Below are 288,358 nucleotides of genomic sequence, written 5' to 3' on the forward strand. Positions count from 1 at the left end.
CCTCTGAATAGTGAGTTACATTTACGTATGATCGAGCATAATATTGACTTGTTGCTAGGCATGAAAAACATAACTGATTAATGTTATATATATATACTAGGTCTTATTTTTCAAAAGAGAATTAACTAGTGTTAATGGTAACTATTCGACCCAATGAAATCAGTAGTTTCATCTTTGGTTTCAACCATATAGGATATGCAATCTTGAATTATCCAAGATTTCTTTTTCTTTTTTAGGGTTTTTTATGCATGTTAAAATGAGATCTCTCGTGGTTAGAGCCAAAATGCTAGATGATTTATTCATTACCGATCTTATTACCAATGAATTAAACTCAACAGCTCTGATTAAATCAATTCTTTTTTCTTTAGCTAAAGAAAAGTTTTGTGACATCTCAGGGTGGCCAATTAGTAAATTATCTTGGACCAGTCTATCAGATGATGATATTCTCGATCAATTCGATCAAATTTGGATAAATCTTTTTCATTACTACAGTGGATCCATCAATCAAGATGGTTTATATCATATAAAGTATATACTTTTAATTTCATGTGCTAAAACTTTGGCCTGTAAACATAAAAATACTATACATGTAGTTCGAGAACAATTAGGTTCGGAACTCTTTACAAAATCATTTTCAAAAGAAAGAGAATCCATTTCTTCGTCCTTTTCAAAAACTTGTTCATAGAGAGAATGAATTTGGAATTCAGAAATTAGCCAGATAAACCCCCTGGCTAATTTCTGGCAAAAGATGCGGAATAAACAAATAGAAAACTGATTTTGACCAATGAAATGCTTATTGAGCAATTGCCAGGATCAATTTATGATGCTATAGATCTTTTCCAACTGGTTTATCACTTAGGAGCCATGTGAGAAGAAAGTCTCATGCACAGTTCTGAATGAGAGAAGGGAGAATTCCTCTTTTCGACTCTAACTCCCCCACTCCAGTCGTTGCTTTTATTTCTGTTATTTCAAAAGTAGCTGCTTCAGCTTTAGTCACTAGAATTTTCGATATTATTTTTTATTTTTCATTGAACGAATGGCATCTTCTTTTGGAAATATCAACTATTCTTAGCATGATATTAGGAAATTTAATTGCTATTACTCAAACAAGTATAAAACGTATGCTTGCATATTCATCGATAGGTCAAATTGGATATATCCTTATTGGAATAATTGATAAAGACCCAAATAATGGATATGCAAGTGTGATAACTTATATGCTACTCTATATTTTTATGAATTTAGGAACTTTTGCTTGTATTATATTATTCAGTCTACATACAGGAACAGATAATATTCGGGATTATGCGAGATTATATGCGAAAGACCCTTTTTCAACTTTGTCTTTATCTTTATGTCTGCTATCTCTAGGAGCGATTCCTACATTAGCATACTCCCTAACTGTAAATTACATAGATCAATATATTACCATAGATCCTTTTTTTGTATATGATAGCACTATAAGTATATGGTTACTTATCTCATATATGTGTCCTACCTGCCAAATCTTCTTCTATAAGTATATCATTACTTTATTAAGTATTATAAGTATATCATTACTTTACTAAGTATTATAAGTAACATTACTTTACTGAGTATTATAAGTAACATTACTGTACCAAAGGAGTCCAAGATCTTAAATAAGAAGCTCTAGTCCACTCGAACATAGGCCTTGGACAAATCCAACTTCATAAAGAAACCTTGATTTTGAGAAGCTACCATAGAATGGATATTTTCATGGGCAATAATAACCAGGTCTAGAATTTGATTACCAAGAAATCTGTGGCACAAGCACATCAATAGTTATTTTGACAATATCCATCATATAATAATAAACAAATTTTATATATGAATACAAAATAACCAGATATCATCATAAAGCATCATGTCACATCACTAGCATTGTCACACAGATATGATCAAACTAGAAAGTGTGGCATCTAACATCTAGCCACTATGATACTAGAAATCAAAATAATGTCAAATCATCAAAGCATCTCAAATTCACATATACATGAATACCATAAAATATCTCTTGAACCAAAATAGGCAATGGCACAAAATATAAACATGAGAGGCACTATAGAATCACTATTCATGAATCACATCAAGGTCAATGAATTTAACTCAAAAATTACATAGTTTAATTTTGATAGAAATATTACAAATTGAATTATTCTCCTAGTTATCAATTCATTAGCTAAATGATCTCTAAAATGAATGGTTCATAAGGCATGATACTTGTTGAAGGTTTACAAATAGAGTTACAAGATAGAGTTAAAAGATATAAAGATTCAATTATGTGCACCCATATAACATGGGTGAATAATTGTTACTCAAAAAAGCACAAAATTAATTAAATAATTATATCTTTTCCATTGGACATGTGCACCTAGATGGTGAACAAAAAAGTGGCCAATCACCAAAATAAAATCAAAAGTATAGCTCATATGTATACCTATTGCAATCAAGCTTTTAAAATAAGTATAACCTAATCTCATTGTATGACCATGATTTTTTTAAACTGGTTGACACCAAAGAAACAAGAAACATTCTTAAAACCCAAAAGAAATATATGATCATGTTTTTATTACTATCAACCAAGTCAAAATACCATTCATACATCGAAGAGGGAACATACCAACTCTTATGAATTAACTATGTGAAGATGTAGGTCTTTAAATGTTACTCTTCTAGGTTAAGAAGAAATATTAATTATATGAATAGGGTCATCCTTAAGAAACTATTATATCCCAACATGACTACGTAAGTTAATAGGACATATTTGTGACTGAGTTAATTTCCTTAATGGAAACTATTATATATAGTTGTATAGATAATAAGCTTGGTAATCATCGAGTTCTATAGCTCTAAAATTATGAAAATGTTAGGTGAACCAAGTAGAAATAAAATGTGTGTACTAAAAAAGAGTGCCCAAATCCATTAATAGCATCCAAAAAAATATTGATAGAGAAAACCACTTAGAACACTTTATTTCTAAAAATCTTTCATAACTACAATTTTCACTCTTTCATTACCCTTATAAAAAATTCCATCTTAGGGAAGTCTGTTTTAGGAATGTAGGCAAAGTAAAATAGTAGGTATTTGCATAAACCATATCAGGTAGTTTTTTTTTATGAAGTCATTTTCTATTAATATAAGCTGAAATACACTATGCTAAAATACACTATTCACAAAAAAACTAAGGACAAAGAATCATCTCTCCACTTCTCCTTTTCGCTTTACCTCTCACAAAATTTTTAAGTAGATTCATCGTGCTAAGCTGAAAGAAACCATAGAAGGGGTATTGACATTATGCTACTTGTTTTCATTCATGTCATCCTTCTATTGTGGCATTGATGTTATCTTGTTCAAGATTGGAAACTTTTTGAGGCTATGGTCATTAATTGAGGAAGAAGATTTGAAGATTATTTTTTAAGGCTAGTTTGACATTGATTATCAAAGAAGATTTGAAATTCATTAACGTTGTAATATTGATTGATATGTAATATTTGAAAGATTAATAACTAGTGAACGCTTGTTTAAGAAGGTTTACAATATTAAATTGTATTTATATAACTCTAAAAGATAATTTTAACTTGCAAGTTTTTTATAAGTATAATAAAGATTGCATTATGAGAGAAAAAAAGTATGATTATTATATTTTTTCCTTTATTTTTAAATATTGTTTAATAAATTTAATTTTTCATAAAATGATATTATTAATTATATTTAAGAATCATGTCTTTTTTTCTTTTTTTCTTACAGTAAAAATGGATAGGACACCATATATATATATATATATATATATATATATATATATATATATATATATATATATATATATATATATATATATATATATATATATTATAAAACTGATTCAAAGACTCTTTTAGGAAAGAATCAAGAAGAAAATCTGAAATCCTCATCATATACAAGCGGAAATTGATATCTAAAATTGCATAAAATTTGCATGCTTTTTATCTTCCACTATCAATTTTTGAAATGCCTTATCATTTTTTATAAAATCTCATGGATTTAAGTCGTCAATAATCTCCCCATTACATCCTATGTTAGCAAGATAGTCTGCCAGCAAATTTCTTTCCCTCGAAGTATGAGAAATGCGAATCACTTTGAATGCATCAAAAAGAAGCCAATTTTTTTGAAGGATGTATGATAATTTCCAAGAGTATGATTCTTGTTGTATGCATGCATTAATTATAACCATGGAATCACCTTCAACTTGAATTGATTGAAATCCCCCCTGCTTAGCCAAAATTAATCCTTCAAAAAGGCAGAAGCATCAACCATGTTATTTGTCCCTGGTAGAATGGAGGATGCTTTAATGGCAAGAACATCACCAAGATGGTCTTGAATACAAATATCAATCCTTGACTTACTCGAATTTCCATGGGAGGCACCATCAAAATTGATGTTACATGTACCACAAATAGGAGGAATCTAATGGATTGAATCTCTGCTATGAGAAGAACTTGAATGAATGTGTTATTGCTAGCTAATAAGAATATGGATGCCTTTCTAATCTTGAATAACAAAGCTATCCCAAATAGACAAAATTGGATTGCATTTGACTCTATGATGACTAGCATTAATAACTTCTGACATGGATTTTTTTATGCCTATCAAAATGGAGCTAATAGATGAAGAGAAATTCTAAAAAAATCTTTTATTGTGTTCCCACCAAATGGCCCAAACTACAATAGTCAGGATGCATTTCCATAAGCTGGAAAAGAGAGAAGAGGAGTCTAATACTAGCCATGCTTGAAAGAGATCCCATAGTTTGTTAGGAAGGGGAGTAGGGTAGTGAAACTTGCAAAGAACAAATTGCCAGCATTGAAGTGCAAAATGGAAATTCAAGAAGAGATGATCTAAATCTTCCAATTTAGAATCACATAAGTAGCAATTGAAAGGTTGAGCAATATTGAATTTAACAAGTCAATCACTAGTGAGGGCTCTTTTTTAGTGCAATCCAAGAAAATCACCCAGCTTTGGGGAGAGTGGCTTGATTCCAACAAAATGAGAAAGCACGGTTGTGAATATTATTTGAATCATGTTGTTGGATAATCCTGTAGCCATCTTTAATGCTATAAGAACCTAATTTTCCTACAGCTCATATCAACTTATCTTCCTTTCTTGATACGAATACCACTCAATGTCATAGAATTTCAAAAAAATCTGATCATATCTTGCACTAAAATAGGAAGGTCATCTAGATCCTTCTAGATTACCCTTCTAGAAAACAAACAAACTATAGAAACATAATACACCAACGATTTACACCAAATTGCTTCAAAAGAAGAAAAAATGTCATCCAAAGATGTTGCATGAATGAGAGTGGATAGACCACTCCAAGAATCATGCCAAAAGCTGGCCCTATCACCACTATTCACCTCCCAAGTAATGTATTGGGTGGCAATATCTCTAAATGTCATCATGAAGTTCTACATGGATGAACCTTTGGAGGTATTTTGTATGGAGAGAACTCTGGATAGGCAAAGATTATTTAGATATTTGTGTTGGATGATTTGACCCCATTTATTATCTGGCTTGGAATACATTTTCCATACTAAATTTCCTCCAAAAGCTTTTTTTTCTTTTTCCCATATCATGAATGCTAGCTCCACCATGTGTTTTGACTTGTGTCATATCTTGAAGTGAAACAAGTGGAATTTTCTTTTCCCCATTTAAATTTCCTACCCATAAAGAGTCTTTCAAAATATTTTGAATGATTTGGATGACTAATGTAGGAGCTTTCAGCATTGCAAGGTAATAATTAGGAATGGTTGAAAGCACTATTTTAATAAGAAGGATTCTTCCTGCAAGTGAAATCCATCTAGCTTTCCAAGCCACTATCCTAGCCTTGATTCTCTCAGTGATAGGTAACCAATAGCTAATTTTGTTGGCTCCCATAAAAAAAGGAATGCCAAGATAAATCGAAGGAAGAAAGTCTTCAGAGAACCCCAAAATTGAAACAATTGTATTAGATATATTCTGGTTAGAGTTGAATGATTTATGGGGATTAATTCTTTATCTTGAGACAGCTGAATACAAATCCAAAGTTTTCTTAATCTTCTTGGCCTCCATAACATTGGTGACCTCGAAGAGTAAAGTGTCATCTACAAAAAAAGAATGAGTGATCAAAATATTTGTGTCACCTATCATTGTGCCTTGCCAAAGACCAAGATCGTGTGTTTGTTGGATAAGTCTACTAAAATCTTTAGCCATTAAAATAAAGAGAATTGGGGATAAGGGATCACCTTGTCTAACCCCTTGGGCAGATGCAAAGTAGCTTTCTAGAACTCCATTGATAACTACTGAGAACCATGCCCCTGATATGAAAGCTCTAATTCATTTACACCAACCTTTTGCAAAACTAAATTTGTGAAGAACTTTAAATAGAAATTCCCAGAAAACTCTATCATATTCTTTCATCATATCTAGCTTAATGATGAAATTTGAAGATTTGTTAGCATTAATTGAAAGGAGGGCCTCATGTACAACTAAAGCCCCTTTCGTAGTTTCTCTTCCTAGGAAAAAGCCACCTTATTCTTTTAACACAAGATTTGGAATCAACTATTTCAATCTCATATAGATTTCCTTAGCAATGATCTTGTAAATTATGTTGCAAAGTAAAATCGATCTGAAGTCTAAAAAAGTTATGGGATACTTAACCTTTGAAATAATGGCAATGTCAGTTGAGTTGAAGTATTTTAACATATCTTTACTTTCCCTAGATTCTTCTAGAATACCAAGAAGGTCCCACCCAATAAAATCCCAACATGCTTGGAAAAACACTACTAAAAATCCATCTGGGCCAAGAGAATTATCAGGATGCAGAGAGAAAACAACTTTTTTAACTTCAAAGATTGTGAATGGAGCCAGCAAATTTGCATTATTAGAATCTAAAACAATGGAGGGGATGGCTTCTAATATATCTTGAATTTGAACTTTTGAGGGGGTAAGTTAGGTTATCGGTGCAAGTAGATCTTTGAAAAATATTACTCCCTCTTGTTGGATGCCATGGGCATCTAAGATTAGATTTCTAGATTTAGCATTTTGAATAGAAAAAATTTGATTAGTCGCTCTCTCTCTCTTTTTGTAGAAGTGTGAAAGAATTTTGTATTTTTATCTCCCCCTCACAACTAAAGCTCCCGAGATTTTTGGTGCCAGTATATCTCTTCATGAGAATAAATTTCTTCTCAATCCTCCTGAAGTTGCTTCTATTTGAAGTAATTTTCACTGTCCAAACCCTGATTGATGGATTTATCAAGAATATTAGCTAGCTGTTGTTTGAAATAATCTTTTTCTTTAAAGACATTTTTGAAACTCAATTCATTCCATTTTTTGATTTTCTTCTTAATAAACTTGAGTTTTTGTACAAATTGATGGATTTTGGAACCATCACGCCATGGAGCACTCACCCACCATTTCTTCATAAGGGGCTAGAATTAAGGATGAGAAAGCCACATTTTTTTAACTTTGAAAGATGGCTGATGTTGAAACCCAGTGTTAGCTAAGGTAAGTACAAGATGTAAGGTAATAGGAAAATGATCTAAACTCAGGCAAGCCAAAATTTATGAATGGAATGTGATGTCAGCTAATCTCCAGTCCATAGGTACCAAAAACCTATCCAAACTGACTGCAATCTGAGAAAAAATGGCTCTTTTTTTCATCCACATGAAGGAACCCTTAGTAGACTCAATATACATTAAATTGTTATATGCCATAGAGTTTGAGAAATATGTGATAGTTTTCTATGGAGGGGAGATACCACCAACTTTTTCTGATGCCTTTAGGATTGTATTAAAGTCTCTGGCCACAATAATATGTTGATTAGATTGAGACTGATTACTGTGAGTCAATGTCAACCAAAGATTTAGCTTATCATTTGTTTCCATAGGGCCATATACATTAATCAAGAGAAATGAAAGATCATAAACAATGATGTTTAATATTTGGTAATTATTAGACTGAGCTACAATTTTAGCTTGAACCATTCTGGGTTCCCATAGAACTACCAAACCCCCTAAAACACCATTACCCTATTGATGAATAGAATGCTAGTGCTGCCAGTTGCCTATAGTCTAATTAAATGAATCTTGTGACATTTTTGTTTCTTGTAATGAAATTATATCCACCTTCATAGAATCTAGCTCCTGCTTGATTCTACATCTCTTAATAGAGGCATTCAGACCTCTAACATTCCATTAGGCAATCTTCATTGCTGACAAGGAGAACACTTAGTTCTCCTTATCTCTCACTTTGATGGAATGAACTTTCCATCCAGAGTTGACTAAATACTAGTAGAAATTTTTTCCTTAGTCTGAACACTCTTTGGTTTTCTTCCTCCTTTCTTAGGCATCAATGAAGCCTAAATGTTTTGGTCAAGAGTTTGTTTGATTGATAAAGTTAATGAGGATCGAAAACATCTACCAAGTAGTTGTTGTCTATAGTAAGCATTGATTGATCAAGTTGTTTAACTTGGACATCCTAAACATAGGGATCCATAGAATCTAAGATGATGGAATTGGAAGTGAGTTGATTCTGAACATGATCCTCTAAATGCAAGTGATCTACCTTGTGAAAAACATTAGATAATTCTCCACTATCCAACTGAATCAAATGAGGGTCAAAATTGAGATACTCCTACTGCAACAAACAATTGAGTTGAGGTTATCCACCCTCTACCAAAGTTAGTGGTGATGAATCTAAATCAAAGTGTTGGGATAGATCAAGATCAACAAGTTGCCTAAAGTCTTCATGAAAGATTACACCCTCTTTTTCTACAATTTCATAAATAATTTAGGTAGACAATTCTGTTAAAAGCTAATTTTGAAAGTTTCCTGGCTCTTAAATTAACTATTGTACTTTTATTAAGGACACCATGAGAAATTGGTATCTTAATAGGAGACTTGTAAAACATGAGATTTTGAAATAGATTATCCACATCCTAATTGGAAGAATCTAATGGCACCCAGCCTATTGAGTGAACCTCCCTAAACTATTTTTGAATCATAAGCATGTATCCAATTGCAAAATAAAAGAAGATAGAAACCTTAAATGACTAAGGGCCAGGAATAGACTCATGCATATTTGTGAACTGAGAAGAATCTGGGGATACTAAAAGGACTTGTTCACCCATATGTTGAGATCATTGATATAAACATTGGAGAGGATTTGTGCAATGATCCTCATAGACCACCATCTTTGATTGAACCAACTTGCTTCATTGAGAAGTAAAATGGCCTAGTTGGTGTTGGAATTTGTTAATTGTATATGCATTCTAGAGAACAATGTTCTAGACCCAAGAGCCCCATTTTGATTTTAAAATAATGTGGTTTGCTAGTCCCTTTAATGGGTCAAGAAGAAGACAAAGCCTAACATCTTGATGGGGAAGCTCAAAAGAAATGAGATCATGTTTAATGAAAATTCCAAGCCTATTAGCTATTATCTCTATTATTTCAGGATCTTTATATTCCAAAGGCAAAAGAGGCAAAGAGATCTAAAAAGGGGAAAAAATAGGAGAGCTCCAAAGTCCAATTTGAAATTTGGTGTCCAAATTGAAGTAAAGATACCTAAACCTTTACAAAACAAGCTTTTATGCTTATGCATAATATCCATGTTAATAGTTGAGTCAAATTTTGCTAGAAAAAAGCCGAAATCAAAATCCATATGAAAAATATTTGTTAATCCTGCCCAATTCCGAACAGCACATGACTTAATATCAACAAATGATAGAGCACTGTTTGAAAACTTACCAACGATTGATGTACCCCAAAGAAGATCAACTTGGTCTTGTAATAGGTGTTCTAAAAGATTAATAGTATGAGACATATTAAGATGGCTATCACAAGGAAGGGTCAAAGACTAAAAATCCTGATCTAAAGAAACTTAAGGATGTTTTGCTTGCCAAACTTGAATAGATTTTTGAGAAGAATTTTTTTGTTTTAAGGGTGCTCTTCTATCTACATTATGAAGAATATCACTAGTGGGAAGTTTGTTGACCTTGTTGGAATCAAGTGGCACTGCTGAAGAGGCTGAAGATTATTGGATGAAAATGGGAGAGCCAGGAGGAGTGCCTTCATAAATGTCAAAAATCAACTGGGGATGATGAACCTGAAGTGAACTCTTCCTACTATGACCTTCAAAAGGAGGTTTCTTACTCTAGAGAGGATGATTGAAATTTAAAAATTTTATGATGTCAAAAGGGATTGTAAGATGTTAGCTTTGACATCAATGGGCATGGAGATTGGAGGATGGCTTGAGCCCCTAACTAGAGGGGAGGAGGAACCAGCTCAAGCATGGAATGAAGACCATTTTTGAGATGGAACCTAGGGTTAACAAAGAAAGGCTTCACAAGCTGGACTACTACTTTTCCTTTAAAAATGTTAGTACCTTCTACCATAACAGCTTGGACAGGATCCTTATGAGAGGATTTTTTCTTCATGAAAGGGCATGCCTGAAGACCATAGTGATGGAGGTTGGATGAACGGGGTTTAGCTGGTTGCACAATAAGAGGACCACAAAAAAGCTTAGAAAAATCTTTGATAAAAGAAGAAGAAAGTTGTTGTTGTTGACCTTGTGCTTCCTTGGTTTGATCGAAATGATGCTTCCTACCGAAACCTTGACACTTCTTGCCAAAACCCTAATACCATAACTGATGTTGCTTCGACACCATAGTATCATGTGTTTCTTCATTTAAGAAGCATGTCACACAATATAACTTTTAGTGTTTACTAATATCTCTATAAGTTTTGGTGTTTTTTTATTGTTCCCATAAGAGTACCTAATTAGTCAATATTTTTTCAAGAATTTCCCCAAATCTATAACTAACAATAGTAAAATAAAGGATCTCAATATGCACTTAGCAATACATAGGCATATTTATTTTTTTAATTATCTTGATACAAATAATTTCAAGTTATTATAGTGAATATATTATATGGACTAATTATGAATAGAAAATTAAAAAAATTAATAGTACTCATATTTTCTTTATTTTATTGTTCTAGATTCACGCTATTGAACTATACATTTTCTCTTGCTATAAGTGAAGAGATAATGTGGTATATGATTTGAATGTATTTTCCTTGAACTTTAAAGTTTGTTGGTTCTTTAATGTATGCATTCCTAGCATTTTTTTTAATATATATTTAAGGAAAGCTTGAGTAGATACTCTTGAAGGTCTAAGTGTACTTTTACAAGTTTTTATGTTTGAGAAGACTTTTTTATATATTGGTAGTGTTTTATTTTTCTATACACAACAAATAATTTATTATGTATTAGTGGTAGTCTAAGTGTATTTTATCTATTCATTTTAAATTTATTATGTTTAAGTTGTATTTTAGTGTTCTATTCATGATTGTCAATTAAAAAGTTTGGCCATAAATGTAACTATCAATGAAGGATACTAAAGTATTTATACCAAATGGTTTCTACTCTTGAAAGAATGATACAAGTAGCAAAAAATAGTAGTCCTCCTAAAGAATAAACCTGAAAACTTCAAACCATATGAAACTTTGAGAATGTGTATTGAATTAGAGGATATTAATCCCTATAATTGTTAAGGGATAAAATCTTTTAAGCAGGTAATATTGAAACAAAGTGAAAATATGATCACAACTTGTTAAGCCAAGAGGCCTTCTACAGTGGCAACAATCTTCAATGTAAACATTTTTCATTTTGAAAAAAAATGGCGTTCATTTACATGTCAAAACAATAAAATAGAAATAGACTAAATATAATTATAATTAAAATCGTGAAAATTGCATAGAGCAAATGGAAGTAAAAATGAGGCAGATCAAGAGTCTCGAATCATTTTTCATGCCTCTTAGGCTCACAAAAATATGGGATTATGAAAATAGATGCCTCGAGAAGGATATCTCTCTACTTATTTTATATATATATATATAAGCTAGTTAATATCCTCAATAATGAAGGTTATGTGTGAGAAATATATATATATATATATATATATATATATATATATATATATATATATATATATATATATATATATATATATATATATATATATATATATATATATATATATATATATATAATCTCAATTATCACCAAAAATATCAAACATACATAGTTCAAATAGTGTATTAAAACAATTTCAGTTTTTTGAATTTATATCTTCGATTTATTTTTAATTATCTATATCATAAAAAAAAATTCATAAAAAAAAAAACCCATCCCAAGTAAAAAAAAAAAAAAACATTTTATTATACAACCACAAAGGATATCTTAATATGTTTTTTTAAATACTATTGTTTTTTTAATTTTAAATTAGTAATTTATTATCAATATTTATTTTTAAAATAACAATTTTAAATAATAATGTTGTCTATATAACACACTTTTTGGTACTCATATTTTTTTTTAAAATGTGTGAAAGTTATTTTTTAATGTTGTTTGAAAAAATTAATTATTCATAAGATGATGTTATTAATTATATTTAAGAAGTATGTCACAAAATAGTTAAATGTGTTTATTAATATCTTTATCAATTTTGACATTTTTACTATCCCAATAACAATACTTAATCGGTCTCTATTTTTTCAATATGTAGGCATGTTTATTTATTAAATTATCTTAATTCAAATATTTTCAAGTTATTATGGTGAATGTATTATATGGATTAAGTATGAATATAAAATTAAAAATATTAATGCTACTTAAATTTTGATTATTTTCTTGATATACATTTACACTATTGAACTTTATTTCTCATGCTATAAGTGAAGAGGTAATGTGGTATATGATATGAATGTATTTTCCTTAACCTTGAAGTTTTTTTGGTTCTTTAATGTATGCATAACAAATGTTTTTTTGTTTTTTATTCAAGGAATGCTTGAGTAGTACTTGTGAAGATCTAAGTGTACTTTTACAAGTCTTAATGTTTGAAGAATCTATTTTTGTATGTAAGTGTTTTATTTTTATATACACAAAGAAAAAGTATTATGTATTAGTGGTAGTCTAAGTGTATTTTATCTATTCATTTTGTTTTTATTATGTTTATTCTTTATAACTGCAGGAATCGGTACAACACGGCCCCCCTATAAACTGCAGTGCGCCTGGTAAACTTTTTAACGTGACCGGTAGTGCTGGTGCGACACGCCCACCAGTACCACGAAAACGGAGGAGACTAGAACCCGTGACCAACCCCTTGCAACAGGGAAGATTTAGCCAACCGAGCTAGGGCCCCCGCCCTATTTTTATTATGTTTTTATTATGTTTAAGCTGTATTTAAGTGTTGTATTCATAACTGAGGATTAAAAAGTTAAGGCATTAAGACTATATTTACTAGGTGTACCTATCAATGAAAGATAGCAAAGGTTGTCAAATAGAGTACATCAAAGTATTTAAACCAAATGGTTGTTATTATTGAAAGAATTATACTTATTTGAAAATAATAGTCCTCTAACTTCAAATCATATGGAATACTTAATAATGGTTGCATCCACTATTTTAAAATTGACAAGGGATATAAATCTTTTAGTAGAGAATACTAAAGCAAAGTGAAATTATGATCATGGGTTATTAATATTTTCAATAATAAAGATTATGTGTGATCTTAAAAAGAATAAATATAAGATCTCAATTATCACCAAAAATATCAAAACTTACATAGGTTGATATTTGAGGATGAAATATATATAAATATTAAACCCATAATTTTTCATTTTCCATAGTAACATATGATAAATTTAAAAAAATTAATTATATAGCTCTTCATTTCATAGAGGTTATATTATTTATTTGTTTTTTATATGGCAATGTTCAAATTGATTTACATTGAATACAATTCCTTTGATATCATATCGATTTAAGAACTAGTGATTAATCTTTGCTATTTCAATTATAAGAATTTTTTATTTTTATTTTAAAGTTTTGATTTTTTAATGTTTACTCCAATTTGATAAATTAAAAAATTATTTTAAATTATAAATTATTTTTTATTGAAAATGTTATTTTTCAAATATTTAAATATGTATGTAACTGAAATGATTTTTTTTAAATGATAATCAAATATTGATTTAAATTATATTAAATATTTTCATTAAAACTTTTATTAATTTTTTTCAAAAATGAATATTAAAGTATTATAATTTACAACAAATACAACCCACTATGTAATATGAATCTATTATAGATATACACTATCCTCTTTAAAAATTTAAAACTTGATGAAAAGTATGATTACATGCATATACATCTCAGTCTTTCTTTCTCGAAAACCTTATGAACAAAAATATGTATCGACCATTATATTGAAAATTGCTTTCAGCAATAATATTGTGTAAGGTATCGAATGCTGTTATCTCTTATTTTCAAGAGAGATCTTTTTTCCGATCCCTTCTTATTATAGGTAGTCGCTTTCAAACTACCTTGGGGGGAAATTATTTACCCGAAAGGGTTAAAAGAATCATCCCTGTTTTATTTTTCATTCAGGGCTAATCTGAATTCTAGGCTTTGTTCGCTGCAAATCTTACTTATGTACAGCAAACTGAAAAAGAAAATCTATTTGAAAAGGATCAATGACTCATTGCATGCTATGTTTCTGAACGCTCCGCTCTCCTTCAGCTTTTCAAGCTCATTTAACCCTGGAGGAACTATGGCCTGCACAACAGAACAAACAATTAATCATCAGCAAACTCTAAGCTTCACATTAGGAAAAAAAAACTAAAAGATTTCATCTCAATATGATTAGATTTTGAACAATAGAATTCCCCAGCGAAATGGTATAGAAGAGAGAAAATTAATTTTTGGATTGAATTTGTGTGCTACTGGCGCACTTAATCATGGATCTCCTGCCAACAAGTCTTTTTCCTATCTATGATACCGAGTTTGTTTCAAGAGGCCATATTTGCAATATTTTTTAAAATACTCTCATAAACAGGCAAACATGCACAAAAATCTTAGATCTTTTCTCAAATAATGTGCATTTTAGCAGAGAATGAGCCAAAAACAATTAATGGACCCGAAGTGATAGGGTTAATTTACTGTCTTTTTAAAGTAGTAATGTGGCAAAATTTCAACTGGAACAGAATGCGGGAAGAATGCTGACCATGTAAACAAATGGATCGGCCCTTCCTCCAGCTCCAAAGCGTTTAACCCGGTTTTGCTTCACAAGTCTGCAATGACAAATTTAGAAATGCAAATTTTGATCATTCTTTTTTACATACTAAGTTTATGATCGCATAAAGCATTAGCGTAAACAAATAGTTCATTAATGGAATCAATAATCATCCGGCTTACAGTCTGAGAGCCTTGCTTGTGTCAGGAGTGTTGCCAAAATTTTCGCGAATACGCGTCTCAGAAGAATAAGTTTGATCGACGAGAAACTGCCTAATTGCAATGCAACGAAGCTCAAGTCGCGTAGTCTTGTATGCGATCGCTTTACGACTATTCTTTTCCTTTCTTTTCACCTGAGGCCTTGTTTGCCGAACAGAGAGATTATTGTGCAAACTCGTTCTAGAGATTTGCAATGGGGAGGCGGATCCTGTCGAAGCCATGTCGATGGTGCCATCTCCCGGAGATCCGTCTTCAGAATTGAAAGGTGAGTTAATGGTCGTTGGAGTATGCATCGAGATCCAACCTGTACAACTCGTTTTGTTTCTCTTAAAGCTCCTGGCTGAACGTATTTTCTTCACACTCTGCACATGAAAGGAAATCAAATTTTGAGCACAAATTGGAAATAGACGAGCTAAATGCGTAGGGTTTAAATAAAAGTTTAAATAATAGCTCTTTAGCTCTTAATTTGTATTTATTTAAATTTCGGAGCAATGAACTCAAATTGGAGCAGTTCATTTTCTCAGATTGAGCTGTAATTAACAAGCTTGGGTTCCAAATGATGTTCAGATAAATGCATTTGTATTTGAATTAGATTTGAGAATTTCTTTGTTAATATTTTCCATATGTTCTCGAATCTCATTACTTAGTTTCAAAAAGGAAATGAATAATAGCCAAGTGAAGTAATGGTTAAGTAATAGTTCAAAGTTCAAAAAATAATAAACATTTCCAGAAGAATGTATTCAATTTTAAATAATTCATCTAAAGAACTGAAGTTGAGTGAAGTGCTTCATCTAGAGGAGCGAAGTTTGAACACCTTTTCACCGTAAATGGATATCTACTAAATACGTAAATATTGAACACAGCTTCAAAATTATGAATGTCGTAATAATATTTTATCATTGCAATTGATTTGCATCAATTCATCTCAAGAAACAAAGTAACAGTAGAAGTTACAGGATACTCCCAAAAAATGCACACTGATCTAAAAGACAAAATAATCTCCAAAGCACGTCAAATTATCGACTAATTTCAAGCCTAGAAACTGAGCGTTCATAACAAAACAATGAAGTAACGAATTATAAGGAACATTGAGAGTGAGCATGCTTTTGACACCAAATAATTTAGAGAAGCATATGGATTTGTGATAATATACCTTTAATGCTAACGAATTTGAAGTCCTAAATTCGCACAAAGCAGATTGAGTAGAGCAACTACAAGCGACTGTGGCTAATTGAACGAGCCTTCCAGCCTTCGGTTGAGTCTTATGTCTTCCAAATATTGAATTCTCTGCAAAGCTTGTTAAGCAAGACGATTCTTCGGCAGAAGAATCACTTACACTCTTATTATACAAATTTCCTGAAAATATCTCCGCGCCGCGACAAGCCTGAGAATGACTGCAAAATAAACTTAAATTTAACATACTTATTGAAAATACACGAAGTTCAGTTTAAAATTCAACGAGAACTGTATCAAAATACACTTTAAAACAATTTCTGCATTATTTTACAAAGGAAACATCAAAGCACTAAGTGCAAATGAATTCACAAAGCTCAAAAAACACTGTAAATAATTTGCTGCGTAAACTTCAGAATAACAAAGAAACTGAAAACATTCCAAAATTCATGATAAATTTAACATACTTCTTCAAAAATACACAAAGTTCAGTTCAAAATTCAACGATAGCCGAATCAAAATTCACTTTAAGACAATTTTGCACTATTTTGTACAAAGAAAACATCAAAGCATTACGTGCAAATGAAATTCACAAAGCTCAAAGAACACTGTAAATGCTTCATTGAATAAACGATAGAATGACAAGAAGCTCCAAATATTCTGAAATTCATGGTAATCATCCTGGTGCAAATACTTGCCTGGTGAGAGAGGGCGAAGGGAAGAAATAATCTGAGGGCAAACAGGAAGAAGATTCAGAAGTGCGAGAGGCCGGCCATTGAAGAAATTCAGCAGCAGCAATCAAAGCAAAAAGTCCACTTAAAGGCTCTGCCTGCGCTACTTCACTTCTTGTCTCTTCCATTCTTAATTATTTCCCCAACCAAACTTTTGGGGCTTAAAAATTGGGCGGGCATTCTCATAGGCAGTTGAAGCTTCATTTAAAATTTTGGCTTCCAACGATCTCAAATTTGAGTGTCAGATGACGCGAAATATTTGCCGTTTGCCGTTTCCCGTCCGTCAACTTGTCAAACCGACGAACCGTGCGTTCGTATGATTTTATAATTTCCGTCTCTAAACGTATACACGTATGTCTGTCTACCGTATAGACATATGCCCAGTAGAACCTTTTGTCTTATTCAAACGGTCTTTGTGTTTCGATTCAATATGCGAGAGGTGCCTTACTCGGCTTGAAACACAATTTTGTCTATATCCTACCTTCTATAAGAAACGAAATGAAAGTTTGTGTTTGTAGTCAAACAATTTCTTGAGGATTGAAGATAAAGGAAAATAATAAATATATTAAAAGAGTCATAATATTGGTTCAAGTTGTTAGCAATTTCAGTTTCATATGAAAGAAGAACTAAGGGCCTGTTTGGTTGCAAGCATAGGAATAGAAAATTAGAATGTAAATGTGAAATAGGAATGGAAATGAGGAATGAGAATGGAAAAGAGTATTTTCATTCTTGTTTGGTTTGCCTAGTATTTGACTAGGAATATGTTACTCCCTTGTTTGGTTGTACAAAATTGGAATTGGAATATGGTTAAGTTTCCAAACAACCACGGCAGATGTTACTCCCTACCAAAATGTTGCCAATACTATTTGGATGCCAAGAACTTTAAAATTCTCATTGACTGACTGTTGGTCTAAAATTAGCATCAAATCTTACTTGAATAAATAATAGTTTAGTGGGAGTTGTATGCTAAAATTTGGTCAGAACATCTGGTCAATTGGGAAAGATGAGTTCCAGTGATTGCAAAGCTAAGAAGGTGCCTCATGCCCTTTTCATTCCTCTTCCTACACAAGGTCACATAAACCCCATGATGCAACTCGCTTGGAAGCTCGTCTCTGATGGATTTCTCATCACTTTCCTCAACACCAACGTCAATCACCAAGGATTCTCAAAGCCAACAAGGACACAAATATGCAGAATAATAGCGATAAGATAAGAAAGATTTATGTTCCTAGACAACTACCAACTAAGGTGGTCAGTGGGGAGAACCAAACCAATGGTGCCTCAATATTTTTTGGGGATGTCAAAAAGACTCTTGGTCCTTGTGTTATTGACAAAGTCATTCAGGAAATAAACGACAAATATGAAGACTAGAAAATCACTTGCATGATTGCAGATGTCTGGAAGTGCTTTGGCCTACATACAGTCGTCGAACTCCATCATATTATGCTTGTTGTTTTGCAAGCATCTCTTGTTTCCACCTTCGCCATTCATTACTTCAGTCCCAAGCTTGTCTCCCTTAGCCTTGTTCCTTCCGATGGTAACATCTTTTTTATGGGTTCTTTTATATAATTTGATGATGTATCTTTTGGCTATATGGCCTAAGATGTTATGTAACTGTTGTTGTTGAAGGTGTTCCAAAGGAGGACAAGATATAGCAATATCTTCCCTCTATGTCGCTATTGAAATCTGTACATCTGTCGTGGTTGTTTGGTTGTAAAAACCCTGCCCGCGAAAATGTTGATGATGCGATTTGGACGGCAAGAACTTTTTTCCCTTACGTGCTTACTCACGGACCCGAAAAAATATGAAATTTGGGATAATAGGATTGAGAATAGGAATGGCCTATTCTAATAATAGGTTTTTTTTAGTATAGACTTATGCTCGTTTTAGGAGTAAAATTGGAATACGAAACCCTATTCTCTATTCCAATTTGGCGTACCAAACGGAGAATAGAAAACATATTCCAGAATATCTATTCCTATTACAGCAACCAAACGGGCCCTAATTGTATGAATTGTATAAATTAAAAATGTAGAGATTTAAAATTAAGGTAAAATTGAAAAGAAATGTAATTATCATAAAAATAAAAAAATATGGTAGAATTGAAAGCACTTTCAATTTTGGAAGTGACTTTTTAAAAGAAAGTTGTATCACAAAGGAAAAAACTATTATGAAGAGGGTGTGGAAAGATATGTGAAGAGAGAGTTGGGCTTATAAAAGTCGTCATAGCTAGTGCACATAAAAAGCAACATACTTTATAAAAGAAATGCTACAGAGAAGTTAGTGCTTCTTCCACTTATATAGAATGAAAGGAGAGAAGCTAGTGCACATAAAAAGCAACATACTTTATAAAAGAAATGCTACAGAGAAGTTAGTGCTTCTTCCACTTATATAGAATGAAAGGAGAGAAGAGAGAAAGTGGCAAAATTAAGAAAGCAAGGATAAAAGAAAAATGGCATAGTTATGTAATGTGGGAAACAATGAGATCTGGCCTAAGAATGTAAACAATAAATCATTTCCAACCACATTTATTATGGGACATCTAATCAAGTTCAAACATTAGCCACTTTGGAGAGAAAGACAATTTGGTTGTGATTGCCCTCTTTTGATTGAATTGATTTGATATAATTAGAAATGAGATTGCAAAGACTAGGTATAAAATGTGAATTTGACAATAATCTCTATAATATTAAGCTACATAGTATATATGCAAATTCTAAAGAAAGAATGGAAATGGGATTTAGAAATTAACGTGCGTCTACAATTTGAGCCCTAAAGAATTTGTAAATGTGGCTAGGTTCCATTGGCATGAAGAATTCTTATGCAAATTTTCTAAGGAAAATGTGTTGGTCATTGTGACTAGCTAATAGTGACCAAGTTTTCTTACTGCTCTAAAGTCTAGATATGCTCCTCACAATTTGTACTTCACAAACCCATAATCTGGATTTGAATTTTCAAATGAGAAAGCCAACACTACTCTAGGAAAAAATATGAGGAAATTTGGTGCGTTGCCAATAATACACATCATGGAGCCATTTGGGCACCACGAATTGGGTGTCATGGACACAAAAATGTATCATGGACCTATCAAATTAGGACTTCCAAAAAGTGTCAAAGGATGTTGAGGTGTGTGATGCCAAATCATGTCCCAATTTGAGTATTTGACAATAGTAAGATGTAATAGGGCCTAAATAAGTTTATGATGACATAAGAGAAGGTACACTATGTTAAGGGCCCAAAAATAGAATAGTAAATTGTAAAGTATTACAATTGGGTAAGTGCATCAAGATGTTGGTAAATTAAATGGTTGCATGCAAAAAATGGAATTTTGTAAAACTCACTCGAGTTCCATAAAATTCAAAATCCCTCAAGTGGCTTGGCATTACGAAGCCTAAAAAACCATTAAAAAAAGGTTAAAGTGTGGGTTGTGAGAAATTAAATATTTTTTTGGAGGCCATGGGTTTGGGCTAGTTTTAACACCCAAAAATCTTGACCAATAGGTAAATATGAAATTTACCTCAAAACTCAACTATTTTCTACCATGTACTACATTTTTCGATGTTTATTTCATTTTTTTACAATGTCACCACATCAAAAATGTAATATTTCATTATTTTTATTTTGAATTTGATCAAAGTAGGGTTTTTTAATTGAATTGAGTTTTCTTTTATTGATTTTATGTCATTGCCCCTCAAGTCCCCTTACGACCCCCCTACCATACTACTGAGTACAATAAAGAGTCCTAAAGGGTTGTAAGGGATCTTAAGGGGCCCTAGGACACATTAATTTGTCTTGTGACCTCTTTTGACTGCTTTAGGACCCCTTACATATATCGATATAATGATAGGAAGGGGTTCATATATACATTAATGTGTCCTAGGACCCTTAACAACCATTACGACTCCTAAGATTTTTGGTAAGTGGTCCTCAATCTTCTTAGAGGATCATAAGGGGTTTTAAGACACATTAATGCATCCTAGGACCCCTTAAGATCCCTTAGGTCCTCTTATGACCCCTTAACATACACTAATGTGTCATAGGACCCCTTAAGACCAATTAGGGCCCCTTACCATGCATTAGTGTATGATAAGAGGTCTAAAGTTATCTTAGGACATATTAATATATTGTAGGACCCCTTAAGAACCCTTACAACCTCTAAAATGTATGTTAAGGGGTCCAAAAGAATCTTAAGGAGTCATAAGGGGTCTTAGGATACATTAATGTGTCTCAAGACCACTTAGGACCCCTTACCATACATTAATGTTTTATAAGGGGTCGTAAGTGATCACTACAGCATTTGGGATCAATTGTGATGGTAGTGTAATTTGTGGTGATTTTCATATTTTTTTTGCAATTGTACCTAATGTCATCGCAATACCGATGTTGGCATTGTAATTGTGATGCCCCCGTGAGTATAAACCAAAAAAAAATTTGACATAAAATCATTCCCCATCTGTTTTGATTGTGGAGTTGCACCGGAAAGAGGGTTGAGGGCTTCGAACGAGTTTGGAGAGTTGTGAGTGTTGTCATGCCCTTATGATTGGTGCATTTATTTATTGTGATCTTTTCATTTTGTTGTCATGCCCTTTCTCTGTGATTTAATTGATGTGATCTCTGTAGTTCATTGGCGTGCCCTTGGTCTACGATTTGGTTACCGTGCCCTTGTGATCTCTGCATTTTAATGTTGTGCCCTTGTGATCTTCATTCCCTTGATTCAATGGAAAACTAAAATATAAAACATTTTACTTTTTAGTAACATGTCTACAGAAGAAGAAAATAAATTGCATACTATATACATACTAAGTTGTACAAAATAATATATCAAGGAGCTTGCAAGCTTGTGCAAACATTCTTTGACTTTAGTCATAGATTTTATGCCTTTTTCACTACGATTCATTGGTCTAGTTGTTGATTAGCTAGGTTGATTACAAATTCCTGTAGATTTGTCATCATATTAGGTATAATAAAATGAACAATCATTTATTCCCAGCTAGAAGAACTTGCTTATTACTGTCTTCCTTGTGCTTCTCACCTATCACCCTCAACATCTCTACCCAAATTACTTCTTTCTCCTATTGCCTCAATCGTTCTAGTCTATGTATCATCTTGACTTTTTACAAAGGTATGATGCTTACTAGTTCTACGATCAAAAAAATTCTTTTCCATATCTTTGTTATTGTATTTTTCCTCTGCATCATATATAATATCATCATGTTCGGTACCTCCATAAATCACATTCCTTTGATCAGAACCTTTCATAGACTTTCTATTATATTTCTCTAAATTCATTCCAGTATGTCCATAGTTTTTATTTTCACCATGATGGTAATGAATATATCTTCTCCTTTTTTCCCTTTTTATGATACCGTCTCAAATGATTCATTGTCTAAATCTCTTTTCTTAGGGACTTCAGTCATAGATTTTATGCCTTTGTCACTACAATTCATTGGTCTAATTATTGACTTGCTGGGTTGATTACAAATTCTTGTAGAACTATCATCAAATTAGGTATGATAAAATGAACAACTAGCTATTCCCAATTAGCAAGATCAAATACAGTTTTCCAAGGTGATAAAATTGCATTTGCAGATGCATCACTTGAATATCAGTAATGAAGTGCATTCCCTAATTTACAATGAGTGGTTTGATATAAAGGCTCCACATACTGGCCCAATAATGGAAGCCAAGGATGTAACCATGCATGTATTGGTACACTCTCCTCGCGACGATCCCAAGTAAATATTGTTGTTGTTAATTTGGGCATCATTATATGATCTAGAATGTTATGAAATCTCCTCCCATGTCTCCATAAAATGTAGCATAGGTTCACAGTACCTTAGCTCCCAAGAATTTGTAGCAATTATTCTCACTACTGGAAGAATAACTTAAATGAAGATTTGAGTGTAAGGAGTTGAAGAAGAAAGTTCTTCTATCCGTGTGTGTGTGTGTGTGTGTGTGTGTGTGTGTGTGTGTGTGTGTGTGTGTGTGTGTGTGTGTGTGTGTGTGTGTGTGTGTGTGTGTGTGTGTGTGTGTGTGTGTGTGTGTGTGTGTGTGTGTGTGTGTGTGTGTGTGTGTGTGTGGATATACATATATACAGACTAGGAAAAATCTAGTAACTTTAAATTTTGTAATCGTAATAGAAAAAAATATGGAATGTGTGACATTGGAGAGAGTGCTTTCCAAATAAAATTATTTCTAAAATTCAACTTTGGTTATGAACATTATCAAGAGACTACAATGCTCTTACTCCTATAACTGGATTTCCAGTTATTTTTATCTTTTGTGAGAGACTGGATGATTCTTGTGACTATCAAATTTTGCCCATTGTGGGAATGGTAGAAGACTAATGGCAAAAAGTTATCTGTGTCAAGCTTGAATATATAGATAACTATTTTCCATTAATCTTTGATCCTCCCGACAATAGGTAGAATTTGATAGTCACAAGAATCATCTGGTCTCTCCCAAAAGATAAAAATAATAGGAAAACCAATATATAGGGGTAAGAGTGTTGCAATCTTCTAATAATGTTCATAACCAAAGTTAAATTTTAGAAATAGATTTGTTAGCAAAGCACTCTCTCCAACGTTGCACATTCCATAATTTTTTTCTATTACAATGTCATCGCAATTCTGACAACTAGCCATCAATTCCACAAAATTGCTGCCACAAATCCATCTCTATTGTGACGAATAGGTTTGAATACTAGTTGTTGGACCCACAACATTGTTGTTGCATAAATGTTGCACGTGTGACAAAATCTCTGACATATAGCCATCACAATTTTGATAGTGTATGTCCCTATCTGGCTTCAATTCACATAATCTTTTTGCACCACAATTACGATGGAAGTCCTTGTCATTATAGGTTGTGACAAAAAAAGTCTGATGTTCATTCGATGGGAGCCAATTCCTGTTGGTGTCACTTGGGTGATGGGTGGTTGTCACAATTATGATGGCCTGCTATCATAATTTGGGTCCAAATGTAGTAGTGGATTGTAAGTGATCTTAGAACATCATAATGTGTCTTAGGACCCCTCAAGGACCCTTAGAACCCCTTATCATACATTAGTATATAGTAAGGTGTCCTAAGGTGTCCTAGGAAACACTAATGTGTCCTAAGACCCCTTATGACCCCTTAAAATGCTTAAGTTCCCTTACCACAAATTTTATTGGTCATAAGGGTTCTGAAGAGGTCTTAGGACATATAAATGTGTCTTAGAATCCATCAGCACCCTTTAGGACCTCTCACCATATAACTTTGGGGTCATAAGAATTATTAAGGGGTTGTAGGATACATTAATGTGTCCTATAATGCATTAAGACTGCTTAGGACCACTTAGAATGCCATTCCAAACATCAATGTATGATGAGGGGAACTATGACATATTAATGGGTGTTCCTAGGACCCATTCGGACCCCTTACCATACATTTTTGTATGGTAAGGGATCCTAAGAAGTCATAAGAGATTATAAGGGGTCCTAAGACACATCTATGTGTCCTAAGGCCTCTTATGACTCTTTAGGACCCTTTATAACACTTAGGACCCCTTAAGGCATCCTAAGAACCCTTAATGTATCCTATGATGATTTTTGACCCATGGGTGAGTGTACGAAGATGGTGTATAAAAGGGGGGTATAAGTGGACAGTTTTTTAATTTGAAATTAGGTAAACCGGAACTTGGATAAGACATTTGAGGGTCATCCACTAAAAATAACAAGATGTTTAAAACATATAAATTGTAGTATTCTGAATCTACTTTCTAAACTACTAGAGCTTTTACAAAATGGATAAGATTAGGTGGGTCAAACCCTACACACATGAAAAATAGTTCCTAATTTTTTAAGAAACTATAACATAGTTGTTTTAATGTGCAACACAAAAGACATAGTTATATTTAGTATTTTGTATATCCCTTTGGTAGGGTGATAGTTAAGAGTCATATCTAGAAGTTATGCATTTTTTTTGTAATTTTATGATGATTTTTTTTGTTATGAATTATTGAACATACTACATCCTAAAATTTTGGTACTTGTTCGTGTGCTAAACATAACTTGCATCAAAATAATTGAAAATGTAAATATAATAAAGTGTAGAACAATAATATGTAGTTTACTGAGCATAACTTGCATCAAAATAATTGAAAATGGAAAAAAAAAAATTAAATGTAAATATAATAAAGTGTACAATAGTAATATGTAATTTATTTTGAATTTGATTAAGTATATCAAATGTTGTTTAAAAAATGGTAGACATATGTCTGTGAGGAATGCCATCAAGTGTAGAAAAATAATATGTAATTTATTTTAAATTTGATTAAGTATATCAAAAGCTAATAAAAAATGCTAGACATAGGTTTGTGAGGAATGTCAAGGCATTGGTAAAAGTAATTAAAGTTTAAAATGTTAATGTTGTCCAAAAATAGAAAAAATTATATGGTTAGAAAGCTAAGAAGACATGTAAGATTATGGTGGTGATTTTAGAGATACCCACTTCACCATTAGCATACCTAATGAAGACAAAGATGAGAATTTATTTTAGAAGATGAAAAAATGTCTAAAGGAAGAAAAAAATGTAGGGAAAATAGTCTCCCAAGGCTTTGGGTCATTTTTCTAGGCTATCACCAAGTCATAACTTGATCAGGATTTTTGGATTCAAATAACCCAATCAGGTTATGAAAATAAAAAATTCATTCAGAACCTGATTGGGGGTTTTGTGGAACCCGATCGAGTTATGTATTAACCAATCTCTCCAATCTCTCTCTCTCTGCCCCCCCCCCCCCCCTCCCTCCCTCTCCCTCTCCCTCTCTCCCTCTCTCTCATTCTCTATCTTTATCCTATCCCCTAATCACTCTCTCCTATTCTCTCTTTTTATCATATTCCCCTCTCTTTTTCTCCTATCCCCTTCTCTCTCTCACCCTTTATATCATATCCCCCAATCTCTCTCTCTCTACCATATCCCCTAATCTCTCTCTATCTCCCCCCTCTGTTTGTCTCTTATCCCTTTCTCTCTCTCACTCTTTCTATTATATCATTTAATCCTTCTCTCCTCGCATCCTCTCTCTCTCATTCTCTCTTTATCATATCCCCTCTCTCTCTTTCTCCTATCCCCTTCTCTCTCTTTCACTCTTTCTATCATATCCCCTAATCTCTCTCTCTCTCTCTCTCTCTCTCTCTCTCTCTCTCTCTCTCTCTCCCTCTCTCTCTCCCTCTCTCCCTCTCTCTCTCCCTCTCCCTCTCTCCCTCTCTCTCATTCTCTCTCTTTATCCTATCCCCTAATCACTCTCTCCCATTCTCTCTTTTTATCATATTCCCCTCTCTTTTTCTCCTATCCCCTTCTCTCTCTCACCCTTTATATCATATCCCCTAATCTCTCTCTCTCTACCATATCCCCTAATCTCTCTCTATCTCCCCCCTCTGTTTGTCTCTTATCCCTTTCTCTCTCTCACTCTTTCTATTATATCATTTAATCCTTCTCTCCGTGCATCCTCTCTCTCTCATTCTCTCTTTATCATATCCCCTCTCTCTCTTTCTCCTATCCCCTTCTCTCTCTATCACTCTTTCTATCATATCCCCTAATCTCTCTCTCTCTCTCTCTCTCTCTCTCTCTCTCTCTCTCTCTCTCTCTCTCTCTCTCTCTCTCTCTCTCTCTCCTCCCCCCGCTTTAATAGTAGTAATACATAACTTGATTAGGTTTTTAGTCCATGTGGATAATGTAATCAAAACTCAATAACTCAATCAGGTTATTGAAAATTTTAAATAAAATAGCATTTCAATGGTTAGTATGTTGTTTCAGTGTGGTCCACTAGATTCTACTACTATTTCACATGTATTTCCATACTAGGTATGCAAGTGTAAGGTTTTTGTATTTGGAAATGCTAAATTTGATATTTTTCATGTGACAACATCTTATTTTATGTTAGTATCTTGTGATTGTGCATAAAATAATCATACAATTTTGTTTAGTTTTATATTTTTTTGTGGATTTTATTCATGTTATTGTTTGTAGGGTAATTTTCATCTACAATCATGGGAAAGAACAAGATAGGAACAATTGAAAAGTGAGAGGCTACAAAGGCAAAAATAAGGGAGCATATGAGGAGATTACATGAAGGTACATCATCAAATGCCTCCAATGTAAGTGATGAAAATCTACTTATTGACATTGATGTCATAAATGCACCTAATTTGAAACATGAAAAATGTTCAACATACCCCAATTGAAATGATTATGACAAATACAGTTATGTCACCTAAAGCCCCTATTGCGACATCTCAAGTTGAAATAATGGATGCACATAATGTGAGCAAGGATGTGTATATTTCAAACCATATGTCCTAGGATCAAATTTTCTTCTCTGTTAGCTCTGGTTGGTCATGTTTAGGCTACAAATAGCCTCATTTAAAACACAATTTCCCTCTGATGATATCGACCACACTAAATGGAAGTTTCCCTAAGGGTCTCTAAGCACCATCAGTCTGTGATCTTGGATCAGGCATTCCTCTGAGATTGTACAAGGTATTGACAAACTATCAAGTGTTATAGGATTGCATTATCTAGGCCTAGAATAACCTATCTCAGTTTTTAGATATTTGACTTTTTTTGGATTTGGCATCCCTATCTCGCATAATGCCAAAAGTTGTAATATTGCTTAGTTCAAATGAGCAAGCTTGTGTATATTTCAAACCGTATGTCCTAGGATCAATTTTTCTACTCTGTTAGCTCCACTTAGTTAGGTTTAGACTAGGGCTAGCCTCATTTCAGCTACAATGTTCGTAGGATAGTATCGACCACATTGAACGAAAGTGTCCCTAAGGATCTCTACGCACCATCAGGATTCGATCTTTGATCAGGTATTTCTTCGAGCTCGTGTGAGCTATTGACAAGTTGTCAAGTTTTATAGGATCACATTTTCTAGGCCTACAACAACCTATCTTAGTTTTTAGAGATTCAACTTTGTTTGGATTTGGCATCCCTATCTTGCCTAATGCCAAAAGTTGCAATGTTGGTTCAAATGAGCAAGGTTGTGTATATTTCAAACCTTATGTCCTAGGATAAAATTTTATTCTCTATTAGCTTTGGTTGGTTGATTTTATGATAGGACCAACCTCATTTCAGCCACAACATCCCTCTAACTATATCAACCACACTGAACGGAAGCATCCCTTAGGGTCTCTAAGAACCATCAAGTTGTGATCTTTGATTGAGGATTTCTCTAAGCTTGTGCGAGGTATTAAAAAAATATTAGGTGATATATGATTTCATTTTCTAGGCCTACAACAACCTATCTTAGTTTTTAGAGATTTGACTTTTTTTGGATTTGGCATCCCTATCTCGCCTAATGCCAAAAGTTGCAATGTTGCTCAGTTCAAATGAGCAAGGTTGTGTATATTTCAAACCATTGGTCCTAGGATCAAACCGTCTGCTCTATTAGTTCTGGTTGATCAAGTTTAAGATAGGACCAACCTTTTTTTGGCCACAATGTCCCTCTAACGATGTCAACCACGTTGAACAGTAGCGTCCCTAAGAGTCTCTAAGTACTATCGACTTACGAACTTTGATTGGGCATTTATTTGAGCTCATGCAAGGAATTGACAAACTATTAGGTGCTATAGGATCATGTTATCTAGGCCTAAAACAACCTATCTTAGTTTTTAGAGATTTCACTTTGTTTAGATTTGGCATCCCTATCTTGCCTCATGTCAAAAGTTGTAATGTTGCTTAGTTCAAATGACCAAGATTGTGTATATTTCAAATTGTTGGTCCTAGGATCAAATTGTCTTCTCTATTAGCTCTAGTTGGTTAGGTTTAGGCTAGGACCAATCTCATTTTAGCCACAAGGTCCCTCTGACGATATTGACCACATTGAACGAAAGCATCCCTAAGGATCTCTAAGCACTATCAGGTTGCGATCTTTGACACAAATATAAAAATCATGACATATTTTTACTTTGAATGCCTTATTACATCAAAATAAGTGACATATGAGTTCGATTACATGTTATAATGAATTTGATAAACATGTTACATTTTTTGGACAAAATAATGAACATTCATGTGTTTGATTGATTGCAAGAAAGTAAGATGAAATACAAGTTTGTATGCAAACATTGAACAAGTTGGATAGAGATCAAAGTTTAATGTATATCAAAATGAACAATATATTGCATCATATCAATCATATAGTATGTTATGTCTCATATGTACAATAAAAAAGTTGAATACCCAACAAATGTCAAATGTGCATAATACAAATCTTGAATTTATGCAACACAAAAGTCGAATATATGTCAATGTCATGTGATGACCACAACTAAATATGCATATCACTATCAATATCTATGATTGTGCAGGATCGTCAGAATTGAGCCTCTTTGATGTTCTCTATGGCTTGCCAAGTGTTTGCAGAAGAAAAATTAAAAATACTATATCAAATATCTTATCTATAAGTAATATGAAATTAACTAGAAATTGGGCTCTAAAATGTGGATAGTTGAGTTATTTATTACCTCATCCCTTTGTCCCATAGTTGGACTCAATGATAACGATAATGGAATCCTTTGTCAATGGGTGGGACTCCTAACAAACTGATGAGGTAGAGTGATGATGGGAGACACAACTATCAATGAATCAATGATCATGGGATGCATAACCATTGACAAATTAGTGCTAGTATGAGGCACAACCTACATATGGTAAGCAATAAAATTTTATAACTATAGAGTGGCATTAGGGATTCCAAATAGAGTAAAAAATTTAAAAAAACATATTGCAACCTAAGCTAGATCTCTCATGCTAGTAGAAGGTACAACCACTAATGAATCAGTGTTGGTATGAAGAACAACATCTGTGGTGAGTGATAAAATGTTAGCATTATAGAACTTGGCATTAAGGATTTCAAATAGAGTAATAAAACAAAAAAATGTATTGCAGCCTGAGCTAGATCTCTCGTGCTAGTAGGAGGTACAACCATTGATAAATCAGTGCTTGTATGAAGCACAAGCTGTATGGTAAGCGATAAAATATTAGAATTATACAGTGGCATTAGGGATTCCATATAGAGTAAAAAACAAAAAACACATTGTAGCCTAATCTAGATCTCATGTACTAGCAGAAGGCACAACCACTAATGAATCAATGCTGGTATGGGGCACAACCTATATGGTAAGTAATAAAATGTTAGAATTGTAGAGTAGGCATAAGGGATTTCTATCACACACACAAGAAATCCAAATTGAGATCACAAGAGGGCTTCAACTAAGAATCTACATACATACATCTGGCCTCTGTTGTGTTTGACCCTGTCTTTAACGCTTGAGAATCCTAACAAAATGAAATGGGAAATGATTTGCATGAAGTTCCAAAGAGTTTTTTTAATAGGTAAAAGATATATAATACATGTTAATAAGCCAATTTTTTTATAATTACTATAAAATTGGAAGAAGAAAAAATATGTAATCATTTGTAAATGCAATTGTTTAATATGAATATAGACAAAATGCATACTATAACCTAAAATTTATGAGAAGGAAAATATGAAATTTCACCTGTTCCATTGCCTCAACATCAACAATCTTAGGTGCATTCATCAACTCCACAAAACTCAATTGTTTCTACATATATTCAACAAATAAGTCAGCACGTATTCATCAATATTGAAACATGTATATACATTCATTCATAATAAATTTCAAAATATAAACTTGACTTGCATTTAATACCTTTTTTTGTTTTGGTGTTCTTGTTGATTTCCTTCCCTTTCCTCTAGACCTTGAGCTATGTGGAGTACCCTAAAGAAGAAACAAATATAACATAAGAGGAATCAATAAGACACATCATGAATTCAAATCAAATCATAGACTTGATAGATGTGCAAGATATGATATATCACATAGCTATCAAGGCCAAAGTTAATGGCAAAAAGTGTGGCATCATCAACTTGAGAAATTTCAGCCCCCGAAAAGCCCTATAAATAATAAAGAGTATTGTTATAAATATAAGACAATTTTGTAAATGAAAAGAATGCACAATAATAACAAGAAGATCATAGGAGGGAAAGAAGACAAAAGAAGGACTTGAAGGACAAGATTGGAAGGATAGTTGAAAGATAAGGAAATTTGGGGCTCAAAAAGGCTACAAGGCCTAAATTGAAAACAAAGAGATCGAGAAGGAAAAGAGAGATGTGAATGACATTTTGGCACCTTGTCAAGAAATACAACTGGAGATTCATGATCTCCATGCTCTTGCAAGACACATAATGTTATATGGAGGTTCTTCAATGTGGATGGGTATATGGAGGATGAACTCATGAGGTTCATTAGATGGAGTTTGGGTATGCTAGGAGAAAAATATGTGGATGAGAATTTGATGGATTTGATGAATTTGGGAGGGTTTCAATGATGGTAGGAGATGAAGGATGATCTATAAGTAGGTTGGATGAAAGAGGGATGATAGTTATCGAACATGAATGAGGAATGATGAGTGTGGGTGAAGGAAAGATTTCAATGTGCTAGCAACTTCACATGATGTAATTAGATGAGATGTCCTGGTCAACTTAACTTGGACATAGATATTATATTGGCTTCCTTGTAAGACTTCTTAAAGATTGGGTGTTCATTGTAAAATAATTAAGAAACAACATATAGGGAACTTTGTGTTGTTAGTGTCATACCAATTAAGAAATAATATTTTTAAGCCAATGTATTATTGTACTTTAAAGAATATTTTTAAAAACTTTACCTTGGGTGTTCTTGATCCTAACCCCGCATCTCTAGCATAATGAGTGATATGTGGTGTTCTTGTATCACTTGTTGAATCTTGCATTTCATATTGTTCACACATCAATCTAGAGTGCTCTATAAAATAATAAAATACTTTTACGATATTTTGGTGATTAAATAATATCATGTCAAAACTTATGAGGTTCATTAGATGGGGTCAAGTAATGCTAGGAGCAAGAGATGTGGATTGGAATTGGATGTATTTGATGAATGGGATGGTTTCAATCATGGTAGGAGATGGAAGAGGATTTACAAGAGGGGTTTAAATAATGGTAGGAAATGGAGGAGGATCTATAAGCGGGTTGGATGAAAGAAGGATGATAGTTATGGGACATGGAAGAGGAATGATGAGTGTGGCAGATGGAAAGGTTTCAGTGTGCTAGCAACTTCCCATGATGTAATCAAATGAGATGTCCTCACCAACTTATCTTGGACATGGATATTCTATTGGTTTCCTTGTAAGACATCTTAGAGACTGGGTGTTCATTGTAAAGAAATTACAAAACAACATTTAGGGAAGTTTGTGTTGTTTGTGTCATACCAATTAAGAAACAATATTTCAAAGCCAATGTATTATTGTACTTTTAAGATTATTTTAAAAAATTTACTGTAGGTTTTCTTTCTCCTAGCTTCGTACCTCTAGAAGAACGAGTACTCTATGGTGTTCTCATATTGCTTGTTGCACCTTACATTGCATATTGTTCACATATCAATCTAGAGTGCTCTATAATTTTATTTTATTTTACTTTTATGATATTTTAGTGATTAAAGAATATGATGTCAAAACTCAAACAAGTCTCCTGTTCACCAAAGATCATCATCATCAAATTATCTATGAGTGTGAAATCCCCACCTCCATATGAATAACAAGTATGCCCACAATGTACACATGGATGAGATGACACTCCATCCTAAGATGCCTCAATATCCATCCCATCACACATACATTGACAACTAAAACAAAATTTTTGATTGGGCCCCAAAGATTCTAATGATGCATGTGATGACAATGTAGGTGGCACAAGCGAGGATGACACTAGTGGTGTAGGTGACACAAGAAGGGATGGCGTTGGTGGTGCAGGTGATGCTAATGGAGTTGTCGTAGATTGTGATGACTAAGATGCCATAAGTGATGATGATTGAGTTGTCACAAGATGTGATGACCCTAAAGGTGCATTGAATGATGGTCAAGGTATTTTAGGTGAAGGAAAACCACCTAACTATGGGCCATGCTCAATGATAACATTTGTCAATGATGCAACTGCATGAAGAGTCTGTAAATCAATAGACCCCTTTACAATTGATGGGAGCACAACATGAGGCATGGTTTTTCATGTTGTACATCTCCTCTCATGTTGTGGTACCACTCTACAAGCCCTAGGTCTATTTTGCGCAAAGCCTCTCCCTCTACCTTGGAACTCACACATGTCAAAGTAATTTGGCTTCTTACCTAGGATGAACTCACAATATAGATTTCTCAAAAATAATAGAGGCACCTCATAATTATTACATGGTGGTAGGTCAAATACCATATATCACCTATCCCAAAAACATGATCTCATCCTAGTATGAGTGCACCAATGAATAGGAAAAGTTTTGGTTGAATGTAATAAGGATTTTCCAAATATAAGATTGGTGAAAAGAGAAGATATAATACCTTTCTTTATGTCCTTATCTTTCAATTTCTAATATGATAACCCATTGGAATAAAATTCATGACACCTATCCGTCCATGTAACCCATTTTATAACCTCCCTAGACACCTCATTCACATTTTGGGTCATTTGTTCAAGTGTATTCGCTAGGGTTGAGTAGTTGGAAAATGTAGATGACTACAACATATTGACCATTTGGGTAATGTTAGCACAATTTTGTGTAAGGTGGTTTATGAGGTCCTCTTTTGTCGTACTTAAATGTTGTAATGATATGCACAGAGGGTTTATAGGTGGTGATGGTTGTTGAACGAGAATATTGAGTGGAGGGTTTTTGGTTGTGTCACTACAAGTGGAGGATTTTGTTTTTGTGTCACAATGGGTGGAGTTTTTTTTGGTTGTGTCATGATGGGTGAAGGGTTTGATTGTGTAGGAGGTGGTCTTTCACCTCTCCCTCATTTTCTTGGATTCATTGATGCATCTATATTAAAAAATAATAATAATAATTACAAAACTTATAAATTACAAACCACATTACAAAATTTGATGTAAAAATACATAAATGAAAAAAATAATGAAGACCTACCTCGCTTGTGGGGTGCTATGGATGAAAATGCAAGAAAAACCCTCTTTTCCACACAAACTTGATTGGGTTTTATCTTTCTCCTTTGCACTTCGCATTGTTTTTGTCTTTGAGGGTATAAAAATGCCCTCAAATGCAAGCAGCAAAAAATATTTATGTTTCTTGAAACCCAATCGGGTTATTAAATAACATAATAACCTGGTCAAGTTTTTTAAATTGTAATGACTAGGCTTGGATACCAAACCTGGCCTATGTAACACCCTGCTCAGGAACCCAAAATAAATAAACCTAGTATGTTACAAAAGTTATTGAACTTTTTTTTTTTGTAAGTTTAACCAACATCGAAGTAACAATAATGTGGAAACAATATATACATATACATCAAGAACACATAATCAATTACAAATACAGTTTCAATTCCTCAAGGGTTCCTTCACATTGAATCGCATTTAATAAAGTTTTTTTTAATAAGTTTAAGTCTCAATTACATGTTAGAAATGCTTTAGAATAACTAAGAAGGGGGGGTGAATCAGTTATTCAAGGTCCAAATGTCCAATTAAAACTTTTTCATCAAGTAAAGTGAGCCCATTAAACTGTTCATGCATCCAAGCTTTAACTTTCCTACTTTAGCAAGTTATTGTAAAATCAGCATGCAAGAATAAGACATGAAAGATCAACACATAACACAGTGAATTACATGGAAACCCAATTTGGGAAAAACCACCAATAACATGTTATTCAATTCTCACTCTTCTGAAGTGATGCCCTATGAAAGGCCTACCCTGTTAAAGGGTACAACACACTGTTAAATGTGACCTAGTTAAAGGATTTAATCACCCTGTTAGAAGTGGGTCTGGTTAGAGGACTTTAGATCATTCACTTAGAATGTCATCCATTTAAAAGATTTACAAATGGTTGTTAAACCAACCTAAGTCCATAAGATTTTACCCTAGCTGACACAATTGTTAGACAGGAACAACAAGGGCTTTTGACCTGATACAACTCACAACTTATCTTGCTGATTTCATATCTCTGTTTAGCTCTTCACAATTTTCCTAGCTTTTAGTCTCTATAGCTCTAACAACTTGTTCTCCTTTCAAGCTTCATCTCCTTAAGTCTTCATGCTCAATATACTAGTGCAATCTCTTATATGGCCACTTATCAAAGCAGAGTCTTTGTGCTCTTTTCTTCCTTCTCAATACCTTCTCCTTGACTCCTTCAACAACTTCACATTTTTTTACCCTAGCAATTCTGACTTCTTACCTTGTGACTACTTAAATAGAAGTCTGGAAATACTTTTCCCACTCAATTCTTCCCACTCTTTCTTCTCGATTGAATGGATTAGGTAGGATTCAATGAATCTACCCCATATCTTGTTTCTTCTGGAAACATCATGAAGAATCCCTTTGAACTCGCCCAAAAATGATTTACCTAAAATTCTATGCCACCAGCTCATCATCCTTATCCTCCATCTAGTTCAAAAAATTCAAGGTAACAAACTTGTCGGCTCAGATTTGGTGAATCTTTGACTTTTCTCATAATGCAATAGCTCAGCACTATTGAAATTCTAGTGCTTAGCACATATTGTGTTACTTGGCACCAACTACATTTATTGATGCTCGGCACCTATTGTGGATTCACTTGGCATCATCTAAGTTTTTTGATGCTTGGAACCTAAACTTTACTCGACTCCTTCTGTATCACTTGGCACACACTAGATTTTACATTTGCTCGGCACTAACTAAAAATCTGCTTAGCATGAACTAGCTTGCTCGACACTCACTATTGAACTTAGTTAAACTTTGCAAACAACCTTGTTACAATTTATTCTTCTAGTGTTTCTAAGTGTGACCAACCTCTGTATCTTCAAGTGTATTATCAATATATCATTTTATCATTGTCTTAACTAATCCATTACAAAACATAACTCAACCTTTCCCTTAGGTACTTTTGTTACATCTTGTTGATTAAATCCTCTTCATCAATCAACTAAGAGATAGTACTTGGATCTTATAAGCAATTGTCATTCCAAAAAATAGCAGGTTTGACATCAATGACAAAACAATGATTGAAAACATTCTTTATCAATAATCTCCCTTTTTGCAAACAATCTACAATGATCTTTTCAATCAGATTTCCAATAATCTCCCTCTTTGGCATTGATGGTAAACCACACTAATCAACCAAGTTATCAAAATGCTAACTAGGTTATAATAGTAAATCAAATGCCAAAAAGAAATTTTGTTACCATTTCTATTTCATCAACTTTCACATCTCCCTCTCTGATCTGCTATCTTGATTTCTTTACTTCTGCTTCTCCCTCTTAGCTATTGTTTCCTTTCTCTTTCCTTTCACCTTCTACATATCTGATCAATGTCCTGATTTCTTTACTTCTACTTCTCACTCTTAGCTGCTATTTCCTTTCTCTTTCCTTTCACCTTCTGCATATCTGATTGTTCCTATATAACTCCCTCTTTTCTTGTAGCTTGCTACTTTGATCAGTTCTGCTCTTCTTAACTACTATCTCTTCCTCTTACATTTTTGTTTCTTCATTTCTCCCTCTGTATGAATTGATTAGCTTCTGCTATTTTGGTATCAGCTACTTCTCCTTTGTCCATTTGATTTTGCAGATTTGATTAGTTTCTGCTATTTCTCCCTCTTTGAAAACAATGCAAAAGATACATTATCTGATCATCTTAACATGCAAGTGTAGCATTTGTAGGTACTCCAATTTCTCCCTCTATCACCTTGCTTGTGATTGATTTGGAATTTCAACACTTAAGTTACTTCAAGCAAAATCCTAAAGTAAATATCATTTGCATCAATTTGTAGTATTTCATCATTCAACTCATTTGATGCAGGGCAGTCTTGCTTTTGCTCAAACAGCCTTGGATAGAGGTATCACCCCGAACTTATCTCTAAGATACTCAAATGCATCTTTAGGTAGTGCTTTTGTGAAGATGTTAGCAATCTATTCCTTTGAGCTGACATATTCCATTCTCCCTTGCTTGTCTTCCACCAATTCTCTTACATAGTGATACTTAACTACAGTATGCTTTTTTTTGGCATGCATCACAAGATTCTTTGATATGTTGATGGAACTTGTGTTATCACAATAGAGTGTCATAGGTTCAGTCACTTCTTCCTTCATTCCTTGCAGTAGATGTTTGTTCCATACAATATTGGTGTAGTTGATAGTAGTAGCAACATATTTAGCTTCTGCTATGGACTGTGAGGTACAACTTTTCTTTTTGTAGTCCAAGTAACCAATATTTTACCTAAAAAAAGTGCTCCTCAACTGGTGTTTTTCTATTGTCAATATTACCTCCCCAGTCTGCATCATTGTAGGCTTTCAACTCAAACTTTTCACTTTGGAGTATAATCCAAAGTCATCAGTTCCTTTTAGGTATTTCAATATTCTTTTTACTACCATCAAATTATTTTCTCTTGGGTTAGTAGAAAATCTTGCCACTATTCCAATAGTTAATGCAATGTCTGGTCTACTATGCACAACATACTGCAACTTTCCAATCATTGATCTGTACATTGTCTGATTTACTTCAACTGACTCATCATTCTTGGATAACTTATGTCCTATTACCATTGGTGTATTGATTGGTTTTGAGTCTTCTAATCCAAAAGTCTTGAGTATCTCCTTGATATATTTTGATTGAGTCACAAATATGTCATCCTTTAGTTGATGTACTTGCAATCCAACAAAGAATTTTATTTCTCCAAACATTGACATCTCAAACTCATGTTTCATTTGGTCAGCAAAATCTTTGCATAGGGCATCTTTTCCTCCAAATATTATATCATCAAAAAAGATCTCAGATATCAAAATATCTTTACCTTTTTCTACTTTGATGTACAGGTTGTTGTTTTCATTTGTTCTCTCAAATCTTATCTTCACAAGATATTTGTGCAATCTCTCATACCATGATCTAGGTGTTTGCTTCAAACCATAGAGTGCTTTATGCAATTTGCAAACCATATCCTTGTTGTTGTCATCAACAAATCCCTCTAGTTGTTCTATATAGACTTCCTCTTCTAGTATACTATTTAGAAAAGTAGACTTCACATCCATTTGGTAGATTTAAAACTTTTATAGGCAGCATATGCAAGTAGTGTTCTCACTCCTTCCATCCTCGCAATAGGGGAAAAGGTTTCCCCATAGTCCAATCCTTCTTCTTGTACATAGCCTTTGTAGACTAGTCTAGCCTTATTTCTTGTGAACTCACCATTTTCATCAAGCTTGTTCCTAAAAACCCATTTGGTACCAATCACATTTCTATTAGTTGGTCTTGGAACTAAGGTCCAAGTTTTGTTCTTCTCTATTTGATCTATCTCTTCTTCCATAGCTTTATGCTAGTTATCATCTTGTAGTGCATCTTTCATTGTTTTGGGCTCAATCTTGCTCAATGGACATGATTCATTTCTTAATTTATTCCTTTTCATTGGTCTGGCTTCCTTGTCACCAATGATTCGTTCTATAGGGTGATGTCTTCTCACATACTTGGATAGTCTTGGTTATTTCCTTTTTTCCATGTTTGATCCTTTAGCTTCAGAGTCACTATGCACATCTCTCTCTAGTATTTCATCATCTCTTTAATGTGTACTAATTTTAGAATCAGAATGTGCATTTTCTTCATTCTACAACTCGACTTCTAAATATAGCTCAACATTCACTAGCTATGACTTGGGTGATATTAAAACTTATTACTGATTTCCAACATGATTGGCAGCTTCATCTTCAATAGGCATTCCTTCATAGAAGTATAAAAAAGATTTATAATCTTCTAATTTCCTAGATTCATCAACTTGGACTTCTACATGCTCATCAAAATTTACATTTGCACCCTCCATAATCTTGTCAATGTTAGTATTCAAACACTTGTATGCTTTACTTTTAGTGGAGTATCTAAGGAATATGCCTTCATCGCTTTTTGCATCAAACTTGTCATTTCTAGAATATTTAAGAATATAGCATTTACAACCAAATACTTTGAAATGTTTTGCATTGGGTGAGTGACCATACCATAATTCAAAAGGTGTTGCATTTGTACCTTTCTTGCTTGAACTTGATTCAGGGTGTAGATAGTTATACTTACAACTTCTCTCTAATACTTCACAGCAACATTTTTATCCATCATTAATGTTCTAGCACAGTCTATTATTGATCTATTCCTTCTTTTTGCAATGTCATTCTATAGGGGAGTTCTTGGTGCTGATGTTTCTCTTTTAATTCCTTTGTCATTGCAAAATGTCTCAAACTCCTTTGATGTAAACTCTCCTCCTCTGTCTGATCTTAGGTACTTCAGACTCTTTCACATTTCCTTCTCAACCCTGGTCAAATACCACTTAAACATTTGAAATGCATTAGATTTTTTCTTTAATAATATGGTAGTCATCATCTTAGAGTATTCGTCCACAAACAACATTATGTATCTATCTCCTTGGTAGCTTTGTACTTCTATTGGGCCACATAAGTCTCTATGAACGAGTTCTAATACTTCTTTGGAAGTGTAGACTTTACTTTTGAAACTTGACTTGGTCAACTTTCCTAGTTGACATTGTTTGCACATGGTATTTTCAAGCTTTTTCAGTTTGGGAAAACCTCTGGCTTTCTTCTTCTTTTTGATGCTAATCAGATTATCAAAGTTAACATGACATAGCCTCTTATGCCATAGCCACACATCATCAAGTTTTATAATAAGACAGGTTGCATCTTCCATATCTAGGTAAAAAAAATTACTCCTAGTTTGTTCTCCTTTTCCAATTATATTTCCATAAATGTCATAGATTTTGGAAGTTTTATTTTCAAATTCTACTTTGCAACCTACATTACCGAATTCTGATACACTTAGTAGATTTGACATGGAGCATCATTTTCAAATCTAACATAGTATGCATTATCACATGAAATTTTCTTTTTAAGTTTAATAGAACCTTTTTCTATGATTTGACATGGAGCATCATTTTCAAATCTAACACTATTTCCATCACACTAAGTAAAGGTAATAAACTTACTTTTATCTCCTATCATGTGATGTGAGCATCCACTGTCTATGATCCATTTGTCATTTTTTCACACAAGTTACTAGTGTTGTTGCCTCATCTTCATCTAACTCATCCTTTATGGATACATAGACTACCTAATCATCATTTTCATCAGAATCCTCTTCTTCAACAATGTAGCACTTTTTGCCTTTATCTTTGTAATCTCTGTCATCATCTTCTCTTATGTTCTTGTTCTTGTTGCTTTCTCTATAATTCTTTTTTCGTGTGCATCTTGCAGCAATATGTCCTACTTCATTGCAAATAAAACAAATGATAGGAAGCTTACCTTTGCCTCTATGAAATCTTTTGGCTAGTAGTGCTTCCAATTATTTCACATCTTCTTCATCTGTGCTGTTGTTGTTGGATACAAATTTTGCCTTTTTCTTCTTCTTTTATTTCACCTCCTTAGTGTCTTTTAATGATATATTGGCTTTGAAAGTAGATTCAAGATTCTCAAGTCTGTAGTTATCAAAATTGGACAACTCAAATGCAGTGAATCTTCCTACTATACCTTCAAAAGTTAGCTGGTTTCTTGGTACACACCTTAACTCTTGGGTGGCTAAAACTCTAATAGCATAGATAGGGAGCAGGGTTCTCAAGTATTTTCTATTAATAGTGTCATCTTCTAAATGACCACCCAAACTTCTTATTGCACTTACCACTTCTTTCATTCTAGAGGCATATTGAGCAGCATTCTCACCTTCCTCTATTTTCATGTCATCAAACTTTTCTCTGAGGCTTTCTCTTTTTGCTCTTTGAACATTCTAATCTCCTCCATAGATATTAGTCAGGGCCTTCCACATCTTGAATGCAGAGTCACATCCCTTGATGTCATCAAATTCAACATAGTTGAGGGCAGAGGCAATCTCCAGCATTGCCTAATTGTGCTCCTTTTTCTTCATATCTTCTACATTAGGTAAAACTAGATCAACATGTTCTAATCAATTGAGGTTTGTGCATGGTCACTTATCGATCCAAGATGCAGCTTCATTAACTTGTGTCATGCAATGAAGTTATCTCTGTTGAGCTTGGGAACTTCTCTCTTGGACATCTTGATCTTCCTGCTTCTAGTACCTTTAAACTAAATTAGTAGATGACTCTAATACCAATTATTAGAAATTCTTTAGAATAACTGGGGGGATGAATCAGTTATTCAAGGTCCAAATTTCCAATCAAAACTTTTTCATCAAGTAAAGTGAGTCCATTAAACTATTCATGCATCCAAGCTTTAACTTTCCTACTTTAGTAAGTTATATAAAATCAGCATGCAAGAATAAGACATGAAATATCAACACATAACATAGTGATTTACGTGGAAACCCAATTTGGAAAAAACCACCAGTAACATGCTACTCAATTCTCACTCTTCTGAAGTGATGCCCTATGAAAGGCCTGCCCTGTTAGAGGCTACAACACATTGTTAAATGTGACCTAGTTAAAGGATTTAACTACCCTATTAGAAGTGGGCCTAGTTAGATGACTTTAGATCATTCACTTATGATGCAGTGCAAGGCAAGAGAATCCCCAAAGGAGATGTTCTAGCCCCCAGCTATACAACCATGCAACAAAAAGATAATAACAATAAGCAACAATGCAAGGACAAGGAGCAATAATGCAAGATCTGATACCAAATCATAATAATATATTCATAAAATATAAATGATTACATTCAATGTGCCAAGATGTAAGGCCTTCCTGGTTATGGCCAAATACAAAGCAAGTAATAGTTATGCAAGATCCCTCAAGATCCAATCCCAAACCCTGGCTACTAGCCCTTCTCAAAATTCACTCTTCCAAGCTCCTCTACTTCTCCTTGTTGAATGATCATGCCTAAAGACTTCCCCACAATCCCTACTTCTACCAATCTAAGCCATAGGTCGGCCCAAAACACAAATTAAATACAAATACATAAATTAAATGCCAAAATCGGCCTCCTACAACAATTAAATTCCCAAAAATTGATGTCTTAGTAAAATTGCAATATCTCCTAGCTCTGGATGAATTAGAACTCGTACTTCAAACCATAGATAGAAATCTAGGCTCTCTTCAATTTTTGAAATTTTCATTCACTAACTCATTATAAAAAATTAGTTACATGACTTGCAATAGGCACAAATTTCTAGACCATGTCGAGCAGCAAAAGACCATGCTGAACAACCATAGACCATGCCGAACAACCATAGACAATGTCGAGCTCCCAAGACCATGCTGAGCTCCCAAGATTCACCAAGCTCCATAACCATTAACCAAAATCTCTCTCAAACATGCGATATTGCAAGAAAACCCAAGATGCTCCTACATCAAACACCCCAGGTTCGAAAAGATATTCTAGTAACTGGAAGAACATCTTCTGGGATTCAACACATAAATCCCAAACTAGTTCTTCACATACATATCCTCTGAGTCTTTAACTTGTACACTCTTTCCTTTTTTTTTCTTCTGTACATCCACCATAGGTTTTCCACAGGTCTGATTTCCATGTTGATCCTCGACTTTCTCAGAATTTTCCAATTCAACTCGACTGCCAATACTCAGGTTCCTCCTATTAAGGTCTTCATTCTATAAAGGAATCATGAAAAACTTCCTACCACCTTTTTCAATTGTAAACACATTCTTGACACAATCACGCACAGCCCTGCAATCATACTACCAAGGTCTACCAAGCAACACATGACAACTGTTCATATCCACAATATTACACAACACTTGATCCTTATACTGCCCAATCTGGAAATCAACAAGGCATTGCTCCCTCACTTCCAAAGCATGCTCACCTTGCAACCAACCAATCCTATAAGGATAAGGATGCCTCATTCTCTTCAAACCAAGTTTCTAAACCATCTCTTTAGCAACAAGGTTATAAGTACTACTACCATCCACAATCACTTTGCAGACTTTACCACCAGACTTACAATGAGTTTTGAACAAACTAGTCCTTTGACAAGAATCCAATGCCCTCTCACCAACCAATACTGGTCCAACCAAAAAACTCTCTCCTTGCTCAGGCTGACTCTCCTAGACTTCAATCTCATTCACAATAGCAGTTGTCCTACCAATTAGATATTCAAAAGATCTATGCCCTTCTTGACCACACTTGAAACAATTACCTCTGAATCCACCTCCACCTGCCCTTCTTTTCTGTTCAACAGGTTTTGGTTCATCTTCTACTTTTGGTTTAGCTTGTGTTGAAATATCCTACTTCTCCTTCCCTCAGAAACCACCTTGATTCTTCCTCTTTAGCTTCTCCTCTGCTCTCAAAGCGTACTGATAAGCATCCTCAACTAAAGAAATATTTAGCATACCAACCTCATCTTGAATATTGAATCTCAAACCATTAATGTATCGAGCTACCTTCTCTTTTGACAAATTCTCTATGACCAGACTAAATAGTCAACTTGTAGAACTCCTCTGTATAATCCTTCACAGACATATCTTTTTGCTTCAAATTTTGCAATCTTTTAAACAACTAAAGTTCATAATCAGCAAGAACGAACTTAGCCTTCAAGTTAGTCACCATTAACCTCCATCTAATGATCTTCATTTCACCTTCCTCTTCTCTGTCTCTTTGTAGTTCCTTCCACCAAAGAGTAGCATGTCCCTTCAACTTTGTTTGTGCCAACCTCACTCTGAGTGGATCCTCAATATCCTCAAGCTCAAAGTAGTCTTCCAATTCACCAATCCAATCAATCAAGTCTTCAAGATTCAAAGTACCTGAGAAATTAAAAACCTCCATCTTATGCTTAAGCTTCAACTGAGATCCAGGTCTAGCAAACTGACAAACCCTGGTTCCAATAGGTCTCTCCACATGATCAGTTCTATCCTCACCACTAGATCTAGCAACTTTAAAGTCCTTTGCAACTTCCTCATAACTGCCTTTAGTACCCACATGTCTAGGTACACCACCTAAAGCACTCACAATTTCAGCAATCATGTCACTCTTCATCAATGCTATCTGAGATCTAAACTTTTCCCTAACCTCCTCTATTTCAAATTTGAAATCTTCTTTAATCTTCTCTAAGAGTCTTTCTTCCATAGCATCATCAATCTCCTTAGGGTCTAATCTTTTTGGAGGTATCTTCCAAATTATTAGAAAACCCTAAGAAACAAATCCACGACTAAAATCTACCTCTTCAACCCAAGTCTTGGTGCAAACTGCCTCAACTTCGGTGATCTGTCCACACACTTAGGGACAACCTTCGCTCTAATACCACCTGACGCAGTGCAAGGCAGGAGAATCCCCAAAGGAGATGTCCTAGCCCCCAGCTATACAACCATGCAGCAAAAAGATAATAACAAGAAGCAACAATGCAAGGACACGGAGCAATAATGCAAGATCTAATACCAAATCATAATAATATATTCATAAAATATAACTGATTACATGCAATGTGCCAGGCTGTAAGGCCTTCCCGGTTATGGCCAAATACAAAGCAAGTAATAGTTTTGCAAGATCCCTCAAGATCCAATCCCAAACCCTGGCTACTAGCCCTTCTCAAAATTCACTCTTCCAAGCTCCTCTACTTCTCCTTGATAAATGATCATGCCTAAAGACTTCCCCACAACCCCTACTTATACCAATCTAAGCCACAGGTCAGCCCAGAACACAAATTAAATACAAATACATAAATTAAATGCCATAGTTGGCCCCCTACAACAATTAAATTCCCAAAAATTGATGTCTGAGTAAAATTGCAATATCTCCTAGCTCCAGATGAATTAGAACCCATTCTTTGAACCATAGATAGAAATCTAGGCTCTCTTCTATTTTTAAAATTTTCATCTTCTAACTCATTATAGAAAATTAGTTACATGAATTGCAAGAGGCACAAAATTTCCATACCATGCCGAGCAGCAAAAGACCATGCTAAACAACCATAGACCATGCCGAACAACCATAGACCATGCCAAGATCCCAAGACCATGTTGAGCTCCCAAGATTCACCAAGCTCCATAACCATTAACCAAAATCCCTCTCAAACATGTAGAATTGTAAGCAAACCCAAGATGCTCCTGCATCAACTTAGAATGTCACCCTATTACAGGATTTACAAATGGCTGTTAAACCAACCTAAGTCCATAGGATTTTACTCTAGTTGACATAATTTTTAGATAGTAACAACAAGGGATTTTGACCTTATACAACTCACAACTTATCTTGTAGATTTTAGATCTTGTTCAGCTCTTCACAAATTGCCTAGCTTTCAGTCTCTGCAGCTTTGACAACTTGTTCTCCTTTCAAGCTTCATCTCCTTGAGTCTTTATGCTTGATATACCAGTGCAATCTCCTATATGGCCACCTATCAAAGTAGAGTCTTTGTGCTCTGTTCTTCCTTCTCAATACCTTCTCCTTGACTTTCTTTAACAACTTTGCATTTTGGCACCCCAACAACTCTAACTTCTTGGCTTGTGACTCCTTAAATAGAAGTCTAGAAATGCTTTTCCCACCCGATTCTTCTTGCTCTTTCTTCTAGATTGAATGGATTAGGTAGGATTCAATGAATCTACCCCATATCTTGTTTCTTCTGGAAACATCATGAAGAATCCCTTTGAATTCTCCCAAAAATGGTTTACCTAAAATTCTGTGTCACTAGTTCATCATCCTTATCCTCCAGCTAGTTCACAAAATTCAAGGTAACAAACTTGGCTCAAATTTGGTGAATCTTTGACTTTTCTCATAATGCAATAGCTCAATACTATTGAAATTCTAGTGCTCAACACATATTGTGTTACTCGACACCAACTATGTTTTACTGATGCTCAGCACCTACTATGGATTCACTTGGCATCCACTAAGTTTTCTAATGCTTGGTACCTAAACTTTTCTTGGCTCCTTCTGTATCACTCGACACACACTAGATTTTACATTTACTCAGCACTAACTGAAAATCTGCTCAACATGAATTAGCTTACTCGGCACTCACTAATGAACTTAGTTAAGCTTTGCAGACAACCTTGTTACAATTTATTCTTCCAGTGTTTCTAAGTGTGACCAACCTCTGTATCTTCGAGTGTATTATCAATACATCATTTTATCATTGTCTTAACTGATCTTTGCACTTTATTACAAAACCATAACTCAACCTTTCCCTTAGGTACTTTTGTTACATCTTGTTTATTAAATCTTCTTCATCAATCAACTAAGTGATAGTACTTGGATCTTATAAGCAATTTTCATTCCAGCAAATAGCAAGTTTGACATCAGTGACAAAACAATGATTGAAAACATTCTTTATCAATAATCTCCCTTTTTGCAAACAATCTACAATGATCTTTTCAATCATATTTCCAACATTACAATGTCCATAATCATAAAATGAATAAACACATACATAGTCATATAAGCAAATGCATAAGTACAACTAGGGTATGTGCAAGATCATGGTGTACCAAACTATGGCCTTAAGTGGCAATGAAAAATCAGCAAATTAGGGTTATGTCAACTTGACATATAATTTTAAAGTGGTTATGGACTTTATATCAAAACTTTGTAAGAAAATAATTTATAGAAAATTGAATGTAGTTTATAAACTACTAGGCCTTATCTGGAGAAAATAATAATTGATTGGTCAAAAGTTTTGATTTTAATGTAGTACTACGAAAATAAAAAGTAGGTGTATGTCTGACCACCTTAATCAAAATCAAATGATAATTTTTTTTAATATAAATATAGATATAAAAAGTAGACTCATGCTCAGATGTGATGCATATTTTTAGGTATTTTTATTCCAAATAAATAATTAAATATGAATTTTCTACTAAAACTTTTTTGGAAAAAAAACTCCTGTGTCTGACCACCTTAACTAATAGAAAATTTTACCAAATTTAATTTTTTTTTAAATTTTCTTATACTAGGCTAAGCATAGAATGTAACGCAACTTTTAGATTTAAAAAATGTTATACCGTTTGAAAGTTATAGCTATTTTTCAATCAGTATGTCAATCAGCACTATACAATAATCTTTATTGAAAATTAACTAATAAATACTTATCAAACTCAAAATTTGACAATAATTATATCGATGGAATCTCGAGAGTGATATAAAAAAACCCTTTTTGTTTCATTCAATTTCAATCAAAATAACATTGTCAGACAGCTACCCAAAGTCTGAGTGTCACTTAAACCCTTCTCAAACACATTTTTTGGGTTGACCAAATAGGCTTGGTAAATACGAGGCCTAATCGGATATCCAATTTGAAATTAGATATCCAATTAGGCCTGACAATTTTCAACACCAATTTGGAGGGAAATTTGAGAGGGGGGTTTTTTTCAATTTTAAATTTGGAGGGAGAGAAATTTAAGAGGAAATAAATTTAAGAGGAAAACTTTAGACTATTTTAGAGGGAAATTTATTTCGGGAAAGTGTGGATATTAATATTATTATTAAATATTATTACATTATAGTAATATGTATGATTATTATTATTAAATATAATATAGCTATAAATATAATAATAATTATTATAACTAAATATAATATAGTGATATATATTATACATATTATTATTATTAAATATATATATAGTAGTATTATATGACTAAATTATGATATATAATAATATATATTATTATTATTAAATCTATAATCTAGTAACATTTATGATTACTATTGTTATATAATGTAATAATATTATTATTATATTAAAATATACAATTATTATATAATTATTAAATATAATATTTCCATAAAATGCATCATTTCAACGCATTTCATGACAACATATGTCCCTAGGGCCCCTAGTGACCCCTTTCAATGCATTCCCAATGGACCCCTAGGACCCATAGGGACATATGTTGTCATGTAATGGGTCGAAAGGGGTCACAGGTCACCCTATGACCCCCTTCGACCCATATGAACGATTCTAATATGTCCCTAGGGGTCCTAGGGACATATGTTATCATGTAATGGGTGGAAGGGGATCATAGGGTGACCCATGACCCCCTTCGACCCATATGAACGATTCAAATATGTCCATAGGGGTCCAAGGACCCCTAGGGACATATGTCATCATGAAATGTGTCGAAGGGGGTCATAGGTGCCCTTTGACCCATATGAATGATTCTAATATGTCCCTAGGGGTCCTAGGACCCCTAGGGACATATGGCATCATGGAATGGGTCGAAGGGAGTCATAGGTCACCCTATGACCCCCTTTAACCCATATGAACGATTCTAATATGTCCCTAGAGGTCCTAGGACCCCTAGGGACATATGTCATCATGTAATGGGTGGAAGGGGGTCATAGGTCACCCTATGATGCCCTTCGGCCCATATGAACAATTCTAATATGTTCCTAGGGATCCTAGGACCCCTAGGGACATATGTCATCATGGAATGGGTCAAGGGGGTCATAGGTCACTCTATGATCCCCTTCGACCCATATGAACAATTCTAATATGTCCCTAGGGGTCCTAGGACCCCTAGGGACATATGTCATCATGTAATGCGTGAAAAGTCATCATAGGTCACCCTATGACCCCCTTCGACCCATATGAACAATTCTAATATGTCTCTAGGGTTCATAGGGCCCCTAGGGACATATGTCATCATGCAATGGGTGGAAGGGGGTCATAGGTCACCCTAAAACCCCCTTCGACCCATATGAATGATTCTAATATGTCCCTAGGGGTCCTAGGACCCCTAAGGACATATGTCATTGTCGAATGGGTCGAAAGGGGTCATAGGTCACCCTATGAACCCCTTCAACCCATATGAAAGATTCTAATATGTCCCTAGGGGTCCTAGGACCCCTAAGGACATATATCATCATGGAATGTGTCGAAGGGGTATGACCCCCTTCAACCCTTATGAATGATTATAATATGTCCCTAGGGGTCCTAGGACCCCTAGGGACATATGTCATCATGGAATGTGTCGAAGGGGATCATAGGTCACCTTATGACCTCTATCAACCCATATGAATGATTATAATATGTCCCTAGGGGTCCTAAGACCCCTAGGGACATATGTAATTGGTCGAAAGGGGTCATAGGGTGACCTATGACCCCCTTCAACCTATATGAATGATTATAATATGTCCTTAGGGGTCCTAGGACCCCTAGGGACATATGTCATCATGGAATGTGTCGAAGGACCTATGACCCCCTTCAACCATATGAACAATTATAATATGTCCCTAGGGGTCCGAGGACCCCTAGGGACATATGTCGTCATAGAATGTGTCGAGTGACCTATGACCCCCTTGACCCATATGAACGATTCTAATATGTCCCTAGGGATCTACATATGTCATCATGTAATGGGTGGAAGGGGGTTATAGGTCACCCTATGACCCCCTTCGATCCATATGAACGATTCTAATATGTCCCTAGGGGTCCTAGGGCCCCTAGAGACATATGTCATCATGTAATGGGTGGAAGGGTGTCATAGGCCACCCTATGACCCCCTTTGACCCATATGAACGATTCTAATATGTCCCTAGAGGTCCTAGGACCCTTAAGGACATATGTCATCATGGAATGTGTCAAAGGGGGTCATATGACCCCTTTCGACCCATATGAATGTTTCTAATATGTCCCTAGGGACATATTTCCTCATGGAATAGGTCGAAAGGGGTCATAGGTCACCCCCTTAAACCCATATGAATGATTCTAATATGTCCCTAGGGGTCCTCATCATGGACTGTGTCAAAGGGGGTCATAGGTCACCCTATGACCCCCTTCAACCCATATGAACGACTATAATATGTCCCTCGGGGTCTAGGACCCCTCGGGACATATGTTGAAGGCGGTCATAGGTCACCCTATGACCCCCTTCGACCCATATGAATGATTCTAATATTTCCCTAGGGGTTCTAGGACCCCTAGCGACATATATATTAATATATATTATATTTATAGATTATAATAAAAATAACATAATATATTATTATATACTAATAACATATATATATATATATAATATATATTACGTTATTATATTTAATAAAAATATAGTAAAAATAATAATAATATAATATAATAATATATACTATATTAATCGATTACAATAATAATAACATAGGTCATGATAATAATAATATATTATAGATTATAATTTATAGATGATAATAATAATAATATATATTAATAACATATATATAATATATATTATATTATTATATTTAATAAAAATATAGTAAAAATAATAATAATATAATATAATAATATATATTATATTAATATATTATAATAATAATAACATAATATATTATTATATATTATATCTTTACATTACATATATATATATAGCCATAAAATTGAAATAACTTATAACTCACAAACTCAATTTATATCATAACTCAAAAATTCATTTTTCCCTCCAAGTTTTTGTTGGACGAATATTGGATATCCGATATACTGGCATGATTTTCCCAAATATTCCCTGTCACTGCAGACCCGACAAAATCACTTTTTAGGGGTCTTTTTCATAGGTTTTTAAAAAAGTCAATTTTTGGGGGCCCAACCAACCAAATTTTTTTTGATAATATAACCCTAGGTGTCTAATATTGTCATCTAAATGGGGAGCAGCAATCGTCGAAAGGCTAAATGCAAAAGGAATGTATCCAATGAAGACATTGTGGCATATAGGGAAAGGGACAAAATAGAACACCAAAGGAAAAGACAAGGTATGTTAAATGTCAATCAAGTTGACGATGAATTAGTCAAAGGTGAAATCATAGAGTCAGATAATGAATATGTGCAGTTGGGGAATGAAAATGTACTAATTGAAAATGATAATGCCGGAATTGAACATTTAGAAAATAAAAATTTTGAGGACGAAATGCTACCAGGTCATAATGTAAATTGCATAGTTGACCATGCCAAACATGACAATGCAGAGGAACCTAATGTACAAGAACCTTACATATCTCTTAATTATAATCGACATGAAGATTCTAGAACACCAAAATGGATAATTGAAATTGATGAAATGATTATTACTAGTTTGGAAGGGGAAAACTCAGAAAGAACCATTCGATTATGGGCTTCGAGACTATATAAGATGTTTTTTGGCAACAAGACAGTGGTGGAGCAATGTTAGCTTTTCATGCACTTATTAAAGATGCAAAAGATGAGACTTATTCTTTCCAAATTGAAGATTTGTGTCAATAAAAAGTTGGAAAGAAATGTCATTATTGTGAAGAATCTTTTCAATGCTCTCAATAGCATTGGAAAAAATAGCAGGGAGAAGGATGACAGAGCTACTTGAAGGGTTATTACAACCTCTTTGGTAAGTCATCATTTGAGAAAGGGTAGATATATGATACAAACTTGTATTGATTTGAATCTAAATCGTACTACTTTGAGAAGAGCACTTAGTCGACGAGAGAAAATTGATGATGCTTTTCAAAATAAAACATGGGCATTTGGTGGGAGACTTCCACATTTTGATAAGAAGCTATCTAATGATGTGAAGGAAGAAATTACACAATTTTGGCACTCTAGCTCACAAGTATCATCCAATGCTAAAGGTGTGTTAAATTTGAAAATTGGCATCAGAGACTGCACGCCACATCCTAAACACTATTTGGAGGTAAGTCAAACTATGTTGTTTAAACAATTTAGAGAGAGTCATCCAAGTCTTCGTATATCACAAAGGGCTTTTGAATCTTTGAATCCATTTTATTGTGTGCCACTCAAAATTCGAAATACATGTTTTTGCAAATATCATGTTGAGTTTTCTATGCACCATGGACTATTACGCTCCATCCATTCTACTTTGCATAGTAAGAAATGTTGGAGGATTGTGGTGCTAGTGGGCTTCCAAAATCATCAAGAGACTTGCTAGATCAAATTTTATGTCGTAGAGTTGATGGTTGTTTCTTTTATAGAAATGCTTGCTTAAATGAGAAGTGTTTAGAATGTGGTGGCTTATCCAAGTTTGACACATATTTCCATTAGGGTTGCGAACAAGATCTTGGAAAGACAATAGTGTAAAAAAAGGTATATGAAATGGTGAAATGCACATTGAAGAGTGAGGATGAGATATAGATGTTAATTGGTTGGAAAAGATATCAGTGTGGCTAGTTTTATTTTAGATTTCAATGCAAATCTTTTCTACAAGTATGCAAGACATAGTCACATGTCTTAGTGGTTGGATGAACAATTTAGAATGTGTAAGGAGACTTTTCCCATTGGCACTATTATATCAGTTGTTGATTTTGCTGAGAACTACACATTGCAACCTCAAAATGAGACACAATCTCAGTATTACAACTCTATTCATATTGCTATTTTTGTTTACATAACATATAGACATGCCCTTGATAGTGCATAAGATAATTGAAAGATTATTAGAGAGTATCATTTTTATATGAGTGATGATAGATCTCACTCTCACAAGTTTGTGCAACATTGTTTCGAGAATTATTTTGATTTCTTACATGAGCATGCAATTGCTATGGATAGACATATCATTTGGTCAGATAACTATATAGGTCAATTCAAGAATGTTCACATATTTTATTAGTTGTGTAGGATGCACATAGAGAGGGGGGTGCCTCATATTTGGAGTTTTTTTGAGTCCGGCCGTGGAAAAGGGGAACATGATGGAGCAGGGGCATGTGTGAACAGAGCTCTAGTTAAGGAGCAACTAAAGATTTCAAGAGCAGAACTTCTTGATGCTCATAACATTGTTGATTGGTGTAGTTTAGCATTATCACAAGGGGGACTCTTGATTCAGTGGTACATAGGTTCTTTTGGTTGGTTGAGGAAGGGTCCATAGGTGATAGATCAGATTGTGCTATAGTGAGAGACTCATCAAAAATGCATTCATTCCAGAGCTCCGATTCTAGTACGTGAACCATTTGGACATGATAGCTAGCTTGCTTTTTTCCTAGTTATTTTTAGTGTGATTGGGATCACTATGAATCGAGCGAGTGGGTGGACACATGGGCTCCACATTATCTTACTCCATTGTCTATCATACCCTCTATAAAAAATGATGACATGGAAGTTCACTTGATCATAACCATCTATCAGATCTACTTTAGCCAGGAGATGTTTTTGCATTGGTTGCACCATAGGGGAATGATGAGAAATCTGATTATTGGTTAGTACATTGTGTAAGAGTTAAACAAAAACTTGCACAACCGATCACAGATGATGATGGATTCACATATCCTATTGGTTCAATGGTTGTCACTGGAACATGGCTATGGACATACATGCTTATAAGGAATGAAATTCCTCCATTTGAAGACTATCAGAAGAAGAAAATAATTCTCACATATTCGCATCTTGTTATAGCAACAAATGTAAAGTTTTTGAAGCATCAAAGAAGACTAAAAGTAAAAGAACTTTTTACTATTACTAATGTTGATCATGAAGCCCTATTGGAGAGCCTAAAATAGAGAGAGGACCCTACTGGAACACTTGACTAGGTATATTTACTTCTTATGTTATTTTCTTCAGAATGATTTAGTGAACCACTGATTATCTTGTTTAGTACAATAAGTTACTAATTTTTTACAATATTGGAATGTAGGTACATCATGAAGAGTGGGGGGGTGTTGGGGAAAATTCCTTAGATTTATGATGTATTATGATGTAAAATGTGAAGTTTTTTTTATATATTATGGTTTTTGTAATAATGAAAAAGACAAGTTATTCAAAATAACACATACACATCCAAATACATCTAAAATATTTGAATTATTCTATTTTTATTTATGATGAGTGATCTAAATTACATGATATAATTTAGTACTTGAAAAGAAAAGATCAATTTAATTTTTTCCATGATGGTCTCTTTTACATCATTGTGATATATTAATTTCATAGAGAGGTGGTTTTTCAATTTCTATAAACTTTCTATAAGAATTTTACTCTTTAGAACACTTCCCACCCTTTAGAGGGGAGATCTCCACCATGCAAGATGATCAACCAAAAACAACCTATCTCAAGCACTCCAACATGAAGACACCCTCCAAGACACCCACATAAAGAGATCTATACACCCATCTAAAGAGATCTATAATATAATATTGAACTGACTAGACTACTTAAGGATTAGATTCATACTTATTAGTCATTGTCTTTTAGGCATGAGACATTAGTTTCCATGTTTTAGTCATGGAATGTGTCCAAGGTGGTCTAAGTGTGTTTTGAGGTCGATCTTTCGAGGGTCATAACTCGGAGCTCGTGAGGGCTAGTGATGAAACCTCAAATTCTACAGGATAGTGATGCTGAGGTCTAAAATAACCTATCTCATTTTTGAGAGATCACATTTTGTTTGGATTCGGCACAGTGATCTCACTCGATGCCAAAACTTGTATTATGCCTTAGTTCATAGGTGCACCAGAGCGTAACTCTGAAACTGCTGATTTTGACATGAAACCATCAGTGCCATTAGCTCTAGGTGGGTGGGTGAACCCTAGTGACACCCTTGTTTCAGCCACGAAGAGCATCCATCATCCGTGGCCACCCCGTATTGAAGAATCTCCAAGGTGCTCTAGTGCATTTCGAGGTTGTTCTTTCGAGGGTCATAACTTAGAGCTCATGAGGGCTATCGATGAAACATTGAATTCTATAGGATGGTGATGTTGATACCTAAAATAACCTATCTCATTTTTGAGAGATCACATTCTATTTAGATTCGACACAACGATCTCTCTTGATGCCAAAACTCGTAGTGTGCCTTAGTTCATAGGTGCACCAAAGCGTAACTCTGAAATCACTGATCTTGGCATTGAATCATCAGTGCCATTAGCTCTGAGTGGGTGGGTGAACCCTAGTGACACCCTTGTTCTATCCATGGAGACCATCCATCGTCTACAGCCACCTCGTACTAAGGAGTCTCCAAGGTGCTCTAAGTGCATTTCGAGATTGATCTTCCGAGGGTCATAACTTGGAGCTCGTGAGGGCTATCAATTAAATGTCAAATTCTATAGGATGGTGATGCTGATACCTAAAATAACCTATCTCATTTCTAAAAGATCACATTCCGTTTGGATTCGGCATAGCAATCTTGCTCAATGCCAAAACTCACACTGTGCCTCAGTTCATAGGTGCACTAGAGTGTAACTCTAAAACTGTTGATCTTGGTATCAAATCGTCAGCACCATTAGCTCTGGGTGGGTGGGTGAACCCTAGTGACACCCTTTTTTTGGCCACGAAGACCATCCATCATCTGTAGCCACCCCGTACCAAGGAGTCTCCAAGGTGCTCTAAGTGCATTTCAAAGTTGATCTTTTGAGGGTCATAACTCGGAGCTCATGAGGGCTATCGATGAAACATCAAATTTTACAAGACGATGATGTTAAAATAACCTATCTCATTTTTGAGAGATCAAATTTTGTTTGGATTCGGCACAGCGATCTGTCTTGAAGCCAAAACTCGCAGTGTGCCTTAGTTCATAGGTGCACCAGAGCATAACTCTAAAACCACTGATCTTGGCATCGAATTATCAACACCATTAGCTTCGGGTGGGCTATTGAACCCTAGTGACACCCTTGTTTTGGCCATAAAGATCATCCATCGTCTGTGGCCACCCCATACTGAGGAGTCTCCAAGGTGCTCTAAGTGCATTTTGAGGTCGATCTTCTTAGGGTCATAACTCGGAGCTCATGAGGGCTATCAATGAAACGTCAAATTCTACAGGATGGTGATGTTGATACCTAAAATAAACTATCTCATTTTTGAGAGGTCACATTCCATTTGGATTTGGCACATTGATCTCGCTCGATGCCAAAACTCGCAGTGTGCCTCAGTTCATAGGCGCACTAGAGCATAAGTTTGAAACCGTTAATCTTGGCATTGAATCGTCAATGCCATTAGCTCTGGGTGGGTGGGTGAACCATAGTGATGCCCTTGTTCTATCCATGGAGACCATCCATCATCTATGGCCACCCCTTACTAAGGAGTCTCTAAGGTGCTTTAAGTGTGTTTCAACGTCGATCTTCCAAGGGTCATAACTCAAAGCTCATGAGGGATATCGATGAAACATCAAATTCTATAGGATGATGATGTTGATACCTAAAATAACCTATCTCATGTTCAAGAGATCACATTTTGTTTGGATTCAGCACAGGAATCTCGCTTGATGCCAAAACTCGCAGTGTGCCTCAGTTCATAGGTGCACTAGAGCATAACTTTGAAACCATTGATCTTGGCATCGAATCATTAGTGACATTAGCTTCGGGTGGGCAGGTGAACCCTAGTGACACCCTTTTTCTATCCACAAAGACCATCCATCATCCACGGCCACCCTGTACCAAGGAGTCTCCAAGGTGCTCTAAGTGCATTTCAAGGTCGATCTTCCGAGGGTCATAACTCGGAGCTCGTGAGGGCTATCAATGAACCATTGAATGCTATAGGACGGTGATGTTGAGGCCTAAAATAACTTGGAGCTTGTGAGGGCTATTGATGAACCATCCAATCAAGTCTCTTAAGTTGAGATATTTTGAGGTTATGTTGAAATTGAAAAGTTGTAGTATGAGGATAGTAAAAAGTGAAGTGCTAGTTATCAAAGATTATGAATCTAGGAATGACTTTGTGGTTGGGAATAGAATCCATGGTTGAGGAGTGGAGTCTTTAACTATGTTAAGATTATATTCAAAGCCAAGAGTTAGTTTCAAGGTTGAAGGTGGAGTTTAAAATCAGATTTTGGGTTATCTGAACCTTGTGTAGGAGGTTAACAAGTGTGTTTATGTCATGATAGCACTTCAAATTAAACATTGCATCCAAATTTGATAATAAAAGTTGTTAAAATGTTATTAAAAAATTATTGCATTTGAAAAAAATATAACAAACATAATCAAAATTAATGATATTCCATAAACATGAACAATACTAGATACTAAATTAATATGTATATCATTGTGCACATAAATGACAAAAATATATATCAAAATACATGTATCCATAGATAAAATTTTACACAAATATATATCAAAGATCATGTATCCATAAACAAAGTACTCAAATATGTATCAAAATACATAGATCCATATACAAAATCTGGCTGATCATGCCATCAGAATGTGTATAACATCAATGTTTTCGTATACAATGTGGCATATGTCATCTCAAAATGTCTCATGATGCATCCTATGAAAACTATACTATCCTATGGTGCTGGTGGATGATCAAAATGTAGCCTATTCACTGCACTAGGTGGATCAGATGTCTCCTACATTAAAAAAAAAAGGAAAACCCAAAGTTAGACTGCTAAATTTATATGATTCTTTGTATCTAACATTGAATTACTCAAATGCATAATGATCTTATTTTGTAATGAAGATTTATACTATTAAAATTTCATAATAAATACCTCTCTCACCTACCTCCTGTGCCAGTTAGGAGTCCTCTTGTATGCCCTCGGCAATGCTTCTACCTCGTTGATTATGGGTTGTGTATGTTCAAATACATTTGTTAGATGAATCTACAACTTAAACTATAACATTATAATTTATAGCATGCTAAATTTATAACATATTTAATCATGAATTCAAACTACAACTTACTATTGTAGGCTCCTCCTCAAGATAGAGTGACTGCATCATCAAATCTACATAACTCTCCTGTTGGACCTCATGTGCACTAGGAGTCTCCTATGAGATACAAAATAGTTGTTGTTAATATTACGGAAACCAGTTTTGAATTTATTTATGAAGATAAGGAAAATAAATTAAAAATGATACTTATACATACAATGGGGCTCTTAGTGCTAATGGAAATGCCTGATTGTCTACGACGCAAAATTTGTACAGGCTCATCGCTAGTAGCCAAGCCCTATATACAATAAAGAATGTAATTAAATTTCATTACCACAAACATTTTATGAGAATGCATCGATATTATATTAAATAGAAAGCACCTAATTGTCTTTCTTTTGTCAATGCATGCTAGCTCATCCCCTGCACTTTGTCCCCCTCGGGACTGGTGGTACCTACAAGATAAAACAAAGATTAGCAACCATATGCCACAATATCAAATAGAATAAACAATGCAAACACAACATAATGTACCATAGATGTCTCAAGGCCAAATGAAATAGCCGAGAGCGTGGCATCATCAATCTGTCTAAGCTCCTCCTCACTCATCAACTAAACATGAATGAAGATCACATACATGTATAAGTCAATATGGCTTAAAAATTAAAAATACTCTATTATAAAAATTAACTTTAAATCACATATGTCATAACAAAAAAATGTATACACATACCAACACCAAAGGAGTCCATGCCTATGCATTCCCCTCCTCTCTTACATCAAGGTTTGTAGCCTTTGTGCGTGTGTCTAGTGTATCCTCATCTAATACAAAATGATACTTAGGAAGATCACCTATGGGACCCAAGAAAATATTCTTGCACGTAATGTAGGTGTGAGGCACACAAACGTGTGATGAGCTAGCCAATAATGAATTGGCCCTAGCATCATCAACATGAGGAGGCAGGATCAACCTAGCCTAAGATATCATTAGGCTACATAACCTATGAATGGCTCTAATTTTCTGAGAGCTAGCCTTTTCCATAATATCAGGATGCTACACTTGAGGAGGGGGGGAGATATTAGTGGGGGAGACAAAGGTGCCAGCTTTCTTCTGCTGGAAAGAGGGTCTATCCTAAGGAGCTCCTAGTCCTACACCCATGTTGGGCTTCATGCTCCAATAGTTCACTTTAAGTTTCAACACAAATTCTACATATAATTTTCTAAGGAAATAAAATGGCACATCTAAATTGCTATGTGGAGGGATATCAAAAACCATCCACCAACGATCCCAAAAGTTTGCACATATGGCATCATTTGTGTACCATTGAATTGATAGTTTGGATTTTTTTGGGTTGACTAGTATACCCATTTTCGGGTTTGCAAAAAGGCTAGCCAAATCCTCTTTAGTTATATTGAGGGCCGTAACCTCATCATAGTCCAAACCATCATCAAACATCTCATTCATTTCATCATGCCAACAAAGAGCGGTATTTTGTTGGTTCGTAAGGCTTTCAATGTTATCCACTATGATGTTTAACGTGGATAGCATAGGAGTCAATGCAGGTACATTATTATATGTTCTTCACAAACCTCTCAATTCAGTGAGATTTTCATTTATCAAATCCTTGATTCGAGGAGAGTTTTGAAGGGGTAGAGGATCATTTGGTGGACAGTTTTGTGGGGGCACTAGATCGTTTGATTGGGGGTTACAAGGAATATTATTTCCTACCTCAGTGTCATCATTTTGATCAGCCATTCCCATTGAATTGCAAAACGTAATATATATTTAAAAAAACCTTAATTTTAACAATTTTTTTCAAAAAAATCCTAGATTCAATTAAAACTAACAAAACCATGATAAAATCTATTGAATTTATGATAAAATTGATTTAAAAAATAGAAAGAAAAACCTTTTATATCTGATATCTGATTTAAAATCCGATATCCTATCTGCGCCCTTGAATACTAGTGTCGAAATAAGCCAAATATAGGCCACGAGTCTATCATTTTTTTTATATATTGAGTCACAGGTATCGGATATTCGATATAATATCAGATATCTGATACAATATCGAATATCCGATTTCAAAATATACTACTAATGGTAGATATATTATATATTATATTATAATATATTACTTTTTTATTACATATTATATTATTATAATTTATAATATATTATACTATTATAATATAATAATATTATTATTATATTATAGTATAATAATTATTATTATAATATTATTTTATATAATATTATATAATATATTATACTATTATAATATAATAGTAATATAATTATATTACAATATTATTATAATAATATTATGTTATAGTAATATATCATTTTTTATCAGATATCCGATATGCCTCGGGCCTTACTTTCTAGGTTTGGTACCTGGATAGGTGAAAAAAAGTTAGCAGATTTTGAAGCTCTTTTAGACGTCTTCAAACTCTATTTTTTCACATTGTCACTTTTTGGCATACCATGATCTTGCACATACCCACTAATAATATGAAAGCACATCTAATGAATAACATTCACTGCACATGTCATAGGGTATGTGAAAATAGATACAAGTACATCAATATACAATACAATATCTCATAGGATCTCAAAACACATGATATATAGATACATTAAATGAATAGAAGTCTTCAAGATAAGAGGAAGAATGATAATGGTACCATTGTATCAAGGAGCATCCAACATCTGTTAATTTGAGAGGGACCCAAATGGTAAGAATAAACTACCTCTCAACCGTGTGGTCACCTAATTAGGCTCCCACTCCACTGTGTAGGAGAGAATGTATAATTCACACATAGATAATCAAATTATAAAATAATCCTAGGCAAGGAATCCTGATAGCCAAATCTACCTCAGGCATAACACAAACTACTCAAGAAGAAGAGATAATCAAAATCGAAAGGACACTCATCCCAATACTAACATTTCATACCAAGTCAACGTACAAATGCTAGGACCAAAAATATATAACCACCTTGAAAATGTCAAGTGTCATAAGCACAATGACCAATAGATGACAACTGTCATCAATAAAAGTAAACTACCAATCACTAAGTCCAACAATAAAAACACCACCAATGAATAATTGATCATTCATTAATAAAAGTCAACTATCAACAATAAATGGTATCAAATCAATGAGTAACAACTCAAAATAAATACACCATAAAAATTAATATCCAACAAGTACACCACTAGAGGAAAATATTAAAAAAAAATCATGAAGGAGACTCAGGTTACATACTATGGAGTGTCATCACATGAGCCAACTCTAAAGTTACCCTGGCAGTTGTTGCCATTTTTTGTCTCTTGCCAAAAATTCAAATTTGTATGCCTAGCCTGTCCAATGGTCACTTCCAATTTAATATTATTTAACACCCTGAAAATATAAAAAATCAACAATCAAAATCTTAGGTTATTTCTTATTTCCTAAGTGACTGCGCTTTAACATTTCTGCGGACCCACAACTCTCCTGCTGTTGGATCTTCTCAGGATCTACGGCCCTTGCCATGTCGCTATGAGAAAATGCTCGACCTTTAACTCTAATGACATAGCAAGTGTTTGCCACGTGGATCGGTGGGCCCAGTTTGGCAGTGATGGTGTTTTGTTTCTATGGCGCCAAGTTTTGATAAAGCCCCGGCACTCGCTATCTCACAATCAGAAAACTCAAGCATCTTGTCATTAGCGACATAGCGAGTCACAGTGAAATGAATGATGGTGGGACCTCATGCAATGTGGAAGGGTGACAATGCTTAAGTGGGATTCTGACTGTTGGATCAATGTAAAATCAACAGTCCTCACTATCTCGCTATGAAAAGTTGCAAGTTGTTTACTCATAGCGACATAGTGAGTATGGGACCCACCAATCTTCAAAATGCCCGATGCAGTTTCTTCACCCTTGGGTTGACCTCAGATCAATGGCTTTCACTATCTCACTATGGGAAGTTGCTTGAAAGATATGTATAGCGAGTTAGCGACCTGGCGACACATGGATTGTGGGTCCTATTTCCCTTGGCGGACCGCAAAAGCAAGAACTTACTGGACAAGTTAGAAAAAGGCCAAGTCTCTATTGGTCAGCACATTGACAGATTGGGTGTATCTTCAGGGTCGTTGGATGGTGGAAAATCGATGTTTCTCGCTATTTTGTTATGAAAAAATGCTCGATCTTTAGCTATAGCGACATAGCGAGGATTTGCCATGTATCCTCAAAATTTTGTGGGTCCAGTTGAGGTAGTAATAGTTAGATGCAACCGACAGTTGTTGTAGGCCGTCGCGGTCAGGATTTAAAAGGATGGCGCGGTTAGTTAGAAAAGCATGTTCAACTTAGGAGGACCTCGCAAGATGGCATAAAGATAAAAGGTTGTTGGTCCACGTGGCTCGTCTTGGTGCCAAGGATAGGTTGACTAGGCTGACTTTGATGATTCATGAGATAGGAACAGGGGAGATCAAGAGTTTTGTGCAAATTTGATCTTCATGATCGATTCCAACCACCAAAAGTGAATGTGAGACAAGGAAGAGCACTCCACCACCCTAGTTGATCCATCTACTTAGTTAGAGCATAGTTATGGCACTATTTCTATCTTCTCAAGGCATTATTTGACATAGACAATCAGATTTCATGGTACCTAGAGCTATACAAAGATCAAATTTTCTTCAGATCCCCATGATTGATCTCTGCAGGACTTCAATGCAGTGGTTGTAGAATAATTATAGTTAGAGGACATCTCAGTTACGCCTGAACTATAAAGGCAATTTTTGTAAATTTTGTCTAGGTCGATCATTCTCTGTTGTTCTCTACTATTGCTCTACAATTTCAGTGTAAAATTCCCCTGTGCCTCTGAACTGTATGACACTGTTTCTTATCTCCTTCGGCCATTGGTATGAAAGTGCAAGGATTCTTTGCCTTCACCATTGTTTTGTGGAAGTCAGTAATCTGCATGGCTGTATTTCTTCTGGCCTGTGAATGATAATATAAGTGAATCTCTCTTTCCTTGTGTCACTCATCTTGGTCTTCTGATCTGCATGTGATTATTTGATTAAAACAAGTCTGAACGCGTATATCCTTAGTTTCATTCTAGTTCAATAGTGCATATATGGGCAGAGTTTGGTCTAAACACTCTATTTTGGTGCATCACCTCTTTAGATTAGATTAGGTAGATTTGCTTTCATGCTTTCCTTCTCCCTTTTCCTCTCCAAGAGTAATTAGGTGCATCCTAATAGTAAGAGGAAGTCGGCCTTCTCCAGAGACTCAACCTCACAGTTCAAGTCCCATAGCTTGGAGGTTGTTTCCATGTTTCACTAGGTTGTCCTCACGCATAGGCTTTGGACAAGGGTGCAAACCTAAGTGACAACAATTTTTGGCACGCCCGGTGGGACAACATCTTATAAATTTCAAAGCCTACTAGTGTCAAAAGAGGAGATTTCAAAATCAATACCGAGGAGATAGTACTGGCTTCGGTGTTTAAGCCTTCAAAAGGTTCATTCTTCAAAGTGCTTGGTGACTCTGAGCTTCAAATATATATTTGGTTCTAGACCAAAGCTGCAATGATTTATGCCTAGAGTTGAAACAAGGGCATCTTCTAGAGGTAAGTTTCAATATCAAGAGCTTTCATTTTCAAACCCTAGAAGAAGGATGACAATATCTTTATCACTAGTTAGGACTGCAATAGTAACAAATACACCTACAAGATCTATCTCTACTCCTCCTGCTGTTAGATCTTAGCCTAGACTGCCATCAATACACATTAATAGATCACTTGTCTATATGGCATTGCCTAGAGCTCATACTTTTTCCACCTTTAATGGTGGGAGCCCTCTCTTATTAGCCCAAAGACATGATATACCGGTAGCTACCCTCAAAAGTCTACTAGAGTTTACTGGTGAAACTTCTATCTCCCCCTCAGAACACATTCAAGAGGTTGCAAATGTCTGCAATATTCATGGTATTACAAAGGATGATGTCATAGTTAGGCTCCTAGCCTCATCCCTAAAAGGAAAAGCACTACAATGGTATAGAGGTTTAGCTCATAGTTCTATAACAGATTGGGATGGATTAGGAGCAAGATTGTGCAAACATTTTGAGGATAAAAGTGACTATTTGTCACTTTTAGAGCAGTTGACTACTATAAAAAGAGCCCCCCATGAATGTATGACTAATTTTAATTATAGATTTCAAAAGACATGGGATAGAATACCTACTTCAGTGAAGCCTACCCCTGGTAATGCCTTCTTGCATTACCTTAGAGCTTTTAATAGTGATATTGTCACTACAATCCAAACTATGGGAGGAGATACCTTACCTAATGCTTATGACATAGCAATAAGGGCAGAAAATATATTGATACAAGGAGGTAAGTTAGCTCCAAGGCCTCCTATGCCTTTCTTTCCTAATGTTCCACACCATCAACCAGCAATGGCTCCCCTTCCCACAACTTCTACATCACAATCCCTTGTCCTAGTCCCTCAAGCTTCCACATCTTCAAATGGGATAGATGAAATCAAGGAGATGATGCAATCTCTGATGCAGAACATGGATAAAAGAGAAAAGAACCTTGATAAAAGATTACAAGATCAAAGGAAGAAGTTAGAAGATCAAGGAAAGAGGTTGGAGGATAATTTCTCTATGATGTAGAGAGTGAGAAACAAGGTGGTGACTTTAGAAAGACAAGCTCAAGGTAGTAAGCCCCATCAATTGCAATATCAAACTCCAAGCAATGGTAGGCCTCCAAATCCTAGTCATTGGAATAGTTCTTTTGATCAGAGTAGGCAAGGTGGCCATGCTTCAACCTCAAATATAAACCAAAGTAGGGCCATAGTCCCTCAAAACAATATGGCTCAAGATCAAGATTTTTGTCCCTCCTGTAACTACTCCTATGCCTATTGTATGTGTCAGAAGGTTGAATCTTTTATGGCCTTGACAGTCCAAGAACCTGCAGCAAAAAAATCATACAAAGAGGACCAATCTAAAGATGCCTCAGATATGCAAAGACAGGGTGATTGCTCTTTTATGAATCATCAAATGGAGAAGCATTGTAATGTAAACCAGGATTCCATTGCTCATAACACTAGAAGCAAAAGAAGAGCTATGGAAGATGTTGTCCCTCCTCCTCCCAATCAGGCCTCAACTTCAAGTGCAATACCTCATGAACAAGCAACAAATGAGCAATCAAATGTTTTTCAGCAGCAAAGGCAAAATCATGGTAGAAAAGATACAAGTGATCCTCAAGTTATTCCATCTCAACCTCATACAATTGTAGCTCCCAAAGCTTCCACCAAAGAACCTACTATGCCATTCAGTGTAGTAGAACAAATGAAGAAGAAAAATGTGAATATCTCCATGTGGGATGTTGTTTCTACTACACCTATGCAAAAGAGGTTGTTGCAGCAAGAATTGGAAAGAATTAAACCAAAGGATCAGACACTCACTATGGAAAGTGCCACAAGCCTAGTACAACCATCAAGGGAGGTAGAAACAAGAAAAAAGGTTAGACCTCCTCCATTCTATGTTTCTCTAATTATAGGGGGCAAGCTAGTCCATAATTGCATGATTGATTTAGGGGCTAGCAGTTCAGTGATGCCTAGGTGTGTTGCTAATGCTTTGGGAATGAAATATGAGCCCATTGTTAGGGATGTATTACAGTTGGATGGTAGTATTGTCAAGACTGTAGGGATCCTTAGGAATGTGGAGATGGCCTTACATGCATGCCCTGGTTGTACTATAACCCAAGATATCTCTATTGCTGAGGTCAAGCCATATTTTGCCATCTATCTGTCAAGAGACTTTATTGCCCAAATAGGTGGTTTCATATCTTTTGATTGGTCATACATGTCTTTTAAGATGAGATATGGATCCAATGCTTCAATTAGAGCAGAGCCTCAAGCCCTCCATCATACTGAAACCTACACCCCTAATTCCATCAACATGAATTTCCCTATCCTAGAGATGGATGAGAATGACATAGTGAATGAGCCCACCACTTCCCTAGCAGAGATACCTGATTTCTTCTTGGATGAGTGGGCTGATGCATATCAATTTGATTCTACATAAGAGATCCTTGAAAAGGGTCTTAGTACATATTGTATATTGGAGAAAGATGCTCTAGTTCCCAATCTTGTGGGTACTAAAGAAGATATGAGTGGGATACGGAGTATGTACTTTGATGGCTCAAGAAATAAGATTGGATCAGGGGTTGGTGTGATGTTAATTTCCCCTGCACAAGTAAGGTATTTCTTCTCTTTTAGGCTCCAATTTAGTTGCACTAATAATGTAGTTGAGTATGAATCCTTGATTCAAGGTCTCCTACTTGCTCAAAAAAGAGGAATCTAAGCCTTAAGGGTGTATGGAGACAGTGAGTTGGTGGTTAATCAAGTGAGAAACTAGAATACCACCAAGAATAGTTTTCTCAAGTCTTATAAACATAGGGTATGGGATTTTCTTGAAGGTTTCAATGCATTTAATATTCAAAGCATCCCTAGAAAGGGAAATAGACATGCTGATAGACTTGCAACAATAGATGCATCCTATGATGTGCCAGGGAATCTTGAGGAGGAGAAGAAGCAACAAATCAGAGTGGTAGTAAGGCCTGCTATCCCTGATAACAACATCTATTAGCAAGTGTTTGAGTCTGATGAGAAAATTGTGAGGTTCTTGCAGAATGAGGCAGAATTTTCAGGTAGAAATTAGTCAAGGTTGCAGGATTAGTATGATGATTAGATTATTCATTGCAATTCTAACAAGCTGCCTAAAGGTCTCATTACTCTAGAAAGTGTTTTCAATCCTGATGACCAAACAAGAGGCAGGACCATGAACCTAGCTGCTAATGAAGATGATCACACTCTAGTCATGATTGCTGATGGAAAATCCTTAAACATGGGGAAGGTATGTTCTAAAATTGAACAAGAAAACTTTATTCATCTATGTCAAGAATTTAATGATGTATTTGCTTGGACATATGATGACTTAAAGGGTTTTGACCCAAGGTTGTTTCAACATACCATAGATTTAGTTGATAATGTAAAACCAGTACGACAAAAACAGAGACTGGTGAATCCCAAGATTGAACCCCTAATGAGAAAAGAGCTATCCAAATTGATTAAGGCCAATATAATTTTTCCCATCAAACACTCATCATGGGTAGCAAACCTTGTCCCTATTAGGAAGAAGAATAGAGAAATTAGATTCTGTGTGGACTTTAGGGACCTTAACCAAGCTTCCCTTAAAGATCACCATCCTCTCCCTTCTATGGAGAAAATTTTGTCCAAGGTCAGTGGTTCAAAGAGATTTTCATTTCTTGATGGATTTTTTGGCTACAATCAAGTGCTGGTTAAAGAGTCTGATAGATACAAGACTGCATTTACCACCAAATGGGGTACCTATGCTTATTGTAAGATGCCATTTGGGCTAACCAATGTAGGTGGTTCATTTGAAAAGGCAATGGAGATGGCCTTCAAAAGATTCATTGATAGGTTTTTCTTGGTTTACCTTGATGATATTACTGTGTATTCTAGGAATGTAGATGATCATTTTGGTCATCTCAGGTAGGTATTCTTAAGATGCAGAGAGTTTGGGGTCTCCCTTAACCCAAGCAAGTGTGTCTTTGCTACTAACCAAGGAAAATTATTAGGACATATTGTATCTGAGGATGGCTTGACCATTGATCCAGAGAGAACAAAAGCAATACTTGCCCTCCCTCTTCCTAAACACAAGAAAGGGCTGCAAAGTTTCTTAGGTAGGATAAATTTGTGAGAAGATTTATCCCTAATCTTGCTACCATAGTAAAACCTCTTACAACTATGCTCAAGAAAGGTATGGTCTTTGCATGGACCAAGGAAGGGAAGAAAAGCTTTGAAGAGATCAAGACAGCCATAACCTCAGCCCCTATTCTCATGAATCCAGATTTTGAGAAGGATTTCATTCTTTATACCTTAGCTGGTGAGTCAAGTATCTCTGTTGTCTTGACTCAAAGAAATGATAAGGATGAAGAGCAACCCATAGCTTTCTTTAGTGAAGGGCTTAAGGAATATGAAAATAAATACAACTATGTAGAGAAGCAGGCCCTTGCAGCCATTAGAGCTTTAAAGAAGTTTCGACACCTCCTATCTTATAGTAAGATCCATTTGTTAGTACCCCATGCCAGTGTGAAGGATTTCCTTTTGAACAAAGATATTAGTGAGAAAAGAGCTGGTTGGATTACAAAAGTAATGGAATATGATGTTGACATTCAGATTACCAAACTGGTAAGAGGGAGGGGGTTGTGTAAATAGATGTTATCATCTCAGGAACCTGATGAGGAAGCTACTATGATACTAATAGAGCAACAAGAGGCAAGAAATGGTGACCTAAGGAGTTGGATGGATGATATGAAGAGTTTCCTATGAGGCAATGGATACCCTCAAGGATTAGATACAACTTAAAGGAGACAATATAGATTGCAGTCGATTCCTGATGTCATAGTTGATGGTATCCTTTTTAGAAAAGATTTTAATGGAGCACTATTAAGATGCCTAATACAAACTAGGCTAAAAGAATGATCAAAGAACTTCATGATGGTCTTGATGGCGGTCATTTCTCAGCAAGGACAACTGCAATGAAGATCATGAGGGCTGGTTATTACTGGCCATCTCTATTTCATGACTATCATAAGTATGTAAGGAAGTGTGAAAAATGTGCCTTTTTCTCTGGCAAACAAAGGCTTGCAGCTCTTCCCCTTCATCCTATCCAAGTGGATCAACCTTTTTCTTAATGGGGATTAGATTTCATAGGCCCCATTAACCCTCCTTCCAGTTCAAGTCACAAATGGATTTTAGCTGCTACAGATTACTTTACCAGATTGACAGAGGCAGTTGCATTGAAGGATGCCACTGAATCTTTTGTTGTTAAGTTCCTTGATGAAATTGTGACTAGGTTTGGTGCCCCTTCAACCATTATTTCAGATAATGCAAAGTCTTTTGTTGGAGCTCAGATTTGTGCATGGGTAGTGGATCATAATATCTATTTGAGCACGTCCTCAAATTACTATCCTCAGGGTAATGGTTTGGCTGAGTCCTTCAACAAGAACTTGACCAGAATTATTAAAAGGACAATAGAGGATAACTACAGGTGTTGGCATAAAAAATTAAGGACAGCTCTGTGGGCTGACAGGATAACACCTAAAAGGTCAATAGGGAATTCGCCATTTGTGTTGGTATATGGTAGAGAAGCAAGGCTTCCAATCTCATTGGAGTTCTCAGCCCTGGAGTTAGCTCATCAATTAGAACTAATTGAAGATGATGTCATGACAGTAAGAATGGCAAAGCTGATGGAGCTGGAAGAGAAAAGAAATAAGGCCATGTAGACCCTAGAGACACACCAGCAGCAAGTAAAAAGGAGTTTTGACAAGAAGGCTAGGGTTAGAGTCTTCAGGGAGGGAGCATTGGTTCTGAAATAAGATGTAGATAGGGAAAAACCAGGAAGACACTCAAAGTTTGATGCACTGTAGAGTGATCCCTATCTGATTGAAAGTTGTAAACAGGCCAATGCTTTCCAGTTAAGCAAGCCTGATGGTGAGATTTTGCCCATCCCAGTCAATGGGATCTATCTCAAGCCATGTTTCTAAGGGTTTGAGATTCCATGTACATGGTTAGCTTAGTTTTGTTTCCATTTTGTTCCCTGCTTTTCCAAGAAGTGCACGAGCATAGGATTGTCTCCGTGAGACAACAAGTTTTGAAATTTTGAAGGTTGCAGATGAAGGTTTTGATCTCTGGTTCCAGTTGCAGAGACAAGGGTTTCAGGGTTTCCCTCTTAGAGGTAGGGTTAGGATTTCACTGTATATGCAGGATCTACATCTTTTGACTTTGTAACCCAATGGATGCTTTAGGCCACTAGTCTTACGCATAGCTGGCTTGCGTCCCCTATGAGTCGCCAGAAATGTTGCCATTTTTTGTCTCTTGCCAAAAATTCAAATTTGTATGCCCAACCTATCCAAAGGTCACTTCCAGTTTAATATTATTTAATGCCCTAGAAATATCAAAAATCAACAATCAAAACCTTAGGTTATTTCTTATTTCCTAAGTGACTGCGCTTTAACATTTCTGCGAACCCACAACTCTCCTGCCGTTGGATCTTCTCAGGATCTATAGCCCTTTCCATGTCGCTATGAGAAAATGCTTGACCTTTAACTCTAATATTGACATAGCAAGTGTTTTCCACGTGGATCGGCGAGCCCAGTTTGGTAGTGGTGGTGTTTTGTTTCTCTGGCGCTGAGTTTTGGTAAAGCCCCGACACTCGCTATCTCGCTATTAGAAAACTCAAGCATCTCGCCGTTAGCGACATAACGAGTCACCGTGAAATGAGTGATGGTGGGACCTCATGCAACGTGGAAGGGTGACAATGCTTAAGTGGGATTTTGACCGTCAGATCAATGCAAAATCAACAATCCTCGCTATCTCACTATGGAAAGTTGCAAGTTGTTTACTCATAGTGACATAGCGAGTATGGGACCGACCAATCTTCAAAATGCCCGATGTAGTTTCTTCACCCTTAGGTTGACCTCAGATCAATGGCTTTCACTATCTTGCTATGGGAAGTTGCTTGAAAGATATGTATAGCGAGTTAGCGACCTAATGACACATGGATTGTGGGTCTTGTTTCCTTTGGCGGGCTGCAAAAGCAAGAACTTACTGGACAAGTTAGAAAAAGGCCAAGTTTCTATTGGTCAGTACACTAACAGATTGGGTGTATCTTCAGGGCCATTGGATGGTGGAAGATCGATGTTTCTCGCTATGTCGTTATGAAAAAATGCTCGATCTTTAGCTATAGCGACATAGCGAGGATTTTCCACGTATCCTCAAAATTCTATTGGTCTAGTTGAGGTAGTAACAGTTAGATGCGGCCGACAGTTGTTGTAGGCCGTCGCGGTCAGGATTTAAAAGGATGGCACAGTTAGTTAGAAAAGCATGGTCAACTCAGGAGGACCCCACAAAATGGCATAAAGATAAAAGGCTGTTGGTCCACATGGCTCATCTTGGTGCCAAGGATAGGTTGACTAGGCTGACTTTGCTGATTCATGAGACAAGAACAGGGGAGATCAAGAGTTTTGCATGAATCTGATCTTCATGATCGATTCCAACGACCAAAAGTGAATCGAGACAAGGAAGAGCACTCCATCACCTTAGTTGATCCATCTACTTAGTCATAGCATAGTTATGGCACTGTTTCTATCTTCTCAAGGCATTATTTGACACAAACAATCAGATTTTATGGTACCTAGAGCTATACAAAGATCAAATTTTCTTTAGATCCCCATGATTATTCTCTGTAGGACTTCAATGCAATGGTTGTAGAATAATTATAGTTAGAGGACATGTCAGTTATGCCTGAACTATAAAGGAAAATTTTATAAATTTTGTCCAGGTCAATCATTCTCTATTGTTCTCTGCTATTGCTCTGCAATTTCAATGTAAAATTTCCCTATGCCTCTGAACTGTATGACGCTGTTTCTTATCTCCCTCGACCATTGGTGTGAAAGTGCAAGGATTCTTTGCCTTCGCCATTGTTCTGTGGAAGTCAGTAATCTGCATGGTTGTATCTCTTCTGGCCTGTGAATGATAATATAAGTGAATCTCTCTTTCCTTGTGTCACTCATCTTGGTCTTCTGATCTGCATGTGATTATTTGATTAAAACAAGTCTCAATGCGTATATTCTTAGTTTCATTCTGGTTCAATAGTGCATATATGGACAGAGTTTGGTCTGAACACTCTATTTTGGTGCATCACCTCTTTAGATTAGATTAGGTAGATTTTCTTTCATGCTCTCCTTCTCCCTTTTCCTTTTCAAGAGTAGTTAGGTGCATCTTGATATTAAGAGGAAGTTGGCCTTCTCCGGAGACTCAACCTCACAGTTCAAGTCCCACAGCTTAGAGGTTGTTTCCATGTTTCACTAGGTTGTCCTCACGCATAGGCTTTGGACAAGGGTGCAAACCTAAGTGACAACAACAGTCTCTCAGGACTTCGACCTCTAGTGACTCTATGTGAAACTAGAATAGCCTCTCATGAGGACGAGAAAACTAGGCATACCTCTCAAAGTATCATCTCCATCTCATCCTTAGTTTATACAAGCACTCAAGGCATGGATGAGGAAAAATCTCTAATTTATATTTTTAATGTATCTCAAGGAAAGGGCTAGGCAAGATATTTTAATTACTATGTTATCACTTGTTACACAACTTACAATGAGTTACCCTAATAGCCACTTTGGGCCCCAGCCACCATTGCAAGTCACACCCATAGACATGTAGCTAGACTACCTTCACAAAAACCACAAACCATAATAGTGTCACATACCACAAGAATAATATTGATCAAATTTGGTTCCTTAACAAGCAACCCAAAAAATAGCATTGGTTCTCGAAATCCAAGTTTTCATAAATGCTCAATAACATAAAGCTCATAAAACATAAATCTCAATTCAAATCATAAAGTTCATTATGACATCCAGTCAAATAATCATAAAAGAAATATCAAAAAAACACCTTTAGTGCACATCCTAACTTGGCCAACTAAACAACCCACAAAGAAAAACTATCAAGAAAATAAATATCGCAAGACTATAAATAGAAAATTAGAAAACACACAATTTTCAGCCACATGATTTAATTCCACCAATTTTTCTTGCTTAGTTTGGATCATAAGGATGTGTTTAGAAATAAAGAATATACATGTTAATAAATTGTTATGCTAATATATTTATTTAAAACAATAAATATTTAAATATCCAATCTTTTTGTACATATAAAATATCATGCAATATTATCATGTTATTAATTTAAGTAATCTTAAATCATAAATGATTTAATTAATAACATAAATGTATATTATTAAATTACATACTAATATCAATTTCATTTCTAAAATATTAATTTGACTTCTATTTAAGTCCAATATTAATATTTACTTTTCTTTTAATTCATAATGCAACTAGAGATAAAATTATAAATTTAATTTAATTATTTATAATCTCTCTCATAAAGTCAAATAGTTATTAACTAAATAATTATAAAGTGAACTCTACCACAACTTTTATTAAAATATAATAAAATTCTAAATATTTATTTATTAACTTCCCTCTTGCATTAATAATTATAAAATCATTTATATGAAACTAAGAGTTTAATTAAACTTAAATAATCACTAATACTTACATTCACTTTATAACTAAATAGATAATATTTATTTCATTTAAAAATTAATAAATTATTATTATTATTATTATTATTTTTAAATAAATAAATCTAAAAATTAAATTATATTTTTATAAAATAAAAATAAACATGCAATTAGTATTTTCGCATGTCTTTGATCTCTCAAATCATGCAAGCATACTATATTTAGTTTTCTATTTTTAGCATATTTATTTTCACATGCATTAACCACACTATACTTAGCTTTCTATTTTTTAGCATATTTATTTTCACAAGCACGCATAAGTTTAGTTAAATCATATTTTACTCTCAATTAATCTTTTTTTTTTTTCCAAAAAATTTTACAATTAAATTATTTTAGATATAAGAATAATATTTATCTATATTTATAAAATTCATGGTCATCATAAGATCTTAATGACAAATTTAAAGTTGAAAACCTAACTGTTCAATTTATTATTTTCTTCCAATTTTTTGAAATCAATTTTTTTCTATATTAAAAAGGGGTTTAAAAGAATACAGTCATAATTATTTTCTACAGTTTTTTCGCAATCAAGTTATCTTGATTAATAAGTTTTTCTTTTCAGAATCTACAAAATAATTTCTTATACAACAACCACTACAATAAATTAATAAGCAATATACAAACACCCAAGAAGACATAGAGTAGATAGATCTTTCAATAAAAATTTTAAATTGAATTTTCTAACCCTACCTCAAAAGCACAGCTAAAATTTGAGACAATCTGTGAATGCATGCAAATCCAAACCCTTTGGAACTTTCAACAATTTTTTTTTGATCCAATTCAAAAAATTTGCTCCCAAAACCTATGTAATTGCAAATTGTGCTCTCTAGATCTCTAATAAAGAGTTATCTTCTAAATTGGGACTTTGATTATACAATCATGAGAGGGAACTCACTGATCAATTATTGTTTATTACTTTATTACCTTTTACCTTTCTATGCACAACTCTTTTTGATATTTAATTACAAAATATCTTAATTTAAATAATTAGCTTTCTCTCTTTAATTAGTTTTTGAAGTGTTTTAATAATATATTATTAATTTAATTAGTAACATTATTTAGAGTTAATAAAACTTCTAAATAATTAACATTAAATTAGATAAATATAACTATACTACAATTAGAACTATGACTTTATCTTTAAATCTCATTCTTTTATATTTTATTTTCCTCTAGTTTATTAATTAGTGCAAGCACTAATATTAAGCCGAGAGGCTTTCTATAGTGGCAACAATCTTCAATGTAAACATTTTTTGTTTTAAAAAAAAATTGACGTTCATTTACATGTTAGAAAAAAAATAGAAATATGCATTTTTTATTACTATGATATATTTTTTATGGAATATGTTTTTTTAAAAAATTTGTACATGGTGAAATAAAGCATTGGCTAAATTTGATTTGCTGAGTTTTTCAGTCTCATAAAACTTCCATGTACTAATATCAAGGCATAGTAAATATAAAAATAAATACAATAGTTTATTCATGGAATTTTTGTGTTCATTTGAATATAATATTTACTAAATTTATATTAATTCTTTTAAAATTAGATACTTCTTGGCTTATTTTACAAAAAAATAAATTGAATTTTTAGTTATGCTAGTAAGTAAATCATTTACTAAATAAATCACATAGTGGAATCCACATAAAAGCAACACTACCAAAACATACCAACGTGCAAAATCAAACAACACAGACAAAGATAAACTCACAGGTTTTAAAAAGGGTGGAAAGTTAGTTACGAGTCCTCCTTACAAGACAAGTATTTACATTATTGCTGGGATTGGACACTAAACATTATCTCCCCATTCTTACCATTGAGTTATTGTGATAGGGCATCCTTGTAGACATTAAATTATCCAAATCCCCTTTTCATGACCAATTAAATAAATATTTATTATTTATTTAATTACCCTACCTTTAATTAAATAAATTTACATTTATTTAATTATAGTCATCTTTCCTTGATTTAAATAAACTAAGATTTATTTAAATCCTAGCCTATTGCACTTACATCCTATCCCATTCACTTTAATTAAGTAAATTATTGATTTACTTAATTAACCCCTTTTAATCCCACTTGAAATTAAATATTAAATTTAATCCTATTTGAGCACATGGCTTCTAACTTTAATTCTCACCTAACCTCACTTTCCTAACCTAACCCATCATTCTAAGCCTACCCACTTCCTTAATCTCACTTACTTTTCCTAATCACCTTGTTAATCCTCTTTTAATCCTTAGTGTGTGCTCACACATGTGTGAGGAATGAGGAATGCTCACACTTCCCACACCCCTCATGCCTTCCACACCTCTTACACCTGTCATTGACCTGTCACCATCAAAGGTTGCTCACACATGTGTGAGCATCTTCCCCCCTTTGAATGGTCAAAAATCCTAATCCACATGAAGTCTATTTGGCCTCCACCTCATGGACACCTAATTGATCCTGAGAGATCCTAGCCCTTCATCTTGCATTGAATCTTAACCATTCATTTCATCTTATCTCCTATAAAAGGAGAGCTCTCTCCTCATTTTCATATAGCACTATCTATCTCATTGCTATGTTGTAGGATTTGTGAGCAACCACATCCCACAATAATGAAATCATCAACCACTTGGTAATTTTATGAGGTTTGCATTAGTGCTATTTTGAGTAGATTAAGCTATTTTGATGTCATGTCATCACTATTTACATGTTCTCTTGCATATTTGAGGTTTTGCATGAATATGTAAGAATATGCATTAGTTTCTTAGTGTTTATTCCCTTGTTATATTTTTATGCAACACATTTTGGCACCATATTTTTTCCCATTTTCCTATCCTTAGTATGGGGCATTTGGCCTCCTTCAAAACATGTTCCTTGGCTTTGCATTTTCTGATACCATATCATTTGGCCACTCATATCCTTTCACCATTCCTTTCATCCACCAACTCACATTGCTCTTGCTCCATTTACCATGCCTTGGCTCTCCCTTGTCATTGGTCCCAATCCATTCTCTCCCACATTCGTTCATATCACGTTCAATCTAATTCTTTCAACACTTCAAACAAATTTCTTTATCCTCTATTTCCATCAATTTTCCCTTCTCCTAAATCACTTATACTCTCATCATTCTTCATCCTATCCACATCATTCTTCCAATCTTCTTCTACTTGCATTTCAATTTCATGTATTCATCCAAATTTCCAAAAAATCAAAAACATCAAAAAAAAAAAATCTCAATCAATGTGCAATCAATACTAATTCAACCAATCTAATCTTGCAATCTTGTACATTAATCCTTAGTGCATTATGCTTATCATTAGCTTTGTCATCCTCAATCAATCATCATCAATCAATTCATTAATTGGTTTTCAACTTGACTAGGGGCAAATTGTTGGTTTGCTTTTGGTTTATTGTGCATGATTGCTTATTACTTGTATGCATTAGTATTTTTTGCATTTATCATGGTCTTTGCATCCTATTGACCCCAGGAATCGTGGTCTTCCATATCATGGTTTCATAAGGCATATGATTGTATTAGACCCTTTTTTTTTAATGTACTTGACACATTGTCATCTTGGTTTCTCATACCTTGGTGCATAGCGTTGAATACAATATCAAACTTAGGTTGTTCACACCATTGCAACATAACTTTATCACTCTTATCATTTCCCACTCCCTTCCATAATCCCATCCATTTTGAGAGAACATCCATGTTCTCATAAACCCACATGTCCTCTCGAGGGGGCATACCCTTTCACCTTACTCATCCTTCCTCATCCTTCCATGACTGGGGCATCGTGCTACTAGTCTTATCCTCCTAGCCACTATATTTTATTCTTCTTTGATATAACATTACTAATGCTATACCAAAGAGGGGAAAAATGTAGACACTTAAAATTGTCCAAATCTCTTTTTCCTAACCAATTAAATAGATATTTATTATTTATTTAATTACCCTACCTTTAATTAAATAAATTTACATTTATTTAATTATAGTCGCCTTTCCTTGATTTAAATAAACTAAGGTTTATTTAAATCCTAGCCCATTGCACTTACATCCTAACCCATTCACTTTAATTAAATAAATTACTTTGTTTACTTAATTAACCCCTTTTAATCCCACTTGGAATTAAATATTAAATTTAATCCTATTTGAGCACATGGCTCCTAACTTTAACCCTTACCTAACCTCACTTTCCTAACCTAATCCATCATTCTAAGCCTACCCACTTCCTTAATCTCGCTTACTTTTCCTAATCACCTTGCTAATCCTCTTTTAATCCTAAGTGTTTGCTCACACATGTGTGAAGAATCCTCACACATGTGTGAGGAATGCTCACACTTCCCACACGTCTCATGCCTTCCACACCTCTTACATATTTGTCCCCTTCACATGAGAATCAAGGTGTCTCACACATGTGTGAGAAACCATGCTTCTCACACCTCTTACACCTGTCATTGACTTGTCACCATCAAAGGTTGCTCACACGTGTGAGCATATTCCCCCCTTTGAATGGTCAAAAATCCTAATCCACATGGAGTCTACTTGGCCTCCACTTCATGGACACCTCATTGATCTCGAGAGATCCTAGCCCTTCGTCTTGCATTGAATCTCAATTGTTCATTTTATCTCATTTCCTATAAAAGGAGAGCCCTCTCCTCATTTTCATAGAGCACTATCTATCTCATTGTTATGCTGCAAGATTTTTGAGTAACCACATCCCATAACAATGAAATCATCAACCACTTGGTCATTTCATGAAGTTTGCATTAGCGCTATTTTGAGTAGATTAAGCTATTTTGATGTCATGTCATCACTATTTACATGTTCTGTTGCATATTTGAGGTTTTTCATGAATATGTAGGATTAGGCATTAGTTGCTTAGTGTTTATTCCCTTGTTACATTTTTATGCAACACAATGCTTATCCTTGCAATTTAGGGAAATCAATGCTTGATACCTACAATCCTGCATAAAATCTAAACATGTACATATATATAAATATATCTAAACTAAACAAGCAATGGTAGGGAGTGGTACATCATGTAGATCCCAACTAGTAGGTGACTATGACTCCCTCCCTTAACCACATCAAACACAACAAACACAAAGATAAAATAGAGACATGCACCATACACATTCAAGTAGGGGGCAAGTATCATAATAATTATAAGTCAAACATCAAATGCTCAGATAAAATAATGCATCATTACGAATATGAAGTAATCATCATTAAAGCATCATCTAACATAGTTATGAAAGAAATCATATTTATTAACTATGACTCATTAAAGGATCATTAATGCACTAGTAACCATAATTATTAGTAACAACACATGAAATATAGTCAACTAAGTAATCATCGTTGATATATCTCTATTCCAAGTTATTAAATATTTTCATAATTATAAATCCAATACCCTTGAAACTCACACATGCATGAAATAGACATAAACATAGTTTGGTAAATATAATGTAAAAACAAACTATGGGTGGGCATTAAGGCCTGCATTTCACTTTTAAATAACTCGATCAGGTTATTGACATTTTTGGTTTTTTTTGTTGTGTGTCCACTTTTTTGTACACCAACTTAGTGCACCCACCCCCATCATTATATCTTAGAAATAATTCACACCCACTAATATATTTTAGGATCCCCTAGGATATATTAATGTATCCCAAGACTATTAATCTATTTCTTGACTAATTAACACATATGATGTGCCCTTAAGACCACTTAAGGAACCAAGGACCCCTTAATGCATCTTAGGACCATCTCCATCTAATATTTCCTCTAATTACCCCCCATATCTCACTCTGGCTCTCATCTTCCATCTTACCATTCCATCCCTTCCTCCACCATCACCTCTCTCCCTCCCATCAGGTCATCTTCATTTGTTCCTCCTAACTATCCTCTTTCTATCTCTACTTCATATGTCTTGATGACCCCTCTCTCTACCTCGTGTCTCCTCTCCTTTCTGCCTCCTTAATCTCACCATCCCTCATCTTCCCCCCACCATCCCATTGTCTCCCCCCTCTAACTAATTTATTTTTTATGATAGATGTAGGGAGAGATGAAGAAAATAGGAGAGATGTGGAGATAATGAGATATAGATAGACATAAAGATATATCTATAAGGAGATAAATATAGAGGTGGAAAGAGTGAGATAGAAAGGGGTTGATAGAGATAGGTAAGAAATAAATATGGGTAGAGAGGATTAAAGGGAGGGACATAAATAAAGTGAAGATAAATTAGTAGAGAGAATAGAGAAAGAGATAGAGAAGAGAGATGTAGAGACATGAAAAAGGATATAGATGTATTTAAATTAATATAAAATTAAAGGAAAAGAGATAAAGATAGAAATAAGTAAATTGCGAGAGGGAAAGAGAGGTATAGAGAGATAATTTCTCACAATTGCATGCAAATGATCAAAGAAAACAAGGAAATGTTATATGTTGATTTATTGAAATTTTTAAGCTCATTAGTACATAAAATTTAAGTTTTATAGGTAAGATCTTATAACACAATGGTAAGTTGTGAACCTCTCATCTGAGAGATCTTGGGTTTGACTCTACTTGGGCTTAATACATAATATTAATTAATTAATTAATAGCCAAGCTTCAACCCATTACCTATCAATTTTATAAAAAATATATAAGTTTAAAATTATTTACTACACTTTAACTATGTCAATTCTTATGGGAGAAAAATTGAACTAAAAAAGAATGATTTTGTATGCAAAAGTTATTATTATTACAAGTTTCAAAGTTAATGAATCACTTCAAATGATTATAATTATTTTTTGGTATATAATATAATAAAATTATGTTATCATTCTAGGTCTCCTAATCACCATTCTTTTGCATGTAAGAAATCAAAATTTTGATAAGAAACACAAATGTTGTGCCTAGTTTATTAAAACATGCTTTATTTTTTCTTCATGATGGATATCCAATAACATATATACCCAATTTGGATCAGGTATTTGATTTGGATCATATATCTAATTTGGATTACATACCTAATACTTATGACAAAACCAACTATTTTTTTTGGGATTTGCCTCGGGTTTATGCCTTAGGATGCCAAATCTAGATGGTCAACCCCAAAAATGATTTTAGTATATTCCCTCAAATCTCCACACTTTGAACATGTAGTTGAATTTTTTTTTTAAAATTTGAATTTGTTGAAGTTGATGAAAGATCAACCCCACAACTCCCAAGAATCACCTGCATGCAAACACATGTCACAGAAAGAGAGAAGTAAAAACTATGGAGGTTGGAATTCCCAAATCCATAGAGGAGACATTCTTGATGAGAAAAAAAGAATTACAAATTATATTGAATGAATGTTTACAAATAGATATCATCCTTATAAAGGAGATAAAAAACCTAAAAGGTAAAACCTAGGTTGCATGATAATAATTAATAAAAGAATCAACTATTAGATGCCTAAAGTTTAGCTTAAGTAGAATAGAGTTAATTAGAAAATATCTAATTACTCTAATAGAATTTGAAGAAATAAAAAGGGTCTCTTAAGAAGATTCTCAAATTTCCATCAATATAATTGCAAATTTGAGTTGAATAAGTAATTATTATTTATTTTCCAATTGAGGTACATCTAAAGTCCTGATTGATAGGCTAACTAAAAAATAACTATAAATTTCAAATGATATAATATTTTTTAAATCTAAAACATGCACCATATTCTATGCTTTACCTATTGTAAAAAAAAAGTTTTCAATTTGATGAAGTTTAGACTAAGGTAACGTGGTCATACATAAGAGTTTTATATTTTAGGAAATTTGGAGTAGAAAAATCATGTTTAATTATTTAATTGGAAAAAGATTCCAAAACTATTTGTGTCTCATCTGAACATGAGTTTACTACTTATATATAGAATATTGTAAAACAATATTATTATATGATTGTATTCAAGGTGGTTAGACATACACCTAGTTCTTATCTTTTTCCTAAAAAAATTGTACTGTTGCATTGAAATTTGAAATTTTCAAAATGTAAAAAATATATAAATATTTTATAAAAGGGCTAGTATCTTAGAAACTGAATTAAATTATCTACAAATTCTCTTCATATGTACTTCTGATATAAGATTGATAACTTGTTCAAAATTTCATGTCAACTTGTCTAACCCTAATTTTTCTAATTGTCACTTATGGGCCTAGTTTGATACACTGTGATCTTGCACACATCTTTAGGGAAGATAGAAATCTATAACAAGGATAATCACATTTACAATTAAGATAAATGCTTAACAAAATTCATACTTTCCAAACAAGGAAGAATACATCTTCAAGAAAGGGAGAGAACATTGTAAAAATGATTTCTTGCAATAGGTGTAAAAGGATGTGTATGTTTCTATCTAATGATATATACCTCTAGGGGATCTATTTAACCAAAAGGGGAAGGAAATCGAGAATATCCACCTTCCACATTACTAGGATAGGGATTATTGGTGATGTATGAGATACTTTCAACATCAAAGACATACAATTTATAACAGATGTGTATTTTCAACAAATGAAGACATCTTAATAAATGATACACACCTCCAAGAAAGGAGAAAATCCTTGTAAAGAGAAAACACATCTATGCAATAAAGGACATCAAAATATAAAAGATAAAAGTCAACAAGGGAAAGTGGATCCTAAGGAAGAAGAAAGATATATTTGAAAACTATCCTTCGCCCAAAGATAGTGAAAAGTATAACTAGGCTATTATGTTATTAGCTAAGTATGATTGCACATGAACATATATAACAATGAATGAGAATGAGCCCCACAAATTAAGGAATTAGTGTGGTAAGGACAACCATAATGAGGATAGAGGGTGTTATGAGACTACTTTCAAATTTGGATTTAGAAAATGTGTGAAGTCAAATGTTGTATGAGTAAGAGATGTGTAATAAAGATCTTGAAAAAAATTATGTAAATTTTATATAATCAATGAGAGAGTGAGTATATAGCTTTGATGAAATACACAAAAAGTATTATCATTATTAGCAATTTATATTGTGGCTAGGTTTTCTATACACATGAGAGAAGGGCCAAATTAGCATTCCTAAGAAAGGCCAGAGTAGCAATGTTAAGCCCAACAAGGAGAGTGTTTCTTTCATTTTTTTACTTACTTGATGGATGATACATAGTTGACACTAAGAATGGTGGGAGATTTTGGTGTTCTCCCTCAATGATAAAAATTCTAGTGAGTGAGGATGGTGGATGACATTCTAGGGAAATACAACCAAAGTATGTCACTGGAAGGATTTCACTACCCAAAACTTTGCTTGATTATGGGCTTTATTAATGGAGTGAGGGATTGGGTAGGTCTTTAAAGTCACAAATAAACAAAGATATATATATGCACACACACTTAAAGTTCAAAGTGGAGGTGAAGATTGCTTGAATTTTTGTTTCTTTAAGCTTGGACTAATCATATTCTCTAGGGGTCTATGGTCAAGCCTGCATGATATCCATCGATGTTGAAGGGCGCATTTAGATTTATCTCATTGCTAAAGGTTTTTTCATTATAGTTTATGGAAATTTTTTAATGGGATTGAGATATCATGTGACTTCCTCTAGAGCTAGGATGATAAGTTTACTTTGATATTGAAACCTTGACACCTAGTTTTTGCCCCACTTTTAAGGTCTTTGAGAGCATTCCTATTTGAGTAAGGCTTCATAATATTTCTTTGTAGTTTTGGTTCGATTCTTGCTTTGAAGTCATTGGAAATTCTTTGGGAAGCTTTTTGATGATAGATGGCGGTTCCTCCAATTTTTTGTATTTTACTTGTGTCTAGAATCTTGTTGAAAGGAATATTTCTAATGGTCTTCCATAAGATATTATAATCGAATCTTTGAAATGTTTTTGGGTATAGTCCTTGAAGGGGTTCCATTTTGATGTAAAAAATGAGCCAAAACTAGGCATATGTTGATCCAAGGTGAGAAATAGAGAGTGAATAAGGGTGACATGCAATGGAAAGAGCTTTTCCACTCTTTGTATATGATGGAGAAGAAGGGTCAACAACTTAATACTTATTCCTAGGTTGTGAATGGGAAGGCGACAATGCAATCTTTTGAAACAATACAATCTTTGAGGCTTTGACTCAATATTGTCAATGTTAAATGTGATATGGAGCTAAAACACAAGAATGGACCTATAAATTTGGAAGGCGGGGAGAAAAGATGACCTATGTGGTTGCGAGACAATGAAGATGAATCATCAACAAAAGAATGAAGGCTACAAGGTGAGAGTTGTTTAACTATGATAATGGAAACACCTTGGACTAGCCCCAAGGGTTTGGCATAAAGATGTCACTATAATGGAAGATGGTTGGGAAACTGTACAAGGGAAAAATTCAAAAAGAGCATGCAAATCTTTTGACATGATTCTTTGCTCTCGGTCTAAGGGAGGAGCCAAGGGTTAATCTGGCTCATTTTCTATTTTTTAGACATGATTTTTGGGCACACTTAGATATGTTAATAGATCTTTGTATGTTTCACCATATTTGAAATAACATATTCTTGTGTTGTAACCTCCCCTAGTTCGTACTAGACCTAAATGTAAAATTATATTAATTAAAAGAATTATTGATTAAATAAATGAAAATATTTTTTTCCTAAAATAATTTACTAATATTTTTTTAAAATTTAGTGAATCAAGTAAAATAATATTTTAATCAAGAGCTTATGCTATTATTACCAAAAAAAAATCAAAATTATGCTAACGAAGTTGAGAACTTATTTATGCATTTTTAACTTTTTATTCACGTTGTCACATTGATTACTCATATTTAATATTTTTAATTTATATAGTAATATGTTTTCTCTATATCATTATAAATATAGAATTTGGGTTAGAGGAATCTAAAGCAATCAAAGCTTGTCCAAAAACTTTAATCATATCTAAAGCACCAAATACAAAGAATGCAAATCACATTTTAAGCTTTAAGGGTCACTGAATTTCAATTTAGAATGTAGAATTTAAATCGTTGGCCAATTTCTTGGAATGAAGTGAAGCTATGTGGAGATGGTTCTTATTTAAATTCAAATCCAAAATGTTGACTTGGTCAAACTGCTATTTATCCATGGCTGGTCATATTCAGGTGGCTAATAAAATTCTCTTAGCTAGCCATGTTTACATATCTTCATGTTGGTTACCATCTAAGGCTTGTTATAAACAAATGACTCAGCTCATTCATAATTTTATTTGGTCCAAATGGGTAATCAAAAAGGTATGCCTGCTACATCATGGTCTCATTGTATCCCTTCCAAAGGATAAGGGAGGGTTGGGCATCATAGACCCTTACACTCAAGGGATTTGCTTATCAACAAAATGGATTAGCAAAACCTTGGATGAGACTACTCCTTAGAAGAGTCTAATCAGATATAGAATTCAAACAACCACTGTTGTTAAGTTTTGGAGCACAATTCATTGGAACAATAAGCTTCTCCTTGCCCCATTCTTTAAACTTCATGGCTCAGCTCCTCTTAATTGTATTTGGAAGGCTTGGCAACTTGTTTCGAGTAAGTTGTCTTGGTATGATTGGTCTTTTAGCCATAGATCTAGTTTTTCCACATCTTCAATTTGGTGGAATGGATTCATCCAACACAATGGCAGCCCTTTGGCAAGGATACCCAGCTTCAAAGCTAAACACCTCTTTACAAAAGGCATTCAAGTATTCAAAGACCTTTGGGACTCTATAGAATTCACTTGGAAATCATGGCCTCAACTCAAATAGTGTTTTAATTTAAGCAATACTGACAGGTGGTTGTAATAGAACTCCAAATGCTAGTTCCTCCTAATATCTTTATCCTTCTTTCTTCCAGTAGTCACTCTAGTTTTCTAAAGGACTAGAGATAGCCTAACGATAGTACTATTCAAGCTTTCCCTCTCAAAGTTTTGTACAGGAAGCTTATTTGGAAATGTAAACAAAGTCAGTCTCATTAGAACAAGCTCAGTCTTCAAATTTGGAAAACTTAAGCTGATGCTCAATCACAATTTACTGCTTGGAAACTTCTCCACACCAAGCTCCCAGTGGGATCTCATCTTAAATTCCTCATTCAACTGCCACATTGCCCCTTTTGTGGTAGAGATGAATCATTAATCCACTATTTTTGGCTTTGCTCTCATGTTAGGTTGTTGTGGGCTGCCCTTAAAACCTCCATACATATGCTATTCAATTTCACTTGGTCATGGAAATATGCTCTTCTTGGATCCTCACTCACACATAACATGATTGCTAACTCTTGCAGGTTGATTATTATTAAAAATATTTGGAAGATTCAATGTCAAACTACCTTTTCCCACTCCTTTCTCTGATTGGAAATAGAAATGCAAAGTATATGCTCTAATTTGTTAACTTTAACAACTTGGCTTGTCTCCTTTGTTCAGGACATTGCAACTAATGTACACGCTAAAAAACTCCATGAGCTGCTAAAAAATAGAATCAAGAAAACCTCCCTGTCCAATCTAGACTCAACTTTACAGCATGTGTAGAGATGACTTAGCAAGATGGGAGTTCTAGCTCATTGGCCGAGTGGATCATGATATGGAGAGCACCATATCAGATTGCATTGTTGTTTGACTCATGTTTATCTAGTATTTTTGTAGTGATGGTTAAGTCTGATGTTATGAGCATAGTGCCATATCATTTTACATTGTTGGCCTACTCATGTTTATCCAACATTTCTGTAGTGATGGTTAAGTTTGATGTCATGAGCATATCCTAGTGATTATGTTGTAACGATGTTGTAACATTTTTATTTTAAATGTTTTGTAATTCTTAGTTTCTTATTCCAATAAAAAAAAGGTAATGATCATTTGACACTTGAGGTGCAATATGTCATCCAAACACATTGGATTTGAACTAGGTAGTTTAGTGTAAGCCAAATAGGTTTATTGTGGTAGACATTTGGTTTCTATATATAAAGAGGTTAAAATTGAGGTAATGGATGTTTTGTTGTAGTACTAGTATAGATAGGTGCATTTTCTAAGAAATATGAAGCACTATTATATTATTGTAAATTATTTATAAATTTATATATAGATTTTTTTTAATATGAATAAAAATAAAATTTATTTTTACAATCATTCAAGTAAAATGTCTTTCATAAATAACATTTAGTATATTTAAATGTCATTTTTTTAGAATTAAGTAGTCAAAAAAATTATAGATATGACATTGGTCAAAATTAGTCTTTGATGACTAAATTAGGTGATGCATATCATTTTGTTCACTTAAAAATAAAAGGAAACAAAAATGCATATTCTAAATTTTATTTAACATTAACTAATTAATTAATATAACAAGGAGTTTAGATAATATAGTTGAATTTGGAGGTCATATTGATATATGTAAATGCATAAAATAAAAAATAAACAAATAACAAGACTATTTTTTTTAGTATTACGTGCAATAATTGGATAAACTGTAATAGCATATATGCTATGATTTAACTCAAACTTTGCTAGCAAATTTGGATTGTTTAACCCCAACAAGCTAGAAACAAACCTTCATTCTATAATAGTTCACACACATACATGTAACTCTAAAAATCACACTTTTTGGCCTCAAATGAATTTCCTTTTATGGCCTTTAACTTTGACATTAATATTTTTAGATTATTGTTTGCCTCTATTATCTTAAAAAGATGGTATTTAAAAGAAGCATTGAAATCCATTATGGTAGTAAAATTAGGTCACCTAGCTTACTACCTCACACATAAGTAACTTTTTGGAGCAATTCTAGTTAACTAACTTCTAGCTATCACTTCAGCTGATTTCTTGACCAATTCACTAATATGCAACAAATTCGAAGATAAGCTAGGCAAAAAAACAAATAGGTCTACCGATTCTTTTATAATACTTTATTAATAAGGACATATGTCAATGATTGATGAGTGAATGTCTAAAATGTACTAAGTATTTCTCATTCCATGTTTAACATCTTAGCATGCAAATCTTGAGTATTTCATGCTCAAGTATTAGAGTTGACTAGCTAAAGAAAAGTTACCTGTTTGACCCATATTGATTTTTGGATTTAGGTTTTGTGGATGAAAAGGTTGTACATAAAGTCTTCAACTAGGTTAAAGATTACACCTAATGTCTTATATCAAGACTAAAACTAATAAATTTGAGGGGCACACCTATATCATTCAATAATAAGGACTAGAATTAGAGAAAACATACATTGAATGTCAACTCTTGTCCAAACATATACATCATTTGGACATCAAATTATCACATAAGGATAAGAAAAATTAGTAAAAAATTAATAGAAAATATTGTTAGGCATACACTTACAACTTTATAAAAAATAGCAAAGTCACAAGAAACATTTTTAGATTTGGAGCTATGGAAACCACCCAAGCTCAAGAGAATAAATGCACTATAGTAGAAAAGAAGATAAATATATTGCAATATGCATTATCATTTTGTCCAAAATAAGAACAACTTGTGGTGTAACACCTCAAACTTTCACTCGAGGCATTGACAGATACAAATTAGATGACAATTCACCTTTTTGTATTACAAGTGTGACCTTTACATGTCTCATTGTACCCTAAATCTAACAAGTATTTAATATTATCACAATGGTACCTAGGAGATGCATTTGCAATGCATCAAGCATGTTGTTACAGGTGGAAGAATTCAATAATTGTGTGGCTAAGTCACTATGTCGACTCTATATGTTAGAAATTTTAATGTTTGACAATAGTCCACACTTACACATGGATAGGAGATGATGAATTTTGTATGATGACACATCCCAGAACCTCCAAAACCAAGAACATATATCCATAAGTTCACATTAATCTCATTATTTTACTTTAAAAAAATGTATAACATGTAGGTGAAAATATGGAATGTTTCAATGATATTCATTCCACAGATTTTATATTATACATTCAAACAAATAAGTATGATGACTTTATTTGCAAAGTATAATAATTTTTTTATACAAACATAAGAAAAATATGCAAAATTAACATTTTAGATATAAATGTTACTAGCATATACATCTTAAATGCATTTAAAAAAGAAAGAAAGTCAAGAGATATGATTCTTGAGGATGGCTATATATTATTAATAAAAATCTCAACAAGGCGACTTTCAATGTCTCTTAGATAAATGGATATATGATATTTTATTTACTAAATATTTAGTTATATTTTTATTTTATTTTATAATAAAATTATATTATTTACTCCACATGTACATCTATAATCTAAATTATATTGTAGATTCTAAACATTTTATTTATAACATATTTAAAAAATTTAATATCTTTATTCTGTTTTATTTACTTTAACGTTTGAATTTTAATATAAAAAAGTTAGCCCTATATTTTTCAGCTATTATAACATTGTCATGAAATTGGATGCTTATTTCTTTTGCCACTATAAATTAAACCACTTGTGATCATAATAAAAGTAAAACTATAATAAAAAAATATAATTATATTTTCAATATTATTTTTATATTTACTTGAGTATAAGAACTTTTTATATATAATGAGTTATATTTTTATTCTAATTTCTTTATAAATAATTTTAAAAATGTTAAAAAACATTTCAACAAAATGTTTAAATAATTTTTTTCTATTGTTTCATATAAACAAGTCAAATTCTATTGATGTCATTTATGTCTTTATATAGAAAATAATAAACAAGTTAAGTACACATCTAAATCAAAAGTTTCTTTTGAGTAAGCAACATGCACATGAAATTCCAATTGTCAAAAATACAAAAATACTTTTAATAACAACTACCACATCAAACAATTTATAAAACTAAAAAACATAAATAACTTTATTTTTGTCCACCAAATGAAACAAACTATAAAAATAAAAAATGAAAAGTAAATACTCTTTATAATAGTTATAATAACTGCTTCTAACCAAATATAGAAATAACTTTACCTTACAAACATTTCTAGATACTTTAAATGACAACCACATGATTTAAATGTATAAAGTAGAAAAATAAAACTTGCACACACATTAAAAGACCCTATCTATTATGAAATTGAAGACGTTGGCTTCCTTAGATTCCAATGGTGGTGCAAACTTTTAGATCTTCAAACCATTTATCAACAAAATGAGATTTGATGCTAACCATAAAAAAGCCCTAACATGATTGTGATTCAATCGACATGTCTCCCAACAAAGCAAAACATTTAGACAATCAAATCGTGAGCAACAAAAATAATCTCACAAATTGTGGAAATCTATTTACGTTGACATCTCTTAATAAAAATGTGTACTTTCCTCATAAACACTCCATATAATGTCTATAATAATATCTTTTAACCAAATATAAAAATAACAATTTTTTATTTATTTAAAGGAGCAAAACCAGGGTGTTGTCCCTTGAATACAACAACCCAATAGGTGTCAACCACTAGATTAACATTTACAACACACTAAAAATATATCAAAAACCATTGCTCTAGCTAAAAAAAAAATACTAACTTAGAATCTTTCATCATGATATCTACTACTAATGCTAATTGCATCTACTTTGTTGATCAAGATAGTAATCAAAGTCCTTAAACAGGGCAACTTAAGGCTCTACCAAAGACCATAGAAACTACTGATATAAAATATAATTTTCCAAGAATAAATAACAAATTTTATATCAAGATCATAGGGGCCACTGAAAAAAAAAAACCTAGATCAAGGGACCGAATCCTTGAGCTTCCTTTTGATTGCATCATATGTTATTCTCACTGTCGCCCAATTTTTAGTGGGGAATTTGTAGAGCTCCTTGTATTCACCTTTTTCATTATCCTTCTTTTCAAGTGCATTCTTCTTCAACTGGCATAAAGATGTGGTCAAGATGTGCATGACTTTCAATGCAAATTGGGAGACATTCTACATCTTCTTTTCCAACCTTGTAACTCTTTCCTTGACTTTATTAAGCTCTTCCGTAGTGTCCTCACACTTGTCGCATTGCACATCTAGGATGGTTTTATTCTTACTAGTCACATGTAGTTTAACAATTTCCTCTATTGATATGTCTTAATAGAGGTTCAAGGGTTCCATTTTGAGGCTTTTAGGGATATGGGATGAGCTGCTAGTCGTCTTAGAACAAACCTCAATCTCAACATCTTTTGCCTTTTCCTCTTTTTCATCACTCACATCCTCCTCTCCCTCATCCGATTAAGAGTCCACTTTCATTTTATCCCCCTTTTTCTACAAATTGTATCACAAGTTCGTGGAGTGACAAGGGGTATTAGTTTCTTTTATGACATAAATGTTAGAGTCAATCTCATGAATGGTAAATTCAACCATTTTTAAAGCTTTGGTCTTCTTTTTGGTAGAAATGATTTCCCATTCTTCTCTTTCGACTTCTACTAAGAAGTATCATTAGGAGAAGTTCAAGAGAGCTATGCAAGACTTTTATTGTACATTTTTGAGGAACTTTTCCTCACATGGACAAGGAGTGTCCATATAAATAATATTACCTTACAAACACTTGTAGATATTTTTAATTACAACAACAAGATCAAAAAATATATGAAGTAGAAATGAAATAAAATTCACACATGCATCAATTGACCCTTGATCTATTATGGAAATTGAAGATGTTTCACTGAAAAGTTGACTTCTATATCAAAAAAGAGAGAGGGGCCAAAGGTGGTGCAAGCTATTATCGTAGGAATAAGAGTTGACAACTTGGACAAACAAATAAGGTTTAATGCTCATTGATGTAAGGTATTAGGTGGCAAACAAATTGAATTTGAAAATTTGCTCTCTTTCTACAATGGATTAGGAATTGGATGAAGAGGAATCCAAGACTAGTAAATAAGTAAATGGGTTGTTTAATAACATAGGGGATAGGGGAGGTGTCCACAACAATTTTAGGAGTGGGTTGCATTTTTCTATTGTTGGAATTGTTTCTAAAAGGTGTACTGCATTTTTTTTTTTGGAGAGCACTTTTTTTTTGGAGTTTTGTTTGGGGATAGTTTTTTGATAGGGTTTTTGAAATCACGAGAACTATAGATTCTAAAGATTAGACTTTTGAAAATTCATCTGTAAAAAAAAACACCATGTCATAGGCATGAGAATATTTTCAAATAAAGTCGATAGACTCAAATTTTTGTGGTGCAAATATGAAAATATTGTAAAATAAAGTCAACAGGCTCTTTATTTCGTAATGCAAATTTGCTTGGGTTTCAATAAGAATTTATGAAGTTGGGCATCAATTTATTATTCATTTCATCTAACTTTTTGTTATATATTTCGAATTTGTATTTATATTTAGAATGCTAGTCATACTAGATTTATGGGATCAATAGCACTTTGCATCCCAAATCATAAAAAAAGGCCCATTAGAATTCAAATTTGACTAAGATATCTCTTAGATAAATAGCATTTACAATTAAAATATAAATCTTGCCACACAAACTCATAGATTATTGAGATCTTCCATTCAGTTATGAAAACTTAAATCTTACCAAAAAGGGACTTCAGCTTTTTGTTGTTTTGACTCTACTTAGTGAAATCTAGGTTTCTGACGGCTGGATAGAAGCTGGCGTAAACCAGCCCCAAAAGATTCAACCGTCAAACAAAAATGTCACTTTACGTAGGTATTGTTCCGCGCCTACTGTGCCAAGGATTCTATCGTCAAACCTGGCACGGTAGATTTCTGAGATATTATCGATTTGGGAAGATAAATATATTAAAAAATTCCTCTCACTGTGACATAGTGAATCGATTCGTAGGCAAGGGACGTATAAAGAAACTAATTGCCTACAAATGGAGTAGTTTTAATGGCGACTGTCTGTATGAAATGTCGAAAGATTACTCAGTCAACGTACAAGCGCATGAGTCCAGCGTATTCTGTAGACGACGACCTGTAGCATCCTTTTCATTAAAACGTTTTTTTATTGATTTCTTAAACGAATGATGGGAAGGATGTGCAAACATAATTTATTATTTAAACCCGGGTGCTTTGAATGTGGGATAGTTTTATAATTTTGGCTGCACAGTGCACGGGCGGTGGATTAATGGCAGTCATGTTACTCGACATAACATAACAAATTATTCTCACTGCAGAACTCCTTCTAATATTTTACTCCTCGCCTTTTAATTTTCAAATTCGTGCTGTTTTCTACAAATCTCGCCTGCCTGTAATGGAGTTTGCTCGGCTTTATATCCAGTTAGCGGGAAATCGGAGTGCTTTGCTTACTGTGCGGCGGCATTAAGGGAAGGGGGAGGTCTCGATTTCGAATCCCGGGGAATGGACGAGCAGGAGGCACTTATTCCCACGAAAAGGTTGTTAAAGCAGGTCACATGTCAGCACAATGACACGGAGCTGCATGTGGCCGCCAGGGCTGGGAATTTGGAACGAGTAAGGGGGATTTTGAGCGAGCGGTCTTTGGATTCATCGGAGGCATGTGACCGTGAGGGCGAGGTGATCATCGAGATTGCAGACGGTAAGGCCCAGCGAGACTTGATTGCCGCGCAGAATGACTTGGGAGAGACTGTGCTTTATGTTGCGGCAGGGTGTGGCAACCTGGAGGTCGTCAAGGAGCTTGTCAACTATGTTGATTTTGAAGCAGCTAGTTTGAAGACACGCAGCGGCTTTGATGCTTTGCATATAGCGGCCAAACACGGTCATTTGGGTAATCCCACTTGACTCTCCGATAGACTTTTGCTGTTTTGGAGAGCTGCATTATGTCCAGTTGAAGGAATTTTACGGATGTTGAATCCGCTTTATTGCCAAAGAAAATTCCGCGTCTCTTTTCTGGTTTTTTCGTTGTATCTTCCCCAAATAATTCCTACTCGTGCAAAATTGTATTGGAGTATAATGGTTTTGCCGTGTTTATGATGGTTTGCAAGCGTTTCAGAGGTAATTAGTTCCTTTTTTGGTTTTGGATGAAGGATTTGTTTTGCTAGTGGAATAAGTTCAGGCGTGATACCTTTTAGTGTTTCCATTGGTTAAAGATCCTGTCCATATTCTCCTCTTTTGCATTTGCGACTGATGATCGTTTTGCTAGTTGACTGCACATTCAGAAGCGAGAATCATCCCGGATTATCATCACCGTCCTTCTATTGGCAGGTTTAGACTTATCACTTGCAAGTTTAAGACCGATTAGCCAAATTACAGAAAGATCAGCTTAAAGTCGTCTCAAAAACGCCAACACATATCAATTCTAGTCCTATTCCTAACATCTTTATTTAGAAAACCGAGAAAGTAACTGACTGAGCTACCTTTTGGGTTTTAAATTGAACGGGAGAGGACTCCCTGCTTGACCAACCCAACACTCAGAACTTAGATGTTTGAGCTACTTTTAGGTCTTGAGATTTCAGGGATGGACTCCCCTCTCGATCAATCCAACAGAAGGGGAATCCTTGCCCGAGCAATTCAACCGGAGAGGACTTCCTAAATCTACCAGCCCAAAGAAGAGGACTACCCGCTCAATCAATATTAGTGAGAGAAAACTCCCAGCTCAACCAACCTGACAGGAGAGTATTACTGCGCTTTGCCAATGTCAATGTGAATGGAATCCTCTGATGTGAGGAGGGGAGGGGAGAGGATAAGAGGTGAGGATCAGGGAGCAGGAAGAGGTTCTTGGATCTGTCAAGAAGGTCATTTATGCTTTTGATTACTAGTTACTTGCCAATGCAAACGACCAATTTGATGCCCGGAGTGGCTCCCAATACGCATGGAATAATGCAGTTGGTTAGTGTTTGGACAATCATCGTCAACCTGATAGTGTGGATGAAGTGCAAATCGATGTCAGTTCAACGGAAGAGGACTGCTTTTAGAAGATGAAGAGCTTGATTATTGCAGCTTTGACATAAATCAAATAAAGTTAAATATAATGCAGCTGTAATTATCATTTGGCAGTTTTTTTCCCCATTGTATCTCAGTTGGCAATATACAAGATGGAGAAATCCAAGGAAGAGGATGTATCTTTTGTCTAGTGCTTTGCATATGCCTATTAGGCTAGTGCTTACTTATCCATCTTGTCATTCCCATTCAAATTTGTGGGATTAATGAGGAGATAATGGATAATTGATGCGTACCATTACAGTGGATTTGTCATGGGAATATTCCATTGATTCCCTCCTAGAATTTTGTTGTTTTGGAGAGATGCATTATGTCCAGGCGAAGGAATTTTATGGATGATGAATCTGCTTTATTGCCAAAGAAAATTCAGTCTCTTTTTTGGTTTTTCATTGTATCTGCCCCATATTTTCTCTACTCGTGCAAAATTGTATTGGAGTATAATGGTTTTGGTGTGTTTATGATAGTTTGCAAGCATTTCAGAGGTAATTAGTTCTTTTTTGTTTTGTTTTGGATGAAGAATTAGTTTTGCTGATGGGGTAAGTTCAGGCATGTTACGTTTTAGTGTTTCCGTTGGTTAAAGATCCTGTCCATATTCTCCCCTTTTACATTTGCCACTGACAATCATTTTGCTGGTCGACTGCACAATCAGAAGCTAGAATCATCCTCAGATTATCATCACCGTCCTTCTATTGGTAGGTTTAGACTTATCACTTGCAAGTTTAAGACCTATTAGCCCAAATTACAGAAAGATCAGCCTGAATTCGTCTCGACAATGCCAACAAATATCAATTCGAGTCCAATCCCTAACTTTCTTTATTTAGAACACCGAGAAAGTGATTGACTGAGCTACCTTTTGGGGTTTAAATTGAATGGTAGAGGACTCCCTGCTAGACCAACCCAACACCCAGAAATTAGATGTTTGAGCTACATATAGGCCTTGAGATTTCAGGGAAGGACTCCCCTCTCGATCAATTCAACAGAAGAGGAATTCTTGTCTGAGCAATTCAACTGGAGAGGACCCCCTAAATCCACCAGCCCAAAGAAGAGGACTATCCTGCTCAATCAACATTAATGAGAGAAAACTCCTAGCTCGACCAACCTGACAGAAGAGTACTACTACGCTTAGCCAATGTCAATAGGAAAGGGATCCCCTGATGTGGGGAGGGGAGGGGAGAGGAGCGGGATAAGGGGTGATGATCAGGGAGCAGGAAGAGGGTCTCGGATCTGTTAAGGAGGGCATTTGTGCTTTTGATTACTAGTTACCTGCCAGTGCAATGACCAATTTGATGCCTGGAACGGCTCCCAATACCCACGGAATAATGCAGTTGGTTGGTCATTGGACAATCATTGCGAACCTAATAGTCTGGATGAAGAGCAAATCGATGCTAGTCACAGAAGAGGGCTGTTTTAGGAGCTGAGGGCTTGATCATTGCAGCTTTGACATAAATCAAATAAAGTTAAATATAATGTAGCTGTAACTATCATTTAACAGTTTTTTTCCCAATTGAATCCCAGTTGGCATTATACAAGATGGAGAAATCCAAGGAAGGGGATGTATCTTTTCTCTAGTGCTTTGCATTTGCTTAGTAGGTTAGTACTTACTGATCCATCTTGTCATTCCCATTCAAATTTGTGGATATTAATGAGAAAAGAATTGATAATTGATGCATACCACCTAGACAGTAGATTTGGAATGTAAATGTTCCATGAAAAAGGCTAGATTCCTTTTCTTATAACTTATAAGCATAAATGACCATAAGATCTGATTCCACATTTTTGAAGTAAGTAGAATACTTCTTAAATTATGGTCAACTGTGATTATTACTGTACACAGCTAGTATTTGGGCTTATGATCAAATATTTACAATGCCATTTTCCTGCTTTATGTTCATCACCTGTTGTCAGTGTAGTGCTGTCTTTCTTATCTGCCTTTTTTTAATTCCAATTAGTTTAACTTCATAATATTACCGGTGCAAGCAACTGCCAACTTCAGAGACTATAGTCATGGAAGTTAGGCACAAAAATCTCCACATTTTTCTTCCAGCCCAATACATAATTCTTGTACAACTCTGCCAGGTAATTTCTAGCTCTCTTTTCATAGTACTTCTTATGATAGAAAGGGAAAGAGGGAAAATAGTGTAACTGGGAATTAATTTTACAAAATAAATTTACCCTCTTTTTTGAAAGTACCACAGTTTCCCTTGAAATATTTATTCACCTATATATTTTATATTTATGCGGAAGAGCTTCTAGGAGCGATGATGGGAGATAGTATTGGAAAGAGACCTTTTTGTCGAAGCCACGGTGTATTGGAAAGAGACCTTTTTGTTGAAGCCACATATCCTATCACTACATCACATGGGTATCAGATGATGAAGACAAAAGAAATTGTCCTTAATTAGCTGGCATGTTTGGTTTACACGAACTAGCTAGACAGAGAACAAGAATCTAATATTTCTTGTTCTCTTATTTGGTAAATAATATAATGACAACAAACATTTAGATAAAAAATGTGAATGTACTTGCCTTTCCTACTACCAAAAATTAGCTTACATATAGTCGAGAAGATCACAAGTGGAGCACTTAGACAGTGGATACTTAGGGTAGAATCTATATGATTGAAACAGTAGATTCTTGCATAATGTATGTATGCTCAAGAGCAAATAATATTGTGTATATATATAATTCAAATGTGTTGTTTCTAATGACAGAAAGGCAATGGTACCTGTATTTCACCAAGTTTTAGAAATGGGAATTGGGAAATGTATGAGAGTGGGTTTTGCAGGAGATGATGATCCTTCTCTGATCCAAATATTGTAGCGGTTTCCAGTGATATGTTCATATAGCAAAATCACCAAATGAAATATCAAAATTACTTTCCAGAATATATATATTCATTCAAACTTAAATGAAAAAATAAAATTAGACTTAGCATTTTCACCTAGATGTAAACACAGGCTTGCTTATTGATTAGATCCTAAGTTACCGGTTCGGGTTCGGTTCCAAGTTCGAAGTTTGAGAACCAGTTTGCAAGTTCGTCAAAATTTTCGAAAGGGTTTGGGGTTTGTTAGTACAAAACATATATAAAAAATATATGTATATATACATATTTATGAAGTATGAGTTAAAATTAGAATGTAGCATATTAGCATAAACACATTTAAATAACAAAAACACAATAAACTTGTAATCATAATGACCTTACCATCATATAGTCATAGTGCTCATACCATCATATAGTTCAACATTAAAGATTCAAAACATTAAAAATAAATTGTAGCATCAAGTTCAAGTATCATTGTTTCACATTCATTGTTCAACTAATGGAATAAAAATTTATTAATATTCTAAGTTCTTCAATCTTTATCTTCTTCTTCATATTCATCTTTTTCTCCTCCTTCATTTTCTTCTTCTCTGGGATTAGTTGACTCAGCAATAGAGCTAAGGCCAAGGGGATTAGCAGCAGCAACAATGCTGTTGGCATCAAATTCTTCAAAAAATGACTATGAGAGGCCACCAAAAGCATTTCGTTACAACCTTTTAGGCCTATGGATACCAACAACTTGATAAATTTTGCAAAAAAACACTTTTTTGCCGTCCTTGGGGCCCAGAAAGCATGTGGTTCGAATTAGGCTCGAACTTGGTTCAAACCAGATCGAACCAGCAGGCAAAAATTGGAACCCTAGTCAAACCAAGTTCAAACCGAACCTGAACTTTGAACCGGTTTGAACTTCTGCAGGAGCGGGGTGGGGGGGAGGTATCTGTGCAACTTAGATTAGATCCCTAGATGAATTTTATGTTCTAATCTCCATATGAAGTAATATACTAATATTGACACAGTAAATGCTTCACATAAGACAATGAAAATGTAACTCACTACATAAATTATAAATACTTTATATTAAGATGCACTGTACAAGTAGCATTATGCATGAACATTAATGCCGTAGATTTCAATTCCATCCAAATAAGAGCACGGTAATACAAAATCAAAGAAACAAGTACTAAGTGTTCACTCATCTCCTAAGTCATTGCTTCTATCAGAATTACTACCATCATCCATATCAAAATCATTATAATCATCTATACTACATGCAAAGCTAGAAATTGGTAAGTATTGTCATTTCCTTGAAATTAACTTACTCTCATGCTACTCTCATTCACTTGTTTTCTTTCTATTTTTGCCTAACTTATTGTTGCTGTTGCAGTTTATTTGTTTTACCCTTGTTGGAATTTGTTTTGGCTTGGTTGGATGTTTCTGCTGTTACCAGTTATGGCACAAGAGTTTCCTTTGGCACATTTCCTTACCTGCCCTCTTTCTGGATGAGAAATACTGGGAATGATATTCTTTCGTTCATAGGGTGCTATATAAAAGTCAACACTCTATCTGTTTAATGATAATTTGTGATTAACTAAAGGTCCTTTAAATTAAACCCGTTTTATATATAAGGGAATTCAATCTCAAATTGAACTCATTATGATTAATAAGCATTTATACAAAGGGTTACTAGGGGCCCAATCAAGTCTCTAGGACATTGTATGAGTCTTTTTACTTATATAGCTATTGGTTTCTATACTCAGACAACCTTTGAGGCCCTTTATATGAAAATCAGTTTTGATAATGGCCTTATTGACCATAGTACAGCTAATGTACCGAATTAAGAAACTTAAAGAGGACATAGTCAGCTAGTGGAGACACTGAAGGCCTTTGTTGTATCAGGGAGAGGGTTATGCATTGCCAGTAAATGACAATGTAATTGCTTGGGATTTCTGGAAAATGTTCTCATCCTTTTATTTTAAAGCATTGTCGATACAGGAACTATTATTTAAATGGCTTAAGATAGATGTGGGAACCATCAAGAAGTAATAAAAATGCTTTTCTCATTTTTAGTGTCGATACCTTTTATCTGTGTACTCAGCTTGTCTTGATGCAGTTCCTATTTGTTTATGTAGTGAGCTGTTTCAAATTGATGAAATATAAGGTGGATAACACATATCCTGCAATGTTGACTGCTTATAACTTGCTTATGTGCAGATATTGTTGTGGAGCTTTTACGCTGCTGCCCTGCTCTTAGTATGACAACTGATCTATCAAATTCAACTCCACTTTATTCAGCCGCTATTCAAGGTCATGTGAATGTTGTTAATGCACTTATGGAGATTGACAAGAAACTGATAAAAATTGCAAGAAGCAATGGGAAGACTGCCTTGCATTCTGTTGCTAGACTTGGTCATCTTGAAGTCATTAAAGTGCTCTTGGACAAGGATCCAGAACTTGCCACTAGAAAGGATAATAAAGGACAGACAGCCTTACATATGGCTGTTAAGGGAAAGTGTTCTCACGTGGTTGAAGAACTAATAAGAGCTAATCCTTCTGCTATTAATTTTCAAGACAAGAAGGGGAATACAGCTTTGCACATAGCTACTAGAAAGTGGCGTGATCAGGTATATATCTTATGTATTTCTCTAAGCTATTTAATTCTTTTGATTGTAAAATTGATTATCCTTTCTTTGTAGAAAATTGATTTGATCTCTAGCAGTAACAAGGGTTTTACTTCGATTCTTTTAACATAATAGCCATAGTCTTCTGTAATGTCCCCTTTTTGGTTAACTTGGGAATTCAGGACAATTACCTCAAATTCTCTCTGCTCGGTATGATTTACAATATCATTTATCCTCTACTTATAAATCTACTATTAATTCCTTTTGATTTTGCAGTTGTATCACATGAATACAATTACACGTCTTTATTAAATATTCATTCTATATATTAAATTTACTTTATTTGTTACTAATATCTTCTTGATTATCTGTTGTATTCTCTTCATGTATAGATTTTCTAGTGTATGTATGACCCCTTTCCTATTCCCCTCTTCTTCAATATTTCTAATTCAATCATCCTCCCAAATGACCAAGGATACTCCTTTAAAATCCTCTGAATGGACATGATATGAGGAGTTATAATCTTTCTACCGTGTCCCTTTGTCACATGTTTAGTTTTATGTAAATAAGCTCTAATCTTCCTTGATGTGCTTCTAACTGAGATTAACTCTGATCTTCATTTGCTGCTTTCATAATGCCAATGTCTAGAAAGTAACTCTCCTTAATAAACAAATTGTATTGGATGACTAAACATATTAAATCATAGTAGAGCGATTGCCTATTTAGTTGGTTTACTGGCTGCCTCCTCACATTGACAATTGATAATAAACTATAATCACTGCTATAAGTATTATGTTAAGCTTTAATCACTGTATTTAGTTTATTAAATATCAACTGTTATATGATTTTTGATGGCTGAGTACATTTCAACATTACTCTAAATTCGGCTGGTATCTCACATCTGCTTATCATACTGGATGGTTTATTAGACATTCCAATAGTTTTTGATGTTCGTCAACTTCTGTAATGTTCCCATGTTTTAGCCTTCACGTTCTCCAAAGTCTAAGTGGAGGATAAGAAAAATTAAAGTCATTCAATTAAAAATTAAAAGGTGACTTTGTATTAATAGCTTCTAGGGTATGTATTAATTATTGGAAGGACGGAAGCCTCTCGTGATTTAATTAATTAATGCTAGGGAGGAATTTCTAGGGTATGCATTAATTATTGGAAGGAGGAAGCTTCTAGCTCTTGCAATTAATTAATGTTTTAGTTTCTTCCAGAAGGATGAAGAAAAGGATAAATAGGGCTGAAAGTCTCCTTGCTGATCATCAGATGATTATGACTTGCATTTGATAAGAGCTTGGATGTGTGAATCACACTCCTTTCTTTTGGCAATAGAGGACGTTCATTCTCTGTTGTAACATTCTAGACGTCATTCCTTTAGGGTTTGGCTTTTGGAATACATCTCTTTGTAATTGATTGCAGCATTCTCAGCATTAATATAATTTCAGCCTTGGTTCAGCTTTTGGGCATTCCTGGGTGTCCATTACAGTGGTATCAGAGCTTTCTTGCAAAGTCTTTCATGAAGTTATAACCGGTGGGGCCCATTACAACTTCCTACTTCTGTACTAAGGTAGTTATATCCATTGGATTATTTCCTCCACACTACAACGTGAAGTGAGCTCAGTAGGAAAACAATATTGCTTCTGTATGCTGGTGATAATAGCTACTTAATAGACACCTCTGGTGCAATGATCATACACTCGATATATATATATATATATATATATATATATATATATATATATATATATATATATATAAAGCAGATTGAATTAGTAATAAGTAGTATCATATTTGCAAGATCTCAGCTTCTATATTCCATATACAACTCCCAGGTAGTATTTGCGTATAGTTTATTCACTGGCTAGTCATCATTTATTATTTCCCACTGCAGACTGTAATGTCTCCTTATTTGATAGTTTCCTCCTCTTATCAGATATGCCCAGGCCTCAATGTATCTATCTATCCCATGACATAGCTTGCTTGATTGTGTTAGAGATTAAAATCTGGTTTGGATTCTTTAGTGTTAACTGTGTAAGTGTATTGCTATTCCAAATTGAAGTCAACTCTTGTTCGATCCATTTTTGGTTAGTACATGAATCCTTGCTATTAAATCACTTAGATGAAATACAACCCTTTCCATATAATTTTATCCACCATAATGAGTTTGTAGTCTACATTAGACACCCCTAGTGAGATCACCGTATCCATCCCTTTATAGTTTTACTTCCTAAATGTTGTTCCTTTTGGAAGATTATATATATATTGGTAGAGTAATTAGATATTTTCTAATTAACTCTATTCTACTTAAGTTAAACTTTAGGCATATAATAATTAATTCTTTTATTAATTATTATCATGCAACCTAAGTTTTACCTTTTAGGGTGTTTTGATCTCCTTTATAAGGATTGATCTTTTTGTAATCATTCATTCACTTTTGATAATAACAATTTCTCTTTTTGCTTTGATAGGTCCGGGGATTGATTTTGTTGCTTTAGATGATTCGTCATGGGTTGTACTATCTATCGTATCAACCTTATGTCTCTTTTAATCTATTTAGACATTATTTGTATGCATTCTTGCAAAAACACTAAGATAAAGTGCCATATTGATGTATATTTTTGTTTTGCCTTGTTTAACCTTTTGATTCGAGTAGTGTCATCTAAGGACACTCATGCAGATTTTTGTATTATTAGGATTCTATCATATCTTGTATCTTATTGTAGATACACTACTTTGATTAAGTGCCATGGGGGGTTTATGTTTTGCCTTTGTTTGCCATCTTCCTTTGTCTAGTAAGTGTCCCTTTTTGTGACATTAGCCTCATGACGTGATTGAGATTGATTACCTTAGTATATACATATGTATTCTTTTGTGCATCTTGATCGTGGTTTTTTGACATGCAGTACTTTTGAGTTGCCTGTCACCTCATCCTTGTCTGCATTAGGGGAGTTCTTTTGTTGGTTCTTTTGCTTCCTTGGTTCGATGGAGTGAGGTATGTATTCAATATTTATTCCTATGTACTAGGCGGATGCAGTGGTTGGGTACCCATGCATTTCGGTGAGATGGATCATCTACCATATATATATACTCTTCTTTTTGTTCCTACTTTGGTTGCAGCCTTCCATGATCGATTGATCAAATCTTCAAGCTTTGGTGTTTCATGCTATCTATATCTTCGAGTTCAGTTGTTTTCCTTTGTGTCCCTCCTAATTTGAGTAGTGTCTTCTGAGAGCACTCATGTAGATTATAGTCTTCTCTACTTGATTAGGTTCTATTTCAGTGGAGGTTCTTCAGATCAATAATTACTTTTGACAGAGCTTTGCAGCTTTTACATGCTTCGGTGGTGTTTTACATGATCATCTTTTGTTCCTATCTTCTAGGACGTTCTCTACTTTGGAGGCTTCTTCAGTCCTTCACTAGTTCCTTTCAACATTTTTTCCATCCTTTTTTGGAGTAGAGTTTTTTCCATGCAGTTTTTTCCATTTCTCCTCTTTACAGAGATTTGACTGTGCTTGGGTACCTCATTAAGCCTTTGTTGCCGGGATTCAAATCTACTTTTAGTAGTAGTTTCTATGTTTTTAGCTACTCCTTAAGTTTTTCTTAAGGGGGGTTGTTAGAGTAATTAGATATTTTCTGATTAATTCTATTCTACTTAAGCTAAATTTTAGGCATATAATAATTAATTCTTATATTAATTATTATCATGCAACCTAGGTTTTACCTTTTAGAATTTTTTGATCTCCTTTATAAAGATTGATCTCTTTGTAATTATTCATTCACTTTTGATAATATCAATTTCTCTTTTTGCTCATCAAGAATGTCTCATCTGTGGATCTTGGAGTTCCAACCAACATAACTTTTGCTCGTCTATTCAGTGACAGGTGTTTGCATGTAGGTGACTCTTGATCTTTAAACAACTTGAACATATATATATATATATATATATATGTATATATATAATTGATTTATTTTATGATCAAATTATTTATTTATTTACATTTTAATGTTGTGTTGTTATTTTAATAATATTTTAAAAATTCCAATAGTATATTGTTATATTGATAGATTATATTATTATAATAGTATTTAATTCTAATTACATGTTATATTAATAATAGATAATATTATATTGTTTATTAAATTCTCTTTTATTATTATTCGTTATTTAATTTCTAATTTTTTAAAACTACAAGAGGAGTAAAATTTTATTGAAATAAAAAAGACTAGAACAACAAAAGATACAAGGAGCTCTAATGAGCTTTATCTTGAGCAACAAGTTGGTCCAACTCGTGAGATAAGTTGGGGGGAGAAACCTTTGATCAACAATTTTTCAATCCTGCATATGCTCCGAAGCCCATTTAGCCAAGTAGTTGGCCACACCATTCCACTCCCGAGGGATATGAGTGAAAATGATAGAGTCAAGAGACCTACATAATTGAATAATTTGTTTTATAACCAAAGCTAGATGCCAATCAACACCTTCAAGCTCTTGCTTATTCATTAACTTCACAACCACTTGAGAATTTGTCTCGCAAATGATCCTGTTCCAACCACCCTTATAACATTGTTCCACCACAACCAAGATAGTAAGGGCCTCCATGAGATTATTGGTATGATAACCTTTGTGGTAGAGAAAAGAAATTGAACTTCACCTGAACTATTTCACTCACTCCCCCTATACCAGCACGACCGAGATTTCCTCTAGAAGAGCCATTAGTATTGATTCTAAGGACGCCAAGCAAAGGGGGAGTCCAATGTCCCTCACGATTAACTCGCTAAGCCTAGTTTCTAGTTCCTTTCCCACAATGGTGAGAAGCAAAACTAAGGGTAGTGCCTTGAAAAGGAAAGGACATATGAGTGCAAATGTCAACATCTCCAAGTTCCATGCGAACGAACAGGTTACATTTTGCCAAGATAGTTTCCTGAATAGAATTAGTAGTTTTTCTCCACAGGCACACAATTCCAAGATGAACATCCTAAAAGATTCTCCCGTTTCTTTCAAGCCAAACATGTCGAAGGATAAGGGAAGGAGCAATAGCTAAAGCAACTTGAAGAAAAGAGGACTTGGAAGGGGGGCGCCCAAGCTGGTCCAAGAGCTCGGGCAAAGAAGAAACATGCCAACATGGACAGCCCCAAGCATTCCACCAAAAGTGCCTAACTTGTCTAACAAAAGAACATTGAAAGAAAAGGCGAGTGACAATCTCCTCTCCATTACTCCATAAACCACATATTGAGGGACCCTGGAAGCCGTGCTTGCAAAGATTATCCCAAGTAAGACATCAGTTGTGAACCATCAACCAGAGGAAGAAGTTGCACTTAGGCCAAGAGAATGTATTTTAAACTTGCTTCCACCAAGGAACCACCACATCACCAAATAACTATCTATAAGCACCAGATACCTTGTAGAAACATAATATTTACCAGAAGATCCACCATCCCAAGCCAAAACATTAGATACTAGCAAGGAACTGCATTCCCTCGAAGCCAAAATTTGAGAGGGCTCAACCCTGCCCCCTTGAGAACCCGCTGGCGGCTAGTCAATGGAACTCTTCCACCTATACCCAACAACAAGGCCTGAATTATATCTCTCTTTATAATGAGCTACAATATCCTAGCCAACAGAAAAAAGGACTTGCAAAGAGCCTGCAAGTGCGGATGAGAAGACAAAAGAGGAGGGTTGCCATTCTGTGAATCAGTCGAGAACAGAGCCTCTGAACCTTTATTACAAATCCAAAAAAGGCCTCTCTTAACCAATAGAGCACTAATCTTAAGGGTATTCCACACCATAGAGTCTTTGGCCTCCAAAAGGAACCGAGAAACAATTGTAGGTTCAACTCTGAGTAAATACTTATGAGATATGATCCTAGCCCAAAGTTGAGATTGGCTAGAGCACCAATGCCAACAAAGCTTAGCCATGAAAGCTTGGCTGCTCAAGATGGTAGAACAAAGGCCCAAGCCTCCCTCCTTTGGCCTACAAAATGTGTCCCAATGAGTAGGCTCCATTTAGAATTTTGTAAATTACCACTCTAGAGAAATTGTCGAGAAAAAGCATCAAACTCCTTGAGAAAATACACAGGGACAACTTGAACCATGCTTCTGTAAATAAGAAGAGCTTGAATCATAGATTGCAAGAGGATCACCTGACTAACAATAGAAAGCCACCTATGAGTCCAGTGATTAACTTTTTGGCATAGTTTATTGAGGAGGTTCTGCCAGAACAACCTAGGTTGTCGACCCACAACAAGAGGAACCCCTAGATAAGTCAGAGGGAGAGCCTCAATCTGAAATCTAAGGATAATAGCAATCCTTCGTTGAATAGGCTGAGGAGTGTTGAAGAAATAGATAGAAGACTTATGGTCATTGATTTTCTGACCGAAAGCAGCCAAATAGGTATCCAAAGTGAGCCTTAATGATTTAGCTTCCTGAATACAAGCTCAACCAACAAGAGGCGTATCATCAACAAACTGAACATGAGAGAGAGTGGGCAATCCATTTCCCCATCGCCACCCCTGTATCATGTTATGGAAAACTTAAAATTTAATAAATTTGCGAAGGTCCTCGGCTATAATGACAAACAAATAAGGAGAGAGAGGATCTCCTTGGCAGAGGCCCCTAGAAGCCCCAAATAACTCAGAAGGCTCTCCATTAAGGACAAAATAGGAAGGAGACACCCACTCCAAGTTGAAGCCAAAAGCAAGCAAAACGTTTTTCAAGAAACTCCATTTTACTCTATTATAAGCCTTAGCCATAGCAAGATTAATGAACATGGCCCGCTCTTTAGAGGTAGAGATAGAAAGGATAGCTTCAGACGCAATGCACATTCCATCCAGAATTTGGTTACCAGCTACAAAGCCCCCTGTTCATTTGAGATAATTGTGTGAAGCCAAACTTTAAGCCTTTCAGCAACAAGCTTAGTAATAACTTTATAGACCACATTACAAAGAGCAATAGGTCGAAAGAATTTTTGCTGATTAGCCCCTTTCTTTTTTGGAATAAGAACCAGAAATGTTGCATTCAAAGCTTAGAGCATTTGTTTGTTAGAATAGGGTTCCTGGGCCACAACCAAAAGATCCTGATTAATGATATCCCAAAATTCATGAAAAATTCAACAGGGAAGCCATCAAGTCCCAAAGCTTTACCCTTACACATGTTGAAGACAACTTCCTCCAATTCAAAGATAGAAATCGACCTCATAAGAGAGTCATTTATCGCATTGGTTACTAGAGATGGAATACAGGACAAGATAGTACTCTTCTCATCATCAACAGGAGTAGAATCATCTAAGAAAAGAGAAGAATAGAATTGAATAGTTTCTTTGGATATAGCATACAACGAAGTTAGTTGCAAACAATTAGAATTAACAAGAGATGAAATGTAACTCCTATTACGATGGGCCTGAACAGATATGTGGAAAAAACCAATGTTCTTATCCCCTTCCTGAAGCCAATCAATTAGAGCCTTCTTCTTCCAATACATTTCCTCTTTAAGCTTCCATTCTTCTAAATCCCTAGAAGCTTGGGATTCCTTTTTGCCAAGTGCCTCTGAAAAACCAAAATCTCGAATCTATCTAGTAATGATTGCCAACCGATCTTGAGCCCTCTTTTTTTGCCTAGTGATGATTACCAAACTTGTTCCTATTCCACTTTTTCAGTTGCCTTTTAACATACTGTAATTATTTAGAAGAGGAGAACATAGCAGTGCCAAAAGTTGGGCCACCATCTCTCCACCATTGGACCATTAAATCATGAAGGGAAGAATCTTGGAGCCACATCAATTGGAACTTAAAAGGGGGATTCTTGGGAATAGAAATACAACTAGTTGAGAGCTTGATAGGCCAGTGATTAGAACCCTGCCAATCTAGAATTTTAGAAGAAAGAGAAAGATTGCCACTATTCCAAAAGTAGGATACAAGAAATTTGTCCAAGCATTCTGAAATAGTATCTTCCCCACCTCTCCTATTATTCCACGTAAAATTCCCATTAAGTGGCTTAACATAAAAAACATGCAAAAGATTCAAATTTTCATGAAGAAGTTTAGAAGAAAGCCCCAAATGGGCCAACCCACCTCTTTTCTCCTCTAGGCTCAAGATTGAATTGAAGTCACTAGCAACAATCCAAGGCAAAAAAGGATGACAACTATGGACATACCTTATATATGCCCAGAGTCGTATCTTTCTAGGGAGACCAATAGGAGCATACACATTAGTTACCAGAATTGTCTTGCCGGTTCCGACGCAAGAGGCAATCTTTGAAAGAGTTGAGTGACTAGATATCCATCCTAGAAGGGTGATTTTTCGTGGGTCTCAACACATAGCAAGACCACTAGAGCTACCCGAGGATCCAACGCATTGACATTGAACAAGAAGCCAAATATTGGAAGTACATCAGACCATAGAATCTACTAAAAGCTTAATCTCTTGAATACAGAGGATGTCGGGAGAGTGATCAACAACCAAGTCATGAATAACTTTTTGTCTAGGGATGCTATTCAACCCCCTAACATACCATGAGAGTAAAATCATTGCGTAGAGTGGGGAAAGTGTTCTTCCATGGGCTTGACAACCCCAAACTCTACCCATAAATCTCCTATAAGTTTAATTTTCTCTTTATCCTTTTTGCGGCCTCTCCCTGAAGGGTAGCAAAAGAGACTTTTTTGAATGGTCTTTGCATCAAGCCAAGTGCAAGAGGAGATCCCTTACTCTTACTAGAAGCAAGCACATCTTTCACCAAATCCGCCAAGAGAATATCATTGTCTTGTGTAGCAGGGGATGCCACAATAACATACCATGAGAGTAAAATCATTGCGTAGAGTGGGGAAAGTGTTCTTCCATGGGCTTGACAACCCCAAACTCTACCCATAAATCTCCTATAAGTTTAATTTTCTCTTTATCCTTTTTGCAGCCTCTCCATGAAGGGTAGCAAAAGAGACTTTTTTGAATGGTCTTTGCATCAAGCCAAGTGCAAGAGGAGATCCCTTACTCTTACCAGAAGCAAGCACATCTTTCACCAAATCCGCTAAGAGAATATCATTGTCTTGTGTAGCAGGGGATGCCACAATAGCCCTTGACTCTGGGCCAAGAGGAGCCTCATTCTTTTGCTGAACAATTGAATCATGGGCTACCCAGGAGAGTCCTAGATAGTAACCCCCCCAACTGAACTAGCCGCAACAAATGAAGAAATTGGAGGAACACCTTCCTCTAACACCATATTATTTAACACTTCAAATTGATTAAAACTTGCATCCAAATGTCGATCTAAGAATGACCGCTTTTTTCCTCTTCCCTTCACTTGGGTGCTAACATTAATGAAGCCATCCTTATCAGAGCCTATTGAACCAATTGACCCTTTCCCCTTACTTGTGGTGTCCATTTGAGATTTTCCTTTTCCAACATTATCAGTTTGAGCTTTCCCCTTGCCAGCATAATCCTTATTTGGGCCTGACGAAGGGGAAGACCCTCCAATACTCCCACTATTCCCCTTAGAGGCCTTAGGACATTGACGCTGCAAATGCCCATACTCATGGCATCTTCGACAGTGAAAAGGTAGGGATTCATAGTCCAATTGTTGAGCCAATGAGGATGAACCAAGACAAATTTCCAAAGAATCTGGCAAACGATTATTGAAATCAATGTCAACGCAAATGTGGGCATAAGAAATAACCTTTTTGTCAAGTGATTGATGCGCAATCGCAGTTAGCTTCCCAAGTAAAGAAGCTATCTAGGACAAGATGTCTTCCTGCCAGAACTCAAGAGGAAGTCGCGATAGGTAAACCCAAACAATAACCCTCGATGAGAGATCCTTTGCAGAATTAAACCCTGTATGCCAAGGTTTCATAAACAACCCCATACTTATAAAAATATGGCCCACCCTCGAAAACTTTGTCACAATCAGACATGCAAGAAAACACCACCAAGAAATAATTGTTTCCAGCTAGCATGATGTCGATATCACCCTCCACTGGCCACGATCGCCATATCTAGGCCTCAAGAGCAGACATAGGTATTCGAATACCCATAAATTTACAAATCAAAGCATGTTTTGTCCAATATTCAACATCTTCCCTAACTGCATTAGGAGGAATGACAAGGATAGGATGATCATGACTCCACGGAAGCCAACCATTAACTTTGTTCAACTTCGAGCTCGAGCCCACATAATCATTACTAGATCTTGTTGCATGCAAATCTGAAGAAGATTGGTGAGGTGGGATAACCCCAACGATCACTAAAGAAGAAGAAGCTGCAATGTTTGCCATATAGGTAGAAGCACCAGTTCCAATCCCACACAAGCATATCCCAAACCTCAAAACACTTCTTACACAAATACACCAAACTAGAGCAAACATATGCAGCTCCCAAACCCCAACTGTCCCCCAACAAACACTCCTTCCTCCATGACGACAAACATCCACCCACCCAGCACACCCATGTGCGCAAAACCTCCACAGGAAACAAAAAAGTAGTGGAATCAACTACTTTATTTAATTTGTAATTATCATTTATTATTAAATTTTAATTCAAAATAGGGATAATGTAATTAGGGTTTCAATGGGGGATATGCCATTTGCAAACTTGGACACAACGTAGACTTGGCAAACCAAAAACCTTCGACTTGGCAAAAATAGGTAACATAATAATATATTCAAATTTCTAAAAAAACACAAGTTTAATGCAAAATACAATTAGAAAATCTATCAAATAAGTTTGTAAAACATTGGGCAAGTTTTTTTATTAGATTCAAATACAAGTAGAGTACAAAATTACATCATCATGCAAATATACGAACTAGCTGAGTTGTAATGAATTCTTTGCAAATTATCATCATAAATAGCGTGTCCAGACAAATTACAAATTACAAAATATACAATGTCTTTTCTTATTTTTTAGTGAAAAATTAGGGATAAGTTGTAGTCTTCTGCTTATTACAATCATGTGCCATTCTGAAGTAGTCCATAAAGGCTATGCATGTGACTCAACCCTAGCACTAGATGGCATTGACTCCTGCTTTGCCTCATGTTGGACACCATCTAAAATTATGTCCTTCAATCAAAATTTTCTTTCATAGCTTGTCTCTTGAAATCAGCCATATAGTCTTTTTGAAAATTGGGGTCACCTCATCTTGCCTAGCTTAGTTGCTATAGGGATCAACACGATTCAAGTCTATAAGCCCATGTACAAATGTAACCACCTTTCTTGTGCAAAATTGAAAGTTTCGTCGAGTTTTCCAGAGAAAAACTTGTAGGCTAAGGTGGGCGAGATTTTATAAAAACTTGCCAAATAATAGAGTTTTTAGTGAACACTTGTGCTAGCATTTCTTTTAGTGTCCAAAAGAAAAAAAAAAGTCATTTTTGAAGTCCATTTCTTATTTGTAGGAGGATTAGTCATTTTTTGAGCTCAAGGGAAGGAGGGTTTTACAAATATAACATTTAAGTTACGTTACTTATACTTTAAGTTTTATTTGTATAAATATTTTTAGGATGTTTGAGATAGGTTTCAACTTTATAGGAGTTAAAATGAAGATTCTAGATTTCGGGGGTTTTCAAAATTCCAGGCTTGGCCAAATTCAGGATTCACCATGCCTTCGACAATACATATCTTTGTTAACTTGTCCTGGCTATTTGAGGTCAAATTGAATTTGAATTTCTAATAATTCTGAATCATTTTCTCACAAATCACGTGGTTTCAATTCTATATTCTTGAGTCCTGATAGACTTAGCTCAACCACTTGCTCACACCCAAAACAAACATTTCTTTCCAGTAGGCCAAAATTGCTCAAACTCACTCTTAGACTATTTTGCTATGATGTATTTACTTCTAGTTTTATAGATTCTATTCACTATTTTGTTTCCCGCCATCGACATTCTGCATAAGGATGCGATTTTGTAGCCACTTTGCACTTATATATATATCTAAACTCTTCTTGTTTCTTTTGTGTTCTCATTAATTAACTCATTGGATGCATCTTCTCATTGAATTTTGCAAAGAAATGTATTCTTAATTAAATTTAAGTTGTTTTTTAGGTTCCAGAGTTTTCCCCTGTGTTTTTCTAAAAACTAGCTGAACTTGCTCGAAGTTTCTTTTGGGCTTGTCAAGTTTTTCCTGAGTGAGAATTTTCCACTATACTAATTGTAATTTATAACTTGTAATATATAAGAAGACTTGATTTTTGGTTACCTAGTGTCTAGGTTGATCTCCCTTACCTTGCTGGCATTGAAAAAAAAGAACTTCAGGTGTATGTGTTGGTAGACTCAACATAAATTTCCTGTTATAATTAGCAAAGTTTTAAATAAAAAAGCTTGGGGTTGAGGTAGTTTTCTATTTTATGAATTGGCTTGTGGATTCGATTGTTCTACTTTCAACAATGATCTCTCAAGTGAGACTATATCTATTCCTATTCCTTCCTTATATAGTTTGGACAGCTTATTTGGCCCTATCTATGGTCTCATAAATATTCCATTAACTTTTGATCTGCATCCATCAACCACAAAACCAAAAATTTGATACCTATAGTTACAAATAAATTAAAGTAAATGCTTTTAAAAATTGAAAATAAACTTAAAGCATTCAATTTAAAATAGAAATTGAATTTAAAACTTCCCTCTATATTTTTGCAAGTCTTTTTGTAAGGTGTCATAAAAAAATTGTCTTTGTCATTTATTAGTTTTTCCCATTAATTTTTTTGAATATGTTGAATCTAATTATGCTGGACTCACAGACATCTACTAAAATGGTGTCAACAAACTACTAATGCTTTGCAATGTTAGGAAGTTAGTTTTAAACCTTGTGACACTCAATTGTATATCTTTTTTCCCCTTGGTTTGATTATAAAGGAATTTTGTGATGTTTTTGTCATTATTTATAACTAGTTTCACCCAATCAATTTTGCCTTTGTCCAAAAAAGGGTTTACGAAATGGGCTACAAAAGGAGTTTGAAAGAGTGATGAATATCTCTCCTTAAGCATTCTTCTGACTGCCATGTAGATTGTTGCATTGTCATTGATAACTTGCACCATAGTTGAAAATCTCGGTTTCGGCAATATCTCGTCTAGCTCAAAAATTTTACAAATCTCGGAATTACCAAAAACTCGGCAAAAGACTCAGCAATAAATCAACACTTTTATCGAACATTTGAAAATATATAATCTTTATAGATATATATTAATAAAGAATTAGAAATGAACACTATAAATTAATATATCCGTTCTCTATAATGAATTTATAATTTATTATAAATAATGTTAATAAACAATGCATAATGCATATTAGCATTAAGAATAAATATGCAGTATTATAATTTATTAGATAAATAGTTATTAATTTATACTAATTTAGAACTCTGTATAATGAACTTATTAATATACAATATTATACTACTTTAGTATTAACATACAGTATTATAAATTTACAATACCAGTTCGAATAAATTAAAATTTGTATATTATAAACTTATCTATAAACTCACGATCATCAATTCTTAACGTATAGTTCTTTAATTTACAACTTATAGCTTTATAAAGTTATATATAGTGATGTTGATGTGTATACAAGAGCATAATATGAAACAACAGTAATCCTTGCCTAGGACATGAGGAGATTTGACTACAATGCATTGACTTTCCACGTCGTTCATTGGGGATGAAATTTGGCATCTTAGACAACTTTACTTTAAATTTCCAAAAATATTGTTTCACAACCTATTGAAGAGCAAAACCATTATGTGCGTATCCTACAATCAGCACTCCATGTGATGGTATCTTTCAGGAATATCGTCAAAAACGTTCCTGTGTCCAAATCTATTCAGCAGTCCTCAGCAGTTTGAATTTTCATCTTAATAGTCCTCAGTAATTGCACCTGTCCTCAGCAGCCATTGCAGCCCATTTGTTAGCTGTTGCAGCCTGTGGGAAAATGGAAAGACTCTTCAGAAAACTTGTTAGGAACCTGTGTGTTCCTTCTGTTTATTTTGTCAGAGTAGTGTTGTTGGACGCATATGCTTTGTAAGTCGTCCCGTGAGTATATTTTATTATCCCACATGCATAGGTAGTATTACTTTTCTAGATCGTACTCAGTATATAAGAGTAGGTTGAGGCCCTTGATGGGCACGGACGAATTTATTGTATTGAGCTTGCTCAAAGGAGGTTACCCCCTCGAAGTGGCCTGCGATCAGTAGATTCATTCTGAGTTCTGCTATCACTTTGTATTCTGTTATTTCGAGCATTCTCACGATATTGCTATAAGGAGGTTCTTCACAAAACTTCATTGTTTTTCAAGTTGACTTTAATCAATGGGTTTTTGACCAAAATATCATAAAGAACCGTGATTTTTTCATCCCAAACATGGTGCGATTTATTTGGTGTTTATATCACCTGGCAGTTTTGCTTGCGATATCTCATGATATTAGCGATATGTCGCAGTTTTTTTCAATTATGACTTGCACCATATTTTTTGAAAATCACCTCTAAGGTGATCTCTAACATTAGGCTGAATTTTTTTAACTTTTTCACTTTGCTAGGCATCAACTAACTTCAAGAAAACCATCTGGCCAATTCAAGCTGCTGACAAATTAATGAGAATGTGACTCTGTCCATTTATCTACTTGAAATAATAGTATATCCAAAGTTATTCCATTGCCTCTTGCTCTTCTAGAATTGACTTTGCATTTACACAACACCTTGGAACAATTTCCTCTTAAGTCTCTTGGAGATGGTGCTTTGTATCCTTTTTCTACAAATATTAATGTTGTCACCGAATTTGTGCCCTTCACCATGTTGAAGAGGTGGCTGTAAAACTAGAAACTTGCCCATGACTTATCTGTTTCTTCATTCTTGGTGCACCTTTTTGTAACATCTTGTACCTTGAAGAAAAGTTTGTGCTCCGAGAACATTTCTTGGTACAAAAAAGCCTTTGGACTGGACTTTTTCTAACTGGATGACTTGGATGAATGTTTCCACTATCTACTTTTGTATTTGTTGGAATGTCAGGATTAATGGCTTCTTTTGTCCTCATTCTCTCTAATCTCTTCTTATTTAACAATACAAGATTGATTGCATTTCTCGTATTATTACTTTCATGGCTTTTAATGCATCTTTGATTTGCAGCAAGGGGCACATGCCATATGCTACTTAGAGAAGTTGATACATCCATTAAGCTTATTAGAGTAGGAAAAGGCAAGTTACACTCCTTGGTATTGGTTCCATTTTGGCATAATTTCAAAGCAGAGTCATTGCTTTCAATAGGATAGCTTCCACTAGTTGATGCTAAGCTTCATGCAAAGTAGGTTGCCGTTGTATGCTAATTTCCAATATAGTTAAATGCCCATAATACAGCAAATTGTGTTGAAGATTGTAGCTGCAATAGAGATCTTTTCTTTAATTTTATGAAATAGAAATACGACCTTAAAGGTCAATTTCAGCTGAAGAAGATATTTATAATAATATTTGACTTTTTATTATATGAAGAGACATGTCATGCGTCATGCGAAGAGGCATGCATGTGGTAACTGTAATATGGAAAGACTTGTTTCAGAAATTAGTTGTGAGATAAAGAGTCTCTCAATTCCTTATATATATTGTATCAAAATGAAAGATATGTATTCGAACATTTTTTTATCAATAAGAGAGATTTTTCTGGTGTGGCTGGGTTTTCCCCTCAACTGGAAGGGTTTTCCCAAGATAAAACTTTTGCATCTTTTGTTTTTCTTTTTCTGTTTATTTTTATTTCTGGGCAAAACATTAACATGGTATTAGAGTGGGTTTGATAACAGCATTTAAGTTCCTATATCTGACGCAGATTGCATAAGTGTTAATGATTTCACTAGCTGTGAGAGAGATCCTTCTTACCTATGAAGGATATACATCAGTTTTTATTATTTCTCTATGACGTGTCTTTGAAGCAGCTTTATTACCGTTCCAGCAATTTGGCCTTTGTGTACTCTATCTTCTTTGTAGAGTCCATGTTTTTGATGATTCAAAATGACCTGGTGGAAAGACTTATATTTAAATCTGTCTCTGCCCAGACTTATGATCTGCGTTCCTTTGTCTACTGTCTTCATAGGTTTCTTTCTTCAACCCGAATGTCATGAGTTATGTCTCATTTTTGTGCTGATTATGCTATGTTATGCCACGTGATCTAGTCTTGTCGACTTGGTATCGTCGAAGTATCTTCAGCAATTCCAGATGATTATTACTTGGGCCTTTTTGCTATCGTGCTTCACCATTTATATTATTGAAGCCAACAGACTCTTAATTGGTGTCTTTCAGATTTCCTTGCTACGATAAGATTGTGTAACCAAAAAGAGACTGTTTTGCTTGGTATTTCTCAAGACTTTTGGTCTATATGGTAGCGTAAGTTTTCTTATAAAAATCGCTGCTAGGTGTTTGAAAGTTTGTGTGAAGAATAGGAAATTAAAAGAGTTGCAGAACATTGAATTGTATTATTAATTCTGTCATGTTTTTCTTTTATCTCCAGCATGTATTGGTGAATAGCACATAATTTTGAGTTGGTTGTCTTTGAGAGACATCTCACTATCAGTATTCTGCTAATTATATGCTCTTCGGATAAGCATCACAGTTATGTGTTAAGTCATTTTTTATGATGCTCTTGATTGCTTCTGTGGCGTTCAATCTTTGGTCTCAGGCATATCTATTTCCCTTCAGCTGATTGGCTCTTTATAACTTGGCTTTCATGCTTCATGACTCAGTTGCTGAGTCAGTTTTTCTTCCTTATTTGTGGGGTGATTGTCAATTTTGAGTCATTGTTAGTTCTATTAAGCATCTTCTTGTGTCACTCTTATTGAGTATATCGGTAGAGATTTCTCGTCTTCTTCATGTTCCCTCTCATCGGGTTTTTGAGAGACTGGTCCTTTTTGTTGTTAGCAGGATTATGCTCATCGTGTTTGGGCCTCAATTATTATCTCAGTTTCATTATTTGTTGTATCTCTTTATCTTAAGATATCTTGACATGCACTTGATGAATTTGGTATGCGAGTAGTGCGAGAGTGCATAGCTTGAAGAAGTGACGCTTCTGTATGATCGAAGATGACATGTGTATTGGTTATCACTGCTGCTAAAGTACAAGGGAATTGCTGCTAATATTACAGGTGCTATGGTTCCTTGACTTTATGAAGGAATGTTGTTTTCTTCCTACTGCTGGCATTTTGGAAATCATTGTCTCTATTTCTTTAACTATTTGCACTAAAAAACTGGACTACAAAAGAGAAGTATTGATCTTGAGGTTTTGTTATATTACTAGGAATAGTATATAGCATTGATCTCCCCTGGTTGTTGGATAGATCAATGGGATGATGAGGGATTATGTGCAAAATCATGTAGAATCTTGGAGTGAATTGATGATACAAAAACTCAGAGGAAGTATATTCAGCTTCAGAGGGAGGTTATGTGACATAGGGAGATGTCTAGCCCTTTGCAAACTTATGTGAAAGTAAAACAATTGGAATCAACTATCTTATTTTGGTGATCAAAGCTGTCCCTGCTGAGGGGGAGTCCCAGTTGAGAGAGAACCTTAGCCATTCTTACACATGTTGTCCGAATTGTAATCCCTTCGAAATGCATTCTTCTCTGGGAGAAGTCTGAGGTGAAATCCCTCGTGTCACCCTCTGTGAATAGGTATGGTGGACCATCCTCTGCGAGTATGCATAGTGGACCACCCTCTGCGAGTAGGCATGGTGGAAATGCATTCATCTCTGGGAGAAGTGTGAGGTGGAAGCCCTCTTTCCACCCTTTGTGAGTAGGTATGGTAGACCATCCTTTGTGAGTAGGCATGGTGGAAATGCATTCTTCTCTTGGAGAAATCTGAGGTGAAAGCCCTTTTTCCACCCTTTGCGATTAGGCATGGTGCAAGTCATGCGTGTGACTCTATGACTTTAATTTTAAGTGCTTCTGAAGTAACCATGGTAAATTATGTTATGCTGAGATACATATTTTATGCGATGAGAATTTATTATTGACATCTTTTGCTGCAGCTATGTGTGCCTACCATATTAAAGATCTCTCTCTTGCTAAGAGGGACTGCTAAAGATTATAGGTGCGCTAAAGAGCTTTTCTCTAATTTTATGAAATAGAAATATGACTTTTAAGGTCATCTCTAGCTGAAGAAGATATTTATATTAATATGTGACATTTTATTATATGAAGAGACATGTGTCATACGTCATGCGAAGAGGCATGCAAGTGGAAATATGAAAAGACTTGTTTGAGAAATTGGAGAGACCTTCACTTGTGAGATGAAGAGTCTTTGAATTCTTTATATATATTGTTTCAAATGATAGCATTATATTCGAACATTTTTTTTTATCAATAAATGAGATACTTTCTGGTGTGGCTGGCTTTTTCCTTTCAAGTGGATGGGTTTTCCCAGGATAAATGTTTTACATCTTTTGTTCTTGTATTTGTTCCTCTTTTGCTGTTTATTTTTATTTCTGAGAAAAACATTAACAAATTGAACATGAAAAACAGATTAAAATTCATATACTATGTAATTCAAACATAATATGATAATTGAATAGAAATGACATTAAAATTAAATGAAAATAACAATATTTTGACCGTAAAGCATAGAATCCTCTGTTGAAAAAACTAATTATTTCATTCACAAAAAATAACATAAATCAACAATAAATTCTATGTTAAAGTGTAAGTCATGTTTAGAGATCTAGTATTAATATTAAAGAAATAACTTACATGCTTGAAAAATAGAACATAATTATTAATTTGGAAAATCTGAAGTTCCTCTATTTCTTTCTACACATCCATAATAAATGCACTCTACTTTTCTCAAGGATACTGTATTTTGTGGGCTTGGGGCCTGATGAAGAAATAATTGCAGTGACTTTTCCTCATACAAGTTGCATCTTTGTGTTTTTTCAGCATCTTCAAGCATTGGTGTCAAACTTGCTCTTTATTCACAACTACTCATGTGAGTTTGGTGGTAAAACTTGTTGTTGAGCCCCCCTGTAAATATGCATGGCAAAAACTTGTGAAACCTTATTGTGAGTACTTGATGAACCAGTAAGAGCTCAACAAATCTATAAGTTGTGATAATAATAAAATGAGTATCCAAATGAATTTCCTTTGTGAAATGTGAAAAATCTATCCACCCTACACTTTCAATTCCTTACTGTTACACATTAGTATTTAAACTTGAGTCTTTGTTGCAAAAATCCCATTGATTCACCTCTTGACTTGCTTCCAATTGGAATATAAGTATCATGGTAAAAATTAGGTTAGATCTTGTAGAGAACATGGGTGGGCTTGGGTCCTTGCTATGGTTGAACTCAAATCCTAACTTTAGGTGTTTCCAAACCTTCCAGGGATGAAACTTAGGACTATGTTGTTAAGTTTATCATTTTCTTTTCCTTGCCCCAAATGTTTTGATCTATATCTATCATATTGTTTATAGATGATTGTGTTGAGCTTTATCTAACCATTTTTTACTTGTAAATAATTGTGAAAGCAAGGTTATTATTAGTGGAGGAAGCATAAGGGGCCACCCCTAGGTATCAATTGAACCAAGTGCAAGATTTTTATTGTAGTTGATCAAAGAATGGATGGAAGCCAATGTGTGACTGCAAGGGTCATGGTTTAATCTAGGTTACAACTTCTAGAGATCATGAGCGGGCTTGGGTCCTTGCTATGGTTGAACTCAAACCCTAATTTGAGGTGTTTCCAAACCCTTCTAGGGATGAAACTTGGGATTATGTTTAATTTATTGTTCTCTTTTACTTGCCCCAAATATTTTGATCTTTATCTATCATATTGTTTATAGATGATGGTGTTGGCTTTATCTCACTATTTGTTGCTTGAATATAATTGTTAAAGCAAGGTGACTACTAGTGGAAGAAGCATAGGGCCATGTTTAGGGATCACTTAACCAAGTGCAAGATTTTTATCATGGTTGATCAAGAAATAGATGGAAGCCATTATGTGGTGGGATGATAATGCTTGCTAGGCCTATGAAAACTCAAAGTGAAAGAGATGCCCAATTGAGTAGAGAAAAGGACCTTCAAGGAAATGATGAGTTGTCGGCACATGGACCGGATGAAAGAGCAATGGAAAGGTAGATCAAGACAAATGATCTCAAATAAGCATTCTAAGGACAAATCTCAGGGTCTCGTTTCAAGATTAAATATTTGCCTTTCAAACTGAGGCCCATCGTGTATGAAAGGAAGTTAAAACAAGAGAGCAAGGAAGACAATGAGTAGGATTGTGTTGATGCATGTTTTGTGACATTTCTCAACACAAAATAAATGACCAAGTATTCTATCCTTTCTTAAATGAAAAAATATTAAATTTTAAACAATATGACAATGTGTGGTCAAATAAAGAAACTAAAGGTTTACATTGTGAACTAGTGATTTTGGTGTTGGATATAACTCAATTGAAAGGGTGTGATATGCTTGTTCTCACAATGGGACTTATGCTATTGTTTTTGGATTATCAACTCTTTTCCATCAAAGCAACTAGAACTTGAATGCTTAACCAACTCAATCTTCAAATAAAAGACACAGATAAGGGTTTAGAGAATTTAATCTATTTATAACACCTAAGGATAGTGATAGTTATGGATCAAACTTTGATAAATGAATTCCTTAACCAAGCTTGGCTTCGCCATGAGGAAATAACTACACACAACTTGATGCAATCTCCAAAGGTAACAAAGTATTTTCATATTGTAACATTCATCTAAATACCCAATACTAGTGCAAACTGAAATGAACATCTATAATTGAACTAGTGTTTAAGTGGGTTCAAACTAAACTGTTATTGTGATATTACTATCAAGATTCAATTGTGTGGTTTGAGTCAAAATCATTGACCCATGTTTGATGAACAGTGGTTCACAAGAACCCATTCCTCATGAGAATGAATGGAATTTAACTCACTTTGTTAGCAACAAACTACAAATGGTAGGAACCAAGGAATTCACTGCATATCACTATATTTATTCATTAGAATCAATGAACATCAACTAAACTTTGAGAAGTAGAAACCATGCAAATGCTGAAACAACACAAAAAGATCCACCACATCTTCAATGGAAATTGTAATTAACTTCAACATAATCTTGGCAACAATTTTTGATCTTGCCCTCCAAGTACTAATTCTACGAATAATGAATATACAAATGAGAAAGCCAAGCCTTTTATAGACCTCTCAAATACAAATGAAGGGCCTGTATTGATTTTAAATCAACGGATAAGATAACTCTATGAAGCTCCAATTAGGGTTGTTAGAACTACTATCTCAAAACATTTAAATTGGAATAAAAATGAAAGATCTTGAAATTGGTTTTGAACAATTATTTGAAGTTTTTTTTCTCAAAATTTACTTTGACTAGTGAGGTGATGATGTTTGTATATGTTAAGAAGTAAAGTCCACACACTACTGAGAGGGAGGGCGCAAGGGGTGGGGGTGTGTTGGGGGGGGGGGGGGGGGGGGGGGTGAATCAGTTGGGAGCAATTAAACTTAAATCCAAACTCCAACAATTAAAACAATGACGTGCAACTAGAGAAAACCATAGACCATAGCACAATGATTTGTTGACTAGGGAAATCCCACAAGATAGTATACTAAGATATGTTAGGAGCCAATTACAATGCATTCAGTACAACAGTTCTTGTTAGAGGACAGATCTTTGTTAGGAGACCTTGAACCCTTGTTAGAAGGGTCTAATCCTGTTAAAGGTTAATAAGGAAACTACACCCACTGTCTAAATTACTCCAACAATTGTGAAGATCAAAACTTCAGGATAACATATCCAAAGATAGTGAACTGACTGATCTGCAACTTACTTGCTAAAATAGTTCCTTTGAAGCCCAATATCATCAATGAAACCAATCTCTGCTATGCTCTGGTCATCCAACATTCAAGCTCGCATCAACTGACCATATACATCACATACACGATACATGGTGCTTTCCATCTAAGGAAAACATCTTTCCTTTATACCCTTTCCAATAACTAATTAGGTCGGCGTGTTAGAGCTTCCCCAATGTACATGTGATTACATAGGACAACACTAAGGAATACACTCCTTAACCATCATTACAATGTTTACATTAAGGTGGCCACATGTTACAATACAATTAATACATTTTACAATGATGATCAATACATCTCCTTAAACCTAGTCGGCTGCCAGTCAAACATAGCACATGTTTCACTTCAGTGACATTTCCAGAATGATCTTTGAACCTTGTTATCATGAACATGTCTTTTACCATGATCCAAGCTTGCTGACATTTCTTCAACCTTGCTGTTAAGATACAACCAATTTACTACCAATTGTCTCTGACAATATTTCCTGTACATTGGTCTGCTACCAGTTGTCACCAAATGAACTGTAACTCAACAAATACTCAACATAAACTCCAATGAACATAGATATGATATCTACACTCATCTGTGAACACAATCCTAAGCTTGCATAGCTTAACCTGCTATATGCCAACTTTGCTGTGTCAGTAATCTCCCTGCGATATACAAAATCCCTTTGTCATGATCACATAAACATATGTTGTCATCAATGACAAAACCTGTCATCAATACAACACATAAACAACATATCCAAGTGCCAACCCGAACCTCTATTCCTAGCAGTATAATTTTTTTTTCTTTTTTCTTTTTCTGAGTTTTTGAGTTTCTGATAAAATGAAATGCAATGAACAAATTGACTTAACTGAAACAAACAACTGCATATCAATTCCACACTAATCTGAAAGAAATCTGATATTTTATTATTGACAAATCAACATTATAGGAAACCATACCTGTTGACTGAAACTGATAATTCTGGGCATAAAATATGGCAGGTCTGCTACAAATTTGCCCTTCAAAGTTGAAGCCTACTGCTGGTATAGTCTGTATAGCCAAGTAGACAATGTACGGTTGCCCATGCAGGAACAACTAGTTGATAAAGTTTGTACAGCCCCTCCAATATTTTATCCATGCTACCACTCTGAGTCAAACAACAGTGACACCAACCCTAACTGAAACAATGCAATAAGCAGCTGTATGGGACGCCAATCTCCTACCAGTGTACAGCCAACAAGAATGCACCATGAAACCCCAACTCAACTACAACAAGTCTGATATGTAGGTTGCTACCAAGGAACTACACTCAGACTGATGTATATGTCCTTTACTGCAATTTCCAGCACCCTCTAAAATGATATAGCTGAGCTGGGATTGTATTTTATCATCAAACTATCTGCAACTTCTTTTCTCTTCCACTAATCTGTAAAATTTTACTAAACTTATATCCTTCAAATGCTCTGCAAGCTAAAAACTTGATCAAATATCATTCACTGATACTTCCAGCTACGGGGTATTATCCAAGCTGCTTAGAATCAAAGGGTTTTTGTACTCAATCCTTTGAAAAAGTCCAAACTTGAATGGTGCAGGAGCAACTCAAGAACAAACTGAGGATCCAAGACAAAGGAGATCCAAGTAGAGTAGGTTGAATACAATAAGGCCGCATAAGTCATTTGGGCCAAACATGTAATAAGCAAAACATATTGTAAGCCAAAGTTGGTATGATTTTGTAACTTATGACCATTTAGGGACAATATGGCAATGCAAGGCAAAGTGGGTTCAAATATGTAAGACAAACCATTAGGCCTTGCTGATGGGGCCATTTCTTGATGTATGAGTCAGTTTGGAAGTGTCAAAGGTCCCTAGAGGAATCTAAGGGCGAGTTCTCCAAAAGTTATCAAGTTGCACAAATGTTGTCAATGACAACATTCACAACATTGTGGCAAACTAAGCAAGTAGTTGCCATTGGTCACCTACCTTTGAAAATTGGTTAGGAACTGTTGGGAAAACATTGAAGTAGTTCTGTAATGGCCTGAGGCAAAAGTTGTTGAAGTTGGCAAGTTGTTTGGAAGGAATAAACTGTGATTTTACCATAAGTTCCATGCATTTTCCTGTACAGTTCTGTTTTGTTTGGATTGGTAGCATTGAGCATGTTATAGATCTGAATAGTGCTCTGAATTAGCTTCCTATTACAGTTACTTTGAAGGTCTGAAGTGCTAGTATAAGGATTTGGTAAGCAATTTACTATTGGCTACCTGAAACCCTATTGGCTACTTGAAAGCCTTTCAAACCTAGGGTTTGAAGGCAAAATATGGATTTTGGGCTTGCATCCTTCAGTCAAGAGTCCTGATTTTCTGGGGTTTGCAAGGTCCACCCATGTCCTTGAAGATTTTGGAGGTCTTTGGTCTGTCCAAACAAATGGCCATTTTTGGCAGGAAGACCTAGACCTAGCATTCATATGTGACAGGCCAGTTTGGATGAGAGCAGTGTTGTTTGTGAGGTAAAACAAAGTGTAGGAGGGGTTTGAATGCTTTGGAGATGTTGAGTAGGTTGTGTTCCATCTACTAAAAGTGTTGAATCCATTTGATTGTAGTGATAGAGCAATCAAATACCTTTTTGACAAATTGTTCAATTAGGCCTCTAAGCCTAAAAGGTAGGTTAATGAAGCAACTGTGGCCAAATGGATTGACCCAAGTCTGAAACGTTGGTGTTTGTTAGAAGTCCGAAAAGGGTATTTGGAATAGGATCTTGTTTGGGAAGACCAATTGTTGGTCAAAAGTGGCATCCCAAAAACCTATTAGGGTGACCTAATTGGACTAGTGGGCGTAGTTGTGACTTATAGAAGGAATAAGGTGTTTTGTGTCTCTTGGAACCTCAAAACCACTCAACTTTGTGTTCTTTTGACTAGTGAATTGAAGTGGAAACCAAGCACTCAAAACCCTATAATGCGAGTATGTCTAGTCTATGGAATACAAGGCATTGTTAATGTGGGACTTCGATGTGTTGTATCCAAAGTCTCGTGAGGGTACTGAGACCCTAGATAACATGTTTAACATGTGTTGATGAAGGTGCAAGCATCTCCGAGTGTAGAGAAGTTTGGGTTACTTGGTGTGGTTGTAAAGACCCTTGACTAAGGAGTGGCTTAAGGGGCCATTGTGAGGTGAAAGACCATCCAATCTCCCATAACCTCCTCATCATTGAAGCTCTCCTGAAAGTGAAAATTCTTAACCAAAGATATGCAAAATGAGCTCTCAAACACCTTTTTTTTCAGCTCTAACCTTAATTTTGAATTAGGGTTTCATTTTCCCTTCTTAATCATAAAATAACTTAGTTATTTTATTAAAAAGTGATTTATAATATCACCTTTACATTACTTTATTATTTTAATTTGGCATCCTTTTATTATAATATAAGTTGTTTGTCTAGGAAAATGAGCCCATGATTATAGTTTATTTTATTATAAAGTAATAATAATATTACTTTATCCTATCAATTTATTTAATTCCTTAACTTAGGCAATATTGATATTTCATTATTAATCCATAAATTGTGAATCTACGCTTAAATTTGAATTTCGTTTGAAGTAGTGTTGTTACCTGGGTGTGTCGGGTCAAAAAACCAGCGCATTGGGTTCCCGTACGCCCCCGGTGTGGGTATGTCGCACACCCAAGTACCTCCACCTCACAAAAAGCGTGGCCACACTGCGGCCACACTAGTTGGAGCACCTAGGTGGGGATGCGGGTGTGTTCGGGGTGCGGGGGTGCGCGCTCAGGGAGTGGCTAGGGTGTGTGCGGGGTGTGGCCAACATGTTGGCTAAAAAGTCAAAAAAATAACATTTCTTGCAATTGTTTTTTATTGTTTCTTTTAGCAAGGTAACCCTGATTTGGTGTGCGTCCCATGAGGTCTATTTCATTTTTGGTATTCATATTTGAACAATGAATTTTGAATCTTTCATCTTTGTCATTTGATAAATTGATGGTCAATGGTTGACTTACATGGTACTATGTGTGGTTTATATTTTTCATTTATCATTATCATTATTATCATTATGTTTAAAAGTTTTAGCATTGTACTAAGTTCAATGGTCATTGGTAATGGTTATGAAGTAGTGTTCCACAAGGACGAGTCCCCAATGCTTTTTGGCTCGTACTCGTCCTGGGGACAAAACGAGGACGCGGGGACGGATTTTTGCCTACCCCAAAGTTGTCCCCTTTTTGCCAAATTCGGAAACGTCCCTGAAATGGCAAAAAAAATTGGGTAGGAAACTTGGGGACGACCAACAGTACCGGGGATGGCTAGCTGTCCCCGAAACTTCTAGCCGTCCCCTTTCTTCCAGCTAGTTGGGTAAAGGCAAAACAATAAATTTTACTTTTTGTGGGTATCCGTAGTTGTCTTAAAGACATAATAAAAATGTGGAAACCATATTTGTCCATTAAAACACTAAAACACTAACTCTTCTACTCATTTTAAGATATGATGTACTTGCAAAGAGGGAAAAAAAAAACATAGAGCAACAGCAGTAGCAGCAGTGAGGAAAGATTGCATTTAGTATTTCTATTTACTACTTACTACATTAGTTGCACTTCTCTTTATTCCATTCTGATTTCATGCATAATACTTGGAGACTTTAGGCATTTTGATTTTACTACGTATGTATGTGATATATTATAATGGAGGTACTTAATATTTGTCATTTGATAATTTTCCATATATTGATCTTCTAAAATGTCTATGGTGAATGGTTTATCAATGTTATGATATGCATACTTGAATTTTGTCTCTCTATATAAAAAAATCTCCTATATTTTTAATCGCCGTCCCCTAAATTTTGGCTTTGACCTGTCCCCGTATTGGAAACATGTCCCCATCCCCTAAAACATTCCCGTCCTGGAAACTCTTTGGAGCATAGTTATGAAGTTTCAAGTTTGAACTTATGGTTCATGAATCACATTTCAATTTTCTATATTCAACTATATTTGGTATGTTATATTGAAGTATCATTTCATAATTAGCATTTTCAGTCATATATATATACTATGCAGCCCCCCCTGTACCCCCACCTTCCCCAAATTGAGGCCCTTGTTTTTTCCTGCACCCAAAACTTGTCCCGACGTCCCCCCACACCACCTCACTCCCGCGCAAGTGTAACACTGGTTTGAAGTGCCATGTTTATTGATGAAGATTGAGTACTATAGACTAAATGACAATTTCCTCCTAAACTTCAGGGATTATCCTAAAAAATAGGAGACTAGGTCAGTTCATCCCAAATCGGGACCTTGTGAATCTCCTTTATTGTGGGTACCTTTGAAGCCACTGCCATTGAACTAGGAGTTCCTCCTAAAAATAGATGCACTCAAAGTGACCAAAACGATCCCAAAGATCCCTAGATGCCTCCTAAATGACTTTTAGTCAATCTCTTAAAAATAGGGATCCCTCCTAAATTTTAGGAGACTATTGGCAACTACCCAATTCTGTCAGAAAAGTACATGCATAATTCTCTAAGCCCCTGTAATGTCCCTTAGTCTTTCGGTTGATGTTCACAATCTCCTAGCTTATAAACCTTCAAGAAAGTTCGATCCCTACCATGCTTTAGTTTGGCCTCCTCTGCATAATGCTTTGTACCAAAGTCCTTCAAGAACCCTTCGACCTCTTCCTTGATTCCCAAAGGAACTTATAGAGATTTTTCTTGTCATCTTCATCTTATAAGAGTAGTCTCTCCTTTGTTTTTTCTTGAATATCTTATTATAGTTGTTCTGATATCTTTGTGTCAATGTTTATTTTTCTCTTAATATATGTAAGCAAATGTCCTCTTTAATATATAGGTGTCGTGACTGGTTTGTTGTCTGGTATGTTCAGATTTGGGGAAAGTTTTTGCTAACTTATTTTATACCATTTTAATAACTCAACAATGGTTGGTTTCCTTACATTGTATCCATCATATTTTTTCTCATCTTATCATGCCTTGTCTTTTCTTATTAGCTATCTGTGATGAACAGAATACTTTCTTTGTGAAACTTGATGGTTGCTACCTTTTGTTTGTTTTACTATTCCATCTATAACTGCAGATAAAATATTTTGGCTTATAGTTTTCTGTATAGCTTCCTGATTAAGTCTCTGTCTTTTCTGCCACTCGTGATTGTTGGCTGGACTGTAATTCAATATATATTTGTGCAATAAGATAACAAAATGCTGAGTCCGATATGAATAAGTGAATTTGAATGATTACACTGCTAACTGTATATGTTATGCAGTCTCCAGTGAGTAGTAAGTAGCTGAATATATTGTTTACTTGACTAGCCTGTGATTCTCCTTATTGATATCTAATTGTGACATGATTCCAATCTGCGTGAGCTAACTCTATTGCTTACTTCCGTCTATGTTAAGATGGTAATTGACAACTTGGGATGATTTGAGATTTGTTGTTTGCATTCACTGATTGACTCAAATGTTTGCACTACCGTGGATTATACCCTCTCAACTCTTTCATTGTTTGAATATTTGACGGCTGGTAAATGACAAGAATTTCCATCTGTAATCTCTTCTTTGCAGTTCAACTTAAGCCGAGTTGGATAGGGTAGCACTGAAAATGGATTCCCCAATCTGTAGTGCTTGATCTGAGCACTCCCTCTAATTCGATTCAATCACTATTTCTGGTACTGTAAAAATGGAATAGGCCTTTGGCTCCATCGTCATCCCCATCACTGACTTGGTTTTATGTCAGTCCTCTATTTCCGACAAATATTCTCCTGACCCACGTATCTTGTTGATTGTAAATGCACAGAGTTCCCTGATTGGACGTTTGAAACTATATTCTCCTATCGCTCGTATTGTCAACTGGGACGCTTCAGATCCAATTGGTATTATGTGATGGTCTCTCTACCATTCCCAATACCCCCATGGCGCCGGTGACAAGGATATTATGTATCACTGCCTCTCAATATTCAAACAGACTCGTTGATCAGATGCCTCGACAAGGAAGCACTATATTTGCTCTTACAAAGTATTAGATGCCCCATCTTCAAGTCCTCATCTGCTATTTCAATCTGGATATGTCTCGATATGTTCCTCTATGTAAGCTGGCTGCAGCATATAAGCATTGAATCTTGTTGGCTTTCCGTCATCCTTCTCCATATCCTAGTGACCTCAAATGTTGGATTATCTTCCGCTCCCGATGGTTCCCCCATGATTACTTGTTCTCTTCCCTTACATTCTCCCTGAATCATCTCTCCTGATTCTCCCCCTTTTCTTCCTCGATGACCTTGCAAATATGTATCCATCCAAAAGGTATGAGTTGTGAATATTTGTCAACGTGGATGTGATTTATTATTATTTGGTTCGTATAACTATCAAGATAACTATTAGCTAAACTAGAGATAGCTAGTTTAATCATATTTATTTAGTTTTCTCTTGTTATTATAATATATTTATTATAATTACTTTCTTCATATATGTATTCATATATTATCAATAATATATTATCATACTAAAAATATTTCATTTGTTTATTTCAGTTCATAAAAATGATTTAATATATTTAAACTATATTGTAATACATTATTTATTCTTTTATTATTGATATATATGTATATATATATGTATATATATATATATATACATATATATGTATATATATATGTATATATATATGTATATATATATATACATATATATATACATATATATATATAGATATACATACATACATATATATATATATATATATATATATATATATATATATATATATATATATATATATTTTTTTTGAATAGTTATCTTATACATATTGATATTATGATATCATATTCATAATAGATTTATGAATTAATATTTATCATTATTTATTTAATTTATTTATAATGTTATATTATATTTAATTTAATAATAAATTATATTATAATTTATTATTAAATCGATTTACTCAAAATAGGGGACATGACAGCCCCCGTACTAGTTTCCTCTACACTCTGACGGCCTATAGGAGCCAAATGATAGGCCAACATCTGCTCATTTGCTTGTCACCAAGGAAAGGTAAAAAATTGGCAACATTACAGAAAAAATGCCTAGGTAGATTTGAGAGAATAAATTGGAAATGACCTTGAAGTTGACTGCATTCGAGGGAATTGGCTGGAAATGTGAAAATGCTTGAGCAGGTTTGAGAGAGTAAGCTAGACACAACAATGCAATTTTGCAAACTTTTTGCGAAGGCATGGAAATGATAAACTAAAAGGTGGGCACATTTTAGAGGATAATTTGGAATTAATTGATGCAAGGGAAACCCTTAAGTTGGAAATTCTCCAAATATGGGTGCAAATTTATGACTCAGCTGGAATTCCTTAATTTTGGCCCTTCTACTGAGGATTCTCACCTTTTCGTTGTAGAATTTTTTGTTTTGTTAAGGCTTTTTATTATATTAATACGCTGGGATGGCCGCCTTCTGCAGATTGGATTTGTCATATAGGCTGTTGCAGTTTATTCAACTAGGTTTGTCATCAATATTGCTGTGGTAATGGATAATTAATACTGCTCCTTTGTGATGCAGAGAGCACAGCAAAAGTGTGCCTTATGGGCCTTCCACAAAATTTCATTGTAGAACCAACTCCACCCCAGCACTCCTTAATCCTTACTATGTTCATAGACCTAAAAGGCCTAATTAGGCTTGGATTACAAAGCAAATACCAAGGAATGGGTACATAGAATCAATCCGAAACTTAAAATATATTATTCCCCTCAATGCTTAGGTAGGGATTCACATTTATAATCTTTTCCAACCTTTCAAATGAATGCAAGAATGTTGCAACTTTTAAGAATAATTTCTCAACAAGGGCAAAATTTAAAACCCTTAATTAGTCATTTATAACTTTCACAAATGGAATAATTAAACCAATTACTTTTGTGACATTCAAGAACAATGAATTACCAACATTTCCCCTAAGTTGTAGTCAAATCCAAGCAAGGAACTAAAAGTTATTGCAATTTCTACAAAACTGTTCATATTATGACAAAATCTGACCAGTCTTCACCAAAACGGACATAACTTCTTCCAAACGTAATGAAAATCGTCCAAACCAAAACCAAATTAAAGCTAACTCATATAACTTTCTAAAAATATAAGTTTCAGATCTGTAGCATTCAAAATGAGTTTGCACTAGCCAAAACATCAGAGAAATTACAGGAAAAAACAACCAGAAAACTGAAATATACAACATCAAAAAAAGTTTTCTTCCATTCCAAATCCTTCCTCCAACTTCTCTAACTTACAATTTCGTGCTTTGGAGACCAAATCTGTATAATTTAGAATCACATTAAACTTTCCAACCAACTTACAACTACCCATTAACATCTTTAAAACAACTTTTAAAAAGTTGTCACCAAGTTGCCATTATAATTTTGACAACTTTTGAACAACTTTTACAATTATTATCCAAATGACTTCAAACTTTCCATAAACCCTTAAAATATGATGAAAATGAATTTAGGACTCAAAATAACCATTTCCACTCTACTTTGATACATTTGAGTGGTTTTTTCAGACTTGACATGTTTCAAGACCTTGTAAGTTACTATGTTTTTAATGGCTTTTATAGCCTTACAAAATAATTTGAATGAACTCCAAATGGTATTTAGGTCTTTACATAACATTGAAACTATATTAAAGACAATGTAAAATATGAATTTATCCACGAGGCATCCAGTGAATAGGTGCTCCTGCACCACTTTGCTTGCTGTTGGACTAGGCTTGGTTAGCTTCTTAGAAAATTGTTAAGTCTTAGGGTAAGACAATTTCCTTGCTTGATAATTTCCAAATGTTTGAAGCATTGCGAGAGTGGGTGTTAATGGAGGGGCATGACAAGAAGCAAATCTTCCAAGATGAAATAGAATTTCTTGGAGTGATGATTGGAAGTGGCTAAATAAAATGCAGCCACAAGTTAAAGGGAATAGTCATTTGTTTCTTGATATATTTTGTAGTCTTGAATAGTGCCAATGATATTTAGGATGTATAAAGTATGTACATTGTCTCTTTTCTAAGATTTCAAAATTTCGTGAATCAATGATGGATGTCAAAACAAAGCCATTCAATTGAATAGAAAGCATTTCAGTGGCATTGAAACTAGTGCCTTGTTTGGTCAGACCATTTATTGTTCAGATAGAAGGTTCCAAAAATGTTTTCTTTGCAATCTTGTTGAAAAATAATGGAAGTCAAAAAATAACTTTGAATATATAATTGAGTCATCTTTAGGAATCATGAGCTTAGTTACTTGTCTAGAGAAAAATAAATTTTTGCAATCATTGAAGCCATCAATAAATGATGTGATCTTCTCTTGTGAGAGATGTTTTTAGTATATCATAACAACAAAAGTTTAATGTTTTTTCACGAGCAAGTGAATTGGAGCATAACTTTGTCAATGACACTATTCTTGGTGACACAATCTTATTATGCAGTATAATTTTGAAGTCAGTAAATTCCAAGAAAAGATATTTGCCTACTTGATGCTCTAATATTGGAAATGAAGCATATCAACATGTTTCAAGGAAAAAATTCTAAATAATGTATTTCAGATAAAAAATGGAAAGAAATTTTTACAATTTGTAATGTGGGAAATAGGGCTCTTAGGCTTATTGGCATTACATTGGAAGGACAATGATCCACTTGAATCAAGGATTCTTGAGCACGAGGATGATTTAGTGGTCCTTAGTTGGGGAGTTGAAAGATGAGTATGTAATTGAACAAGATCCAGGGTGAAATATAATAAAAAAGTGACTTTTGCATGCATTGAAAAATAGAAAGCTAACAAATAGATTCCAGCAAAATATTCAAGAAGTACATATTGCAACTGACCCGTGGAATGAATTTTGGGCGAAAGCAAAGGGATGCAATTGCCTCGGGCAACTTGTTCTTAGGAGTTGCTTGGGGGGACTTGCCCTCGGCAGTTTTAGATTTAACAACCTACAAATTGTAGATCTCTGAATGTTTAAATTTGTATCTTTCTTCCTGTGTTCGCCTCCTGTTGTAGCACATAGAAAATAGAGTATATGTTGGGTATAAACGGGATGCCTAGGCCAGACCCCCTTTTTGGAATTAGCCATGAAATTGTATGTAATAGAATTAAATGTGTGCTGTTAGGTAGCAGAAGCTAGATAAAGAAGGCATAGATCTGAAAACTACTTTTTGTCTTCAATGCCTCAGATGCTTGTCTCTCACTCTTGAGGACTTGAGTGCTTGAACCTGAAGTTGTGATGAGAGAGCTTGAATTGAATGGATGGATTGATATCAAAATGAGGGAGGATAACTTTCTTTTATGACTCACCAAGCATTTCTAGGCGTTAATTTTGGAGCAAGCAAACACAGGTTTAAAATTCCCACTTCTGCAAGTCCACTTTTAAATAGTTGGAATTTGGGACTTAACATTAGGAGTGCGTTGCTCAAGGCACAACTTGTTCCCTCTAACGTGGGTTCAAATTGGGACCAAAGGTTTGGAATACCGAGGAGATGCCACAATTATATGCGGAATAGAGTTGGATCCGGCATATTGGGTATGTGAGGCCAAAAACACTAAAATAGGGCCTAGGTGAGCAAGAAATTGCATAGGGATGCGATTTGCGATACTGCATGTTGGTGTAATTAATTAATCACCTAATTACACTTTACTTGAGCTTTCTTAGAATTATGCATAACATAGTAGTTTGCATATGTGACACTTCGGGAGTTGCGCATTTAGTTGAACATGGTGTAGGAGAAATTCCACTTAAGGCTGCCATAGTTGTTATCACATTCCACTTTATGTGTTGTCTCCACCTTTAGTGCACTTATAATTTTATCATCCTCCACATTTTGCTCAGATTTCATTGCATAATGGAGGATGATTAACCTTTGGTTGAAATGTGATTCCACCTGTTTGGGTGATAAGTTATCTCCTTATTATCATGTTCTCTTATTGCCTTGCCTATATAAGAAGACACATCTACATTGCACCCTTCCATTACCTTAGACGAGCTCAATTAATTCTGTTATTGCATCATTGATGAGAATACAGTTTGTTCTTGTCTATATTTGTCTCTCTTGATTTTGTGCTATATATTGGCATCTAGATCTTTGATTGTTGCTATAGGCGAATTCTGACACTAAACAATCCAAAATACCTTCCTCAATGGGCCGATAGACTAATACAATTAGTACAAGAACACAAGAGTTGGCGCAAAAATCATCTTATCGATTGTATTTTTAATGTTTATTTAAATTTTAACAATAATTTTTGTAAACTTGCAAGAACTCCCAAATGGAGTACATGGACCATGTAATAATTAAAATGTATTAGATTAAGGTTTTGGATGAAGCAATCCTCCCTCAGTGGTTGTCTTGATGTACACCAACATTTATCAAGGCATCAGATATGTCAGCCATTTTGATCATTGGGCTAGATATTTGGGTTCAAAATTTATTGTAATTATATTTCATAGTCAGTTTCCGACCAGCCTTAGTCATTAATGAAGTTGAAATTGATACATGTCACTGACTTGAAGAAGAATTATCAAAATCAATTGCGCAAAAAATTGATGCACAACCAACCTTATCTACAAGCCAAAAGATTGATGAAATCTTGAATAACTGGGAGAAATGATGCCCACCTACCAAGAGAATCTCATATTGATACACAATAAAAATAAACATCAAAGGGTACAGCCCATAAGCAACTGTTGATGCTTGACAGCATACTTGGCTGTTCTGATTATTATAATGATATATTTGGAATAGGCAAATTTACGCAGGTATTTTACTAAACAAGTAACACATTATGGCATATTAGGAATCTATTGCTCAATACTTGATATGTAGACACTAACAGCTAGTAAGTAGGCTATATCAGTTGAACTCAGTTGTCAAATACTGTTTTCTAGAAGCCTCCTTGTGCCTTTGTAAGATCCATTCGGAGTAGTGCAGGGGCATCCAAATTTTTGAATGTAAATTGTATTTTGCAATTAATAGAGAAGCCCCAGACCACCTGTCTCTGCACTAATCCTCTATATTCTGAAGTTGAGTTTTGGGATTTGTTGTCTCACAGGCTAGGCAGGACTTAAGTGAAGCTTTTCATTGTGCACCAGTGCCTCCCAATATGAGTTTGTTTAATGAAATGAGTCTGTTAAGTATCCTCTACAACAGTCACACAGGCATTTGTCACGCAAGAACACCAAGCTTCTTGTATCCATATCCTTACATTTGGTATCCATGTGTGTTCACAGATGCTGTATTTCTCGCAATAAATCTTTTTCCTTCTTTGGTACTTAATTTGAGCTCCAACTTCTGCATTTTCATTGTTAATGTCCTGCAAATTTTTTCTGCAATGTCAAGTTTGGTTTTGGGAATTATTGTATTGCAGGTAAGTCAGTACTCGAGCAAAGCTTTCCCTTGTGCATAGGTGCCTTGTAATATGAGTTTTTTCAAGTATATCATCTAAAACAGTTTCACAGGATCACCAAGCTTCTTATATTCAGACCCCTCCATATGGTATACATGTGTTTGCACACTGCTATATTTCTGAGACTTTTTTCTTTGATACTCAATTTGATCCAATTTCCATTATTTTTATTGTTAATCTCCTGCAACTATTCTCCATATTTTGAAGTTGAGTTTTAGTAATGTCATCTTGCAGGAGAGTCAGTACTTAACCTAAACTAAATATGATTTTGTCAAGTATCTTCTATAGCAGTCACACAGGCACACATCACATAATAACACCGATCTTATTGTATTCAGTTTCCTCCTTGTGGTATACATATGTATTCAGACATGCTGTATTTCTCGTGATGTATCTTCTTTTCTTTGCTACTCAATTTGAGTTCCAACTTCAGCATTTTTCATTGTTAAAATCCTCACGGATAATTTTTAAGAATAATTACTTGAGTATGGAACAGGTAGTCTAGCCAGCACCTATGTTGTGCCACAAACTTTTTGTTGTTTCAACTCGGATTACTTAAAGCTGGACTAAAACTTCTGTTGAGTAGTTAATTTAATGAGTCCAACTGAGATAACTGATCTCTTTATGAGTTAAGGAATCGAAATTTAGATTTCCAGTTTCCCCTATCAATTTTTGGCCAATATAGATGGTCCATGTCCTGTGAGGAAGGTCTAGCTTTTTGATTTTTTAACATGTCTGAAAAGGAACTCTCTGTTGAATTAATTAAGCAGCAGAAGTAACATGTTAAGGAAAAAATATCAAGATCTCATGATATTACTCTCTATGAGATGACTTGTCTTTGCTTTACATAATAAATATCTAGGACTTAAAAATGTCTGTAATTTTCTAACTGGGATAATGTCCAACTAAAATTTTTGTATTTGCTCCTCGACTGAAACTACTTCCTTGAGTCTTGCTCTTATTACATTAACCTAATTTATATGTACCATACTTTCAGGTATACTGAGAATATACCTCTTTTTTGGTGCAGATAGTAAGAGAGCTATTGTCGTACCCTGACGTCAACGTCAATGCTCTGAACAAGCTGAAACAAACGGCTCTTGATATTGCAGAAAAACTGCCATGTACTGAACATGCCTCAGAAATAAAAGATGCATTGCGAGAAGCTGGAGCAGAGAGTGCCAGAAATATAAACCAACCTGTAGACAGAAGAGAACTAAGGAAATCTGTTAGTGATATAAAGCATGATATGCATACTCAACTTATACAGACTGTGAAAACAGATAAACGAGTCACTAGAATTGCAAAGGATTTGAAGAAATTGCATAGAAAGGGGTTAAACAATGCCAATAACTCAATGACAGTTGTCGCTACCCTTATTGCTGCCATTGCTTTTGCAGCTATATTTTCTGTGCCTGGCCAATATATGGGTCAGGGTCCTCGTGCGGGAGAAGCTTTGGTAGTCCGTAAGGTAGCATTCCATGTGTTTTTTGTCTTCAACTCACTGGGCTTGTTTATATCTCTAGCTGTTGTGGTGGTTCAAATAACACTAGTTGCATGGGAAACCAAGGCACAAAGGAAGGTGGTTTTTGTAATTAACAAACTCATGTGGCTGGCTTGTGTTTGCATTTCTATCTCTTTTATTGCATTAGCACATATTGTTGTTGGTCACAAGGCAAGGTGGGCTGCAATTGCTGTAACAGCAATAGGTGCATCATTTATGATAGCAACTTTGGGAACCATGTGCTACTTTGTTTTTAGGCATCGAATTAGAAAGTACAAAGAGCAGTCTCAGAGGAAGATCAGGAAGTCCACTCAAAGTAGGTCATACTCATGGTCAGTTTACTCATTATCAGACTCGGATATGTCTGAATATGAAAAAATGTATGCGTTATAGAAATCTTTTCAACAGTCTCATCATATTCTATATAGAGAATGATGCCAGACTTGAATATAAATATCTATAGGCAAGTGCATTGCGTTATGGAGGTTAGGCAGTACTGCTCGCTTGTATTTAAAAAGGTTATAATTCAGAAGAGATAGAGATTCATTCTGAACTAGAATACCAAAGATAATGTATTGGAGAGTCAATGTTCGACTTATTCTAATTAAGAGCATTACAGAGCTGTGTTTACTAGAATCAAAGTAGATTCCAAGGCAAGATAGTTTTCAGAGATTATTCATTCAAGGCCCAACTTCCTGATATCTGGTTGAGGAATATTTTATAGAAAGTTATAATTCATTGTCAGAAATATCTGGTGCACAGGTTTCCAGTCCATTTGATCAATAAGGCATCAGACTTACAATTTAGATTAGAATGAAGAAAAATTCATGCAAGGGGAATTGGAGTTTGATCATCTTAAGAACAATTTTAAGGCACTAATATAAGTTGATTATAGCTAGCAGGCAATTGAGCCTATCATGTATAAATTTATCAAACAAGATTGAGTACAAATATTTCTATACTAAAAAATATTTATGCATTTAAGGTACATTGCTGCTTTCTATTTTAGTGAGTAGCCGTCTCAACATTTAGGTATGTAATGGTGAATTTACTGCTTTCTATTTTAATGAGTAGCCGTCTCAACATTTAGGATGTAATGGTGAAATTAGCAACACCCATGTCTTTTCCTATTCACTTTTGGCTTATTTTGATGGGAGTGTCTTAACAATTATATATTGACAAATGCCACACTTTTGGGTAAGTTTTGGTTCATGGGTTAATACATATCCATATCTATTTACTCACATTCGCATTTGTTCTCACATTTTCCATTTTACCTATCATTATTTCTTTCATTTGCACTTACCTCCATACGTTCACCCCTTCCTGTTGGTGTGGACATCATCTTGTATCTAGTGTTTTCACTAGTTCCCAATAATAGACTTATTCATATGACTTAAGTTTACGTAGGTCCTAGGCATCCTAGAATATTGACTAATTCTTACATGATCTTATGTCATTTTTTGACTTTACAAGCAAGGCATCTCATTGTATATCTCATATTCAATCAATCATCTCATGCTCCCTAATTATACACGTTATCCAAACATTCTCTCTTGTGGAAGGTATCTTGAATTCTGAGGGATTTTGAGGGTGTTGAGGAGTCTGTTCAACTCCTAAATGGTATTAGTGCTAAATAAGTAATAGGTGGAGGAGGAAGTATAATACTCTTTATAAATCTAAGATTCAAGTGTCTAAGCTTCTCACAAATGTGTCTTGCCCTTGATGAAAGGGTGTGTAAATTAGTCATTTATTAATGAACTTTTGAATAGGCTCCACGGCTAGCTTAGATACTAGTTGAGGTGGGAAACTTTCTATGCTCCTACTCTTGGAGGATCTGAATATGGCATTGCTTCCTTGGATTCTAGGACTTAGTCTTTATCATCTTGATTTGTTGGTTGTGAGGCTTCTATTGATGTCCCTATCTCCCTCTTGCATGAATGTCTCTGGTTTACACATCCACCCTAGTATCGTTATTCGGTGGTAGCTCCTTCCTTATTGAGCAATGAATGGTCTGTGTGATGTGACCAAGTGTGGGGGTTGGAACTTCGTCTTAGCTCTAGCATTGATGCAACTAGTGTGAAGATGTTAGGCCTTTCTCGTTGATGATGGGTTCATGCGATCTAAAGTAGAGGCTTGAAAAGGAACCCTAAGTTGTGGTCACCATATGTGAGATATGAGAGGAAGGGTCAAGGCAAAGCTCACATAGATATTGCCACCTATAATAAATACTGACAAGGAAGCAGTCGCATTCAACAAGACAACAAAATGACTTGTTGATTTTTTATATGCAGGGAAACAACCTTATATCCATCTTCGACACATGAAGAAACACAAATTGATAGTTGACTCGCCCTTGATGAAAGGGTGTGTAAATTAGTCAAATCAACATTATTATCATCTGGAGCAAAATGCGTAAAGGAATATAAACAAGATCAATGATCAAGCATCCCTATAATAGTGATCTCCTTAGTATCTATGTTTTAATGTAAATAGAATCATGAATTAACTTGACTAGTTTACTTTGTGCATTGTGAAAGAATGAAGATTAGATGATAAGGGAGGAACACAAAGTACATCATTAGAAGTTAATTCTATCATATCAATAGTACCTTTACCACAAACCTTCATGTGTATGTTATTGATATATTCGATGAATATCAAGGTTCAAAAGAAAAAACCATATTCTTATAAGATGTCAATTAATGAGATGCTTGTGAATCAAGATAAGTAGAGGTCAAGAGAGCTTTATCTTTCATTTTGTTAAACCATGTGAAGCTTATGTGGCTCCTAATTGTGCTAATGAAGTTGCTCCTAGTTTTGGTGCTAAAATAGGAGACATTGATGATGACAAATGAATGTGTTTCTTATGAAGGTGTGCAAGTTTATTGATCTTTTTTTCATAACATTTATGTTGGGACTCAAAATTGAAGCCTTGATTTTGAGTACCATTCTAAAAATTGAGTCTAATTAAGCTCCTATAAGAGCTTTTCATGCATATGTACCCTGCTATCATTTCGAAGCTTATTAAGCGTATTATGTGTTAACACCTTTCATTTAGCATATGCATGCATCTTATGATGATAAATTGCCATTCTAAGTCATTCCATAAAGCATCATTTTGAACATTTTTCAAATCTGCATTTTTGCCAGGTGTCAAACAGCGATAGAAAGCTTAGTTTGCGATTGGATATCTTGCAACTATTTAAGTTTCACGACTTGCCACTTTGGGAGTGTTTAGTATACATATCATAGAATCCATGTTTCAAATTTCAAGTCATTTCGATATATTTTGACCAAGTTTTGAATCCCTCAAAGTTTGTTGTTTACTATTGTCATGCTAATGCATATTGTTTAGAATTTCAGGAAGCCCTATTTGACCAATTATAACTTTGACCCAATTGACCAAAATCTAAAAATTCTTGTTTCTTTACAATCTAGGGGTCAGAAACATGCTATGTTCTAGATTTGAGTCTATGTTTCAAACATGATTCCAAATGCAATTTCTAAAGTTTTACTGGCATCTAAAAATGCAAATTGATCAGTAGCCCTGTTTGGGACACTATAACTTTGAAACCGTGATAGATGAGACCAAATTGATTTATCTCTATGTTCTATTCTAAAAATACTTCAAGTGTGCTAGTTTCAAATCTTGACGAATTAGTTCGCACACTTTCCCAGCTCCATTCTGTTTGTGAAAATTACTATTCTACTAGTATTCCTAGTTTTGGGATTCCAAGTACCCAACTTCACACAGTTGCTAAATTTTCTTTGTTATTCGTCATGAGCCCAAATCACAGACTTATATTCTCCCCATGACAATGTTCAGAAAGACAAAACGTGTGTTTCAAATGTTTAGTAAATGGTCAATTTTGAAACAAAATCAATGCAATAACTTAGTGGGCCAGTTAGAGAAATTTGACAGTTCAGTTGTTTGGAAACAAAAATATTTTTTAGTCAAACCCACTTTGGGGCTTGACTAAATTCATCAGATAGCGACACGTGGCACCAAAGTTGATAGAGGTGCCCAATGTACTGATGTGTTAGGATGATTGAGCATAGATCAACTAATTAGAGATCAATTTATTTTGTTGTTGCTAATTCAAAAATCAAATATCAATCATCCATTTTCCCTTTCTGTTTAGGAGTTGAAAGGATACCCTCACCCAGCTTGTGGATTTCATAGGTTTTGTAACTTGCTATAGCATACCTTTGTTATTGCATAAGTATAGGAGAAATAAGGGTTTAATCTGCTTTGTATAGATTCAGATGTATGCTTTGAACTAGTATCATATGAACAAATCTAAAGGTCTACTCGCCTAGGTTTTGTAGAGCCTGAAGTAGAAGGAGTTTAGCCTTATAATTGGCTTGGGTTCTTGACAAATTGTGTCCATCATAGGAGATAACTTCTTTTATATGCAATCTTGTCTTGGCTACTTGGTAGTTGAAATTGTTGTTAATTCAAGAGCCAACAATTTATGCCCATCATATTCTTGTTTTACAATAAGTACATTTCAACTTCTTTTTAGATGATTCCTCTTTGGAAGAAAGATTGGACTCAAGGGTGCCATGTGTACAAGAATCATTAGCTTGCTCATTAGACTTAGGATCTTTAGTTTGACTCTTATGGTAAGTCACTTATTGTGAGGTCAAAGTTAACTACACTTATTGTGAGGTCAAAGTTAACTAAGTGATGGGTAGACTGGCGAATATGGTGCATCTATAGTAAGACAAGAGAATGGTAGGAATATGACTGTTTCTCAATGGGTCAAAAACGTTAATCACACAGGTTAAGTGGTAGGTAAACACTTTATTTACCATTATAACCCCATTGTTACAATTGTGCACTGTAAATGGACTCATTTTGAGCCATTTGGCACTTTACAAATCCAAAATCTCTAGAGCAATATGATTTGCATAACCTTAGCCTTTATATCTAAACTTTGTGTGATTTTAGTGTTGATTTGAGGAAGAAGAGAAAGGTGTCTTGAGTAGTTTGTTGAAAAGTGTATTTGATCAAGTTGATTATTAGCTACCATTTATAATGAAATGGCTAAAGGAATCAACAAAGTGATGTTGGTCGATGGAAAAGTGATTGAACATCTATAATATGAGCTTCTTTCATTGAAGGCAAATTAGAAAGATATGGCAAGAGCATTATCATCACTCCCAATTGACATCCTTCTTACATAAAATGTAAGTGCATTCTGAAAGGTAAATATTCAAGAACTTGGTGATAAGGACATTCATGATCGACATGATAAATTTTGTAAAGATGGGGTTTTGAAGAGTGAATGTAGACACTTAGAGAAAATAATTCTTTATCATGTTGTGGATATTCCCAATTTATTCCATGAGGATTGGGTTAGGTTCATGTTAAGAAGAGTGCGTGATCAATACATGTGGCTATACAAACCCTACTAAATCACAAAGGAAGTGATTCAAAGGGATAACAATTTTAGTTCCATCAGGATGAAACTAACCACAAGAACAATCTCAACAACATGAGTTGCTAATATGAATGGATGTCATCACAATGGGCGAGCTTGAAGAGTGGATGCTATCACAAACCCTAAGACAAGGTTTGTAACAATGGTAATTGCCTACAAGATCTATTCCTTGAGTTGAAACAATAGTGTGTCGAGTGCTATAGCTTGCAATGCAAACCACATAATCCATGATTATGCTACACATGATCTAAATGTATGACTTCATTGATAGATGATGGAAAGTATTGCTAAGATCAAGAAGGATTAGTAAGCATATTCTTAAATTTGGGCAATTATTGTATACATTTAAAAAAAAAAATTTCAGAAAGGAGCTCCTAGGGTATCTACCCTTCACTTGGTTGAAAGAGTGATGTATCACAACCTAAATAACCTGGCTCTATAAAAAACTAAAAGGGAAAGGTAACACTACTATATGTGGGTATTTCAAGAGCTTCCAACAAGAAATCCATCGAATGGAAAGGATTCCCTTTAACCTAGTAGATGAGCATAAGAATGAACTATGTTTCATTGCAAGCACATACAAATGTATGGTTCAAGTTCAACCCTGAATTGACTGGTTGATACCATTCTAGTATGAAGTACCTAAAGAAGTGGCTAGGCCACACATAATTTTTTTATTGGCCATACCGATAAACCCTAATTTGCTCAAGTTCATAACTTGTATGGAGATTTAAGTGCTAGAATATAAAGTCCATCAATATAACTGGGGGGGGGGGGGGGGGGTTTGAATCGGTTATCCCACTAATATCACAATTATCAACCTTATTAAACTTTAACCATATGAGCAATATAATAAAAAACCATAACAAGATACTCATACACAATAACACCAAATATGTTAACTAGGGAAACCCTTGATTAGAGGGAAAATCCTGGTGGGGATGGTACCCACAAGATGATGTAATAATATAAATATTCCTTGTTAGAGGATGGACTTTGTTAGGAGTCTCTAACAACATTCAATACATATCAGTCCCTGCTAGGAGACTTTGAATCCCTGTTAAGAGTTGTGCCAAACTTGTTAGGAGTTGTGGAAGACAACTGAACCCACTGCCCAAACAACTTCAAGGGCAAGACCAATTAACCCACTATCCAAATGATCTCTATATTATTCCTTGCAAAATAATAGAAATGAATTGCATTTCCTTCCTCTATCTTGTCAACCGAGCCTTTGCTCTTTTTGATCTTGTAATTATATCACAAAACTCGCATCCAATAATCTCTTGGATTACTTACTCACATTCACCAAAATTTTTTCTCCTTTTCGCACTTCGCACTTCATACTCACTTACAAACAAGGAAAACATCTTTCCTTTATATCATATCTTCAAAATAATTCCTCGAGTCTGCCTTGAGGCTTTCCTAATTAATTATAATAAACTAATTAATTAATTCACAATTACAGTAGCACCGTCGGCTCACAGTATTTACAAAAATTCACACATGCAATACTAGGGCTTGCGCATCCATCGAAATCATCATCAAACTTTCTGCTGTAATTGACTGACCATGCATCTTCTTATTACATCTCAGATGAAAGATATAATACAAACATTAGAAATTGCTTTCCAAGCACTCTATCTGTGTACTGCTCTAAGTAAATCAAGTACAACTTCTATACATCTTCTGAGTTACATGTTGCGCATTAAACCTCGTGATCAGGATACTATACTGAACATGTCCATGACCGCACATCACCAGACAAACAAAACTTTGTCCATACAACTAAGGTCTCTCTCTGCTACTCTACCAATCTTCACAGACTTACTATTATGTTGACATCAATGACAAACATAGTCATGAATGCAAAATATCAATACTTTCCAATGCTTATGATACTCCCCTGATGTAGTATCATCAACATTCATGCTAACAATCTCCCCCTTTGGCATTGATGGCAACATAGATGAAAAATATCTAAGTTCCATGAATACCAAAACGATACTCTATTGTTGTTGTTGTTGTTGTTCTTATCTTCTCAAATCCTCTTTATCAATCAAATATGAAATCCTCTCGAACAATGCTATGTTCTTCTTCTTTATGATTGACAACATTTGTTGATACTAAATAACTCACAATACATTAGAATTCCTAATGCTGCATATCTCTCCCATAGAGATATTCCTCTTTCTTTACATGAATCATTCTAAATCTCTCTAATAAAGTAGAAATTTTCATGCACTCTCCCCATACATACTTGAGATGTTTTAATGCATATTCTCCCCTGTTGACATAAATGACAAGGTCCTCATTATGTCAATTTACTGCTCCAAGTCTTCAACTAGCTCAAGTGTCCAAAGACACTGTTCAATACCAAATACCAAGAGTCTTTAATGACTCAGCTCATCACAAATACTCCCCCATATGGGAAGCATCAACATTCAATCCAGTCTAACAATAGTGCTCTATACCACTGGACTAATGCAATCCCTACATCATCTACTCAGAGGTAGGCATGGGCATAACCCCAAGCATTCCTCTCAAGTACTCAAATGTATCTTTAGGTAAAGGCTTCATAAAGATATCTGCAATCTAATCTTTAGTACTTACATACTCTAATTTGATCTCTTTTTCTGCTGCTTTCTCTCTCAACACATGATACTTAATAGATATATGCTTAGTTTGAGAATGCAATACATGATTCTTAAACATACTCATTGTACTTGTGTCATCACAGTAAATGATAACAGGTTCTGCAAACTCAATTCTGATATCCTTTAACATCTATTTCATCCACATCACTAGATTGCAATTATTTGTTGCTGCAACATAGTTTGCCTCAGTTGTACTATGAGAAATACATTCTTGTTTCTTGATTAGCCAGGAAACCAATCTTCCTCCAAGGAAAAAAGCTCCACCACTGGTGCTCTTTCTGTCATCTATACTGTCTGCTCAATCCATATCAGTATACGCATATAGACTGAAACCACTTGATCTATCATACCAAATTCCATAGTCAGATGTTCTTTTCAAATATCTAAATATCCTCTTTATTCCTGCATAATGGTGCTCCTTAGGATCAACTTGAAATCTAGCTACAATCCCAACTGCATTTGCTATATTTGGTCTAGTGTGAGTTAGATATTGCAAATCTTCAATTATAGATCTGCACTTCTTCTGTTCAATTGTAGGTGTCTCATCCTTGCTAGATAACTTGTGACCGGTTATCATAGGTGTACGAACAAACTTACATCTTTCCAATCCAAATCTCTTCAACAAGTCTTTCAAGTACTTAGCTTGTGAGATAAAAATACCATCACTGTTCTGCACAATTTGCAATCCTGGAAAAAACTTTATTTCTCCTATCATGCTCATTTCAAACTCATTCTTTATTTCATCAACAAATGTTAGTTTGTGGTGATTGATCAGGGAAGTACTACACATACTACATAAATTCTTTGGGGTTCAATTTGTTTTGGGCTACTATTTGCCAATGACACAAAATTTTGGGCTACTATTCACCATTCGCCAATGACATAATTTTGGATTACTATTCGCCAATTTATGGCCGACACGTTTTAACCCTAAAGCGGCAAAAATACTTGTATAAAAGGGCTTAGGGTTAGGGATTGTTTCATAAGGTGTGATGCTAAAATTGGTTCTTGTAGCGATATTGAGTTGTAAGGGATTACAGATTGTAATCAGGTTGTAATCACTTGATCGTAATAATATTAGACTTGCTGTTTGGTGGACGTAGCCCAGGGTTTGGGTGAACCACGTTAAATCTTGTTGTCTTGTCTTCTTCTTTGTGTGATCTATTATTTTCTAATATTGTTTATATTAACATGTAATTGTTATTTTTGTCTGTTGTTAAATCCTAACAAGTGGTATCAGAGCGAGGTCGTTTTTTAGTTATCCTCTGCAGGAAAGTCTTATGGTTGAGTGGGAGGGATGGCATACGAGGGTAAGTTGAGGGTTGAGAAGTTTAATGGGCAGAACTTTTAGTTATGGAAGATGCAAATGGAAGACTATCTTTATCAGAAGGATTTATGAAAGTTGTTGGAAGGAAAAACCAAGAATCAAGGATCTATGTCAAATGACAAATGAGATCTTTTAGACATAAAGACACTTGGAAGAATTCGATTATGTCTAGCACCATCAGTGGCATTTAATATTACAAAAGTGAAGACATAAGAGTTGATGGAAACTTTAGCGAAATTGTATGAAAAACCCTCTGCTTCAAATAAGGTATTTCTCATGAAGTGTTTATTTAATATGAAAATGGCAGAAGGTGGATCTAGTGCAGATCATTTGAATTAGGGCTCTCTTGATTTTGTGTTCTTTGTTTGAAAGTTGGAATGACTTGGTAATGACTGTAAATAATTCTATTTATAGATCTGATACCTTAAAATATGATGATATGATTGGTGTTATTCTAAATGAGGAAACTCGTAGGAAATCCTCAGGTGGATCTACATCAAGAAGTGCTTTAAACACATAAACTAGAGGCAAAACGATTGAGAGAGGAAGTAAATTTGAATATTATGGGAAATCAAGAGGAAAGTCAAAGGGGAGGAGGTCTTAATTGAGAGGACTAAACGATTGCTAGTATTGTGGTAAAACAGGGCATACGAAGAAAGATTGCTTGAATCGAAAGAAAAATGAAGGAGAAAAGCAAGATGTAGACAAGGAGAAAAATGTGGTAAGTAACAAATCCGAAGAAGATGCTTTGCTTCTATCTTTAAAAAGTGTTGATGATTCACGGGTTTTAGATTCTGGTGTTTCATTTCATGCTACACCTCATAGAGGTTATTTCATTGATTATGTCTAAGTGGATTTTGAGCTTGTTTATTTTGGGGATAATGAACCTTGTTAGATTGTTGGAAAGGGCAAGGTTAAGATTAAGTTGTAGAATGAAAATCATTGGCTACTACATGAGGTAAGACATGTTCCAAGGCCGAGTAGGAATTTAATTTCAGTAAGGCAACTCGGTGATGAAGGTTTTGTAGTTATTTTTAATGATTAAAATTAGGTGGTTTCAAAAGGTTCCCTTGAAGTAACAAAATGTGTGAAAATAAGCACCTTATATCTTTGTACAGGTCATATTGTTCCTTCTACTTTAATTGTTTCAGAGAAACATGAATTTTCAGGAATATTTGCTGTAGTTGAGTAAGGAGATCAAATAGCTACTGTAGATTTTGATGCAACACTATGGCACAAAAAACTTGGGCACATGAGTGAGAAAGGTATGAAAGTACTTCATTCAAAGAAAGTTTTACCAGGTGTGAAATGTGTTAATATAGATTTCATGTGAAAGTTTTGGGTATGGAAAACATAAGAGAGTGAGTTTTGTGAAGTTTGGGAAGGAAAATAAAAGGGAGAAATTAGAGCTTGTGCATATAGATGTATAGGGACCAGCTTAGGTAATGTCCTTTGGTGGCTCTCATTATTATGTTACATTTATTGATGATGCAACTAGAAAAGTATGGGTATATTTCCTTAGACAGAAATCTAATATATTTCAAACTTTGAAGAAATGGAAATGCTTGGTTGAAAATGAGACTGGTAAGGAATTAAAATGACTTAGATCTGATAATGGTGGTGAGTATTGCAGTCATAAATTTGAAGATTATTGCTCCACTAATGGTATTCATAGACATAAAACTGTTTCAAGGACTCCACAGGAAAATGGAGTGGCTAAAGCATGAACAAGACTATAATGGAGCGTGCAAGGACCATGAGGTTGCATGTTGGGTTGCCCTTACACATGTGGGTGGAGGCTGTCAATACTGATGTATATTTGATTAATAGAGGCCTCTCTACTGCTTTGGGTTGTGGTATTCTGGAGGAAGTATGGACTGGTAAGAAAGTGAGTTATTCTTTTCTCAAAACCTTCAGTTGTGAAGCATTTGCTCATATAAATTCTGAAAATATAATCAAGCTAGAAGCTAAGTCAAAGAAATGTGTATTTGTTAGATATGACATTAATGAATTTGGTTATAGGCTTTGGGATTTTGAAAATCGTAAAATTGTAAGAAGCAGGGATGTCATATTCAATGAGAAAGTGTTGTATAAAGATTTGTTGTAGCAACATGAGAAGAAATAAGATGATTATGTAGTGCTGGATGATACTCCAAAAGATGATGTTCCAACAATTTCTCATGATGTGTAACGACCGCAACAACAAATACCACACACACTAGTGAATGTTAGACGGTCGAGAAGGCTAAATAGACCTCCTGAAAGATTTTCTCTCTTTGTATTCTATTTTACGAACAGATCTTAGTGAACTTGAATGTTATGATGAAGTTGTACAAGTGGATACTAAGATTCAGTGGGAGTCTACAATGAAAGATGAAATTGACTCTTTGCTAAAAAATAAGACTTGGGATTTATGCAAATTGCCTGCAGGTAAAAGGGCTTTATAGAATAAGTGGGTTTACAGGTTGAAAGAGGAGGATGGAGGTAGGAAAAGAATTAACACTAGGTTAGTTGTAAAAGGATTTGCATAGAAAAAAGACATTGATTTTGATGAGATATTCTCTCTTGTTGTTAAAATGACTTCTATTCTCACTATTTTAAGTATTGTGGCTATTGAAGATTTGCATTTGGAGTATCTTGATGTAAAAACAACCTTCCTTCATGGTAATTTGGATGAAGAGATATATATGACACAACTACAGGGATTTGAGATCAAAGGTAAGGAGAACTTAGTCTACAGATTGAAGAAACATTTATATGGCTTGAAGCAAGCACCTCGGCCATAGTATCTGAAATTTGATAGTTTTATGTATGAGCATGGATATAGTAGGTGTCATTCAGATCATTGTATTTATTTTAAGAGGTTGGATGATGAAAACTACATTATTTTATGTTTATATGTTGATGATATGCTTGTAGCTGGGTCTAACATGGATCACATTAAAGGGCTGAAATGCTAGTTAGCACATGCATTTGCTATGAATAATTTGGGGGCAGCAAAACAAATCCTTGGTACAAATATTTGCAAAGACAAGAAGAATAGGAAATTGACGCTATCAGTTTGCAGAGATAGGAAGAATAGGAAACTGATGCTATCTCAAGCTGATTATGTTGAAAAGGTTTTGCAATATTTCTCTATGGAGAATGCTAAAGCTTTCAACACACCTTTACCTGGTCATTTGAAGTTGACTAAGGAGATGTGTCCAAAGACACAAGAAGAGGAGGATAAGATGTCCAAGGTACCCTATGCTTCAACTTGTAGGAAGCTTGATGTATGCTATGGTATGTACAAGGCCAGATATTGCACATGTAGTGGGAGTCGTTAGTAGGTATATAAATCATCCAGGCATTGAGCATTGGAATGCAGTCAAATGGATTCTTAGATATTTGAGAGGAACATCCAGCTTACACTTTGGGGGCTCTACTACTAACTTACAGGGCTATGTTGACTCAAATTTGGCAGGGGATATTGATACCCGATGGAGTACTATAGGTTATGTATTTACTATTGGTGGGGTAGTCATGAGTTGGATTTCTAGGTTATAGAAGGTTAATGCTTTATCCATTATAGAGGCAAAGTATTTGCTGCTATAGAGGTAGCCAAGGATGATATGGCTTAAGTTCTTTTTGGAAGAATTGGGACATCCTCAGAGGGATAATTATTTGTCTATAAATAGCCAAAGTGCCATTCATCTTGCAAAGAATTCATCTTTGCATTCAAAGATACAATACATACAGTTGTGGTACCATTTCATTTGGTCAATTTTGGATGATGGACAGTTAAAGCTAGATAAGATACACACAGATGACAATCTAGTGGATATGTTCACAAAGGTAGTGATAAGGGAGAAGCTGGATTCCTCTTCAGTTTCTGTTGGTCTTCTAGACTAGATAGAATAAAAGAACAATAGAGTCTAGGGTGGTTTGATCTAGTGGGAGCCCCATGTGGTAGCAGTATTGCTACAAGATCAGTTCTCAAGTGGGAGATTGTTGTCTAGTGTGGAGTCTAATCAGTCCCCAAGTGGAGATTGTTAGTTTGTGGTGACTTATTAGGAAAGTACTGTACATACTTCATAAATTCTTTGGGGTTCAATTTTTTTTTGGACTACTATTCACCAATGGCACAAAATTTTGGGCTACTATTTTCCATTCACCAATGGTACAAAAATTTGGGCTACTATTCGCCAATTGGATATTGCTTATATTCGCCAATTTATGACTGACATGTTTTAACACTAATGTGGCAAAAATAGTTGTATAAAAGGGCTTAGGGTTAGGGATTGTTTCATAAAGTAAAATTGGTTCTTGTGGCGATATTGAGTTGTAAGGGATTACAGATTGTAATAAGGTTGTAATCACTGGATCACAATAATATTGGACTTGTTGTTTGGTGGATGTAGCCTAGGGTTTGGGTGAACCACATTAAATCTTGTTGTCTTGTGGTCTTTTCTGTGTGATCTATTATTTTTTGATATTGTTTATATTTACATATAATTGTTATTTCTATCTGTGGTTAAATCCTAACAAAAAATTTATCACGTGCTTCATCATTTCCTCCAAATATGATGTCATTAACAAATATTACTATTATCACTAAACCATTCTCAATTTCTTTCAAATACAAGTTACTATCTATCATACCTTTGGCAAATCCAAGTTTTTCTAAATAGCTGTCCAACCTTGCATACCTCTTCTTCAAGTTCTCCATTAAGGCTGATTTAATGTCAATTTGATATACTTTGAACTTCTTATTTGGTATTTAAGCCAATAACATTCTTACTACTTCCATTCTGACTATAGGGGCATATGTTAGTCTATGCCTTTTTGCTGTGAGTAACTTTTGCATACAAGTCTAGCCTTGTTTCTTACAATTTAGCCTTGCTCATTCATCTTGTTTCTGAATACCTATTTGGTTCTTATAACATTCTTGTCTTTAGGTGTAGAATAACATTCTTGTCTTTAGGTCTAGAAACTAACTCCAATGTTTCATTCTTCACAATCTGATTTAATTCTTCCTTCATTGCTTGAATCCAATGGTCATTTTTAGATGCATCATCTACACTTTTAGGTTCAACTTAAGAAATCAAACACATCTCTTCATTAACTCCATTTCTTGTCATCACACCTTTGTCTTTGCTTCCAAATATTCTAAAATACTTAACTGATGGTGAATGAGAAAACCATAATTCATAAGGTGTCTTGCCTATACCTTTTATGATCTATATTATGTTCATAGTGTACATTGTTGTATTGACTGCTTTTTCTGCAAAATATCTTGGATACATCATTTTCAAATAACATTGTTGTTCCTGCCTCTGCTACTGATTTGTTTCTTCTTTCTACAATCCCATTCTGTTTAGGTGTCCTAGGTGAAGATAATTGTGTTTTGATTCCATTCTCTTCACAAAACATGTTAAATTCTCTAGAGGTGAATTCTCCTCCTCTATCTAATCTCAAAGATTTTATCTTAACACCAGATTCATTCTCAACTCTATTCTTAAATATCTTAAACTTCTCAAAACCTTCAGACTTCTCTTTAAGAAAGGTTACCCACATAATTCTAGTGAAATCATCAACAAAAATCATGAAATACCTTTTACCATAGAATCCTCTTGTTCTAGAGGGACCACTTAGATCTGTGTGAACAATCTACAACTTCTTTGTGGTAGTGAAATTCTTGCTAGGAAAAGATACCTTCTTCTGCTTAGCCAAAATACATTCTTTGTAAACCACATTAGTAGGCTTTATTATCTTAGGAAGATCTTTGATTGGAAATGTGCTACTAATTTTTACAATATTATTAAAGTTTATATGATGAAATCTCCTATGCCATCACCAACTATTATCCACTTTAGCAACTAAATAAGTCATTTCAGTGGGATTCAACTAAAATATATTACCTCTAGACCTAGTTCCAGTTCTAATCATCTTACCATCCTTATCCTTAATAGTGCAAGTCTTTTTTGTGAATTGCAATTGATACCCTTTGTCCACTAACTATCCAACACTCAACAAATTATGCTTCAATCCATCAACAAAATAAACATCATTAGTGTTAGTTCTTTCATCTAAAGTAATGGATCCAATCCCTGTAATATGATAGGTTGCATTGTTACCAACTCTAGCAATATGTCCATCATAGTTCCTGAATTTTACAAACTTATTCATATCACCTGTCATGTGATGTGAACAACCATTGTCTATTATCCAATCAAATTTCTTTTCAATTTGGAAAACTAGAGCCTTTTCTTCTCCAATTTCTCTATCAAGATCATTTTCCTTAATAGCTACAAATCCTAGCTCATCATCACTTTCACTTTGAGCTCTTTCATTAGATTCCTCATCTTCATTAACATACAAACAATTTCTATCTCTTCTAGGCTTAAACTTTCCTTTATACTTTTTCTCTCTTTTAGGACATTTAGATGCATCATGACCAAACTCATTACATGTCCAATATTTAAAGATATTCTTACCATATTTTTCTCTTCTCACAAGAAGTGATATACCTTCTTGAATCTTCTTGTCTTCATCAGATCTGGTTTTGTAGCTACTAGAAAAATATCCATGTGTGCTTGTGCTTCTAGACATGCTTGGACAAAAATTCAAGGCACTAAAAGTTGTCTCTACTCTTGTCAGTTCTGTCTCAGTTCCACTTCTGCTGCTTCCAATCTTCCAAGCAACATTTCCTTAGTAAATTCCTTAGTGTAGGGTATTAGTAGCTGAATCATTTGAGCAACTTGCTTGAATGGTGGTGTTAAAGTTTTCAAGATCTTCCACAGAACCTCATCTTCTTCCTTGGTTGAACCATGTGACTTAATTCCTATAACAATCTTTGATATCCTACTAATATAGTTTCTTATAGATTCATCTTCCATCATTTTAGCATCTTGAAATGCACATATCCAATTATGCAATCTTACTCTCTTTGTATGTGTATCACCTTCAAAAATAGATTCTAATGCTTTCCAAATTTCATGAGATGTTTGAAGTGATTTTACCAAACTGTATTCATCTGCTGGAAGAGGTGATAGTAAAGCTTCTCTATCTCTCATGTTGCATATGAACAAATATATATTTCTACTTCATTGCATTCTTCAATCTTCTCTTCTTTCACAATCATCTTCTCACTCTTTGTGAAGAACCAATAACCTGGACCAATGCATAACAAATGAGTCTTCATCTTCTCCTTCCAACTGTCATAGTTGGCCTCATCAAATCTAGGACTATCCTTTCTGAAAAGATTCACCATCGATCTCTCAAAGTTGTTAAGCTTATCCTTCAAGGACTTGAAGCTCTCATATCGATTGTTAGAATATATAGTCCACCAATATAACTAAGAGGGGGAGAGGGGTAATCATTTATCCAACTAATATCGAAATTATCAACCTTATTAAACTTTAACCATATGAGCAATATAATCAAAAACCATAACAAGATACTCATACACAATAATACCAGATATGTTAACTAGGGAAACCCTTGATTAGAGGGAAAACTCTGGTGGAGATGGTACCCAAAAGATGATATACTAATATAAATATTCCTTGTTAGAGGATGGACCTTGTTAGGAGTCTATAACAACATTTAGTACAAATTAGTCCATGTTAGGAGACTTTGAATCCCTATTAGGAGACCCCAACTCTGTTAGTAGTTGTGGAAGACAACTAGACCTACTACCCAAACAACTTCAAGGGCAAGACCAATGAACCCATTTTCCAAATGATCTTTGTATTATTCCTTGCAAAATAATAGAAATGAATTGTACTTCCTTTCTTTGTTCTATCAACTAGACCTCTGCTCCTTCTGATCTTATAACTAGATCAAAAAACTCCCATCTAATAATTCCTTGGATCACTTACTCGCATTCACCAAACACTCTGCTCCTTTTCACACTTTGCATTTCATACTCACTTACAGACAAGGAAAACATCTTTCCTTTATACCATATCTTCAAAATAATTCCTTCAGTCAACCTTGAGGCTTTCCCAATTAATTATAATAGGATAAGTAATTAATTCACAATTACAATAGCACTGTTGGCTCATAGTGTATACAAAAATTCACACATACGGTACTAGGACTTGTACACCTGCTTATGTCATCATTAGGCTATCCTCTATCACTGATTGACCACACATCTTCTAATTACATCTTAGATGAAAGAAATAATACAAACATTAGAAACTACTTTCTAAGCACTTTGTCTTTGTACTGCTCTTAGTAAATCCTTTTGTACATCTTCAACTTATGTGCTGCTCATTAAACCTTGTCATCATGACACTATGCTGAACATGTCCATAACCATGCATCACCAGACAAGCAAAACCTTGTCTGTACAACTAAGATCTCTCTCTACTACTTTGCCAATCTTCACAAACTTAACGCAATGTTGACATCAATGAAAAAAACAATCATGAATGCAACATGTCAATACTCTCCAATGCTTAGGATACTCCCCCAATGTATTATCATCACCATTCATGCTAATACAAAGGTAGATTCCTCAAACAATAGTATATGTCATCATCAAAGAGGCAACCAAGAAAATCAACCAAAAAATAGGCCTCTAAGGCCACTAAATTAGAAGAGGTGGAAGAAATGGATGTTGAGGAATAGCTCACTAGTGGAACTCCATCAAGTCCTCAACCACAGGTATATGTTGAGGAAAAAATTGGATTGACTAAAGATTATCACTTGAGCTTAAAGATAATGGAAAGGGTATTGGTAAAAAAAATTCTAGCATGATTAAGCCCTCAAAACTTCAAACCTATAAGGGGAAGAAGAATGAGAAGAGAAACAAAGAAGAGAAGAAATTATCACCAATACTTGAAGTAAAGGAGTCTTTAGAAATAGAAATTGATACTAAAGTGACAAAGGTGGCAAAGGACGGTACAAAGCAACCATTGATATCTTGGCTGACAATTTTCATAATTGAAGTATAATACATTAAAAAATAGATTATTAATGTTTAATGAAACAAATAAGAACAAGTTATTAGTTTTGTACTACTTAGCATGATAACTTTTAGTAGAAGGCCCTTAGGGGTAAGATAAAAGTACTAAGGAAGTTGGGGATATTATATATAAGAAATGATAAGTAGGAATCATTAAATTCAGGGAAATACTTGATAATGCCCTTGCAAAAATGAGGTGAGAATACAACAAAGGAAAATATTATGAAACTATTAGAAGCCTACAAAAAGGATTTAGGTATTGAAGAGAATGTAGCTTTGGTAACTGTTGGTAATTTTTGCCTTCCTACAAAAATTACCATATTTGAATTTAAACATGGTAAAGTCTGCATATTTTAAAATTTGAATAAAGTGGGGTGTAGAAATATTTCATATAAAACCTTAGGTTATAATTTATTTCCTAAGTGACTGCACACATTAATATTCTACAGACCCGTACCTTTCTCACCATCAGATCCCTCATCATCTACAATGGTTGCTTTGTCGCTATGTGGAGTTGTACGACCTTTATTTCATGTGACATAGTGACGGCTTGATGGGCCTCCTTTCCTATCAGAATAGACGAGTAGTTGTCAGAGCATGTTAGTATTTTGTTGGTTTCTCATTGGCCATGATATGATTGTGCAAGGTCATTGGCCACATGTTCTCAGTTTATACCTTCCACCATCCAATGTAAACAAATCAATGGTGGTCATTTTGTCACTATAGGAAGGTGCTCGATATTTATTCATAGAAACAAAGTGATGAGTTGAGACGTGGCAGGTGGGTCCATTCCTTTGTGGGCCATGGTGTGGTGGGACAGTGTCAAACAAGTTGACAAAGGACTATGTTTCTATTGGTTGGTGCATTGGTAGGATTGATGATTTTTTAGGACTTTCAGATGGTGGGAGATGAATGCCTCTCGCTATGTTTCTATAGGAAGTTGCTCGACCTTTAGTCATAGTGACATAGCCAAGATTCGCCATGTGTCTCAGTGGGCCCAGTTTGGTAGGTTCAATTAGGTTAACTTCGTAGTTAAATTGACAATATTGCAAGCCATCATGGTTAAGTTTAAGAGTGGCACAGTCAAGGTGATATGGTGGTCAAACACATGAGGAATCCATGAAGTGGAAAAAAGAAATCATATAATTTGTCCACATGGAGGTTTTTGGTTGATTGATTAGGGGAAAGATAGGCTTTCTTGCACAATCTAATCTTCATGATCGATTCCAACCACTTTCCAATGAATGCTGTGTCTAGTGAACGAAGAAAAACACTCCACCATCTTTGGTTTTATCCATATACTTGGTTAGAGTGATTTAATGGTGCTATTGTGTCTTCTCAAGACTCTATTTTAGAAAAATATTGGATTTCATTATATTTGAATCTGTACTAAGATCAGATTTTCGCCCAGGTTGTATGATTATTCTCTAAAGCATTTAAGACAGTGGTTGTGGAGTAACTCTAGTTAGAAATATCTTAGTTATGCTTGAGCTATAAAGGTAGTTTTTTAAAATTTTTTTAGGGTCGACTCTTCTCTATTTTCTTGATATTTCTCTACAAAATTCACTGTAAATTGCCTTTGTCTCTAAACCTATATGAAATTCTACCTTATCTCTTCAAACAATGATGCATTGTGCAAAGACCTATTTGCCTCTCATTAGTGTATCGTGGATCTCTACAATCTTGCATGACTGTATCTTTCTTTGGCCTATAAATGATATATTAGTGAATGCTTTTCTCCCTTATGTCATTTCTTTGGGTTTTCTGATCTACATATGATTGTCAGATTAAAACAAGTTTGAATGTGTATATATTTTGGTGTCATGATGGTTCAAAAGTGCATGTATGGAAAAATATTAGTTTGAACACTCTATTTTGGTGCATCACCCCTTAGGTTAGAATAGGTAGATTTGCTTCCATGCATTCCTTCTCCCTTTTCCTCTCTAAGAGTAGTTAGGTGCATCTTGATAGTAAATGAAGCCAACCTTCTCCGAAGATTCAACTTCACAGTTCAAGTCCCATAGCTTGGAGGTTGTTCACATGTTTCACAACGTTGTCCTTAGGTAAAAACTTCAGATAGGGGTGCAAACTTTTGTGACAATAGTTTTTGGCATTCCTAGTGTGACATATTCTAGAAGATTTCAAGTCTATTGGTGTCAAAAAAATAAAAAATTCAAGTTGATGGTGAGCAAACAGTGTTGTTCTCAGTATTCCAGGCCATAACAGTGTTCCACAAAGCACTTGGCAACTCTATAACCTTCATATCTAGTTTCTAGACTGGAGTTTTAGTGATTCATGCCCAAACGTAAAACAAGGACATCTTCTAGAGGTAAATTTTAGTATCAAGAGCTTTCATTTTCAAATCCTAAAAGAAGAAAGACTAGATTGTCTCTATCACCAGTTAGGAGTACATAAGAAGTACATACCCCTGCAAGATCCATTTCCACTCCTCCTGTTGTTAGATCTCAATCTAGAATACCATTAGCTCATATCAATAGATCACTTGCTTATATGGCTAGAGCTCATGCTTTTGCCACCTTTAATGGTGGATGTCCTCTTTTATTGGCCCTAAGACATGACATGCCAGTAGCTACACTTAAAAGTATACTAATTTTCACTGGTGAAACTCCTATCTCTCCCTTAGAACACATTCAAGAGGTTGCAAATGTTTGTAATATTCATGGTATATCTGAGGATGATGTTGCTGTTAGGCTTCTAGCTTCATCTGTAAAAGGAAAAGCACTTCAATGGTATAGAGGGTTGCCTCATAACTCTATAACTAATTGGGATGGATTAGGAGCAGGACTATGTAATCACTTTGAGGACAAAAGTGGCTACTTGTCAGTTTTGGAATAGCTAACTACTATAAAAAGATCCTGCCATGAATGTATGACCGATTTCAATTACAAATTTTAGAAAACATGGGACAAAATACCTACTTTAGTAAAAATTTCCCTTGGTAATGCCTTCTTACATTACCTCAGAGCTTTTAACAGTGACATTGCCACTACAATTCAAACCGTGGGAGGAGATACTTTACTTGATGCTTATTAAATCCCAATAAGGGTAGAAAACATATTGATACAAGGAGGGAAGTTAGCCTCAAGGCCTCCTATGCCCTTCTTCTCTGATGACCCAAATCGCTAACCAACAATGGCCCCTATTCCCATAACTTCCATACCACAATCCCTTTTTTTAGTCCTTCAAGCTTCCACATCTTCAAATGGAATAGAAAAAATCAAGGAGATGATGTAGTCTATGATGCTGAACATAGATGAAAGATTGCAGGGCCAAGAGAGGAAGCTGGAAGATGGTTGTCTGTGATGCATAAGGTGAGCAACAAGGTGATGACTTTGGAAAGGTGGCAAGCTCAAGGTAGTAAGGTTCATCAATTTTAATATCAAACTCCAAACAATGATAGGCCTTCAAATTACAATTATGGGGAACAACTCTTTAGATTAGAGTAGGTAGAATAATCATGCCTCTACTTCAAATACAAATCAAAGTAGGGCCATAGTCCCTCAAAACAATATGGCCTAGGATCAAGATTTTTGTCCTTCTTGCAACTACTCCTATGCCTATTGCATGTGTCAAAAGGCTGAATCCTATTTGGCTTTGACCACTCAAGAGCCTACAACAAGACGATCATGCAAGAAGAACCAATTTAGTGATGCCTCATATATGCAAAGATAGGGTGATTGCTCTTTTATGAATCATCATTTAGAAGAACATTGTAATGTAAACCAGGATTCCATTGCTCATAATACTAGGAGCAAAAAAAGAGCTATTGAAGATACTACCCCTCCTCCTCCTCAAACTTCAATATCAAATGTAGTGCCTCATATACAAGCAGCAAGTGCCCAACCCAATGTTCCTCAACAATAAAGACAAAATAATAGTAGAGGAGATGTGAATCATCCCCAAATCATTCCAACTCAACCTCCTACACATGTAGCTCCCAAGGCTTCTACTAGAGTACCTAATGCCTTATTTAGTGTGGTAGATTAGATGAAGAAGACAAATGTGGATATTTCCATGTGGGATGTTGTTGTTGCTATACCCACGCAAAAGAAGTTGCTATAGCAGGAGTTGGAAAGTATTGAACTAAAGGATTGCCCACCTAGCATGGAAAGTACCACAAGCCTAGTACAGTCGTCAAGGGATGTCGAGACAAATACAAAGGTTAGACCCCCTCCTTTTTATGTTTCTCTAATTATAGGGGATAAACTAGTCCACAATTGCATGATTGATTCAGGGGCTAGTAGTTCAATGATGCCTAAGTGTGTTGCTAATGCTTTAGAGATGAAATATGAACCCATTGTTAGGGATGCATTATAGTTGGATGGTAGCACTATCAAGATTGTAGGGATCCTTAGGAATGTGGAAATGGCCCTACATGCATGCCTTAGTTATACTATAACTCAAGATATATCAGTTTTTGAAGTCAAGCCACACTTTGCCATTTGTCTTTCAAGAGAGTTCATTGCACAAATAGGTGGTTACATATCTTCTGATTGGTCATACATGTTTTTTAGAACAAGATATACGACCAACGCTTCAATCAAAGAAAAGTGTCTAGCCCTCCATCATATTCAGCCCTACACCCCTAATCTCATCAATATGAATTACACTATCCTAGAAATGGATGATAATGACATAGTGAATGAGCCTGCCACTTCTCTAGCAAAGATACCTAATTTTCTCTTAGATGAATAGGCTAATGCATATCAATTTGATCCCATATCAGAAACCCTTGAGATAGGTCTTGGTACATACTATGTGTCAGAAAAGGATGCTCTTGTCCCTAGCCCTACGAAGGTACAAGAAGAGATGAGTGGGATATGGAGTATTTATTTTGATGGATCAAGAAATAAGAATGGATTACGGGTTGGTGTGATGTTGATTTCTCCTACACAAGTAATGTACTACTTCACCTTTAGGCTCCAATTTAGTTGCATTAATAATATGGCAGAATATGAAGCTCTAATCCATGGTCTCCAATAGGCACAAATGAGAGACATCAAAATCTTAAATTTGTATATGGGGATGGTGTGTTGGTTGTTAATCAAATTAGAAATTGGAATGTTACAAAGAACAATATTCTCAAATCATGCAAACATAGAGTTTGGCATCTACTTGAAGGCTTTCAGGCGTTCAATATTCAAAGCATCCCAAGAAACAAAAACAAACATGTTGATAGGCTTGCAAATATTGGTGCTTATTATGGTATACCAGAGCATGTCACTGATGAAAACAAGTAGCAAATCAGAATTTTTGTAAGACCTCTTGTCCTAGATAATTGCACAAATTGGCAAGTATTTGATATTGATTTATAGATTGTTAATTTATTGAAAGATGAAGTAGAGTTCTCTGCTAGAAATTAGTACAAGCTACGAAGTCAATATGGGGACCAAATTATGAACCTAAACTCCAACAAAATTCCTAAAGTTCTAATCACCTTAGAGGGCATTTTCAACTCTGATGATCAACCCAAAGGCAGAGGTCCAAACTTGACCGCGAAGAGGGATGAATACACAATTGTCACCATTGCTAATGGAAAGACTATTAACTTGGGAAAGGTATGCACTGATGTTGAACAAGAAGTTTTCATTAATTTATGTCAAGAATTCAAAGATGTTAATGCTTGGACTTATGAAGATTTAAAGGGTGTTGACCCAAATTTATTTCAGCATACTATAGATTTAAACCATGATGCTAAGCCTATTAGACAAAAGCAAAGGCTAGTCAACCCAAAGAATGAACCTTTAATGAGAAAGGAACTATCCAAACTTATAGAAGCCAATATCATTTTTCCTATTAGGCACTCTTCATGGGTAGCCAATCTAGTTCCTATTAGAAAGAAAAATGGAAAAATCAGATTGTGTGTAGATTTTAGGGATCTTCATAAGGCTTCTCTTAAAGATCACCAACCCCTTCCTTCTATGGAACAAATTCTATCCAAAGTGGCTCATAAAGGTTTTCTTTCTTAGATGGTTTTTCAAGCTATAATTGGGTGCTAGTCCAAGAGTCAGACAGATGTAAAACAACAGTCACTACCAAATGGGGTACCTATGCTTATTGTAAGATGCCATTTGGACTAACTAATGTAGGTGCCACATTTTAGAAGGCAATGGAGATGACCTTCAAGGGTGTGCTGATTTTTTTTTGTATGAGTCTATCTTGATGATATAAATATTTCTCAAAACATGTAGCATATGATTTTGATCATTTGAGATAGATATTTGAAAGATGCAGAGAGTATGGTGTGTCCCTGAATCCCAAGAAGTGTGTGTTTGCCACTAACCAAGAAAAGCTCCTAGGACATATTGTGTCAAGAGATGGGCTGACGATAGATCCAAAGAGAGTAAAAACAATTCCCTCTCTCCCACTTCCTAGTCATAAGAAAGGATTACAGAGCTTTCTTGGTATGATCAACTTCATAAGAAGGTTCATCCTTGGTCTTGCCTCCATAATGAAGCCTCTCATAGCCATGTTGAAGAAGAATATGGTGTTTACTTCAACCAAGGAGGGGAAAACTAGTTTTGAAGAGATCAAGAAGTCAATTGCATTAACTCCCACTCTTATCAATCCCAAATTTGATAGAGACTTCATCCTTTACTCCCTTGGAGGAGAATCAAGTATATCAACTATTCTAACATAGCTGAATGATGAGAATTTGGAGTAGCCCATTGCTTTCTTTTGCGTGGGGCTTAAGGATTATGAAGGAAGATACAACTATGTAGAGAAACAAGTCCTTGCTATTGTAAGGGCTCTCAAAAAATTTAGACATCTTTTCTCTCATAACAAGGTTTAGTTCTTGGTTCCACATGCAAGTGTCAAGGAGTTCTTGCTGAACAAGGATATCAATGAAAAAAGAACTAGATGGATCACAAAAGTCATGGAATATGATATTGATATTAGGATCACCAAACTTGTGAGAGACAAGGTATTGTGCGAGTAGATGGTCTCTTCTTTTGAGACACCCAAGGAAGTTTCCCTATTAATCCAAAATGAGCAACTAGTAGGGAATGAAAATTAGAATGATTGGTTGCATGTTATGACTAATTTCTTGGTAGAGGAAAGATATCCACATGGCCTAAATAGAGCTAAGAGAAGACAATTTAGGTTGCAATCTATCCCTTATGTCTTGGTGGATGGAATACTATTCAAGAAGGATTCTAATGGAGTCCTATTGAGATGTATTAAAATAGATCAGATCAGTAGGCTATTAAAAGAGTTCCATGATGGGCCTGTTAGTGGTCATTTCTCGGCTAGGTTTACAACAATGAAGATAATGAGGGCTGGTTATTATTGGCCAACTCTTTTCAGTGATTGCCACAAACATGTGAGGAAATGTGAGAAATGTGCTTTCTTCTTCGAAAAGAAAAGATTGGTCACCCTTCCTCTCCATCCCATCCAAGTAGACCAACCCTTTGCTCAATGGGGTTTGGATTTTATTGGTCCAATAAACCCGCCCGCTAGTGCTAGTCACAAATGGATCTTGATAGCCATGTATTATTTAACAAGATGGACAAAGGTAGTAGCTCTGAGAGATGCAATAGAAACCTTAGTGGTTGATTCCTTGATGAAATAGTGACCAAATTTGGCATTCTCTCAACCATCATATCAGATAATGCTAGATCTTTTATTGGGAATCATAAATGATCATGGGCTCTAGAATATAGAATATATTTGAGCACTTCCTCAAATTATTACCCCCAAGGGAATGGCTTGATAGAATCCTCTAATAAAAATCTCATCAGAATAACGAAGAGGACAATTGAAAACAATCAGAGGCATTGGCATGCTAAGTTGAAAACTACCCTTTGGGCTAACAGAATCACACCTAAGAGAGAAATTAAGAACTCACCCTCCATGCTAGTATATGGAAGGGAATAAAGGCTTCCCATTTCACTTGAGTTCCCCTTTCTTGAACTAGATCATCAATTGGAGCTAGCTGAAGGTGATGCTATGATAGTCAGGATGGCTGAAATAATGGAAATGGAGGAAAAATGATAGCAAGGTATGCATACACTTGAGATACATCAACAAAAGGTGAAAAGAAGCTTTGAAAAGAAAACTATGGCTAGAGTCTTGAAGGAAGGAGACCTTGTCCTCAAATGGGATGCTGATAGAGCTAAGCTAAGTAGGCACTCCAAATTTGATGTGATGTGGAGTGACCCATATATTATCACCAACTGCAAAGAGGCCAACACTTTTCAACTATCCAGACCTAATGGTGAAGTTATCCCAATCTCAGTCAATGGGATTCACCTTAAACCTTTCTTTTAGAGAGGGTTAAAGGTTTTTTGCACATATTAGAATAGTTTTCTTGCTTTCCAATAAGTGCATGAGCACAGGTTGTCTCTCTAGCCGATAGCAAGTTTTAAAGTTTTGAAGGTTGCAAAGGCTTTTTGTTCTTGTTTCATTCTTGCAGAGAAATATGGGTAGAGCTATGGTGTTTTTCCATGTTCAGATCTTCATGTTTGATGACTTTGTAGCCCAATGAATGCATAAGGTCACTAGTCGTATGCATAGTAGGCTTGCATCCCCCCTGAGTTGCTAGAATTGTTGGTCATTTTTGCCTTCCCACCAAAATTGCCATATTTGAATTTAAACATGGTAACCTTTGCATATTTTAAAATTAAAATAAGTGGGGTGCAGAAATATTTCATATAAAACTTCAAGTTATAATTTATTTCCTAAGTGACTGCGCAGTTTAATATTCTTTGGACTTGCACCTTACAGTGAGATCCCTCATCATCCATGGTGGCCCCTTTGTCACTATGTGGAGGTTCACGACCTTTATTTTATGCGACATAGAAATGGCTTGATAGAACCCCTTTCCTGTCAGAATAGCCGAGTAGTTGTCAGAGCACATCAACAATTTGTTGGTTTCTCATTGGCCACAATATAACTATGCAAGGTCATGGGCCACATTTCTCAGTTTATACCTTCCACCATCTGACACAAATAGATCAATGGTGGTCACTTTGTCATTATAGGAAGTTTTTTGATATTTATTCATAGTGACAAAGTGACAAGTTGACGTGTGGTAGGTGGGTCCATTCCTTTGTGGGCCATGGTGTGGTGGGACAGTGTCAGATAGGTTAGTTAAGGACCATGTTTCTATTGCTTGGTGCACTAGCAGGATTGATATTTTTTGGAACTGTTAGATGGTGGAGATAAATGCCTCTCACTATGTCACTATAGGAAGTTTCTCGACCTTTAGTCATAGTGACACAGTGAGGATTTTCCACGTGTCTTGGTGGGCCTAGTTTGGTAGGTGCAGTTAGGTTAACATTGCAGTTAAATTGACAATATTGTAAGCTATCACGGTTAAGTTTAAGGGTGGTGCAGTCAAGGTGATATGGTGGTCAATCACGTGAGGAATCCATGAGGTGGCAAAAGGAAATGATATGGTTGGTCCACATGGAGGATTCTGGTTGCTTGACTGGGTTGACCTATTAACCTTGCTGATTTGTAAAGCTAGAAATGAGAAAGATAGGGTTTCTTGCACGATATGATCTTCATGATTGATTCCAACCACTTTCTAATGAATCCTGTGCCCAGTGAATAAAGGAAAAAACTCCATCATCTCTACTTTTATCCATCTACTTGGTCAGAGTGATTTAATGGTGCTGTTCTATCTTCTCAGGGCTCTATTTTGGCAAAATATTGGATTTCATTGTATTTGAATCTGTACTAAGATCAGATTTTCCCCAAGGCTATGTGATTACTCTCTAAATCATTTAAGATAGTGGTTGTGGAGTAACTATAGTTAGAAATATCTTAGTTATGCCTGAGCTATAAAGGTAGTTTTTGTAAAGTTTGTTAGGGTCAACTCTTTTTTTTTTTTCTTGATATGGCTTTGCAAAATTCACTATAAATTCTCTTTGCCTTTGAACCTATATGACATTCTACCTTATCTCTTTAGACATTGATGCATTAGGCAAAGACCTATTTGCCTCTCATTAGTGTAATATGGATCTCTGCAATATTGCATGACTATATCTTTCTTTGGCCTATAAATGATATATAAATGAATTCTTTTCTCCCTTTTGTCATTTATTTGGGTTTTATGATTTGCATGTGATTGTTAGATTAAAAAAAGTCTGAATGTGTATATCTTTTGGTGTCATGATGGTTCAAAAGTGCATGTATGGACAAAGATTAGTTTGAACACTCTATTTTGGTGCATCACCCCTTAGGTTAGAATAGGTAGATTTGCTTCCATGCATTCCTTCTCCCTTTTCCTCTCCAAGAGTAGTTAGGTGCATCTTGATAGTAAAGGAATCCATCCTTCTTTGGAGATTCAACCTCACAGTTCAAGTCCCATAACTTGGAGGTTTTTTCCATGTTTCACAAGGTTGTCCTTAGGTAAAAACTTTGGACAGGGGTGCAAACTTTTGTGGCAATAGTAACTACCCATCAATTAAAGGAAGCATATGAAAGCACAATAAATCATTGGAATCTAGTGGCTAAATAGTTAGTGGATTTCAACATGAATAAAAATGAAGAAAAATCCAAGGCCTAACTCCCTCACCAAACTAACCCAAAGGGAAAAGGAGTAATGTATGATCCAAAGAAAAAGAAGAAAAATAGAGGATGAAAGGGGCCAAGAAAAGATGGAGATGAAGATGGACAAGCCTTCAAGACATACCTGTAAATTTTAACCCTCTTACATTTCCAAGGAGAGAAGCCTAGCATAGTCCCATGGTAGAGAAAACTCCTTGAAAGGAAGAAATCACCAAAGAGAGTAGAGAATGAAAATTTAATAATTTGAGTAGATACAATAGAGAGGACGAATTCACCTACTTGAGCTCCATTAGAAAAGAAGACTACAACTAAAATGTCTGAAAAGAAAGAAACTGCAGAGGAACAAATAGAAATGAAGACCAACATATTACCTAGCTGATCTCAAATACAAGCCCCAATACTTGAGGCACCTAGATTTCCCCAAAAAGACCCATCAAAATTGAGCTTGAGAAACCCTAAAAGTGGGGGGATCCAATTGTAGATTTTTTATAGCTTTCTAACCCACAGTCGTAGCCATTGTGTATGATGGGGAGGGGAGAGGCAACCAACTATTTACTATCATAACATCACATGTTTTGATGCCTTTTTTCTCCAAGATGAACTTGACATGGGTTGAAATTAACTTTGCAATGGAAGAGTCAATAGAAGTTAGAATAGAATTAAAAGGGGAAGGGGATTCTTTAAAAATACATTTGTTTCTCTCCCACCAAACAACCCATACCACTAAAGCTTGGGTACATTTATACAAAAAAGAATAAAAGGACTAAGGAGAAAGAAAAAGCCAGTCTTGAAACATACACCAAAGTGTTGCTAGTAGTGACATAACTATATTAAGTTTATGCATGACATGAAACCAACATTGCTGCACAAACTCACAATGAAGAAATAAATGACCCAACATCTCAATTTCAGAATAATACAAAATAAATGAAAAGGGTTATGTTGTATTCAATCTACCTATTTTATCACTTGTAAGGATTATTTATTTCAATGCTAACCATGCAAACTAGCATCCTTTAGGAAGAATTGAGGAGTCCCAATAGAGTAAAAATGCTTGACACTTGGGTTTTCTTTCTATCGTGCATCTGAATAACACTATATGCATACTTTATTCAATACATGCCATCTTTGGAAGGGGCCCAAATCACTTGATCCTTTTGATCTAAAATGTATACCTATCTTTCAGCTAGTAAATTATGAAATGCGATCATATTCTCTACAGAGATAGGGAGATCATTAGGATCTTTCCATGTAGCTTTTCCTATAAAGATGTCCATAACATTTATATAATTAACTAGAAATTGCCCCCAATGATCTTTGAAAATCTAAATATAATTGTCCATAGGAAATGATATGTACATAGGTTTATTCCCATTCAAGGAGTCATTCCAAAAGAGGATGCCACCTCCACTATGCACACTCCATAAAATATATTTTGTTATCAATTCTCTTGATCAAATTATGAAATTCCATACCGCAGATCCTTTCGATGGGTCTAAGGACTAAAAAAAGTGAGTTGGACTACGGTAATCTAGGTACTTACCCTACATAATTTGGCACCATTTTCTCTCAAGATTTGCATACATTTTCCAAATCAGTTTCCCTCCAAATGCCTTGTTTCTCTACATTAAATCATGGAGTCCAATACATCCAATCTCTTTTTGAAATGACACATCTCTTAGAGATATTAATGGAATTTTAGCTTCCCCTGACATATTGCTTGACCATAGAAAATTTCTTATATTTTTTATTTCAATCTTTTTGATAATCCCACAAAGATCTTTAAAGACAGAGACACAATAAAATGGAATGGCTAAAAAAACTAATTTTATAAGGAGAATCCTTCTAGACAATGATGACCATATGACTTTCTATGCTACAATGAGCCATTTGATCCCATCTTTAATAGATTTCCAGTAAGAAGCTTTATTGGATCCCATAAAGAAAGGGATACCCAGGTATGTTGAAGGAAGTAACTTTTGAGAAAAGTTCAAAATTTTGCATATTCTAGTTGATATCACATTGTTTCAATTAAAGATAGAAATGTTAGATTAAGTTGCATTGATCTTTTATGAAGATTCCATGTACAAGTTGAGAGTAGTCTTAATTTTTCTAGCTTCATTTATGTTTTTAGTTCCAAACATGAGAGTGTCATCAAAAAATAGGGTATGAATTACTGATATAGATGTGCCACCAATTTTGATTCAATCTCATAGACCTTGATTATGATAGGTAGCATTGATCTTACTAAAGGCTTCAACCTTTAAAATAAAGAGTGTTGGAGATAGAGGGTTCCCTTGTCTGACCCCTTGTGAAGAGTTGAAAACTCCCACTAGAATACCATTAATAATGTCTAAGAAAAATGCTCCTAAGATACAAGCCATAATCCCTTCACAACACTTATATGAGAAACCAAACTTTCTTAATAACTTAATTAAAAAAGATGGACTGAGCCTATCAAATGCTTTCATCATGTCTACATTAATTACAAAAGTAGGTTTTTGGTTCTCATTGATTGAGTGTAGTGCTTTGTGAGAAACTAAAGCTCCTTTCATGGTTTCCTTTCTTGGCACAAAGCCACCTTGCTCCAAGGAGATAATTCTTGAAAATATAGGTTGATGCCTTAAATAGATAGATTTGACAAAGATCTTATAAATAGTTTTGCAAAGGGATATAGGTATGAAATTCACAAAAGATTGGTGATCACAAGACTTTGGAATGATAGAAATATTAGTCTAGTATTAAAGTTTCTAAGCATTCCGAATGCCTTCTAGATTCCTCCATTGATGCATGATCTCTACAAATGCCATCCCAACATTTCTAAAAAAATAGGGCATTAAACCCATTTGGGCATGAGTCTCTATTAGAAGGTAAAGAAAAAACTACCTTATGAACTTATTGAAGAGAAAAAAAGGCCAATAAATCAACATTATCACTTGGGGAAAGGATGAAAGGAATAACATCCAAAAGCTCTAGCTCCTTAAAGTTGATAAAAGATGGTGTGGGAGTGGGTGGATGATCTAAGAGAGTCTTGAAGAAGTTAACCCCTTCATTTTGTATCCCCTGAGCATCATTAATGATACAACCTATAGTAGCATTTCTTATGCTAAAAATTAGACTAACACCTCTTTTCTATTAAGATGATGCATGAAAGAACTTTGTGTTTCTATCATCCTCTCTCAGTAAAAGCTCTTGATATTTTTGTCACAAATATTCTTCTTGGAGCACTTTCTGCCTTGCGTATATTTCCAAATCTAAACCATGCCTTATAACCTACTCATTAATTTATTCCATCTCTTTTTGGACATCTTCCTTTTGTGTGAACACATTTTAAATACCTTATCATTTCAATCCTTTATTTTCCCTTGGACATATAGGAGCTTTTAATGGAATTGAAACATCTTGGTGGTCACTTGGGGTGGAGTGCTAACCAACCATTGCCAAAGTAAAGGAAGAAAATGCGGGTGGCAAAACCACATTCTTTCAAATTTTAAGGAGGGCCTATGCTTGGGGAGAGATGAAGTAACAAGTTTGGAAATAGATAGCTAAATGAGAAGGAGATTTGACATAGGGAATGTCAAAATTTTAGATGAGGCAATGGATCCTTGAATTTTTTAGTCCCTATTAATAAAAAATCTGTCTAGTTTCTTTGCAATATGAAGAAATCCATCTCATTTTTTGGTCCAAGTAAAAGAACCATTATTGAGGTTGACATCTTAAAGATCATTATCTAAAATAAAAGAGGCAAAGTCATCCATAACTTTTAAGGATGGGATAATGTCTCCTTTCTTCTCATCAAGGTTTCTAATAGCATTAAAATTATTGCCTAGCATAATTTTATGGTTAGTACCTTGTTGGATTTCCCTTGTAAGGTAGTCTGGAAATATCTTTTTATCTATCATATTTGTGGGCCCTTAGACATCAAACACCCTAAATTCTATGTCAAAATGTTTCAAACTTTAATGTTGATGACCAACCTCTTGATTTAAAAGTGCCTACACAATGATCTTGAGATTCTAAAGGGAAGTGATTCCTACCAATGTACTAGTACTTCAATTATGGAATCACTTCCTTTTGGACCATTGGGGCATAATTTTGAAATAATTTTCATTTGACTATTTGGTTTCATGTAATAGAATACTAGATCTTTTTGCGAAGAGTCCAGTAGTGACTTAAGTTGACCCCTCTTGTCATTGGCATTAATACATCTAATATTCCATGATATGTACTTCATTTTTCTTGAGAAGAAAATTTAATCCTCCTCATAATTCTTTTGGTGGTTTTGAATTTTTCTTCAAGTGAAGATTGAATGTTTGTCTCAATTTTTTCTTTTTCTTTAACACTCGTAGACTTCCTACCTCTTGTCTTGGCCACCTTATTTTCATAACTAATATAGGTGAGATTTTGGTAGAGGGATAAGGTTTGAGAAAAGTCATAAGAATGAGAGGATCCATATACTTCTACTTGGGAGACCGACTCAAGAATAAAATTAGGTATTCTCTCCAAACTTGAACTCTTATGAGATTCATCAAGATGCATTGCCTCATTCTGATCAAATGTCTATAATTTTTCATGACACTCTTGAAAAATTTAGGTCAAGCTAATAAAGAGAATAAGTTGAGATGACTACTAGATTAGTGGTTAGAGTGTCTTGTAGATCACTATTATCCTCACAAGAAAAATAAATGTTTGTTGTAAGCTCTTCATTTCTTTCCCTTGGGTATCTTTGTGAGATCCATCCGTTTTCCCTTATGAAACTTATTTTTCCTTGGTCTATATGGGAGATGTTGGGTTCTTCTCTAGGATAGGGGAAGTAATAAATTTTGAGTTCCCAAACATTTCTTCACAGACAATCTGTTCATATTGCTCTGAACAATGCATAATGAAAGTTCATTTTCTAGTGCATTTAGCTCCTCTATTTTATGGCCCAAAATGTCCCTTTAATGAAGACTAGTAATTGGATGAATATCTAGTTGCAAAACATGAAACATGATGTAATTTAAAATACTTTCTTGTATACTATGTTTACATATACTTGATTCCAAGGTTGATAAAGATTAAGCTAAAAAGGTAGTAATCAATTTATTTGAGAAATTTGGGGGAAAAAGAGTTAGATTCTGATCTTTTGAAAATAAGGGAATCTTTTTAAAGGTAAGACTGGCATAACAAATCTCATCTAGCTTAGTCATACGAAACATTTTTCCTCTTGGATCCAAAACTTAATGAATAAAGTGGATTCTAATATGCAAGAGCATAGTATGAATTTCTACTAGCCACAAGACTGTCACAATCTATCATAAATGTGGAATTATCTTTTTGTGGTAGGTTTTAAAGATAACCACTCTTGACTATTATATCTTACTGAAGTTGGGATCCGACATCACTAAATATATTGTCCACTACCCTTTCCACCAGATTGTCATATTGTAGCTTTGATTTGGCTTCATCGGTTAAAAAAGCTTCTCACCCTGACTTTTCTACTACCTTAGGATTTAAGTTGCTCAAAATTGCATTGAGATAAGGTGAAGGAGGATTTTCCATAGTCATATTCACCAGATCCATGGGTTGTCGCTCCAATGTCGTTCTCACTAGAATATCAGTATATTACACTGTAGGTTGTTGAAAATGAAAAATACATTAATTAGGGTTTGTGCAAGGGTTTGGGAAAACTGAAGTGTACTATTGATTAAGCCCACTACATTTTGTGTTAAAATGGACTAAAGATGAAGAATGATTATGAAATTTTTGTGCATCTTGAACAATGACCTCCCTATATCCATGAACCCCATTGAGAGTGAATTATAATTGATGCAGGGAGTGGTTGTAAAGATTTCAATAATAAACAAGTCCTAATCAACATTTTCATATTTTCAAAATGAATAAGGTCATGCATAAAAAAAATGCCCATCTTAATAGGAAAATAAAATAAAATAAAGAAGAAGGCATGGTTTAAGTTGGGAATGAAGGCCATAGTGAAAATTCTAGAACCCAAGCAAAACCAGCCCTTAAACCAATGTATAGAATCTTGAGCATGTTTGGAATTAAAAAGAACAGAAAAAATGATGGGTTTGAATCATAGAATAATAGCTCTCTGATGCCTTCCTAATACCTAAACACACATTCCCTAATTTGATTGAGAAGTAGACATATAGTTAGATCTAAATGATGAGAGCCCAATTTTTGAGGAAAGAAATGAGTGGTGCAAGACAATTCTTAGGAAGGGTAATATCAAAATGGTTTCTTTGCAACACTTGAGGAGTATCCACCCCTTGAGGCATAGGTGGAATGTGTTTTTTTCCTCCAAACCAACTCCAGTTTCTTCCCCTTTTGGCAAAAAAAGTGTTATGATCCTCATATGGAAACCCCTTCCCATTTGACCAACATTCTTAGAGATTGGATTGTGATGCTTAACATCCTTGGTATTTGGATATAAGGGATGTCAATTGTGGCCTTCTAACTCTCTCATTGCTAGAAAGGGTGGTAAATGGGATGCATACTGACTTTGCCCTTCTATCTTTGTCATTACTATTTGTAGCATCCTTTGAATATTCCCCTTTTTCAAATATGGCTTTGCCATTGTATTGACACATTTGTTTCTTACCTCCATTTGGTCCAGCATAAACATCTTCATTATTAGATTCAACCCCATAGATGCCAGAGGGTTTTTTCTTATGTTGATTTTGATGTTTGCAAACTTGAAATTGAGGGTTAAGGAAAAAAGGTTTAGCTGACTGAATGATGACATGTTTGTAGATGTTAGAGAATAGATCTATCTTTGTTGCTATCTTTGTACCAATTCATCCATTGTTACTACTAGTTTCAACTTTCTCTATAAATCTATAGGTTTGAAATCATTTTGCTATCCATGGCCCCTTGTCCACTATCACTCCTCTTTTTGCCATTGTTATTTGAGATTTTTGAAGTTAAGAAAATTTCATATCTTGGGAGTGAAGTTTGTAGTTGGGTTTTCTTCTTTAAATGAATCACAATATTGGTATCTCATATTGCTAACTTTTTTGGTCAATTGATCATAATGATGTTATATCACACATTTAATCATTTGATGATTCAATTAGGACAATTTTGGTGGGATTTTCTATATAAATTATTGAATAAAATGAGCTTTAGGTCAAGAGTGATAAACATTGTGAAAATTGTTAGAGTAAATAATTAATTATTAATTATTTATTCTATTACTTAAGCTTACTTAGGTTAATGCATATTTAGTATTTAATGCATGTAGTGGTTGTTGTTGACAACTCGGGAGTTTTCTCCTTTTTTAGCATATTCCACTTTTTGAGGATATGTGCTGAGTTGTCATTTTTGTCCTCTACCTCCTTCCAGCTTGTTCTACAAGCTTCCATGAGGTCTTTTAAACGGTCTCCCTCTCATTGTAAATTTTTTCGATTCACATAGCAATCTAATTTTCCTATTGTGAAATATTTGCTCTTGCTCTTTCGGTTTCTCTTCAGCAAGCTATTTGCATGTAGGTGATCTTGGCGACTGCGGAGTTGGATTTCATCAACTCCTACATGGTATCAGAGCCTCCCTGCTGCTTCTTGTTTGAAGGATTTGTGAAGCCGTGATTCGAAGTCACAAACCCCAGTTTGTTTGTGCATTTTTTCTTCAAATCAGGGCTAGAGCGAATTTTTGGAGCACTTTCAGCCCAAACGGGCATCACCATTGGATCCGGAAGGCCGTTTGCAGTCAGGATTCATATAAAGCTTTTCATTTTTGGAGACAGGGCAATTTTGGCGATTTTTTGAGGATCCCGGGTTCGCTGCCGTACGGATCGTACGGACGCAGCGCGAATTTTTTTTTAAAAAAAATATTTTATTTCGGGCGCCGCCGCCGCGCCACCCGCGCGCCGCCCGCAGTGGCCGCAGCAGGCAGCGCCGCCCGCGCTCTGCCGCGGCTCCTCCCGGCTCCACCGCTGCCCGACCTCCTCCTGCGCAGCGCCTCCACCACCGCAGACAGCGGCGCCACCGGGTTTTCCTCCCGGGCGCCACCGCCACCGGCGGTTTCCACTGCTCCGCCGCCCTGCGGCCTCTCCAACCACCGACCGCCACGTGGCTTCTGCTGACGTCATATTCCGGTGCGCTGACGTCATCTTACCGACAAGTGACATCACCTTTCCGTGACGTTTTTTTTCCGGCGACAGGTTTGTGACGGGCATACGGCCGTCAAATTTATGCTAGTGTCTGTAATTTTTCAGCAAGTGTATTTTTTGAGCAGCAGTCTATTTTTTGGCTATAACTTGAGCATACGGAGGTCTTTTTCCGATCCGAAAGAAGCGTCGGAAAGCTGACTCAGAGACGGACGCATTGGTGCTAGTTTCGCATGATTTTGAGTTCGTTTGAGCTTCCATTTTTGGTGTCAAAGTAGAGGATTTTTCTGCACAACAAATCCAGGTTCCTTTCCAATTTTTTTGCTCTCCTTAGTTGTTTTTTTTGTGGTATTTGGGAGATATTTTTGTACGTTTGTGGGGGGGTGTCTTTCTTTTCTGTAATTTACTTCAGTTAAGACCCTTCTACTTCCGTCTTCTTCTTTCTCTCAATGGCGGATCCATCTATATCCCGTCTCACACCACACAACTACCACACATGGAAGGCACAAATGACTAGACTTCTAATGTCAAGAGGTCTATGGTCTTGTCTGGATGAGCATCAGCCTAATCTCCAACGACCTTATGAGATTCTACAGCACAGGAACAAGATGGATGAAGCCATGGGGCTTATTGCACTCAACATTTCAGACAGCTTGTTGTTTCACCTGGATGGTTTGACTACTCCACGGGCTTATTGGCTGAGATTTCAGGCTTTGTTTGGACAAGTGAATGAGTTCCGAGCACTTCAGTTGGATGCAGAATTAACTTCTTTGTCACCTAGTAACTTTCCCACCATTGAGGACTTTCTAGTAAAGTTCAAATCCCTGCGTGCAGTTTTACAAGGATGTGGGAAGAACAAAACAGAAAATGAGTGCATATTTTTGATACTCTCAAAGCTGAAGGGCCAGTATCAGGTCTTTTCTTCTACTTTCTACTCCACCATGGATGCCCTTGGAGATCGTCATCGGATGCCTTCATTTGAGACATTTTGTGACAGGTTGACTAGGGAACAAGCAAAGATCCAGCAGGTGGATGGCTCTGGCTCTTCCAGCCAAGCATTGGTTGCTCAAAATTCTAAGGGAAAATCAAAGAAGAAAGGCAAATCGAAGAAAGGCACATCTGATCCTCCAGCTAATCCTCCAGCAAACCCTCCCAAGGGTAAAGATTCTTCAAAATCGGGTGAGTCTACCTCCAAGATCAAGAAGAAATCTAGTGAGAACTGCAACTTTTGTGGCAAAGATGGACATTCAGTTTCTCGATGTTGGAAACGATTAGAGGCTTTAGAGGCAGCCATGAAGGAGCATAACATTTCAGCTCCTCACTCTTCATCTCCATCTGCAGGGAAAGGTCATGCTCTTACTGCACGAGCTAAGCCTTCAGTGCCTTTATGGATTCTTGATTCCGGGGCTTCTCACCACTTAAAAAACACTCCTAAGTTGCTTACTTCACTAGCTCCTTCGGCCACCACACATATTGCAGTTGGGAACTCTTCACAACTTTCAGTTTTGGGTTCTGGCACTATTGCTCTGGCCGGAGGTTCTCTACAGGATGTACTTTGTGTCCCTGATATTTCGATGAACCTTTTGTCTGTCTATCAGATTTGCCACTCTGGCTCTGGGAAGACAGTCGAGTTCTCACCACATGATGTGGTTATTCGGGACCTGCATGATCCGGAGATGATTGTGGCCACTGGGAGTGTTGACTCTGCATCACGTCTCTACAGATTTGATGGATTTGAGTCTTCTGATGACACAGGTTCATGTTTCATTACACATGCAGATTCAGTAAGCAGACTTTGGCATGAACGTTTTGGGCATATCAATTACAGATATCTAAAACAGTTGAGCACACAGGCACTTGTTCTTGGGCTTCCCCAGATCTCCTGTCCAGATGGTGTTTGTCAGGGATGTGCACTTGGCAAGCAACATAGGGATTCTTTTCCACATGGACGAGCCACTCGTGCTTTAGCACCTTTGGAGCTGATTCATAGTGATCTCATGTCATTTCCTACTCCTTTTTCAGGTGCTAGATACGTGCTTACCTTCATTGATGACTTCTCCAGACGCACATGGGTGTACTTTCTCAAGTACAAGTCTGATGCCTTTGATTCATTTCGTGTGTTCAAGGCATTTGTAGAGAAGCAGTCTGGGCTTTCTATTCAGCGCATACGCACAGATAATGGGGGGGAGTATGTGAACCAGGCTTTTAGAGATTTATGCTCTGAGCATGGTCTTCAGCATCAACTTTCAGTACCCTACACTCCTCAGCAGAATGGTGTGGCCGAGAGAAAGAACCGAACCCTTCGGGAGATGGCCAATTGTATGATCCAGTCTAGGTCCATGGATTCATGTTTTTGGGCAGAGGCAATCAATTGTGCCAACTACATTCAAAATCGGATGCCTCACAAGGCACTTCGCCATATGACTCCTAAGGAGGCCTGGTCCCGTGTCAAGCCTGATGTGTCATCATTCAGAGTTTTTGGGAGTACAGCATATGCCTTTGTACCTGCTACTCAGAGGAAAGCAATGGAACCAAAAAGCCGACCATTGATTTTTGTTGGCTACTGTGAGGATGTTAAGGCTTACAGGTTATTTGATCCTGATTCCAGAGAGGTCCTTTTTCGCCGGGATGTCCAGTTTGATGAGAGCCCACCTGCAGTTCATCCCTCACTTCCAGCGCCTCCTCCAGCTCCCACTACTCCTCCTTCATCTCCACCTTGTTTCACAGATGATGAGGATGATGATCATGGTGATCCTGATATCCCTCCACCACAGGATCCTTCCCAGATGCCTAAATGGGCTCGAGCTACTGTTGATGCTGCAGGATCTCTAGCTGGTGACCCATCCACATCCCGTCGCACTCGTTCTCACACTGCAGGCTCTAGTCTTCTGAGTCATGCTGTTAGTACTGATCCTCAGACTTTTGCGGAAGCAACAGGACATTCAGAATGGGACAGTGCAATGGACGAGGAATATTCTTCTTTAATGAAGAACCACACATGGGATCTTTGTTCTCTTCCCAAGGGGAGAAAGCTAGTGCGTTGTAAGTGGATTTATCGCACTAAGTACGCTGCTGATGGTTCCATTGATAAGCATAAGGCTCGTCTTGTTGCGAAGGGTTTTTCACAAGTCGAGGGTGTTGATTATTCTGAGACATTTGCTCCTGTCGCCAAGATGAATTCTATTCGCCTTGTCTTATCCCTCGCAGCTTCACAGGGATGGTCACTTTATCAGATGGATGTGAAGAGTGCCTTCCTGCACGGTGATATCACAGAGGAGATTTACATGGAGCAACCTCCAGGTTTTGTGCAGGATTCCACCTTGGTTTGCAGGCTTCGACGGTCTTTGTATGGTCTCAAACAAGCCCCTAGGGCTTGGTATGAGAAGATAGACTCATATTTACTATCTACAGGCTTCACCCGTTGCCATTCCGATCCCACGGTGTACATTCAGCGTCTTGGTGATAAGATACTAATTCTTGTTTTGTATGTTGATGATCTTATCCTTACAGGTAGTTCGTCATCCATGCTCCAAAATGTTAAGTGTGCACTAATGGACCAGTTTGAGATGACTGATCTTGGTTTACTGCACTATTTTCTTGGTCTTCAGATACATCAGTCTCCTACTGGCATTTTTGTGTATCAGCAGAAGTATGCTCTTAACATACTTCATCGCTTTCACATGCTAGATTGTAAGCCTGCTCCTACACCATTTCAGTCGGGTGTCACTTTTTCTACCTCCTGCTCTTCACCTACAGTGGATGCTACTTTGTATTGGCAGTTGGTTGGCAGCCTTTTGTACCTGACACACACCCGCCCTGATCTATCTTTTGCGGTTGGCCTAGTCTCTCAGTTTTCTCAGGACCCTCATGAGAGTCATTGGCAAGCTGCCAAGCGTATTCTACACTACATTCAGGGCACCCTTATGTATGGCATTCACTATAGTACGGGGACACCACACATTGTTGGCTACACTGACTCAGATTGGGCCGGTGATGTTGATGATCGAAAGTCCACTTCTGGTTTTGTGTTTTCTCTTGGCACCAGTCCCATCACATGGTCGTGCAAGAAGCAACATGCTCATGCACTTTCATCTACAGAGGCTGAGTACAGGGCCGCAGTTCTTGCTAGTCAGGAGGCTTTATGGCTTCGTCAGTTGATGACTGAATTTGGATTTCCTCCTGATCGCCCTACTATTTTGTGGTGCGATAATCAGAGTGCCATTCACATTTCACGCAACCCGGTGGAACATCAGCGTACCAAGCACATTGAGTTGCATATGCATTTCATCCGTCAGTTAATTCAGAATGGTGTTATTGCATTGGAGTACATTCCTACTACCGGTCAGGTTGCAGACCTCTTCACTAAGCCTTTTGCATCGCCCCGCTTTCTTCAGCTACGGTCAATGCTTGGGGTTACAGAAGTTGTCCTTGGGGGGATTGGTTGAGGCCTTCCTTCCTTCACTTCATGTTTTTTTTAGCATGTTGTTTTTTACCTCTTTTTTGGGGGAGGGTTTTTCCCATGTGGTTTTCTCTCTTTCCTCGCTTACAGAGGTTGCATTCTTCTTGCATTGTACATGGGTACCTAACATGGCCTCGTTGCCGGGACCCATTTTGCATTTCATCTTAGTTTTGTGATCTTAAGGCATTTCCCTAAGTTGCACTTAAGGGGGGGTGTTAGAGTAAATAATTAATTATTAATTATTTATTCTATTACTTAAGCTTACTTAGGTTAATGCATATTTAGTATTTAATGCATGTAGTGGTTGTTGTTGACAACTCGGGAGTTTTCTCCTTTTTTAGCATATTCCACTTTTTGAGGATATGTGCTGAGTTGTCATTTTTGTCCTCTACCTCCTTCCAGCTTGTTCTACAAGCTTCCATGAGGTCTTTTAAACGGTCTCCCTCTCATTGTAAATTTTTTCGATTCACATAGCAATCTAATTTTCCTATTGTGAAATATTTGCTCTTGCTCTTTCGGTTTCTCTTCAGCAAGCTATTTGCATGTAGGTGATCTTGGCGACTGCGGAGTTGGATTTCATCAACTCCTACAAAAATTATTATTGAATGGGTTAAGTTTCTAGTTATAATCAATATTCTCACAAGAGGACATTTTTGTCGTATTGAAGTGTCTCAAACTATTAGATGCAATCGATAATGTAGTAATTGTATGTGAAGGAGTCATATCGATCATTATGTTGTCATTGATGTCGAGCCTTGGTTAGAAACTATGCTAATTTAGTAGAGTACCATATCATTTGATTGATGAAGATAATTTAAATGAAGTATGATGATAAGTGTATGGTATTCAATGGGCACTTGAATGAGTTGGACTATGACAATGTAATGTTGATTTGATTATTTTAAAATCATATAGTTTTATGATTAAATGATGAAGATCATGTATATGCAAGATAGTTTACACATTTAAAGAAGGAATACAATACTAATTGAGCTACTACATTTGTAACCAAGTTCATGAAAAAGAAGATTTGAAGTTCAATGTTACTCAAGTAATTTTAGTGTTAATTGAGTGATGTATTACTTGAGTACATTTTTAATGATCATCAAAAAAAGAAAAAAATAAATTAGAGGCTGATATTTGATGAAAATAAAGAATTCTCAAGAAGTTCAAAGGATAAAGTCAAAGTTAGTCATGAGATCTACAATTGAAAAAATGTAATGAAGATCTGATGAAGCATATTTAACAAGACAAGGATGGACACCAAGTTCAAGGAGAAGATGTATATGTTGAATGTCTAAATTCATTGAAGTTGAGATCTATAAACATATTAAATGGAAAGAACTAGAAGACTCTAGAAGAGCAAAAGTTAACTAATTAAGGATATGAACGAGATTTTTTTTGGTTGGTGATTGTTGTTGATTTGAGTTGGTTGCTGGTGATTTTGTGAAGTGAAGGAAAGTAGAAGGTGAAAAATAACCAAGCAAACTGCATTGTAAAGATCAAACAAGATGAAGTGCTAAGTGATTGAGTGACTGTGTGAATCAACCAAAAAGAGATCAGAAGGAAGAAGACATAGCAAAGCGGAGATCTGAAAAAGCAAGGTAGTGTTAAACCAAAAAGACCACATGACTATTACTTTCTTACCATTGCAGTAGATAAAATATCTTAACCAAGTGGACTTAAGAAGTCTATGAAATCTTATAAGGTAGCATCCATTAGTGATGTTTGTAAGTCCTTTAGGATACACCACTCTTTAGAAATGTCAAGGAGTGATAAGGCCTAGATGATATTTGGTAAAAATCCTCTAACTAGGTCACACTAAAAATATGCATGTAACCTTTAAAAAGGTTTGCTCCTAACAGAGCTCATTTGAGAAAAGTGAAATTGTTTGGGTCATCAACTTCCAGGTGGTTTTTCCCTTTACACAGTTTCCATGTTAATTTTTTTAATCAAATGTGTGATTGCTTATTGTGTTGCAAGTTTATTTTCATATTACTTGTTTAATACTGTAACTTAGTATATAAGCCAAGTGGTTACTTTGATACTCGATATAATAAGGAATGATGAGATAACAGTTTGAAGTAAAGTTATTCTAAGTATGTTTTGAGATGTTGAATGTGGTTATTGAGTTATTGATTTAAAACTATATGCAATTTTAATTGGTACTTGATTGTTTTAAAGGCTAGTTGAAGTGGGGGATGATTATTTTTTATAATTTATAGAGATAGGCACTTTGTAAGGGGTCAAATATGCTTCTAATATGTTTGATAATGTAGTGCAATAGTTTATTTATGATAGTATCTTATTTGATACAACTTCGATGGTGGAGGGTGTTGGAAATGTAAGAGTGTAACTGAGAGGGGAGGGGTATATTACTTACAATAAAAGAAATTCTTTATCCCCTTAGATGTCAAAAAAAACTTCTACTGATTAAAAAATATTATCTAGCTTGGTTAACACTATAATACTACTGATACTTAGGTAAAAAACAATCTTATGATTATTGATCTGTTTTATCCTTTAGTAACTTAGTTGTAGAAACTTATAGCATAAGAAAATACCATGAACAAAGATGGCACCAATATTTAATGTGGAAACCCAATTTGGAAAAAACCACCTTGCAACTAGTCACAATCGTTTTCACTCTTCTGAAGTGAGTCTTGTTAGGAGCCAACCGAGCTAAAGATTACAAAACAAAATGTTAAGTATGACATTGTTACATGATTTAGATCACCTTGTTAGGAGTGGCCTGGTTAGAGGTCTTCAAACACTTCAATCTTGAAATGTCACCTTGTTAGAGGATTTACAAAATCACTATTAAGTTAGCTTTGTTAAGAGATTTCTTTACTGCTACAATGGTTAGAAGGTAAGAACAATTTTGACCTAATTTTTGAAGCAACTTCTTTTATAGATTCATATCTCTATTTTGGCTTGACCTTTGGATCCTTCCTAGTTAGATGTTTCTTTGCAGTTTATCTTTCACACTTTTGTGCTCTACCTTTTCCTTTTCTCACATATTTATCTTATTTCATATTCCTCTTGTTCTTTTTATACTTACAACTTGACCTTTCTTATATATCATAAACTAGGACAATTTGACTTGAAAACCCATCCAAATAATCAATAAACATCCAAATAGTTAGTGTCAATCAATTAATTATTAGATAAATGCATTGTGCTATCACTCAGTTAATACTAGGATTGAACCCTCGGTCAACATTGCAAGCCCTTTGATGCCTGACCACTCAGTCAATACTAGAATCAGGAATCCCTTGATTAACCAATTTCTTGGTTAATACTAGAAAGGTCTTCTTTACCCAACTACTTGGTTAATACTGCAAAATCTACGTTGCTTGATTAATATTGACATTTATGTGCACATCAATGACAATATACAATTGAAGAATTATTTCCAACAAAATCCTTCTTTGGCCTTGATGGCAATACAATATGTCAACATAAACTGATTTACATATGAGAAATAAGATAATATCCTTAGTTTCATTATGATTCTCATCCATACCAACTCCCTCTAAAATTTTTCTTGGATTTGCCTCTGCTACTTTCCTATTGACACTCTACTGTCATTTTCTCCTTATTTATTGTACATTGCATCATTTGAATATCTTCATTCTAAGATACAATAATTCTCTCTTTTACTTTGACACCAAGGTTTCCCTTCATCCTTCCTTTCAACTCTTCCTTGTTGACATTACTAAACTCTCCCTCTTTGACATCAACTGCCAAAGGATAGAGACTTTGAAATTATAATGTACCTTTTGTAATGATTCATATGCAATATGCTCTGCATTTCACACCTGAAGTGTGACAAACTACATCAACTTGATAGATCTTCAATAAATCTTGGTTGATGCCTCACTATCTTTTGCATTAGTGAGCATCAGATAGGGGAATAACCCCTAGTTTACCTCTTAGATACATAAATGCATCCTTAGGTAAAGCCTTAGTAAATATATATAGTATCTACTCCTTGGTGTTTACATATTCCAATCTCACCTCTTTGTCTTGAATCAATTCCCTTAAGAAATGATACTTGATTGCAATGTGTTTTGTATTTGTGTGCATCATATGGTTTTTGGATATGTTGATTGCACTAGTGTTATCACAATAGATAACCACTAGTTCCTTGATTTCTTCCTTCATCCCTAACATTAGTTGCTTGATCTATATTATGTTAAAACAATGGCTGCTGCAACAACATACTCTATTTCTGCTGTGGGTTGAGATATACAATTCTATTTCTTGCTTGTCTAAGACACTAGCCTATCTCCAAGAAAGAATGCTCCTCCACTAGTGTTTTTTCTACCATCAATACTTCTTGTCTAATCTGTATCTGTAAAGACTCTCAACTCAAGATTTCCTCCTTTCTTATACCATAACCCATATTATTCAGTCCCTTTTAGGTATCTTAAAATTATTTTGATTGTCATCATGTGATTTTCTTTAGGATTAACAAAAAATCTTGCAACTATAGCAACTACTAATGCAATATCAAGTTTGGTGCATACTACATACTAAAGTTTCCCAATCATTGATTTGTAAGTAGTCGAGTTTACTTCCTTTGAATCATCATTTTTTGACAATTTATGTCAAATAGACATAGGTGTTCCAACTGGTTTGGAATCTTGCATTCCAAATACTTTTAAAGTTTCCCTGATGTATTTTGATTGAGCGATGAATGTCCCATTCTTCATCTAATGAACTTGTAGACCCACAAAGAATTTAATCCCTCCAAACATAGACATTTCAAATTCTTTCCTTTTTCTTCAACAAATGTCTTGTGTAACATTTCACATCCTCTAAATATGATATCCTCTACCAATATTTCTTGCAAACAATATCTTGTCATGTGGTCCTTCTTTGATATACAATTTTCTATTATTATTTGTCTTCTTAAAACCAATTCTTACCAGATATCCATGTAGTATTTCATACCATATACAACTTTATGAAGTTTACATACCATGTTTCTTTGGCTTGGATCAATGAAACCTTCAGGCTATTCAATGTAGAATTCTTCTTCCAGGACTCCATTCAAGAAAAATGATTAACATCCATCTGATATGCTTTGAATCCCTTTTGTACTGCATGTGCTAGAAGTATTTATACTCCTTCAAGTCTTACAACATGGGAAAATATTTCCCCATGATCAATACCTTCTTCTTGAGTATAAGCTTTGCATATAAGTCTTTCCTTTTTCTTGTTACCTATCATTTCTCATTTAAATTATTTCTAAATATCCATTTTGTACCAATCACATTCTTATCCTTAGGTCTAGGAACAAGAGACTAGGTTTCATTCTTTTCTATTATTCTCAATTTCTTCATTCATTACTTCTATCAAACTTTCATTTTCTAAATCATCTTTTATAGATCTAGGCTCAAATTCACTAAGCAAACATATACCTTTCAATTTGTTTCTTGTCAATATGCCTTCTCTCTCTCTCTCTCTCCTCCAATTATTTGTTTAGATGGATGACTCATTTTGAAATTTTTTACAAGTCTTGGGTCTTTCTTACTTCATTTTGAACTTGGTTCATTTGGTTCTTCAATATCTTCATCTTTTTGCTCGAGATGATTTGGCTATTACTTGGGTTGCATTGACTATGACTCAGATTGTACTTACTATAGCTTAGGCTGTACTGCCTGAGGTTGCAACTTAGGTTGAGCTATCTAGGACTTAGGTGCCTTTGTTTGTGACTTGGGTTGAACTATTTGTGAATTTCTAGGTACACTTGGTTGTTGATTGACTCCAACATTCTGAGGTAAAGTCTCAAGTTCCTCCTCATAATAAATAAACTTTTTTTAGTCTTCAAGCTCCTTGCTACTCTGTTATTCACTTCTTTTTGAAAACTCATCAATCTTCACATGTGCACTTTCAATGACTTTGTTAGTAGTAATATTCAGACATTCGAATGCCTTGTTTTTGTTGGAGTACCCTAGGAATATACCTTTATCACTTTTTGGATCAAGCTTTCATTTCCTTACATCTTTTAAGATATAATATTTTCTTCCAAATACTCTAAGATAACAAATATTAGGCTTATATCCATACCATAATTCATAAGGTGTTTTATTTTTACCTTTCTTTAGTTGAACTCAATTCAATGTATGAACTGTTGTGCTGATTGCTTCTCTCCAGTATTTTGGTGCAACATCCTTTTCTATCATTAGTGTTCCTACACATTCCACGATGAATTTTTTCCTTCTTTCTACTATACCATTTTCCTCTAGAGTTCTAGGTGTTCATTTGAGATGAATTCTCCTCCTTTATTTGATCTCAAGCATTTTAAATTATTCCCTATTTCTTTCTCAACTCTAGCCAAATACCATTTGAACTTTTGAAAAGCATGAGAGTTATCTTTCAAAAATATTACTATTATCATCCTAGAATAATCATCAATAAATAGAATGAAATATATGTCTCCACAATAGCTTTCCACACCCATTGGCCCATAAAGATAGGGACTTATGTTTGAAACTTCTTTTACACATATTTCCAATTTGACATTGTTTGCACATTGCCCATCTTAGGTTTCTTCAGATAAGATATGCCTCTTACTCTTTTGTTCTTGCTTATGGTGATTACATTATCAAAGATAACATAACACATCTTCTTATGCCATAGCCAACTTTCCTCTAGCTGAGCTAGCAAACATGTATTTTTCAGTGAGATCTAGGTAGATTGTTTTACCTTTTGTTTGATTGCTAGTTCCAACTAGGTTTCCTTTATCATCCAATAGTTTATCTTTTTCATTCATGAATTCTACCTTGAACCCTATATTGTTCAAGTGTGCTACACTAAGTAGATTGTATCTTTATACTTTAACCCAATAGGCATTCTCACATTTGATTCCATTAGTTAATGCTATAATTCCTTTTGCTTCTATGTAACATGGTTTATTGTTTCCAAATCTAACACTTCTACCATCATAGTGTTCCAAATGTTCAAATTTAGTTTTATTACCAGTCATGTGATGAGAACAACCACTATCTATGATCCATGTATCATTTTTTTTAATATGAGAGATAAGTGCCATCTTTTCATTTTCCTCATTATTAGACTCATCTTTAACAACAATATATACTAGATCTTTATCATCATCACTATCAAAATCTTGCAATGTAACATGATTTCTTACCTTTTTCTTTGTAGTCCTTGTAGCCTTTGAAGTCTTTCTTGCCTTTGAACTTGTTGAACCTTTTCTCATCTTTATCTAAATTTTCCTTTTCCTTTTGCTACTCTTTTTGCTAGAAGGGCTTCAATGATTTCAAGATCTTCATAAGTATCAACCTAGTTTCCTTTTGAGTTTCCTCCTTTGCTATATGGAGTTAGTTTAGCTTTACATGTAGACTCAGGATTGATATAACTAGGAGCATAGTTATCATAGTTATCCAACTCAAAAGTAGTTAATCTTCCCACAAGAGCATCTAAGGTTAAAACATTTTTAGGATTGCATCTCATCTCCTCACTAGATGAAACTCTAATTATAAAGATAGGAAGAAGAGTTCTTAGTACCTTGTTGATTACTGTTCATCATCAAATTTTCCTCTTGCAACTTTAATTGTACTTACACTTTCTTTGATTCTTTCACTGTATTGGACAATGTTTTCACCTTTCATTTTCAATTGATCAAACTTACCTTTTAAACTTTATGTTTTAACACTTTACACATTTTTATCACCTCCATGTACTTTCTACAACTTTTCCCACATATCAAATGTAGTAAGACAACTTTGACCTCATCAAACTTAGAATAGCTTAGAGAGGAAGCCATATCAATCATCATTATATTGTGATCCTTTGCCTCTTTCATATTCTCCATAGTCATAGGTTTAGGTGGTGACATATATCTGGTTTCCAAGTAGAACATACCAATATCACTAATGCTTGATAGATGCAACTTCATCAAATCCTACCATGCTAAAAAGTTATCGCTGTTAAGCTTTGGGTTCTCCCTTATGTAAGACATCTTGATCTTGGGTTTAGGTCCTTAAAATCTTCCTATAGACACCAACTGATCTAATACCAATTATTGGAAATGTAAGAGTGTAACTGAGAGGGGAGGGGTGAATTAGTTACAAAAAATATAATTCCTTGTCCCTTATATGTCAAAATAAAATTTCACTGATTATGCAATATTATCTAGCTTAGTTAACACTATAATATGATTGATACTTAGGTAACAAAGAAATATTATGATTATTAATTGATTTATAGCATTTAGTAACTTAGTTGTAGAAACATAAAGCATAAGAAAATAACATGAACATAGATGACACTATGATTTAATGTAGAAACCCAATTTGGGAAAAACCATCTTACAACTAGTCACAATAGTTTTTACTCTTCTGAAGTGAGCCCTGTTAGGAGCTAACCTGGTTAAAGGTTATAAAACATACTATTAAGTATGACCTTATTAAAGAATTTAGATCACCATATTAGGAGTGACCTGGTTAGAGGAATTGAAACAATTAAATCTTGAAATTTCACCTTGTTAGAGGATTTACAAATGATTGTTAAGTCAACTTTTTAAAAATATTTCTTTACTACTACAATGGTTAGAAGGTAACAATAATTTTGTCTTGATTTGTGAAGCAACTTCCTTTGCAAATTCTGATCTCTATTCTAGCTTGACCTCTGGATCCTTCTTGATTAGATGTTTCTTTTCAGTTTATCATTCACACTTTCCTACTATGCCTTTTCCTTTTCTTACATATCCATCTTATTTCATATTCCACTTGTTTATTTTATCCTCATAACTTGACCTTTCTTATATATCACAAACTAGGACAAGTCAGCTTGAATACCTGTTCAAATAATCAATAAATATCCAAGTAGTTAGTGTCAATAAATTAATTATTAGAAAAATGCATTTTGTTGTCACTCGGTCAATACCTAGATTGAATGCTTGGTAAACACTACAAGTTCTTTGATGCCCATCCACTTGGTCAACACTACAAGAAAGAATCCATTCATTAACCATCTACTCGATTAATATTGAGACTTTTTATCAGAATAATAATAATTTTTAGAATGACATTCAAATTGTGGAAGAGAGAGAGAGGAACCAAGAATTGAGCCTATACCCAAAGTAAGAACCGTGTTAGTGACACCAATAATATTTTTTTTTTTGATAAAGAATCAACCCACAGATCATATTATTGGAAGCAAAGATAAAGGAGTTATGACAAGAAAAAAAGTTCATGAAGGATTATATTTTATTTCTCAAGTTGAACTAAGGAGTGAAGATGAAGCATGCGAGGATGATCATTAGATTCAACCAATGAAGGAAGAACTAAATTAGGTTGTGAAGAATGAAATATGGGAATTGGTTACTAGACTTAAAGATAAGAATATTATAGGAACTAAGTGGGTTTTCATAAACAAGATGAATAAATAAGGTGAGGTTGTGGGAAATAAAGAAAGATTGGTATATAAAGGATATTCACAACACAAAGGTATAGACTATTAAGAGACATTTGTACATGTTGCCAAAATTGAAGTAGTAAGGATATTTTTGGCTTATGCAACAAATAAAAAGTTTAAACTATATCATATGGATGTGAATTCATCATTTCTTAATGGAGAACTTGAAAAAGAAGTCTTTATTAAGCATCCTAAAGGATCTCCTTTGATAGAAGAAAGTGACATGGTATGTAAGTTGAAGAAAGATTTGTATGGACCAAAGCAAGCACCTAGAACCTAGTATGTGAGGTTGGCAAGCAGTTGTAAAAATTGGGATTTGAAAAAGGTACTATATATAGTAACTTATATTTGAGAGAAATTGAGAATAGATTGTTGGTTATTGTGATATTTGTTGATAATATAATCTTTGGAGGTAATGATGAATCAAGTGAAAAATTTTCTAATGAAATGAAGAATAATTTTGTGATGAGTATGATTGGTGAGATGAAATATTTCTTAAGTTTACAAATTATGAAAAATAGTGATGGTACTTTTCCCATCACAAACTATGTATTTGAAAGAGTTGTTGAAGGGATTTGGCTTGGAAAGCTGTAAGTGTGTCGGTACACCTATGATAATTGGTGACAACATATCTAGAAAAGATGAAACACCTATAGTTGAGTAGAAGAAGTACACATCCATGATTGTAGGTTTGTAATATGTGACTCACACAAGACTAGATATAGAAAATGCAGTTGGAATAGTAGCAAGATTTCAAGCGGATCCAAAGGAATCACTTATGCAACAGTAAAAATAATATTTAGATATTTGAAGGGTACACCAAATTTTTGGTTGTGGTTTGATATATCAAATGAATTTACTTGATGTACATTTTTTGATACATATTGGGCATGTAGTATGCATGATAGAAAGAGTACAAGTGGTGGAGCATTTTCTATGGAGGAAGACTGGTCTCTTGGCTAAGCAAGAAACAAGATTGTATTTCATAGAGTAAAATAGAAGAAGAGTATGTAGCAAAAACCAATAATTATAATTAGATCATGCAAATGAAATAAATGTTGAAGGATATCAACATAGATTTTTTATAACCTATTATTAGACATTGTGATAACACAAGTACAACGAGTATGAATAAGAATCATGTGTTACATTATAAGATAAAGAATATATCAATTAAGTATCATGTTCTTAAAGAGAAAAGTTGTAGAGAAAGTAATCAGATTAGAGTATTTTAATCCAAAGAAGTAGATTGCATATAATTTTATGAAGCCTTTTCCTAAGGGAACATTTGAGTATTTGCGAGGTACACTTTAGATTATGCCCCTACCTACTTTAGAGTAGATGATGTAGAGATTGCATTAGTCCTATGGTACATAGCATTATCATTTATTTGAATTGAATGTTGATGCTTCCTATATGGGGGAGTATCCGTGGTTGAGCAGAGTCATCAAGGACTCTTGGTTTCTAGTTGAATACATTAAGTTGTAGATTGAAATAATTATACCTTTGTGATTGTTGTCAATGTGGGAGATGATCACATGAAAAACATCTTGTGTTACTATGGGGGAGATGTGTAGTAATATGGGAGATATGTACTGAAGGAAGATGAGTACACAAGAATTAGGGAGATGAGGATAATAGCTTCTAGCACATTGGGAGAAGCACATTAAGTTACATCAATGGGGGAGAAGTGTGAAAAATTGATGTCCATCCATGTAAGCACGAGGAAACACTGATGAAGATTTGTTCCTATAATTTTTGGATTTGATTGATGAAGAGGATTTGAAAAGATGAGAGCAATGACAATAGGAAAGTTGAATTTGGTATTCTTGGAAATTATATGTTTTTCATCTTTGTTGTGATCAATGCCAAAGGGGGAGATTGTAAGCATGAATGCTGATGGTATTTCTTTCGGCGAGTATCCTAAGCCTTGTTGGAATATTTGGGAGATTAACATGTTCCATTCATGATTGTATTTGTCATTGATGTTGACAAAGTATTAGTTTTGTACAAACTACAAGAGTAGTGGACATATAATGAGATTGTATAGATTGAGTATTGATGATGAGGTCAAGTGGAGTTGAGGATATGTTCTACAGTGTGCCCTAATGACATGGACAAGTGTGCATGTAGGAAGTCAAAGACATGTGAGAGTTTTCTTTATGATTTACAAAGGATAATGTGTACATAGAGTACCTAGAAAGTGATTTCTAGTATTCAGATTATATCTTCTAATAGGGATAGAATCATGATGAGAAAAGTTAGACAATGACAATAGACAACTTGATGATGGCATCAGTGAGTATGCAAAGTTTGAGGTCGCACATGCAAAAATTTGTAATGAGTGTGAGCTGAAAATGTTTTATAATTGTGAAAAGATATAATGAATTGTATTATCTTAATGTGGTCTGATTGTAATTGACTTGGAAAGCCTCAAGGTTGACTCAATGAATTATTTTGAGGAGATAGTCTAAAGGAAAGTTATTTTCCTCGTGATGAAATGTGCATACATATGTTGTAAGTGAATTGCATTGGATATGCAAAGTTGGTAAACGCAAGTAAGTGATCAAAATGAATCATTGTGATGTGAAGTTTGAGATCTGACATTTAGATTTGTGAAGCATGTGGTGTGGTATTGGCACATTAAGAGGAAAGAGGAAGAAGTTCAAGTTGCCAAGATTAGTTACATTTCTACCAATATGAAAGGAATAATACAAAGACTAGTTGGACAGTTAGTTTGAGGATCTTGCCTCTGAAATTTTTTGGACAATAGGTTCATCTTATTAGAAAGTAATATAATTGAGAAGAGCAGGGGGGTGGGGGGGGGAGGGGGGAAGAGGGCCGGTGAATCAATTATACAACTATTATAAAAATTATCAACCTTATTAGTCCTTAACAATATGAAAAAAAATCAACAACCATAACAAGATCAAGATATTCATACACAATAACACTAGATATGTTAACTAGGAAAACTCTTGATCAGAGGAAAAACCCCAATGGGGATGGTACCAATGTAGGAGCACCCTGGGTGTAAGAGAAAGATTGAATCAACCAAAAATATTTCATTTTACTTGTTTGAATAAGGGTTATCATAATGTAGAGTTGCTATCTATGGAGGCTTGCTACTTAGTAAGTCATACAAGCTCAAAATGTACTAACTTTAGAGATAGATGTTCATCTTGGATATATCATCCTACTAATTGAGGTTCAATGTAATATCATGCATATTAATGGATTTATTGTGGATTTTTGGTTTGCAATTTTGTTATTTAAACTTTAGGTTCACCATTGAAGGCCTAAATGTGCCCAGATGAGGCCCAAAAACTCAATGGATGAGTCCTTGCATGGATCTGACCTTATAGATCAGAAGAATATGATTCTGAATTTTTTTAATAATAGCCAAATATACAAACAATTCAAGAGTTATGGCTTTATGAAGCTAGACCAATGAAAAATTCAAAAATAAAAGTCAAAAATATATTTGGCCAACTCTATATGTATTTTTAGGGTCTGTTAGCCCTAGGTATTAAGTTTGAGCATCTAGAACCTTCTTGGGTGACATAAAATTGCTTATTTAAGAAATGCCTGAACATTGTCTAAGACAACTCTGGGTGATAGTTTGCAACTTTGTCTTGCATATTACTATAATGAAGGCACCTATATGGGTTAGCATATTGTAATTCTAAATTCTGTAATTTTGCATTTGTTGCAGTTTTAAGAAGGCCATATTTTGTTCTCACAAATTGCTATTTTTTCTTTGTTTCTATTATGTGTTTATGGTATTAAGGGGAGAACCCTTCATTAATTGGTATTAGAGCTAGAATTATTGAATGTATGGATAGATGGCCAAATGTGAGGCTATTCGCACCAAGACTATGATTTAAGTTGAGTGTGTAGATAGATCACCAATTGTGAGGTAGTTTACACTAGGGTTTCAACATAAGCACAAAGATGCCTCCATGAAGAGAGTATGGTGGGAGAGTCATAGGTGTTTCACTTGAGGGTTTTAGAGCCCTCTAGAGGTAAATGAAAGCATTGCAAGAAAAAATACATAGAGGAATGAATCTTGCCATAGGAGATTATGAAAGTGAGGATTAAAGAGAAGCAAGAAATGTTGATCAAATGATAGTAGATGAAGCTCTTAACCTAGAGGAGGAAAATATTTTTAAGGCTATTTCCAAGATTGGAAAAAGACCTAAGTTTGATGTTCCCACATTTTCAAGAAATCTTAACCCAAAGGACTTGATCAATTAGATTAATGAATTGGAAGAGTACTTTGAGTAGGAAGATATTAAAGATCTAGATAGGGTCAAGTTTGCAAAGGCCAAGTTGAAGAGTCACACAAAGATCTAGTGGAAGGAGATCTAGTTGTAGAAAAATAGATGAGGGAAGGAAAAAATCATCAGATGTGATCAAATGATAGCTAAAATGAAGCGATAGTTCATTTCCATGAATTATGAGCTTGATATGTTGAAGAAAATACAAGGGTTGAAGCAAGCAGGAAGATCTATTCAAGAATATATTGAAGAGTTCTACCAAGTTCTCATTAGAATTGACCATGTAGAAGGTAACAAGGAGAAAGTTGCTCGTTATTTTAATGGATTAAGGCCAAGCATTCAGGAGGAGCTAATTCTAGTTCGAATGACTAGTTTTTAAGAGTTATACCAATTTTCACTAAGAGTTAAGGAGAAGCTAAGAAAAAAGTTTGATAACAAGAATAGTGGAAGAGGTCATGGTGGAAGATCTAGTAGACAGTTTGATGGAGGAAAAAATGATAATCATAAGAATAAGGATGAGGGTGGAAGTAGAACTCAGAACTAGAGAGGAAAGAATTCCAATCATTTCCATTATCAAGAAATAATAGAGATCAGATAGGAAGAGGAAGAGGGAGAGGATCTGGAAGAGGAAGCTTCTGTGGAAAATGTTTTCATTGCAAAGAAGAATGGAGTAGAGCATTTGAATGTTCCTAGTGCTAAGGAAGGATAATTAGAGAACAAAAGGCCAAGCTAGAATTGCCCATTTTGATGAAGATGCGAAATCATCCCATTCTGAAGATGTTGAAAGATGAGAAGTCATAGTTAATAGGAGAGTCTTGCTGAGTAGAGAGAATGAACCTGACCAAATGAGTAGTCTATTTCTCACCAGGTGCAAATGTGAAGATAAGTGTTGTGATGCAATCATTGATGGTGGAAGTATTGACAAATTGGTGTAAAAAAAGATGGTCACAAAGTTGAAGCTGAAGAGGTAGACACACTTGCATCCATATTGTATTTCCTAGGTGAAAGATAACCATAAGATCATGGTTAGTGAGAAATGTTCAGTGAAGTTCAAGATTAGAAGCTACCAGGATGAGGTGCTCTATGATATCATACCTATGGACACATGCCATATGTTTTTGGGTAGGCCATGGTAGTTTGATAGGCATGCTATACATGATGGATGAGAAAATACCTACACTCTAACAAAGGATAGAGTTGAACACAAGTTGAAGCCATTGAAGAAGAAAGAAGAAAAGGTATGTAGTGCTACCAGAATCTATTTTGTTGATAGAAAGGATTTTCTCCAAGATATGAAGCATGACCATATGTGTTTTTATGTATCTCAAAAGATGATAAAGAAGTAGTGGAGATACTAACAAAAGTTGTAGATTCATTGGGAGATTTTCCCGATATTGTGTTAGATAATGTACTTGATGGATCATCCCTAGCAAGGAAGATTAGTTACCAAATGGATTTGATTCCAAGAGCCAGTTTTCCAAATAAGATAGCACACAGAATCCCACCAGAAAAAAGAGAGGAGTTGAATAAACAAGTGCATTAGTTGTTGCAGAAGGCGATTATTCAAGAGATTTTGAGTCCATGTGCTTTACTAGAAATATTAGCACCAAAGAAGAATGAAGAATGGAGGATTTTCATAGATTCTGGTGCTATTAACAAGACCACAATCAGGTACACATATTCATTGCCAAGGATGGATGATATTATGGTCTGTTTGAGTGGAGCAATGTATTTTACAAAGATAGATTAGAAGAGTGTATATCATCAGATTCACATCTAAGAAGGTGATAAGTTGAAGAATTCTTTTAGGACAAGGGAAGGACTATACAAGTGGTTAGACATGCCTTTTGAGCAACCAATGCACTGAGCACTTTTACGAGGCTTATGGAGCTTCTAGGTAAGTTTGTCATTGTTTACCTAGATGATATATTGATCTTTAGTAAGACATTGGAGGAGCATTTGATGTATATTTGAAAGGTGTTTGATAAGTTGAGGGAAGAAACATTGCTAATAAACTTGAGAAAGTGCAATTTTGTGAAGGAGTTGGTGTACTTGGGCTTTGTAGTTTCAGTAGAGGGTCTAAAAATGCACCTAGAGAAAGTGAAGGCTATCCTTGACTGGTATACTCCAAAGATTGCTACAAAAGTAAGATATTTTCATGGATTGGCTAGTTTTTATAGAAATTTCATAAGAGGTTTTAGTAGTATTTGTGGGCCCTTGACTGAAACAATAAGAGGGGATATGCAATAATTTAACTGGACTGTAGGAGCATATACAAATTTTAATATAGTGAAACAAAAAATTTAGATCAACCTATTTTAACACTTCCAGATTTTAACAAGGTGTTTCAAGTAGGTTATGATGCTAGTGGTACTGCAATAGGAGCTATTTTGAGCCAAAAAGGTAAACCTATTGTTTATTTCAATGAGAAGTTAAATGACACCAAAAGAAAATATTCTATTTATGATCAAGAATTTTATGCCACAATTCACGCATTGAAGAAGTGATACATTATCTTCGTCCTAAAGAGTTTTTTTTGTGTACAAATTATCAAACTTTTTAATATTTGAATAGTCAAGAAAGATTAAACCAAAGGCATTTGAAGTGGATTGAGTTTTTGTAGAATTATACATTTTTTTGAAACGTAGGAGTGGGAAGTCTAATAGGATTGTAAATGCTCTTAGTAGAAGACAAATTTTACTGAAAAAGATGTAGATTGAGGTGGTTGGGTTCAAGGAAATCAATAATTTGTATCCAAGAATCCCTATTTTGTTTAAGCATGGAAGGCTTATAAAGAGCTCGTTACACTTGACATGACGAAGTGGTTGGATTTCATAATCCAAGATGGTATGTTTTTGAAACAAAGCCCATTGTGCATTCCAATAAGTTCAATGAGAGAGAATCTCAGTAAGGAGAAACATAGTGGAGGATTTACTAAAAACTTTGGGAGTGATAAGACCATTGCTTTGTTTTTTGAGAATTATTACTGGCCATAGTTGTAACAAGATGTGAAGAAGTTTGTGCAGAGTTGTAGAGTATATCAAATGGTAAAAGGAGTGAAGCAAAATACAGGGTTATATTAGCCATTACTTATACTAGAGAAGTCATCGGAGGATTTCAACATGCTCTTTTTTCTTGGATTACCAAGGACTCAGTGAGGGCATGATTATATTTTTGTGGTTCCTGCAAGAAGACTAGTGATGTTGTTCATGTGATAGAGTTATTTTTTAGAGAAGTGGTGAGACTACATGGTCTGACAAAGAGTATATTTTTAGATCAAGATACTAAGTTCTTTGGGTATTTTTGGTGTACATTGTAGAAGAAATTGAAGACAAATTTGAAGTTTAATTCATCACATTATCTATAGACCAATGGGTAGACGGAAATTGTGAATCACAGTTTGGGAAATAACTTGTTGAGATGCTTGGTTCGCGAAAAATCAAAATGATGGGATCTAATTTTACCATAAGCATAATTTTCATATAATAATTATGTCAACAAGAGTATTGGTAAATCACCATTCTAGATTGTATTGGGGAGTAGTCCCATAAATGCTTCTGAATTAAGGAAATTGGATAAAAGATAAATAGGTTGTGTTAAAGAAGAATTTGCTAAACATTTGAAGAATATTCATGAGGAGGTGAGGAAGAACATTAAAAATATGAATACATAGTACAAGACTAAGAAATATGTGAATGGAAATATAAGGAATTTTAGATTGGAGATCAAGTCATGGTTCATTTGAGAAAGGAGCATTTTCTAGTGGTTGAAAATGAAGAAGTTTGGACCATGCAAGATAATGAAAAGACATGATTTTGGAAATGCCTATTAAGTGGAGTTGCTTGCTGAATTGAATATTTCATCAGTATTTAACATTTTAGATTTGATAGAGTATTATGAAGGAAATGATGGAGATGAAGTTGTAGAAGTGCAATGGAGTATTCAAACAACTAGTTCAGCTACAAAGGAGATTGGGGAGACACTAGATAGTCGTGTTGGAAAAAGTATAAGTAACATAACTTATAAAGAATACTTGGTCAAATGAAAATGGAGGTTAGTAGAAGATTCATCATGGCTAGCAAGGGAACAGGTTATTCATCTTGGTTATACTTTCAATACCTGAGATGTGATGGGCCCACTTCTCAAATTACCTTGATTGTTTGATGCAGGAGCATCTTGGGTGTAAGCGCAATCTTGCATCAATCAAAAACATTTCTCTTCACTTGTTTGAATAAGGCTTGTCTTAATGTAGAGTTTTTGTCTATGGAGGCTTCCTACTTAGTAAGTCAGTCATACAAGCTCGAAATGTTTTAATTTTAGAGGTGGGTATTCATCTTGGATATATCTTTCTACCAGTTGAGGTTCAATGACATATTATGCATATTCATGGATTTATTACCAATTTTTGGTTTGCAATTTTAGTATTTAAACTTTAGGCTCATCATTGAAGGCCTAAACATCCCTGAATGAGGCCCAAAAACTTGATGGATGGGCACTTATGCATATATGATCTTGTAGATCAGAAGATAAAATTTTTGAAAAGTGGTTATTATAGGCAAACAAAGAAATGGTTTACGAGTTATGGTCTTCTGGAGTTGGGCTGACCAAAAATTCTAAAGTAAATGTCAAAAATATATTTGGCTGACTCTATATGTATTTTTAGGGTCTATCAGACCTAGATATTAAGTTTGAGTGTCTAGCACTTTCTTAGATGACATAAAATTGTCTATTTAAGAAATGCTTGAACGTTGTCTAAGATAGCTCTGGGTGATAGTTCATAACTTTGTCTCACAAATTATTGTAATGAAGGAACCCTTGTGGGTTAGCATATTGTAATTTTGAATTCTGTAATTAAGCATTTTTGGTGATAAGATAAAGCCCACATTTTGTTCTCCCAAATTGTCATTTTTCCTATATTTTTGTTATGTGTTTATGGTATTGAGGGGAGCCCCCTTCATCAGGTGCTCACAAAATGATGTACTAATATAAATTCTCCTTGTTAGAGGGTGGACCTTATTAGGAATCAATAAAATACATTCAATACATATTAGTCCTTGTTAGCAGATTTCGAATCCCTGTTAGAAGGCATATGGACCCACTGTCCAAATAGCTTCAAGGGAAAGAGTTCTAAACTCACTATCCAACTTATCTCTATATTATTCCTTGCATAATAATAGAAATGAATTATACTTGTTCTTCCTCTTCCTCAATCTTGTCAACCCAAATTCTCTTCTTCTTTTGATCTCAATACTAGATCACCAATCTTTCATCTGATAATCCCTTGGATTGATTACTTGCATTTACCAAATACTTGTCTCTTGTTTGCACACTTTGCACTCCATATATACACATTCATGTTAGAAGATTAGTTGAAAGCATGAATGCTGATGGTATTCCCATGGGAGATTACTGTAGATATGTTACCATGATGATATGTTTTATTCATGGCTGAGTTTGTCATTGATGTCAACATCAATTTTTTTTGTGGTATCTGATAGAAGAATAGTGGAAAGATCAAGTTGGTATGGATGGATAGTTGAGCACTCTAACAATTTGAGGTTATGGGAGATACTTCTAAGTATCTAGCATATGTACTAAACATCAGAAGAAGAAAGGAGAAGTATAGAAGAAATTACGTAAGTTTTGGTGATGTCTATTATGAGATAGAGTTTATAAAGGCATTTTCTAGTAAACTTGTTATATCTCTTAGAATAGTAGTTATTTTGAGAATCAAGGTTGAGGAAATGAAGAAGACATGTTGATGATGATGTGGCTAAGCTCACTCATCATAATATTGCATGTACTGAAAGTTGTTCTAGTTTCAAGGTGGAAGATTAAAATTATCACTAAGTGTAATGCGTTCTTAATGTGGTCCTATAATAATTAATTGAGAAGGTCTAACAATTGACTTAGAGAATTTTTTTGAGGACTTGGTATAAAGGAAGGACATTTTACTTTATCATGAAATGGAATGATATGTTTTTGTGATTGATGATAAGAAGTAGTAAATGCAAAATGTGAAGTTAAGTAGACCAATGTGAAAGTGAAGAAAATTTCATTGCCAAGGGTTTTTTGAGTGATTTGAGGTTTGATATTTGGATCTGAGGTTCATGACTTGGTCTAAAAGGTCTAAAAATCATTGGTTTGGTTGATAGAAAAAAGGAAAGAGGAAGATAAAAGTAAATTACTTGTTTGAGTAGTGAGCTCTTCTTATAGTTGAAATTGCATGTTTGGATGGTGGGCTTGTCTTACATACGTTGTACCACAACTCCTAATAGGGACTCATTATACTAAATGTTGCAATAGACTCCTAATAGGGTCTGTCCTCTAACAAGAAATATTTATATTAGTACATAATCTTTTCAAAATCATTCCCACTGGGGTTTTCCCTTTGATCAAGGGTTTCACTAGTCAACATATCTGGTGTAATTGTCTATGTGCATTTTATCATAATTGTTGTTTACTTTGGTTGAATTGTTAAGTTTGTTTAAATAAGATAAATGTTTTAATTGTTGGATAATGAATTCACCCCCCCTCAGTTATCTTGGTGTACTATTGTTTCTAACAATTGGTATTAGAGCATCAGGTCCTTGAAGATAAAACTTAACAACTGTGGGAGATCCATGGCAAACATGTCCAGAGAAGATAATCCTACATTTGACAGAATACATTTCGACACCTGAGTGATGGAAATTCATGGTGAGTTATCAGATTTGTGTAAAGAGCAGAGTATTGAGTTTTTAGATCTAGTATCCTTCTATTGTATATAAGGGAACAATAGCACAAGTGAAGTTATATCTAGATCAAAAGAAGACATAAAGATAAAGGAAGGTATTGATCTACTTACAAAGAGAGAACCAAAAGGTATGAATTTTTTTATTTTTTGGACATGTAAAGAGTTTGGTCATTTTTCAAGTAAATGTCCTAAGAGGTTGATAAAAGCTAGAAAGAGTCTACTTTATGATAATATTGAAGAATTTACAAAAAGTATTTAAAGATCCTTGAAACACTATGTTAATGAGTCTAGATTGGTTTATGAAAAGCATGTATCAGAAGAAACAACTTCGGTGACCATTATGGAAAGTGCAAATGTGAGAATTGATGAGAAATTTATAATATAAGAGTGAATAGTTTATTACAATTTAGATGATGATGTTATTACAAAGCCAAGGAATGATGAAGTATTTCTTGAGACTAATAATGATTTGTAGAATGAAGGAGAGCCTAGGCAGGAACAAAGCTCAGAACATTTAGTAGGGCCAAGAGTTGAGATAAAAAATCCTACTTCAGGAAAGAATATGATAAAGAATCACTCAACTGAGTAGATCATTAGAAGAAAAGATAAAGGAGTGATGATAAGAAGTAGAGTCAATGAAGAACTATGCTTGATATCTCAAGTTGAGCCTAAGAATGTAGATGAAGCATGTAAAGATGATTACTGGAAACAAGCTATGAAAGAGGAATTGGATTAGATAGTAAAGAATGAGACATGGGAATTGGTCCCTAGACCAATAGACAAGAATGCGATAGGAACTAAATGGGTATTCAGAAACAAGATGAATGAGCAAGGAGAAGTTGTAAGGCACAAAGCAAGATTGGTATGTAAAGGTTACTCTCAATAAGAAGGAATAAAGTATGAGGAGACTTATGCTCCACTGGCTAGAACAGAAGTAGTAAAATTATTCTTAGCCTATGAAGCATAGAAGAAATTCAAAGTATATCAGATGGATGCCAAGTCAACATTTCTGAATAGAGAACTTGAAGAAGAGGTATACATTGAGCATCCTGAAGGATGTCCTTTGATAAATGACAAGGACATAGTATGCAGACTAAGGAAAGCATTGAATGGATTGAAGCAAGCACCCAAAACTTGGTATGTAAGGTTGGACAAAAATTTGACAAAACTAGGATATAGAAAAGGTATGGTAGATAGTAATCTATATTAGAAAGAAATCGATGATGGTTTAATGATTTTGGTAATATTTGTTGATGATATCATATTTGGAGGAAATGATGAGGAAAGCAAAAAGTTTGTTGAAGAGATGAAGAAATAATTTGAAATGAGGTTGATAAGAGAGATGAAATATTTCCTAAGAATGCAAATTGTATAGATTAAAGAAGGAATATTTATTTATTAGACTAAGTACTTGAATGATTTACTAAAAAGGTTTGGATTGGAAGCATGTAAACTTGTTGGAACACCTATGGTAAGTGGACACAAGTTATCTACAAATGATAAGACACCTACTATTGAGTAGAAAAAGTATAGATCTATGATCAGAGGATTGCAATATCTAACTCACACAAGGCTGGATATAGCAAATGCAATTGGAATTGTTGCAAGATTCTAGGCTTATCCCAAAGAAGCACATTATGCAATAGTAAAAAGTATATTTAGATATCTAAAAGGAACATTAGAGTTTGGATTGTGGTATGAAATATCTAATGATTTTACTCTAAGTGCTTATTCTAATGTGGATTGGGGAGGCAGTATGGATGACAAAAAGAGTACTAGTGGTGGCACTTTTTTTCTTAGAGGAAGATTGGTTTCTTGGTTAGGTAAGAAGCAAGATTGTACATCTCAAAGAACAGTGAAAGTAGAATATGTTGTAGCAGCAAATAATTGCAATTAGGTTATTTAAATGAAGCAAATGCTAAAGGATATAAGGATAGAAATTAGTGAACATGTTGTCATACATTGTGAGAACACAAGAACACTAAATATGTCTAAGAATCCAATGTTAAATTCTAAGAACAAGTACATTTCCATTAAGTATCACATGTTGAGAGAGAAAGTTGCAGATAAGGAAATCAGATTGGCAATGTAAGCACTAAAGAGAAGATTGTAGATATATTCACTTTTCCTCTTCCCAAATATACTTTTAAGTATTTGTGAGGTACACTTGGGGTTATGCCCCTCCCTAACTTAGAGTAGAAGATGCAAGAGTATGTCAGTTCAAGGTAATAGAGAACCATTGTTTTTTTGGACTAAATGCTAATGCTTTCTGTATGGGGGATTATCTATGATGGATAGAGTCATCTAGGACTCTTGTTGGATGTTGTCTTGAACAATATATTTTGACACTCAAGCTAAGTAAGAATTAGTTGTTATAGAGTTTGATGTAGAGATGTTGGTTTGCTAAAACCTTTGATATTGATGTCAATGGTGGAGAATGTTGAGTAAAAAATTATGTTGAGGGAGAAGTATTGCATGAAAAACAACATGGAATGATAGTTTTATAGAAAGCACATTGAGGTATATCAATGGGGGAGAAAGATTGATGAAGATGATTTGAAAAAGAAGATTAATAGTGTTTTGTTGGTATTCTTGGAACTAGATGATTTTCATTTATGTTGCCATCAATGCCAAAGGGGGAGATTGTTAGAAGATTGGTTGCAAGCATGAATCCTGATGATATTCTTATGGGGGAGTATTATAGATATGTTACTATGATGATATGTTACATTCATGATTGAGTTTTTCGATGATGTCAACATAAGAGTTTTCTATGGTATCTAACATAAGAACAACAGAAAGATCAAGTTGGTACAAATGGATAGTTGAGCACTCTAACCATCCAAGGTTATGGGAGATACTTTTAAGTATCTAGTATATGTAGTTAATTTTGAAAGAAGAAAGGATAATTATAGAAGAAGTTATGTAAGTTTTAGAGATGTCTATTCTAAGATAGAGTTTACGGAGGCATGTTCTGGTAAACTTGTTATATCTCTTAGCATAGTTATTATTCTGAGAATAGAGGTTGAGGATATGAAGAAGACAAGTTGGTGATGATGTGACTAAGCTTTCTCATGATAATATTGCATTTATGAAAAGTTATTCTAGTCATAATGTAGAAGATTAATGATATTGCTAAGTGTAACATGTTCTTAATGTGGTCCTATAATAATTAATTGAGAAGATCTAACAGCCGACTCAGGAAATTGTTTTGAGGACTTGGTATAAAGGAAGGAAATTTTCCTTTATCATGAAATGGAATGATATGTTTTTGTGATTGATGATAAGCAACCATAAATGCAGAATATGAAGTTGAGTAGAGAAGTATGAAAGTGAAGGAAACTTCATTCTCGAAGTTTTGCTAAGTGATCCAAAGTTTGATATTTTGATCTAAGGTTCATGACCTAGTGTAAAAGGTCTAATAGTGATTGGTTCAATTGATAGAACAAAGGAAAGAGGAAGATAGTAGTAAATTACTTGTTTGAGTAGTGAATTCTTCTTGTAGTTGAAATTGCATGTTTGGGCAGTGGGCTCTTCTTGCATAAATTGTACCACAACTCCTAACAGGGTTGAAATATCCTAACAGGGATTCAAAGTTCCTAATAGGGGCTCATTGTACTAAATGTTGCAATAGACTCTTAAAAGGGTCCATCCTTTAACAAGGAGTATTTATATTAGTTCATCATCTTGTCAGCATCATTCCCACCAGGGTTTTCCCTTTGAACAAGGGTTTCCCTAGTCAACATATCTAATGTAATTGTCTATGTGCATTCTATTATGGTTGTTATTTACTTTGCTTGAATGGTTAAGTTTGTTTAAAGAAGATACATGTTTTAATTGTTGGATAATTGATTCACCCCCCTCTTAGTTATCTTGGTGGACTATTGTTTTTAACAATTCACACTTTACCAAAAGGAAAATAACCTTCCTTTCTATCATTTCCTCAAAAAAATTCCTTGAGTCAGCCTTGAGGTTTTTCCAATTAACTATAATAGGACCACATTAAGATAGTTAATTATATTACAATTACACAACATTATCGGCTCACAATTTTTACAAATTCTCACATGTACGACCTAAGAACTTGTGTACTTGCTAATGTCACCATAAGAATTTCTATTGTTACTCTCTAAATTCACATATTATGATTATATCTCTATTAGGAGATATACTTTATTCATCAAAAATTTCTTCTTAGATACTCTATCTATATACTACTCTCTATAAATCAAGCATATGTTTTTCTTGTCTTCAGCTTACTTTATGCACACTTAACTCCATCATCATGATATAGTGTAGAACATGTGCTTAACCACACTTGATCTGATCATCAATTCACCATCCTTATGACCTTGTTCTGTATCTGCTACTCTGCCAGTCTTTATAAAAATACTGCTATGTTGACATCAATAAAAAACACAATTATGAATATAAAATGTCAATTATGCTAACAATCTCCCACATGCTCTAGAAATTATTAGGATACTCCTCCAAAGTAATACCATCAAAATTCATGCTAGTAATATCCCCATTTGACATTGATGGAAACATAGATGAAAAACATCTAAGTTCCAAGAATATCAAAACAACACTCTGCTACAACTACTACTATTCTCTTCTTATCAAATCCTCTTCATCAATCAAATCTGAACCTCACTGGAAAACCACTTTTTTGTGCATCTCTTTCTTTAATCAACATCATGAGTTGTTCACTAAATAACTCTTAGCTTCTCCTACATATAATATTTCTCTTGATTGACATCAACAATTCAATATTTCCCTTATACATAGGAGATCTCAATCTCTCCCCCATTAGAGAATCTTCTCCCCTATTCATGACACTTCTCTATGCAATCTGTCCCCCATAGTGCAAAGGAGATGTTTTGTGATAGTGCTATCAAGATTTAACTATGTGGTTTTGTGTCAAACTTATTGAACCATGTTTCATGAGTAGTGATTCAACATGAATGCATCTCTCGTGAGAATAATTGGAACACTTAACAATCATTGGATCTAGGTGATGCTCACAAGGGTGAAGCATTGAGACTTCCTAGGAGGTCACCCATCCTAGTACTACACCAGCCTAAGTGTGCTTAACTACAAAGTTTCCTCCATGGTTAAACCCAAAGCTTGCAACCATTTGCAAAACCTTCACCAAGTGTTGTGCCTCATGAACCATTCATTAGAAAGCTCCTTAAGCTCATCAATTGATAAGTACTGGGATGGGTGACCTCTTTGGAAGTCTCGATGCTTCACCCCTATGAGAATCACCTAGATCTAATGAGTGCTAAGTGTTCCATTAATTCTCATGAGAGATGGATTCATGTTGAATCACTACTCATGAAACATGGGTCAATGAGTTTGACTCAAAATCACACAGGTAAATCTTGATAGCAATATCACAATTTGACTTGTGGAAATTATCTCCTACTTATCTAAGGAGATGTTTTTCATACATAGTCTCCTCCATTGACATCAATGAAAAAAGATTCATTATGTCAATCATCTACTCCAAGTCTGCAACCATCTTGAGCATCCAAATTCACTATTCTAGACTAACTGTAAAGACTCCTTGACGACTCTACTGATGTCAGATACTCCCCCATATAGGAAGCATCAAAATTTAGTCTAGTCACACAATAGTGCTTTGTACCACTTAACTGATGTAATCTTTGCATCATCTACTCAGAAGTAGGTAGGGGCGTAACCCCAAGCATATCTCACAAGTACTCAAATGTATCTTTAGGAAAAGACTTTGTAAAGATATCTACAATCTGATCTTTTGTATTTACATATTTTAATTTAATTTATTTCTATGCAAAATTCTCTCTCAAAACATGATACTTAATAGATACATGCTTATTCTTAGAATGCAATACAAGATTCTTAGACATACACATTTTCTTTGTGTTATCATTATGTATGATAAAAAGATCTGAAAATTCTATTCCAATGTCCTTTAGCATCTACTTCATCTAGATGATCTGATTACAATTATTTTCTCCTGCTATGTACTTTGCTTTAGCTGTACTCAATGAAATATAATCCCATTTATTAATTAGCCAAGAAACCAATCTTATTTCAAAGAAAAATTCTCCAACACCAGTGCTTTTTTCATCATCTATACTTCCTACCTAGCCTGCATTAATATAAGAACACAAAGTGAGATCATTTGATTTATCATACCATAAACCATAATCTAGTGTACCCTTCAAATATTTGAAGATCTTCTTTACTACTGCATAATGAGATTCCTTAGGATCAACTTTAAATCTTGCTACTATACCAACTGCATTTTCTAGTCCGGTGTGAGTTAGATATTGAAAACCTCCAACCATTGATTTGTACTTCTTCTGCTCAACAATAGTTGTCTCATCTTTGCTAGATAACTTGTGACCAATTACCATTGGTGTACCAAAAGGCTTACAACTTTTCAAGCCAAATATTTTCAACAAGTCTTTTAAATACTTAGCTTGTGATATGAAAATACCATCTCTATTTTTCACAATTTTTAAACCCAAGAAAAATTTCATCTCACCAATCATGCTCATCTAAAATTAATTCTTCATCTCTTCAACAAACTTGTCACTTGCTTCATCATTACCTCCAAATATTATATCATCAAAAAATATCATAATGATCATCAAACTATTTTCAATTTCTTTCAAATACAAATTACTATCTATTGTACCTTTAACAAATCCAAGTTTTTCTAAATACTTATCCAACCTTGTATACCAGGTTCTAGGTGCTTTCTTTAGACCATTCAATGAATTCTTCAATTTGGATACTATGTCTTTTTCTTTTTCAAAGGAAATCCATTAGGATGATTCATGTAAACCTCTTCTTCAAGTTCTCGATTCATAAAGGCTGACTTGATATCCATCTGATACACCTTAAATTTCCTATTTGCTACTTAAGCCAGTAAGATTCTTACTGCTTCCATTATGGCTACAGGGGCATATGTTTCTTCATAATCTATATTCTCTTGTTGTGAATATCCTTTACATACCAATCTAGTTTTATTCCTTGATATCCCTCATTTCACTATACACTTTTTTTGATCCTTATTGTGAAAATGATTTGAAATTGTTTTGCATTTTTAGGGTTTTTGTCAAAAGAACCCTATCCAAGTTATTTTACCTCAGGTCAAAGAGTGAAAATCTTTCCCTAGGGGATTATTTTGGTATCCTAAGGTTGTGTTCTTATCTCACCATTAAATTTTTTCATCTAAATTGCAACCTTTTTGCTCTTATCCTAAGTATTTTTAGGCAGGAGATTGTATATCTTCCAAATCATCATGCTCTAATCTTATGATCATGGCATCTAGTCGCAAGATCAAATTTTCTTATGACACAAGGTTTAGCAAAGGGTCATAGAGTCATGTTTTAAGTTCCCTGATCTTAAGATGTACCATGGTCATGGTATCATAAGTGAAAAAGAAAGGGTTTCCAATCTAAAGATTTTCCTTTGTATTATGACATCATAAGTCTTTAATGGAAGGTTTTAAGTCATGGTGGGCAATGTTATGTTAAAGTGGCAATCATGGGATTGTAGATGCAAAAAGGAAAGGTTATGACCATGCGATCACTATTGGTCATAGGATCATAGAAGTATGAATACAAGGAAGAAGCTAGAAGGTGTTGATCCTACGATAGAAAGGTGATTGAGGCATCATAATGGTTTGTATAAGGTCTTCCAATATTACACTAAAAGCCCCAGTCATGAGATTGATTAACAAAATTTTAAGGATCAAGATGCTATGATAAATGACAATTGTAAGATTGTAAAGTAAAAAACAAAAAAACAAGCTGGCGGTTCAGTGCCAAAAATGTGATGAGTGTCCTATCCTGATTGGTCAAATAATGCAATGTATACAAGGTGGATGGCACATCAAGCTGATGGGATTGAAGATGTCTTTGCATAAGCCTATAATTTGATGGATCCCATTCCATGATGCTATGATAGACAGTGTATCGAGAGATCGCAAAAATGAGGGTAGATGCTAGTGATGCCATGATAAAGAACAATGGCAGTTTCTCATAACAACATAGAGGTGAGAAAGGTGACTACCAAAGTCATGAAATATTTAGCTAAAATGTGATCGTAAGCCAAAGGAAAATGAGATAATATTCTATATTAGTAAAGGTAAGCTTTCTATCGTAAGATCGTAAGGATTTTTAAGGAAAGCTGTGATGCTGTAGTAACTATTGTATCAAGAAATTGTAGAGACCTTTTTTAGGGTTTATGATAGTGTGGCAAGGGTTTTGACTCTTGGTTCAATTGTAAGATTGTAAAACCCTAAGTTCACTTGAAAATATATTTTCCATTTTCTGAGCTAGAAATGATAAAGGACTCTTGAATAATTAGATTCGAGCAATCTACAAAAAGTGTAACATTGGGTAGTAATGATGACACTCCCCAGAGGTGAGCTAAGTTTTAAGGCTTGAGGATACTAAAAATCAATATAAAGGTGATTATGTAGAATGAGTTATAAAGACATTATATTGATCAGTTATAGTTTACCGTTCAAAAGAGATGGAAATCTAAGCAATTGCAGGGTTTTCAGTACATGCAATTTCTTATTTTAAGTGCCCAGTTATAGTTTTCTTGGCATTTTCAAACTATTTCAAGATGTTTGACAAGGAGGTTGAAGAGATTTAGGTGGAAGACATGGAAGTTACAGAGACCTCCACTTCCAAGGGAGGAAAAACAAGACAAAAGAAACCTAACCAATTTGTTGAAAAATGGATAAAGGTGTTTCTAGGTTCCTTAAATGTGAATGCTCTAGATGATCATGCCTTTATAGACCCATATACTCTATGCAGAGATGCTACATGCCCTAGAGTCATAGGTTTTGAGGTTTTCAAATATTTTTACCATAATAGATAGAAGAAAATCCTGGTATGTAATCCATAGAAGAAGAACTTGGCAAATTTTTTTTTTAGAAGTCTTTTTTGATGTTGATTTGGTTAAAGCCCTAACCTAGTCATATAATTTGGCCACCAAATCATTCCATAGAAGAGATGGAACTATTCTTTGTACACTAGATCATGCTTCATTTATTGTAGCCTTTGGATTAGATGGTGCCATGAGCCAACCTATAGACTTAGAGGATCTATAGAAGAAGTTTTAGAGAAATACAAAAGATTATAAAGGGAAATCTATGTTATAGCACATTCCCATGGACTTGAAGAGTGTGGGAGATTACCCTAAGAAGGTGGATAAAATGATGCCCTTAGACAAATTTAAGAATTATTTTGTAAAAATAGTATATGGTGTCCATAAGGTGGTTGGAAAATATGGAAGAAATATGGTGTATGGAGTAGAATTTATCATAGCCAAATATGTGCAAGATTCATACCATGAAGGGGAATATGATTATGTTGAATATATCATGGAGGTGATAAAGGAAAATATTGCACTAGCTTAGAGTGGAGACATGAAAGATTTTAAGCTCCATCACTACTCCCTGCTAGTACACCTAATCTAATACAAGAATGTGGGGTACATTAGCCCTAATTTCATTGATCATACCTTTGATGCAAATGGAAAGCTTCCAGTTCATCTATAGTTATGAGTATGGGATAGTTCATACCATTTTTTTGATTGTATTTCTTTCTTCAATAACTTTAGTACTATTATTATGAAAATGTTAGATCTAAGTTACTTTAGGGCCCCTAAAATCTTGAAGAGTCTTTTGAGACAAGTCTTGCTCCCAGAAAGTAAGAGATTAGATCATAATTGGGGAGATATTTTCCTATTTCTAACTTTTTCTTTGATGAGAGTATATAGTTGTCCCTAGCCACCCCACATATTGCCAAAATTCATTCCCTCGAGACTGGCTATCATTGAATTCACGTGACAATTGTTTATGGTTAATAGAGAGTACTCAGCCCTAAGGTTCATAGGGGCACATTTTTATGTAGATGTTTCAGGGTGGGTGACTTTGCAATTAGAAACTAGGCCTTAGATCAAATTAATTCTTTCCTCCACCATTCTAATATCTCAATTGGTCCCTACAGGATGTATGATCCTGATAATTGGATTAAGAATACCCTTAAGGAAATAAGGAATTTTGTGTTGCCCAGTACCAAGGAGCTACCCCATGAGGATGTAATTTCTAATATTGTTATAGAGGGGGAGGCAATATATAAGTTGGCCAAAATTGATGATGTGTTAAGGGTAGAAAGGGAAATGAAGAGAATCCATCCCAATTTCAAGGGATTTTATATGGATGTCCCCTATCCTCATAGGATTAGGAAGATGGTTACTGACCATGCTGAAATCATGGACCAAATGCTAGAGGGACCCTTAGGGGAGGAAGAGAGGGTATGTCCTGATAGTCCTAAACCTAATGTGATCCCTGAAGAAGTTATAGAGGAAGATGAGCCTATTGAGGCATCTTGGGTCACTAGGGGAAATGAAAGACAAAAGGTTTTCCATATCCCTACAAAGGTTAACTAGAGGAAACTGCAAATTCTACCAAGAAAGAGTTAGTATTTTGATGACTTGAAGCAAAGTTATATACAAGATAGGGTTATTGTAGTTGAGAACACACTCATAGACCTAAACTAACTGTAACAAGGCTAGATGATAACATCATCCAAGCCCAACAATTCATAGAGGATAATGAATTCATCAAATTAACCATGTTCAAGAGATTTTTATATAAAATAAATAGAGTGAGTTGGTGTTGATAGGAGAATCAAAAGAGTAGAGTTAGAACTAGTTGAGAAGTTGCAAGCCTATGATCCTAAGAGTGAAGTCATAACTTTGAAGGAGGCTAGAGACCTTTTATAGAGAAGTGGGATGTTGTTGGCACCCATATGGGTTTTAGAGAAAGCATTTATGCTTGACCAAATTTGAAGACAAGAAAATGCCATCTCATATGAGGGATATGGTGCTAATGGATTGCAGAGAGGATCAAGATTTAACATCAACACCAAATCCCTAGTAGTGTGAAGTATGGATCCTTCATCAAACAAACCTAAGATGATGGATGTGTAGAGCACAGAGCATGGCAACATGGTTGTGTGGACTTTGCAAGGAACTTCAGGAACATAAATCTCAAAGGCCATGAAATATTTTTCATTCATGAATGAAGACAAGGTAGAGGAGATAGAAACCAAACTTGCTAAGTCTATGCATGACAATATTGATGTGAGGAATCTCTATGAGGATGAGATTAGGAAGAGCCATGCCTACAAGGAAAAGATTGAATAACTTGAAGCTAAGGTCCAAGTACTAGAGACTAAAGTTGCATCTCTCAGAGAGAAACTTGCAAATGTAGAGCAAGTAGTTACTACAAAATAGAGTAAATAATAGGACAATCTAGAGTAGTAAGCTTAGATTACAATTCAAGTCCCAACACAAATAGGTGAGTAGGATATAGGGGATACAACAAAGCCTAAAAGGGTGAGTATTGTTACTCCACCAACTCAACAAGTAGATGAGGTAAGGACATCTATCCTTAAGAGTGTGATGAGCCACATGGTTGAGACTCTAAAAAATATATCACAAAAGGCTCACATTTTTTGTGTTGTTTTACAAAGTGTTGAGCAATTTTGCAATGAGGCACTTTCATGGATATTACCCACATTCAACCTATGGGTTCCATATACTCAATTCATAGAGAGGCTTATTATATTGATGGCTAAAAAGATAGATTTTCTTGATAAGAAAATCATATTGAAGGAGAGCATAGAAATAGTTGAAGATTTAATTGGCTTCTTCACTAAGAAATTACAAATTATTCAAGGGAAGTTGAAAGTTTTATCTCAGGGAATTCAACCTTGCATACCACCAATTTTGGATGCTACTAATATATTAAGGGATTGGTAGGAATTGTCTAATTTCTTTGGTTCCATTTTGACTCAAGAGGCCATAGTGGCAATTTTTGAAGACAACAATGATGCCCCTTTCAATAAATTGGTTGACTCTTTGTTTAGAGCAAAGTTATATTTAAACAATTTTTTAGTGGAGTCTAAGGCCATCACAAATGCTAGGTGGACTAAAGCCACTAAGGAATTGGAAGAAGTTAAAACCACTAAGTGGCCCACTAAGCAATAGATATATTTTTGGGAAGTAGTGGGAGAAATAGACATAATTAAGGTTAAAGGCAATGAGAGATTAAAAGATAAGATCAAATACACTAAACTCCTCATCAAATGGATAAAAATCTCATAAATATTCATATCAAATTTTGAAACTTTGAGGAGGCAGATGGTAGAAGAAGACAAAGAGGGTTAAAGTAAAGGTTGCAAAAATAAAGTGCCACCTACTGATTTTTCAACTACTCTCCTGATTTTGGATAAAGTGCAGGAGAATGCTTTTGAATTTTTTTTGTTATGTCTTGCCTTTTTTTCTTCTTCTTTCCATTAAGGTAGTGAAATTTGTCCTCTTCCCATCTATAGCTTGTTGAAATCCTATATCAGTATTTCCAAGATGTAGAGTTGAGGTTGGAAGTCTGTATATTTTTCAGTCTATGTTTTTTTTACAGCCTGTCCATTCTTTTGTGATTGTATGAATGTGTTGAAACTTTTGAACTTGAGAGAACAATGAATATGAATGATCAAATTACCAAGTTTTGAGTTATATTATGAGTCTATATAGAGTGTTTTACGTATTTTTCAAAGGAAATTAATATAAAAGGGAATTTTTGTATATCTGTGTATTTGAATTTTGTCTCCTTCCTTGCATACCTATGATTTTGGTATTGAAATGAGAAATATTCTTTTAGTTTAATACAATTTGGATAGATTGTATATCTCCTATTGATTGCATTTAGTTCAAAGAATTAAGTAATTGCTTTCAATAAGGGGCGGGGTCTTGGGTATATGAGAGGAATACAATAAGAATGAAGTTCAGAGTTCACTGTTGACAAATTTAATTGCGAGTCAGTTAAATAGGTCCAAGATTTCTGGTATTGACTCTATATAATGATGGATAAAGCATTGATCACTTAATTTCAGTTGCAAGTTGACAGTTTGTATAATTGCAATATATATACATCAATCAAAAACATTTTTTCATTTTATGTAATGAATAACTAAAGTTGCTGATCAACCCTTATTTGCAATTACTTCCCTATTGATTATAAAAAACCCATTGTGCTGGAATTCTTTAGAATAACTAAAGGGAGGGGGTGTTGGTGAATCAGTTATCCAAGGTCCAAATGTGCAAATACAACTTTTCATAGCTTAGTGAACCCATATCCATAAAACATTTTCATCATGCATGCATCCATTAGATTATGCAATCACTTAAACTTGTAAGGTAATATCAAATTAGTTGCAAAAATGTAAACATGAAACATAATAGATTCAATAACACATTTGACACAATGATTTAATGTGGAAACTCAATTTGGAAAAAACCACAAGTAACATGCTACTTATTCTCACTCTTATGAAGTTATGCCCTATGAAAGGACAACCCTATTAAATGCTACAATACACACTATTAAATGTGACATGTTTAAAGGATTTCAATCACCTTATTAGGAGTGAGCCTTGTTAGAGGAATTTAGATCATTCACTTTGAATGTCACTTGATTAAAATATTTACAAATTACTATTAGGTCAATCTTAATCCAAAGGATTTACCCTAGACTAATACAATGATTAGAGAGTAACAGTAAGGCTTGATCTGATAACAACTTACAACTTCATTTGCAGATTATAGATCTTTGTTTCAATCCTCCATTCTTCTTGAATTTCACACTCTTTAGCTTTGATAGCTTGCTCACCCTTCAAGCATTCATACCCTTAAGGCTTCTTGCTTTACTTTCCAATGTAACCTCCTTCTCTTAGGTCATTAAATGAAGCAATACCCTAGATTCTTTGTCTTCCTTAGGTTCTGGCACATGACAATTCTTGCTTTTGACCAACCATCTCTATAAATAGATAATAAGATCTTTTTTGATTCATCCTCCATCATCTATTTTAGGGTTAGGTCAAATTAGGTAGGATTTAATGAATCTACCCCTCATTTCATTTCATTCGCTTATAGAAACTTCTCCTTCAAGTCTCTTTGAATTTTCCTCATAATGGTTCACCATGAATTCTATGCCACCAACTCATCAACCTTATCTTCCACATGGTTCACACAATTTTAGAAATTAAACTTGTCAGCTCAAATTCATCAAATTCTTGATCTTTCTCATAATACTGACATTAAACATTAACTAGCTTCTGATGCTTGACACATACTACATTGTTCGACATCCACTATTAAAACACTTATCACAAACTAAAGTTTACTAATGCTCGACATCAACTAAACTTTACTTGGCTTGCCTTGTTTCACTCGACTCACATTGAAATTGACTTTTCTTGGCTCCAATTGATTTTCTACTTGGCTTGCACTAACTTTTCTCAGCACCTACTTTCCACTCAATCAAGATTGGTAGACAAATTTCCTTTAATTTGTTCTTCTAAACTTACTCAATGTAACCAACATTTGCAACCTTAAATAGATTGTCAATGCACTATAATATCACTGTCTTAACTAATTCTTGTACTCCTTTTGATATCATAACTCAACCTTTCCTCTAGGTGCTATTGTTACCTCATTTGATCAAACCCTCTTTGTCAATCAAATAAATGATAGTACTTAAATCATATAAGCAATTATCTTACCAAAAAGTAGTAGGTTTAACATTGGTGACAAAATAATAATTGAAACACATTTATCATAATTGTATCAATCTATTTTCAACAATCTCCTTCTTTGGCATTGATGAAAAACCAAACTGACCAGATTTAATCAATAAGACCAACAAAATACCAAAAAGAAAATAATTCATTGTATTGAAATCTCTCCCTCTATTAGCAACTTCCATCTTCTGAATATGTTATGAAAATTTATTTTGATCAATAGACAATCAATCAACACATCCTTATGACTCCCTTTTGGTTACTTCTTATATTCACTACCTAAAGCCGTAGGGGCTATGTAGGGGGGGAGGCTGCTAATATTCTATAATCATGAGCATCCTTAGGTAATAATTTTATGGAGATATTAACTATTTTCTTTTTTGTGTTAACATATTCCATCTTCAACTCTTTATCTTGAACTAATTCTCTCAAGTAATAATACTTGATTGCAATGTGCTTAGTTTTGTATGCATCACATGATTCTGTGATATATTTACAACACTTGTATTATCATAATAAAGTATCATAGGTTTAGTGATTTCTGTTAGAGTAAATAATTATTTATTAATTATTTATTCATTTTCTTAAGTTCACTTAGGTTAATGCATTTATTTAATAGTTGTAGTTGATGAGTTGTTGACAACATGAGAGTTTGTTCCCATCTAGTCATAGTTATCCTCTCACCTTGATTGAGGATATTCCACCTTTTGTGGATGTATGCTTAGCTATCAACCTTATCTTCTAGCACTTTTCATCTTATTATACAAGCTTCCTTGAGGCCATTATATTCGGTCTCTCTCATTGTAAATTCATATCATATTGTACAACAATTTACATTTTATCTAAGAATACAATTTTCTTATTTTTAGACCAAACCCTTGCCTCTTCTTGTGTCTTTTTCTTCTCTATGATAGGTTTTCTATGTGCAGGTGATTCAAGGGCTTATGGATTTGATTTTCATATTTGCTCAAATCCAAAATGGTATCAGAGCCAGATCTGTTGTAGCTTGTTCAATATTTGGAGGAAAAGGAGAAAGAAGGTTTGACATAATAGATCTAACATCTTTTTGGACTTTTTTCTTTATTTTTTGGAGGTGTGACGATGACGATTTAGAAAAAATAACTACAGAGATGAGTTTCAAACAACAATATCTCCCTCATAGGGACTCATTTTTTTGAGATTTTTTTTTGGTTTTGGGGTAGAATTTCATGATCTACACATTGCTGCAGGAAGTTTGACATCTCTATTCTTGAATTTTTCTACAACTTGAAAATCCCATTTTTTGCACCTTTAAAGGCTTCATTTGGGCTCATATGGACACATAGTTCAATGCTTCCTTTTTAAAAAGTGCATGATTTATTTTTTTCTTTCCAATTCTGGAATTAGTTTGGAGTAATATTGAGATCCTATTTTTCTTGTTGAAGTAGAGGCTTTAGTTTCCTCCCTCTCTACATCAATAATCCAGGTTCTTTTCTTAGTTTTTGTGCTTTCTATAGTTATTTCTTTGGTATTTGAGGGATATCTTTATATGTTGTTGGGGGGAGTGTTTTATTTTCTATAATTTACCTCATAATAGACCCTTCTGCTTCCATCTTCTCTCAATGTCAGATCCTTTTGTGACCCAGCTAACACCACACAACTATCACACTTGGAAGACACAAATGATAAGGCTTCTCATGTTAAGAGGCTTATGGTCATGTCTGGATGAGAACCAATCTACTCTAATGTACCCTTCTGAGGTTCCTCAACACATGAATAAAATGGATGAGGCCATGGGATTGATTGCACTGAACATCTCAGATAGTCTTCTATTTCACTTGGATGGTTTGACCACTTTGCAGGCTATTTGGATGAAATTCTAGTCTTTGTTTAGCACAATGAATTAGTTCTAGGCACTTCAACTTGATGCAGATTTGGAATCTTTGATACCTACTAACTTCCCCACCATTAAGGACTTCTTGATGAAGTTCAAATCTCTACTTACACTTTTGCATGGATGTGGGAAAACCAAGACAAATGATGAGTGTATCTTTTTGACACTCTCAAAGTTGAGGGGATAGGATTAGATCTTCTCATCCACTTTCTACTACACTATGGATGCCTTGGGTGACAGACATAGGATGCCTTCATTTGAGATATTTTGTGATCGGTTAACTTGTGAATAGTCCAAGATCATTCAGATGGGTTCACTTACAGGTTCACAGTTAGAGGCATTGCTTGCCAAGGATACACAAGAGCAGAAGCCAAAGTAGATATCAGATTCTCCTTCTATTAGTTCTTCATCTTCTTCTAAGAAGAAGAAGAAGAAGAAGAAGAAGAAGACTAAGACCCCTACTTGTTCCTATTGTTGGAAAGGAGCTCATGATGAGGCACATTGTTTTTAGAAGAGATTTGATGGCTATGAGAAATAGATTGCAGATTTACAAGCTCTTCTTTAAAAGAGCACTATTTCTTCTCCATCCTCTTCTACCTCATAGGGGTCTTCCTTTTAGTATTCTTCCACATCTTCAATATCTACACCAAATCTTGGAAAGGATCATGCATTACGGGGATCCATTGCATCCCCTTCCCAAGTCCCTTGGATACAAGATTTAGGTGATTCTCACCATATGGCATCTTCTCATGGTGTCTTCTCTAATCTTGAGGCTTCTCCCCCTCATATTCACATGGGGAATAAAATTGCCCTAATAGTCATTGGGAAAGGTTTAGTTAGCATTTAGGATGGCACCTTCAATGATGTATTATATGTTCCATCTCTATCTGCAAACCTTCTCTCGATTTCTCAGATTACATGTAGTGGATCAGGGAAGATAGTTGAGTTCATTGCAGATTTAGTCTTCATTTAAGATCATGCAACAAGAGGCCTTATTTCTATAGGAACAGTTGATTCTTCCACTCATCTCTACACCTTCTTACACTTTTCCCACCATCTCCATTTTCAAAGCACACTACTTCTCTTTTACAGGAGCATCATGTGGTGCAGTCAGGATACTTAAACCTTTGTATTGTTCTTGAGATCCCTATTTTGATTTCCACACCACATCTAGTTGAGGGCTTTTCTCCTATATAGGATTCTTCTTCCGTCTACCTGATCCTCCAACTTCATTCATTGAGCCTTCGGGTGCACTTGTTTTGGATTCTACAGTGGACATTCATGACAATATCATCACACCTACCTTGGGGATTCTATTTGAGGATCCTCATATTTTCTCCTTTGAGCATTAGCTAGGCCTTCCAATTTTCCTTCTCATTCAGGGGTTCCCTTATTTTGTTCCCTTGTTTACTCTACATTGGAGTTTCATTGGTTTGATTCCTTCTCCAAGGGCTCCATTATTTTGGGGGGCCTGGTTGTACTTATGGTTTTAAGAGAGTCTCTTGAAACATTTCTAGTGGAAGTTTTCCTTGGGGTGTCTTGTTGAGGCCTTCCTTCCTTCCTTCCTTCCTTCATTTTCTCAACATGTTTGTACTTACCTCTTTTTGGGAGAGAGTTTTTCTCATGAGGATTTCCCTCATGCCCCATTTTCAGAGGTTTCATTTCTTTGCATTGTACATGAGTACCTAACATGGCCTTAGTTCCAGGACCCATTTTGCATTTTATCTTAGTTTTTGTGAGCTCAAGGTATTCCCTGAAGTTGCACTTAAGGGGGGATGTTAGAGTAAATAATTATTTATTCTTTTACTTAAGTTTACTTAGGTTAATGCATTTATTTAATAGTTGTAGTTGATAAGTTGTTGATAACATGAGAGTTTTTTCCTATCTAGTCATACTTATTCTCTCACCTTGATTGAGGATATTCCACCTTTTGTGGACATATGCTTAGCTGTCAACCTTATCTTCTAGCACTTTTTAGCTTATTATACAATCTTCCTTGAGGCCTTTATATTTGGTCTCTCTAATTGTAAATTCATATCATATTGTACAACAATTTACATTTTATCTGAGAATACAATTTTCTTATTTTTAGACCAAACCCTTGCCTCTTGTCTTTTTCTTCTCTGTGATAGGTTTTCTATGTGTAGGTGATTCAAGGGGTTGTGAATTTGATTTACGTATTTTCTCAAATCCAACAATTTCCTCATTCATACCTTTGAGTAGTTGTTTGATCCATACAATGTTTGTACAATTTCCTACAGCAGTAACATGTTCAACTTCAACAATAGACTCAGAAATATAATTTTTTTTCTTGCTAGTCTATGTAACTAGCCTTTTGCCTAAGAAAAATTCTCCTCTACTAGTGCTCTTTCTATCATCAATATTTCTTGCCCAATCGATATCAGTATAGGCTCTCAGTTCAAATTTCTCATTTTTCTTGTAGTATAGACCATAGCCCTATGTTCCTTTTAGATATCTCATTATTCTCTTTATTGCCATCAAGTGATTCTCCTTGGGATTATCAGAGAATCTTGCAACTATCCCTACAAATAATGCAATATTAGGTCTTCTATGTACTACATACTATAATTTTCCAATCATAGACTTGTATAATGTTTGATTCACCTCAACTGAATCATCATTCTTTGATAATTTATGTCCTATCACCATAGGTGTAATTATTAGCTTGGAATATTCTAATCCAAAAAAATTTAGTATCTCCTTTACATACTTTGATTGAGTGATGAATATACTATATTTTATTTGATGTACTTGAAAACCCACAAAGGACTTGATCTTTCCAAACATAGACATCTCAAATTCTTGCTTCATTTGATTTGCAAAAGCCTTACATAAACTATCTTGACCTCCAAGTATGATATCATCAACAAAAATTTCAAAAAATAAAATACCTTCGCCTTTCTCTATTTTCAAGTACAGATTATTGTTATCATCAGCCCTCTCAAATCCAATTTTCAATAGATAATTATACAATCTCTCATACCATGCTCTTAGTGTTTGCTTCAAACCATATAAATCTTTATGTATTCCACATACCATGTTTTTGTTGATAACATTGACAAATCCTTCTGGTTATTCTATATAAATCTCTTCCTCCAATATACCATTCAAAAATGCAAACTTAACATCCATTTGATAAACTTTGAAACATTTTTTTATAAAGTAAGCAAACAAAGTTCTTACTCCTTCCAATCTTATAACAAGAGCGAATGTCTCTACATAATCTATCCCTTCTTCTTGTACATATTCTTTATAGACTAATCTTTCCTTTTTCCTCATGACTTCACCATTCTCATCTAACTTGTTTCTAGATATGCACTTGGTACAAATCACATTTTTGTCTTCTCCATGTCTTATTTTTTTCAATTTGTTCAATCTCTTTTTCCATGGCTTTACTCTAGTCCATATCTTCTAAGGCATCTTTCACTATTTTAGGTTCTTGCATTCTTAACAAGTGCGTATTATTTCTCAACTTATTCCTTATCATTGGTCTAACATCTTTATCTCCAATGATCTATGCAGTAGGGTGATGTCTCTTGACATACTTAAACAATCTTGGTTCAGTTCTAACTTCTACATTTGGTCTCTCAACTTTTGAATCACTATGTACCTCTCTGACATGTAGCTCAACATCTCTTTTATGTACACTAATTTCAAAATCAAAATGTTCCTTAGCTTCATTCTGTAACTTGACACCTAATGTAACTTAGTTCTTGAATACAGCTCGACATTCATTGTATGTGACTTGACAGTCACTAAAACTTGCTATTGGTTTGCAACTTGATTTGCAACATCTTCATCAGTAGGCATACCTTCATAAAAGTATACAAATGATTTGTATTCTTCTAGTTCTTTCATAGGTTCAACCTCATATATCTCTATATATTCATCAAATTTCACATTTGCACTTTCCACAACTTTGTTAGTGTTAGTATTTAAACACTTATAAGCTTTACTTCTTGTAGAATAACTAAGAAATATTTCTTCTTCACTTTTTGTTATCTAATTTACCATTCTTGAAATCTTTGACAATATAGCATTTTCTTCCAAATACCTTAAAATATTTTATATTGGGTGAGTATCCATACCATAGTTCAAAAGGTGTTGAATGAGTACCTTTCTTGACTTGTACACAATTCAAGGTATAAATAGCTATACTTACAATTTCTCTCCAATATTTCAAAACAATAATTTTCTTCATCATGAGTGTCCTAGCACAATCCATTATAGACCTATTCTTCCTTTCAACAATTCTATTTTGTATAGGGGTTCTAGGAGCATATGTTTGTCTTTTGATTCCTTTATCATTACAAAATATCTCAAACTCATTTGATGTAAATTCTCCTCCTCTATAAGATCTCAAACATTTTAAACTTTTACCTATTTCCTTCACAACTCTTGCTAAGTACCACTTAAACATTTGAAAAACATCAAATTTTTTTTTAAAAAACATAACAATCATCATTCTAGAATAATCATCAACAAGTGACATAATTTACTTATCTCATTTGTAGCTTTGCACTTCAATTGGTCCACACAAGTCAGTATGAACAATCTCTTATATTCCTTTAGAGGTATGAGTCTTAATCTTAAAATTTGTAAGAATTTGGCTTAGGCCAGAATTCACCCAAGACCAAGGAACTCAGACACAAGCACAACAGTAGACCAAATGGAGAGAGTATGATCAAAATGATGATATTCATTCAATATACCATATCAAGAGTACACTAGGAGTGCCTATATATAAAGGCCTTAGGAGAGCTTCTAGAATGCATAGAAGTCAGCATCATGATAAGTCATACAACCATGCATATGTCCACCAAATATAGGTTATCCTCCATTAAGTAAAAAATTAAGTACGATGATGTGAGGATAAGCCTACCATGGTGTAGCATGCAAATTAGTGGTGTAGACAACATGTGCTAAATTAGGAGTGCGAATAATTATGTTGTCAACATGACAACTCAGTGAATGCTGCAAACTCTAGTGTTGTAGACACCATGTACATAATTAGAGTTGCATACTTCTATGAGAGTACACAAACTCTTAAGTGTCTTACCTAAATAAATAATAAAATAATGCAAAATATTTAAATAATGCATTAACCTAAGTAAACTTAAGTAATTCTAAATAGTAAATACCTATTTACACCAACACCCCCCTTAAGTGAAACGTAGGAGAATGCCCTTAAGCTTACACAATCTAAGGTGAAATGCATGATGGGTCTTGACTACTAGGCCATGTTAGGTACCCATGTACATAATGATATGCAATCTCTCATAAAGTGGAGAAAGGGGAAAAAACTAATGGGAAAAAGCCTCCCCCAAAAAGAGAGATGAATAGGGATGCATGGATGGATGGAGTAATCAAGACCTCCCCATTATGACATACATCCAATATATACATAAGAGAATGATGAGAAGAGGAAGAGAGACAAGGTAGGCTCCCCCTAAAAGAAGAATGCCTGCCAGTGACTACTCCAATAAAGAAGCTAATCCAAGACTGCAGAATGGTGTTCCTCCCCTTAGGAAGAAACAAAGCCAAAGGTACAAATGAGATGCTTTTGCTATGTGTGGAAAGAATCCCGTGGATAAGTGATGTCTCTGAAACCTACTCAATTAGGTGAAGAACCTGTCTCAAAGTACTGTCTATCTCTGCAACTAATGAAGAACCCTGCTGTAACTATTGATCATAAGTATCCACAATCACTTCAACTTGTGAGGATCAATCATGTAGAGAATGAACAAAAAGGTCAGATGGAACCCTCATGACAATTGAAGAAGGTGCTTCTACATCAAGAAGAAGAGGCAGATCATCAATATTGTCCCCCAAATCTGTCACTAAACCTATACCTAGAAGACTGGATGTACCCTACTATGATGGACCTATCACTTTGGCAATATATGCATGTGGATTGAACTGATGTAGTGACCTCTCACTACAACTATTGATAGAACCTCGCTTGTCTAAATCTATTGAAGCACTATCGCTAGTGTCACTATCAGTTTCCACACTGTATGATGTGCGAAGAGGATGAGAGGACAAGCTTGGTGAACTTTCCTTGAAGTGTACATCCTTCTCAACAAAGATCTGATGTGTCTTAGGATCCAATAGTCTGTATGCCTTCACACTATCTTCATAAATAATGAAAGTAAAAGGCTAAGATGATTGTGCCTTGCATCCTTTGGAAGCTATCTTTGTCCATGTAGGACAACCATGAATCTGAAGTGTGTCACAATAGGTTTTCTTCCACACCATGCCTCAAAAGGAGTCTTGCCATCTAAGGCTAGATGAGGAGATTGACTAAGAATGTGTGTGGCACTAGAGATTGCTTCAACTTCTAATGATGAATCTAGAGACTTGGCTTGTATCATGCAACTTGCCATAGATTTGAGAGTGAAAATTCTCAAAGCTACAACATTTGTCTTATGTAGATTGAATGCTAGTGGAGTCTGAAGATCAATGCCCTTGAGTCTACAAAAGTATATAAGTCTTCTATTTACATACATGCTTCCATTGTCCATTTAGAGAACTTTGATGGCTTTCCTAGATTTTCATTCTACACGAGTCTTGAAGGCTAGAAATTTGTCCAACACCTCATTCTTATTATGAAGAAAATGGACCCAAGTGTAACTTGAAAAGTCATCAATGAAGGTAAGTATGTAGCAACCTTGGCTAAATGCAAAAAGACTAGCTAATACCATGTGAACCATCTGTAGAACACCTGGTCCTTTTGAAGACTTCCCTCTTTGTAACTTCCCCTCTGGATGCATATCCACTGAATTTGTTGAACATTCACCATGGAAAAAGTTGATTTGGGGTAGGCCTTTGACAATTCTGTATGTGCAAAGTTGCTAAAGATAGCGAAAGTCAAGATGACCATACCGCTAATGCCATAATTGCATCGTTGAATTAGATTGTGATAATGAGACCTTTGAAGGAGACTTGGGCACAAAATGGGAGAAAGAGTACAACCTTTTTTTATGATTCACTTTCCCCACTACAACCAATGAATCATCTTTAAGACTATGCACCTATACTAAGTCTGGAAGGAACTCAACTCTATGTCCATCTTTGAGATGAGTGATTTGGTAAATTGATAGGAGATTTGAACTTAGGTTTGGAACATAGAGAACATCTTGAAACTCTCCATTTTCCATTTCCACGTTTCCTTTTTCTTCAAATTCCATTTTTCTATCATCTCTTATGAAGATGTTTAGTACCTTTGATTGCTTCATTGAAGAAAAATCCTCCTTTGAAAAACCCATATGATATGAGCACTTGAGTCAAATATCCATTCCTTTGAAGAGTTTGAATTTTCCATGAGTGCTTGCACTTTTCCTTTTGAATTTGAAGAAAACCCTTTATCCTTGTAAGCATTAGGTAATGGAACATTATGTTTCCTCATGATGTCGGTCAACTCATCAATCTTTTTAAGATAACATCATGCTCTTCATGACTTGATTTCTTGTAATAATTGCACTTCTTCTTCTCCTTATTGTTGGAATTCAAGGACTTGCCTTGTTGATTGAATTGTGGTGGTCTTTTCTGCATCCTTTGATTTGTTCTTCCCACTTCTTCTTACCCTTTCCTTTATTTGAAGACTATCTAGCTAAATTTTGAGAACCCTCATTGGCCACCAATGCTTTAGATTGAGGTGATTTGAGAATCCTCATTGATTTCAACTTCTTTTCTTCAGTATCCAACAGATCAACATATTTATCAAAAGTGACTTTCTTAGTGTTAAAAGAACATATAAATGTGGAATACTCTAATGGAAGCTTGTTATGTATGAGATAGATTAGTCTGTCATCTTTGATAGAACTCCCATAATTAGTAAGCTTTTTCCTTAGTTCATTCACCTTGATGATGAAATCATGTACTGAATCATATGACTTAGGATTTAAGGAGACACGATCATCTTCAATTTTAAGCACATCCTCTTTAGACACTTTACCATATAGGGTTTTGAGGGTATCCCAAGCTTCCTTGGATGTAGAACACTTCTTAATTTGATACATGATTTTATCATCAACCCCCAAACATATATCACCTAGGGCTTTCCTAGCCATTGCTACCCAAGCTAAAATATCGCTTGCTGAAACTTTATCACTTGTTGGTTTAGGAAGAGTACCATCTACATATTGTGAAACTCTATTATGCATTATGTGATACTACATTTTTATGGACCATGTAGCATAGTTATGAGGAGTTAATTTAGGAAAATTAAAGTTGCCCATAATGCAGAAAATGAAAGAAAAGTGTAAAAAAGAGAGAACACAACACCAAGAACACCCCCCCTTTTCACTAAATCAAGAAACCCCCCCCAAAAGAGATGCTTTGGGCACTTTATCATTAGTGCAATTATAATGTGACACTTGCCAATTTTGGCTTTTGTGGACTTCTGATTTTGCTTCTTACAACCTCTTAATGAATTACAAATTTGGAACTTTACAATGTGCTACAATTTTGAAGCATTACAAAGCAAAGAAAGACTTTATTGCTGAAAGTGATACTTTTGTCCACACAATCCTACAATCTAATAGAAAATCTAGAAAGTAGATGAAAAATAACACACTTTCAAAAAAAATGGAACCTATTTTCAACTCTAGATGTGCTCGTATGGAGTGTTTGAAGTTGCAAAATGTAAGATTATGTAGGTTCAGTTGCCAAAAAATGCAAATTCTAAACAATCCATGTACCAAAATTAGAAAAAGCTGCACCATTGAAAAATTTAGGAAATTTTACCCAATTTGAAAAAAATTGCACCTAATTTGGAGTCTAGATGAATGAGATATGGCCTTTTGAATTTAGACTACAAAATAAAAAATCAATTTGGAGAAGGGTTGCATCAGCAAAGGACGTGGTTAAATTTGATGGCCATACTACTATAGCAACATTTCAAATTTGGCTTGGAATGATAGTCAGATGACTGCCAAATTTAAGGATGTGAAATTGATGACATCAATGTCATCCCACCCTATTGATGATGTCAACTTGACATCATGATGATGCCATCAAAGTACAAAACTATATGAACATGGCAGGCAAAAAATCTATACATTGACGTGTCTGATGATAGGGCTAGTGACTCAGCGATGACATGCCCTTGACTAGAATGACAGCTGGTTTGTGTGGTGTGACAATAGATACATGTGGATTGGTCCATGTGTCTTCTTGATTACATAGAGGTTGGCCTATGATAGGGTCTACATGGACATGTGGTCAAATGTTTGTGCTTCATGTGTGCTTTGACTTTGCCGCATGTATGCCCAGTCTACATGGTTTAGTCCATGTGGCTTCTGCGTGGATTCAAACTATGCTAAAAACTCTTTGTTGTCACACCAGACTATCAACAACATCTAGAATATTCACAAGATGCTATTGGGATCTACATTGCATGGTTGGATTTAATTGGTACTGCAGAACCTACCATGGATGCCCTTTTTCATTCACCAAATTTTGTGGAATTAGTCCTAGATGCGTGGGAATTTGGTTTCCATCGTTGTTTAAAAAGAATTGACCATGCCAATTGAAACAAATGAGAAGTGGTGAGGTGTTTGGAACCACCGTGTGAAAGCTACGCCAGATTGTGTTCAATGCCTAGAAAATTTGGTGTCACTGTGTAATTGTAGAGGTGTTTGGCTGTAGCTAAAAATTTAATAGATACCCTAAGATAATAATACAAATAATTTTGAAATTGTAGAGCCGAGAGTTGACAACCCGGTTCTACAAATTTTTTTTCCTTGACTGGGCAACTATTCCAAAAATTAAAAATTTGAAAAATACCCAAAATTGCAAAGAGAATTAATTCAGATCTAAAAAACCAATTAAATAGATATGAAAATGATCATACCCAAATAGCAAATTGGGGCCTCTAGATTCTGATTTGCAAAATTTCTTTGCCTCACAATCAACTTTCACCCAGCATAGGCAAATTTATAGTCGATCTTCATTGAATCAATGCTCTGGATGCAATGGCGAGGTCAGATCTAGCTCTAGACACTCCCAATTTTTGCATATCCTTCAGATTCATGTCGAGGTGCTGAAGCATGAATAGTTTCGAACAACTATGTGTATAGAATCTCCCTTAGCTCTAATACCATGTAAGAATTTGGCTTAGGCTAGAATTCACCCAAGACCAAGGTGTTGGAGTTGATGAAATCCAACTCTGAAGATGCCCAAGATCACCTGCATGAGAAAACCTGTCAAAGAGAAGCCAAGGAGAGAAGAGTGTGGAGCTAGGGAAAAACCCTAAATGGACATGAGAGAGAGAAAATAAGAAAACACAAGAAAATATGTATTTACAATATGTTGAATGTTATATGTCTTGATATTGTGAAAATACAATGAGAGAGCTCGAATATAAAGAGCTCCAAGAATCTTTCAGAATGAGCTAGAAGATGCTAGGAGATAAGTGTGACAACTAAGAATACATCCACAAAAGGTGGAAAGTCCTCGAACAATGTGAGAGGATAAGTATGACTTAGGAGAGAACAAACTCCTGTATTGTCAACAACTTATAACAATATCCTAGGCTAAAATTAATTAATGAATGCATTTACCTAAGTAAGCTTAAATAAATAGAATAAATAATTAGTAAATTAATTATTTACTCTAACACAAGGAACTGAGACACAAGCACAACAATAGACCAAATGGAGAGAATATGGTTAGAATGATAATATTCATTCAATATACCATATCAAGAGTACACTAGGAGTGTTTGTATATAAAGGCCTTAGGAGAGCTTCTAGAATGCCTAGAAGTCAACATCATGATAAGTCATACAACCAGGCACATGCCCACTAGATATGGGTTATCCTCCATTAAGCATGAAATTAAATGTGATGATGTGAGGATAAGCCTACTACAATGGCGTAGCATGCAAATCAATTTTGTAGACAACATGTGCTAAATTAGGAGTGTGAATGACTGTGTTGTCAACATGACAACTTAATGAATGATGCAAACTCTAGTGTTGTAGACACCATGTGCATAATTAGAGTTGCATACTTTTATGAGAGTACACAAGCTCCTAAGTGTTTCACCTAAATGAATAATAAAATATTACAAAATAATTAAATAATGCATTAACCTAAGTAAACTTAAGTAAGTGTAAATAATAAATACCTATTTACACCAACAAAACTTGACTTTGTCATTTTACCTAACTGATATTGTTTACAAATTACATTGTAAGGGTTCTTCAACTCAGGAAAACCTTTAACTCTTTTCATGCTGCTGATACTAACCAAGTTATCAAAATTAACATGACATAACCTCTTGTGCCATAGCCACACATAGTCAAATTCTACAACTAAATAAGTAGTATCCTCTATATTAAGGTAGAATAGATTACCTCTAGTTTGATCACCTTTTCCAATTAGTTTTCTGTTAGTATCATATATCTTAGCTATTTTGTTCTCAAAATCAACCTTACAATTTAAATTATTTAGTTGTGATACACTCAACAAATTATAGTTAAGTCCTTCAACAAATTAATCACTGTCACATAAAATCTTTTCTTTGAGCTTGATAGAACCTTTTCCTTTTATCAGACATGGTGTATCATTACCAAACCTTACACTATTTCCATCATAATATTTCAAGGTAATGAACTTACTTTTATCTCCATTCATGTGATGTGAACACCCACTATCAATGATCCATCTATCATTCTTGTTCACACAAGACACTAGTTCAATTGCCTCATCCTTGTTAGATTCGTCTTTCATTGCAACATACACCACTTCATCATCATGATCTTTAGATCCATCTTTTACTTCCTCTTCAACAATGTAGCAAGACTTCTTGCCTTTGTCTTTGTAGTCTTTGCTATCTTTATCTCTTCTACTTTTGTATTTGTCACCACCTCTGCAATTCTTCTTCTCTGGACATCTAGCAACAATATGGCCAACCTTATTGCAATTGAAACACATGATAGGTAACTTACCTTTAAACTTGCATTTACCCTTGTGAAATCTCCTTGCTAATAGTGCTTCAAGTTGATCTACATCTTCATCATCTATATGATTGTCACTAGACACATATTTTGTCTTTTCTTTTTCTTTTTTCTTTTTTTCTTCTTCTTCTCATCAGGTTCCTTTAATGATAGCTTATATTTGAAAGTAGATTCAATATTTTCAAGTCTATAATTATCAAAATTAGATAGCTCAAAAGTAGTGAGCCTACCTACCAGACCTTCAAGAGCTAGATCATTCCCTATCATACATCTTAGTTCTTGTATTACAGAAACTCTAATAACATATATAGGTAGTAGTGTTCTTAAAACTTTACTTAGTATGGTATCATCATCTATTTTACTAGTAGCTCCTCTTATTGCACTAACAATATATTTTATCCTAGAGTAATATTGAGCAATATTCTCACCTTCTTGCATTCTCATATAATTGAACTTACCTCTAAAAATTTCAGCTTTGGCTTTGAGAACATTCTTGTCACCTCCATAAATAGTGTGTAGAGCATCCCCCATTTTCTTTGCACTATTGTAACCTTTGATATCATCAAAATTGACATAGCTTAGGGCAGAGACAATCTCCAATATTGTCTGGTTGTGTTCTTTCTTCCTTTTTAGATCTTTGACAGTTAGGGCTCCAATAGGATTAGTATGCTCAACAAAAATGGTAGATTATGCATGATCTCCAAGACCTCCTACGTTGTAGCTTCATCACACTTTGCCATGAAGGGAAGTTATCTCTATCGAGCTTGGGTACTTTTATTTTTGACATCTTGATCTTTGTGCTTCTAGTAACTTCAAACTAGTCCTCTTAAGAAGATAGCTCTAATACCAATTGTTAGAATTCTTTAGAATAATTGAGAGGGTGGGGGTGAATTAGTTATCCAAAGACCAGATGTACAAATTAATTTTTTTACAACTTAGTGAACCCATATCCATAAATTTTTTTAATCATGCATGCATCAATTAGATTATGCAATCACTTAAACCTATAGGTTACTGTCAAATCAATTTGTAAAAATGTAAACATAAAACATAAAAAATTCAATAACACATTTGACACAATGATTTAATGTGAAAATCTAATTTGGGAAAAACCACCAGTAACATGCTACTCATTCTTACCCTTCTGAAGTGATGCCCTATGAAAAGAGAACCTTGTTAAAGGTTACAATACACACTATTAAATGTGACTTGGTTAAAATATTTCAATCACCCTATTAGGAGTGAGCCTTATTAGAGGACTTTAGATAATTCACTTGGAATGTCACCTAGTTAAAGGATTCACAAATGACTGTTAGATCAACCTTAATCCAAATGATTTACTATAGACTGATACAATGATTAGAGTGTAACAATAAGGCTTGATTTGATAACAACTTAGAACTTAATTTGCAGATTACAAATCTGTTTCAATCCCTCATTTTTCTTTTCTTTCACACTCTTTAGCTCTAATAGCTGATTCACCCTTCAAGCATTCATATGCTTAAGCTTTCTTGCTTTTTTTGCCAATGTAGTCTCTTCTCTTAGGTCACTGAATGAAGCAATACCATAAATTCCTTGTCTTCCTTAGGTTCTCGTACATGACAACCCTTTCTTTTCACCAACCATCTCTATAAATAAAGAATTAAGATATTTTTCTATTTATCCACCATCATCTATTTTTAGAGTTAAGTCAAATTAGGTAGGATTCAATGAATCTACCCCTCATGTCATTTCATTCCCTTCTAGAAACTTCTCCTTCAATTCTCTTTGAATTCACCTCAAAATGGTTCACCATGAATTCCATTCCACTAGCTCATCAATCTTATCTTCCACATGGTTCACGCAATCTAAGAAATCAAACTTGTTAGCTCAGATTCATCAAATTCTCAATCTTACTCTTAATGCTAACACTCAACATTAACTAGCTTTTGATGCTCGACACGTACAACATTTCTCAACATCCACTATCAAAACACTTAGCACAAACTAAAGTCTTTACTTAGCTTACACTTTTTCACTCAGCTTACATTGAAATTGACTATGCTTAGCTCCAACTAATTTTCAGCTCAACCCGCACTAACTTTTCTTGGCACCTACTATCCACTCGATCAAGCTTGGTAGACAAACTTTGTTTAATTTGTTCTTCTAGACTTGCTCAGTGTAAACAACTTTGCAACCTTAAGTAGATTATCAATGCACTATAATATCAATGTCTTAATTGATTCTTGTACTCCTTTTCATATCATAACTCAAATTTTCCCATAGGTTCTATTGATACCTCATTTGATCAAATCCTCTTCATCAATAAAATAAATCATAGTACTTAAATCATATGAACAATTATCTTACCAAAACAAGTAGCGGGTTTGACATCAGTGCCAAAATAATGATTGAAGAACATTTATCATACTTGTATCAATTAGTTTTCAACACATTGTACTCAAGAAGTTTATTACAAATCTAAGAAGAAGATTATGACCATTTTTTTTTTATAGGCGATAATCTTGAAGAGAGTAATATCACAAGTTTGTTAGATAAATCCCTAAGGTTTTCCCACCTTGGCCTTGTAGAGCCTAAAGTGAAGGAAGTATTCTTATACTCTATTGAAGTTGGTCCAAAAATTAAGAGTGATCGCACTAAATATAGGATTTGGCTAATCCTTAGGTTTTTTTTGTCTTATGTATTCTAGTATTGGGTTTAAGGTACCTAGTAGTCTAAAAAATAACCAACAATCCTCATAACTTCACTTTTTTCATTCAACTTGTATCTAAGTACCCATTTAGATCCTATAACATTTTTGTCTTTAGGTCTATGAACCAATTCCCATGTTTCATTCTTCACAATCTAATCTATTTCTTCCTTCATTTCTTGAAATCAATGATCATCCTTGCATGCCTCATCTAACACTCTTAAGTTCAAAGTGAGAAATCAAACATAATTCCTCATGCACTTTTTTTCTTGCCATCACTCCATTTTCTTTTCTTCCAATGATTTTCTCTGTAGGATGATTCTTTACCAAATTCTTATTTGGTGAAGGAGTTTCTATTTCAGCTAATATTTATTCTCTTGGTTCAGTTCTTTATTTTTTTCTTTGCTCAACAATTTGTACATTATTCTATAAGTCATTGCTAGTCTCAAAGAAAACTTCTACATTCTCTTTAACAGATCTAGGATTATCTTTCTCATTTAATCCATCATCCTTTCTTTACCTTCAAAATTTTCATGCACTTTCACATTTGTACACTCAACAATTGTCTTGGTTCTATGATTAAAACATTTGTAAGCTTTGGTTTTCAATGAATAACCAAGGAACATACCTTCATCACTTCTTGGATCAAAATTTCCAATATCATCATCTCTCTTTATGTAACACTTACTTCCAAAGATTTTGAAATACTTCACTAATGGTGTGTGACCAAACCATAATTCATAAGGAGTTTTATTTGTACCTTTTTTGATCTATACTTTGTTCATGGTGTATACTATTATATTGACTATTTCCCTCCAAAATGTCTTAGATACATCATTTTCAAATATCCTTTCTCTTGCTCTCTGTAATACAAACATGTTCCTCCTTTTTGCTATCCTATTTTTCTCATGAGTTTTGGGAGAAGATAACTATCTTTTAATTCCATTCTCTTCACAAAATATGTTAAACTCTCTAGAAGTAAGCTCTCTACCTCTATCTAATCTCAAACACATAATATTTACACCAGATTCATTCTCAACTCTATTCTTAAATATCTTGAATTTTTTAAATTTCTCAAACTTTTCTTTAAGAAATGCTATCCATATCATTCTATTGAAATCATAAAAATAATCCTAAAATACCTTTCTCCATAGAATCCTCTTGTTCTAGTAGGATCCCTCAAGTTTGCATGAACAATATCTAACTTCTCAGTAGTAGTGAACTTCTTGATGGGAAATGAAGCCTTCTTCTTCTTAGCCATAATACATTCCTTGCAAACAACATTAGTAGGATTTATGATCTTAGGTAAATCTCTGACTATAAATGTACTACTAGCCTTCACAATATTATCAAAGTTTATATGAAAAAACCTTCCATACCACAACCAATTGTTATCCACTTTTGCAAGAAAACAAGTCATCTCAGTAAGATTCAATTGAAACACGTTACCTCTAGATATTGTACGTATTCCAATCATCTTACCATCCTTATCTTTCATAATGAAAGTCTTCTCTTTGAAGTGCAACTGATAACCTTTATCAATCAACTATCCAAGACTCAATAAGTTATTCTTCAAACCATTAAAAAAAAAAACATTATCAATGTTAGTCTTTCCCTCAAGAGTAATAGGTCATATCCTGGTGATGTGACACACTGCATTATTAACAACTCTAACAATTCCTCCATCATGATTTCTAAATTTAACAAACTTGTTCATATCACCAGTCATGTGGTGTGAACATCAAATTTTTTTATAATCCAATCAAATTCCTTTTCAACTTGAGAAAATTTTAGAACTCTCTTCTTTAATAGCCACAAATCCTAACTCATCATCACTTTCACTTTGAACTCTTTCATCAGATTCATCATCTTCATTTGCATACAAACAATCTCTAGGCCTTCTAGACTTGATGTTTCTTTTATATTTTTTCTCTCTTTTAGGACACTTAGAAGCATAATCACCGAATTCATTACAAGTCCAATATTTAATGGTTTTCTTACCATATGGTTCTCTTCTCACAAGAAAGGCTATTCCTTCTTCAATATTTCTATCTTCTTTAGATCTAGATATGTTGTTTCTAGCATAGTCTCCACGGGTGCTTGCACTTCTGGAAAAGAAAGGACGAACACTTAATACACTAAAAGTTGTCTTAGTTCTTGTCAATTCTCTAGATTGCCTCAAACTTGATTTTTCTACTTCCAATCTTCCAAACAAAGTCTCCCCAGTGAACTTCTCATTATAGAGTATCAAAAGTTCAATCATTTGTCATAGTCATTTGAATGGTGGTGTCAAAGTTTTCAAACTCTTCCATACAATCTTATCTTCCTCTTTAGATCCTTCACAAGATTTAATTTTTGCAATAATATTAAATATTCTATCAATATAGCTTCTCACAGATTCATCTTCCATCATTTTAGCATCTTGAAACAAATTTATCCAATTCTATAATATTACTCTTTTTTCATGTTTATCTCTTTCAAAAATAGATTCTAAAGCTTTCCAATTTTTATGAGATGTCTCTAGTTATTTTTCCTGACTATATTCATTTTCAGGAAGAGCTATTAGTAATACTTCTCTAGCTCGCATATTGCACATAAAAAAAGTTCTTTCTTCTTCATTGCATTCCTCGAGCTTGATTTTTTCCAAAATAGCTTTATTACTCTTTGTCAAAATATAGTATCATGGACCCATACATAGAAAATGAATCTTGTAGTTTCCTTTCAAATGTCATAGTTAACTCCATTAAACTTAGGACTTTCTTTTTTGAAATGACTCCCCATTGATCTCCCAAAATAGTTAAGCTTTGTCTTCAAAGACCTAGCTCTAATATCAATTGTTAGAAAGTAAATTCCACCGATAAAAATGAGAGGGGAGGGGGAATGGGTGAATAAATTATACAATTATTATAATAATTATCAACCTTATTAATCCTTAACAATATGAGAAATATAATCAACAACCATAACAAGATACTCATACACAATAATACCAGATATGTTAACTACAGAAACCCTTGATTAGAGAGAAAACCCTAGTTGGGATGGTACCCAAAAAATGATATACTAATATAAATGTTACTTATTAGAGGATGGACCCTATTATGAGTCAATGAATAATACTCAATACATATTAGTCCTTGTTAGGAGATTCCAACCCTGTTAGGAGTTCTAGAAGGTAGATGGACCCACTATCCAGATAACTTCAAAGGCAAGATCATTGAACTCACAATCCAATTGATCTCTATATTATTCCTTGTAGAACTATAAAAATGAACTATAATTGTGCTTTTTCTTCCTCTATTCTATCAACTAAACTTCTCTTCTTCTTCTGATCTCAATACTAGATCACCAATTTCACATCCAATAATCTCTTGGATCACTTACTCACATTTACCAAATACTTTGCTTTTGTTTGCACACTTTTCACTTCATATATACACATTCACACTTTACTAAAAGGAAAATAACCTTCCTTGATATCATGTCCTCAAAACAATTCCTTGAGTTAGCCGTGGGGTTTTCCCAATAAACTATGATATGACCACATTAAGATAGTTAATTATATTACAATTACACAATACTGTTGGCTTACAGTCTTTATAATTTCTCACACATGTAACCTCAGAACTTGCACACTTACTGATGTCACCATTAGAATGTCTACTATTACTATCTAACTTTGTATATCATGATTATATATCTATTAGGAGATATACTCTAGTCACCAAAAATTGCTTCTTAGATACTCTGTCTGTATATTGCTCTATAGAAATCAAGCACATTTTTTGCATGTCTTCAGCTTACTTGATGCACACTTAACCTCATCATTAGGACAAAGAGTACAACACGTCCTTAACTATACTTGACCTGATCATCAATTCTCTATCTGTATGACCTTGTATTCTATCTTCTACTTTATTAGTCTTTATAAAAATACTACTATGTTGACATCAATGAAAAACATAGTCATAGATGCAACATGTCAATCATGCTAAAAATCTCCCATATGCTATAGAAATGCTTAGGATACTCACCTAAAGGAATACCATCAACATTCATGCTAAGAAATCCACCTTCTACAACTCCTAATAGGGTTGATAAAACTCCTAATAAGGTTTGAATCTCCTAATGGGGATTCAAAGTATCCTAACATGGGCTGATATGTATTAAATGTATTTAATTGAATCCTAATAGGGTCTATTCTCTTACAAGGAACTTATACATTAGTACACCATTTTGTGGGTACCATACCCATTGAGGTTTTCCCTTTGGGCAAGGGTTTTCCTAGTTAACATATCTAGTGTTATCGTGTATGTGTATCTTCTTATGAATGCCAATTATATTGATCACATATTTAAAGTTTAATAATATTGATAAAATTTATATTGATCTAATGATTCCCTCCCCCCTCTTTTTTATCTTGGTGGATTTTACTTTCTAACATTTACATCTTAAGTCATCACCTCTTCTTTATGAAGTAAAGCTATGCCAATTCTACACTTTCCCTTGCTTGGTGATTTTTATCCTTCATCTAAGGATCCCTATTTTACCTATATATGGGTTGAATAGGTTATTATTGTTCATATTCCCCTCTTCTTGGAGATGTTATCTTGATCAAGAACCCCTTTTATGTAAATGTCTTGTTATTAATATTTCTCCCTTTTGAGGATCCTCATTCCATATGAAATATATCTTTTCATGATTGTCTATGTTCTTAGGTTGTAAGAGTTAAATCCTTCACTATGAATATAGATTACATTGTTACTTTGGATATCTACTTGTTGTGTAAAGTAGGTATCTTGTTTTTCTTTCTTCTCATGTCTAGTATCTAGACATGATAAGGAAAGGAACATATATATTCCCTCCTTATGTTGGTGAGTCTACAGTTCTTACATATTTTCCTTAAATTCACAAATTTTTCCCTTAGTGTTGGCTTCGAGATCCTCTTGTTTATTAGAAAAACCCTAATTGTAAACCCCAGGGAAGGAAAAAATTGTGTTATATGATTTTTATCCTAGGTTGTTCTTATTCTTCATTACCTTTTTCTTAAGCTATTTGGGTCCCTTTTCCCTTTTAAGTTGTGCCCCTTTTGTTAAGTTGATCACTTTAATTTTCAACCCCATGATTTTTCCTTTCTTTTCAATGCTGTGAATTTTTGCATTATCCTAAGTCTAAACACCTTCACTAGACCCCCCTTTTTTATGTTTTGAGAGACTAAAGATTAGATGGCCTACATTGCATCTCAACTCTAGTGCTTACAATGGAGAACACACAAGATGTGAACATGTTGTAGGTGAGAATAATGTAGAAAATAAAGAAGACAAGATCTATAGTTGCCAAGGCTCTTAGTGTAGAAGTGAGATTATGACGCATGTCATAAAGGGCCCCATATCTTCTCTCAAGTAACAAAGGAAATAAAAAAACACATGTTTAGTTGTAGATCTAACATTTCTTATGGTGATTAAATGTGATAATGACACATGGATCCTCATGGAGCCCAATCATTAATGGGACCTGGTGTTGTCAACAGGGACCTGAGATACAACTGGGCCATGTAGCTATTGATACATCTTTGATGACATATCTTGATTACTGTATAGATGCTAAGGGTGACCAGATGGCTCACATTCTCTCACAAAGGATCTTGAGCTTATAGAAAATAAATGAGATGAAGCCACATGTCTCATATTTGATGAAGATACCTTATGCTTTTGAAATAATGAGTTAAGCATTAAATAAAATTGATGATCATGATTTAATCTTGTGATTCATTTGAGCCCTTGGTTTTTCCTAAATTAATAAAGAAATATCAATGTCCCACATTGCTTCACTTAACTACCACATGAGTTTTGAGATTAGGCGAGATGTTGACGCATGACACTTCTTGAAGGGAAATCCTTGAAATTGGACTTGATGAATCAGTGGAACCTGAGTGATAATTGGACTACGTTCACAATTTTTTAGATGGACCCATACACAAGGAGGAATAATGTATAATGGATGCATAATAAATCAACCCATGTTATTTCTATAGCTTATAGACTTCACTTTGATATACAATGTGATTGCGCCATGTGTCCCACTCAAATTTGGAGGTTTTAAGTAATGATATGCATGAGGACATTTCAATGACCCAGATCTAATCTAGGGTAAATCATAGCCATCCATCCAATCACTATACAAATAGAAGATCAATAGATCACGTGTTATCTCAAGGAAAGGGCAATTATATGGTGATTGAATGAGATGTTACATGAATCCCACTAATCTCATCTTTGAAGGCTTTTCAACATTTTGTAGTGTGATTGATGTCTTCATTCCTATTAGCTAGATATTAGGCCTAGAGAGAAATGTGGAGTGTCAACAAAAGTCGAAGAAAGATTGAGATCGTTTGATCTACCAGTAAAACCACATCTAGGGTCAAATTTCAAAATTGGAAAAATACAATGAAAAAGCTTTCCATTGCAAAATTTTCATGTGTTATTGCACAAATTAGTGATATATATGCTAAAGCAAAGAATGCCATCTCTCATAAATGGATAAATATTTCAAATTCTAACATCAATCACAAAGATTTAAATCTATGGAGCGGTTGAGTTTGCTAAAGTTATTAGTTGGTGAAGAATTGAAAGAAAATACATGTAGAGAGATCACAAGTAAAATTGACTCTATTGCTTCCTTTCTTTGAAAAAAGAACTAACGTGACTCATAGATAATCATTTGTGATATTTGGAGCCCTAGTTTAAGTAAAAACTATAAGGAAGGAAAAACCATAGGTTTCTGATCAAAAAAATTATAGAGAAGATGCCTCCTAGAAATTACTTCAATAAATTGAATTATGAGGATAGGAGATTACAATATGTTTTTCTCGAGAAACTACCCAAATCCAAGGAAAATAGAGAACTGAGTTTTGGAAAATCCTAGGAGATGAGACTTGCCCTAGTTAAAGGACAGGTTCAAAAGTACTACTGATACCAAAATGCCAACCAAGGGTTTATAAATATTCAAATGGTGGTATGACTAGGAAAATGTAGGGAGTCCACTCAGTACTGTATGGCAACACAATTTAGGAATTTGGTAGTTTTTATTGTATTTTTAGACATTGACTTACTACTTGAGTTGGTAGAAAGGTATGACCCCATTACACATGATATCAAAGATGTAGATGGGAATGTCTTCCTGAAAATTAATGCAGAGGCAATCAGGAAAGCTTTCAATTTGCACTTAGCTAATGAGGTAATTGGCATAGTTAATTTTAAAATGGTTGATGAAGCCTTCAACTATTCAAGGGTTGTTAGACAACAAAAAATCATTATGTATTTTGTTAAAGAAGTGGATGGTGTAAATTTGTCTCATTTGGCTATCTCATATAGTTTGGGAAATTGTGAACATTACAATGGTGCTTTTGTACACACACACACACAACTATGTAACAGGTTCTAGAATTACTTAGCAATAGGAAATTTAGTAAGGCCACAATGTGGAGGTGCTTTTAACTCTGAAAGAATGGAGAAGTAGTGATCTTTTATTTCCTAGGTTATTTAGAGAAAAACATCAATGAGGGATTGGCAGTTTTGAAGAAAGGGAAATCCTCAAACATCAAATGCTTAAATCATTATTGATGCATTTGATTCTTTTTCATAACAAAAATTATTTTGCACAATATATGGATTTGAAATTTGAAAGAGACGATGAACCACTACCAGTCCAATAGTGGGCTACCACTTTATCTTTTGATTGGGAGTGGTCTAATGTTGTTCTTTTTGAGAATGAGGTTGGATAAGTATTGAAGAAGAGGATTTTGCAAAATATGAAGAATTTCACTCAATTTTTAATGGCATTTGTTAGGCCAATTGATTGTGATGTTAGACCAAAGATGTGTCATTAGTGGGGGAACATCTATTTCTACAAACATACAACAATTATTAGAGTACATGGTTTTCCAAGGAGACCAAATGTGTTGCCTAGATATGTTCCTTTGAGGATGGGAATTTTGAAGGTCATAAGGCAAATTGCAATGTTTGAAGATACTGATTTTCCACCAGCTAAAGCTATAAAAAGGAACTTTCTTTCTCGACCTCACCTTACTCCACCACTTTGCAATCATAAAAGAAGGCAAGGCCATATAATATGGAAGTTAGTTCAAAAAGGCAAAATGATATTGAGGGATTTTACGCAAGATTAATGTGAAAGATAAGGAATCTTAGGGGTGCCCATGAATTTGGTTTTCTTGAAGATATAATTAGAAATGATAAAGATTTGGAATCTCAAAAGAGGAAAAATATTGGATGGCATGTTTATCAAGATATGTTAAGTGAGATTCATGAAAAGGATCCTAAATATGATCCTCTCTCAAATTTCAAAATTTTGGATCATAGATTGAGAGTAATTTTAAAATAATTTTACAAAAATATATAGTGTAATGAATGAGAAGTAAGGAAGAGAAAGAAAAAAAAGATCATAGTTGTAGAAAATGAAGAAAGCCTTAATGCTTTATCATAGTCAATTGATATAGTCCCAAAGGAGAAGAGGGGACAAAAGAGGGCCAAAGAGGAAGCACCAAATCCTGCCATTAAAACAAGTGAAGATCCCAAAACTCAAAATGGATTAAGGATATATCATAGAAGAAGATTGAGAGAGAAGCCTATTGATCCAAACATAGTTGAAGTCCCAAGCATGAAAGCTATCACAACAGAGGATCCTGAAAGGAGATCTCCATCCCTTAAATATCCCAGTCCACCTCCTATATCTCCTCATACCATAGAATCCCATGTTGAAGATTTATTTAAAGGAAAGGAGGTGAAAACTCAAGGAGGGGAGCTCACCATGGATAAAGAGCATACTCAAAAAACAAGGGGGATTAAAATTGCCTTGTGATGATGAAGAAGAAGAAGAATATTTGCATACACCTAAAAAAATTACTAAGTGGAATAGATCCTCAAACCTCTATAGCCCCTATTTCTGACATTAGAGCACAAGAGATCAAAGGCATTGTCCCTAGATAATTGAAGAAAGAGGCCTATGATGTAAATGTAGAGGATTATGAGATTTTCAGTAAATTGTTGTGGAAAAATTATAGAGATGATTTTGTAAAGAGAGTTGAGGAAAAGAGAAAGTAGAAACCAAATGTTGACCATGATAAATTAGAAAAAGAAGTAAAGAATGAAATGATGACCATGTTTGAGAAAATCACTCTAGAAGAAGGGAGACTGATAGTCAAGAAAGTAGGGGTCTAGTTGGCACGTAATCTCAACATTGTTGATGTTATTACATTTGATTCAATCATGAAGAATATGAGATTGAAAGAATCACATCCAAAGGGGTTAGAATACATGTCAAGTGGTACATACTATAGCAAAGACTTGGGTGCCTTGGTAACATGGAATTTTACCCCATCTAGATCAAAAAGAGGAGATGAAATTGACACTAGGGTTTGAGGGAATGTCATTATACAAAGGGTAAAAGATGCTAAGCTATTTGATTCATCCATGAATCTACAAGAACAATTTTCTTATCTTCATGATGTTGCCCTAGACAAAGAAAATATGTATGAGGATTTACAAGAACAATACAAACATGTCTATTTTTCTTATGTGCAAAGAAAAAAAGAGACAATTGATCTACAAAACAAAGTAAACTTGTTAGAAGGAAGATCATTTGAGTTGGAGGAAGCTAAAATCCCTAGTGATAATGACCCATTAGTAAAAAATTAGGGAGGTCCATGTAAACAGTTGAGAATTGTGCCATTCTCCCAATAGGGTTAGTTAGAACAAATCCATGATAAAAGAAGTGGAAGACTTAAAAATGTAGTTGGAGAATAGTAAAGACAAACATGACTTTGATAAATAAATCATTATCAGAACTTCATTGATGATGTTGCATGAGAGGATAAATGAAAAATTATTCAGCCTCTATGAAGCATGCAAAATATTATACTTGACAATTAGTAAGATGGAAGACAACAAAATGTTGGTTACACCTACCTATCATAAATGGATCACCTAGATACCAAAAATGAAGAAAGTAGAATTATGTGCAAGGATAGATCCTAATACTTCCCAAAAATGCTATGTCCATTGCCAAAATTATCAAGCCACTGAAAAATTTATCAATTTTGCCTGATCATACTGAGAATAGATTGATAGAATTAAACGATGCAATAGAGAGCTACCAAGACACCCTGGTCCCACCACATCTAGATACAAATAAAAATATCAAGGAATTCATTGATTAGAAAGCATAAACTATTAGTAAGGTAAATAATATGGTGAAAATTATAGAAAGTGATAGTATATGGATTTTTTTCAAGAGTGTATTTCCAAGGCTGTAAATTCTAGCACATTTTATAAAAAATTTGAGAAAGAGGTTACTCTGGCTATAATAAAGTACAATTCATCGAGACAGGTGGTAGATTATATTCTTGAGCACATATGACCAATAGATGAATAATATCATGAATGGGTAAAGAAATATGATCTAGATGATGATTCAAATCATGAGGACCCACTAGAATAATTTTTTGAAATCACTTTCTCTCAAGAATGGGGAATTTTTATCTATAAATGTGGTTATAGCTCTCATGTCACATTAGTATTGTTTGTAATTTTGGGATTTATTTATACATTGATGTAAGTCACGTGTTTTAGTTGTAACAAATGAAATTGTCAAATCAATGGATGATATGTGTCCTTTTTTAATTTCCTAAAGCTTTTTTGTAACTTGGCTATATAAGTGAGTTTCCAAGGCTAAAAAGAGGTCTAAGAATCATTTTTTTGAACTAGTTTTATTTAGTTTTTGAGTTAGACCATGTATATGATATAGTGACTTTACAAGGTAGAATGAGAAACATGATTAACAACACTGAGTCTAGTTGAGTATTTCTGCAAAAAAATGATATTGAATTGTATATTTTCAAGGAAGATAATACAAAGAAATTAGTAGAATGTTTATTCAATTTGAATCTTGTCTGTTCTTTCTAACTTTTGATTTTCTAAGATTTTATAGAAAAGTTTATTGAGTCCTAGTTATGACTCTTTCTAGAATTGTATTTAATTTTTTTTATAAAATTTATAATCCCATGGATTATGTAAATGCTTAATGTAGCATGAGAGAATTAGTAGTTACCATAAGAATATTTTGATGATAATGAGGTTTCTATTTGAATATTGATTTCTTTTCACAAAGTGTTGAGATAGATCTGATAGTAAATGTCAAGTTTCTCTGAGATAGTAGCCCAATGCGTAAGGCACTAAGCATCATCAAAATTGATATATCTTGGAAGTTCATATGGTGTATTCATTTATAAATCAAATCTTTTAAATTTTCCTTGTTGAAAATTTGAAAGTGAACCTATGCTTAATTCATGGAGTCTTAAGGTTTGATGGATTAGCTATTTGTCATTCTTTTGATAATCCTAGAATTAGAAGATTATGAGGCAAACCATCTATTATATTGGAATTCATATTAAGACATGATAATTGGAAGAAAAAATGAATTGTTAGATAAACCCACCTGAATTTTGCAAAGTTCAAAGTGGAGAAGTTATTACATGGTCTTGTCAATTGGTCCTTTTAATTTGTCTCTCAAAATACTTGTTATGGTTTTTAGCTAACTAATAGATATTCTTTTCTTTTACAAGGTTGTTCAAATTCTATCAAATCAGAAGCCAATACCTTGTACATAGTTTCTACTCTTAATCATGGGGTAGAAAATCTAGATTCTGAGTATAGCTTAAAGTAATTTAGCCTTGTATGCTTGGTATGTTATCTAAGTTATTCTCTAATCTATGCATTGTTACTTCATCTTCCTCTTTCAGACACACATGATAATATGATAAATCTCATAATGAGTAACACAAATTAAATTGCTAAAACTCATTTATGCATTACACATCTAGACACATGTTAAATCTCATAAATGGATAACTTGTACAAGCTTTCTAAGTCTCATACATGGGTAACACATTTTGGATATATATGCTAAATATTATATATGGGTATTGTTGACACAAAAGTATCCACCTTTGTTTGAGGTATAACCAAAAAGTGACCTTGGGTAATATGGAAACAAACTCCAAGTGTGGGACTTGTGCTTTGAGGTTGAATCTCCAGAGACCGCCATCTTCCTTACTATCAGGGTGCACCTAAACTACAACTTGAGAGGAAAAGGGAGAAGGAGAACTAGAATTAAATATTCATAAGGGGAAAGGGGGTGATGCACCAGATAGATTATTGATCTAATTTTTCCAATAAATACACTAAAATACAATAGAACCTACATGACATACCACTATCTATATTATTTCAACCTTAACACCACAAAATAAGCCAATAAATCATCATAACCATGCAATGAATACAATAGATTCACTTAACAAATTATTCAATTGAAATGAACACAACCATAAGGTGTTGCAATTATCAAAATACATCCAACAAAATGAGGCATAGAAGATTGCACAAATTTAATTGGCAAAGAATCGATGAAACAAAAATAATCTCTACTGAATAAGAGGAAAAAGCATTTATAGAGAGTAAATCTGCAAAAGATAAGAGAAAAGAGATCCCCAAAATAACAACAAAGCTTGCCTTTATGGGGTGCAAGCATAACCCATATACAACCTTGAGTTCAAATTCCAACAATTATGGAGTTGAGGTGCAGAGGAGAGAAATAACTAAGAATTAGGAAGAAAATCTGATCATGAGGTGCAATCACACACTAGAAGTGATAGGATGAGACCAAAATAAGTGCACCCAGCCACACAAGATCAAATCACTAAAATTTGATCATTTCATGTATTAAAGAGACATGGAGTGCAATGGTGTTGTGAAAATCAAAGCCCAAGAAGTAACCTCTCTGAATCACTAACCTCAAACATAATTTTTTTCATAGAAGGAAGGGGATGGTTATCTTTAAGAGAATCCTTATTAAGGTCCCTAAAATCTACACATAATCTATTTTATCCATTCTTCTTTCTAATGGGAACAATATTGGCTATCCATGAAGAGTGCTTAATAGGAAAAATAATATCAACTTCTATAAGTGTGGACAACTCTTTTCTCATTAAGGGTTAAATCTTGGGATTGACTGGTCTTTTCTTTTTTCTAATAGGCTTTGTATCATGGTTTAAATCTACGGTGTGCTGAAATAAGCCTGGGTCAAAACTCTTTAAGTCTTCATATGTCCAAGCAATAAAATCACTAAATTCTTGACATAAATTAATGAAAACTTTTTGTTTAGCGTCAAAGCATATATTTCCCAAGTTAAAAGTCTTTCAATCATCAATGGTGATAGGTGTATAGTAATCCCTCCTTGTAGTCAAGTTTGAGCCTTTGCTTGTTGCTTGATCATTATAATTAAATATACCCTCTAAGTGACCATGCCTTTAGGAAACTTGTTGGAATTAAGATTCATAATCTGATCTCCATACTGACTTTGTAGCTTAGATTGATTTTTAGTAGAGAACTTTGCTTCATTTTGCAGAAAACTAACAATTTGCAAATTAGAATTAGAGACTTGCCAATTTGCGCAATTGTATGGGATGACAGGCCTTACATCCAATCTAATCTATTGTTCCTTTACATCAGCAACATGTTCTAGTATATCATAGTGAGAACCAATTGCTGCAAGTCTATCAACATGTTTTTTTTTATTTCTAGGAAAACTCTAAATATTGAATGCCTAGAAGCCCTCAAGTAGATCCCAAACTCTATGCTTGTATGACTTAAGAAGGTTGTTCTTTGTGACGTTTTGATTTTTGATTTGATTTGCAATCAACTTGCTATCCCCAAATACTTTCAAGATTTTTATACCTCTTCCTTGTGCAAGTGGGAGATCTTGAATCAAGGCTTCATACTCAGCCTTAAAATTAGTGTAGCTAAATTGGAGTCTATATGAAAAGTAGTATTTCTCCAAACTTTATTCCTTGAGCCATCAAAGAACATAATCCATAATCCATTTGAATATTCTTGTGCTTTCATGAGATTGGGAATAGGGGCACCCTCCTCAAACATACATTAAGTTCCAAGGCCTATTTCTTCAACTTCTTGTATTGGGTCAATTTGGAAAGCATTAGCCAATTCATCTAAAAGATAATTAGGAAATTCCATTAAGAGAGTTATAGTGCCTCTCCCATTTGATTTATGTAAGTCATCATAATGAATGCAACCCTATTGATCTTTCTTTGTGAAGTCATCATGATTGGGAGTATGAGTGGTCTACACCCTAGGGGTAGTTAGATTTATGTTACTGTTTAGTTGCTTTGATTATGCTTATGGCTGATTTACAAGATTATGATGTTTTAGAAGGTTTCAGTAAGGTTTGTACCAGTGGTTACTAGGATTGTTGTTATAGCATGAGGTCATTCAATGATTATCCTAAGATGTGTGCAGAGCTTGGACTGTGTATTATTATCCTGCTACACTAGACTAGGTTTCTGTAGTAGAGGTTAGTCATATATTTGACCATGTTCACTTATGTGTTTTAAGTGCCTTTTAAATATTTTTTAGTGACCATTATTAAATTCATAAATAATTAAAAATGAATTGTCCATGTTGGATCCATTAGTTATGTGCTACATATATTTACCTTGTTCACCTCGGTAATTTATGCAAAATAGGTTGTTTAAATATATGATCTTAATGTGATTAAATAAATGGTTAAATTAGAGGATTTAATACATTTATCACTTTAGCTATATTATTATATGTAATTACACTTGATCATGTTGTTTAGTGTGCAAGATTTATGTCCTTGATAGTGACACACGGAGTTAGTGTCAACTGTTCATATTTAGCCAATATCGTCCCTGTATGGTCAATGTATCCTATTTAGTTATTTAAATTAAATATTTTGGTGATTTAATAAATCTAGACTTGTTTTCATTATGTGATTAGACCTGTGAGCGTGTCTGTGCATTTAGGGGTTTGCAATTGTCATCAAATTTGTTAAGAAATTTTGTGATTTTGGTTTAAAAGAATTTTGGACTTTATCTTATTTAATTTAATTCCTGATAGGTTTGTCATAGTTGAATTTCAATTACTTGGAATAACCTATTTTTGTTTGGGTGGATTTAGGGTTTAACTAGGTGACTTGGTTATTTACCCTAATCCATTATTCACTCAAAAAGTAAATAAATATCCAAAAATAAATTTATTCCTCACTTCTCACTTTTTGAAATAGAGATTTGAGAGAAAATTCCAAATCCTCTTCATGAGCAAATACTATTCTATTCATTGTGGGAGCTACGAGCATGGGATCATCGTGAGATCAATCTGGTTGGTGTGTACACTAATATGTTAGCAAGAAACACTAATCTATTTAGAAATCAAAGCATTTACTAACAAAACTAATATAAACTTTAGATGAGACAAAGTGAGGTCCTAAAATGAGAATATGAGCCATGGATAGGCTCTCTCAATGAGTATGATCACTTGATTTGTAGAGGTGTCCTTTGATATGGGTTTGGGATGTATGCTCAAGCTTCAAGATGCTTCAATGGAGGTAGATTTGGGATTTTTTCGTGTGGGGTATATGTAAAAGTATGGATTTGGCTTCTCAAATTGACATGGTAACTTTAGCTTAAAGATTGTGATTAAAATGGCTTGGGAGGGGATCCAATTTATAGGCTAAGGGCTTGAGGGATGGAGGGGTAAGATGCAAGGATGGTAACATGGTGAGGGAGGGCTAGGATGCACTTAAAGGGGAGCACATGGATTGTTCTTGTTTAGCATCAATAGGGAGTGGACACTTGTCACAAGGAGGATGGGTGTGAGAGGATAGGATAAGGGTTGGTCAAAGGCTTCATGAGGGTGGTTGAGTATGTAAGAGTCATGAGTGAGGATGTAAGAGGCATTTATGGCTTTGTAAGAGCATTCATGGCTTGGTGGTTGGGATATTTTGAGGGGAGAATTTGGTTTGGATTAGGAAAGTCTTAAGCTCATTTAGGATTGTGCAAATGATTAGGGGATGGGTTAGGCTTGGGTTAGGATTAGATTAGGAATTTTAGATATGTGCAAGTGGATGGTATTGATGAGGGTGGGTGAGTTAGTGGCTAAGCTTAGTTAGTATGGATGGATGGGGTGGATTAGGCTAAATAGATGATTTAGGATAGTTTAGGGGCTATTAGATTTGAGGGTTTTATTTATTAAAGTGATTTTAATAAATTTGGGATTTGGAACTAGATAGGAGAATAGGATTTAATTGATAAATGATGGGTTATTTGATTTATCAATTAGGACTATAGATGATTAATTAAATTAATTAGCTAGGGGATGGCAAAGGATTAATTAAATAGGAATTTAATTAATGATGCCTTTAGATATAGCTAAATAGGATTACCAAAGCGGTGTAATCAAATTTAGGTGTCTATAGTTGGATCTAGCTTAGGGAGACCTTGGATTACAACTTTTGACAATTTTTATAGGGTTTTTATTTTATTTCTCATGTTTCCATATTTTCCCTTCTAGCTGTGAGGTAGGGCTCTCTTGTTTTATTATTTCAGCATCTTTTCTTCTTCCATGTTTGGTAGCCATTTGTTAGGAGGTTGAGAACTAGTGTTTCCCTCTATTTCTATATGCTAGCTCTACCCAGTTGGGCAGGTCTAAAATTTTTGCTATTTTCTAGGATGGAGGTTTAGGGTTTTGCACCATTGTGCTGGTAATTTTTAGATTTTATTTAATATTTGTGGCTTTTGTGCCCTAAGACAAAATGGGTTTTAATTTTGAAGTTTTGAAGTTTTGAGGTTTTTTGCTTGATTTGCATGCCACCCAATTTTCTCAAGTTTTCTTGGGATGGTGTTGGTTATGGATTTAGATTATCTATAGGATGTTAATCCAACCATTGTTGCACTTTAGGTTTGCATTGGGATGTATTTTGCATTTGTACTCTTGACTTTGTGTTTAGTTGAGTGATTTTATTCCTGGTGTTATTGTTTCTAGTCATACGCTTGTTCTTATTTCATGGACACTAGGATTTGTGTAAGATCCATTATTCTTGATTGAGTGAGTCCATGATGTTTGGTTTGTGTAAATCACTGGGATTCATGTAGAATCCATACTCTCAGATTGAGGCCAATTGTGTGAGTTCATGATGTATGGTATTATTATTCATTGGGATTCATGTAGAATCTATACTTCCAAATATAGGCTAGTTGAGTGTCATTTTACTTATGTTCTCATCCATCCCTTGTTTTATGATCTTTGTGATGTTGGTGCACCTAAACATGAGCACACACATGTACATTTTTTAGTTCTTGCGAGACCCAAACTCTTGAGTAATTCTAGTAGAGTTATGTTTATTGGGGTTGGGATGGGAATATACATTGCATACAGGAACTCATCATGTCATGAGCATGGGTATGTAGGGGACGCAATGGTGGGGCTTCTCTTGCAACCTTAGTGACTATTTCCTAGGTTGGCATAAAGGAGTTCCTAAGTAAGTGATAACTAAAGAAATAAATTGGGTAATAAAACTAAGATAATTAAAATGTGATGCTTGTATGGTTTATCAGAGGGTGAGAGTCTTATGGTTTGATTCTAAGAACACTCAACGATGGCCTCCAAGGGAGTACCTTGAGAGTGTTTCTACACTAGGTTTAGCTTGGGAGTCCCAAGTGTATTACTCTCCACTATAGTCCTTACATAGTTGACCCATAGAGTGTCTGACCAGGTTCTATTCCACTAGCATTGTCTCATGATCTTGGTTGTAGTCATCTTTACTGTTTGGCATGAGTGTTAGACATGGATGTTTGTTTTATGTGTTTTGTGGTTGGATAATTATCTCCATAAACATGGTGGGAGTGGACCTATAGTTTCCATGTGGTTGGAAGGTGTAGCTTCTTATAGCATTACTGGGGACCAATGTACATAGATGGTTTATTTTCCTGCTGAGATCGATGCTTGATATTCACTTGATATTTTGGGTTTCTGGAGTATGTTTCCTTATGATTTACGCTTTAATTGGAATGTATGGATACCATGTTTAGATGATGTTAACCTTATTTGACACATTCCTTTATTATGATGCTATAGCATATGGTTAGATGATGTGATTCACTTCGAGTTGGAGTATCTATGCTTTGATGGATTAGCATGTTAGATCTTCTTGTTCTTATGGTGTTAGTTACATTTATAGTAGTAACTCCCTCATAAGACAACTCTAACTATCTAGCTAGTAGTTTGTTATGATATGCATGGGGGATGGCTAGTGCCTTTAAGGACTCATGGTGTTATTACAGTTGGGAGAAATTGTGCACAAGTTTTTGTTGTGTTGATGCTTAAATATTTATGCTTATCTTCATATGATGTTTGGTTTATGAACAATCTATGTACATTGCGATGTTTCTTTTCTCATGCTCCTTCTTATGCTGTTATGGATTAGATGGATAGATGTTATCTACTCCTTCTTGCATGGTGTTTTGTATTTCATACTTCTAGGTGACTTATGCTCAACTACAGTGGTTTTGACACTCCTTGGTGCAGAGTATCTCACCTTGTTTTCCTTCTAGACTTGTCATTTTTCTTTCTAGTTTTGAGATTGAGTGATATTTGTTTAGCATTGAGCTATACAAAAAAGTGTCGCACCATAGTTGTGACAAATATTGTACAACACTGGTGAAGTATCACCTAACCATATGGAGAATTATCACTAGCCCATGCTAATAAGTATTGCCTACCTATAGTGAAATGTATTGCCTAGGCAAAATGTATCACTTGGAAATAGTAAGAAATATCACTTGGAGAAAAAGTATTGCTTGACTATAGTAAGAAATATCACCTAGCTATTTTTAAGTGTCACCTAATTTCTTGCAAAAACTTTCTCAAGAAAACAACAAGTATCTCTAGACATTCCAGTTGAGAGTTGAAGGGTGTTTTGGGTACCCTTTAGCATTGCCTTCGTTCCTAGCTCAAAATATTTTCATAAGGATTAAAATATATCATTTAAGTATAATTTCTACTTAAGACATATTTTAATATATGCAACGATTCATTTGAGATAGGTTCTAGACCTCTCCAAGTTAAGATAAATATTCTATGAAATTTTAGTGCTTTAGAAATTTAGACTTAGCCAAATTTCAGGGCTTTAGGATTTTAGACTTAGCCAAATTTTAGGAGTCAGCATTATTTTTTACCATGGTGTCTATTAGATGACTGGATGCAACTTTGAGCCCTCATCTTCTACATGACCATTGTTGGTCTCTACTTGTGAATCATGATTATGACATGTTTTGTAGATATGTATTTGTATGTCTAAGTATGCTAGGAGCTTTAATTTGGGTTTGAAAGAGAACATCCCATTAGTATTTTCTCATGATTCATGTTATGTTTGGTTCATGAGTTGTGGTTTAGAGTTTGGAGATCTTTGGAAGTATTTGTAAAACTTTCGCTAGTGTAGGCAAGCATGTGAGTCTTGCCATGTTCTCTATTATCATCACCTTGTGTTGATGCTTCACTCTTAAACTTGATTTCTTATGTCATTGTAAGTAAATTACCTTAAGAAGAAAATTATTTAGTGCATGTTTTATCCTTGTGTTGCAAGGATCTCCAGGAGGGGCATTACAAGAGTAGCATGTTCATGATTTATGCATTCCTCATCTTCTTCATGGATTGTGTAATTTATATTTATGGGGCTAGGAGTATAAGTCCCTATGTGATTTAGGGCCAATGGTTCTACCTTCATGGAAGCATTTATTCTATATCTAGTCCTAAAGAATATGTAGGACCAATCAAACAAGATATAACCACCAATTTGTGCACTAAATTCCCTAGATAGGTAAATAGAAAAGTGCGAAGGAAGCTCAAAAATTGATATGTCTTGTATAATAGTACAAACATGACATCTATGTAATGCCATCTTTACAACTCTTAACAATAGAGAATCCTCTATAGCTATCCTTTTTCTCCTAGTGTTATGAGTTATGGCATCACTACCATTATGATTTACATGGCAGTAATCTTTAGGTTGATAATTCATGAAAGTGTAGTTCCCTATTAAAAATAGATAATATTGAGGGGGGGTTGGGGAATCAATATTCTACAAACTTTTTCCCACAACTAAATATTGTTAATTACTTTATAACTTGCATATGAAAGTACACCAACAATGCTAAATAGTAAATATAACCATGCACATTGAGAACTCATATCAACATTACTTGTTAACTAGGGAAAACCTAGCCAAGGGAAAACCTCGGTGGGGATGATATCCACTAGATGAGTCACTAAACAATAGGATCCTATTAAGGATATTGACCCTATTAGGAGTCTATGAAGCACATATAGTATCTTGAGTCTTTGTTATAAGACTAGGCCTTATTAGAAGCCTCGACCTTGTTATGAGTTGTTTCAACCCTATTAGGAGTTGGTGAATCAAATACAATGTATACAAGAAGAACACACTTCCCTAACATGAAACTATACAATTTAGTTCTTCACAATAATAGATATACATATAATACTTTCTATCTATTTTATTTCACACTAGCTCTAATCATACATTAGATGTAGTTCACATATCATCAATCAAATATCTCACATAGATCATATATATATTGCATAGATCATCACATATTACACACACCTTGCACACTTATCTTCACTCACATCTTCATAATTTGTTGCTTAGTCAACCTTCATGTCTTCACATGCTTGGCATAATATGAAATAACTTGTGGAATAATATTAAAATAGTCAACTCATCATAACTTAGTAATTATTTTGTCACCAAAATAATTCCTCAAGTCATACAATATATTTCTCTGGTATGCTCTCTTCTATACTATAGAATACCCATACTGGTAGTTTAATCATAACTCATGTCGTACTGTCTATACACACTTGTGCACTAGTACACATCATCATGACACTATCATAGAGATTCTTTTAACTATGTATGAGCTAACTCTTAATGATTTATCTATACACATTACATCTTCTCTCTGTGCCACTACAAACTGTCTAATACTTAGACAATTTTCTATCTCTAAATGCATAAATGAAATGTTGAATACATGTTTCCATAAATGAAAACCATCAGTATATCTATATGACCATATTGCCAAGAATCTCCCCCTTTGGAATTGATGGAAAAATTTGGAAAAATTGGCTAAGTTCCAAAATAATGTCATACATAGTAAAAAACAAATAAAAGTAACTATACAAAATTATCTTCAAAACATAACAATTTTATTCATGTTTTGATGGATCATTACATTCCTTATCATTCCTTTACATTGATACATAAGTATATAAGTGCACTCCACCTTACATATACAATACATACAATTTTCCTTCTACATAATACTCCCCCTGTAACATCAATGGCAAAGGTGTCAAAAACAAAGTTGTATCAACAAAAATTGGGTGGCCTACTGCTGATCAACTTGATATTTTGGAAAAACAATTTGCATATAAAAGTTTCAATCTTTCCACTTCCTTCTTCATGTTCTCTTTCACTATATCTAAAATACTGATTAGTGTGCATAGTGCATGAGTTGTGTAACACCCCACTAAAAGAACCAAAAGAAATGACCTAAAGTTTTACTAAGTTTGCCAACATTTTTTTTTTGAAGTAAGAAAGTATAACATGCACATCAAACACATAGTAGTGAAAGCAATAACATACAATCAACTAAAAACATACATAACAGGTTACATTTTTTAAGGATCCTATGATGTTGAATTACATATAAATTAATCTAATACTAAGTCCATCAAATACCACATCCATATGAAAGAATAATCATAAAGTCCAATGCCCATTTAATATATATTTGTTCCGAATGCCTCTTAGTGAATTAATTCAAAATGCTCAATCATCCACTATACATGTCATAGGGTATGAAAGGATTGAAAGAATATACATATATAGAAATAGAATTACATCCTCCTCCTCGGATCCATGATACAAAATAAAATAAAATAAAATAACCATCCACCATACATGATACATCCATCCATTATAAAAGATATAACATCTATAATGAAATATAACCATCCATCATAAATTATATCCATCCATCAAAAGATACATATAAAGAATGAAAGTAAATGTAGACAAGGAATGCTCCAGCCACAATTGACTACAGACAGATCTCAATGGTAAGAGTGAAAAAGCACTACTACCTGATCGTGTGGAGCATAAATGGTCCACTCCCACCACACCAAGGAGATAGTCTCAAGACCCAAATGGGTTATCAAATCACATATCACAAGTACTCTCTGAGTCCAGGGAAACCTAAAAGTATTCTAACTCAAAGGGTTCCAAGATAGGTCGACATTTATACCTAGAGGCACAGAAGGCACCTAGGAATCTACTATGTAAAAGGGCAAGCGTCATCACATGAATCACGCTCAGAGTTACTTGAGTAGTCCCTTAGGACTCCCGGGTCCCTAGTGATCCCATTGCGGCCACTAGTATCCTCTCATACTGACAAGACATACTATGAAATGCAAGGTCGCAACTAAGCATTCACTCTACTCCCATCCTAGTCTATACTAGCACTCGAGGCATGGGCGAGAACATATAATTAACTCTTATTAGGTTCATTTTACTCTCATTTAGTGTAATGTTTTCACTTATTAAACAACTTACAATGGGCTACCCTGGAAACCACCTAGGGCATCGACCCCCATTGCAAGCCACTTCTTGAAACTACGTAAAGATTAACTACCCTAAGCTCATGAAATAAAAAATCACAAGATTAAAGTAAAATCACCTTAATCCTATACAAGTGACTAGGAAGCATCATAAAGATAATCATAATAATCACATTAGTTCTCTACGAGCAACTGGAAAGAAACAAAGTTAAATCACAATATCCATTGGTTCTCAATGAGCAACCGAAAAGTATGCCAACAATACTAATCAATGGCTCAAAATGGTTAAATCGGGTATCTCATAGCATAAATCTCACTATCCCACAAAGACATAGAAACATAGTAACCAACAATATAAACATACTCATCATAAGCATGCCACCTCTTACATGTGATTGAGATTGAGTCAACATGATACCACACTCACAAAACCCCCGAGCCTCTGGTAGATGTCCTATGACTGGTCAACAATCTAGTCAACCCCAAAACCCAAATACAAATAGCAAATAGAAAATAAGATGCATGTACATGTTCTGGTTGGTTTAAATCACATAGTTGAGTTAAATGTGGGGTTTCAATTTCCATTTCAGTGTATGTTTTTTAGTAAGAAGATTCACCGTTTACCCTATACATTTAACTCATTCATTTAATCAATTTAAATATAGAATCACCTCATTATATTTTAAGTCAATTACCTAAAATATTCTAAGGATAATAATGTATTGGTTTAAAACTTGTTAAAAATAATTCCCTTTAATTTTCTTCGTAGGGTAATTGTAATTTACTAGAATCCAAATTTAAATAACTCTTCAACAAGATTAAATAAAATTCCCAACCCTCTTACTTAACCCTCATTATAAAATAAGTTTAATATCTATTTATAACACATAAATTAATTTTAAATTAATATATTTATACATACATATTTTAAATAATTTCAATTAATTATTATAAAATTTTTAAAAAATTATAAATTTTTATTTAACAATATTAATTAATTTATAATTATTAATTATATAAAAATCTTTAATTAAAATTTAATTTTTAAAAACACATAAATTTAAAAAAAAAATAATAATTAAATTTTAAAGCATATGTTTTATAAGCCCGCCAGCTTAGGGAAAGGCTTGCAGCCTCTGTGTCACAATACCTTACTGTCGTAGGGCCTGCGATAGTAAGTACATAGTACTAGTCATCATAGTACCTGCAACGCAGGTGTACTATCGTACAGAGCCACATCAAGGGGGTATGGGGTAATTCCCTCTCGCTAAAAAAATTATTATATATATTTTAATTTTTTATATATAAAATGTTTTTAAAAAATGATTCTCATAATTAAAAAAAAAACTATTATTATTTTTTTGACAAAATCCCCAGCCCTAGTCTAATAGGGGAAATATGGTCAACTGGTCAATTTTTATTTATTTTAAAAACGTCTTTTCAAATAAACATTTTTCCATGTAAATGTATTTAATCCCCATTTGTAAATAAAGGATTTTAGGGTACAAATTTATTTTTATGTATATATTTTTTTATCAAATCCTAGAATTAATTTGAAGGATGAATACAATGTACCCATTTATTAAATTATTCCTCTAAGCAGATTTTCCATTTAAATTAAAACCCTACTGATAAATTTATCATTACTTTAATCTACTAAAGAGGGTTATATAGATCCTTTGATTTCCCAATAAATAGATGATCAATTATCCATATTAAGAATGCATATTACTGGAAACATTCATCACAAAAATTCTACAGAAAACACTCAACAAGCACAATGAAGACAAGAAAGAAAAGAGCATTTTAAGATATGTGAAAATCACAAGTGTCTACCTAGACATTGATGCTAATCGCTATGCCCTAGAAACTGTAGAGAAGAATCCCTCCTTTCAGAACCTCCTATTTTTTGAAAATTTCTTCCTTCTCCAAAAATACAGGGTGAATTGAAAAATGAACCCCCAAGTTGTGATATGATGTTCTCTCCCAAAAATTGGGGCACTAATTGTGCATTCCTCCAAGAGAACTCTTTGCTCACAACTCTTAACTCAAAATTAACTTTTATTTATTTTTCTTTTTATCTTTTCCATGCACATTGATTAATTAATTAAAATACTTTATTTTAATTCTCACTTGAATCCTTTTAAATTAATTTATTAAATTTAATATCATGCACGCATCATGCGATCATGAAATTTTAATAAATTAATTTCCTTTCCCACTTGTAAATTTATTTTCAAACATTAAATTTGATAATTATTTATTAACTTAAATAATAATATTGTTTAGCATTTATTTAGAAATGAGCTCTAAATATATTATTATTAAGTTAAATAAATATTACCACATTCCAAATTTATACTTATAACTTTTATCTTCAAATTTAATTCCTCTTATTTACTTAATTTCTCAATTAATTAAATATTAAAATATTATATTAATTTTCCATTAATTAAATAATTAATTTTAATCTTTTAATTAGACTTAATTAGTAGAAAATTCACTGAAGACTCATAAAATAAAATACGAAAACCTATCATAGTAAAACACATACAAAATTAAACTAAAGGGTTAAAATCATGGATTAACGTCATCCAATGCATTCAGAGGGTACATGATTCAAAGACTTGTCCTAATTGTCAATTAGGACAAATGGCTCAGAGGTTTAGGATTTGGACTTAAGAATTTATCTCCCCTCTCTTACCATTGAGATAATGCGATAGGGTATGCTCATCCTAGCAATTTAGGGAAGTCGATACCTAGTACCTACAACCTGCATAAAATCCATGCATGTACATGCACAATATATACTAAGCTAAATATGAAATGGTAAGAAGTGGTGCATTTTGTAGATCCCAACTAGTAGGTGACTATGACTCCCTTCCTTAATCACATCAGAAACACCATACATAAAACAAACAAACATGCACACCACACACATGCAGTATGAGGTAAGTATCCATAATAAAACACACGTGATAATCCATTTAACTAAACATCATCAATAACTGAACAACATTGTAATAATCATCGTGCACACATGAAGTATAGAGTACCAAGTAATCTCATCATATATCAACTGAGTCTGAAACAATATCTAATAATCTCAAGATAATGCTACTAATCATCAAACATAAAAATGGACTAAAAGAGTTTGGAAATGATAGAAAAAAAATGTAAACTAGGAAAATGTAGACTAGGGGTAGGCACTACAAGATGCCACTTTAACTACACTTAAGTCAATATAGGAAAATTTGTCATAGGAAGTCTTTGCTAGAAGACATTCCTCTAGTTGCCTTTGCAAAATGCTGATCTTTGCTAAGAAAAATTCTCTAAGACTAGAGAATCTCTTAGCTACCTTCTTCTTATCAGATTCCAAGCCTCTAATCACATCATATATATTCTTAACTTCTTCTCCACAATCCTCAATACTAGTTTCCAGGAGTTGTAACTTAGTAGTGAGTGTTTCAAGTTCACTCAACTTACCCTTTGTTTGGCTCTTGAAATCAGTCAGGTACTTGTATGATAGTGTACATTTTCCATAGAAAATTTTTCATTCATTAATGTACTTTCTTAGTTCCTTGATGCTTCCATAAAGTGCCTTTAGATCATTCCTCACATTGGTGCATACTATATTAAATAGTGCTACATCATGCTTAGCATGTGACTGAACTATAGAAACTTCTCCTAGAGTTGTGAAATCTTCATCAAAGATTAATGCCAAATCCTTGGCTTTTGACTTCAAGTCTTAATGTTCTATAGTTGTAGTAACTATCTTCTGTATTCTTTCCAAGACTTCAGTTAATGTCTTCTCCAAAGACTTTACTAGTTTTTTCTTCTCAAATAACTTTCTCAGTGAGATCATTAATCATTTTTGATCTTCATCATTTGATACTACTATTGATGGGCTAGATGTTGGTACTACAACAAATATAATTTCTTGGGATACATAAGGTATGTTAGCCTCATGTTGAAATACTACCTTTCCAATTTCTAACTCCATATGTTTTAGACTGGGCAAGAATGCTAATTCTTGCATTATAATCTTCCACTTATGCTTAAGTTTAGAATCTTCCTTTTTCTTCTCCTCTTCTTCTTTCCTTTACTTTTTTTCTTCCTTTCTCTTCTCATTTTCTTCCTTTTCCTTTCTCTCCTCTAGTTCTTTCTTCTTCTTCTTCTCCTCTTTTTCATCATCATCTAAGCTAGAGTAAGCTGTAATATTGCCAATAATAGTTTGGCTATAGGCTACAAATGGGTTTTCTTTTGTGTCCATAGTTATGTGTGTACTATCCACTTACATGGAGTCAGTACCCATAACAATGTGCAGTGATGAAAGTGCTTGTTGTGTCTCCTCTACTTCTTCCTCTTCATTGGAAGGTGTACTTTTTTGTACATAGACTATGTTGATAGGTTTTGACTACATACTTACCTCTGGCACTGAAGTCATGAATTTCATTATCATATCCTCAGCTTCTTTCTCTTCTTTTGTTCCTCAACAAAGGTTCAATACCCTTCAAAATTTTGTTTGAATCCTCCTTAGAGTCAACCTCACATAGTTTATTTATCATAGAGATCCTCATATTCAAATCTTCTTCTAATACTCTCTTCTTCCTATTTATTAACCTATTATATAGATCTTCGAATATCTTGTTCTGTATTTTCTCAAATTTCTTATTCCTCAAAATCATATTTCTCACTATGACATTTTCCAATTGCCTTCTATCCATATTACTATACAAGTTATAATACTTATTCAATTGAATAAAATTATCATCATTTATTATCTGAATGTTTAGGTCCTCTACCTTTGGTTTCCATTCTCTTTTTCTAACTACAATTCTAACTTCCTATGAATCTTTCACAATTGGTCTGTCCCTAGCTTCATCCTTAGAACTCACCGAATCACTTACTTGCATCATTTTCCTCCTCTTTCTTAGTCCACTGGTGGTCTTCTTGACTATTTTTTTTTGTGAAGGCGCAGGTTCTTGCTTCACCTCATATTTTCTCTACATCGTAGGTGCCTGCACCTCTTGATGCTTTCTTGACTAAGCACTTATAGTTCTCATAGGTTGCTTGCGCAACTACTGCCTAAAGTACAATAGGAGCCTACACACATGGTTGTGCCACTATCACACCTTCTGAAGGTCCTACTATAATAATAGGATTTTCTATAATCACTTTAGACTATTCACTTTCTCTCATTTCAATTGTAATTCCTTTGACCTCATTAAACTCTTCTCTTGTCATTCTTGATTCCTTGAGGATAGAATCAAGAAACATCTCTACTTTCTTCTTTCTCTCCTTGTTGTGTAGTTCTGGCTGAACTGCTCTCATTTTCTCCATATGCATTCCTCATCTAGGGTGCTTTGTGTCCTTTTCTATCTAGAGTATGATTTGTGCATACCCTTCTATGAGCTCTATGCTCATCTCATATCCCATAGTTTATATAAACTTTACACTTGGTAGCACAACTTCCATATAGGTGTTATCAGTTTCCACAATGAAGCATATCTCATTCTTATATTTATCCACCATGGAATAAGGTATCCTATACCTCTATTTCACTTTAGTCTAGAAGTTCTTCATCAACTTATCAATGTCAACATCTTTGACTTTCTCTAACTTTGATCTATAGCATTGAATCACCATTTTCATTGCACACTTGCTACTTCCGCAATTTGTCATTCTGGGAAAATTCTTTAGAGCATTAAAGAATTAAATGAGTTAGTAGGGACTCAAATCTAAAGACTATGCTCTTAGACTTCTTTAACTTTGCAACATTATCCAACAATTACAATATGATAACCTCACACAGATTAAATTTTCTCCCTTGTACTACCATTACATAAGCTACATGTAAAAATCTAACAGGTACCAAGTTAACCCTGCATCCAATGTTGAACTTGTACCCTAATATCTTACTTAAATGCTTTACTCCTTTATCTTGAATGGAGTCTACCTTCATGTTTCTTCCATCAAACCTAGTATTCAAGTTTGTCTCAACCATCTTCCTGACATTATTCTCATTAACAAGATTACAACCTTCATTACTTTATCTTGTGATCTTATGAATTAGGTCATTGTTACATATTTCTTGACTAATACTTTCTATCTTGTTGTGAATATAGCTTTTGACATTCTCAACATGTAGCACATTCTCCAGAACTTATGAAAATGTGCCCAACGAGCCATACAATAGCGATAGAAATAGATGTTTCTTAAACACATGCCATGGTCTATCACTTACATCATACACAATATGACTAGCCATTGAGATTGTAATTGTAAATACTGAAAAAACTAGATTCAAACTTCATAAAATAACTTAAAAATGTGATTTAGGGATTCCTCAACTTTCTACTTCAAAACCTTCACTTTGCACTTCAATTCACTATCAATTTTCTCTTCAATTCACTCAAGAAACTTCATATGAACAAATGGTACATACAATCTTGCTTGCGATCCTTAAATCATTTCAAATCACACTTCACATCAAATGTGTATCTAGCATATATTCAAATACTATATTTGTTTACTAGTAAGCTTGATTTCTCAATTCCTTCTCACTTTGATCATATCTAGACTTGTGCACTTGACCATAGCCTTCTCTCTATGTCCTTAACCTTTTGTTAACTACGTAACTTCCAACTGCTCTCTAACATTGGTTTTGGACAATCGATGTACTACTTCTTCTAACTTACTCTATTTAGGTAGGATGAAACAAAAAACAATCTCTGACTTTAATGTCTTATCAAGTGCATCAAAATACTAATCCTCCAAAACTATATAAGAGCTTTCTAGATCTTTAGCTATCACAAATGCTTCTTTGAATTCATCAACATGTTCCTTAATCACTTCTTTTTGACTATTATCACTGCTATTATCATTCCTTCTATCATTTGTGTTGTGGTTCCTTCTATTATTAGGATTCCTATTAAGTTTCCTTTTGTCCATTTTGCAATATCTTACTGTGTGTCCAAAGTTATTACATAACTAACATAAAGGTGCATTTCTTCTCTAATTAGTTCCATTTTAATTCTAATGTGCTTTGCAATTCCTTGCAATATGTCCAGGGTTGTTACACTTGTAACACACAAACTGGTTCTTCTCTTCATTAGATTTCTCTCCATCGTTGGATCTATTCTGTATTACCTACAAGGTTAGTATTCCTAAACATTCTATTATTTGCATTATTACCATCAAAATTAGGCTTCTTGCATTCTACTACCTTATGTCCATAACCATGACAATTATAACAATAGGAATTGGTAATGGGTTTAAAAGACTTACCTATGCAATCTCTTTTCATGTGTCCAAATTTATTACATATGAAGCATCTACCTTTGAACTCATGTCTTACTTCCTTGGGTGGTTCATGTTGCTTAGGTTTATCAACTTGCTCTATTTTCTTAGGTTCATCATGTTTTGCTAAGAAATCAACTAGTTCTACTTCCTTTGATACTTTAATAGATGTGCTTGATTCTACCATACTCAGATCAAATTCCTTAGGGGATTTAATAACTGGATTTGGTTCTTTTCCAATTTCAAATTTCTTGGTTGATTTTTCTCCAATCAGATATCCAAGTGCTATCTTGTCATAAGAAGGTCTTTGGTGAAATATCTATTGATCTATCTTCTCACTACTGGAATAAAGTTTTTCTAATTATTTCTTAGCTTGTGCCAATTCTCCTTTTAAAATGATATTGTACTTTTCTAATTCCACATGCTCAATATTGATAGTATCTAGTTCATATGTAACTTGACCTAACTAGGATCTAAGGTCTGCATTCTTAGTTATTAGTTTAGGTTCATTTTTGCCACTAATTTTATTAAGAATCAACTTAAGTTCAACAAATTTTAGTTCATGTTTCAAAATCTCATTTTCTTTCTGAAGATCTCCTACTTCATCATTATCACTAGTCTATACAATTTTTTCTTGCCAGATTGGAAATCATCAATCTTGTCTTTCAGTTTATCAATGAAAAATTTTGCATCTTCATATCTATCTTTCAAGTTATCTCTTTATTTAGTAAGAAGGTCAATCTTCTTAAGAGCTTCTTAAGGATTTTTTTAATTGTTCCATATCTTCAAGGATCTTACTCAAGTTGTTAAACTTCTAAGTAATTGGGCTCTAAGACCAATTGTTAGAAATAATTAATACTGGGAGGGGGGGGGGGTGTGAATCAATACTCTACAAACTTTGGCCCACAATCAAATATTGTTAATTAATTTATAACTTGCATATGAAAGTAAACTAACAATACTAAACAATAAATATAACCATGCACATAGAGAACTCATAACACCATTATTTGTTAACTAGGGAAAACCTTGGTTGGGATGATACCCACTAGATGATTCACTAAAAAATAGGATTCTGTTAAGGATATTAACAATATTAGGAGTCTATGAAGTACATATAGTGTCTTGAGTCCTTGTTATAGGACTAGACATTGTTAGAAGCCTCAACACTATTAGGAGTTGGTTAATCAAATACAATGTATGAAAGAAGAGCCCATTGCCCTAACATGTAATTATATAATTTAATTCTTCACAAGAATAGATATACATACAATACTTTATGTCTGCTATATTTCACACTTTCTCTAATCATACATCAGATTTAGTTCACATATCATTAATCAAAAATCTTTCATAGATCATATATATGTCACATAGTTCATCACATATTGCACACACCTTGCACACTTATCTTCGCAAGATAAGATCTTTACTTATACCTTGCATCTTCATAATTTAATTCTTAGTCAACCTTCATTTCTTCACAGACTTGGCATAATATGAAATAAATTATGGAATAATATCCATATAGTTGGCTCATCATAACTTAGTAATTTTTTTAAATAAAATAATTCCTCAAGTCGTACAATCCAATTCTCTACTATGCTCTATTCTATACTATATGTTAATGAACAAATTGCCTTTTTCTACTAAAACAACAATTCAATCTATGACCAAGACTTGGAAAATCCAATAAAGTTAATAATAGTCGGGTAAATATTGAGTTATTTGTTTCCCTCTAAATTTCATAGGTACAACTCCCTTCACAAAAAAATTATCAATAAATTCAAAAGATTGAAATTAACTAAAGGCACACTTTTGCCAGAAAGCGCATAAGGATCACTCATGTACTCTTGGGTACTAAGGTAATAACTTGCATACTCAAAGATTTAATGGATAAAAAGCTCATAGTCTTTCCACAAATAAGTAGGACTTAATTATTAAGAGATTGAACTTTATCGTGAATTCAAACCGAAACTAGGAAAAGATAAATGAGAGAAGATGACAAGAAAGAACAATAGATGTCATACAAAACCAATCACCACAACTCACAAAGTAACTATGATTGAACCACTTTAAATGATAAGTTTTATAACATGACAAAATATGATAGATATATATTCAAAAAGACTTCTTTAGCACAACGTCATTTAAGAAAGCATTTCCAAACATATGACTATCTGTCTATCACCACTTCCAGATGATTAACTTAAAATAGCACTAGCTTTATCAAAGTATATTTTTGGCTACTTAAAATCTAACCCCTAACTAGCTAAATGCTCCAACATTTATAGTCTATTTCAAATCCAAAAAAGGCCTTCATTTAAGCCCAACCTTTCGGTTAGAAACAATTGTGAAAACAAGAAACAATTTTTAAAAATCTTGAAAAATAACATAGAAAATAACTGCTCCTAACTAATCACTGTCACTAGTATTCCCTCTATCTACCATAGTCTGCTTCATTAGTTTCCAGCTCATGAAGGTGTTTGTTAACTCCTGCATTGCATAAGAGTGAGGATTCTTCAGATTGAGTAACTTCAATCTGCAAGCATCCTTTTGCCATTTTAGCTCTTTTATTCTTTGGCTTTGTCTCGACATGAGATTCTTGTTTAGATATAACATTGATTCAATGTTTGCTAGGGTAGGCATGTTGTTTTCTTTGATTTCCTTCACAACATCATTGAATTTTTTGATCTAGACTTCAGAGTCTATGTTACCATCTTCAAATTAGAGGACTCTAGTAGGATTAACAACCTACATGTCCTTTAGGATTTTTTTTTTGCATTCCTGTGATTTCAGCTTCTACTAATCACATTTCTTCAATGACTCCTTTTCAAATTGATTCCTTCCATCTCATATTTCTATTAGGAATAAAAAACATGCATGAATCCATAGTTTTAATGAGATTTTCATTTAGAAGCTCCAATACCCCATATCACTCAACTTCATGAACCTAGAATACAATGGTTTGGCATAAATTTTGGTTAGCTTCCCAAATTGGCATGAGGGTTTAAATTTCACCCAACAACACTTCTCCTTTAATGAATGTGGTGGTAAAATCTAAAATGAATTTACTACCTTCCTTTATAATGGATGCCACCCATTCCTATACTACATTTGAGAGTAGTTTACCCCTTTGCATCTGTTTAACTAACTGCTAGTTGTCTAAGGAATTAGGGTTGAAAGATTGTGGGGTCTAGACCAATGGAAGAACTCCTAAATTTATTAGTGAATCTATACAAATTACTATGGTGATTACCTGTGCTTTTAATTCTTTCTTCTCCTTGCTGTCACTTTCTAACTGAGTTAGCATATGGTCCATAGAGAATTTGAAGAAATTATTACTAGTGTCTCTAGTAATAGCCCCCAATTCTAAGGTAGTGACCTTGAAACCTTCGACATAAATTTATTTGAATTCCTCTTTCTATTTTTATGTGGCTACTTCTACCACTACTCTCTCAAAAACTAGATCTTTGATCAGCCACATGTCACTCTTCATCTTTTTACTATTAGGACCAGAAGCCTCATACTTGGTGACAATATCTTTGACAAGTTTAGACACAAGCTAGAGGATTTGCTTCTTGCTGATAGAACAAGATAACTATGATGATATATTAGGAGTAGTGGTCATCCCTTGACTTCCTCTGGGAGGAGTCATAAACTTATGCTAATCCAAACTAGGAGCTTCTACTAACTACACGTCACCATCTTGAGTGTCTGAGAACCTAAGTTCTCCCAAACCTTGTCCCTAAGACATCATTTTCTCTTTTTGACTCTCCTATTGCATGAGTGCCTCAGACTTAGTATTTGACCTAGTTCTAGGGGCCATGCTTTGTGTAGGGGATGGCATTCTTTTAAGCTTATTAGGAGTTGAAGTATCACCTGCAACATGAGATGTAATTGATATGTTAGAGGTCAATGTCTTAGAGAAAGAAACTTTCTTTGGTGATTTTATAGTTTGTTTTTTATTGGTAGCCTTCATGCTTCTTCTTCTTAACCAAATATTGATATGAGTAAGGATAGATCTGGTTCTCAAATTTATATAATCATCTTCCCCTTGGTTCCAATCTACCTCTAATTATTTTAGCTATCTCACTTCTTCCCATCCCAGTTCAACAGTATTTGAACCATCCTCGACTACTCCTTCCAATTGAAACTTCAGTTTGAGAGAACTTATTTGTGAGAGTGTTAGTCTTGAATGGTCTTTCTCTATCACTTCTTCATTTTCACTATCTTTCCATAAATCTTCTAGATGTGAAACCATGGGTGATTGACCTTTAAGACCAAGTACTTTAGCTGCAAAACCTTTTTTGTCAAAATTTCTTTTTCCACGGTAGGATCCAAGATTAAAACTATGCAAGTTGCTCCTAATGAATGAGGCATTAACCATGATGCTGCAAGTCAAATGACCAAACTTAAGAGGGAAACCAGACTCCCAATTTTCCTAGGGTAGATTATCTTTAAGTACTGAAAACAACTGTCTACAAATTTTAGCTATGACAAAGAAATCTAGATCATAATGAGACAATTCTACTGGTTCTTCCTCAAATCCCCTATTCTCAAGTATGTGAACTTAGGAAATTGGATAAAATAGCCCCCATAAATTTGAATTAGCTTTAGGTCCTCTAGGGATAATCTCGGCATGGGTACCTTTTTGAGGTTCAAGTGCACACATTTTATCAGTACATCATGTATTTTCCTAAAATCCTCCAATACTCTGTCCCTTTGGAGCAAAGGACAATATTGGTAGATAGTTACATCTTCACTCCAAGTTTCATGGGGGAGGGAAGTGATATTGCTGACACAAGCAATGTCGTAGGTTAGGTAGGAAGACATGTAGAAATCTTCTCTAGACAACTTAGCATATTTTTGCTGATTTCTCATTGAACGAGCTATCAATTCTACCCAATCCAATAGCTATTCTCCCTTTAGAATGATCCCTACATAACATTACATCCACTCCTCAAAGATAAAGACATTCAAAGAACCCTTGATCATATATAGTAAGACCATGAGGTTATGGATATGAGGTTTCTTATGGTCTTTGGTGATTATTTTGTGGAGTCTTGAATTGCCTTTATAATTTGTTTCTATCCACTGGCTAACCAACATGTTACAATATCTCGAATTTCTTGATAATCAACCAAAGATTGGGTAGGGCTAAAAGAAGAAAAAGTGCATTTAGACAAACACAAGATTGATGAAATGGTCTCTTTAGAGATGGATAACACTATTTCTCCATCTTTATTTAAAATTCTCATAGTCCTCACATCATAGTGGTCAATACACAACTAGAGTAGCTCAGGACTTAGAAGGGCAGGGGAAAAGTCATCGCTAGAACCAAACCACTTGTCAAAATCTCCATAGAGCCATTAAATTTGCTGGCTTGTTCAAGAAAAAATCCTTGCAATTTCTCAACCTTGACATCTTCCAAAATAGTGCCAGTAATAATAGGCCTCCCACAATCCAAACTAGAATGTTCCTGAAAAAGTGTAGAATAGACTTCATTTTAAGCAAAGGAAATAAAAACCCAACACTTCTTTGTTCTTTGAAACACAGACATAAAGGAAAGAATAGGGGATTTCTTGTGTTCTCACCTATGATAAACTAAGAGAAAACTAGAAACTTTTCTTTTGATTATGGCTGCTCCTCCTTCAATTCCCACTTTTGCAGAATAAAGCAATGAAATAGGAAACTCGTAATTTAAAGAGAAGAAAGGAATATTGGAAAAAGTACCACCCCTTTATGAGGCATTCATGGTGATTTCATTGTGGCTTGATTTGCATGCTTTAAAATGTAATAAGACACATTCATTAAATGAGTATTCTCTATGGGTGTCATTGCAATAATTACAAGTTTCTAAAAAATAATCCAACTCTTAGGTGAAAGATTTTCCCTTTTGAATCATGATGACAACTAATCTCATATCTCAAACAAAAATTAAATTTGACACAATCCCCAATCATTAAACCTGTCCCCATTCTTTACCATCATTTTAGGTACATAGAAAGTAGAATGGGAGTGCAAGATATAATACCTGAACTATTTTACTACCTTGACCAATTCAAATGCATGCTTCTCCATTTGGATATAGTTTAATTCATGTTTGTTTAGAGGGACACTCATAAAAGAAATTGGGGCCTCATTATCCTGATCATTTTTCTGGGTTAAGATACTAGACAGAGTATGCTTCGAAGCATAGCAGTAAATGATAAAGTCTTTTTTAAAATATGGGCTTACCAACATAGGAGCATTTGAAATGACTATTTTAATGTCTTCAAAAGCCTTTTTACCTTTTTCTTGCCACCTAAAAGGATGTTTCTCACTCATCATGTTTAGCATATGTCTTACTTTTTACTTCTTAAGAAATTTATCTAAACAAAGAAGGATTTTAAATCACTTCTATTAGTGGGTAAAGATAGTTTTTGTATCACCTTCATCCTGTCTAGGTCAATTCGTATACATCTTTTTGAAACAATATGTCTGAGCAATTTTTCTTCTTCCACAAAGACTATATATTTTTTAGGATTGAGAGATATGCCATGTTGTTTGCATTGGCCTATTACTATCTTGAGATCTCTCAGATGATGTTCCCTCCTTTTTGAAAATACAATTAGATCATCTAGATATATTACAATTATTTTACCCCTCAAGTCCTTAAAGTAAGAATTCATTGTACTTTGTAATGTTGCTCCCACATTGATCAAACCAAATGGAATTCAATTATAAGCATAGGTACCCCAAGGAGTTATGAAGGTTGTCTTATGTTAATCTTCAAGTGCAACGCTAATCTAGTTATACCCTGAGTACCCATCGAGCATTGACATGACTTCGGACCCAACAACTATTTGTAGAATGTGGTCCATAGTGGGGAGTGCATAATTGTCCTTGAGACTAGCCTAGTTTAAATTCTTGAAGTCCACACAAATTCTTATTTCACCATTTTTATTTCTCATAGGAATAATGTTTGCTATCTAGGTTGAGTGGTGAATTGGATATATTATACGAGCTATTAACATTTTCTCTACTTCTTTAAAGATTGCTTCATACACCTTGGGGTTATAATTTCTAAGTTTTTGCTTGAAAGTGGTTACTCTAGGTTTTAGGGTTATGTGATGCCTAAACTCTCCATTTCTAAAATTCTTCAAGTCCTCATATCCATAGGAAAATACATCTTTTTATTTGATGAGTGGTTTCAACAACCCATCTTTCTCTCTTTCTGAGCAGGTTTGACCAATAGAGATCCATCTAAGATTTTCTTCATTCCCAATGTTTATCTTTTCATTCTCATTCAGGTTCTTATTGTGATTTCTCTCCCTCAAGATGGCCTTGTCATCTTTCTTTCAAATAAATGCTCTAAAGAAACTAACCCCTTTGGGTTTTTGTTTTCTTTTAACTAAATAACCTCTCTAGATTCCAGTTAATCTTCATTGATTGATTTACCATCTTTCTTTGACCCTTCAAAGAAGATGTTAGGAAAATTTCCAACACATCCAAGAAAATCCTTTAGTTGTGAATAATTATCAAAAACCTACCAATGGTTCACATTATCTAGGACCCTAGGTCTGCAGATCATTTCAATCCTATAAGTATCACTCTTGAAGTTTTGGTGTGGCAATAATAAGGAAGCAGAGAAAGCTAAGGAATTGACTTTAGTATTTTGAGAGTGAGGTATAACTCTATGGAAAAGGCATTAAAAGATTCAATCTCATCCCAAACTAGGTTCATATAATGTCTCAATCTATCAATCTTCATAGAAAATTGATTCCTTACCTACTTTACAATGAGTTCAACATCACCTTTTGCCTTCAATTTCTTTATCCTTTTGGCCTTAGCTTCTTGTAATCCTAAGGGTAGGGCTTCATATTCAATGATGTTGTTTGTATTGTGAAAGTCCAGCTTAAATGAAAAATGGAACACTTCTCCTCAAGGAGAGATCAAAATTGCCCCTATCCCTGATCTTGAATTAGAGTAGCTGCCATCAAATTCTAAACTCCACAAGGTGTGTTCATAGTCTTCCCTTTTCTCTTCCTCAAATTTATCATTAGGGAAAATGAGGTAGTTTCCAAACTGACATTCTTCATACAATATTTGGGCTTTAGGATTGTTTGAAGGTACCACAACATATTTGTTCTTCAGCTTCAGTTCTAGTTTTATCGTCTTCTTTCCTACTAGAATGGAAGCCTTAGACCAATCCATCTTGATCTCTCCTCCCATATCCTTGTAGAATGTCCTACTGAGCAAAATTCCATAACATCTCCCTCTCTTTCAAGCACATTCAATGCTTGTTGAAATTGCTGATTATTTTGTCTAGGAAACAAAGGTTAAATCAAAGAATAAATCTTCTTGTGTCCCTTCAAATTTGAGATTAGGCTACAAAATAGGAAAAAAATTATCGTGTGGTAGGACCATTGTAATTCATTACTACTTCAAATGGAATATTCCTCTTTGTCTAGGGACTATCCCTAGTAGAGTCATTAAAAATCTATTAGTGAACAGATTGTCTTTTCCTACTAAAACAACAATTCAATCAATGTCCAAGGCTTGGAAAATCCAATAAAGTTCATAATAGTTGGGTAAACATTGAGTTATTTATTTCCCTCTAAATTTCATAGATATAGCTCCCTTCACAAAATATTTATTGATAAATTCAAAAGATTGAAATTAACTAAAGGCACACTTTTGCTAGAAAGTGAATGAGGAACACTCTTGTACTCTTGTGTATTGAGGTAATAACTTGCATGCATGCTCAAAGATTTAATGGATGAAAAGCTCATAGTCTTTCCAAAAATAAGTAGGATTTAATTAAGAGATTGGACTTTACCATGAGTTCAAACTAAAACTAGGAAAAGATAAATGAGAGAAGATGACAAGAAACAACACTAGATGTCATACAAAACCAATAACCACAGCTCACAAAGTAGCTATGGTTGAACCAATTTAAATGCTAAGTTTTATAACATGAAAAATGTGATAGATATATATTCAAAAAGACTTCTTTAATACCAAGTCATTTAAGAAAGCATTCCAAAACATATGGCTATCTATCTATTGCCACTTCCAGATGATTAACTTAAAATGGAACAAGCTTTATAAGAGTATATTTTTGGCTACTTAAAACCTAACCCCTAACTAGATAAATGCTCCAACATTTAATTCTATTACAATCCAAAAAGGTTTCCATTAAAGCCCAACCTTTCGGTTAGAAACAATTGCAAAAACAAGAAACATTTTTTTAAAAAGCTTGGAAAATAAAACAAAAAATAACTATTCCTAACTAAACACCATCGCTGGTATTCCCTCCATCCTCCATAGTTTGCTTCACTATTTTCTAGCTCCTAAAGGTGTTTTTGAATTCCTGCATTACATGGGAGTGATGATTCTTTATACTTAGTAACTTTGGTTTGTAAGCATCCTTTTGCCTTTTTAGCTTTTTAATTCTTTGGCTTTGCCTCTACATGAGGTTCTTGTTTAGATATAACATTTATTCAATGTTTTCTAGGGTAGTGAAGTCTCAAGGGGTAGGCATGTCATTTTCATCTTTGAATTGTAGAATTCTAGTAGGATTAACAACCTGCATGTCCTTTAGGAGTTCTTTGTGCATTCCTGCGATTTTGGCTTCCACTAATCACATTTCTTTAGTGGCTCCTTTGTAAATTGATTCCTTTCATCCCATATTTCTCTTAATAATGAAAATCATGCATGAATCCATAGTTTTCATGGGATTTTCATTTAGAATCTCCAATACCCCATATCTCTCAACTTCATGAACTTGGAATACAATCTCTTGGTACTGATTCTGGTCAGTTTCCCATACTAGCACAAGGGTTTAAATTTCACCCAACAACACTTCTCCTTCATCGAATATGGTGGCAAAATCTAAAATGAGTTTACTGCCTTCCTTCACAATGGATGCCACCCATTCCTATAATGTGTATGAGAGAAGTTTACCCTTTTGCATCTGTTTAACCAATTGCTGGCTATTTGAGGAATTAGGGTTGAAATACTATGGGGTTTGGACCAATGGAAGAGCTCCTAAATTCATTAGTGAATCTATATAAGCTACCATGGTGATTACCAATTCTTTTAATTCTTTCTTCTCCTTGCTATGCCTTTTTGACTGAGTTAGCATATGATCCACAAAGAATTTGAAGAAATGATTACTGGTGTGTCTGGTAATAGCCCCCAATTCTAAAATGGTGACTTTGAAACCTTCAACATTAATTTCTATAGATTCCTCTTTTTGTTTGTATGTGGCCACTTCTATCATTACTCTTTCGGTCACTGGATCTTTGATTAGTTGCATGCCACTCTTCCTATTTTTACTTTTAGAACCACGAGTCGCATACTTGGAAACAATATTTTTGATAGGCATAGACACAGGTTGTATGGTTTTCTTCTTACTAACAAAACTAGATAGCCATGATGATATAGTACAAGTAGCAGTCATCCCCTGACTTCCTCTAGGAGGAGTCATTAACTTATGCTAATCCAAACTAGGAGCTTCTACTAACTGCATGTCACCATCTTGACTATCTAAGAAGTTGAGTTCTTCTCCAAAACCTTGTCCCTAAGACATCATTTTCTCTTTTTGAATCTCCTACTGCATGAGTTCCTTAGAATTATTCTTTAACCTAGTTCTAGGGGCCATGCTTTTCTTAGGGGATGGTGTTATTTTATGCTTATTAGGAGCCAAAGTACCACTTGCAACATGAGACAAAATTGATATGTCAGAGGTCAATGTCTCAGAGAAAGAAAATTTCTTTGGAGATTTTCTAGTTTGTTTTTCATTGGCAACCTTTAAGTTTCTTCTTCTTAATCAATTATTAGTGTGAGTAAGGATGGATCTAGTTCTCAAATTTATCTCATCATCTTCCCCTTGTTTCTAGTCCATATCCAATTGTTTTAGCTTGCTCGCTTCTTCCCATCCCAGTTCAATAATATCTAAACCATCCTCAACTACTCCTTCCAAGTGAAACTTGAATTTGAGAAAACTTATTTGTGGGAGTGTTAGTCTTGAATGGTTTTTCTTTATCACTTCTTTATTGTTACAATGTTCCCATAAATCTTATAGATGCAGAATTGTGGCTGATTGACCTTTAAGACCAAGTATTTTGGCTGCAAAATCTTTGCTATCAAAATTTATCCTTCCATGGTAGGATCTAAGACTAAAACTAAGTAAGTTGCTCCCAATGAATGAAGCATTAACCATGTTGGTGCAAGTCAAATGACCAAGCTTAACAAGGAAAATAGAATCCCAATTTTCCTGGGCAGATTATCTTTAAGTACTGAAAACAACTGTCTACAAATTTAAGATATGACGAAGCAGTCTAGAGCATAATGAGGTAATTTTACTAGTTCTTCCTCAAATCCACCTATTCTCAAGTATGTGAACTTAGGAATTTGGATAAAATAGCTCCCATAAATCTGAATTAGCTTTTGGGCATCTATGGATAATCTAGGCATGGGTGCCTTTTTGAGGTTCAAGTGCACACTTTCTATCAACACATCATGTGTTTTTCTAAGATCCTCCAATACTCTATCCCTTTGGAGCAAAGGAAAATATTGGTAGATAGTTACATCTTCACTCCAAGTTTCATTGGGGAGGGAAGTAATATTGCTAACATAATCAATGCAATAGGTGTTGGCATTTTTCAACTATTAAGCAACAAAATACTTAATACTAATATAATAAAGATCACAATAACCTAAGGATCAATGAATTCCCATAAAAAATTATATGTGTTTCATATCTGGACCCAATCTTCAACAAAATCAAGACAAATTTTCTACTCTTTAGGCTCTACAGAAGCAAGGTAGGTATATCAGAGGGATGGAATATTTTCAATCTAATACTACATACATATTTTATTCATTCCATGAAACTTTTCAACAATACACATCCCTTAAAGCAGATTTGGTCACAATTATTCTTAGATTTACAAATACTTCTGGCAATAGTAGCTAACTCAAACTCAAAGGTTAAATGCAAACAAGTGCTGACCAGCTTTGATATTCTTTAAATAGTGAAGTAAAATTCATTTTGATTTGTAAGCTTGATGCTTGCTCATCACTTCTCCATCTGCAGACTTAATTAATAGATCAATGACTCATCCATTGGGATTCAAAGTCCATTCAATTTCTAGATCTAATTGACTTCATTACAATTAGTACTATCAATAATTCTAACAAAAAATCATTCTTATAGACATCCTTTCTATTACCATGGAAACCCTATCAACTTCACTAAAAAATTTACATAATTGATTGAATTAAACACAACAGTGAATTGACATACAACTTGATTTAATTGCATTCAATTGAACAAGCTTTGCTCATACAACTTCAAAATGACTAGGTAATAAAAATGGAGATAGGATTCAACAAGAACATATATGGGAATAGTTTATCTTTGTATTAATTTCCTTTGAAAATTGTATACAATTGAAACAAAACTCAGAATGAATCAAGGTAAGACATCAAGATTTGATAAGGTTTATGTATTCTTAGATATTTGTAGAGAAACACACCATAAAGTTTACACTAAGAAACTACACTAGACAAAACTTAGTAAAAACTAAAATTATGCAATAAATTTGACCCTTTCTCTAGCCCTAGAATCTCATTTATAGGGTGAGATACAAAAAGCTTTAGGCATAGAGAATTGACAACTATCCTTTAGACAAAATATATTTACATTTCTTACTATCATAAAGGGCAAAAATTTGTGAAATAGAAAAACTTTACATCATAACATTCTTTTTGGTGGGCCTATTTTGTATTACACTTTCAAATGCTACAAATTTCACGATTAGATCTTTTACTATTCTAACTCCTTAGAATATGTAGCCATTAGGTTTGCTAATGATGTGTCTGGCTTTGATTCATGCAAATTCACTTCAACCATTTGTATCTTCATGTACCATTAAAAAAATAGTTATGTCTAAGTCCTCTTCTCCCACATCATCTATTAGGACCACTGTGCTTTCCACTTGAGCTGGTTGTTCTTCTTTGTCTTCTTCTACATGCACTGATGTCTAATCTGTTTGGTTCCCATTTTAGTCCACATCATCTTCTACCATTTCCATCTTCTTTGAATGGACAAAATCATCCATCAATTTGTTGAAAACTATATCGTCAGGCCAATCAAAGCTCAAAATTTCTCATTGCTTCTTAGCCATCCAATCCCCTAATTTATTTATCTCAACAAATTCCTCTTTAAGGAAATTATTAAAAAGTTGCACTTTAACAAATTTTTCATTTGTCCTAGCCCAAAGAAAATGTTCTTCTTCATTAATGACTTCATTAATTCTTTGAAACAATAAATCATTTAACTCTTTTCCCCACTCTTCTTTTTCTTTTATTATGTCAATCTATTTGAGTGCCTGGGGAAAGAGATAAAATTTCTTACCTATATTTTGAGGGACAAATTATTATTATTTTTTGAACTTCCACCCTCTTATTATCAAAATCAGATAGATTTCTACTTATATTGAAAGTTTTTTCTATCTATTCACAAGATAAGCTAATAACTGAAATGCATAAGATAGTGATATCCTTATCTCTTCCATCCCATTTAGCGGTGCCATGGTGGTTGCTGGGTGGAGCACCGACGATGCATTTTTAAATTTGTTTTAACTCCCATGTCCATATAGTCCATACGACTACATGCGAGGGGGAAACAAAAATTTCCCAGATGCCCAAAAGCCAAAAATGAAAAGTTTTATATGTTTCTTTACTGCAAATGGTCTTCTAGATCCAATGGTAGTGTCCATTTCGGGCCAAAGTGCCCCAAAAATTTTCCCTTCAACCTTTTGAAGAAAAAAAATTTGAAAAAGCTAGGGTTTTTGACTCCAAATTGTAGCTTCCAGAATCTTTGGACGAGGAAGTAATAGGTCTACTCTGATACCATGTAGAAGTTGAGAAAACCAACTTCACAAATCCTCAAGAACACCTACATGCAAATATCCTGCAATGAAGAGAAACTAGAAAATGGAAAAAAGTAGAGCTTAGAAGTTCTCAAGAATATGAGAATGAAAATGAATTCTAAGTTATGAAAAAAAAAATACAAAAGTTCAACCTTTTAAGGTGAACAAGACCCTAAAGGAAAGAAAACTAGATTTGCACATTATAATTAATATAAAATATTAATTATATGCACCTAAGAGAGCTAAAGCAATTAGAGTAATAAATAAATTATTCTAACATTCACCACCTTTTATTTATAGAATGCTAGCCAATCAATCTTATCTACTAGATATAAGATTGCTTTTCTAAGTTTTTCTCCATATTGATAATTTAGCTCATCTTGCAAGGCCCACAACTTATTCTTTTCTTCCTAAAACTCCTTGGCAGTATAATACTATGGCCTTTGTGATGTATCTAGGATTTCAATGAGAGGAGTGGATTTAATAGGTTCCACTGGTGGGTGAGGGTAGGTGATTCTTGGCCTAGTGGATCATCCTATCACTTTATTCTCAAGTTAAATTCTTTTTTGAACTTCTTTATTATATGCATCTAGAACCTTTTCATATATGTCTTGTAACTCCAACTTTTCTTTTTCATCTCTTAGAGTTGTGGCTAAGGTAAAGTGGGCTGATCCAACACCCAAATGTGCAACTTCTACACTAGTAGTTTCTTTAACTCTTTTCAGAATTAGGTTTCCTACCCACCCAGTATCATTAAGCTAGGAAGAGCCAGTCCTAAATCCTTTCCTTACAAACAAAATAACTAAGGCTAACTAGTTTTCATTAAATTTAGCACCTTTTATTTTTTTTTCTTCCCTTGATCCTTTGTACTCAATCTATCTACAATAGAATTAAAAACCAAAGACTCTTCTATATCCCAATTGGTAGCAAAAAAACATCAGATGTTTTTACCATTTGTCTCCCCTCTTTAGGGGCCAAGTTCTAAAATTCCTACATCATATCTTCTTTGACCTAATTCTATGCATATGCTTCCTCCATTTCTGGATGCTCTATTCTCAGTTTACTGCATCTTTCTTTGAACATTCTCACATTTTTTCTCCAAGAAAATTGATAGAAGGCTCTAGATTTAACAAAATCATCATTAGGGATAAATTCATGGTAAGTCTATTCCATCATAGGTTATAACTTGCTTCCTCTATAATTTGCCACTATTAATTCAAGGCTTGGTATTAGAGGTTCTTCAGGATTTCCCTCTTCTAACTCTGCCTGAGTGTTGAATACTCCCCCTTGGGATCCCAACTACTCCATCTACTCACTAGTGAGATGTTCATCTCCAATTTGTAATGGGGATTGTGCAGGTGAATATTCCTCAATGTGACGTGTTTTTTCCTTTATTATTTTCTATCTCTTGGGCAAGGGCTCATTATGTCTTTCTTCAAGAACAACACTGGTTGATCCCATTACCTATTTTCCTTTATACTTAATGGCTCTTTTATTTTGAATCACACTATAGCTAGGTCTCTTCTAGACAACCAACTGCCCTAATCCTACTATAGGAGTGAATGCCAATCTCCTCATGACCTCTCTAGGTTTCTTTGGAAAAGAATTGATAAAAAATAGTTTCTTTTCATTCATGACCTCCATGAATTCAGGAAAAGTAATCATGAGTTTATTCAACCTGTCTACCTTTGTTTTTGCATCAACAAGAAGCTTGTAATTATTATCAAAATAATGGATGAATTCCAAAACTCTAGAATAAAATCTCCATTTCTCTTTCTTGATCTCTTACTCTTGCAAAGAGAACTAATTACTTATTATATCCTTAGGGAAGTAAGGTTCATGTTTTTTTTGAGCCAACTTTAGTCCTTAGTCTAAACATATCAAACAATCCTTTAGTATCACAAAAATGGGAATGCGACAAAACCATCTCATACTAGTCTAGGAATTTATACAAAAATAACCATCCACCTTTTGTAATTATGAAATGGTGGGCTATAGTGCAAGTGGGGAAAATTGAACCTCTATTTCTTCTCACCAAATATGCTTCCTCCAATCCTTCTATTTACCACAACATCTTAGCTATTCCCACCTTTAGAGGTACTTGATAGGGAAATACATGAGGGGTCCCCTGGAATCCATAAATCCTAAAAACTATTGAAACAGGGCATGATATGATATCAACCCAATTATGTTACACTTTCAAATTATAAGGATTATCCATATGTTTGATAAAATGCAATAGTGCCTTGGGGATTTTGGGATTGTCCCTTAATAAGAGGCTCCTAAATCTAGAGGAAAAATATCGATCAAACCTAACAAAACTAGTTTTTTTTTTTCATCCCCAATCATATTTGCACTTCATAGCTTGACTAGCACAACCTCCCCTTCATGCTCTCTATTTAGAACCATCTCCTTTTCAAAATATGAAACTCCTTTAAATAGGAACATGTGCATCAACAATGAGTAGTGACCAAAAGTCTTTTCTACCATGCTCTTGGAAATTCCAACTAATGCTATGTGGATTTCTTTTGCTATATAGGATGCAAAATCAAAAATAATATCCTGGTTGCAGGGTCATAGTTTTGGGCAATGGCCATGAGTAGGTCAGCATCCATGAATATAATAAGGACCACTAGTCTTCCCAAATCAAAATTCCAAATGTTTACATGCGGAGTAAACAATTTAAAAGAAAAAAACCACTTCTTAAAAAGAAAAAAACCATGATTTAGTAGTAGTATCATCCCTAATCTAATTCCCTCTATCATATAAACCATCTCCAATATTAAGCCTAGGGTTTATAGAAATTAACTTTTTCATCTACGCAAACTCATTTGTAGGCTAAGACAATAATTCATTAAAATCATCATGTATATTTCTACTTACATAATCTACTTGTCCTAAGAAAGCCTTCTTTGGAGGCATGTTTACTATTGAGTTAGAATACTAGAATTTGTCACTATCTAATATATTCAAATATGTACTTGGCTAAATGTTTCTCTTTCACTATAATTGTATGACACACTGTGGATACTAGAAATTCTTTCACACTCTAATCACATCAGATATAATTCTTCAATGGCTTTGAGCTCTCTAAAAATTTGAAATTTGTTTGCATGGAGAAGAAGTGGTGAAATCTTTGTAATATACTTTATTTTTGGTTCACACAGAGAGCCTTCAATCTTCATAAAGGAATCATAAGGAGAAATGGGGTGGCATCACCTTCTATTTTTAAAACACACCATCAATTTCAAAAAAATTGATGATCTAGCAACAAAATCATGAGTGACTCACTTTCCAGTTGCCAGGTTGGTAGTCAACCCAATTGAGTTTCTCCACATAAGCCTTTTTCTCTATTATTGGTAGCTTGAACTGGATCCACTAGTGCTTGCAGACATGTGTCATGCTCTCACTATATCACTATGCATAAACATCAAGCAACTCCTGCATGTGACATAGTGACCCTCGTTGATGCACTTTTGCTCAGACAATGTATACTTTACAAAAATTTTGGTGGGTCCTCCTTTTTTTCCCTTCGGTCACCATGTCATGTGTGCTTAAAATCGAACAAGTGTTCATAGTGACATGATGCCTACCATTCATGTATCTTTGATCTAATGACTACAAACAACATGTGTCCTTCTCCTAAGTGTGAATCCACATGTTATATTACATAGAAATCATTTTGATATGCTAGCAAAACATTTGTAATAATTAACCTTTTGGTGCTGCTTTGTGAATTCAGGTTCCATTGTGTTTTGTTTTCATGGGAAGGCATTATGTTGTTACTAGTGAAGATGTCATATTTTTACATCGGGACATAACAACCACCATATTCTTTAAAGGACTCTAGCAACATGAAATTTGCATGTTCCATTTCTATTACTATATTTGCCACTCCTGACATTTCATAATGATCACATGGCTCACTGATGATGAAGAAATTTACAACACTTGTCTTATGTGTTAATCCCACTATTTTTACTTTTATGGGAAGGTGCTATGTCATTACTAGTAAAAATCATGAGTTTTCTGGTTGTGACATAGCAACCACTATGATTTTGTAGAAAATCAGCATCATGAAAATAAAAAAAACATGTTCTTATTTTGGTACCTTGTTTATTGCACCTGATATATCTAACAACTCATCATGCTAGCAAAGCTTATTTATGACAGACAAAATTTTGGCATTGTATCAACTTTTGGGCCTGTCATGTTTAACTTTTGCGAGACGTCATCATGTCACTACCAGAGAAACCCTCCCATTTTTTAGTCATGACATAGCGACCATCATTGATCTTGGAAGATCCAATGGCACAAGAATTTTACCTTGAAACCATGCTTAAAAATTGAATTGGGGACCACTCGGTCACCATGTTGTGTGCATTAAATACCATGAAATTATTATAATGACTTGGCACCTACCATAGATTTTGAAGATATTTGACAGTGTGGAATTTTTGGGGAACTATGGAGCAAAAATAGAATTTCTTAAAAGGTTCCCAAAAATTATATATTATTTCAAAATTAATTTCCCGCTCGATTTTCAAAGGCGAAACATATGACACAAAGGGCTTTTTTAGGGCATAAAACTTATTCAAATTAGGGTTTTTCTTAGGATAAACCAATTTTAATATGACCAAACCCTAATTTGCACATAGAAACTAGGAATTCATAACAAATAATGCTCAAAAATCACAAGGCAAAAACATGACCAATAGTGACTCTATTTAGGGACAATGAAAATGCAAAATTCATATGAGGGCGTAGAATCCTTGGGAGAAGTAGACCCCAAACTTGACCCAAAATATTTCTTTACAACCATTGAGAGAGTGACAATACTAGAAAAGGAATGTACAAGAACTATACAAAGACACAAAGGATTTATAGAATGTACAAAAACCCTAAACTATTATTCATGGAAGAAACAAGTATTGTTAGCAAGAATACCTCTTCAAGAACTATCCATGAATTGGTAGCTCAAGAATATTACCTAATAGATCCTTAAAAATATAAGTGCCCTCTCCCCATGTGGCTTCTATTAGATAGGGGCCTAACCATATAGGATCAAATTTACCATATTTTCCCTTATCCTGAATCCTGACATTGCACATTAGGACTAATTCTTCAGCTTCAAACTTCTTATTTACTATTTTTCTATCATAAAGGGCCTTGACCTATAATTGCATCTTTTGATTTATGAAAGATGCTTCTTTCCTAGTCTCAATCAGCCCTACTAATTCATCCAACCTCTCTTTCATATCATCAATAATGTCCTAATCATACATTTGGATGTAATTATATAGACCCACTAAATTGTTCTAAAGCATTCTCACCTAGATTCCATACACAATGTCAAAAGGTGCTACACATATGGCTTTCTTCATAGTCACCTTGTCAGCCCATATTGCTAACTATAATTTGGAATCCTAGGCCTTCTTGTTATCATGCAAGGTTCTCTTTATTACCTTTAACAAGCTTTTATTTGTGGATTTAGCTTGTGCATTTCCTTTTGGATGATAAGGAGAAGATGTTGATCTTATTATTCCATATTTATTACATAACTTTATAAATTCATTAGATCTAAAATACATTTCATTATCTATCACAATCTTCTGAGGACACCCAAATCTTGAAATGATATTATTAAGAAGAAAATTGTTCACAACCTTACTAGTTGCATTCCTTGTTGGAATAGCCTCCACCCACTTTGTAAAATAGTCAGTAGAAACCAAAATCCATGAGTAGCCAATGCTAGACTTATGAAAAATTTCACCTATAAAATCCATTCCCCATTGCTAGAATGATTCTTGGACTTCAAATAATTTTAATGAAGTATTCCCTGGAAATTTTAGTTTACTTTTAAATCTTTGACAAACATCACACTTTCTAACCATTACCTGAGTATCTTTGAAAAGAGAAGGCCACTAGAATCTAACTCTCATTACTTTGTGTGTAGTGGTTTTGGCCATATAATGTACTCCACAAACTCCAGCATGCATTTCATTCAATACCTCTTTTGATTTCTCTTGATCAACATATTTTAGTAGCACCCCTTCAAAGTTTCTCCACCATAAAGTAGTTCTTAACAATGATATATCTGATGGCTTGTAACTTTGTGCTTCTTTTCTCATCTTTAACCAAATGGGAAGGAGCTTCCATATGCTGTAAATAATGTATAAAATTAGTGTACCATTCATACTGATTCATATAAGATAGATCTGATCTCAGGTTATCTACTACCAAATTTATCTTATTAGCATCCATGTTGGACTGAGCCATAAGCTTAACTAGCCCTTGACCTCTTACCAATTTTGTTGTCTAAATTTCAATGTTAAATTCTTGGATCTTGTTGATCCATTTGCATCTTCTACCTAATACCTCTTGCTAAGAAAAAATGTCTTTAATAGCTGCACTATGTACACATGCAATAACAATGACACCTATCAAATAACACCTAAAAGCCTTAACAACTTTCACCAAAGCATAAACCTATTTCTCATTTATTTCATATTTCAATTCAGTAGGCTACAAGGATTTTCTAAAGAATGCAATTGGTTGTTTATATCCTTCCTCATTCTTTTGTAATAAGACTATAGCTATAGTATGGAAGGATTCAAAAGAAAATATATGCATTGGCTTAATGTAATCTAGGGTCTTAAGAACTGGAGCATTTTTTATGGTAGTTTTAATATCTTGAAAGGCCTATGAAGGTTTACCATCCCAATTAATTTGAAATAGGTCTACTAATTCTAGTGAAATTTGTAACAAACCTCCTTAGAAAATTGACTTTCCCAAAGAAGGATTGTATTCTCTTCACATTCTTTGGTTGTCACTCTCTCAAGATCTATCTTTACACCATCCTTTGACACTATATGTCCTAGTAATCTGCCGTCTATCACCCCAAATGTACACTTCTTTGGGTTTAAGGATACTCCATATTCCAAGGCTTTGATAATTTTTTTTTCAGACATCTACAATGGTCTTGAGCCTTCTTGGAATATGCTGTAAGGTCATCTTGGTATACTACCAAAAACTTATTTATGTAATCATGGAAAGCTACATCCATAGCCCTTTGAAAAGTTGCACCAACATTAATCAACCTAAATGGCATTCTCACATACACATAGGTACCCCATGGAGTTGTAAAAGTTGTCTTAAAATATTCATTCTCCTTCACAAGGACTTGATTATACCCTAAGAATCCATCCATCATGGACATCAACTCAGAGCTAGTTACCTGTTGCAACATAGCCTCCATGTTAGGCAACCCATAATTATCCTTCAGAGAAGCAATATTTGGGATTTTGAAGTCTACGCATAGTCTTATGTCTCCATTCTTTTTTATAATAGGGACCAAATTTGAAACCCAAGTAGAATGCCTAATTGGTTTGACTATCCCTCCACCCCCTAGCTTCATTAACTCTTCTTGCATTTTGGGGGCTAAGATAGGATTCACTAGTCTCTGCTTCTACGTGAAAGGTTTGACATTCTTCTTTAGTAGTAAGACATGTTGGAATAGGTCTTCTCTATAGGCCTTAAGGTCATCATATGATCATGCAAAAATGTATCTATACTTTCTCAACAAGTTTATCTTAAGGCTTTCTAATTTCAGCAAATAAATTTTGTCCAATATAAACTGTCTTTGGAGCCTCTGAGGTACATAAGTTTTTTTCTTCTAGCTCTTGGGGTTTATGATCTCTAATTCTAGGTTTTACCATATCTTGGTTATCAAACATATTCTCTAGAACCACTAACCCCTTGGGTACTTTATTGGTCTTTAGCTGTATGATCTCTTGACCAAAAATTATTTCTTTACCATTTGTAGTTTCAATTAATCCACTACAATCTAACCCTTGATCACCATGGTATTTATTTTCACTTAACAAAAAATTTATAATATCCTTATCATCCTCAAAGACTTGCCAATGTTTAGTATTGTCAGGTATTGAAGGCCGATTTTGAACCTCAATCTATGAAACTCCTGCACATGATACATCCTTAGTCTTGATAGCTATATTTTCCAATAAGTTAGCCATCTTATTCTAAAATCTATCCCTCCAAGAAATACCAAATGCGTCAAAATGTTCAATTTGGTCCCACACGACATTCCTATACTATTTCAGTCTTTTGTTCTTAGAGGCATAGATTTCCTTTAATTGTGAAATAACCAATTTAGAATCATCTATGCCATGTAACTTTTGATTCCATGGTGGGTGGAAAATTTCAATCCTAACAAAAGAGCCTCATACTCTGCTATGCTATTGGTAGAAGAAAAATTCAAGGTGAATGAATATCTAACAATATTCTTTTTAGGAGAAACAAAGACCACTCCTACCCTTGAACCTTCTTTAGAACTAGTCCCATCAAAGTACATGCTCCAAAAAATTGGTGAATCCATACAATGTTAAACTTCATGTTCAATCATAGTAGGTAGTTTCACAACTTCTTGAATAATCAGCTCTGCCCTAAATGTATTCACACTAGTTTCTAAGAAACAAGTTGAATCCCTATCAATTCATTCTCTTAGAATATGGTTAACCCTTGGATTCCTATCTACCCTAACAAGCTTATCACCTATATAAAAATTTGTATAAGACAGGTCACATTGTAGGCTACCTACCATAGTAGCACTCCATTTTCTAGAGAGCAACATTCTGTAATGTCAAGGAATATCAACTACAAGGATTGACATAGTGAACTCTACCTCAGGTATGCAACTAGCTTGAATGGTAATACATTGATATTACCTATGAATAAAACTTCTCTAACATCCATACCTCTACATCTACCTTGCTTAGTGTCTACCTTTACACCTAAAGCTTCCATAACTTTAAAGGGCATGATGGTATGAGGCTCTCGAGTCTGTCATGAAAATTTTTAGGGTTTTTTCCTTTTATGATCAAGCTGAGAAAAAATGGGTTAATATCTTCTATATAAGATACTGATGAATCATCCAAATTTTTTTAAGGGATTTCGAATATAATACCATTATCTTAAGTTATCATTGGGGTCTGTTGAATGACACTTTGTTCAGCAATATTACTATTATTTCCTATCTCACTCAATCATGACAAGGCTTTACTCTTGTGCTCTTCAATTATAAACAATTTAGACAAAGGTACTTTAATAATTATTTGTGACAACATAGATATCATATCAATAGGTTTAGATACAATGGGCTTTACAAGAATATATAGAGTTGAAATCTTTTAAATAGTAGGCACTATCATTGGTTTGACAATATCAGATCCTAATTTCCTCTCTTGTACAATTGCCTTTGATGTCTCATTTATTTGGAATTGAACTTTCTTTTTGGGCTTCGACTTCTTGATCATGTTGTCTTTTTCTTTTGTTGTCTCTACATGAGTTTTCTCACTGTCATTCTTTTATATATGTGTAATATCCTTTATGAATATACCAGAAGGTTTGCTAGCATCATTATTAACTATCCTATATCTCAAACTATAATTAGTGTGAACTTGAGAAATCATTTTTGTAGTAATCCTATCAATCTTCTCCTTAGAAGGCATTCTCAAATTTATATTGCCAACATCAGAAGATGTAACACATACCTTATCTTCATCATAACCTTCATCATCTAAGAACACTTGTTGATGGTGTAACTAGTAGGCAACTCTCTAATTTGCAATATCATTTTTAGGTTCCTGCAAATTAGAATCTACACAATCATCAGACATGCTTACCATATTACAACTTACATCAACATGGCCCTTTTCTTCTTCTTCCTCCTCACTCTAAACATTTTGATTTGTAGAAAATTATTGAACAACTACATAGTAATCTAAGGAGTGAGGTGATTAATAGGCAACACACCATGGGACATCATCATTCATATTAATAGAACTTCTTTGTAGAGGATCTAGTGTACCCTTATCTTTCACATTTTGGGTTTGGTTAGGAATTGGTTTACCATCTTTTCATTGAGTGATATAAGGGGTAATTTTACATTTTGGGTTGTCTATTGAAATGGTTGTTATTTACTAGGGCCTTCTCAACAACATTTGGTTTTTGTGTACTAAAAGTTGTTGAGTTCATCTTTTTCAACAGATCCAACACTTGAACTATTGTGGCCTCCTCAAGATTCTTTCCTGTAGTAGTCTTATCAATCTCCTTCTTGTTGTTTTTAGGATTGAATAAATTTGGATCATCTCTCCTTCCAAGCTTACCATATGGCTTCCTATTATTTTCAATATTCACTGTAATCTTATAAGCATCCCTCAAAGTATTACAATCTTTATCCTTCAATTGATAAGCCATATTGCTGAAAAAAGCCATATCCTTCAACAATTTGTACATTCCCTTTTGAAACCTTATATTAAAATAAAATATAGATTCATTAGGGTTCTTCTTGATATTATTAAAATCATTCCACATAAATCTAGCATTAGTATTGTCTTCATATTGTTCTTTAACAACTTTTCTAAATCACTCCATGAACTAATGCTATCATCAGGCAATCTTCTAAACCAATCCCTTCCATCCTTAGCCAGTGAATAAACAAACAACTTCATTACCACATCCTCATGTTCAACTTCAAAGTCATTTAGCATGTCTGTGAAAATTCTCAAGTGCTCTTCACCAGTGACAACATTATTTCCAAAAAAATTGACAACTTTATCTTTTAGTTCAAATGATATAGGGTGTGGAGAGCCAGGGATACCTATGAATGGCATTTTTCTATATTTTTCCAGGTATATAGGCTTCTTTTGAAAACTAGCAACATTTGAGGTGCTTGCTACATTGGCTTGATTATGAACAACACTTTGAGACTACTGAGTTTAAACAATAGGAATTTGAGTGTTAACAGTAGATGATGAAGTAGGGGTAGACAAAGACATAACCTAATTTGAAATTACTAGTCCACAAGTAGGTATAGAAGTTGCAGCTTGGTTGGAGAAGTTTGGCCATGAAGCTAAGGCATAATTGGACTTGATGAACTACATTTTTCTCCTAGTTTTTGCAACTTGAGCTTCATTTTCAACCTTTTCAAGCTCTTTTTCAAGATCCTGCTTCTCCTTCCTAGATTTTTCCAAATCTAGACCTAGCTTGGAGGGTTTACAAATTTACTTGGTACAACTTGGGTTTCATTTATTTTGATTCCTATAGCCTTGCCTTTTCCTTTATTTGTCTATTTGATAGTAGGTTCTAAATGGTCATTTTGGATAGGCTTGTAGGGTTGGATTTGTGATATGATAGGTTCTTGCCTTTGCCCTAGAAGTTTTTCTTTCTCTTGAACCTTAGATCTAAAACTATCTATGTTTCCAAAGATATTAGCATGAAGGACAAAATTCCTCTCTTCTAGCTTCTTGTTTTGCTCCTTTAAGGAAACCATCCTTCTAAGCAAGTTATCTCTTTCAACAATGGCATTCAAGGTGGCTTGCTCTCTTTCTTTCTCCAAATGAGCATGTTTAGCTTCCTCTTCTGCAACCCATTTCTTTAAAACTCCTAGCTCTGATCGTACCTCTCTTGGGTCAGTAGAAGTGGCTTATGAATCAACATGATCATCCAAATCTATAAGATTACTCTCCATATATTAAACTTATCTAGGGTTAAAAGGATCATCAATTACATTTTTATATCCCATCCTATGGTTCATTTCAGCCATCACATCAGATCTATGTAATGGATCTTCTACTAGTGATATATTCTTATCCTAGTAAGCTCTTTCATCTTGCAATTGGGTACTAAATATTCCTCCTAAGTGCCTTGGTTTCTGATTCAGAGTTGAGTGAAGAAGATTCTCTCACTACCACTAGTTGGTATGGAGAATTGACTGATACACTACCTCTTGGTTTCCAAGTAGGATTTGGGTCTACCTTTTTCTTATTCAGGTTCTCCCTACCACCTTGAGGTAAGTTAGTATATAGTGGTACATTAGGATTAGCTCTTGTATTTTTCCTTTTATCAACCATTAAAGGGAATTACTTATAATAAGCACTAGCTTCAAAAAATTGAATGAGTAGCCACCCTATTCTAGGGAAAACACAAAAATAAAACAACTTTTGAATTTGAGGGAAAGACACAAGATAATTTGAATAAGTCTGACACACAGAGGAACCAATTACAAGGAATATAGGACTGCAACTATTGCTTGATAGATAAGACACTTTATAAGGACTATATATGTTAGTGTACACCTATGGCACTAGGGTTTTCTCTTGTCCTTTTAAATTCTCAAGGTTTGTCACTAAAAATGTCCCACTATAACAACAAGAAATTACTAAAATGATTTGACAAACATGTACACAACAAGACCAAAGATACTGCAATAATTTTTCACACATAAACATGTATTGAACAACTCCTTAGTAGAGTCACCATTTTGTTGGTGTTTTTCAACTATTAAGAAAATTAATACTTAATACCGATATAATAAAGATCACAATAACCTAAGGATCAACTACTTCCCATAAATGATTATATGTGCTTCATGTCTAGACCTAATCTTCAACAAAATCAAGACAAATTTTCTACTCTTTAGGCTCTATAGAACCAAGGCAAGTATACCTTAGGGATGGAAGATTTTCAATCTGATACTACATACATATTTTATTCATTCCATGATACTTTGTAACAACATAGATCCCTTAAAGCTTATTTGTTCATAATTCTTCTTAGATTTACAAGTACTTCTGGCAATAGTAGCTAAGACTTAGAGGTTAAATGCAAACAAGTGTTGACCAGCTTTGGCATTCTTTAAATAGTGAAGTAAAATTGATTTTGATTTTTAAGCTTGATGATTGTTCATGAATTCTCCATTTTCTTACTGAGTTAACAGATTATTGTCTCGTCCATTGGAATTTAGAGTCCATTCAATTTCTAGATCTAATTGACTACATTACAATCGATACTATCAATAATTCTCACTAAAAGTCATTCTTACGAACATCCTTCCTATTACCATGGAAACCCTATCAACTTCACTAAAGCATTTACTTAATTCACTAAATTAAAGGCAATAGTGAATTGACATATAACTTGATTTAATTGTATTGAATTGAACAATCTTTTCTCATACAACTTCAGAATGACTAGGTAATAAAGATGGAGACACTATTTAGCAAGAATAGATATGGGGACAATTCATCTTTGTATTAATTTCCTTTGAAAATTGTATACAATTGAAACAAAACTCAAAATGGTTCAACGTAAGACATCAAGATCCTGTAAGGTTTATGTATTCTTAGAAATTTTTAGAGAAACACACCATAAAGTATACACCAAGAAACTGGACCAAACAAAACTTAGTAAAAACTAAATTATGAAATAAACTGGACCCTTTCTCTAGCCCTAGAATCTCACTTATATAGGGTAAGATGAAACAACCTTCATGCATAGAGAAATGACAATTGTCCTTTAGGGAAAAGATATTTGCATTTATTTCTATCATAAATGAAAAATATTTGTGCAATAGAAAAACTTTACATCATAACATTCTTTTTGGTGGGCCTATTTTCTGTTACACTTTCAAATGCTACAAATTTCATGATTGGCTCTTTTACTATTCTAACTCCTTAGAATATGTAGCTATCAGGTTCGCTAATGATTTTTCTAGCTTTGAATCCTAAAAATTCACTTCAACTCGATGATCTCCACTTCCATCATCATGTACTATTAAAATAACAGTTATGGCTAAGTCCTCTTCTACCACATCATCAGTTGGGACCACTATGCTTTCCACTTGAGCTAGTTGTTCTTCTTTGTCTTCTTTTGCATGCACTAATGTATCATTTGTTTGGTTCTCATCCTAGTCCACATCATCTTCTATTATTTCCATTTTCTTTGAATGGACAAAATAATATATCCATTTGTTGAAAATTGTATCATTACACTAATCAAAGCTAAAAATTTCTCATTGCTTCTTAACCACCCAATCCCCTAATTTATTTATTTCAACAAATTCCACTCTGAGGGAATTACAAAATAGTTGCACTTTAACAAATTCTTCATTTGTCCTAGCCCATAGTAGATGTCCTTCATTAATGACTTTATTTATTCTTTAACACAATAAATCATTTAATTCTTTTCCCCACTCTTCTTTCTCTTTTATTATGCCAATCTTTTTGAGTGCATAGGGAAAGAGATCAAATTTCTCACGTGAATATTTTGAGAGACAAATTATTATTCCTTTTTGCACTGCCACCCTCTTATTATCAAAATTAGATAATTCCTAGTTATATCAAAAGTTTTTTCTATCTGTTAACAAGATAAACTAATAACTAAAATGCATAAGAGGGTGATATCCTTATTTCTTCCATCCCAATTACTTAGGATAGGTTTCAAAACCTCCTCACCACCTTTTATTTCTCTCCACATATCCAACATGTTCACCAATTGTTCATAGAATGCTGACCAATCAATCTTATCTACCATATATAAGATTACTTTTCTAAGTTTTTCTCCATAATGATAATTTAGCTCATCTTGCAAGGCCCACAACTTATTCTTTTATTCTTCAAACTTATTAGTAGTATAATACTATGGCCTGTGTGGTGTATCTAGGATTTTAATGAGAGGAGTGGATTTAAAAGGTTCCACTGGTGGGTGAGGGTAGGTGATTCTTGGCCTAGTGGATTGTCCCATCACTTTATACTCAAGTTCAATTCTTTTTTGGACTTCTTTGTTTTATGCACCCAGAATCTTGTCATATCTATCTTGTAACTCAAACTTTACTTTTTCATCTTTTAGAGTTGAGGCTAAGGTAAAGTGGGCTGACCCAACACTCTTTTGTGTAGCTTCTACACTAGTAGTTTTTTAAACTCTTTTCACAATTAGGTTGCCTATAGCCCAATATTATTAGGCTGGGAAGAGCTAGTCCTAGATCCTTTCCTTATTGAACAAATAAACAAGGCTTCTTGGTCTTTGCTAAATTTAGCAACTTTTATTTCTTTCTTACCTTGATCCTCTATACTCAATCTATTTGCAACAAAATTAAAAATGAAAGCATTTTCTATATCCCAATTGAGTAGCAACAAAACACCGAATGCTTTTACCATTTGTCTCCTCTCTTTAGGGGTTAGGTTCTCAAATTCCTATATCATTTCTTCTTTGACCCAATTTTGTGCATCTGCTTCCTCCATTTCTGGATGCTTTGTTCTTAGTTTGCTACATCTTTCTTTTAACATTCCAATGTTTGTTCTCCAAGAAAATTGATAGAAGGCTCTTGATTTAACAAAATCATCATCAAAGATAAACTCATGGCAAGCCTATTCCATCACACAGTCCAACTCCCTTCCTCTATGATTTGTCACCATTAATTCAAGGCTTGGCATTGGAGGTTCTTGAGGATTTGCCTCTTCTAACTCTTCTTGAGTGATGAATACTCCCCCTTGGTATCCCAACTTCTTCATCTACTCCCTGGTGAGATGTTCA

At 34.5% G+C, this 288,358-nt stretch overlaps 2 protein-coding genes and 1 pseudogene across 2 annotated transcripts; 2 read left to right on the plus strand and 1 right to left on the minus strand.

Moving 5' to 3' along the window:
* Positions 1 to 14,166: 14,166 nt before the first annotated feature.
* On the minus strand, positions 14,167 to 17,412 carry LOC149533789 (uncharacterized). The gene is made up of 5 exons (XM_089803062.1): positions 17,202 to 17,412; positions 16,484 to 16,724; positions 15,295 to 15,692; positions 15,104 to 15,170; positions 14,167 to 14,655 (listed from the first exon to the last, which is right to left on the minus strand). The coding sequence occupies exons 1-5, from the start codon at positions 17,360 to 17,362 to the stop codon at positions 14,557 to 14,559; spliced, it is 966 nt and encodes a 321-aa protein (XP_089659188.1). The 5' UTR covers positions 17,363 to 17,412; the 3' UTR covers positions 14,167 to 14,556.
* Positions 17,413 to 18,218: 806 nt separating this feature from the next.
* On the plus strand, positions 18,219 to 92,187 carry LOC149533790 (UDP-glycosyltransferase 85A4-like; annotated as a pseudogene).
* On the plus strand, positions 91,452 to 136,959 carry LOC149533791 (ankyrin repeat-containing protein At2g01680-like). Its single transcript, XM_089804203.1, has 3 exons — positions 91,452 to 92,607; positions 98,815 to 99,224; positions 135,498 to 136,959. Exons 1-3 carry the CDS (start codon positions 92,223 to 92,225, stop codon positions 136,362 to 136,364), a joined length of 1,662 nt encoding a protein of 553 aa, XP_089660329.1. The 5' UTR covers positions 91,452 to 92,222; the 3' UTR covers positions 136,365 to 136,959.
* Positions 136,960 to 288,358: the final 151,399 nt, after the last annotated feature.

The sequence above is a fragment of the Cupressus sempervirens genome, chromosome 10, assembly GCF_028749045.1.
Source record: "Cupressus sempervirens isolate cs-2001-9-10 chromosome 10, ASM2874904v1, whole genome shotgun sequence".
In the NCBI taxonomy this organism is placed as follows: domain Eukaryota; kingdom Viridiplantae; phylum Streptophyta; class Pinopsida; order Cupressales; family Cupressaceae; genus Cupressus; species Cupressus sempervirens.

What these genes read in the sequence shown, in the direction of transcription:
- LOC149533789 (XM_089803062.1), bottom strand. Translation starts at nt 17,362, where the DNA reads ATGGAAGAGACAAGAAGTGAAGTAGCGCAGGCAGAGCCTTTAAGTGGA. An exon ending in CAAATTCGTTAGCATTAAAG is followed by an intron (nt 15,693 to 16,483) that starts GTATATTATCAC and finishes TTTCATGTGCAG; the next exon opens with AGTGTGAAGAAAATACGTTC. An exon ending in ACAAGCAAGGCTCTCAGACT is followed by an intron (nt 15,171 to 15,294) that starts GTAAGCCGGATG and finishes TTGTCATTGCAG; the next exon opens with ACTTGTGAAGCAAAACCGGG.
- LOC149533791 (XM_089804203.1), top strand. Translation starts at nt 92,223, where the DNA reads ATGGACGAGCAGGAGGCACTTATTCCCACGAAAAGGTTGTTAAAGCAG. An exon ending in GGCCAAACACGGTCATTTGG is followed by an intron (nt 92,608 to 98,814) that starts GTAATCCCACTT and finishes GCTTATGTGCAG; the next exon opens with ATATTGTTGTGGAGCTTTTA. An exon ending in CTAGAAAGTGGCGTGATCAG is followed by an intron (nt 99,225 to 135,497) that starts GTATATATCTTA and finishes TTTTTGGTGCAG; the next exon opens with ATAGTAAGAGAGCTATTGTC.